This window comes from Panthera tigris, chromosome B1 (genome assembly GCF_018350195.1).
Source record: "Panthera tigris isolate Pti1 chromosome B1, P.tigris_Pti1_mat1.1, whole genome shotgun sequence".
Classification (NCBI taxonomy): Eukaryota; Metazoa; Chordata; class Mammalia; order Carnivora; family Felidae; genus Panthera; species Panthera tigris.
Genome location: NC_056663.1, coordinates 34,545,001 through 34,787,594, shown reverse-complemented (window position 1 = coordinate 34,787,594; position 242,594 = coordinate 34,545,001). Strand labels below are relative to the sequence as shown.

Here is a 242,594-nt window from a genome sequence, read left to right as displayed (position 1 = left end):
TGGCATCATATTCCTCCCGATATGATGGACTGAGAAGGACACAATATTTATGACGTACAATTCTTGGCAAAAAAAAATGTTTACTCTGAAACTAATCATTAGGAAAATAATCAGACAAGTCCACATTCAGAGTTATTCTACAAAACAGCTCCTCTAGACTTTTAAAATGTCAATGTCATGAAGGACAAAAAACAGGTACACTATTCTAGATTGAAAGACACCAAAGAGATAAGACATGTAAATGACATCACAAAAAAAAGACGGTTGTAAAAGACATTATTGGGACAAATAGGGAAATTAGACTGTATATTAAAGTACTACACTGTTAAATTTTCTGAGTATTGTAATTGTATCATGATTATATAGATGTATGCATAAGTATTTAGAGGTAAAGTGTAATGATGTCCTGACTAATTCTCAAATGGTTACCAAAAATTTAAAAAGTAAATATGTGTGTGTCCGATTTGTTCTGTGTGAAATTTTTCTATGGGTTTGAAATATTTCAAAAGAAAAAGTTGGGGGAAAATAATGCATAACTGAGATCCCAAGAACGAAGAGAAATCCTTAAGGGCCAAGAACAAAAAGAGAACTTAAAACTAGGTAAGCTGATACTGTGGCTGCCTCCAAATGTGGTGTGTCAAAACATAAGGCACAGCGTTTCACAATCACTCAGAGATAAAGGTGAGTCCAAAAGTCAGTGTAAGCAGGGAGCTGGAAACAAGACTCCCTATTAAAAACTGTGACCCTCAAAGTACAACACCGTCCCCAAAAGGGTGAGGTAGGAAAAAAAAGCTGTCCTCTGGGACAGGGAGATGACAAGGGAGTTTGTCTCTCTCAGCCTGGGCGTAGGTGGGAAAAAAGTACCACCTGAGAAATTAGCCCCACAGGGCTGCTCACACCTGTTTGGGCTTTAATTTTTTCATTTTTTATGTGATGTTGGAACTACCAAGATGAGAAATAAAAAGTGGTCCTGTATGTATATTTTACCCCAAGTAAAATATGGTCCCAGGCTATTGATACCATGAACACCTAGAAGAGGCAAAGGCAAGAAAACCTTTTTGTTTTTAATTTTTTTTAATGTTTATTTTTGGAAGAGAGAGAGACAGAGTGCAAGTTGTGGGGAGGTGAGAGAGAGGGCAACACAGAAACTGAAGCAGGCTCCAGGCTCTGAGCTGCCAGTACAGAGCCTGGTGTGGGGCTCAAACCCACATACTATGAGATCATGACCTGAGCCAAAGTCAGATGCTTAACCAACTGAGCCACCCAGGGGCCCCAAAACAAGACAACTTTTAAGGCCTTGCAGAATCTGCACAGTTAAACTGCTGAAGATAGGCTCATGGCCCCAAATTACAAAATTTACAAGGAAACAATCAACCATGACTGAGAACTGACACAGAAAAAGCAGGATTAGACCCCAGAACTTCAGCTAAAATGACTCACAGCTTACAATTATGAAAATGAAAATGTACTAAATAATTTAAAAGCATAAAAAGGAATTAAAATGAAAGAATACATTGTGAAAATGACTAGGCATATTTTTTAAAAAGGAAATAGAATTTCTAAAAATAAAAGTATATTCATTCATTTATTCATCAAATCTCAATGAATAGATTAAACAGAAAATTTGATACATCTTAGAAAAGAATAACTGAACTGTAAATGGCACTGAGGAAATTACCCAGATGCAAGATATGGGATGAAAAGATGAGAGAAAGACTGGGTGACAGGTGGAGGAAGGAAGAGGAGAAGGAAGAGAGAGAATGCAATGAAAAAGTCTATCATATATCTAACTTGGTGTCCAGAAGGAGAGTTTAAAAATGGAAGAGAGACAATATTCAAAGAAAAATCAGTGAGTGTTTTCCAGAACCAATAAGAGATATGAATTCTCAAATTCAGGATCAGATTCCAAACAGGTAAAATGATTCATACCTAGATCTAAATCCTATAGACGTCAAAAAGTTAGTACAAGTACATTATGAACAATACGATGTGTTAAAAGTTGTGGGGTGCCATCACAGCAGTGCTTAGCCTTACCTGTGTACTGGAAATAAAGGAAAGCCAGAAAATCAGAAATCTAAGCTTCCATCCCAAGAATCTAGAAAAAATAGCAAATCAAACCTAAACAACTAGAAGGAGGAAGTAAACATAGCAGATATTAATGAAATAGAAAACTAATGTACAGCAAAGAAATTTATCAAACCCAAAATCTGGTTCTTTGATAAGATGAATAATGTTGAGAAATCTCTAGCAAGACCGATCAAGAAAAAAGAAAATGAAAGAGAATGTTACTGAGCTCAAGCTCCACCGCCTGTCACTTGAAAGGCCATTACTCAAGAGATGAGATTTGATTGGAGAGGAATTTGAGCTTTATTCAGGAGGCTGGCAACCCAGAGAGAAGGTAGACTGTTGTCTAAAAGCCCACTCTGAGGTTTCTGTGTGGCCTAGGGGTTTTTAAAGGGGTTTAGGGTAGTTAATCAGCAAAGGGAGTGCAGTGGCCTACAATGGTTCTTGGTTTCCTGTAGACTCAATGATGCCAGCTACAAATGTTATTGCAGGATTTCAGGATTGTGCCAGGGGGTCCGGTTCTTTTTTTATGATATGCAGGAGTGTTCTGTTCTTTCTGTAGAGGAGGGCAAGGTCTACAGATGCACAAAGGGAGGTCAATAAAATCATTTGTGTGACCTAAAAAAAAAATTTTTTTTTGCTAAAAAATTACTGGGCTAATCAGAAAACTGAGGCAGCTTCAGATTTGCTGGCCTCTGTGGCCTGGGAAAGTTTGGTCCTCTGCTCCTCAAAGCTAGTGGTCTGCAGATCTCAAAAAAAAGTAAATTTGTTCTGCTATAGATCAAAGGCCTTAGGTCAGCAAGTAAGGAGTGTGTTAACTTTAATAAAGTCAACCCTTAAGGCCGGTTGAAGTGGTATTATAAGAACATCACTACAGATCATACAGTTATACTACAGATGTTAGGAAGGTGTTTATTTTGAGAGAGAGAGAAAGAGAGAGAGCAGGAGAGGGGGAGGGACAGAGAGAGAGGGAAAGAGAATCCCAAGCAGGCTCTGCACTGACAGTGGGGGGTTGAACTCACAAACTGTGAGATCATGACTTGAGCCAAAGTTAAACACTTAACCGACTAAGCTACCCAGGTGCCCTTGGAATAACTTTACACTTTTAAAAACACAGCTTACCAAACTGACAGAACAAGAAATAGAAAAGCTGAATAGTTTGACATCTATTGAAGAGATTAAATCTCACAAAGAAAACCCCAGGCCAAAAAGCTTCACTGGTAAAATTTTCCAAGCATTTAAAGAAGAAATAACAGTTTCACACAAACTCTTCCTGAGGAATAGAAAAATAGGGAATACTTCCCAACTCATGAGGTCAGCACGAGGTAGTTACAAAAGTCTGACAAGTAGATTACAAATTAAGACTGGAAGCCAAACCAGAAGTAACAGGCAAGTCTTTATTTAGTACAACTAAGAGTCTACACAAAAAAGGATGCTGGCTCCCTAAAGGTCTATTTTCCCTCCATGAAACAGCAGTGAATAAAGGTTTAGTGAATAAACCTTTATTCACTAAAGTGAATAAAGGCTGAATTAGTGGGGAAGGGAATTGTCTCACTGTCCAGGGAGCCCAGAACAAATCACTCTTGCTTTTTTATGGAGCTGGAAACCAGGGGGAGGGTAGCGAGAAGGGCCAGATGCAGAGGCATCTGAGTAGTCTCAGCTGACTCCCAGCCTCCTGCAGTGGAGGATCATAGGCTAGGAATGTAGATATTGCAAGTATATGTAAGAGGATGGCCAGTGGAGGGGGCTAGGGAGCTGAGTCCTTGACTGTCACTCCCTCCACACTGCAATGCACAAGCTGTGCATCCAGTCTGTTGGGAAGGCAGCTTCCCCACTCCCACCCCTACCCCATGAGGGCTGCCCAGCAAAGCCTTTATAGTTGTCTGTAGTCAGGCCTGATCACACATACAATTGGCTTGGAGCCAGACTCCTCATAGGGTGTAACATATATGTGGGCATCTTGCTGAGGGGTTGAATGGGGCTAAAATTCAGTTCAAGATTTCCTGCCAAGCTGTGGGCCCTGGCATGGATTTATGTCCACCTGGAGGAAGGAGCACCTTTTCGTCACACAAAGGTACCATATAGGCTGCTGACAGCCCTGCCCACATTAAATTAAAGTACGTCTCACAAAGTCTTCAATAGATGCAGAGGAGGCATGTGATAAAATTCAACTACCATTTATGATTTAATAAAAGGAATGAACTAGGACCAGAAGGGAATTTTCTTAACCTAGTAAAATGTGTGTCTGTTTCCACATTTCCTCTTCTAAAGACACCAGCATACCGGATTAGGGCCCACCCTACTGATTTTAACATAATCATCTTTTTAGAAGCTCTATCTCCAAATGCTGTCACATATTAAAGGTTTTAAGGATTAGGACTTCAACATGGAATTTGGAGAGATAGGAGGTGGGTGTCAGGAGAGACCAGTTTCCAGATGTTGCTGCAGGAAGGCAACCCACAGATTCCCGAAGGCTTGGGGTAAGGTAGAACGGAAAGGGAGGGATAAAGGATGACTGGCTTGGAACAATAGGGTTAATACTGCTCCATTTACTGAGATGGTGAAACCAGGAGAGGAATAAACTTGAGCTTGAGCCAGTGGAGAGCCCTGAGGCATTCTAACCTTTAGAGATTGACTAGAAGAAATGGAGCCCAGAGGAAAACTGAGTGGCAGCTAGTGGGAAGGAGGAACTAGGAAACCTGTAGTAGCTTGGAAACTGAAAGAGAAGAGCCAGCAAGTTCTGTTGATTCTACCATTTCATGTCTCTCAAACTCTTGCTGATTTCTCCTCTCAACCTGACCTGCACCCTGATTCCACTCTAGTGAGGACCAGCAGAGGGAGCACTCTGTTCCAGGTGCAGGCTAAGGGGGATGCAATTCTACAGATAATATCAAAACAATAAAACCCAGTCTGCTTTTTATTATCACCATGTGCTGGCAATTCTAAACCATGTGGGTCATAAAATGCTTTTCTGAAAAAATGATTTATTGGTCTAAGTTCAAAATGATGCCTGTGGTTATGTAAGCTTCAAATGGAACATTTTTATTACTATCTTTTAGCAAACCTGGGAAGCTAATTTAGGGAATTCACAATGATACAGTGGGCTGTCACATTCGTTTTGAAAGTAAGTTCTTTATTTATTTTTTTGTTATTTTTTTTAATGTTTATTTATTTTCTAGAGAGAAAGAGAGAGCAAGCAAGGGAGGGGCAGAGAGAGAGAGGGAGACACAGAATCCGAAGCAGGATCCAGGCTCTGAGCTGTTGATCATGACCTGAGCCGAGGTCAGAAGCTTAACAGACTGAGCCACCCAGGTGCCAAAAGTAAGTTCTTAATAGTTTGGATTTAAAGCTCATTTTAGATGCAGTTCGTGTCTTCAACCATTAAAATAATACATACTCCTATGTTTAAAAAAAATTTTTTTTAATGTTTATTTTTGAGAGAGAGAGACAGAATGCAAGTGGAGGAGGGGCAGAGAGAGAGGGAAACACAGAACCCGAAGCAGGTTCCAGGCTCTGAGCTGTCAGCACAGAAGACAATGTGGGGCTTGAACTCGTCAACTGTGATGAGATCATGACCTGAGCCAAAGTCGGACGCTCAACTGACTGAGCCATCCAGGCGCCCCATACTCCTGTGTTTAAACAGTAGATTCAAAATCTACGATGATAGTAGAGCAATTGTAAATACAAAAGGTGGAGCGCCTGGGTGGCTCCTTTGGTTAAGCGTGCAACTCTTGATTTCAGCTGAGGTCATGATCTTGCAGTTCTTGGGATAGAGCCCTGCGTCAAGCTCTTCATTGATAGGGTGGTGCCTGCTTGGGATTCTCTCTTTCCCTCTCTCTCTCTGCCCCTCCCCCCTCAAAATAAATAAAAAACTTTAAAAAATACAAAAGAAACAGCATGAGTTATAGTAATTGTGTCATTTTAATTATGAGTTTTACCGGTGTTTAAAATTTAAAAAGTGAAAGAATACAAAGCATTTGGTATATTTTTGTTTGGTAAGTTAGCAAATTTTAGTTCATGCATGAAATATTTTGCCAAATTTGAGTATCTTTAAGTTAAAATTTATTTTTTTAATGTTAATTGTTGCTAAAGAATGAATCAAGACAATAGTGATTATTACAGATTACTATGTGATTGTTAGCAAAACTAGTTTTGTTGTTTAGAGGAGAAAGATGTTTAAAAATAATCCACTCCCCAGATATCCAATATGCTAGTTATGAGACCAAAATATTTAATATTTCATCTCTGAATATACATATATAAGGACAAAGCTTACTACCTCCTGGGATGCTTTCTATCCTTGCAGTTGGAGAACTGGGTGAGGAAAAATACAATCCTTTTTTTCTGGCCAGTGTGAAGGGACGATGAGGAAAATATCACATGAAATGTGGCAGTCTTCATATTAAATTAGCTGATGGCTCCATCTGTATTTTCACAGAAATGGCTCAAGTGGATTTTATTTTACTGAGTTTCTTTGAATATTTTTTTTCCTTTTTTCAAAGCTGTAAAAAGTAGTGATTTCCCAATTACTCTTCCTTGAGCCTATAAAGGGGTATTAGGGAGTGAATGCAGGGTTGGGTTCCGGGCCTCCCAGGCCCCAACAGGACACATTTACACATTAGAGTCCAGATGTTATGGGCTAAATTGTGTTCACTCAAAATTCATATGTTGAAGGCCTAATCATCAGTACCTCAGAATGTGACTGTATTTGGAGATAGGGCCTTTAAGGAAGTGATTTAAGTGATTTAAGGCTGTTAGGGTGGACCCTAATCCAATATGGCTGATGTCCTTATAAAATAAGAAAATCTGGACATACAAAGAAACACCAGGGGGCCCACATGTACAGAGGGGCAACCATGTGAAGAAGCAGGGATCTCAGAGGAAACCTGCCCAACCAGCACCTTGATCTTGGATTTCGAGCCTCTGGAACTGTGGGGAACAAAAAGTTCTTTGCCGAAGCCACCCAGTCTGAAGTATTTTCTGATGGCAGGCTGAGCAAACTAATATATCAGGTGGCATTTGTTTGGACTGAGGATTCCACAGGTTAGTCTTGGGAAATTACTAGAATAAGGGACAGATCACAAACTTTGAGACCATTCCTCTGGATTTGAGTCCCGGCTTTGCTGTTCAGTAGCAGATCATTGGTGGGCCATTTACTGAATGCTGGGGGCCCAATTTCATGTCTGTAAAGTGGGGGTGGAAACCACTACTCAGGATTTCAATGCAGATGACGTGGGGTAATGTATGGAAAGTGCCAGGCCAACAGCAGGAGCCTAATAAATGAGGATGCTGAGCCAAAGCATTCTCCACTGCCTTAGCTCATATTAATTAGATCCTGTCCAAGGGGACTACACTGGGGACGGCTGGAAGTCTGTGAATTTTACAACTAAGGGAGGGTGGTTTTAAAAATATATGTTGAGTGAAGTTTTAAAACTTTTGCTAAATTTGCATGTAGTGTTACTTTGAATGATTTGGGAAGATTAAAAAAAATAAGTGTCTCTTCTCTGCTTATAAAAATAGCATATGTTTCTACATATGAAATACACATGTCTATAGATATATTTTAAGAAAATTTGCGTGAAAGATGCAGGAGTCTAAAGAAGAAAACAACTTATAACAAAACCAGTCAGGGACAATCACTGCCCACATTTTAGTATGTTTTCTTTCAATATTTTTTTCTGTTGTCTTTTTTAAAATCAAGAGCATCAATTTTGTGCCATGTTTTTTCACTGAACTTTTGAACATGGGCACTTCCTATGCTGTTACGAAGTCTTTTTTTTTTTTCTTAAATGTTTATTTATTTATTTTGAGAGAGCATGAACAGGGTAGGGGCAGAAGGAGAAGGGGAGAAAAAATCCCTAGCAGACTCCGCACCATTAGTACAAAGCCCTACATGGGGCTCGAACTCATGAACCATGATATCGTGACCTGAGCCGAAACCAAAATTCGGATGCTCAAACGACTGAGCCCCCCAGGCGCCCCGGTTACAAAGTCATTTTTTTTTAAGTTTATTTATTTACTTATTTTATGAGCAAGAGTGTGCATACACAGAGCAGGGGAGGGGTAGAGAGAGGGAAGAAGAGAGAATCCCAAGCAGGCTCCACACTGTCAGCACAGAGCTGGACATGGGTCTCAAACCCACAAACTGCAAGATCATGACCTGAGCTGAAATCAGGAATCGGATGCTTAACTGACTGAGCCACCAAGCCGCCCACCCCCCACCCCCAGCCTTTACAAAGTCTTAATATTATGTCTCCCTCCTGTCCTCTAGGTCCTGCAGTGCAAAAGGATCTGATGTGAGGTGGCACTTGAACTAGGGAAAACAGATTTGGGTTTGGGTGAGTGTGCAAACACACGCAGTCAAACCCTGGTAAGGAGTCCCTGGCAGGAGCCTAGAGGCTGAGATGAGGCCAGGCCTTAGCCCCACAGCCCACCAGTGAGACCTGCCTCCCACCCCCCATTCCCCATCTGGGTTCCTGTTACTCTGGCCCTTTAAGAAGGGAGCTGGAATTCTGGCAAGGCGGAGGTGGTCTCCTGGGAACTGAGGGACAACAAATAGCTTCAGAGAGATTGGGGCTGGGGTGGGGACCCTCCACACCAGGGATGGCACACATGGAGGCCAATCAGGTAGCACAGGGACTAGGGGTGGATTTCTCATTCCTTTCTTCCTATGGCCTCTTTTCCCCAGCTTCCCCCCCTCCCCCCACCTTTCGTTGCCCCTCTGCTAGAATTCCCACTGCCTCTGCTCCAGACGGGTTTCATTTCTGGGGACAGTTCTTGCTCATTAAGAGTTTCTTCATGGATCCTGGATTTTTCGGTAAATAAATACATATTCTGCAAACAATGATAATTGGATCCCACCAAATTTCCAGCCTTTCCACTTTTCTTTCTTTCTTTCCTTGAATTGCTTTTGCTAGTACCTCTGGAAGAAATGGTCAAAAAAGACACTGGTGAATATCACTGGCATGCTCTGAAATGAATGTGGTATCTCTAGTGTTTCCCCATTAAGTTCCATGTGGTATTTTGACTATTTCACTGAGGTCCCTGAGTGAATTTGTATAGAGTTGTCCTTGGTGTGAGTTTGGTAAAGTGTATAGAATGATATTTTGCTCTTTGAATCAGTTTCAATGTTTATAATATAATTGAATCTATCCCATTTGTGGTTTTGCTTCAAAAGCTTTGTTTCATGTTATTTCCATCACCTCTTTCTTTCTCTATTTTTAAAGTCCCCCCCCCTTGTATTATATTTTGCTATACAGAGTTTTCTTTATTAACTAATGTCCCCAGCCTCTGCCAGTTACTTGGAAAAAATTGTACTTATTGACTTTGTCAGTTATACACCCTTCCTCCTTCCTCCACACTTTAAAATGCATTTTGGGATTCCTGTCTTAATCTGTGGTGATTAAAAATGCTTTTTTTTTTTTTTTTTTTTTTTACATTCTGTAGCCCTCCTTTCAAGAATTATAATATTTGCATACCATTTTCTTGCTGTGATTATTTCATTCAATTGAGTGTTTAAGCAAATTAAATGTTCAATCATGAAGCCTTTTCTCTCATGACATCACAGTTTGTGAGTCACTTATTTTTGTTCATCTCTTGGTTGTCTGGATTACGTCTTTTAGTAGCTTCCCAGGAAGGGAAAAGCATAACTTAGAACCATCTAGTAAGTTGTAAGTTGTAAAACTAACTCACAAGTACACCATGGACAGTAATGAGATTCTTATCAGTGAACAAAGACAAAAAAGAAAAAGAAAGAAAGAAAAGACAACAACAAAAAAGGATTTATATAAGAAAAAGGGAAGAGGGGAAGGGGGAAAAAGGGTGCTAGTCTAGAAAGAATTTTGTTTTTCTAATTAAGGTGATTAGCTGGCAGCTATCCAAGAGACCAGTAGGGCAATCTATTCTGGAATAATTTGACTAGGTCTTCAGAGAAAACAATTTTAGTTATTTGTGGATTTTCCAAAAGTCTTGAGACTTAATCTCTACAGGACACATGATAGACTGTCTATAAACACTGTCTGCCTATGTCTCCACCTTAGACAGGCCAGGACCACTCCATTTCCCTCAGCAGAATTTCTGGGAGAGATAGACCTACAAAGTCATTGCAAGTTTGAAAACATCTCAGGTTGCCATCATGGTTTTTAGAATTTTCTGGTCTTAACATTTGCCCTTTAAACTTTCACAGATATTATTCCATTTTCTTCTGGCATATGAGTTGCTAGGGAGATCTGCAGCTACCTGATTTTTTTCCTTTGTGTTCTACCTAAATCATGATATTTGTCTTTTTTTATGTCCAGAGAAAATGATTTTATCATGATCTGTATTAGCCATTTGTCTGTCTTCCTATCTATCTATCTATCTATCTATCTATCTATCTATCTATCTACCTATCACCTATTTATTTCTGGAACACAGTAAGTCACTTTAATCTACAGTTTCATGTTTTCCTTTGTTTAAACAAAATATTGTTGCAATTTAAATTTTTGTTCCAATAATTTTGTTTTCTTCCTCAGGTATCCTAATTATCTATATGTTGGATCTACATACAATGTATGTAAGCCTCTGTATTCATATTTTCCCTAACTGCTTTAATCTTTTCTGTTTTTGCTTTGAATTTCATGTAGTTTTATGTAGTTTTTCTTGAGAGTGGCTTTTTATTCACAAAATATTTATTATAGCTATTTAGCTTTTAAGTTATATTAGTTTATAAAAGTAACACATGTAAATACCTAGTTTTTATTGTTTTAAATTTCAATTTATAAATATTATAATTTTATTTATATATGTACTATATTTTACAGAAAATGAGAGCAACTTTGGTAAACTTGAAATAACTGACAAATTTCCCTTAAACATTTGGTCCTGGTTTTACTCATATTTATGAAGTTATTATATTTAATCAGCATGTATAAATTTGATATATATGGCTTTTCTTTTTTATTAATTGCAAATTTTTATTGTGCAAGTGGTAGAGTTTTATGCATTTGTAAGACATAATAAAAAGAAATCTCGTGTACTCTTTACCCAGTTTCCCCCAGTGGTAACATCTTGCAAGCTATAGCACAATATCAAAACCAGAAGTGGACATTCATACAATCCTCCAATCTTACTCAAATTTTCTCAGTTCTGCTTATACTCATTTGCATTTGTGTGCATGTCTATTTCATTCTACATAACCTTATTACACATGTAGGTTCCTGTATCCACCACCACAGTCAAGATACAGAACACAAGGATTCTTCCTGTAGCTTTTTTGGTTATACCCACTTCCTCTCCCCTCCATCAATCTCCCCCCACCATACCTCCTGTTTCTAACCCTTTCAACCACTAATCTATTCTCCATCTAAAAAAATTTGTCTTTCCAAAATGGTTATATAAATAGAATACACTGAATGACTTTTTAGGATTGGGTTTTTTCACTAAATTGTTACATGTATGTATGTAAAGTTGTTTGTTATATTTCTTTATACTTTTGATGTCTATAGGGTCTGTAGTGATATTTCCTGTTTCATTCCGGATGTTGGTAAATTGTGTGTTCTGTTTTTCATGTCATTTTATTGACCTTTTCAAAGAACCAGCTCTTTGGGTTATTGATTTTCTCTATTGTTTTCCTGTTTTCAATTTCATTAATTTCTACTCTTGTTTTATATTTTCTTCCTTTCTACTTTTTCTTTTTTTAAGATTTTCTTTTATTTTCTACTTTACTTTTTTTTTTTTTTTACATGTTTGTTTATTTTTGAGAGAGAGAGAGTGCAAGTGGTGAGGAGCAGAGAGAGAGGGAGACAGAGGATCCAAAGCAGGAGTGAACTCAATGTGGGGTTCAAACTCACGAACTGTGAGATCATGACCTGGGCCGAAGTTGGATGCTCAAATGACAGAGCCACCCTGGTGCCCCTAAGATTTTATTTTTAAGTAATCTCTACACCCAGCATGGGCTCGAACTTACAACCCTGAGACCAAGAGTAACATGCTCCACCAATTGAGCCAGCCAGGTGCCTCACTTTTCTACTTTCTTTGGGTTTATTTTGCTCTTCTTTATCTTTTAACTTGAGAGAGTGTTCCTTTTTTCTTAATGTATGCATGTAGCACTATAAATTTCCTTCATAGCACTGCTTGCCTGTGTTCTACAAATTTTGATATATTCTTTTCATTTTTATTGCATTCAGTGTATTTTTAAATTCCCCTAGGATTTCCTTTTTGACCCTTGGATTATTTAGAAGCATGTTGTTTAGTTTCCAAATAGTTTGAGATTTTCCTGCTATGTTTTTGTTATTTATTTCTACTTTGATTTCATTGTGGTCAGAGAACATATGATGTAAATTATTTTAAATAATTTAAGGTTTGTTGTTAAGGTTTGTTTTATGGTCTAGGATATGGTCTATTTTGGACAATTTTCCATGGATACTTAAAACAGAGGTGTATTCTGCTGTTGTTGGGTAGAGTGTTCTACACATGTTGATTAGATCACATTTTATTTGTTTTCTTTTCTTTCATTTATTTATTTTTTTAAGTAGGCTCTGTGCCTAACATGGGGTTTGAACTCACAACCCTGGAATCAAGAGTCACATTATCTACCAACTGAGCCAGACAGACACCCCACATGTTGATTAGGTCATGTTGATTAATTGTATTGTTGAGTTATTCTACATTTTTGCTGTTTTTCTGTCTAGTTATTCTATCAGTTGTTGAAAGAGAGATGTCAAAATCTCTAATTGTGGGCTTTGTCATTTCTCCTTTCAGTTCTATGAGTTTTTGCTTTACATATTTTGCAGATTTTTTGTTTTGAACTTACACATACAAGATTGCTATGTCTTCTTGGTAAATTGACCCTTTTGTCATTATATAATGTCCCTCTCTGTCTCAAGTAATTTTCTTTGCTCTGAACTCTATCTTATCTGAAATTAATATAGCCACAGCTGCTTTTCTTTGATTAATGTTTGCATTATAGATCTTTTTCCATCCTTTTACTTTCAACCTGCCTATATTTTTATATTTGAAGTAAGCTTCTTGCAGACGGCATATAGTTGAATCATGGTTTTAAATTGACTTTGACAATCTTTTAATCGGTGTATTTAGAACATTTACATTTAGTATAATTAGTGATATTTTAGGGTCTAGGTCTGCTATTTTATTGTTTGTTTTCTTTGTTTTATACTTCTGTTTTCTTTTTCCTGTATTTCTGTAGGTTACTTTAACATATTTTAGAATTCCATTTTGATTTATCTATAGTATGTTTTTAACCTATAGTATTTTTAAATGTCTCTCTATAGCTTTTTTAATGGTTGCTTTGGGTATCACATAACTTACTATAGTCTTCTGGTGTTCTCAGTTTACCAATTTGAGTAAAGTATAGACACCTTACCTCCGTTTTTCTTCTTTTAACCTCCTCCATTTGTAATAAATTGTTTTAAATATTTCCTCTATGTACATTTAGATCCACTAGTTGGTTATAATTTTTGTTTTAGCCGTCAAGCACAATTTAGAAGATTCAAGAAGAGAAGGCAAGTCTGTTGTATTACTTTTATTTTTGCTTACTCTATTCTTTTTTCCTTCTAATGTTCTAAGATTCTTTCTTTTATTGTTTCCTTTCTATTTAGAGAACTTTTTTTAAGCTGTTCTTTTAGGCTAGGTCTCCTGGCAACAAGTTATCTTACTCTTCCTTTATCTGAGATTGTCTTGATTTCTTCTTCAAATTTGCTATATCTTCTTGGTAAATTGACACTTTCCACATTTCCCAGTGGATTTCTTCCCAAGTTTCAGAAGTTTTCAGCCATTGTTTTAACCACTTTTCCCACCTCACCTTATTTCTCTTCTCTTTCTAGGACTCTAATAAAATGAATATAAAATTGTTTTGTTAAAGTCTCACAGATCACTTTGTCTCTGTTCATTTTTGTTTTCAGTCTGTTTACTCTCTATTGTTCAGATTGGGTAGTTTCTAGTTTTATTTTCTAGTTCATAGGTTCTTTCCTTTTCTTATTCCATTCTGCTACTGAGCATTTTATTTTGGTTATTGCATTTTTCAATTCTAAAATTTCCTTTTGGTTCTTCTTTACATGTTCTGTGCCTTAGCTGAGACTATTTTTTTTCCCCATTTATTTCAAGTGTGTTCATAATTGCTTGTTGAAGCATTTCTATCATGGCTACTTTAAAATCTTTGTCAGATAATGTAACATTTCTGGCATCTCAGTGTTTGTATCAATTGACTGCCTTTTCTCATTGAGTATGAGATCTTCCTAGTATTTGGTGTAAGTATTTCTGATTGAATTCTGGACATCTTGGGTGTTATGTTGTAAGATTCTGGGTCTTAATTATATCTCTGTTTTAGCTGTCTTTTCCTGACACCACTCCAGCAGGGGGATGGGGGGCACTGCCTCTTACTGCCAGGTGGGGGTTAAAATCCAGGTTCCCCACTCACCCTCCTTCACACCTGAGGTGGGGGCCCCTCATTATTGCTGGGTGGGGGGTGGGAGTTCTGGATTCCCAGGAAGCCTCCAGGGATACTTTCCTGTCTGGGAGAGGTAGAAGTGATGAAGTTTTGAGGTGATTGGGTATTCACAGGTTCCAGAGCCAATGGCCAAGGAAGAATTCTTGAAGACGTCTTTGGTGCAAAAAGGTGATTTTATTAAAGCATGGGGACAGGATCCTCGGGTAGCAAGAGCTGCACTGGGGCTGTGAAGAGTGACTGGTTATATATATACTATGAAGTTGAGGAGGTAAAGGCAAAAAGAAAGGCCTCCAGAGTGACTTTGATATGCTAAAGACTCCAAAGATAACTGAGGCCTTGCTATTGTCAAGCTAAGGTTGTTTTCCCCTCTAATAAGGCATTAACATTAAGATAGTAGGGAGTTCGTGGAGAAATTTTTCACTCTGCCTGCCTCAAGTGTCTGTCAATGGTCTGCAGGTTATAAGGAGATTTACTTTTACCTGCCATTTCCTTCTTGTCTTTTTTCCCCATATCACTATGGAAGGGTGATGCTGGGGCTCCAGGGAACTAAGTCTATAGGTTTCTGGAGATTAGGCTATTGATAGGATTGCCTTTTTCTTGTAATTTACTAAGATATTTATAAACTGATAGAGACCCATGTCCTATATGACTGTGATCTCTATCAGTAGGCCATTTGTTTTCTTACTTTTCCTTTGTCCTTGGGCAGCCAGGAGTGCCTGAGGAATATCACACATATCCAACCTGTGGGGGTTTGTGCTAGCTTGTATTTTGCCCTCAGTCTGCCTCAAGCTCCCTCATCAGAAGTGCCTTGCTGCTCCCTACATGGCTTCCACTGACACAGTGGGGGTGGGGTGGCCTCTTGATTTCTGCATCCTGACGAAAGTCCTACTGTCCGCGAGGCCTCCAATGATAGCACGCCAGTGGGGAGGGTGAGGAGGAAGGTGACTTTTTACTGCTGGGTAGGGGTGGAAGTTAGGCTCTCTAGTGGTCTCTACTGATACAGCAGGAAGCTGTCAGGGCTCATCACCACCTGGAAGGCACGAAAGTCCCAATTCTCTACTGAGCCTTCTCTGACATTATCTTGGTGGGAAGGTTGTGGCACTTTATTACAAGACAGTGAAAGTGACAATTTAAGTTACTATTTGGCTTTTGCTGGTTTGAGTGAGGAGAGTGTTTGGCTGGGGTAGAACAGTTATTGTCTCAAAGTATTCTTTCTTGCTAGCTTGCCCCTTTAGGTAGATAGGAAAAAAAAAGGCTTTTGTCCGGTTTTTGTTTTGTATTGTTTTGTTTGTGTCTTTTGATGTTCCTGGGTTGCTGGCTTCTTTAAGCTCCGGGTCTGGGAATGTGAGGCATAAAACAAAACAAAAACAAAAACAAAAACAAAAACCAGGAAATTTACCACTTTGTTTTTCCTTGAATCCTGAAGTCCCTCGCTGGTCTGCTTTCTTCTCTCTACCTTTTAGTCTCCTTATACTTGTTTTATATATAGTGTTCAGGGTTTTTAGTTGTATTTAGTGGAAGGAATAGGGAAAAGTATGTTTACTCTATATTCCATAATTCCTAACTTAAAAAAAAAAGTTTATTTGTTTTGAGAGAGAGAGAGAGAAAGTGGGGGAGGGACAGAGAGAGAAGGAGAGAGAGAATCCTAAGCAGGCTCCAGGCTGTCAGCACAGAGCCCCGCAGGGGCTCTAACTCATAAACCATGAGATCATGATCTGAGCCAAAATCAAAAGTCAGATGCTTAACCAACTGAGTCACCTAGATGCCCCTCCATAAGTCCCAACTTTTTTTTAAGCATATCAAATGAATGACCTTGTGGCGTATAAAGCAAAATGTTTCTCTGTGTTGTAAACAACTCTTGATCTTAAAGTATTGCAAATTCAGCTGTCTTTAATATTATGATACTGTTTACCAACGTAGTCAAATACTCTTACTGATGTGATGTGGGCCAGGAGGGAACTGTCAAGAAAGAATTCTTGAGACCTTTTCAGTGTAAAAAGATGTTTTTATTAAAGCATGGCGTCAGGACCTGTGGGCAGGAAGAGCTGTACTGGGATTGTAAGGAGCTATTGATTATAAATTTTAAGTTGATGGTAGTGGGGATAAAGACAAAGGAAGTTTCCAAAAGGATTTTCACATGCCAAAGAAGGCTTACAGGATCCTGGAGGCCCAGCTATTGTCCAGCTAAAGTTGCTTTTTGCGTCTAGCAAAGCATTAACATTAAGGCAGTTGTGAGTTCTTTGAGGAAGTCCTCTCTGCCAGTCTCAAGTATTTGTCAATGGGCTGCATGTTTTAGGGAAGTTTAATTTTATCTACATTTCTTTTGCCTTTGTTCTCCTCATCTTTACATCTACCCATTTAAAATTGTAAGTCTGACAGACACCATATGTTTTCACTCATATGTGGATCTTGAGAAACTTAACAGAAGACCATGGGGGAGGGGAAGGGGAAAAAAATTTACAGAGAGGGAGGGAGGTAAACCATGAGACTCTTAAGGACTGAGAACAAACTAAGGGTAGATGGGGGGTGGGGGAGAGGGGAAAGCGGGTGATGGGCAGGGAGGAGGGCATTTGTTGGGATGAGCACTGGGTGTTGTATGGAAACCAATTTGAAAATAAATTATATTTAAAAAAATAAAATTGTAAGTCTGAGATCCATTTCACTTTTTAAATTGGAATCACCACCTAATGTGTTAGATTCTCTAATATGCCAAACGATACAAACATTACAAGGACTTTTGATAACAATAATAAACTTGATATTCTTTTTTTAAGTTTATTTATTTATTTTGAGAGAGAGAGAGAGAGAGAGAGAGAGTAAGCAGGGGAGGGGCAGAGAAAGAGGGAGAATCTCAAGCAGGCTCCGTTCTTCCAGCAAAGAGCCTGATGTGGGGCTCGAACCCACAAACCATGAGATCATGGCCTGTGCCGAAACCAAGAGTCGATGCTTAACCGACTAAGCCACCCAGGTGCCCCATAAACTTGATATTCTTACATTTAAACTTAAGCACAAAGAGAACACTATGGCAGCAAGGGACTCCAGGTCCATCTTTTCAGATGGGACTGTTTGTAACCCCGTGTCCCCCTGCATTCAATTCTTTCATAATCTGTCAATCATACCTCTTGTTTGGGTAAAATTCTATAGCATGTATTAGCATGTTTCTCCAACTGATCAGATTCATCTAATTTATTTACTTCCTGATTTTTGCATCTGGCCACTGGCCATCGGGACAATTTTAATGGCATGCTAGAGATGGAGAATCTTAATCCTGTGGTGTTTAGGAGCATGCGTGTGGCAGTCAGGCTAGATCTAGGTTTGAGTGAGTTCCAACTCTGCATTTAGTAGTTGGGTGTCCTTGGCTAAACCTCAGCTTATTTTTCTACAATAGGGTAACAATCTCCATCTGAAAGGGCTGCTGTAAGGATTTAGTGAGTGCAGTTTTTATGCACTCGTTAAACAGTAAATAGTAATCTTCTTTTCCACAAGCATTTACTCAACATCACTGCTTAGTTGGCTCTAGTTTTTGCCGCTCCTGTAATGAACATGATTGCCTCTTTCACATCTTTCCGTGGCTCTGACAGTTCTCTTTCATCTCAGCCTGTTGGTTTATCCATTGTGACAGGGAAATCAGGCTTTCTTTGATTTCCTTGGGAATGTGAAGCAGTTATTAACTGCAATTTTATTCTCTTTTCTCAAGATGATCTTCCAATGTACTCTTACCGTCCACGCTCTTTTTCCTACTATGTTCTTTTCCTTTTTTTTTTTTCCTGTAGAAATTCTGTGTATCTTTTGTGCTGCTTTTTGTTCTGTTTACTCCCTTCTGAGTAATAGAGAACCATTTTATCCTTATCTGATATTGTCCCAAAATAGCGTCGGTGGATGCATTTTGATTCTCTTCCACATTTATCTGGGCATCCCTTCAAAACCTCCACCCATGGTGGAGGCCCGCATGCTGACACCTTTTCTTCTGTTCACCCTCTGAGCTGTCCGAAGAAGGTATGGTAGAAAGGGTTCAGGGGCAGTCCTTCTTCTACAAGCTTTGTTTTTACTGTCTCTGAGTGTGTTGAACATCTGTACTGTGGACCCTCTAAAGAGGTGGAGGCATGGCTTGTTTCCTGGGTTTTGATTTGTCCCTCTATTTGGGGGGAGAGACAGCCACTTTGTTGAGAAAGTTGGGTCTTTGTTTTCTGAGTCCCCAGGAATATTTCTCCCAGGTCGGATCTGGTCTGCGGCTGTGGCTGAGTGGGCTTGCCTTCCAGCCTTCCAAGGGCCAAAGAAGCCTGGTCGGAGAAACAGTGCCATCTTGTGGCCACTCAGCATTGTCTGCAGGCCTGCTCCCACTTCATTTAAGCCTGTGTGGGGTGTGGGTGGGGTCTGCAGGGTCAGAAACCAAATGGATGTCTCTTGTTCTTCCTGCCACCCTCCTATCCTCTGCTTCCTCAGAGGCTGGACGTCCCTTCAGGCTGGAGGTAGGCGACGTGCCTGGCCTTCAGAGGCTCCTCGCTACCATGCCCAGAAAGGGGACTCAAGACTTGGCTCCCTTGAGTTCTCCCTGTACTGGGTTTTGTCTTTATCCTAGGTCCTTTTTATTCTTCAAACTATTTAGAAAGATAGTTTTTGTAAATGTGATATAATAGCACCATCTTTTAAAAGCAATACTCTGAGAAAAGTGAGAAAGCAAAATGCATCTTAATTTCCCCCCATTTTTCAGTTCCCAGGCCCTTTCTCCAAGCCCATCTTATTTAAAAAAAAAAAATTTTTTTAAACAACCAGCCCACCTTTTGAGGTATACTGTCCCCATGACCTTGCCCATATCCTACCGCAGGGTACATTCAGACTGTCCCTTCTCTGTATTAAAAACTGGGTCTTACGTGTTGTTAGCTCAGGGCTCTGCTTTTCTCTGAGCTTCTGGATTCAGGATGATCAGGGGCTTCCATTTCAGCACCTTTCAGGAAACAGGAGGATTTGATTCTGTTCTCTTAGATTATAGACCCAGGAGCAGTCTGATGGCAAGAATTTCAAGCTCCAATTAAGGTTACTAATTGGAGTTATTCCTTGTTAGGTCCCTAGGGAGGGGAGCAAGGAGCCGGACAATCTAGCTCATAGGAACCTGGCACATAGGAACCACTCAAAAGTCTTTGCTGAACTTAATTAATCCTAGGAGACAGTGTGCTCTCATGGGCAAAAAAAACTCCACGACACGCCCCTCTGCCATTTCTGCGATGCCTCCCCCGGGCCGCGCGGTGGCGCTGTGACTCCTCGGAGGCCCGGTGGTGCTTGGGCGCTCCGGGGGCTCGGGCTTCCGGGGGCCCTCAGAGCGGCGGCGACCCGCGGGGCGGTGAGCGCGGCTTGTGGGTTTGGGGGCGGGCAGTCACCCCGGGCTGGCACCGCGCCTTTAGGGCCTCTCGCTCGTGGCCTGGGGAGGGCCGGCCGCTCTCGCCGAGCAGGCCCGAGCGGCGCCGCGCATGTCAGCCGGGCGTGAGAGCGGCGGGGCCGCCCCAGGGAGAGGGAGCGCGGCGTGGGGCTCCTTGTGCAGGGGTGCGCGTCCCCGCAGGGCCAGGCGACTCCTCCCTGGGCACGTCCTTCCCCGCCTCGGAGTCTGGCTCCTCCTCACTTGGAAGAGAGACCTTGGCCGCGGTGGCCTCTACGACCTTTTAGGCGGCACCGACGCTGCGGGGTTGTGGGTGGGCCCGGGGTCTGTGATCTGATCCTGCCGCGTCCGTCTGCCCCCCCCCCCCCCAGGCTCTCCCACCTGTCACCCTGGCCCTTCTTTGCTTGGACGGCGTCTTCCTCTCCTCCGCCGAGAATGACTTTGTGCACCGCATCCAGGAGGAGCTGGACCGTTTTCTGCTGCAGAAGCAGCTGTCAAAGTAAGCCGGAGTGGGTGGTGGGGGGTGCGGGCTGCCAGTGCAGGGAGGGCAGGTTCGCCCAGAGCCACCTGGGCCCCCTTCCCAGGTAGCTGGTTCCTACCTGCCTCTGATCTTCGCCTTTGGGTTTAATAACCTGCTCGCTAGCTTCTCCCAGCCACATTTTTCCTGTGTAATTCTGAGCATCACCCAGAGATTTGAAGGGCTCCAGCACAGGAATGGAATAGGACCACTAAGTTCCCGTGATAACCTCTATGCCCATGTCCTTTGCAGGCGGCCAGGATGCAAGGGGGCAGAGGGAGCCGAGGGTCTAGCCTACCGTAAACTGGGCATGGACCTGGGCTGGGGAGTGGGGGTCAGGCCTTAGGGGGGGGCCAGCACCTAGAGCCCCTGCTCAGCACTCATTCCCTTCCCTTCCCAGGGTACTTCTTTTCCCCCCACTCTCCAGTCGCCTCCGGTACCTGATCCACAGGACAGCAGAGAATTTTGATCTTCTGAGCAGCTTCTCTGTTGGGGAGGGCTGGAGGAGAAGGACAGTCATCTGTCACTTGGATATCAGGTGTGTATCATAGTGCTGTGGAGGGCCCTCAGAGTTCCTTGTGGGTGGGTGGGTGAGATGGACAGGAGCCAGAGCCAGCAGGCCCCCAGGCTGCTGCCTCTGGCCCCACCTCAGCTGCTTAAATACAGTGCTGCCTTTTGCCTCAGCAGTGCAGTAAGTGTGCATTGTTTGTGGAATTCATTTGGCAAAATCAGCTATCCACTTGGGCCGAAAGAGAGAAAAATAGAGCAGTTTAAGCAGTGAGAGTGTTTGCCTCAAGAGGCCGTGGCACTTGGGAAGCACATTCGAGCCTCACACGTCTCTGTTACCATGTGCGTCTCTCAGGGTCTTATCACAGTGACTATGATCCTGGTGTTTAAAGTTACATATTTTTCTAGTGACAAAGTTCCTAAATGCAAGTACTTATTTCATCTAGTGTATAACCGAAGATTCAGCTATCTCTAATAGTTTATAATACTAGAGGGAGAGCTGGTTGCTTTGGGCTTCTTCAAAGTTGGCATTCAGCCTCCACTACATTGCCTTCCTATGGCATTTTCAGGGGTCATTTTGGCTTGGGTTTTGGCCTAATGCTGGCCTGAGAGCCTCATGCCTGAATGGTAGGTAGCTGCAGTAAACCATTTTCCTTGGGGCCTAACCGCGGCTCTGATCCCCTCCTGCTCCTGCTCCAGGTTACCCAGTTCAGATGGACTCTCTGGCCCCTGCCACCCTCCTGCCTCCCAGCCTAGCAAGCACCGAGGACCTCGGCCCACCTCAAACCAAGGAGCACCTGCTGGTCCTCGGGGGGCGCGGGCTGGCCGGTGGCATCGTGGACGCAAACCAGACCAGGCTTTGTATGTGCCCCGAGTACTGCGCAGGCAAGAAGAATGGGTACCACCCTCTACCCAAGGGCTCAAGGGAGATGCTCCAGCTGGTGGGCTCCTGGAAGAGCCTGGAAATGTTGGTGCTGAGGACCTCAACTCTGATCAGGACCTCCCTGTGTTGACAACTCAGGCACCTGAGGACCTAGAGGGCCCAGACCAACGCTGTGACAATGAACAGCTACTGGACCTAGTTGGCATTGAGTCCCCACAGCCCGAGAGCCACTCAGGGACAGGACATGGGTTGGAGATGGCCACACAACTTGGGTCCAGTCTGAGGCTGGACTCAGAAGAGGCGAATGGGAGTGAGGTGGAGAAGAGCCTGGCAGAGGAGGAAGAAGCAGAGTTGGAAGAGTTGGGGCTTGGCAGCTGCTCCGAGGATGATTACAGTGAGCTGCTACAGGAGGTGATGAGGCTCTTAAACCCGGAAAAGGGAGGGCAGAAGTGAGGTGGGTGTGGTCGAGGGTGGATGGGCACCAAGGGTCCTGGTGAGGAGAGGGTGGGGTTGGTGCTGCCTGAGCAGGGCTGGGTGCTGGATTTTAGGTGTCCCTTAGGAGACGTAGGGGGGAGCACTGGGCCTTGCACGAAGGAGTCGGGACTGACACGGTGGGAGGATCGAGGCTCAGGATATGGGGTCGGGTACGTAACCACGTAGGAGCTGTTTGAAAGCTCTTCTACCAGCAAGTCATTTTGTTTTTCTAAATCTCAGTGCCCTCATCTGAGAAACGAATAATGATACATGCTTCACAAGGTAGCAGGTAGGATATGTGTGGAATTGCTTCCTAAAGGACTACAGACCTTGGTCATGAGAATGATCTTTCGCCTGAAGCTTTGTTTTACAAATCTCATTTCCTTGGAACTGTGTGTCTGCCCCTGAGACTGGCTATCGTGTTCAGTTGGGAGGGTAGCCATCTTTTATTACTATATTATAGATGAAGGGTAGAGACCAGAAAGACTTGCTTAATATCACATTGTTAAGGGGAGGAAAGATCCTGAACTTGCCCAGTTCTGTCTCTTCCTGACTGTATATCTTTGGGCAGAATTGCTTAACTCTTTGATTTATAGCATTTCCATCTATAAAGAGGGTATATATAGGATACAGTTTTCAGGATTCTATGAAACATATTGTGTGTAAATGCCAGTTACCCAATGGAGACTCCATAAAAGTTACCTTCCCTAAAACTCCCGCCTCTCCACCTTCTAGCCCATTCTGCCATCATGCTGCCTTTCCCAGACTTGCTGGGTATGGCTTCTGTGGGAGGCCACTTTTGGTGCTCACCTCCCTGCTGGCCCAGGAGCCTGCAGGACTGTGTGTGGTTTTGAAAGCAGGTGTTTGGAGCCCTGTGTGTCAGAGCTCCCCTTGCTAAAGGGTGCGATCTCCCAGATAACAGACAACCTGACTGAGAAGGAGATTCAGGTAGAGAAGATCCATGTGGACACATCCTCCTTCATGGAGGAGCTGCCTGGAGAAAAGGATTTTGCCCACGTGGTGGAGATCTACGACTTTGAGCCGACACTCAAGACTGAGGACCTGCTGGCAGCATTTTCCGAGTTCCAGTGAGTGCTCCCGAAGCTTCAGGGAGGCAGGGGAGGTGGGTGCTGGCCTCTGGAGAGGAGCTAGACCATCGCTTTGTTGTTGGGGACACTTGCCTGCCCTTCCCCAGTGTCTAGCTATCTGGAAAGAAAGGCAGAAAGTGGGTGTGGTTGCCCTAGGCTTCATACTCCTTCTGGCCTATGACTGTACAGAAGAGGAGAGCTGATTTTCTGGTGAGGGACACATTCAGTGGCCCTAGATCTGGTCCTGCTGGTCCGTGGCAGCAGACCTCCATCCTGCCCCCCTGCACCCCCACACGTCTGCCGGGAGCCAGCCCCTCATCAGGATGCATGACACAGGCATGACACAGGCAGCCCACTGCCTCCTCTGCTCCATGTCCCAGCCACCCACTCAGTCAGTGGGCCGAGGGCCATTTCTGTGTAAGAACTGTTTGTGGGGTGAGCTGGGCTTGAATGTGCTCGGGCAGAGTCAGGGTGGAGATGGGCACCAAGAGGATATATTGCAAGGAAAGACTTCTGTTTTCCCAAATTTCTTGGATTCAACTCCAGTCTTTTCGCTTTTTCTCTATCTCTCTTTCCTCCAGTCTCCCTTCTCTTTTCCTGCTTAGTCCTTTTTTTAAAAATTTTTTAAAAGAGTTTATTTTTCAGTAATCTCTACACCCAACACAGGGTTCGAACTCACAACCCCGATACCGAGTCACATCTCCACTGACTGAGCTGGTCAGGTGCCTTCCTGCTTAGTCTTTTAAAAATCCCTTTCTTCATGGCCCCCTTTTCTGACTGCTTCCGAAACTGCCCTCCCTTGCCTCCCTGAGCCTGAGCAAGGCTGAGGGGGCAGCTTTGTGGGGCAAAGGGGCACATCTGCTCTCATTCCCTAAAAGCGTGGCCAAACCGGGGCCACCTGTGACTTCCTCAGCCCATGTGGGCAGTGCCCACAGAGAAACTGGGGGCCTGAACTGCTTTTGGCCTCTCATCAGCCCCATAGTCTGTGGCTTTCTTGGGCAGTAGGAAGAAAGTTGATTAGGGGCAGTAACACTGACTGCTTATTTTAGGTCCTGTCCTGTGTTCCTAGGACATAAACCCTTTTGTCTCCAGCCTTGGACCCTATGCCCTTGGCCTTGCTGCGATGGTGCCTGTGTGGAGCCATCTTTACCATTGGCGCTAGGCTCTTTCAGTCCTGGCTTTCTGCAGTCTAGGAATCTGGGACGTATCTGATCAACACGGGTGATACTTATCTTTCTCAAGCCAACCATATGGTCTTCAGCGAAAGTTTGCTGCAAAGGGTGGTCTCCTTCCCAGGGGAGATCGGAACTTGTGTGGAGCTCATAGTGTTGGAGGGTTGGAGGTGGGAGGGGACTCCTTTCTCAGAAAGGGTTTTGCCCCTTGCTTTTGTACTCACTCTGTCTCCTCTTCCCTGGCACAGGGAGAAGGGGCTCAAGATTCAGTGGGTAGATGACACGCACGCACTCGGTGTCTTTCCCTGCCTGGCCTCAGGTAATGTGGCTTCACGGTGGGCTTGGCTCTTCTCTGACTGCCATTGACAAGGGTCCAGGGTGCAGGCTAACCTGAGCGAGTGGACTGCCAGGGCCTACTCCCAGCCTGCCTAATCCAGAAGTTCAGAGGCAGCAGAGTGGGCTCCGGGCCAGGCTGCTCACACCCTCCCCTGTTCACGGTGGTGCCTGTTTCAGATTCTGGTGACATTTACTGAGTACATGTCTCAGGCCAAGCTCATGGGGCTTCCACATATTAAATCATAAGAAAGTGCTCTTTTCATAGGTAAAAAGCATTTAAATACTGATAATTTCGTCTGGTTCAGACAGATGCATTTTTACTTGGTTTTCATTGCAGCCTCAAGATGTAGGTCAGATTACTTCTATTTTACAGATGGGGAGACTGGCCTAGAATGCCAGTGGTCTGGGATGTCAAATCTGGGGGTGTCAGCCAACCTCCTGGCTGTAACTCTGGGCTCCTGCTCCCTCTCGGTCACTTTCTGAAGCTGCCCCTGCCACACCACTGCTCACTATGGGTGTATTTATCAAGACCTTTCACCTCCTTGGCTGGGCTTTTCATAACCACGAGCTTCTGAACACCAGAGCTGGGAGAGGCCATAGCTGGTGTGGGCCCAGTTCTCAGGAGAGCCTGAGGTGTTCAGAGAGCAGAAGGACTGGGCAGCCCCACAGAAGGACCTGACTGAAGGGGAGGCAGGGAGGATGGCCACAGGGTGTGGTGCAAAGAATGGGCGCTGGGTGAGGCTCAGCCACGGCTGCCTTCTGGGCTCTGCCAAACTATGTGCGATGAGTACGTCACATCCTGGCCTCAGTTTCCTCATGCATAAAAGGGTGGCTTGGACCCGAAGCCCCTGCAAGCTCTGACATGCTGAGTCTGACATGCTCAAATACTCCATGACCCCGCAGAACTCGGGGTAGTGAGGACATGCGCCCGGGAGAGTCGTGAGTGGGGGAAAGGGTAGAGTTTATTTGAGGCTCCTGGGCTTTAGAAGGTGGGAGCCTGCCTTCCCTGATGTCACAATTGCAGCCTTGCTGGTTGATGTGGCTTCTGACCAGCCCACGGTAGTATGTGGAAGCTGGCCCTGCACAGGTGCCCTGTGTAGGCCTGCGGGGCACTGGGGCGTGAGGTGAACAGATGGTGGTCGTCTCTTAACCAGTCAGAGTGGTGTCAGGGCAGCTCTGTCCCCGAGCCTTAAATGGGCGCACAAAGCAGCTCCATCAGTTTGGGGTGATACATGTATCCCTTGTCCCTGAGGGGGCCTCACCAGGAAGAAGAGCAGTGGCTTCAGATCTGTTTTCTTTTCATAGCCGCTGAAGCCCTGACCAAGGATTTCTCTGTGCTCAAGATCCGGCCCCTTACGCAGGGAACCAAGCAGTCAAAGCTGAAAGCCTTGCAGAAGCCAAGTAAGGAAGCCAGTTGTGTCCTGATCGAAAGGCTGTATGAGTGTTTGGTTGGGCAGGGTGGGGCCTTCCCTCCAGATTCATTCCTTGGTCTTCAGCTGTCTGCCCTAGGACCCCTGGGCTACAGTGGCCAAGGGGGTGCTCCTTCCCCACCCTGGGGGCTGGAGTGCCTAGGGAAGAAGGGCCCCAGGAGGGAGAGCTATTTGCCAGCTTCGCTGTGCTGGGCTTGCCCTCCTATGCATACCTCTTCTGGGTGCTGTTCAGGGAAAAGCTTGGTTTTTCCTGTAGGGTCATGGGAGCCATATTTTACAGTGGGGTTGAAAGAGCTTGGATTCTGGGGTCAGCCCTGGGTATGATCCCGCTTCTGTCACCTATTTAAGTTGACCTTGAGCAAGCCACCTAATGTCTGTGAGATGGTCCCTGTCTCTGTAAAATAAGCAGATTGTACTGGGTGGATTGGAGGAGTGAGTAAAAGAGCCTGGCAGACCTACCTAGAGCAGTGGGGGGCACACAGAAGATGCCAAGTAAATGATACCTCCTCTTTTTTCCTCTTCTCCTTCCAGAAAGCACGATGGGGGCTTTTAGAGGCCAGTTTTCTATGGCTGCAAAGCAGTGACTGGCAAAAGTGGCCCAGAAGAGGCCTGCCAAGGCTATCCAATGCTCTTGTGGCCTCTGTAGCCTTTGCCCCAGACTTGGGGACAGTAAATATCCTGTCAGTCCCAGAGCTCCAGGTGTCCCACCTGACTTGACTTCCCTCTCAGATGGCTCTGCAGTTCAGGGAGGTATATAAGATTAGCCCACCCTCCTTCCCCTCACTTCCTCCAGACGGAGAGACAGGGAAGGTGCAGAAGCAGCAGGATTAGGTGAGGACCCCATGGGCATCATGCTGTGGGCACAGCTGGGCCTTAGAGGTTGGCTCAGATGGCCTCTAGTCTGCTGTCATTGGGAGGAGTGGTGGCCACAGCCTTGAATTCAAGTCCCCGTCCCATGGGGCTTTCCTTTTAGAGCTCCTGCGTCTGGCGAAGGCGAGACCACAGACAAATACAGCGGTGGCCAGGAGGCTGGTGGCCCGGGCCCTGGGGCTCCAACACAAGAAGAAAGAGCGGCCTGCGGTCGAGTCTTCTACCTCCCTGAGGCCCTGAGAGGCCCAGCAAGCCTGGATCGGTGGCCCCAGGACGAAGCTGGTGCGCCAACACCACAAGCCTTTATAGACACCGGAACAGCCCTGCACTATTTGTCAGGGTGTCCTTGTTGGGTGTGGTGGGCTTTAATTTGGTCTAGTTCCAGAAGTTGAGAAAAATAAAAACCTGATAGTTGTTTTCAAATGCGATGGTCTGCCAGGCAACACCAGGGGGTGCTGTCTGTCTCCTAGTTTAGACTGGGGCTGCCGAACAAAAGGGGCCCCTAGATTGGCCTGGAGGATCCCAGCTGGGCCTCAGGCATTTGGCCCAGCGCTTGCCCAGTTCATGGGGGGAGGAGGTTGCACCTGTTGTGTGACACCTGCCCAGTCTCCTAACAAGTCGGGTATCCTAACCTGCCATGGGCTGCAGGGCAGCAGTGGGCTGATGGCAGTGCTAAGGGCACCAACGCTGTGAACTTGTCCTCGTGTTACCTGCCGGCATGGGTTACAGAGGGGTTTCTTGCAGAATTCTGTAACTGAGCAAAGCCAAGAGATAAAATCTGAAATGGCCCATGAGTTTGAGTCCCCCTCACAGGACAAGGGCATCTATGGGGACGAGGTCTCCAGTCACTCATTTTTCTGGTGTGGGTGGATTTGGTGCCAAGGTGGCCCTATCTGGTGCTCTGGGGTCATTGTGGACCCTTCTGACCCGCTGGGCCACAGCACGCTCTCGATACGGGTGAGAGTCCCCGTGTCTGGGGGAGAGTGGCTAGCCTCGACCGCCCACCCTGCCAGTGCTGGGCAGAGCTCAGCCACTGCTCTGTGGGCGCACATGCTCCGCATCACCGCCCCTCCCTTGGAGCCTGGCCGAGGCGCTGCCCTTGCGGGAAGAAACTCCCCCCTCCGTCCCCCAGTCCCACGAGATGGTTTAAATCTAAACGTCCCATCCGGTCCTAACACAGCCGCCGTGCCCCCTGAAAGACACTACAGAACAAGTTCAAGAAAGGTCATGACTTGTGTTTTTGTGATCCAGAAGGCAGGAGTTGGTCTTTTGTGGTGGGAACTGAGGGAGACCCCCTGCAGCCGCTCTGGAAGGTCTCTGCAGCCGTGAACCTGTAAGCGCATGCCGGGCTCCCTCCCGCCTACCGTACGGAGCAGCTCTGCGGCTCAGGGCCAGGTACAGAGGCCCAAATGAAACACAGATGCGTACCATAAACTTTTTATTCAAAGTTTCAAGTATGTGTAAGTGTCTGTGATGACACATGGCGCTTGGTGGGTGTCCTCATCACCCAGGACCCTGGCTATAGCACCGTTGAATCAGTTAACCCACAGAATTGGAACAACAGAAGGATGAGCCACTTACACAGGTGGGTTGGGTTTTTCTTTTGACCTATACTGTCCAAGGCCCAGATGCCCATTAAATGCCACTAAGTTGCTTTGTATTTGAAAGTCTGTGAAAATATAATAATGGTATCTTGAAAAATAAGAGGATTTGGGAGGGGGACCGGGGGAAGCACCAACTCTGAGCTCACCTAATTAGAAAAACACATGGCAGCATTATCTGTGTATGTGAATATGATAGAGGCAGTCTGTTTAACTGGAAGAGAGGTCTAGATATTCAAGTTGGCTGGACATGAGCTAAGAGAAGGACAAATGGAATTCAGCCCGACCTGACCGCCTTGGGTTGATAGTTCATACCACCAACATGGCCCCGTCGTATCTGTCGTGAATTGAGGGGGGTGCTCTCCTACTTGAGGTGGACCGTGCTTTGGTTGGTTTGCTCTGCTGCTAACCGTGCTCCTGGGGTCCCAGACAAGATGGCTCTTGGCGCCCACGGCCCTGTGGCCAAGCCCCACCCTGGAGGTCGTCCCCAGGCTCCAAAGGTCAGGCAGCAGCCCCCAGCAAATGACAGGCACACCCCTTTCTCCTGGGCCTTGGGCATGGTTGCAGGGGGTTGAGATGGGGCAGGGGCGGGGCTGGGTGAGGAGGGAGTGTGGCCATCAGACTGCAGTTGTTGGGGACGATGCGCTGTGGCCCCAAGACAGGAGGTGACCTGGTGCTTTACCGTGTGGAGAGCTGGTTATTTATGAGTCCACTGAAGTGTTCAAACTTTTTTTCCGTCTCTTCACTGAAGGAACCACCTGAGGGGGTAGGCATCGGGGAGACAGAGTTTGGCAAACCGCATGCTCAGCCTTCTCCCCCATTGGAACTGCCGGCCTCGGGGGCCCTGGAGCCACCGCCCTCCACCAAATGGCCTGCTGGGGCCACCTCTGCGACGCCACCAGGGCAGCAACTAGGTGCTGGTCATCCCCAGGGCCAGGCCCACATCAGGTGTTCAGGCAACACGAGAGAAGGAGCAACTAGACATAGCGAGTTTAGTTTTTGCCATCCCGAGAGCGGGGGCATCTCTCTTCCTGCCGAAGAGGAAGCTCTGCTCCCTGTCTTGTTCCCCAGTGTGTGTAGTGCGAGGATAAGTTTCTTCGTTGGCCACCAGACGCCACAGTGCTTGACTAGCCTCTGGTTCTCAACAGAGGAAAATGATACACAGAACCCACAAATTGCTGACGCCCACATGTTTGAGGTCACATGCGTAATGAGATGGCCTCAGCTCCAAGCCCGGTGCCGTGCCTCCCTCCTTCCCCGGCCAGAGCTGGCTGCAAAAACCCAGCCTCTGTCCAGGCCTTATGTGTCTACAGCTTCCTTCCTGTGCGTGGAAATGGGAGGCTGGCTCCATTCCCCACGCTCGTTACCCGAATAAGGAAGCTGCTCTGATTCCTCGACAAAGGGCAGCTCTCGCCTGTCTCCTGGAGGGGGGCGGGCTGCGGGGGGCTGGCGGGCCTGGGGGCAGCTCTGGGTGTGCCGTGCTCCCCAACCAGTGCCCAGGGACCTTACCTATGTGGCAGTTGTACATCCAGATGCGGTGGCCGTCGTAGCGGGTCCTGCACTTCATGATGTTGTTGGTGTAGTCAGACTCCGCAACCTCGTAGTTGGGGTTAATGACAACCTGGGGGCGAGTCAGGTCAGAGGGCGCTGCTGAGTCCTGCCCTGGTCACCCTTCACCCCGGGCCCAGGCTCTACTGAGACCAGCCCTGCCTGCAGAGTCGGGGCGACCTCCTGCTCCAAGAGCAGCCCCGGGGCAGGACTAGCCAGAGATGAAGGGTCAAGGCTGGGAGGAGTGAGAATGTGCACCTCTGTCTGCCTCTCTGTGATTCACACACATATACCCTCCCATAAATCGGCCTTCAAAAAGGGGTTACCCTCTCCTGGGTGCCCTGGGAGGTTTGAGATTAGTAGAGGCAGGAATGGGGGCCCAGGGAGGCCACAGAACAGGCTGTTGATAGGAACTAGAAGGGAGCTGGGGAGCAGGATGTGGTGAGATGGGATGGGACAAGGACCAGGCCGTGTGCTCCTGGAGGTGTGACTTCACACACGTCCCTGCCTCTGAGCCTTTCCTGCAGGCCCTTCTGCCTGGAAGGCACGTCCTCCTTCCCTGGATCTCTCCCGCCTTTGGCAGCATTACTGAGGTCTGCTCTTAGGTCCATGTGGGAATGGAGAGGGCCAATGAAATCCCAGGCCAGGGCTATCACACATCTAAAGTTCCATGTCTGTCCCAAGGGAAATATTCTTTTCCATTAATCAGAGGCACAAACGCTCCCAGTAAGTTGACTTGCTAATTGTGTCGTCAGGGGTCAGGAACACGGATACAGAGTTGATGTGACCTGGGTTTGCCTGGCTGTAAAATGAGGGTAGTAGTAAAGGCCTTCATTGGGGGAATTACGTTCATTCACAGGGTTTACGCACGGCCAGGCCTGGCATCAATCTTCAACGAGCCCTAGTTATTAAATAGGTGGCATTTGTCAGGACACACGAGAATACACGTTCACCCAGCAAAGTGGTAGCAAACCTCAAACACAAAACCCTGGGCACAGTGTACGTGCACAGAGACATGGATATTCATTTTTTAAAATAAAGAGCACTCTGCTCTTTGGCTGGGCCTCTCCAAGTCTGCGGTTTTGGGCTTGGGGGTGGAAAAGTGCTTGGCTGTCTGATTTCCAGCCTCTGAAATTGCACAGGAAAACTTTCAAAGCCCCTCTGTGGTCACTTCTGTGCAGGTGTTGGTTCTTCCCAGGGCTGTCTCCAGGGTGGGGACCACGGGCCGGGCTCTGGGCTGGCTGAATGCCCCTTGGGAAAGTTTTCAAGGCAGAATGACACATTTCTGGTCACCCACTTTGCCACCCAGCAGGGTGAGCTCGAGACCTAGACGGGTGGCGGTGTAGGAACGTGCCAGGGCGCCAGGGAGCTCTGCGGCCGGAGCACACCTGTGCTCCAGAGAGGGCGATGCCGGGAATGTGGTGCCCCTGCTCCCATGCCAGGGGCACAGCTGGAGCATGCCGCTGTGTCTACAGGAAGGCAGCAGCATTGTCCCCTCTGCAGACCCTTTCGGGAGGTCACCTTTTCTGGCAGAGGCAAGTCACAGACGATTGCGAGTGAATGGCTCCTCCTGAGCTTACTTCCAGCCTCGGCAGCACAGACAGGGGAGGGTGAGGGCACGGGAGGGGTGGGGGGGAGGTGACAGTCTGTGTCAGAGGACACCACGGATGTGGGTTGCCTTAGGGTCTGTGGAACAAATTCTCAGCCTGAAGACCAAACCTGGCTACGCGCACGCGCTTTGATTTGCAAGTGTTAACTGAACGCGATGTCTCAGGGGCCTGGCAGCTCCCCAAGGGCTTTGTGTGCCTCCCTGCACGTGTTCTGTGTTTGGACACCACCACCAAGGGGGCTGCCTCCCCCGTCACTGGGGAGAAGGCTGCTCCTCCCCTCAGCAGGGGCTGAAACCCCCTCCTGTGCCCCTCACCTGGAACAGGTAGTCTCCAGGGGGTACGTCAGTGATGTCGACCCACTGGCAGTCGATGTCATGGCGATACATGTCCCAGCAGCCCATGGTGATGCCCTGCTCGCCGAAGTTGGCACACTCATAATTCTTCTGGATGTCTGCAGGCGGGGGCAGAGGGAAGCCCGGTCACCATGCACCCTGGCCCCACTGCCTGAACTACTTGCCCTCCCAGCTGCCCTTCCCCCAAAGAGCCCCAAGAAGTCCTGCTGGGTGGGTGACGTTCCCAGAGCCCACACTCAGCAAATCTCTCCCGTCCCCCAAGTCCTCAGAACTCTGCTGCTTCTGGGCTTGGCATCCCATCTCCCCACTGTGCGGGCTTCTCATCCGTTCTCATTTCATTGGAATCCTTGCCTTGATTCCCACATCCCACCCGCCCCTTTAGGCCCAGCCTGGCGCCTCCTGTTCCCCGAAGCCTCCCCTGGCCACTCTGGCATTTCCAGTAGCCTGGGAATGGAGCGAATGCTTATCTGGGATCGTTCTGGTGCTGATTATTTAGCTTAATGTGGCGGTCATCTTGCCACCCTCTGGACAATCAGCACTTGGATGTGGGCCCAGGTCTGGTTTGTGAATCCGCCCTTAGTGGGTCAGCTGGTTGCTAGGCACGTAGTAGGTGCTCAAAAACCCATCTGTGTGTGTGATTTCCTGGCATGGCATGTCCCTGACACATTTATTGAGAGGCTACCATGTCTGGGCACTACTCTGAGCACTGGGTATATGGAGAGGAATCACTGTGTCTCCCTTGAGGCCCAGTCAGGTCTGGATGGCAGGCATGCCCACAGGTGATCAGAGTGCAACCGTAATGGCCTGCTAGGGGTGTGGGCAGAGAGCTGCCTCTGTCTGGGAGAGTCGAGAGAGTCCAGGAACCTCAGAGGTGGGTCTTTTGGGCTTGGACTCGGAGAGCATGAGCCTGTGGGGCAGGGGTACCCGGTGCTGGGACACAGGGAGAAAGGCTGTGGCAGCCAGAGGGAGAGGGGACCACGTGCCAGGTTTGGGCCTTACCCAGGGGACCGTGTGGACCCACCTGTGCCCATCAGCATAACTCAGGGGGCTCCTTCATAGCCAGGCCTTGCCCACAGAGCTGGGGCCATGGAAGGCCCTGGCTAGAGAAGGGTCACGGGGAGAGTCAGCAGTGGCCAGCGGGACAGAGTCCAGCATCAGGCCTGGGATCCAGGACAGGTGGGGGCATCTGAGCCCCTCTGAAGCCCCCCCCCCCCCCACACACACACAAAGATACCTCCTTCGCATTCTGTGTCCTCCAGGCAGAAGCTGGCTTTGTGGCCCTCTGCCACCTTGGTACCATTGAGGTTCAAGAGGTCATAGTGGGTGAACACTTCCATGCTGTGGTAGTGCCTGAAGCGAGAGAGAGGGCCCGCGGGTCAGTGTCTGGAGGAGCTGCTGCCTGCAGCTGGAGCCAGCAGCGTGGTCCGAGGGGGACAGGGCCTGAGGGGAGGGAGGGCAGAAGCAGAGGCCGCTAACCGCTAACCATGGAGCTCCAGTGGCCACGCTCCGGCCCGGCCCCGGCTGTCACCAGCTGAAGGGGAATAACAATGTAGGGAATGCAGGAGGTACTGTGGGGGGTAGCGAGGTGAAGGGGTGAGCACCGCGCCTGGGATACCATACGCTCAATAAACTAAGCTATCTAGAGGCTCGTGGGGGGCTCAGTGGGTTAAGCGTCCAACTCTTGATTTCGGCTCAGGTCGTGATCTCACGTTTCTGAGTTTGAGCCCCACACTGGGCTCTGCGCCGACAGCGGACCCTGCTTGGGATTCTCTCTCTCTCTCTCTCTCTCTCTCTCTCTCTCCTTCTCTGTGCCCCTCCCCTGCTTGTGCACGCGCACTCTCTCTCCCTCAAAATAAACTTTAAAAATTAATTAAGATATCTTTAATAGGTGTTTTTCATAATCCTCCGGGGCACGTGGCTCTCCCAGCCCATTCCTATTGGGTATGCTTACCGCAGACTGATAAAAGTGTTTGATGTCTTTTGAAAACTTTTTTTTTAATGTTTTTTGTTTTTTGGTTTTTTTTTTTTTTACATTTATTTATTTGAGAGAGACAGAGCGTGAGCAGGAGAGGAGCAGAGAGAGGGAGACACAGAACCCAAAGCAGGCTCCAGGCTCTGAGCTGTCAGCACAGAGCCTGATGCAGGGCTCAAACCCACGAACCGCGGGATCATGACCTGAACCGAAGTCGGACGCTTAACCGACTGAGCCACCCAGGTGCCCCTGAAAACTTTTTTAAGTGGGAATTCGGTGAGGAGGGAAAGAACAGAAAGGGGAGGGCACGTGGAGGAAGGGGGAGAGGCGGGAAGAGCAGCGGGGTATCTGGACCAGCCCCTCACACAGCCCAGTGTCAGGCAGGAGGTGGGACTAGGACGCAGTGAGGCCTCAGCCTCCCTGGCACCAGCTAGGGAGTGAGCGACAGGACTCTGTGCTCCTGGCACAAAAAGGGGGAGAGAGGGCTTCTCAGGCCCTTGGGAAGGAGCAGAGCGTGGCAGGCGCGTCCTCGTGGGCCCCGGAAGAGAGGCCAGAGAGCTTGTGTGACCCAGCTGCTCTAGCCCCGCGCACCATTTACATAACAGTGTCCCATCTCTTGGCCTGGGAGGGATTGAGAACAGATGCAGATTCTTGGAAGGTGGTGCATTGGGGTCAGACCAAACAAGGGGAACATGGCTGCCCCTTGCGGGCGGGGTCCTCCCTGAGGCGCTCTGCTGGCCAGGCCCATCCTAAGCCGCCATGCGAGCATCACAGGCATCTGCAACTACTGGAACACACTCGTCGCTGCCATTGCGGGGACACGGGGCAAACGGGGAGACAGAAGTTCAAGGCACCCAAGGCACGGGGAGCAGAATGCCTGGGTGTGTTTAGGCACGACCTGAGCCTCTTCCTCAGGAAAGTAGGAATGATAACAGGACCCACTCTCAGGGCTCCTGGAAGGACTGAATCAGAGAAACTGCAGAAAAACCTCACGCGGGGCTTGTAACAGAGCGGCACTCAGCACCTGTCGGCTCGCTCTTGTTACTCTGGCCCGCAGTAGTGCCAGGAGTAGTATTTTCGTCACCACCACCACTATTCCCACTACCATTCCCAGGCTTCCTCACCCCCCCAGGTCTCACGGCGCCGGCCTCAGGCTCCCTCCGCCGGAGTACTGCAGTCAGGACAGAGGCAAGAGAGGAATGAAAAGGATCGGTTTTCTGAGAGGAAATTAAAGGCTCTTTCCCCCTTCCTCCTGTGTTTGCTTGTGCTAAAAATGTCAGGAGTTCCTAAGCTGGGCTTTTCCCAGGTCGCTGATGTTTCTGGGTAAAGCGATGCTGGGCCAGGGGCCCCCCGAGAACATTCACAAGGACGCATTTTGTGGCAAGTGGAAGTGATGACTTTGAACGAGTCTATTTTGGCTGCTTGCAGGAGCAGGATGAGACATGAGGTCTGACTCATTGCCTAAAACATGTCTGCATCTTTCAGAGAGGGGTTTATGTTGCCATGTTTACCGGCTGGAAAGACTGAAGAGAAATAGGTTTATGTTCCGTTGTCTAAACAAAATTCAGACGGAGGCCACAGATGGACTGTTGTAAGGCTGACCTTCTCCCGCTCCCCCTGCTTCCTGCACGCTTGATTTAAGTCTTCCCTAGCTCTTCAGTTTTTCCCCTGCGAACACTAGGAGGGAACAGCTGGTTCGGAGCCTCTTGATCCCAGCTAGCTGCAGTCCTGGAGCTCCAGTGCTTTATCTCTGGGACAGGTGTGGACATGACCCCGGGGCCACGTCCTCCTCCCCGCCGGCTGGCTGTGGAGGCCAGGGGTACCCGCCAACTACGCACCCCAGGAGATCTAGATGGGGCTACCAGGAAGACGGACGGGCGTGTACTAGTGATGAGGGTATACTTCCTCTTTCCAGGCTGAGGTGTCCTGACTTTTGCAAGCCTTAAGAGGACGCCTGATCCATGGCATAGACCTAGGGAAACTCTAACGTGGAAAGAAATTCCAGAACCTAAGAAGAGAGAGCATAACCTGACACTTGATGGAAGTCATTGTAATCTGGATAAAAGGAAAGCTGGCCTTCTAGCACAAGACTCCAGAGCTCGGTATCCTAAGACATGGTACCAGGGGAAGAAGGAGCTGATGAGTACGTGGACGACCCACAAGGCTGGTCCAGAGGAAGATGGCGGGTTTGGGTATATCCCTTGTCATCCTAGGTTGTTGGGGGCCCAAATAAAACTCTGCATCAGAGAGTCCGTGCGCACTGTAGAGGAGATGCCGTCACTCTTCATCCTGTCCCATACCAGCCACATGTCATAGAATGGACAGTCCTGGCTGGTGCTCAGCTGCGGCTGGGACAGTGCTCTGTCCCCACTGTAGAGAAAACTGGGGGTGTGCTCCAGTCTCAGGAGGTGCTATCATGAAGGGCGGGGTCCTTCCACCCTTCCACCCTGCTTCCCTGATGTGTGAGGAGGAGCCCTCTGGCCAGGCCAAAGCCCTACGGATGCGACGAGGGCCTAACATGGGCTCACAGGGGCCACGTCGCTCCTGTGGGGCTTTGATCCAACATGGGGGCCTGCTCTGCATGCGGCAGAAGCAGGGCAGAGTGAATGAAAGTCTCTCCTTGTAGCAGGGCTGTCCCTGACTCGCTGGGCTGGCACCCATGCTGGACATCCACCTCCCCACCGGCCAGCTCCTGGCGCCTCTCCAGGGGCTTCCTGAGCTGCGAAGGCCTCAGAGGAGAGCTGCTCTGTGCTCACCTTCGTCCGGACCCCGTGGAACCTGTGATGTGATGTGTCAGTTAAAGAGGTGTGGCTCCACCCCCTGGGGCGCAAGTGGCAGGAGGGCAGGATCATCAACCAAGGGCATGATGCATAGGAGAGAGAACAACTCAGGGCATTTTTTCCTATGTCTGATCGGCAAGGCAAGTGCTAAGGGGGTCAGTCTTCACGTTTCATTTTAAGGCTTTCAAGGAACACAGTTCTGTTCCTCATTGTACCATCAATTAAATTGGGAGTGATAGTTTTCCCCATTCATACTAATTTGAGCCAGGGTTCTCAACTTTGGCTCCGAGGTCTGTAAATCTGCTGAGATAGGGTATTAAGTCTTCCAGAAATAATTTGTTTTGAGTGGAGGGAGGGCCTGCTTTCATCAGACTCTCAAAGGGACCCAACAGAGGTATGGGGCCAGGAGTCCTATTGACAGGTCCTCCTACAGAGCCTGGAGAAGCCCCCTGGAGCTCTGGAGGCCAGGGTGCAGGGGTGTCCTCTTATGTTCCCTGAGACCTTATGGTCATAGGCTCTCAGTTACGGACCAGGGGTGGCTTGGAGGGACATATGCTTGGCCAGCATGTTTTTTCCACCCATCCCTCCCAAATCGTTGATGGGAACATCTGTAAGCAAAGAAATGAAATAGACTACAGGAAAATCAGGGGGTGGGGTGGCATAGAGATCGGAATGCTTGGGGCTCCAGATCAGAAGAAACACTTCCATGGTGTCGCCATGCGTATTCTTAGAGGACAGACCATTGCTCGGAGAGCAAGCATATGTCCCACGGAGACTTCTGCCATGTAATGTCTGGGTGGACCGCCATGTGTGGGACAGAGATGCAATTATGTTCCACTTATAATAAGCAACATCAGCCCCCGCAGTCCCAGGGCTCCCACCACGTGGTCTCCAAAGGAAATCAGGCACCAATATGGTCATGACTTTAATTTTACTCTTTGACTTCCACCCTGCAGAAGGCTGGCATGTTTCTATATAAAGACCAAAAATTCTTTGGCTAGTCGGGACATTCAAAACATAATTTATAATAATTATAAAGGAAAATCAACACCCTAAGTTCTATCATAGTCTTTTCTTTTGAAATAGATGGAACAGCTCTATCCCAAGACTGATTGGAATGTGACCGGACCGTCAGTTGTGACAGGAAAAAGCAGGAAAAGGATAGCTTTCTGATGAAGATTCAGCAGAGGTAACGGAGATTTGCCCACGCCCTGGGGTCAGACAGCCGGGAGTGGAGGGTCCCTGCCGGGCGATTTCTTGTGTTACCCTGGGCAAGTCATGTAGACACTGAGCCTCTGTCTCCTTACCCTTGAAAATGAGGGTTCCATGTGCCTGGCAGTTAGAAGGGGGTCAATAAACATCAGTTCTTGTGCCCCTCACAGTGCCTGCTTCCTTTTCGAGCTGGAAGGATGCCTAGCGATTGATCAGCTGGGCTGGGGCTTCTCAGGCTCTGATGTGAGATGCGCACATCAGCGGGTGACGCTGACAAAATGCAGATTCTGATGGGAAGGTCTGCGGTGGTCAGGCTCTGCCCAAGCCCACGGGCCTCACCGTGAGACTCAGGGACTGAGGACGAGAGCTGTGCTGCCGAGACCACTGGTGCACAGGAGGGCGCTCGCCATGGACCCCTGAGGGGCACTGCTGCCCTGTGCACAGCAGGGGCCTCCGCCCCTTCATTTTCAAAAGTGTGCTCACTTCTGTTCCCTCTACCTGCCCAACTCAGGCCTCAGCAGGAAAATGCAAACAAGCTGGGGCAGTGGGTCCTGGATTAGAGTAAGAATCAAGGCAAAGTGAAAAAAAGAAAAGAATAGGCAAGGAGATGAATGGGGTGGCTTCTGTTGGCTCCAGCTAGGGCTGGCTCTAGGATTTCACTCTGTTCTTGTGCAGGACTTACAGCACTGGGACCAAGTCCACAGACAGGGCTGGCAGGGACACTGGAGGTCCCCGGTGATGTAGCCCAGATGGCCTGACATCGCGCAGCTGGTTACAGACACAGCTGGGTTGAGAGACCAGGTCTCACGACGACTGGGCCTAGAACTCGTCTCCACACCCACCGTCTTTCTCGAGATGTTTAAAATACATTAATGAATGAACTCAGTCCAAAGATTGCAGAGCCCCCAAGCACCCCACAGATCGTGAACTTACCGTAGATGCATTTGAAAACCATTGACCAAAGGGTCAATGGAGAGGCATTGGGTCCTCAAAAAAAAAGTTTGCTTCCTAACAGTAGAGGCATTGGAGGCAAGAAAGAGACTGGGCTTAGGGAAGGGGAGGTGGGCCGGGGCAGCTGAGAGTGGAGAATGGCTGAATAAATGTAGAAGGCCATTGTAATGACCCCTCCAGTGTAGGAAGACTCTGCCTCCTGGATGTGTGGCCTGTCAGCTCTCTCCAGGGCTCCCTGTGACTCTGAATCCCATCCAGTGCAGCGTGGGGGGCCAGGGTAACATGCTAACGATGAACAAGGAGGGCTCACCTGTGGCAGTCATGCCAGATCCACGCATGGCGGCCATTCTTGGGTCGGAAGTCAGACTGCCCATTGTTGTGGATCTGGGAGGAGAAGCGCAGAAGCCGGCGGTAGCCTGTGGTGGGGTCGGTCTGGGCAGCCGAGGCTGACAGGCAGTTCTCCTCCATGGCGCATTGGAGCATGAACATGGGACGGTCCTCCAGGTAGGTGCTCTGCTGGACAATCTCCGCACTGAGGACCAGGTCAGGGGCAGCTAGGGAGGGCAGACACGATGTTCAAACAAGACAAGACACCCCTCCCCGTCCCCAGCACCATCTGGGACTGGCTCATGGCCTCTCAAGGTCACTTTCCTTGAGGAACGCCACCCCCAATTCCTCTTCCCCTTCTCTGAGAGTCCTCTTGGACGCCTCTGTGGTTATTGGTGCAAAATGGTGGGCAAAATGCTGGCAACTGTTCAGTCTGGGTGATGGTACATGAGGGTTCATTATATTGTTTTCTTTACTTTTGGGTGGCCGGAGATTTTCCATAATAAACAACAAACAACAGCAATGATCGTGTGCCTCCCTGAGGGAGAGCACCATCCATACCTTGGTCTGATTCTTCTGGGATCGATAAACACAGTCTACAACATGTGTGACATTGTATGTAGACTTACAGTCTGCTCATACTGTTTCCCTTCAAATATATCTTGAGGTATTTCCTTGTTAATAAATATCCATTACAACATGCATTTCATGGCTATATAATACTTAATTCATAGCCCTTTAACTCATATTTTTAGATGCATTGGTTCCTTGACATTTTTGCACAGTTAAACATCCTGTAGTAAATCTGTATTTAACTTCAGTTTTTTCTTTAGAATATATTTCTATAATTGAAACTGCTGGGAGGAAGGGCTATATGTTTTCAAGGCTCTGATGCATATTGCCAAATTATCTTTTTTTTTTTTTAAAAATGTGTATTTATTTTTTAGAAAGAGCACAATCCAGAGAGAATCTGAGGCAGGCTCTAGGTTCTGAGCTGTCAGCACAGAGCCCGACATGGGGCTTGAACCCACGAATTGCAAGATCATGACCTAAGCCGAAGTCAGATGCTTAACTGACCAAGCCACCTAGGTGCCCCTGCCAAATCACCTTCTTAATGGCTTCTTTCAATTTCCACTCACACTGTTGCTCTACATGAGGGTTTCCCCCAGGTACTTCTTTTATTTTTTTTAAATTTATGTAAAAAAAATTTTTTTTAATGTTTATTTTTGAGAGAGAGAGAGCAAGCGAGCAAGCAAGTGCAAGCAGGGGAAGGGCAGAGAGAGAGGGAGACACAGAATCTGAAGCAGGCTCTAGGTTCTGAGCTGTCAGCACAGAGCCCGATGCAGGAATTGAATTCATGAACTGCAAGATCATGACCTGAGCCGAAGTTGGAAGCTTAACTGACTGAGTCACCCAGGTGTCCCTAGGTATTTCTTGTAAAACAAAGCTCGATTTACTCAGCACACAGCACACAGCAGGTGTTAAAAAAAATTACCAATGGCTACAGTCCATGTTTGCTCACTAAGCAATTCTATTAGAAGGTTTAGCTTCTTTACAAAAGGGTTAACTGTAAGTTTCCCTTTAAAAGTCAGATTCCATTGACTATTTCTAGTACATTTCAAGTCACAAAATTATTGTATCTGATGTACAACCAGACCCATCCTATGTTTTCCATCAAGTTGCTTGTAAATGTCTAAAGTGGGTGTGCACCTGTGAGCTTTGCTTCCAAGTCTGCCAGAGCCTGGAGCATTCCCCACGGCCTCCCGGCTGCACGTGGAACACGGCAGCTTCTCAGGACACAATTTCCGGCACGGGGCGGCACCCCCTGGAGAACAAAATCCATCTGCAGGGCTTGGATGTGGAACTGAAGGGTACGAAGGGGGAGCACCGATGGGATGTAGTTTGGGGAGTGGAAGACATACATTGGGAGGCCCTCATTCGCTGAGAAATAGTTCCTCTTGGAGGGCACACACCAGGATGCCCGGTACCGGGTGTTCTGGGCACGCTTTTATTAGAGGGTGTTATGAGTCTCTTATTCACTGTCTGCACCCTACTCGGTACTCAACCCACAGCCCCTTTGCTTACCTCTGAGCTGAGCAAATGGGTCTCCATTGCTCTCTCCTCTTTCTGGGAGGAGGCCAGCCCTAACCCCAGCTCAGATGTCTTAACATGATCTGCAGTTTGCTGGCAGCCTGGGAACCGCGCTCTCAGCACCTGCCATAGAAGGGGGCCTTCACCTCCCTAACATCCGAAATGTCCACCGGAAACTCATCTGAAGCAAGAATTCATCTGTCCATCCACCAAGTACTATAGCGAACACTGCACTGGACTCTCTGGACAGTGCTGAACAGGGCAGACCTTACACTGTGGCAGGAAAGACAGAAGCACATACTAATTACTTAATTACAGTTGTGTCCAGAGATAGAAGGAGAAACATGGGTGTGTTGGGAATTATGACAGGGGGACCCAGTCTGGGGGAGGAGGTCAGGAAGAATTTCTTCGGAGGCAATTAGGTTTTCGTTGCTCCCTGGAGGATGAGTGGGGACTATAGGAAGTATCTCTATAATGTCAAGTTGCATGTGCCAGGCCCCTGGGGCATGAAGGAGGACCAAAGCCTGGGTGGTTGGGACACTGAGGAGGGGTGGGGGAATGGAGGGTGGCCCACAACGAGGCCGGGCAACACCTGCCTTGTGCAAGTCCCTGCACTCACCTAAGTGCTGTGGAAAAGCTCGGACGGGTCTGGACAGGACGGAGGCATGAGTGGGAGGCCAATATTGATTCCGGCTTCTGGAATCAGGGGGAGCGGTTGGAGGGGCACATGTCGCTGTGGGGATCCTGCTGAGGGGCCTCTGCAGTATGGAAGAATGTCATCTGGACACAGGCTGAGACAGTCGGGTGGAGGGAGGTAGAGGGAGTCGAGAAAACATGGAGACGTAAAAATGAAATGGACTGTATGTGGAGGGTGGGTGAGGAGGAGAAGGCTTGCAGATACAGGTGTAACAGGTTGGATGAGAAAAAGTAATTACAAAGGATTGCCTGGAGAATATACTTTCTCTCTCGGAATAACATTCATTAAGCCAGATCAGCCAAGAGCTGTGTTCCCGGCCCAAATGGCACTGCCTCCCTGTAGTCACTCTGAGTGATGCCTTTGGCCTAATTTGAGGGGTTCTCAGGACCCCATGAAACTTCTCATCTGCCATGAGGATGTCAAGGGCACCGTTGATCTCATAACTGTCCATTTTCATGAGAAATTCCCTTCCATCTTGGAAACTAGAACAGTGAGTTGCTCCTATCTCATGGGTTTGTTTCTATTTCATGGATACTGGTATTAATGACCAGGTTTCCTTCCTTTTTTGGCTGTTAGGAAGTTCATGGTGAATTTTATGACCTCCCAAGAGTAAATGTATAGGACTCCACACTATAATTTTTTATTAACCTCTCTCTTGGTTCCATTTTGAGCCACTACCTTTTTGACAACCCCTACTTTCTTGCTGTTTTTTAAAATGTTTGTATTTATTTTTAGAGAGAAGGGGATGGTGGAAAGAGCAGAGAGAGAAGGAGAGAGAGAATCACAAGCAGGCTCTGTGCTGTCAGCATGGAGCCTGACGCGGGGCTCGATCTCATGACCCTGAGATCATGAAATCAAGAGTCGGACGCTTAACCAACTGAGCCACCCAGGCACTCCTTTTGTATCTGCTTTTATCTCATGCTACCTTTCACTGAGGTTCATATTATCTTCCTTTATATATTCCTTTTGGCAATAATGGTATATTACAAAATAAAATAAATTAAGAAGCAAAGGAAAGGCCCCTGACTGCTTTCTCTCTGCTAGGATGTTCTTCCTGGGGCAGGGGTGGGGGCGGCTGGCAAGGGTGATGATCTCCTCAGACAGGACGCGATAACTTGTGCTATCTGCCCAGAGAAGCTCATGCCGGGTGGACAGTCCCACCTTACAAGGCTTGGGTCAGTGAGTCTAACGGGGTCGATGGGCAGACGAAGCTCACTGAGTTCAGGTTTACTCTTCCCCAGGTTCTCCATGATGGTAAAAGACGTGCATCATTGTTTATTGTGCACGTGTACGTATTCATTGTCACATTTAATTTCCAGTGTCTCAGAAAAAAACAACTGTAAATCATAGTGGTTAACTAACTTTGCCAAAGTCACCTAATAAATGGCGGGTGGGGTCTGATCTCAAGTTCTCTGGCCAGATCCTGGGCCTCTGCCACCTGCCAGGTTCTCGAGGGAGAAGGCTAAGTGTGGTTTTATAAGGCCGGGGTGGGGAGGGCAGAGTCTGGGCATCAGGACAGCAGTGTGCCCGCAAAGCTGCACGGCTAGGCCCCTCTCTCTCTCTCAGCACAGAAGGGAGCCTTCATGAGCTGGGCCATTCTGAGTGTGGGCGGGGTTTCTCCTTCTGTGTATTTAGGCTCTCTGGGATTCCCAGGGAGTCACCGGGAAGTTGCCTCCACGGTGTGAAACGGGAGATGCCCTTTGGAGCAAGGTGAAAGGAAGGAAGCCAACAGGCACAGAGCACCTCATATATGCTTCGTCTGCTTTACTGCCCTCAGAGACATCCTCCAAGGAAGGTGCGCTCTTCCTCGTCAACTGGTAAGAACGTGTAGTTCTCAGTCACTTCGTCTACACTGGCCCTGCCATTTGAACCCAAGACTCCCAGACTCTCCAAGTCCCTCCCTCCTGCTTGTCTTTCCACTGTCAGCAGGCAAGTTGTGGGGATGTGGGTAGGGGGTAGTTCCTCCCCCCCCCCCCCAACCCTGACTCTTTTCACTTAAAATTAATCTCTGCTTTCCTCTTTGGCACCACTCAGGGCAGAGGCCCCAGAACCTTGGAAGGAATAACCAGCGGGATTCTTTGCAGCCTGGCGGGGAGGGTGGGGTAGGACCCCCAGGGATGCTCACTTTCTGAGCAGGCGACTCCAGCCCCGTACTGCACCGCACCCTGGGGGCAGGTCACATCCTCATCGTGACGGCAGTGAGCCAGGGACAGCTCCGTTCCCGAGCACTTCACTCCACTCATGACTACTTTGTTGGCGAAGATATTTCCGTGCCAATACCAGGTCTCCTGGATGAAACAAAAGAAACGGCAAGTGGGTCACCTTGGATTGTCACTGTCTCATATTCTGTCAACTTTCGGCCTCACAAAAATCCCCAAGCTAAAGCTAAATGAGCCCCATTTTTTCAGATGGAGACAGCAGAGGCACAAACAGTCACTCACTCAGGTCACGCACTTTGTTGGTGGCAGAGTGAGGGAGACCCTCGCACTCTGGTTCTGCCACTGCTCCCCGAGGGGAAGGCATAGCTAAGACTCTGGTCAAACAGCTGTTGAATACTGTGCGTCAGGAATGGCAGGCACCTGCAACTCCCTGCTCGCTCCCCAGCCCCACGCCCGGGGCAGACATGACTAGTCAATCACAGCACTCTCTCCTCTAAACCCAGTGTGCTCTCAGGATCCTCAACACAGTGCTCCCGGGAGACACTGCCAGTTGGTCAGAATTGGCAGGAGAGAAGCGATCTATTGACACATGATAGTTCAATATTCATACATCCGATTGGTTCTGTTTACCAAGAGAACGCCCCTCATCCTCTAGAGAGAACACCGGGGCCTAGAGAGGGGACAGGGTGTGTAATCGGTGGCAGATCCTGGCCCACTGCATGACCCTGCAGACACACAGGTGTCTTAAGAATGAGCTGACCAGGAACAAAAGTAGCTGGAGAACACTGTTCTTCCGCCCCCTTTGGGGCCCCAGAGAGTGCCTCGGCTGGTCAAAGCAGTATTAGCAGAGGCACTATGGGAAGCCAGGACCCCAGAGGGCGTGGGCAGTGGCATCAGAGGCCTGTCCCTTCTGAATGCTGGGAGAGGAGCCACAGGGCAGTCTCTGCTCAGGACTCAGCTCCTGCCCTGGACCCGGCCAGCCTGCAAGCAGGCAGTCAGGCTCAGCAAGGCTGCGGAGTTGTCCCGAGTCCCTCCCTAGGTGATCCCGTTCTGGGGGACAGGGCCACCTGGGCACAGGAGCTGGAATCAGGGTTGGCCAAGCAAGCTGGGGGCTCTAGCCATTTTCCTCTTCTGTGAGAAAGTGTTTGGAGCCAGGATACTGAGGACCTGAGCCTAGTCATTCCATGTCACAGGGAGACAAACTGAGGCACAGAAGAGTGGTTGCTTTGTCCTAGACCATTATACAGCAGGCTGGTCGGGGTACAGTCGGGAATAGACCTTGAGCCTCCTACCTCTGGCTCCTCCTCCTCCCGGCCTCCTTCTGACAACGTTCCCTCACACTATAGGGAACAGAAGTCAATGATTTTTGAAGCCAAAGAGCTTCCTGCCTTTCCTCTTCTGCCGTCCAATAGGGGCAGGGGCTTAGCTACCTTCATCTGAGTCTCTCTCTTTAAGGAAGGGACCGGAGGGAAGAGGGCACAGATGCAGGACAAGGCTTGGAGGTTTACCTGCCAATCACGGGGAGAACGCATGACACCACTTGGGAAACATGGTCTGGCCAGAGGGGCCTCCAAGGGAGTGAGCTAAGGCATCTGGGGCCTTGGGCTGGGTGGTTGCCACTGCCCCGTAGGACCGAGTTGTTTCCTGCTGCATAGGCACATCAGGACACCCCAGAATCAGTCCACAGCCCAGGGTGACTCCCAGCACTCAGAGCTGAGTGGACCCTGGGAACCGGAGTCCAGCCCCTCACTCTGTAGTGGGGAAACAGTCCAGAAGGGAGCATGACTCGCCCAAGGACTCAGGGCGGTGAGGGCAGAGCTGAGGCCAGGATGAGGTTCCCCTTCCCCCGCATAGTCCAGGGCACTTTGCTCTCTACTTTCTGGGTAGCTGGGGAAGGTTCCTGAAAAATAGGGGCTGACGGAGAGGGGCAGGGCCGGATTGGATGGAAGGGTCCGAGGCTGGGGCTTCTCACCTGGAAGGCGTTGCTGGCAAAGCCCAGTCCCAGCTGCCGGCAGACCACCATGGCCTCCACAATGCCCCAGTTCTCACCACACACCGTCCCCCATACGAGGGACCCGTTCCTCTCCACCAGTACCTCCACCCGGCCCTCGTAGGGGTTCCGGCCCCCGTTCAGGCGCAGCTGCGGACAGAGAGAAAGGCATGGTCAGCAGGTGGAGACAGAGGGGAGCTGCCCACCATATTGCCACCAGTCTCAATTTCCCCAAGCCAGGGGGTCCTTGCCTGGGACACAGTTGGATTCGACAGCATCACTGAGAGCCTACTGTGCGCCCTTATCGTGCCCAGCATGGTCTTACGTATTAGGTCCCCGCTCACAGGCATCCTGGAACCTTAGAAGCCTGTGTGGCCAGAGGAGAGGCACTCACCCCCACTGAGCACCACAGCAGCACCTGTTTCTACTCCCTGCTGCCCTCCGTGAGACTACCTGTAGGGGCTGCCCTTAGAATCAGACACTAGCGAGGGTGCAAGAGGCCTTAAAATATTAGAATTCTGCAAGACTCCTTCCTGGCTCCTTGGCATCATCACACCCTCTGCTCACCTGGTTCCAGCTCCCGATCTCATCGGCCTCCACCCCCACTCTCCTCTCCACCAGACCCCCCTTCCGAGACACTGTAGCCAACTGCCTATTTGACAGTTCCGCCTGGCACCTTGCAAAGGCCCAAATCTGACCCTGGCATCTTTTCTGACCCCACCTAAGCCTGTGCTTTAGCTCTCCCTTGCTCCCTATTTCAGTAAAAGGCACTACCATCTACCGCAGGGGCAGCAACCTTTCTATAAAGGGCCAGGTGGCATCTTAGGCTTTGTGGGCCGTATGCTCTGTGTCGTAACCGCTCAGCTCTGCTGCGTAGCTCAAGAGCAGCCACGGCAGATGTGTAAATGGCTGGGTATGGCTGTGTTCCAGTAAAACTGTAATTACAAAAGCAGGCAGAGGGATAGGTTTGGCCTGCAAGCTGTAGTTTCCTGATTCCGAATCTGCTCTGTTATACACGCCAGAAATCTCGGAGCCATCCTCGACCCCAGCCTCTCTTTCTTCCCCCACATCCTGTCAAAATCTTCCTCCGTGGATTTTATCTCCAAAGTCTCCTTCCAGTCCATCGCTTCCCTCCAGCTCCGTGCAGACCCCCTTGTCCCTGGGCGCCATCACCTCCTGCCCCTGCCAGACCTCCGCCCCCCCCTCCCTGCCCCGCTCTAGACTTCATCGCCCTATTGTCTAGTCAGAAGCCAGAGTCGTCTTTGAAGACCACCCAATCGTGTCACTTCCCTGCTCAGAACACGTCAGCGGCTTCCCATGCTCCACTGCTCACTCTCTCATCCTGTTCTCTGACCGCCAGGCATGTGGGCCTTCTCTTAGCTTCTGTGGCTACCTAACTCTCCTGACCGAGTCCCATAGTAAGTCACACCTCTCACACTGAAGCCCACTGCACACAGGTGCCCTTCTGCCTTGCTGATCCTTGTCCGTCTTTTGGATTCCATACCCAACGACACTCCTCTCTCGCCTGCAGGGTCAGGGCCCACAGACACATTCCATTGCTCCCCACACGTTTCCTTCTTGGCATTTATGACAGTTAGAACTAAGCTAACTTACAATTTGTTTAATGCCTGTCTCCTCTGCCAGAACATAAGCTCCGAAGGGCAGAGTTGTACTTGTGTGGTTTGCTGTGTGAGCAGTAACGAAGCGAGCACCTCACAAGTGTTAGGTTCTCCAACACTCCTTCTGGAATAAATGAATAAGTGACCAGTCTTATGGACGGAAAGCACGGACCAATTTACATGAGGGCAGGCAGAGAGATCTGGAGGTTAGGGAAGCGTCCTGAAAATGCAACCCTTAATCCAAACACCTTACCTTCCTTCCCTCTATACATCTAGCAATTCATTCCTTTGGGACAAGGCATGACACCTCCAGGAACCCTCAGTGCATTGGGCTGTTGGCTCACCAGTTCTTAGCAAGCATAACTTCTAGGGCATGAAGTATGTTCTTAAGTTCTTATTATGGGCTTAGGGGTTGCAAAAGTCAATGAGGTCAGCTGGCAAACAGACAAGTCAAGGGCAGCCATGATGCTAAGTCTCTGTCCTAGGCTCGTTGAATGAAAGAATGAGATAATTCAGGGGCGCCTGGGTGGTTCAGTCGGTTAAGTGTCTGATCCTGATTTTGGCTCAGGTCATGATCTCATGGTTCATGGGTTCGAGCCCCATGTTGGGCTCTGTACTGATTGCGTAGAGCCTGCTTGGGATTCTCTCTCTCTCTCTCTCTCTGCTCCTCCCCTGTTCACGCATGCTTGCTCACACACTCTCTCTCTCTCAAAATAAATGAATACAAAAAATGTGATAGTTTGTGTAAAGTGCTTAGACAGGGCCTGGCACCAAGTAGGTGCTCAAGAAATATGAGCCATCATCAAAGCGATGATCTTTATTAGGGTGGGAGTCCCATCAGAAATCAGAACTCTCTTCAGAAGAAATCGAAGGGTTCGGAGCACACGAGAAGGGGGCTGGCCTTCGGGAGGCCAATGTTTGTCTTGCTGAGTATCTCTGGGCTGAGGACCAGGGTGAAGGTGGGCAATGGACACTGTCTGAGATACGGATTGTACTTTACCCATGACTAACGTATCTTCAGGGCTATGTAAAAACACAAACAAATAAGATGAGCAGAGCCACTGAGAAAATTCCAGAATGGCAGGAGGCAGGCGACTCAGTTCCAACATCCCAAGGAAGGGCCAGCGCCTTGGGCAGGTGTGTGTTAAAAGCCAACAGGGACGCCTCTAGGTAACCCCAGGCCAGCCCCTCTGCTTACCTGAGACCTAACAAAGGCCTCTATTTCACCATATACTTCCTTTACGTGCTTACTGAACTCTGCCTTAGGTAATGCCAGCCCCTCCCCAGGGATGAAATCAGTTGTGCAGATTTCACCAGATCCATTCATCCAGCTGATGCTCATTGAGCATTTGTGCTGTGACAGGCACTGCGCTTGGCGTGGGGAAGCTTACAGACAGACTTCGGAGCACGTATGGTGTCCGTGGGCCCATGCAAGTCTCTTGTGGACATGAGTTCATTCTGCTCTCACGACTACCCTGTTAGGTCATCCCCATTCTACAGATGAGAAAACAGAGTCTCAGATGAGGGAAGCGCCTCTTAACTTCCATACCAGACTACCTCCAAACCATAGGCACTAGGCCTCCTTCTCCAGGCAGGGCTGCTTTCGTTTCAAAGCGGGGACCATTGACCCAGAACTGAGGACCGCGTTGGGCCTTTGCAGTCAGGTGGCGGAGGGAGCACACTGGCTGGGAGATCTGGGCCCTGGGGACTGGGCTTTAGGGTTCTGAGGTATTGACTGTCCGCTGAGGTCACACTGACCCCTGAGGCTTAAACACTCACAAAGAAACCTAATTTGGGGTCTTGTGAAACCCATCTCGGGTTGCCTCTCAGCGACTGCTGCCTTGACAAGGAGCAATCTGCCAGCCCCTCACGCACATCCCGTCTCCCTCCTCCCCTGGTCCCGAGTCTCCAGCCCCCTGGCCTGGCCGTGGGCCTTTGGACACTGTGTGATGACAGACAGAGCCCGCGGACGGCAATAGAGCCTGCACTGCAGGCCCTGCATTTAGGCCTCGGAACGAGCCCTCCCACAACGTGGGCTCTGATTTCGGGAGCCAGAGGTACGCTTCCCTTCTCTCTGGGACGTCCAGATCCCTCCCCTCCCCCCGTGTGGTGCCCAGCTCCCGCCACCAAGTCCAGTGAGGTGGAGGCCCGCACGGGGTGCACCCTTCCGCTGGACCAGCTTAGCACTGAGGCTCAGGATGTCGGCGGGCAGTGAAGTTAAAGAGCAGAATGACTTCCAATCGGGTTTACCACTGGTTTTGGATTCCGTGTGGACTGTGCCCTGCCTTACTGACTGCAGTGGGGACACGTGGCGCCTCCGGCTGCCCCCTTCACAGGCCACTGCCTCCTGAAGACGGACTTCATTTTGTCATCTGGAGAGCAGTGAAGGGTGAGGGCGGAGGAGCTGGAAGGACCCCTGTTCACACTTTGTCCTGCTCCCGGGGAGCAGTGGGGCTCCCCAGTGCAAAGGGCCTGTGTCCAGGGCTCCCTTTAGTTCTAGAGGATGCTCTCCCTGGTCCATCTCTGCCTGTGAAGCCCTCCCAAAGGTGGCTGGCCGTGTGCCAGCATCCCTGTCCTGCATTCGAAAGCCAAGGGAAGTCTCGGAGGCTCTGGCTGAGGACCGTGGCTGCAGGTTGACTCATGTGGTCACCAGTGGTGAGCGGGGGCCTCTCCTTGAAGCCCTTCTCCAAGCTGCTGCTGTGATTCCCCAGGGCTGATGAGGCCTGGAGCAGCCTCGGTGACAGGGACCAGGTTGCCACTACTCAGGAGGGAATCTAAGCACTTCAAGATGCATTGGGGGCCTTTTCTCATTTTCCAGAGAAGACCAGAGGGAGCAAGAGGCGAGCCATGAAGCTCTAACATGGCCCAGGGCATTGCTCTCCATTCCCAGGGCCCCACTCCTAGGCACCAGCATTCTGGAAACGGCCTGGCCTGCTAGCTAGAGGTACTCTGACATCACCAGGACCGGTGGAACCCCAAGAGGCCTCGGGTCAGCCAGGGGCCTCTGGCCCTCATCCTTCCACCTCGTCACCCAGTGAGGATACCAGGGAAGGTCAATCCTCCTCAGAGTTTCTGAAAGTAACCCAGGCATTTCCCTTTTCCTATTCCCTTGGCTCTTGATGGCAGCAGTACGGGGTTTGAGAGAAGGGAGCCGCATCTCCCTGAGCATGAATAGGGAAAACAAAACACTTCCAGCCAGTGGAGTAGGGCAGGGCTGCATCATGTTTTGTTTTTGTTTTTGTTTTTTTTAATTTTTTTTAGTGTTTATTTATTTTTGAGACAGAGAGAGACAGAGCATGAAAGGGGGAGGGGCAGAGAGAGAGGGAGGCACAGAATTGGAAGCAGGCTCCAGGCTCTGAGCCATCAGCCCAGAGCCCGACGTGGGGCTCGAACTCACAGACCGCGAGATCGTGACCTGAGCTAAAGTCGGACGCTTAACCAACTGAGCCACCCAGGCGCCCCTATCATGTTTTGATAAGGTTGTGGTGAACCAGTCCCACACCTCATTTGGGGAGGTGAGGGGGTAGGAGGTGAGGTAACCGGCCCAGATGTTAGCATGAAAGGCAGCGCGGGCACTTTCCAACTCACATTCCATACACGGGTTTGGTCCTGCCACCAGGCTAGGCCAGCCAAACCCCCCTTCCTGCACTCCCCTCCCCCAGGGTGGTCAGAGGTGAATTGGAGGTCAGCAAGGGTGGTCGCCTGGTGACCTCACTGCCACTCCCACAGCCTCCTCAGCTTGGCTCCTCCCTCCCGGCAGGGAGGGAAATGAGGCTTCGCTGTGGTTGGATGACCAAAGCTACCGGGCTCCAAGTTTGTGGCTTTTTATTAGCCATTCAATAGACAAGTCAATTTCCTCATGCACTGGGTTGGAAGGGAAGCTAGGGAAATCCTCTCTCTCACCCCCTTATTTTCAGAGGAGAAAACTCAAGCCTCAAAGAAATTAAATAAGGGATCAGCCAGGGAGTGAGTGTTGTGAACTGTGTCCCCCCGTAAAACTCACGTGCTAAAGCCCTAACCCCTAATATGGCTGCATCTGGAGAAAGTGTGTTTCAAGAGGTAATGAAGAATAAATGAGGTCATCAGGGTGGGCCCTCGTCCAATATGACTGGTGTCCTTATAAGAAGAGGAAGAGGCACCAGGGATGCAGACGCAGAGGCCACACGAGGACACAAAGAGAAGGCGGCCATCTGCAAGGCAAGGAGAGAGGCCTCGGGAGCAACCAAGTCTGCCAGCACTTTGATCTTGGATTTCTAGCCCCTAGGACTGGGAGAACATAAATTTTTACTGTCTAAGCCACCCAGTCTGTGGTATTTTGTCATGGCAGCCCCAGAGAACTAACGCAGCGATAAAACATGGGAATCCTGATTGCTCTGCCCGGCGTTGTTGCTGGCGGCCGTGGGAGCCCCACGCCACGCCACGTGGAAGGCTGGCCCGCTGCTGCGCCGAGACAACCGGCACAGCCCATACGACTTTCTTTCACGGGTGACCGTCCCCATCTCCTTTCTGGGGGATCGCCACCAGGTGTAAAACTCCCCCACGCTGCATGCCTGAGCTCAGGGAGCAGCTGGTGGAGCCTGGAGGGCCTGTGCAAGACTAAGGCCGTTGGTGCCGGGAATGTGGTGCCTCCTTTGGCATCAGCGAGCACACGGCCTGGCTCAGCCATACCAACCATAAAATGCATCTGGAAAACATCACTTTCTCTGGCCCAGGTCTTCCATTTGTGTTGGGAACCCCACCCCACCCAACTCCAATCAGCCCAAAGTGAATGGTGCCACAGCATACCGTGACATGTGGCATGTTACCTCTCATAGCCCTGTTATGGCTATCTTGGAATGCCGCCAGACAATTAGCAGTGGTGAGCCTTCCCCGTGGCTGTGGGCTTGTGGCCCATGCTCCTGCTCGCCCACAGGCAAATGCATGGCTTCGCTGAGCACTGTTGGGTTCACGGTTTTGGCCCCATTGGGCAGTGAATTGCACAACACATGCCGCGGCTGACCAGTTTAGTAGTGTCTTTGGCATGCTGGTGCCAAGGTCAAGAATCACTGTCAAAGCAAGAACCCAACTGGGGAACCATCCTGCACCCTGATATGTCTGCATTTGCTCACTTTTACTTATTTTTATTTTTTATAATGTTTACTTATTTATTTTGAGAGAGAGAGAGCATGAGCAGGGGAGGGGCAGAAAGAGAGGGAGAGAGAGAGAGAGAAAGAATCCTAAGTAGGTGCTAGCAGCACAGAGCCTAGTGCAGGGCCTGAACCCATGAACCATGAGATCATGACCTGAGCCAAGATCAAAAATCGGAGGCATAACCCACTGAGCCACCCAGGCACCCCCGCATTTGCTCGTTTTCAAAAATAAGTGCTTAAGGAGCACCTGGGTAGCTCTGGTTGAGCATCTGACTCCTGATTTTGGCTCAGGTTATGATCCCAGGGTCATGGGATTGAGCCCCCTATCAAGCTCCAACCTAAGCAACCCTCAAAGATAAAAAATAAAAAATAAAAAAGTTTCTTTCTCTCTCTCTCTCCCTCTGCTCCCCCCCCCACCCCACCCCCCCCCGCTCAGGCTTGCATGCTCTCTCTCTCTCTCTGAAAAAATAAAAAAATACAAAAATAAAATAAGCACTAAAGAAACCCTTCCAACACGCCAGCCCTATAGCAGATAATGCACAGGACCCAGACAAGTTCATGGTGTAGTGAAGAGCAGTAAACAGGATGTACTGGGCCTTTCTGTAGGATTGGATAGCCCGAGAGGAATTCATCTTGTTGGCTACCCCTGTGGAAAGATCACCCACGCTAGCCACACGACGTAGGTTTTTAGCGACTCCATCTCAGGAAAGGACGGGTGCGTCTCTGGTATAATGCTGTTAAGTTTCCCCTTTATTTCCCTCTGGTTACCAAAATACAGTCTTCTGTCTCCAAATACTGTCTATATTGTGCTTACATTTGTGTGATTTGTAGGCCTGCTGTCGATGTAGTTCTTCTGGGTACTTGGCTAGGGACCATGCCAAGGGTGTCCCAGGTGCTTCAGACCTTACAGAAGGGACTGCACTGAGATCACACCACACATCTAGTCCCAGCACAGGGAGAGGCACACACTGGATGCCCGACATGGGCCACTAAGGACAGCGGTGTTTACACATACGTTTTCTCACTTGGCCCATTTAACGAATGCTAGGTGACAATGTCCTTAATGGTGACAGCAGTGGAGCCTAAGCCCTTTCTGAGTTCATCATCAGAGCACTCTAACACTGCATGTTAGAAACCTTCAGAATGAGGCTACCTGGCTCATACTCTCTGGGGCTTGGTCACCAAAACAGAACATAATCCCCTCACCTTTTTCTGGAAGCCCATGGCAGGGATGTTACATCTCACACCAGCATCTTCCTCGTGGTTGCAGCCCTGAGACTCAGCGTTGAATTTGCAATCTATAATGGACTTCTCATTCCCGGTGCACTCGATCTCATTGAGGTGGATGGGTCCTATCCCTGGGGGAGGAAATAAACACATGCTGTTGACAGCTTCCGGAGGAAAGTTTCTGGAATGGGCAAGAAAGTCTTAGCCAGTAAGAACGTGTTTCTCCATCCTCAAAACTTCCAACTACATCCCATAATCAGCTCAAGGATCCAGGCCTCCTCTCCCTGGAGAGACCTGCTTCTTGTCTTAGGATTCACTTCTCCCATAAAAGCAAATCAAATGTGCTTACTAACTTCCTGTGTGACCTTGGCCAACCCACTCAGCCTCTCTGAATAGGTTTTCTTCCTTAAATAAAGGAACTGGAAGAGAAGACATCTAAGTTTCCTCTTCAACTTCAATACCTTGTGCATTTATGAACCTCACAGGGGTGACTATCCCTATAGATTCAGAGTCCCCGCAGGAAAGCGATGGCACCCTCAAACTGGGTGATTTGAACAGAGTTGGAAAAGGGGGTTTTGAAAACAAAGAGATGGACAGAGTGTGGGGAAATCACAAAATCACAGCAGACTGTCCAATACTCAGAAGCCTCTGAAGCCCCTCATAGTGGGACACAGATAAGGTCCTGACGCCAGCAGGAGTGAAGGGAAGATGGTAGTATTGACCCAGGAGAGCAAAGAAGCCGTGTGGAGAGGCCACCTGCTAAGAGCCGTTACCCTTCATTGAGGAGGGACACAGTGGCCCGCAGGGAGCCTGTAGGGAGACCCTGTCCTCTCTCCTCTCCCCAGCCCATCTACTGCCAGTGTTCCCTGGACACTGGCCATGTCAGTGTCCCCAAGGCAGAGAGGGGCCATCCAGTAAATGACCTATGGTGAACATGCAGAGAAGCTTCTCTCACAGGCACCCAGATAACCAAGGGGAGGCCCCTACTGTTGGGGAGAGAGAAGAGAGAGAATTCCCAAACTGACCAGTCTGGCTGAACTCAGCTCACAGGGCTACCTCCCCTCTGTCTAGCCCTAGCCCATCAACATGGATCAAAGTCAGTTCTTTTTTTTTTAATATTTTTATTTATTTTGAGAGAGAGAGAGAGAGAGAGAGAGAGCAAGCAGAGGAGGGGCAGAGAGCGAGCGAGAGAGAATCCTAAGCAGGCTCCATGCTATCAGCACAGAGCGTGACTCGGGGCTTGAACTCATGAACCGTGAGATCATGACCTGAGCTGAGATTGAGTCAGATGCTTAACCAACTGAGCCACCGAGGCGCTCCCCTAAGTCTAGTTCTTTCTAGGAGTTCTGGGCTGCATGGACCCCCACAGTGGTCCCTGCCCACCTGTGATCACATCTCTCTCCTACCCCCATTCACCATCCTTCTCTAGCTGGGGTCCTGCCCCTCAGTGCTCACTCAAACTTCCCATCTTACAACCACCCTCCCCTGAGCCCACCCTCTGGCCTGTCAGTTTCATCTGCATCAGGGTGAACTTCTTGGAAGAGCTGTCTGTTTTGTCCCCTCTGCTTCCGTGTCCAGTAGAAGGACCTACTCCTGTCTGTTTCTCCACCAGCCCTCTCCATCTCAAAGTGGTATCCATCCGGCCTGGTGTTCTCACCAGAACCCAGAGGTCACCTCTGGTACCGCCTCCTCCTCTGTGGTTGCCAAGGAATCCATCACCACACTCTACTCACTTCCCTAACTCCGGGTGCTTTTCATTTCTGCCGGCGCAACACTCGTCCCGCTCGGTCATCGTCCATTTGGACAAAGGCAACAGCCTCCAGGCTCCCTCCTGCTTGCTCGTTGCCAAATATTCGCCACAAGACAACCCAAGAAGGTTGTTAATGCATACTGAATCGTGTCACTCCCCATCGTAAGTCCCCAGAATGGCTTCTCACTGCATCGAAGGGTGAAATCCACAGTCCCCGAGCGCCCTGTTCATCCTACGCAGTCTGGCTCCACCTGCTCTTCCCACCTCTGCCACACCGCCGTCTCCTTTGGCTGCTTGATTGAGCTGACCTCTTCCCCTGCCTGGACCCTCTGCCTGGCCCATCCTCCTCCCTCCTCACCAGCTTGCTCATCCTTCAGGGCTCGGCTTTGGCCACTTCCTTAGAGAAGCCTCTCTGATCCCTGTCTAAGCTGGGCCCCCCTCCCATCGAGCACTCAGGTGGCTCTCTGTTCCCTGTCGGCCTCCCCGCTAGGCCAGAGGCCCCCCGACCACAGGCCGTGCCTGTGTCCCATTTCCATTGAGGAGGTTTCTGGAGACACTCGGTATCTAGGCCAAGATGAACTTCCGGGACAACCCGTATTAGTAAGTGAGAGCCAAGTTTCCCTTTCCTTGGAAATTCATAAACAATAAAGCTTTCAATTCCTTGGAATGTTATATAGTTGATAAAAACACATTGCTGACTATGGCTGGAAGCATCCAAGGACTTGGAGTGGAGAGGCTGGGACGCACCACAGGTGCCAAACAGGGCCCCTGAAGCAGGCAGGGGCCACAGCTCAGGGAGTGAGATGGACACAGAAAGACGCAGCCACCTCGGACTGAGTATCAGATGCCCGGCTTGCCTGAGGACCGTCAGGAGGAGGATGGCGACAATGGCAATGAAGATACCACATGTTCACTGAGCGCTTACTAGGGTTCTGTCCTACACACGTTGGATATATGAACGCACTCAATCATCATGGCAACTCGGTAAAATGAGGAAACCGGGGACCTGATGGAGGAGCCAGCACTCACACCAGGCAGCATGACCCCACCGCAGGATCTCGCTCTGTTTCCGAGGCACGTGAAGAGAGAGAACCCCATGTGCTGGACGGGAGAGGAGGGCTGCTGGGGAAAGAGCGGAGAGGTTAGAAGCACCTGCTTCTTCACGTGGGGATGCTCCCTCTGCCTCCTGGAAGCCCTGCTCCTCTTAAAGAGCTGACCTAGGTAGAGGCCTGCCTCCAAGGAACACTTCAGATCCTTCCTCCTCCCGGGCTCAGCTGGACACGACCTTGCCCCTGCCCGCGGCATTTTCTTTTACACCTCTCGCTGGTGAGGTGATGGGCCAGCAGTCGGGCTGCGTCTCCTCCTCGGGAAGTGACGGGAGCTTTCTGAGTCTCACCTCCCTCATCATAAAAGGCAATAATAAAATCTATCTGGCGGGGTGGGCCAGGGGCTCAGGAAATGGTAAATGTTCTCAGTATTTCCCTTACATCTCATCACCTCTCTATTAGTACAGGTTTACCTTTGATTGAGGTTATTTCTAATTTCCCCCACTTGACGGGAGCTCCTGGGGAGCAGAAGCCATTACCATAAATGTTTGTGGAATTAACGAATTCTCCATTCCAGGGCCCAGCCCAAACAACGAATGCTTATGAATCACTGACCTACTGGACTGGCCAGGAGAGGAGAGGTTTATGCAAGAGCCTACCATGCTTTAGACTCCGACTAACAACTGGTTGTGTCCTTCCAGCCGAACTTAGATACACCCTCGCCCAGTGTACAGCTGAGCATGCCCAGTGCTGCCTGTGGGCTCTTGGCTCATTTTGTGGACCTGGGCTTCACTTGCATCCTGACTCCCAGCACTCACCTACTCCTGGTTCTGGACTGACCCCTGAATTGTTCCTCCTCACGATGGCTTCTCCACGTCCACCTTAGCCCTGCTCTTTCCCCACGTATAAACGCTGTCCCAGGTGACCACAGGCCGGGGACAGAAGCAGGGTACTAGGGAGAAGCCCAACGTGTTGGAGCGATGTCACGGACTCTAGACCCAGAATCAACTTTGCCGGTGACAATCACACTTCTAAGAGCACGGTAGAATACAACAGGACGTAGCGTAGTGTTTTGCATGTTAGAGAGGTAAGCATCATTTCTGGAAACTTCTGTTTCGGCTTTATATGCATGGCATTTCTGCTCGGGGATTTCAGGCAAAAGGGTTTTAAAGCCACTGCTCTAGGGCTGCCACTGGCCACACTGAGCGCTTGGAATGTGGCCGGTCCAGACTGGAATGTGCTCCACGTATAAAACACACCCTAGATTTCAAAGACTTGGCACACGAAACGTACACTATCTCATTAACAGCATTCATTCTGATTACATGTTGAAATAATAATTTGGGGGATAGATTCGATTAAGGAAAATATATTATTGAAATTAATTTCACCTGTTTCTTTTTATTTGTTTTTACAAGGCTACTAGAAAATTCAAAATTACTTATGTGGCTCACGTTGTATTTGTATTGGACAGCTAAGGTCTAGAGTGTTAAAACTGCTTCACCAGGTGTTCATTCAGCTGACCCTACTTATGCAACTGGAACTCATTCATTCATTCATTCATTCATTCACTCATTGATTCATTCATTCTTCATAAAATGAATATCCCAGGGCACTATAAGCTGGCAAGACTTAGCACGAAGAACACAGGCCCTCCCCTCTTGCAGCACTTGGTCATGGAGGGAGGTGGTTGTGGAAAGAGCTGGAGCCCAGATATGTGCAGGGGGTCGCAGAACACATAGCACAGTGCCTGACTCTGACCCGTCCCAGTGAGAAGAGCAGGTCTCAGGGAACCCACAGGAGGCAGGAGCCAGATAAACCCTCGAATGTGAATCCAGTGAAGAATCTGAGGACCTGGAGTTTACTCAAGGTCACAGAGAAAGTAGGTAGCAGGCCCAGGACGAGGACTGAGATCGCCTGCCTCCCCATCCTTGCCTTTCACACCCTCACTCTGGGTGTGGTCACTTGGCCCACCAGCCAGAGCCAGAACGGAACTGAGCCTGTCTGCTCTGTGACTTGACACTGAATGTGGACTTTCCCCCTTCTGCCTAGCAGAATTGATCTGCCCAGAGTGGCAGGAGATAATAAATCATCCAGTGGTTCTTTCCAGGACAGCACTGAAAATGCCAACTGTCTCTCTCTCCAGAGTTCTGCAGGTCCTTGGAAACCATTGGCTGCTCTGGGCAGGGAAATAACTAGGTCAACAGCCCACGCCCATGATAAATGGAATGCTTATGTCATCCAGTGCTTATTTATTCCTCAGGGTGAGTGGTCTTTGTACAGTAGGCCTTGGGGAAACACACACCGACACATCAGCCAATCAATAAGACGGACTGTGGGAATATTCGAGATCCAAAGGAACTCCAAAGAGCTCATCATGACCAGGGGAGGAGGAGGACTGTCGTGTGGTATAACTGAGGCTTCCAGATGGCACGATGCAAGGTTAGAGTCCAGCCTAGACCCCTAACCTTCAGGGCATGCCCAGGAAACTGCAGGGGATTGCAGAATGGGGGTAGAGAGGCGTTCTGAACGTGAGCAGGACTGGGCCAAGGTGGGCACACAGGGAGAAGCCCAAATATGAGTGAGCTAAAGACTTGGGTTTTAGATTTTCTCCACCACTAACTATGGGGATGACTGCAAGCTTGTGCTCCAGCACCTGAGGCCTCGTCTGTTGGACCAGATGCACTGAGGTCCCCTTCAGCAGTGCCATCTATGATTCCGGGACTCTCTCTCCAGTCCACCGGGCTATTACTTCCTCCAATGTGACCGCTGACCTCACCACATTCCTTTCTGTGGGGTGATGGCCTTACGTCCGGCAGTATGGAAACATCCTCTCCCCACAGGACGGGACGCCCCACCCTCCTTGCCAGAAAAGGAAGCTATCTGTCACGTTCTCATGCGATGTTTGCCTCGGTGCTCTCAACGGAACGACCAGCTCGAAAGCTTCTTATACTTTTGGTCTCTGCTTAAATGAAAGATCTGTTCAGGACACTTAATGAAAACCAGGCTCCTTCTCATTAGCGTCGCGTGTCATCCAGAGACGGGCATCCTGTTCCCAGTCTCTGGTGGCGGGGAGAGAATGTTTGTGGGGCTGCACCAGAGTGGGAAAGAAAGATGACTTTTGGGACTTTTTTGTGTCTGGGGTGGTCCACAGCCTGAGGAATTCCGAGATCCTGTCCTGGAGGAAGGCCTTGAGAATTCCAGCATTCTCGGTGGGACAGTGGGGAGCACCGGGTTGGGAGCCGGGAGACCCCCGTTAGAGTATTCGCTGGCTGCTAATTTGTTGTCTCATCTTGGTTATTCACTCCCTTCTCTGGGCCTCAGCTTCCAAATTCATACAGTGGGGGACTCAGTGTTCCCTAAGGCCCTTCCAGCTCTGACTGCTGGGGGAGCGGCCAGGGATTCTCTAACAGAGTGGCAGCGGCGAGTGGGAGGGGGAACAGCAAGAAGACCCCGAAAGGCCCAAGGCTAGCGCACCTGGGTTGGGCTCCCCGCGCCATGCTCTCTGTGAAGAGAGGCCACAGAACGCCCCCCCGCCCCCTGCCCCATTCCTTACCTTGCCCCAGCTGGGAGCCAGCGATGGCCTCTTTGGCACTCCCAAAGCCCAGCTCTCTGCAGACCACGCTGGCAGACACCAGGTCCCACTTGTCGTCACAGACGGTTCCCCATTCTCCGTTCTTGAGCACCTCCACTCGGCCCTCTCCGATGTTGGCACCACCTCTCAACCGCACCAGGGGTTGCTGAAGGGACACACGGTCCTGCTGAGTGCAAAAGCTGATGCCCACTCGGCAGGCCGTCACTGCCGGCTCCCCTCCCTCTCCAGCCGCCCCACCCCAAACACAGGTGCCTCGGCGAGGAGCTGAAACGGGGCTAGATTTGTGCGCGTGCGTGTGCACGGGGCGGGAGGTGTGCACATGCCCCCTCTGCACGTTGGCTGTGCCGCAAACTTGCTTTGCGGTCCTCCCCTGGAGCTTTTGTCCTGGACTGTCGAGGAGCCCACTGGGACCCTCATCAGTTAGTCACCCCAACCCATGCTTGGCTCAGGGGCCTTACCACCAGTACCTCCCTGCACCCCCTCCCTCCAGAACCTCAAGCTTTAGAGCTACGGAGAGGAGCTCCTGCCCCAGACTTGGCAGATTCCAGATGGATCATAATTCCACCCTGCTTCTGATAGAGCGCTACGGTCTAGCCCTGTGGGGGACTTCAGGGCACTGAACAGGTTACACTCCAACAATCCCGCTCTGCAGGTAGATGAGAAGCAGGAGCGGGGAGACAGGGAACTATAGCATGGGTCTAACCAAGAAGGCCATGACTTAGAGGACAGACATTGTGCTGGCTAAGGCTGCCACGTGTCCAGGGGCTACGTTAGTGCCCGGCCACTGCTCCTGCTTCCCCGCCCCCGCGATTCTACTCCAATTCCAAATCAGCCCAACTCTTCAGAAGATGCGGCCCCACCAGGTACTCAGAGACGATGAGTGGCTATGGTTTAAATGCCCCCAGGTGCTCAGGGACAGCCTGGAAGCCCAATCACCTTACAGGGTTTATTTCATTGCACAAGAGTAAGACCCACCCTGCACCAGCGTTTTGATCCCACTGGATCACATTTTACAAGATGGGAGCTGGAGCACCTGACTCCATCTGCCTACACACGCTGGTCTGCATCAACTTCTGTGCCCGTGTGTGGATGTGTGTGCAAGTGCGTGCATGCCTGTGTGTGTGTGTGTGTGTGTGTGTGTGCACGCCTGAGCGTGTGAGTGCTGGCGTGGGGGCTCAGAGGCTTCGAGGCTCTGAGTTCTCGCCGATGCTGATTTGATTCAACACAGAGGGGGTGGGGTGCCCCTGCAGCCGTTCTATGTATGGTGGATCAGACCAGAGTCACTGCTCCCCTCCAGCCTACGTGGTCCTCAGACCACAACTTTTACCCACCCACCAAGGGCCCGGCCTGGCTGGAGGTGCTGTTTGTCAGCATTCATGTACACCGGCCACCTTGAGGGCCGAGGCATCAGAAGGGAACCCGTGTCACCATCCTCCAGCCGAGGTTCCCACTCGGCCACACTGCTCTCCCCCACTGACTGCGCCTCGTGGCTGCCACGGCAGGACAGCGTGCAGTGACAGCACTCGGATTTACAGGACGGCTCTGACCCTGCCACTAGGGGGAGAAGAAAAGAGGGACAGGGGTGCGTGCAAAACACCCACTGGCTTCAGGAACCTTTGTTCTAGCTTTAGAAAACAAACTCAAAACAACTGCTGGCTGCAGCCCGTTTGCTTTGCGGTCGAGCCGCGGCCTCTCCCCTCCCCCACCCCGTGCCCAAGCTGTCCAGCACAGGAAGCTGTGATTTCCACGTTCTGGAGATGGCTCAGAGGGGCTGGCTGGTGGGTGGGAATAGAACATGCGAAGAGGAGAGGGAGGGGTAGGAAAGGTGGCTGATCATTTATTAGGGAGCAGACCATCCAAGACCAAGCTTAATGGAGGCAGAGGGCCAAATAACCCCGTGCCAGGCTGGCAGTGGCCACACAGTCAGCTGGCCCTGGAGGAAAGCAAGCAACCAAGGGAAAATGTGATGTAAGGCTCATTTGCTCTCTCTCTCTCTTTTTTTTTAATTCATTTGGTATGAATTTAATTCCTTTGCTTTAAACCACACAGCGAGAGGAATTCCAAAACAGTAGGGTCTGGTATTCTGGATGACACATAAGGAAAGCGCCGTGGGCCAGGCTGAGGCTGTAGGAAGGATGTGGCGATCAAATCACGTGGCGGTGGGCTGGAGGGGGGGCAAGGGAGGGTGTGGGGGGGCTGCAGGGGGGACGGCACTGTCCAGGTGCACCTCTGTCACCTGGCTGCACGTATGCACCCTGCAGTAGGTCTGTCCCCTTTTGAGGCCCCTGTGGGGACCAAGGGGGCAGGGACGGCCGTCTGCTGGAAGAGTCAGGAAGGTACTCCAAATAGTTCCCATGCCCTTGGCTGGGCTCACAGCGTTCATTTCAGTCCTTTCTTTGAAGGCTTTTTCTTTTGTCCAAACACACCACCCCCAGCCTGGGAGGGGGCACCCAACGTGGTTTATTTCACTCCTGCCCGGGGTTCCCTTTTCCTTAGGATGAGCGCTATCACCCCCTTTCCAAGCAGGTCTTTAGATGTTGATGGGGAGGAGAGACTACAGAGGGCAGAGGGGAAAGGCGGGAGAGACAGGGAGAGGGAAGGAGACACAGCATGAGGCCGTCCCTCCCGCACCACCACCTGGTGCCCACACCATCTGCCCCCATCATGGCCTCTCTCCCTCCTCTTCCCCCTGACGTGGTCAGAGCTGACTTGGAACTCACCTCTGCCCAGGTGAGTGTCGAGGTTTTGTCTGGCTCAGGGAACCATTCCCTGATAAACGATCAGCCACCATTCCTACCCTTCCCTCTTCTCCTCCCTGTGCTATTCCCATCCACCAGCCCCATGTGAGCAGTTTCCAGAACATGCACGTCACAGAGACCCTTGGCTATAGGAAAAAGGGAAGAGTAGGAAAAAGAAAAACGAATCTCCTCTTAATGATTTTCAGGGAAGAGAGAATAATGCACTTTCTCTTTTTCAGAGGCTGCGTCAAACCCGGTTCACTTGTCCTAAGAAATCACACAGTGGAAACGGGGGTGCTATTTATGTGAGCAGACGTGCATCAACATGTCCGGAGCGCGCTCACGTGCACGTGCACACAGAGGTGCTGCTGATTTACAAACATAGAACATGACTGACGGGTACAGGTGACACAGACATGGGGATGACAGGTTTTCATTTTCTGTCTTGGTGAAGGCTTTTAAAAATTTTTGTCCTTTCTCTTGCAGAACAAACCAAAATACGTTTGGAAACATTTGTGGCTGATTCCATGCGCTTTCGAGAATCATATTGACTTTCCAACAACTCCAGAACACTGTTCTCCTCTGGGAACGGAGCAGGACCCCCCACCCCCACCTTTTGTGTGGGGCCAGCAGACAGCACACAGAGCCTGTGACTGTGGGTAATGAGGTGCTCTCTCCTCCTTGGTGTGTGGCCTCCACAGAGGGGACTGTGATCTCAGAGTGGAATAGCAATGGTGAAAGGCCAGATGTGGGTGCTGATGACTGGGGGCTGGGGCCCAGCTGCTTGTCATCCTCTAGAAGTGGCATCTGTTGGTGTGGCCAGTCCTGACAGGTGTCCCACTACATTCCTGCCCTGTAGGGGAGTGGTCTGACTCAGGGCTGGCTCTCCTCATTCCTTCCTGAGGGCCCCTGCTTGCTCCCTCAAATGCCACCCTCCAACCCATCCATGTGTCAAGTGGCCAGACCCCTCGCTGCATGCATCCTCACCTCTGGCTTGTAGGCTTTCCGGAATCTCGAGGGCCCGTCGGGGTTGAAGACCTGGCCAGGCACACAACTCACCACAGCTGGCAGCCCATTCTCACAGGTGACATTCTTCACGGGGTCTAGCAACACCTGAGGACCCAGCTTGCAGCTGGAGATGTGGGCCTCCGTGCCTGTGCAGTCCATGGAGAATGGCCAGTAGCGTTGCTTCTTCCGGGCGGCAAACATTCTGCAGAGGGTGAGAGGGGGCAGGTGACCAGGGCACCACGGCCACCACCCCTCATTCCTTCTGTGACTGGGTGTCGGGCACCGGGCCGGCCACGGTGCTGGCTTCTTGAAGTCTAGTAGTGGAACGGAATGTGCATGGTCCCTGCATCTAGAGCTCAGCCCCACTGAATTGGCATGCACCCAATGAGCACCTTGGCCATGCGGGGCGCCATGCTGGGCACTGGGGAGCAGGACCTGGAAGGACAGACGTTGCCTCCTTCCCCCAGGCAGCTTATATTCTAGGAGAGAAGGGACTTAGCAGTGAGACAGCGTTAAAGCCTATAAAAGGAAATGCAAAAAGGGATCTAAAATAGATAAGACCCCTGGTCCCAGGAAACCCACAGTCTCAGGCAAACCAGAGGGTCGCTCACCCAAACCCTTCAGATAATTTCAACATGATTCATTGTTGCTCCTTGCCTGTGTCAATAGCAGAACAAGTTGAATGTCAAACTCTCTCCCAACGATACGCAAGATTAAAGGGGTAAATCCAAATCCAATGAGAAGCAACGAGAACAGTCTTAAAGCAGCCCGTGGGCTGAATCTAAGTAAAATTTGCTTGGGAATTATAATGGTCATGAAACTCGGCCACAGACCTTATCAAATGTTCACCCAGGAGTCAGTGAGGCTGAGGCTATCTCCATAGCATAGCCTGTATTACAGGGAACTCTTAACCTGTATTACATGTAAAGGATTCCTTTTTATGTATTTCTGGAAGGCAGCATAAGGATCGGGGCGAGTCGCAGTGTTTTCTAAAACAATAACCAACCAATAGGCAATGAATGGATTAGCGGAAAGGTTACCGTGCCTCAGTTTCCCCATCTCCAAATCAGAAGTAGCAACGGGATTTACTTTATATGATTGTTAGGAAAGTTAAATGAGCGAATGCTGGTGAGGCAATTAAAACTGCACAGGAAGGGCTTCATATGCGTTTGTAAAATAAATAACAACTATATTAAAGGAGAAACAGAAAGGAGGGTTCCCTGTGGTTGCAATGATGACACACAATTTCAATGAGCAGCAGGGTTTGAGCGAGGCTTTGAATAGGGGTGGGATTTACGGAGGAGGAGGGCAGGGAGGACCATCCTCTCACGCCGGCCCAGCTCTCTGGGGTCTGTGTGCTTGTCCCTGCTTGGAAGAACCTGCAAGATGCCAGAGAGAGCCAGATCGCATTGCTGCCAGTTGCCCAGTGCAAGGGCCTCCCAGGGCAGGCTGGCCCAGGATGGGGCAGAAATGGGGCCCTGTTTCTGCTGGGTTAGCAGGCCTGGAAATTTCTGTCTCAGAGTGAATGGGATGTGAACATAGAGAAAGGTAAAACCCTACAGACACCACCAATATTTTCTTGCTTTAAAAAAAATTTTTTTTAAGTTTATTTATTTTTGAGAGAGAGACAGAGCACGATCTGGGGAGGGGCAGAGAGAGAGAGGGAGACACAGAAACTGAAGCAGGCTCCAGGCTCTGAGCTGTCACCCAAGCACCCCAAACCAGTATCTTTTCCTAACTAAAAATTTCAACTGGTAACAACTCTGGTGTCCCTGTGGGCACCATGACACAGAATCTTTGGAAAAAGGACTATCCTGGAAAATTCAGGAGGTGTACTCAACATCGCTGCGTAGCCTAGAGTGGAGAACTACACAGGAGGACTGTTAATAATTCCGAGAAAAACTGCCCCTCCCCACTTCCTGGATACAAGGCCCTGCACTCGGAAACAACCTCCAGCTTGTTCCCCCCACCACCACCTCGGACTGGAGAACACATTTGGGGGGCGGTGGACAGCTTGTTCCTCATGACCCATCCCCCAACATTGGGCGAGAGAACACACTCGGGGGCTATCAGCTGCACAAGGGCTGGCCAGACCCCACTGGCTTGAAACCTCCTTCTGCTTCCAGCTTTCAGTGAGCACTGCCCTCGCCCACGAACAGATGTACTGAGTTCTTAATATAGACTGAAGCACCATAGCAAACACATAACCGCTCCTGCCTTTCCCAGACAGCCCTGCTTCCCTCTTACATCAGCTCACGGGAATGCACCGTGGCCCTCCACAGGCCTCCACGATGCCAGCAGCGTCCCCCCACCATGATTCACCAGGGCCAGGCCCAGGGGGTGCAGATATGAGGCGCTGGTGGGTGATGGGTGGACAGCCTGCTCCAGGCCCGGTGACTGGAGAGCAACTGAAATGAGATGCAGCTTTGGGCCAAGGGGGAAGCCTGCTTGAGAAAGAGGTGTCTAGCCTATGGCAGGGTAGTGGGACGAATGCTCAGCTGGGCCGATGCAGTTATAAATGAAAAGTCCTGAAAAGGCTCAGGTCTGGGAATGGGTTGAGGGGCATGACTCTCTGTTTATATGATTAGATTTTTGTTCTCTTGACCTAGATTTTCTATTCATAAAGAATTTGGGGGGCGCCTGGGTGGCTCAGTTGGTTGAGCATCCAACTTCAGCTCAGGTCGTGATCTCACGGTTCATGAGTTCGAGCCCCGCATCGGGCGCTGTGCTGTCAGTGCGGAGCCTGCCTTGGATCCTCTGTCCCCCTCTCCATACCTCCCCTGCTCATGCTCTCTCTCAAAAGTAAATAAAACATTAAAAATGAAAAGTTCTACTGGCTCTTCCCCAGCCAAGGGAGAAGCCAGATTTTGTTGGGCTTCTGCCAGCTACTGTGTATGTCTATTCCAATGATGAATTCCAGAATTAGGAAAACAACCACAGGATGGGTTCAGGGACCCACTGGGCCCACTGTGAGATGGGCCCAGGCTAAAACCCCATTGATCACCTGACCCACTTAAGGCCCTACTCTGACTGGAGGGCCATGGTGATCTTTGAGTCTCCCAGAATCTGTGTCATTTCAGAGCTTGTGTCCAGTCGTGCCCAAAAGTTCTGATTATTTCATCTTCCCCAGTGCACAGCTATCTTGGTAAAAGGCCATCAGTCCCTTTGGGGAAGCCTGGGAAATTGATTAATGGTGTAAATTTTTGGCAGTGTACTGGGTGGGGTCCTTCTTCAAGGGGACCCAGCCTGCCCTTTACTCAAAGGGTTCTGGGTCTGTAAGCTGGCTCAAGTCTGGGAATTGATTGAGGGGCATGACCCTCTGTTTATATGATTAGATTTTTGTTCTCTTGACCTAGATTTTCTGTTCATAAAGAATTTGGGGGGCGCCTGGGTGGCTCAGTCGGTTAAGCGTCCAGCTCTTGATTGTGGCTCAGGTCATGATCTCACAGATGGTGAGATTGAGCCACGCGTCAGGCTCTGCGCTAACAGAGTCTGGTGCCTGCTTGGGATTCTCTCTACCCGCCCCCACCCCCGCCCCTCTCTTGCTCTCTCTCCCTCTCTCTCTGTCAAAATAAATAAACTTAAAAAAAAAAAAAGAATGAGTAAGAACTTAGTAGACCTCCTATCCATTTCGCTTCTGGGAACATCATGATCAACCAGGCCATGCCCTGGCTGTGCAGGAGTCAAATTGTTCCGATTACTGCTCTGATTCTGCTGGTCTTTCGGGAACCACGCCCACCTGGCCTTCGGAGGCTTGAGTGCTGTTGCCCTGGGATCCAGTCACCACCTCCTGCTTTTAGGATGAGGGATGGCTTACAGAGAAGAGCTACCGGGGAGCTCTTAAGAACACCAGGGTTTCCCTCATAAATTTATTCCTCATTCACGGGGAAAGTGCGTCTTCCAGACCCTCCCAGGCTGGGTGAGGTCTCAGATGACAAATCCACTCCAACATCCAGTCTTCAGCCTTGGAATCCCGTCCTCTACATGAAGCCAAGGAGATCAGGCATTTGCATGTCACTCCCGGTGGGGCCACATTTTGGTCCCCGTGTCAGCCAACCAACCAAATCACGATAGCTCTTCCTAACGCCCGAGATGCGACATTAGACGCAGAATCTCTGCTTAGTTAGCTCACATCAATAAACCGGTGTCAACCTCGGGATCCTGCTTGAAGAAAAAAAATGACCACAATATGCCCCTGGCCCCAAGGAAGGGGCCCTGAAGCTTCGGCATCATTAGCATCAAGGAGCATCCATGGCTCCCCAGGGCACAGCAGAATGTAGCTCACAGAAAAGCAGTCCTTGGTGGGGAAGCTGACTCCACTCAAGGTGACCCTGTGGGGGTGAGGCCTCCGAGTAGCCACCGGATATGCCGGTTAGCAGAGTTAAGGGTGGAGAGGCCTCGGGCATTGCCCTGGTGAATGTCTAAGGCTGCAGAGCCCCTTTGGACCTGGTGGATACCAGGAGATACCCACCCTAGACAGAATCACTTTGAAAATGCTTCCTTCCTAAGGGTGAAAGCCCTCCCTGGGAGGCAGTCGGGGGGGGGGCTGTCAGCGACAGCAGCAACGGGCTGTGGGAAGGGCGAAAGGGAGTTGGGGAAAGATGCTACTGGAAGTCACAGATTCGGGGATACTCGGCCCCCAGGCCCCTGCTGTCCGTAGCCTCTGAGCATGGCTCCCAGACACCCTGGCCCCAGGCCAGCCCTGCGTCACCTCCCAGACTCAACAGCCAGCCCGTGGCGGGGGCCTGTGCCCTGTAGCCAAGCGGAGCAGAGCTGGGGCTGAGGTAACAGCAGTGTGGAGGACATGACTGGACTCCCCCGCAGGCTCCGCAGGTGGGTTCTGTGACCTCCGAGTCCCCCGCCCTTCAGGCCTGTGTCTCTTTCCATGCAGACTAAGGGCTTGGACCGAGTGAGGGCTGAAGCCATGCCCTGGGAGTCCCAGCTCATCACTTCCTCCAGCCGGCTGCCATCACAGCCCCTAACAGCACCACTGAGGCAGAAGCTTCCCAGTGTGCCCTTCTCTTTTGGGGCCTGACTGTCAGCTGAGTCTAACATAAAACAATCCTAGGTTGTTTTAGCGCCCGCCCTCCCGCTCCCCCATAGCATCTCCAGCTAGAGGTCAGGAGTCGGAGCTGGTTTTCAGCAGCGTCGGTTAATTATCTCCCAACTTGGCCAAGAACACCATCCACCACCAACACCTTGGATGCCTCCCAGCCCTCGGAGCCTTTTCCTGCCCCCTTTTGAAAAGAAAGCACAGCCACAGACATGGGAGTGGGAGGAGCAAGGAGAGGGTTTCCAACCCAGCCCATGAGAGGATCACCAGGGGTGCAGCTGCCAAAACAGATCCGAGACCCCTCCTCGAAAGCAGGAAGAGGACGCAGGACTGCCCGCAGTTGGGGAGATGGCTTTCAAATGCCATCTGAACAAGGCACGTTCTGCCTGGTCTTGAATTGGTGGCAGCCTTCCCCTTCCTAGGACTGGGCTCAGACTTACCACTAGGCTGGGGGCTCTGGTGGGGCCAGCCAGGGGAGGGGTTTGCTTTTCTTGGCTCACTTGGGTCGGAAAAGCTGAGAAGGTGTCCCCAGGGAAGGAGCCGGCCAGCTGGCGGGAGTTGTCCAAAGACTCCGAGGGCTGAGACCACGCCACCTCCCAGCTGCCCTGTGCAACCAGGAAGGTCTGGGCCATGTCTGGGATGGCTGGGGGAGGGAATGGCCACTAAGATCACCCCCAGGGGTGTTGTGAGCCTGCCCTGACGCCAGCACTCACCCCTGTGGTGGACTGGGGGCTCTAACCAAAGGCGGCCACGCCAAACCCAAGGAGGGATGCAGCCTGAACTGACCCAAGGATCAGGAGGACGAGCTGGGCTTGGAGCCCGGTCTCCTGACTCTGAAGTTCCCTGTCCCTGGTTTGAAAGGAAAGACGTGGTGTTGTGAGTCTACACCCTCTCCAGGAGTGTAGACCCTGGAGCTGGAGGCCTGTGTTTGGATCCTGGTTCTACAATTTCTCTCTGACTTCTTTGCCTCAACTCTGAAGCAGACTCCTACTTCCTAGTGCTGTGAGAACTCGATGACAAGGGGCAGAGCCTGGCATGGGGTAGGCACTCAGAAACAGACTGTCATTATCATTAATAAGAGGAGATAAGAAGATCCCGCTACCAACCGAGGTCCCCCAGCGGCCAGCTTGTCACAGGGCCCAACCCCTTCACTGGATTCCCCTCGGATCCCCCATCTACCCCCTGGCCCCCTGGGACGTGCCAACTTTGGAAACCATAACAGGTGAGGTTTAACTGGGATTGGAGTAACTGAATCGAATCCAACCGTTTTTCAATTTCCTGACAGTTGTGGAAAGTTCCAGATTTCTCAGAATAATCTTCACTGAGGAAAAGTAACCATTTCTTAAGTTGGCACTGCCCTTGCCCCGTCCGGCCTCGGTATTATTGTCCTTGCTCAGGCCCTGGGGTCACTGAGCTGGCTGTCTGCACTGAGAGGTGGGATTTTTGTGGGCTGCAGCATCTTGCCCTTTGCCTCTGCCCTAACCCTTCCCTCGCCCTACTTTCATCATTCATTTGGGGGTCTGTCTCCCACAGGAGCGGGAGTTCCTCAAGGGCAGGCTTGCTGGAGGGACACTGGCGGCCCCCGCCATGACATAGGGCGGGAGGACTTTTCCTATGCTGGGGGTGCTTGGTAAGAGCTGACTCTTAACCCGGCAGGGCAAGGGCCCGGGAAGCCCAGGCTGGAGCAGTCCCCTTACTTGTACACTTTGGTGTTGTACGTCTTCTCCCCAGGGAAGCCAAACATGCCGCAGACCACGCGGGAATTCTTGGCTGTCCAGTGCTTGTCACATATCTGCTTCCACGTCTTGCCGTCCTTCACCTCCACGTAGCCCTCTGTCACGGGGGTGCGCCTGCGGTAGGTGCCCAGGATGGCTCGGATCCGGATGTCCTCCACCTGGATGTTCAGGTTCTGGGAAGAAGGAGGCACAGACAGAGGGGGGTTACCTGCCGGGTCTGCCCCAGAGAGGTGACTGTACCAGCCTGCCTCTGCCCTCAGGCCCTGCACATCGGGGGGCGGAGGGGTGCTCGGGAGCAGGTGGAGAGGAGCCCCAGGACCCCGGCGGCTTCTCCTACGTGCTACAAAGAGCCCAGAGAGCACTGCGCCCCAGCCCTCTCCTGGGGGTTCTCAGAATAAGTGAAGAGAAAATGTGTTTTTTGAATTTTCCGGTTCTATATTAAAAATAATTTGGATTTTGTATTTTACTCCAAAGCATGTCTGTGCGCACATGCGTGTCAGTTTTGTGTGTGTGTGTATCTCCCCATTAATCCTTCAGTAAAACTGAAGCGTGTCAGGCAGATGAGCCTCAGCCGTCCTGAGGCTGGTGGTGCCATCTTGCACACTACCTCGTCCCCTGGGGGTCGGCCTTCCTCAGTGAGAAAACCCCAGGAGAGAAGGGGGATGGCGTGGAGAGAAGAGGGGAAGGAGAAGCTAGGTGCAGGGCCCCAGGCCTGCCCAACAGGGAGGTAGGGATGGACACAACCACCGGGCTATGGAAGGAAAGATTCCAAATGAGTTGAGGCCCTCCGAAAGCCCACTCCTTGCCTCCATTTCCATGCCCACCCCCATCCATCTTTCTGTGGAAGTGATGAAAGAGGTAGGACCCCGACAGGAGGAAGTGGAAAAAGGCTGGGCATGGGGGGCTCCTGCCTCACTGCACTGCAGGCTCTCTTCCCCACACCCTAACACTGAGTGGCAATGCCCCTGCCCCAAGCCTACCCCAGAGGTCCAGGAATTTGGTAGAAGGACAGAGGGCCTCGAGAGGCCAAACTGGATGAGAGAAATGGGGGGCTACCTGGAGTTAGTGATACCTGTGCTCACCCGATCTTCCCCCAAACACTAGGGGAGCTCCCTCCCTAAATCTCTCAGTTCCAGCCCCTCCTCTCTCTGCCCCTGCCCAATGGCACCACCACTGGCTCTTGCAAGGCTCCCTGAGTCCCTGTCTCCATCTCCCTCTTCTATCTGCCACAGGGCAGCCACCAGAGCTCCTTCAAAAACACAGCTATCTTGTCCCTTAAATATATAGTAATGCCTGATTTACTTAGTGAGGTGCCCACAGCCGGTCACGACTGATTCCACCTATGCCTCCAACCCCCTCACTGTCCCCAGCCCCAAATCCATACTCAGATATGATGAACTGCAATATAACACTAACAGACTAGTGTGTGAGTCCCACAAGGAGCATTTTAGGTACATTCTCTTACTTAATCCTCAAACAATAGAATGAAGTGCTCCACAACTCTCACTATCTTGTTTTCCTAATAAGAAAACTGTTTGAGTCCACTGATCTCCCAAGAACCACCTAGGGGCAGGGAGTGCAGCGTGGGGAGCTCCCTGAGCTGGGCCAGCGGGCAGAGGGGTGGGGCTGGGCAGGGGTGCTGGGAGGGAGGATCCTGGCAACCTGAGTGCCTGAGCCCCTGTCCAGCCAGGATGCAAATGAACCATGAGGTTGAACAGAACCATTATTTGGGTGCCCGGGGATTCGTGTCTCCTCGCCCTGGCTGCAGAGTGCACAGCCAGGCCCTGTTTCTGCAGTCCGGCAAGGCAGTGGAAAGTATGTGGGCCGGGAGCGATGGCATTTGGCCCTGGTTCCTTTCCATGCAGAGAGGAAGGAAAGCGCCAGGGGCAGGATTATGTTTGCCAGCTTGGATCCTGGATCCTTTACAGCCTCCATTCAGGCCACAGGACCTGTGCCACCAAGACACGTGGACAGGGGCAAGCCAAGAAAGGGCCTGAGCTCTGGACCAGCCTGTGGGTCAGCCCCCTCCTGCCCCTTTCCCCTTCTGGAGGCAGGGCTGAATTCCAGTGTGCAATGCGTAATGCCCAGAAGGAAAGTTACCACTGTGGCACCGGCCCTGTGACACTACAGGGTGGCAGGCTGGGCCTGACTTCACCAAATTCACAGATCCTTCCCTCCCCACTCCCCCCTTGCCATGGGGCAGCAGTGCAAGCTCACTAAGGGGAGAAGTCCAATGTGACCCTGGACATCCAAGCTCCAACCGTGGGAGAGGGGACGCAGCAGACCCACATGCCCTCGTCTTGATGCAGGCTGGCATGTCTTCTGCAGAAGTATGACAGCTGTGGGAGGGAGGGGGCAGGTGGACTCAGGATGTGGGAAACGAGGCTTGGAGAAGAGAATGTGCTAGAGCGAGGTGTCCTGGTCCTTGTCTTTGACCTTATTCTTCCACCAACTCCGTGTGTGTGTGCGTGTGCACGTGTGTGTGTGCACGTGTGTGCGCGCGTGCGGAGTGTGCATAACGCACGTGTGTATGTGTGTGGAGTGTGCATCTGTTTGTGCACCTATGCGGTGCAGGAAAGGTCCAGAGGGACTCCTTCCCTCCAGCACCTAAAAAAGTGGTCAGGGTCAGGGCTATTAATTTCAAAATGGAATGTTTTCTTTTCTCCCTCATTTCATCCGGCGCAAATTCGCTTCATTCATTCATTCATTCAAAAAAAATACAGTGTCTGCCCTCCATGGACCTTGCCAGGCTTCTCCCAATGCCCCAAACGCAGGGCCCTGTCTCTTCTCTGAATAATGAAAACTGCGAGGGCCCTCAAATTCCAAATACCAACGAATTCATTATGCATTCAGGCTCTGTGCCCACTCAACCCCCATGACACCCTCGGAGAAGGCTGATGGCACACCCCCATTCCAGGTGAAAAATGAGAAAACTCAGCGAGGTTTTGCAACTTCTGCCAGTTCACCCAGCCAATAAGCAGGTAAACGAGGGTGAACATTTGAGTTCTGACTCCAAGCCTGTGCTCTGGACTGGTGGCCTCCTGCCCTCCCAGCCACACCCTGTCCATTGCCTGGTATTGAGTTGACACCCCCACCCCCACCCCGGGGCAAGGCCAGGGGCTCAGCTCCTCTGGGGCCTGCACATTCGAAGTCCTTCCTCCGCACTGGCTCTGCGGGAGGAATTGGGAGTCAGACCCAAGTGTGTACGTGAGTGGAGAGCTGCCTCCCAGCTGCTTGTGGACTCCAGCCAGGGGCGGCAGGGAAGCCCTTCGTGGCACCCATTCAGGGCTCATTGCTAGCTAACGAGCTCCCATAAGCTGCTCAGAGACCTCTGTGTAGGAAAACACACACATACACACATAACTTCCCTCCTTACCTCACTGCTGTGGAATCTCTTCCATAACCACAAGCGTTAGGATTTTTTTCCCCCCAGTTCAACTCCAAAAGAGAAGATTGGAAACACTAAAACATATACACGTTTTTCTTCTCTAACAAAGAGCTCTCTAGACTTGCTGGTTAATGTATACATTAAGCCCAATAGCCCAGAAGCTGGTAAGACAGCCGGCACATTTTAAACTTCGAGTCTGAATGCTGTCTCTCTCGCCAGAGACAACAGTTCACCCAGATCTCCGAAAAGGCCTTCCTCCAAGGAATGCACAGAACCTTCTAGACTTGTCCTACTCAGAACTCCTCTCCTCCCTAGCGGGGCGTGAGAGTGACGATCGCCCACCTCCAAAAGGGAAAATCAAGGTGCAGGGAGGTCAGGACCCTGCCCTGCTTCAGTCAGTGGGCTGCTGGGGAGAAAGCTAGGGAAGGAGCACCAAGGCAGCACTCCCAGCATTGTGCCTGCACGACATTTGCATTTGCAGCATCTGTGAATGCAAATTTCACAATGTGACAGTCTGGGGCTATGGCCAATGAGGAAAAATCACCAATTCTGAAAGTCTAGTGGAAGATTGCATCAGATAAAGATAACGGGGGGGGGGGGTGGGGGGGTGGGGGGGGGAGGCCAGGCAAGCAAGCAAGCCTTACAAGGACGCACTTCACGATCGGAAAGCTTGGCACCAGGGGCAAAGCCCCCCTCCCTAGGCGTGCTTGTAAGGGCCCCATCTTCGCCCAACTATCCTCCTTCTCCCTGTTCTAGAAGTTGTCACTGAATATCAGCCCAGGCCTTCCCAGCTAAGAAGGCAACGAGGGGGTGGTGTCGAGGAGGGAGGACCTCGGCGGCAAGATACATGAGCACACCGTCAGCCCAACTAGGACGCACGGCTGGTTAATGGCACACAACCTCGGCTCGCTTAGCGAGACCCATCCCTCCACTGCTGGTGGGTTCCTACATCTTGCTCTCTAAGCCCCCGGCTGGCTTTCTTCAGCTGTTTCAAAAACTGGCCTTCTAGGGGCGCCTGGATGGCTCAGTCGGTTAAGCACCTGACTTTGGCTCAGGTCTTGGTCTGGCAGTTCGTGAGTTCGAGTCCCACATCCGGTGAGCACGAACCCCATTCTGGGTGAGCACAGCCCTGCTTTGGGCTCCACATACTCTCTCTCTCTCTCTCTCTCTCTCTCTCTCTCTCTCTTTCTGTGCCCCTCGTGAGATTCTCTCTCTGCCCCTTGCTAACTTGTGCTCTCTCTCTCTCCAAAATAGATAACAACAACAACAATAATAATAAATCTTAAAAAAAACCCAACAAGATACAGATCCATTTTCCCAACCACCAGCCTGGCACCTTCCTCAGCACCTCACACCCAACACATCCAAGATACCCTCAACCTTTCCTCTGCCACCCCCGCCCACCCCCCCCCCCCACCTCCCCAGTCAGGCTCCTGCCCTTGCAGCTTGCAAGGCACAAGCTTCACCTGTCTTCTGCACCTTCCCCTCCTTCCACCTCTAGCCACCCAGCGATGCCTTCTGGCTATCCATCACCACCCCATTTCCACCTCCATCTGCCAGTCAGGTGGCACCGAGAGCCATGGAAGTGAAAGAAAGGCACTGTAATTCTGCCATTTCACATAGGCCATGAGGGGGAATCGCTGCCCCTGGCCACCTCACACACGCCACCAACACACTCATCCACCTTGCCCACTGCGTGTCCACGTCTTGCTCCAAACCTTCCCGTGGCTCCCCAGGCCGTCGGCTCCCTGATTTGATCCATACCACCCTCCCCCTTCCCTTTTCCCAGCCAGTGACCTTCTCGCACTGTCAGGGATATCACTCCTTAAAGCCCGGCGCTGAACCTCCCTGCAATTCTCTCTTCCTTCTCTCTCCTGTCAGAGTCCTACTGACCTCAGGGACAGTCTCATCCACGCATCTGAAAACTGACTGTTGAGTGCTGCTAACCCCCCAGGCACCGTGTGAGGCCCTGGGATGCACAGGCCAACCAGACAGGCAAGTCTCTTGCTGTCACTCACGACAGAGAAGGAAAGAGGCACCACCATCTCCTCCACGAAGCCCCCTTCCCCAAATATCTGGTCCACAGAGATTTGACGTCCTGTTCATTCCCCTGGCATTTGCTTTCTGAGCCAGTCAGTCAGTCCTTGACTTATGCTAACTGTCTTATACTATTAGTATTTATCTTTGCATCTATTTTGCCACCTCCTTGAATTGTGAGTCCCTCAATGGCAGAATTGTGCCTTACTCGTTTTTGTATTACCCATGGCTCCTAGTGCCAGACACGACACATAGGGGGTCCTCAAACATTTTTGGAATGAACCAATTATGATTTTTAAAAATCCAAATGCTAGGAGTTCAGCTTAGCTGAAGACTGAGCTCCCAAGCCAAAATTTTAATAAAGACCGCCTTTATTCTTTGTTTAATGCAAAATAAACAACTAGGCAGTACTTGCTTCTCTTCATACCTGTGTGACTTACAGATGGACAAGCAGAACGTCTACGCTTTATCCATGCACTCCCTCGTCATCTGGGCTATTAACACCCTCCCTGTCCTCTCAAAATCCGATGCTAAGGGAGCTACTGAGCTGAATGAAAAGCTGATCTGACCCCTCAGCACACGTCTGGATGTTTTCATCTGTAAACAGTAAGAGAGTAGTAGTAAAGTCTGGCTACACTGTACCTCCTTTCGATCAAATCAGGAATTCATGGAGTAAGGAGCCAAATAAGAAGTAGCATTCTCTATCTGGCGACTTCCAACCGGGTCAGGTGGATGAAAGGGAAGAGAGAAAGCGTTGCAGTGACTTCTGCTCCTCAGCTCTATGGGATGGACACCAGTCGGGGTGGGTGGTGTGGACAGTTGAGGTCATCCTGAGCCACCAGAGGAAAAAACCTGCAGTCTGTCTGGGCCCTCCTTCTATAAATCAAGAGCCTCGCAAGGCTGCTGGAAAATCGAATGCTCTGTGTTTCATTTTCCAACCTGAAAGCACCGGGGTAGGTCACAGAGACTGCTTCTTTGGAGAAAGCAAGCCCTGCTGTCTGCAGGAAGCTGGCAAGACACCTGTTCCAGCAACCGGCCCCTCCCACCCAGCAGGGGGACTGAGGCCGCAGACCAGCCAAGTCCTGGGCCTGACTCCCAGCTGGGGTGCCTACTGCTCCTCAGAGTAATCATCACCATGGTAACAAAGTAACGATTTGTGAAATTGTCTTTCTCCACTACTCCACCATAATCTCCAGGAAGTCAAAGCTCTCCACTTCTTCAATCTCTTTATTCCCAGTGGCTGGTGTTCAATTAAAATATATCAAATGAATGCATGACCAGATAACGCATCCAACTGTCTTAACGGCCTCCTGGGAACGGATTCCTTGGCACTGACCCCTCCGACATGGTTGAAGTCTCAGCTGAACGGTTCCGGTCCATTGCAGAAGCGGGCTGGACCCCAGCAGCCCCACTCTAGTCACATCAATGGACTCCCCGTACAGAACGGATCCCCCAACCAGGGCAAAGAGAGTCGTTCTCCTGCCCACTACTCCCATATAGTATCCCTTCCATATTCTCTCCCTTTCCAAACTGCCACACATTTTCCACCCAATTTACACTGTTCAAAGTTTGAGTACATGCTGTCCATTCATTGATTTCACCTAAGATAAATTATAATGCTACTTATTTATTTCACCGAACAGATAAGTGTAATGCGGCTTATTCACATATGTCACCTCGCAAAGGATTATAAAGGCATTTATACTTTTGAAAGAGTTGTGTGAACACCACCCTGGCCAAGGATCCCGTTCCCAGTTTGTCAGGATGTGCACAATTTCACATATTTTGTTCTGTTATCTGCATAAATGCCCTTTTGCTTTCCAGATGCTATGACCTACTTTTAGTTGGGAAAATAGGTCACCCTGGAATGACTTCTTGTGTGCTCCTTGTGGTCGCTGGTAAGCCCTGACCGCATAGAGACTCAATAAACAGAATCATGGAATGTTAACCCTGGACAGGATCTTATACATCCATCCTCTGCCTAACCTCCCTGTGAGCTATGAGCCAAACTCAGGACAGCAATATCTGGTGCTCAGCTCAACAACACAGCGAGGCTAGGGATTCAGAGGCTGTGGGCTTCCACCATGGCTCTTTACTCCCTTGCTGGACAGTCTGGCCACCATTTCTCCTCCTGTCACAGGAGGAGGCCATCCAGCTCTCCTGTGGCCATCAGGGAAGCAGGACTAGATTTAGGCTTGGAGAGACCACCAGCCTTGATACTGCACAGAGATGGGAACAGACCCTCTTTCTTTCCTCAGTCACCTGTTGTACCCTCTCTCTGGTGGAGGGGGAGGTAGGGGGAAAACTTTCGGCTGGAAAGTTCTCGGACCTTCCTAGAGGCCCCAGATGCAGCTGAGATAAGGCTGCAGCTGAGAGGAAAACCTTGAAGCATTCTGGCAGCTGAGTGTAACTAATAAAAACCTGGACTCCTGGAATTTTAAGAATTCACAGCAGCCTCAGCTCCTGTGGTTAAGAGAAGAAAGAGCTTTTTCAGGTCTCAGTGCCCTTCCAGAAGGATGTGGGAGCATAGAGGGTAAGGGTACCAGATTCTCTCAGCCCCGTCCTCTTCGTCCCTCTGTTGGCCTCTCCAGACCTCGGGGCTGCCTGCTGTCACAAGGAGAAACTGAGGCTTGGAGGCTAGGCCACACCTAAATCTCACAGCCTGGGGGTTCCCAATCAGTTCTGGTAACCTAACTGCCTTGGCAAAAGAGCCTTTAAAAAATGGGTAGGTAAGAAGGTGGTGTGGGGAGGCGAAGAAAAGGAAACGAGCTGCATGTTCCCTGATCTCACAACACACGGCCTCAGCCTTGAGCCCTTCTATGAGCACATGACTTAGCAATGTGCAAAACAGCCAGTGTAGAGAGCTTTCCTCAGGAGGGCATCTGGATTTGTAATCTCTTCTTATCTAATGCTTTTTCCAACTTGCCCACTGCCACAGACAGGAAACGAAGCCTCTCAATTTAAGAGCCTCTGAAATCCTGGGAGGTTTAGCTGGGGCTCTGTTTTCTAGGTTGAAAAAAGATCCATTTGCTTGGAACCAACGGTATTTTGCATTTCACGATTTGCTCCTGCTTGCCTCTTTCTGAGAAGGTTTTGGCCCGAAGGACTCGGGCCGTAGACTCCCTTGCCCTGTGAGAATGCTGCTTTACAGCGAGGTGTCCAGAGACCCAGGAAGGGTCAGTCACTCTGGACACACAGCTGCAGTTCTCAGGCTCCGCCAGACCAGAACTCAAGGGTCCTGACTTGAACTCCAGGGTCTAAAACAGGCTACACAGCAAGATGTGACAGTATAGTCTGTGTCAGCAAACTCGAGAACCGAGACCCCAGACCCCGCCTGGTGAATTTTCTGGATGCAATGAACCAATGGTGAACCAGTGGTGGGGCTAAGCTCCTGTAGCACTTCATAGTCTGCCAAGTATTTTTGCGGAAATCATCTGATTTTTCTTTCCCCTACAGAGTATTTAAAACTACCCTATAAATGGTGAGTGCATGTGGTGTCATTTTGATGGAGAAACCATCAGCACTCTGGGTCACAGACTGTCATAGCTGGAAGGGACTGATTTCAACCAGCTCGTCGTAATAAAGAGAATGGACTTGCCCAGGGTTCTGGCTGCTGGCCAATAGGTAGCTCAGGGTCCAAACCTGTGAACTCTCTCTTGGTGGGGTCAGTCATATAAAGGAGGTGTGCTTTCTCCCCTTCTTTAGAAGGGAAATCATAAACCATCAAAGAGCCCCCGAGGATGCCCCTAGCAGATGTAGGAGTCCACTGGAAACACAGTTAGCTCATTGAGTGAAATTCATCAGCCAGGTCCCTGGGCTTAGTGAATCATGCCTCTGGCATCCCAAAGTGGGATGAACTTGGTCTAGACTGAGGCGCAGTTTTCTTCCACTCTCTGCTTGGGGAATTCCAGTATACTCCAGAGATGGCACGAGCCTGTGAGGGTCATCTCTAATGGTCTGTGATCTGGTCCCAACCTCCAGGAGCCAATGAGCATGCATGTTGTAGAGCCCAACCACACCCTTCACAGCAGGGTGGGAAGAGATGAGGTGGGAAGGGGGGGGCAGGTGTCCTCATCAGGTTCATTAGGTTAGTCATTTACCCCAGGGGTCACAAGACACAGACAGAGCGTTAACAGACATTTCACTTTGACCACACTCTACTCTTGGCCACTTTTGAATTTATGGACTCCAAACTGGGGAAGTCAAGGGAGGGCCTTTGGCGCTCACACTTTGATAGGGAAGAGTGAGAGCACAAAGTCTGCTCTTGCTTTCAAGGTCAAGCTTGTGGGGGACCAGAGAAGAGGCAGGGAGAGAGCCAGAGCACCCAGCACATATACCAGCCAGCATCCCTTGTGTGTGTGTGTGTGTGTGTGTGTGTGTGTGTGTGTGTGTGTGTATGTGTGTGTGTGTGTGGGGGGGAGAGCGAGTGAGAGAGAGACACCAGTGCTCACAATGGTGTGCATTGCCAGCAGCCAGCTGTGGGCACCCCCATCATGGGCTGGGTGTATTTTCATAAATGCAGAGTTAACAAGGGATCTTAGAACTTGGCAATCACCTCATCCTGCTTCCTTCCCAGTGTAGGAATCTGGCTGCAACATTCCTGGCAGGAGGTCATCCCGTTCCTGCTGAATTACTCTAGTGACCAGGAGCTTGCTACTCACAGGGTAGCCCCATCCACTGTGGGTGGGGTAGTCTTAAGTGTTACAGAGTTTTCACCCTGAGCCGAAATCTACATCCCATCCATTACCTTCTTATCCATCTTGGTTCTGGGCTAGAAGAAATCAACATCTTCTCCATGGTAACATTTCAAATATTTTAAAGAGAGCCCACATGTCCCCCCTCCTCTCTTTTCTTGACAGAGTATCTTCACTTCGTCATATGACATGGTTTCCAGATCCTGCTGGCCTGTCCCCTGGGTGACCTAGCTAAGAGATGCCCCCAGAACTGAACCCTGTACTTGGTTCTTGATCCAAAACAACAGAGTTTAAGGGAAGAATTCCATCAGTGCATCAGTGTGCGTTTTTTTTTTTTTTTTTTTCTTTTTTACCAGCCATATCATAGCCTTGGCTTGTACTAAGCTTCAGTCAGCCAGTCCCCTTCAGGGATTTTAAAGGTATAGTCAAGGCTTTCTAGTCACTCTCCCTGGCTTTCACTCTGTGGCTGATTTTTTTCCCATGAACCTTGCTATAGGATCTTAAATTCATCCCAAATATATTACAGTTTGGGCCTCTTATCTCAACTTACTGAGGTTTTACTGAATCTCATTCAGTTATGTCATATTCCAGCAACTCCCCCCCCCCCAGTTTTGTGTCCCCTATAACTTTTATCAGTGCACATTTTAATCTCCATGCAAATTTCCGCTGTAGGAGAGGCAGGAGCAAGGCCCCAGAAAATACCGCTGTGTTCACGCTGATTAGCCCACAGTTCTCCCAGGCACCATTAGTCATCACATTGTGACCCCACCTAACTGCACATTCACCAGCCTACACTTCTTCCTCTCATCCACAAATGTTTAATAGGGGACATTTCTTTAGCCAAGAGGAATGATTCCATGACTTCAGCTACTGACACAGGCTATTACACGAGGTACTTCAGAAAAACTTCTCAGCATCCCACAAATACCCCCTGTAAGGTGGGCCGGGCAGCTCCCTACCCATCAGGCTAGCTCTGACAGTAAACATGAGCTTTAGCTACAAAGTCTTAGATGCAGTGGTAACTCTCAAATGTTCTCCTCAGACATCTTGAGATGTGGGCCCTTTCATGACCTACATTCAGCCGGTATCAGAAGGAAGACATTACAGGGGCTGCTTATCAGTTGAAAGTTTCCTCAGTGTCTGTGGCTGGACAAGAAAGCTCCCAGTCTGGCTCGTGCTAACCAGCCTGATTGTACGACAGCAAGAGGGAGGACTTCTAGGAAGATGGAAAGTGTGGAATGCTTCAAACCAGTCATTCCCCAGGTAGTCCTCTCTAGTTACTATAAACTTATTTAGGGTCTAGGTTCCCTGCCTCGGAATGATCCTCGGGGCTTTTTAAAGGCATGCATCTCGTCTTCTCAGGCTGTAAGGGCAGGAGGACAAGGGCCATGTTTTCTTTCCCTAAGGGTATGGCAGACCATGCTGTGTGTGCACCAGGCACCCAACGAATGTCCAGAATAAAGGTAGGTACTGAGCTTTTGTGATGGACTCTTAGCGCTTCCAAAATAAAAAAGTACTCCTTAATATATTTTGGGGGTTCACTTCTCTGCCTATTCTACCCAGTCAAGTTTCTGCTTTCTCTGCGAGCCAGTTTCAACAGACACTTCTCTGTTGGAGTGCCACTCATAGAGATCTTTTCCAGAATCGTTTTTTTCTAATGGCAGATGAGTCTTTTCATTCCCCAACCCCAAACCCACTGACATTTTGGCTCACCTTCTTTTTATTCAAGCTATCAATGACTTTCTTATGCCCAGAAGCCTGGATCTTCATTTGGCAATCCAAATGTATTATCCTGAGGTTCTTGGCTAAACAGAAGCCCATGAAAGATGTTATAGGGGCCCCTGGGTGGCTCGGTTGGTTAAGCATCCAACTTCAGCTCAGGTCATGATCTCACGGCTCGTGAGTTCGAGTCCTGCGTCAGGCTCTGTGCTGACAGCTCAGAGCCCGGAGCCTGCTTCAGATTCTGTGTCTCCCTCTCTCTCTGCCCCTCCCCTGCTCACGCTCTGTCTCTGTCTCTCAAAAATGAATAAATGTTAAAAAAGATAAAACTAAAATAAGGATGTTATCAATAAAATAAAGGTGTTATAAATAAGCTCATTTATCTATTAAGCATCTATTAAGATGCTATGAAGGAATGATTTGCTTCTATGTGCTGCTTATCACTGTTTCCTTTGATGTTTTATCCTGGGAGATTCTTCACTTTGGGGGATCACAATCTTTGGTATGCATTCCTAGGAAGAAGAAAATTGGGGGGTTGGAGACACTGTCCCCATCAGGTTCCTGGCACTATTTCTACTGGATACAACGGTGAATTAGCTATATCCCTTCCCCCCAGGACACATTAGAAAGATGAGCTAGATATAAGTGGGTGCCAACGATTCCGTATGAGGTTACAAGGAGTGGAGAGGGAAGTGTGAAACTAGGCTGGATGAGCCCATCCTCCAAATCAGAGACTTCACAGCAAAGCGAAGTTGCCATTGGTAACTGGGACACTAAAGCACGTCTACTCCTCAACAATCGCTTCTACTTCTCCTGGATAAAACAGCGGCATGTGAAGAGGGTCACATCCTCCTCTGGTCTGATCCTGCCAGCTGAGAGAAAGCTGGAAATCCTTTTGCTATACCGCAGGCTTGGACGAGTTCCCAGTGGACTCAGTGTGTTCTAGGAACATATGAGAAAAGAGCAGGATGGGATGACTCATGAGAGGAAAATGTAAAGACCACAGTCTGGGTAGAACTTCCTCCGGAGCCCAAATAGGGCAATTTCAAGTTGCCTTTCTTCAGAGTGGGTCCTGGGGTCAGCTAGAGGCTAAAGCACAGGGAAGGATCCTTGGCCTGGATTCATGGCAGATCCCAGAGTGCCCTGTGGGTGACGTCCACCACGTCCCTGAGGAGGCTGCCCACTCCTCCCGCCCTCAGCCCCACATACCTTGCACGTAAGGACAGTGCCATAAACGTTTACTGATTTTGTTGTTTGGGTGGAGAACTTGTCGAAAAGCTAACTTTGAAATTTAGCCTAAGTGTAGGAGGGTCACAAGTCCTTTGCCATTTCCAAAGGCTGACTTGGGTCAGGCTGGCAACATCAGAATCATCTGAGAGAGCTTTAAAAACTAGTCTCCTCCCCTAGTGGGAGATTCTGATTCAGGAGGTCTGGGGTGAGGCCCCAGTATCTGCATTTTAAAAGTGATTCTGACCCCCAGCTCGATTTGGAAACAATGGTCCTTTGGTAGCCAGCCTCCGAGATGGCCCCCCCATAGTCTCCACCTTCTGTATTCACACTCTTGCGTAATCTTCTCCCACACTGTGTACATTGATCTGTGTGACCAACAGAATATAGCAGAAATGATGGTATATTGCTCCCAAGATTAGGTTATGAAAGGTTGTAGCTTCCACGTTTTCTCCCTTTCTCTCTTTCCCTTTTGAATCAATCACTCGCTCTGGAGAAGGGCAACCTCCACGTCTTAAGGATACTTAGGCAGCCTATAGAGAGCTTGTGTGCAGAGGATCAGAGGGTTCCAGCTGACAGCCAGAAAGAAATGAAAGCTGGCCAACAGCTGCCTGAGTCAGCTTGGGAGAGGTCACCCCAGCCCCTGGTGACCTCATGAGAGAATCTGATCAGAGTCAACCAGCTAAGCTGCTCACGGATTCCCAACCCTCAGAAACTAAGTGAGCTAACAGAGTCTGTTGTTTGAATCTGCAAAATTTGGAGGCGGGGGGTGTAATTTGTTACACGGCAACTGATAACTAGTACATTTTCTCAGGGCAAAGGGCAAGCTCCTGGGAAGAGCACAGAAGGGCTTTCATGTGCACCCTTGGTAGCTTCATTTCCCACTACTGCTGGGCAGTACTGACCTATTTATCCCCAGTTGACACCTCAGCCCCTCTGTGCCCTTACCCAAGCCATTCTGGAATGTGTCTGGAATGCCCTTTCCCCACTGACGGTATCCCCTTCCCCAGAAGCCCTCTCCTCAACTGCCCTGCACCAAACCAGGCTGGCTTGGGTCCCCTCTTTCGTGCTCACACACTCCTCTTGGAATCAGTAGGCAAGAACGGAGTTTCATGGAAGAAGGAAAGTATTCACGTGAGGGGGTCATCAAGAGCACGAGACTTGCCTCTATGTGGTTGACCAACGAATTGTCAAACTTGAAGCCAGGAATCCTTTTGTCACTGCATACCACACCCACGTCTTCTGTGTGCTTGCAGTCGGTGACACCCCAGCCATTGGAGGAGCAAGCTGCGAGGGTGGCCTCTTTGCCAGTGCAGTAGATATTGTCCAACCAGATGGGCCCTGAAGGAAGCAGAGAAGAGAGAGACCAAGCACTGCGTCAAAGGAGGTTTGAGTCTTTGGGGGCACCAACGCCATACACAGGAAGAGAATTTTTCTCTCATTTTGGCAGTTATTGTGGTCATCCATCGATCTTTAGTATGTTTAATATATTGGGTATAGTTCTAGACCATCTGGATTCCCGTTCCAGAGTGGACAGCTGATGTGATCTGGGGATGTGGCAGACTGAATGTGATATGAACAGAAACCAAATTTGAGCCCAGAAGTCACGTGGCGTGGTAGAAAGAGCAGAGATGTTGGATACTAAGCTGGGTTTAATGCTGGCAGAGCCACTTAGCTATATGGCCTTGGTCAAAGCCCCTCTCGTCAGACACTTCAACTGCAGGGCTGTGTATACAGATTAGAGATAATACATGGTGCATGCCTAGTTTATCATTGGCCCGTAGTTACTCAAGCATGGTAACAATAATGACGATGGTGATTTTAGTGATGCTGACTATGGCACAAGCCAGACTCACCTTCCATCCGCAGCAGAGGCTGAACTCTGACCCCTTGGGGAAAATGTAAGCTATCCTGCAACTGAAGGTTTGGGGTTTTTCCAGCATTTTCATACGTATCACCTCCCCTGACTCTTGGGTGCCTCAAGGCATTAGTATTCCCACTGAACCCAGTGAGGTTCACCCCCTGAACCCAGAACCTGGTCCAGCAAGTGCTCTTCTCACTTCCTGATGTTTCCTAGCCAATGAATTCAAGATGGCCCGGCTAGACCAACCCACAGAGCTGCCTCCTCACGTTCCAGAAGTCAGGCGAACAATCTGCCTGGGGGGCCCTGTGGAATTCTGCTCACCTCCGTGTCTCTACCTGATCTGCACTAAGTAGAGAATTCAGCATGGAAAGTACTAGAGGGTTGGTCACAATGAGACATCACCTCATACCCACTGGAATGGCTACTACCAAAAGGACAGAAAATAGCAAGTGTCAGCAAAGTGGTGGAGAAGCTGGAACCCTCATGCACTAGTGGTTGGCAAAAATTTTACATGGTGTGGCCACTATGGAAAACAGTATGGCGGCTCCTCAAGAAATTAAAAATGGGAGGTACCGTCTTCCAGGTATAGAATGAGTAAGTCGTGGGGATGAAAGGCACAGCAGGGAATATAGTCAATGGTATTGTAATAGCACTATATGGTGACAGGTGGTAGCAGCTACATTCCTGGTGAGCACGGTGTAACGCAGAGACTTTTCCAGTCCCTATGTTGTACACCCCAAAACTAATGGAACATTGTGTGTCAGCTACACTTCAATAAATAAATAAATATTTTAAAAATAAAAATGGGATTGCCATGCGATCCAGCAATCCCCACTTCTGGGTATACACCCAAAAGAGCTGAAGGCAGGGTGTCAAAGAGATAGTTGCACACCCACGTGCAATACAGCATTATTCACAATCATCAAAAGCTGGAAGCAACTCAAGGGTCCATTGACAAATTGTGGTCTACATACACACTGGGCTATTACTCAGCCTTAAAAAGGAAGGAAATTCTAAGAGAGGCTGCAACATGGATGGACCTTCAGGACATTATGCTACGTGAAATAAGCCAGTCACAAAATGACAGAAGCTAGATGATTCCACTTAGATGAGGTCCTTAGAGGAGTCAAGTTCATAAAGACAGACAGTAGAATGGAGGTTGCCAGGGGCTGGGAGAGGGGAGAAGGAGGAGCGGTTGTTGAGTAAGGACTGAGTTTCAGTTCTGCAAGTTAAAAAAGTGTTCAGGAGATTGATCGTACAACAATATGAAGGTACTAACACGACTGAGTTGTACACTGAATTGTGATGAAGACGGCATATTTTTATGTGTATTTTATCACAATTAAAAATAATTTTTTTAAAGTGCTAAAGGGTTTTCAAATAGTGATTTTCGTAAGTACCCCTACAAAATGAAAGGAAACAAAGTCAAATGTCTCCTTTTCCTCATGGCTTCAGGCAGGGCTCTATACTATAATGGAGCCAGATAACCTGGGCTCAAAAGCTCTCTGCCTTGGGCTTGGGCACCACATAACTTGGCCATCTACTTAACCAAACCTGTTTCCCATTTCTAAAGTGGAAACAAGAATCCCCAACAAACAGGTCACCATGGAGATTTGATGAGATAATGTATGTGCCCAGTATGTGCCCAGCCCCCCTTGCCTTCCTCCTTCCAGTAAATCAGAAAAACAGGGAATCCCGTTGTTTCCACGAGGAAAGGAAAACACAGATAAAAACACTCCCATTATAGAGGCAAGAAAATTGAGGAGAATCTGAGGTTCTTCAAGGTCAGAGAGGATGCGGGGCCAGTCCCTGACTCCGGGGACCTTCTGAAATGTGTTCGCTGTGACGGATGGCTGGTCAGGGCCTGAACCAGAGCACCTCAGACACATTGTGGGGAACAACAAGCTTATTGAAAACATCTGGGCTGAGGTTTTCCAACTGGTTTCTCAATTTGGCCTTGCTTCCCAGCCGTCGAACTCCACGGAAACATATGCTCCCTAATCAGTTGCTGCTTCAGCAACAAACCAATGTTTGTCTTGCTGAGTATTAGCAACGGAAAAGACTGTCCGCGTTTGAAGTGGGGCTTCTTCTTTGGAAATTCAGTGGCAACGTTGCTGAAGGGACAGAGATGGTGAAAGGGAGCAGGGCCCTTATTCCATCTGTGATAAGAGAAACCACCCTGGCTAAGGGGATGGGAAGCAGGACAGCACAAAGCTAAAAGAACCATTGGGAACTGCAGAACAGGTGCTCTAGGACCTGCTTTACTTTTTGATAAGGAACATTTGAAATTGGCTCCCTGGGGTGCTAAGGGAACTAACTTCCCTCAAAGAGCTGACCCCAAGAGCTGCTTTCTTTTCTTTTCATTTTTGAGAGAGAGAGAGAGAGAGGAGAGAGAGAGAGAGAGAGAGAGAGAGCAGGGGAGGGGCAGAGAAAAGGGGACAGAGGATCTGAAGCAGGCTCTGCGCTGACAGCAGCGAGCCCGATGTAGGGCTCGAACTCACAAACTGTGAAATCATGACCTGAGCTGAAAGTCGGACGCTCAGCTAACTGAGCCACCCAGGCATCCCAAAGAGCTACCCTTCACTGTCAATAATCCTACGCTTCACATGTTCTCACCAGTTATTTTTTCGTAGATTGTAGAAGTGTAAATTTCTACGTAGCCTAAGATAGTGTCACCAGGCACGATATCCTAATTTGGCCCGATTCGATAGCAGTATGTTTTCTTAACAGTACTTAACAGTATGCTTAATTCCTATTAACTAGACCGTCCTGATCCCCAAGCAGCCAGCCCTGGTTCTGCCTGCCGGGATGAAGGGTGGTTCTGGGCCCAGTTCGGAGCTGCTAGAAAGAGGCCCTTGGATCACAGATGGGGCTCTAACTTTGGGCACAGAAGGCCAGCTGCTCCGGAAACAAAACTTCATTTTACTCTGTCCATTCATTCACTCTAGGACATGCTCCTCCTGATGAAAGGAGAGGAGATGTAGAAACCAATTAACAGACCATTTGGAAGATAGAGATCACAAATGAAACTCTTTGAATGCCAGAGTATTCCCTGCTGCTTTCAGGGCAATTGTTCAAGTTAGAACCTCTGCTCCCCACCCCCCTCCCCCCTGTGGTCATCTGCTGGCTTTGTCACTCCAATCTGAACAACGGGGTGGGGGCGGGGGCAGTGGAGCGATCAGATCTGATCTCAGGTTTGGAGACTGAAGTAAAGGTCACTGTGACACCCAACCAGAGGGTGGGAAATAGAGCAGCTGTCCCCTCTAGAACCCTCTGAAAGGGTCCATGAGTTCCCTGAGCTCAAAGACACTTTAGGGGAAAAGACCGGTTGACAGTCCAGGCTGGGAAAACTGGGAGGGCCTGGATGCTCTCCTGGGGCTTTGTTACTACTGCCTGCACATCAGGAGCAGGTGACAGGGATGGCCTCATAAGTGCTCAGCCATGGGTTCCCAATTCACGTACAGAGCTGACTTGCAGGCTAAACTCCTTCCATGGGAGCACACCCCTGGGTGCTGGTCACATCCTCTGATCTCTATGCCAATGACTGCTTGTCAGCTCTTTTTAGTATTCTTCTAAATCAAAATGAATCAATCAGCTAATATTTACCGAGTGCCTACCATGTACCCAGTGCTGAGAATCCAAAATTGATGCTGAAGATATTCAAAGATCTTTATATTCAGGGGCGCCTGGATGGTTCAGTCGGTTAAGCGTCCGACTTCGGCTCAGGTCATGATCTCACGGTTTGTGAGTTCGAGCCCCATGTCGGGCTCTGTGCTGACAGCTCGGAGACTGGAGACTGATTTGGATTCTGTGTCTCCCTCTCTTTCTGCCTCTCCCCAGCTTGTGCGCTCTCTCTCTCTCTCTCTCTCTCTCTCTCTCGATGTAAAAATCAAGTGCCACTTTATGCAGACAACATAATCCCCAAGGCTGGGAGACATGACAGATCACAATTTTTTTTTTTTAACATTTGTTTCTCCCTTTCTTTTGGATATTTCTCCTTTCCTGAGCCCTGCTGGTTTCAATATCCACACAGATGACCCTTCCAGGACTCTTTGGCATCTTGTGACTAAAGCTTCTCTCCCCACTGCCTTTCCTCTGCCCTACATCAGCCACTCTCCCACGGTCTCAGCCTAGACCTTGTCATCACCAACAATGGCACCCCTCCCCAATGTCCATTTCAACCCTTCTGCTGTGCTTCCGCATCCCTACCCATCCCCAAAGATGTTTCTAGCACCCTCCTTCTTGTGTTGCAGTCTCTACCCTGACCCATTACAGCCTTCCACACAAGTCCCCCAAGTAGTACCGTTCTATTCACCCAGCCCGGGTTCCAGGCACCATGGTTTTAACTGCTCCTTCACACATTCCCTCTGCTCTCTTTAACTCTTTTCCCTTCGTCCCCCTTGGATGGCGAAGTCTGAGCCAGGTTAACCCACCTCCTGGCAACCCCATGCCTACTTCTGGTCAGGTGAACTTGGGATGGGGAAAAAAACCACATCCATCTAATCTGATGACAGGTAAACCTTAAGTCTGGGTAGAAATAAAATAAAGTTGCCACTGAAAAAACCCCACAGCCCTGAAAAGTATTTGTTATAAAAGACCTAGGCTTAAGAGCCTGGGATTGAAAACACAAACCTGACGTTACCTCTGGATTACTCGGCCAGCAGAATACATGGCAATGTACAAGTATGGAGACATGTCCAGAGGTTTGAAAAGAAGACAGCATTTGCCAACTCGTCTTTGCTACTTTAATCTTGGCACCGCCAGGGAACCCGGAGGTAGCTTCAAGAACAGTTTACTCTAAGCGTGGTCTCTTGGTCTGGTTATTTCCACAGAACATACTCAATTGCATGGAGGCAAGATACATATGAGATGGGTTTCCTTTTTCCTGTCATTGCTAGAGCAACAGAAAGCAAGGGTTGAAAGGGATCATCATAACGATCTATTTCCATGACTACCAAACATGGATATATATACAACCACTTGGGAGGCTTCCAAAAGTTAGAGTCCTAGACTCTAGCCGGGACCTTAACTGAGAACATTATGGGTTAGCTCCCCACCTCCGTGGACCCAGCTCAGGGTTCTGGACTCTAACACCTGCTCTCCCTCAAAGCTTTTACCAAAACATCTTTTTTTCCCCCCAAAATATTTTGATTTGATTTTGACAAGGGAAGAAAGGGTAGGCCAACCAAAGTGAAAAACCCAAAGCAACTCTGTTCCTATCACGGACAACCCCAGAACAGCATATTAGTGTTAACAACAGGAATGCTATGTGAGCTGCATGGTGGGGAGAGGCAGGGAACGGGAGCCTATAGGTGGCCTTTGTGAGTAAAAGCAAAAGGCACCCCTGCAAGGGGGCGACTGGGAGAAAGGCGCCACCTCCCCTGGCTGATGCGCCCCCGGGCAGGGCACACAGAGCCCTGGGTACAGCCTGCTATCAGCCCTCACCTAGGGTCACCAACTGGTCTGCTTTGGCCAAGAGGAGGCATTTCCTGGATGGCAGGCTTCATGTGCTAAAACCAGGAAAGTCCAAAGCAGGCTGGTTGGTCACTGTGCCCTTTCCCAGCACCTGTCTGCTCCCACCTTCCCGTGCAGACGTAGGAGGCTATCCAGCCGAAGTATCACCAGGAATTCACACTTGACAGCAATTGTAGCCTCCTTTACCAGGTTAACTGTGCAAAAGGGGACCATTCCTGGGCTTTCCAGGGACACCAGCACTCAGTTCCAAAGCATAGAGCCTTTACCTTCCCCTTTGCCGTAGGAGGAGCTGGCGGTCCAGGACTTGGCCTCCACATATCCCAACTCCCGGCAGACGACATGGGCCGCGTGGATGGAGAAGTCGTCGTCACACACGGTGCCCCACTGGCCATTGTAGTACACCTCCACCCGCCCCTCGCTGTGCTTCCTCTTCTGGCCTGCCAGGCGTAGCTGGATCTTGGCGACGTCCGAGGGCACCTGAGGCCGGTGGTACTCGGGGGCCGGCTGCTGGAAGTACTCAGGGTAGTGCGACCAGTTCTCGTATTGCGCCAGGCTCAGGGACAGGAGCAGCGAGAGCACGGCCAGACAGCTGGCAAGGCGCCAGACTCTGCGCCTCTCCATCCCTGTCCTCTGGCTGGAGGACCTGACCGAGGGGGTGCTGGGTGGTGAGGGGTGGCAGGCAGGAGTGTCCTGGAAGACAGGGAGGAATGCAGGTTATAGGGATCTACAGAACGTCCGGCGAGTTCCTTACTCCTTTGCTTAGTATTTGAAGCTCCTGACATTCTGGATCCCGACCCCCTGTCTTCTCCCACCTTACACTTCAGCTGACAGGTCTGTGAATTCTCACCTGTTCTGCTCATCTACCATTCCGTATCTTTGAAATGTGTGTGTGTGTGTGTGTGTGCGTGTGTGTGTGCGTGTGTGTGTGTGTGTGTGTGTGTGTGTGTTTTCAGTAGGGTTCCTGGCAGGAACCAGAGCACATTCAAACTTAATTTGAGCAGTTTTAAAAAAAGACCATCTCAGACACGAGCTCTGAGCAGAGCTCAGAGGAACAAACAAAAGATAACATAGTACTCTGGGCTGGCAATAGAGGCAAGACCCTTCTGGCTCCAGCTTGAGGGGTTGGGGAGGGAGTGACAGGACCAGAGAGCATGGCCAAGCTGAGCGGGTCGCCTGTTTGGAGCTGTGGCTTCAGTGAAGGGTCTTAGAGCCAAACCACAGCAACAGGAGCAGGAAGAATAAATGCCTGACCTCACTCTCTTCTGTCTTCTGCTCTCTTTCCAGTGTCTCCTATTGGGCAAGCTCACCCTGCAGGATGAGGCCAGGCCCCGGGGGGCGGGGGGGTGCAGTCTGTATGGGTTGGTCTCCTGGGGCAGAGGGGATGGTGGGGAGAGAGGGGAGCAGTAGACAGGGCAATCAGAGGGCATCCAGCACACTCTTCCTCTTTCTCCCCACCTCTGTACAGCTCATTCCCCAGGGCCCAGACCAGTTCCTGCCTCCTTTATGCAACATCCCTACTGAAGCAGCCTCTGTGGCTCTCTCCTTCCAAGGTGGGCTCATTATCTAGACATTCTTCTCAACCTTTCCAGACACTTCCATGTCCCCAGGTAGGTTACAAACTTCTCGAGGGCAGGAATTGTAGCTCATTCTTCTTTGGTTCCTCCATAGTAAACATTACAGGTTCATGGACACGTTTATTGCATGAGAGGGTGATCTGGTTCCAGGGACTGAGCCACTGGTGAGGCATGGCGCTTAAGCGCACTGCATGGGGGGGTGGGCCCTGGGTGTGTTCTCCGGGTGTTCCCGTGTGCGATGTCCTCCCTCCTTCGGGACGTTAGCTCAGCTGGACGGAAATGGCCTCTTCCAGGTACAGAGAACACCAGGAGAAACACCAGCATAACATGGGCTGTTCTCTCTGCACACACATCTGAGCCTTCCTATGGCTCTGCTCTCAGGCTCTGGGCCTTCAGACACACCGGCACGCTGCCCACCCACACCTCGGATCTCATTAGCTCATACTCTGGACCGCAGTCCGGGCGAGGCTGCTGAGCAAGGGGGTCAGGAGCAAAGTCTCCTTAAACAGCCCTCACGCAGGGCCTGTCCTTAGCTGAGCTATGGTTTCTGCAAGCAGAAGCCTCAGGCAGCAGTCCTGATGCCGGTGACGTCCTGGTGGCAGGTCCGTCCTTTTGCATGGTTTCTCTCCCTGAGGGGTGCTGGGGGGCCGAGTCTAGTCTGCTCTTAGCACAGAGGGGAGGCAGACAGGAGAGGGCTGAGCGGCCTGTCATCAGGTGAGGGAAGACTGGACAGCAGAGGAGCGGGGAGCGCAGACTCTAGAGCCAGATGATTTGCATTTGAATCCTCACTCTGACACCTACCAGCTGTGCAGCCTCGGGCAAATACTTAACTTCTCCGTGCCTCTCTGTGCTTCCTACCTATAAAATGGGGATAATACTATGTAGCTCACAGAAATGTTACGGAGATTGAATGAGTGGCACATACTGTAAGTGCGGCAGGAGCATTTGCTAAATAAAAAATGTAAATTCTCACAATTGTGGTCACCGTAGCCCAGTGGAGCCTACCTCTAAGAATCCTACAGGGAGGGCTATAGCAAGAGATAACCACTTAGATCATGTGTCTCAGTGCTTCCATAATTCAGAGAAAGGAATCACTAGCTTAAAAGGACTGCAGGTATGTTTCACAGGAGAGGAAGTAGTCTTGGAATATGGGGCCCCAGAAGGAAAACCAGGACCAGTATGTGGAAGCCAGAAGTATAATACTTTCTATTTTAATCAGGTACAGAGGGTTAGGCTAATTGTATTCAGTTCATGGCACGTCACCATCAAGGAAGGACCAGATAACTGCCCAGAGCTGCCCAGGGGGGATGATCTAACTTGGAGAGGCAGCTCCACGTCTGCCGGGAGGGCCAGGCAGTGCCCAGTGCCCCGTAGCGGGTGCGGGGCCACTGTTAGGGAGACAAGCTAGTTCGGGTTACACTGGAGATCCATTCGCCATCATCCTGTGAGTCACAAACAAGGTCGGAAAGTCGCAGGGGTTCCTGCAGTGGCCCCCTTCGGACCACAGCCAGCAACGTGGCTCTGAAGGGAAGCATCCTCGCCTCCTGTGCCCCGGCCACGCTTCGTTCCCATTGTTGCACAATTGCATCCACAAGCTCGACTGAGCCTCGCTACAACCGTGGGGCGTGGTGAGGGAGGCAGGGATTAGGATTCTATTACGAGGGAGAAAATCAAGAACCAGGGAGGGCTGAGGACTTTATCGGAGTTGCCCCTTCGGGCAGGCAAAGCCAGAACTAGCCACTCCCAAGCTACCAAGACATCAACCATCCACCAGCACATGTAAGAAATGTCCAAATTCTGCCTGCCCCGTAGAAGCCGCACATAGCAGCTACAATCGGCACATAGCTACACTCTTGGCTTCAGTTCCCACTACCCCTCTCTCCCTGCCCTCGCTCCAGACTTTCACATGTCACCTGTCTGATCACAGCAGCCTATACTTGGTTTAAGTTTTACACCTCACTGTGTCCCCATCCTCTCTCGCTCCCCTTCCCTCCAAAGAGTGTGTGTCACAGCCCCTTCCATTTTTCAAGGGAACCTTCCCAGATGCCTCTGTGGGGGCCAAGGGCAGGCCACTCCAAGATGGGCCACTTTAGCATGAAGATTATTTTTGAGTTCAAAGCAATCAAAACCTAGCAGATTCAGGAAAAGCTCTTTCCCTCCCCTTTAACTGCCTAAAAAATATTTAGATGGAGAACCTGCTCCAGGAAGAGAGCTGTCACCATAGAGAACTACATTATGATGTGAACCAGGTGTGGTAGACAGGGAGGAACCTAGCAAGGCCTGTTTGATCAAAGTCCTGTGAGTCCCATTGTTTCTGAGTTGGCCTGAGTGCTCCCCCCACCCCCACCCCCTCCGCCCCGCCCCTGCAAACATTGTTTACCAAACATTTACTCTTTATCATCTTCCCGTGAACTGCATTCTTCCCTTTGAAGTCCCAGACCCCTACCCCCTTCCTTTACTTCATGAAGACAAATGTACCTCCTTTTGTCTGTCTTTGGAATTTCCATGTCTGTGTAGATTCCCCATATGTATGAAATTAAATTTGATTTTCTCCTGTTAATCTGTCAGGTGCCAATGTGCCAATGTGTCAGGTGCCCAGCTAGAAGGGCCCTAAAGGGCGCAGGAAATTCTTCCTCTAATCAGAATGAATGTGTCCTCTGATTTCCTTTAAAATAGTATTTTGCTTGTGCTTTACACAATTAACCTTCCCAGGGCTAGTTAATTCCTTACAGGTGCGCTTTTCCCAGGCAAACCAACCAATCCAGAGCCACCACCCCCCCCCAACTACCACCTTACCCAAATCTCATACGATCTTAGGATCCCATCTGGGGCATTATCCCCCTGCCCTAATCACCCCAGTGCCAGGTACCAGACAACTAGAGACAGCTCCTAATGCCCCAGAGTGAGCCGATATTATTCAATCGGCTGGTCCTCAAGTTGCTTAGCCTGCTTCTTTAGCCTCATCCATTCCTTCCTGGGGCAGTCACAGCCCTCGGTTTCCCCTCACTCCCTCTGCCTTTGACCGACCCTGGTGCTTCTGCATGTGGTCCCCCGTGGTGTGCCTTGCCTCCTGTTTCTAGGAATCAATGAGTATAAACTTCTTCCTTCAAACCACCTGCGTGTCCTAACATACCTGATTCAAATGGGGTAAACCCCATGATTATCCTCAGGAGGAAAATGATGCACAGAGAAGTTTGGCAAGTCACCCAAGGTTGCACTGATGGTAAGATGTGCAAGCCAGGCTCTGAATATGGGCAACAGACTGACCCAGGCTGTGCCCTCCCCCCACCAGGCTTTACCACCTCTAGCAGCCCACCCCAGTCCAGGATTTGCCTGTCTCCCCTATGCCCCATCACCAGACTCCCCCTCACAGGAGAGCTTCAGGTGCCCCTAGATCATCTATTCATGTCTCAGAAAGAAATGAAAAGAATATGTGGCCCTGAAATTTTTAAAAAGAAATCTTACTCTCTGGATGTGTGTATCTATAAACTGTTCCACCCAGCTTCTTGGATTCTCCAATCTGTGGGAATGGCCAGCGTTCAACTCCTAAATCTTTCCTAGAAAAGTGCTCCTGAATTTTTTTGCTTCTTCTGTGGGGCCTTCTGCTTCTTACTCTGGGGGATTGTAAAGAATTAGACCCAGATGCTTCTCTCTTCTTTTAGAAATAACTTTTATGCTTTTTTTCTTCCTTATTATAAATGTTATACAAGCTAATGATAAAAATCTGGGTAACGCAAACAAGTAAAAGGAAGAAAATAATTCACAGTATCACTGTCAGAGGTAATCATTATCAACATGGGGGTATATACCCCTCCAGCCTTTTTTTCTGTACATACATATATCCTTTCAAAACACGGGGATAATTTTCTACATGCTTATCTGCAAACTGCTTTTCACATTTAACAGTATGTTGCGAATATTATGCCACCTGGACTATTCTTTTACAAGATTGTTTTTATTTTTTTATTTTTTATTTTATTTAAAAAAAAATTTTTTTTTCAACGTTTTTTATTTATTTTTGGGACAGAGAGAGACAGAGCATGAACGGGGGAGGGGCAGAGAGAGAGAGGGAGACACAGAATCGGAAACAGGCTCCAGGCTCTGAGCCATCAGCCCAGAGCCTGATGCGGGGCTCGAACTCACAGACGGCGAGATCGTGACCTGGCTGAAGTCGGACGCTTAACCGACTGCGCCACCCAGGCTCCCCCAAGATTGTTTTTATTAATACACGATAAAATTGGATAATCTTATCACAGAATTTTTTACTGCTATAAATACTATTGACATGAATATCCTTGGAGCTAAAACTTTGCACAATCTTGGGATCAATTCCAAAAAGTAAAACCGCTGGGTCAGAGAGCTGGTAAAAAAGTCAATACTTTTGCAAAACTAGAAAACCGTCACGCAAGACTGTCAATTTACACATCGGCCAGTAGTATGTAGATTTCCCCACAAATTCAAAATTCTAGCTAAGGCCATGTTTTCAAACTTTTCTGTATCTGAGAAGCTGGAAAGGGTATTTTGTTTTAACTAGCGTTTTTGGTACTAGTGAGGTTGAGCCCCCCACTCCTTGCTATTGGCCACCTGCATTCCTTCCTTCCTTCCTTCCTTCCTTCCTTCCTTCCTTCCTTCCTTCCTTCCTTCCTTCTTCTCTCCCTCCCTTCTGAAATTATCTCTTCATGCTTTCTCTCCTGAATGTTCCTTCCCATGATTGCTTTGTAAAATCCATTTTTCTCCCTGGCATCCAAACAACCCTCAGGAGGGAAAAACTACCAGGTGGAAACCAACGTCCAAAGCAAAGCTTTGGTGGGTGGAGAGCAAAATGCCCTGTGGTCGCTCCTCGCAGCTGCTTCACTGCCACCCAGTTCAGGCCTCGCCTGCTCTACTCAAGAGCCCTGCACTTGAGCTTGGGTTCAGCCCCTCCTCGGCCTGAGGCCCCGGCTGCCTGGAGCAAGGTGGCCTGCAGGGAATCTGTCCAGGGTGGTCCCACTGTTTCTGAAAAGCTGCGCTGTCCAGAGACGCTGATGACCCGGGGAGACCCGAGCCCCGCCCCGCAGGGCCAGAAAGGGGGAGGTTCCAGACCCAGCTGCGGGGGGCGGGGCCCGGGGCCCGGGGCCCGGGGCGGTTGGTCCTCCCGGGCCATCAGGGACCTGGGGCGCGGAAGTCCTCAGGGAAGCCCCAGGGGGCTCAGGACGCTCGGGCGTTCGGGGGACCAGCGTCCCCGAGGGGGGGGGGCGGGCGCTGACCGGGCGGCCTGGACTTCCGGCCCCGTTGCCTCCCTCGGGCCTTTTCGGGAACCAGGCCGGGTGAGGACAGATTGGGCAGGGCAGTGCCAGGCTCCGAGGGAGCGGTGTCCCCTTTCTGCTCGCGCCCGCGTGGGTGATCTGGTACTCGACCCGGCCCCCAGGCTTAGCGCGGTCCCTGGCATACGTTAGTCCCTTATTTTAAAAGATTTGGATAAGGACAGGGTACAGCTGGCTCAGGGTAGACCCATCCTCATTCCTGGAAGGTGGGGTGGGGGTGGGGGGCGGTGCAGAAGAGGCCAGGCAAACCGCAGCCCTCGCAGATGGTGGGTAAGTGTCACAGTTTTACTTGTAAACAACAGACCTGCCATGGGGCAGACGTTCTGAGGTTATAGCTGGGTTGGCACAGTGGGAGTGCTCTATTACCCCTAGCAAACCATTTCCCCTTCTTCAGTGTTCCTCTCTGTAAAATATATACATCGTTCGGACCTGTGAGAAAATATATTCAGCCAATGAAAACAGGGGCAAAGCAGAGGAAAACTGGATTAGGTCATCCTCACTTTTCCCTGGGAGGTGGGAGCCCCATCGTGGCCCAAGCTGCCTTCCCCAGTCCTGGCTTTCTCATACTAAGCGACTGCTCTCATCTGCTGTAGGTGCCTTGTGTGAATTTTCTGCTGTGAGAATAGAGGGGAGGGGTGACCAACCGCAGCCAAACCTCAAACAAGAAAGACTCCCTCAACTTTCTGCCATTACCGTAAATAATGTCTTATATTGCATACATGCTCCTTCCAGAAAGGATCATTAGAGCAAGGGAAAATGTCATTTTTTTAACTGAACAATTGCAGGGTATGGGACTGAACTTTGGTACAGTAAAGCTCCCTCTGTGGATTTATCCTCTCAGAGGAGGTGACGATAAGTTAGGGTGCAGAAAAACACCCCGTCCCTTCTGTTCTTGCAAGAATGGAGGGACAGTCTGTATGACCTCCTAGTTCCTGTGCCCTACCTCCTTATTCGGCTCCTTTCAGTTCATAGAATCTGTATAAATGAAAAGTACTATCATACTTACTGAGTATTTAACTGAGCACCTATTTATTTTTTTAAATATAATTTATTGTCAAGTTGGCTAATATACAGTGTATACAGTGTGCTCTTGGTTTGGGGGGTAGATTCCTGTGATTCATAGCTTGCATATAACACCCAGTGTTGAGCACCTATTTTGTAGCCAGTATGGAGCTAGCTGCTGTGGGAGAGACCTAAGAAACGGAAGGTGCTCACATTCTTGTGGGATTGGTCCTATCTCCCCATCTAGAATGTAAATTATGTTCTCATTTTTCTCCCATTGTCTCTTGGGCTGGTCCCATCTCTCTGGAATGGGAGAATTATAAGAAGAGAATGTACTCAAGTTTTAAATAGTTGGGCCCAGACTATGGGAGCATTAAGACTTACGGGTTTAGGGGGGCACCTGGGCGGCTCAGTTGGTTAAGCATCCGACTTTCAGCTCAGGTCATGATCTCACAGTTCATGGGTTGGAGCCCCGTGCTGGGTCCTGTGCTGATAGCTCTGAGCCCGGAGCCTGCTTCGGATTTTGTGTCTCCTTCTCTCTCTACCCCTCATGCTCTCTTTCTCAAAAATAAACATTAAAAAAGGAGTTATGGATGTATGGATACAAGAGGTCTGTGTGAGTTCGAACAAAATCAGAGAAGGTTTTTGCCAGAAAGGACCATGCAGGGCCATTTGAAAGGGGAAGGCCATGTCGGGGGTCACCTGGCTAAGGGAGCGAGTGCAGTGGATAATTTATATCTCCTGGTTCCCAAATGCAGGACTCCTCCCACTTCAGTACAAAGGTCAGGAGAGGCTGGGGGAGGAGGAAGGCCTTGAGCAGGGCTGGGAAGAAGAATTAGGAAAAGAAAACGTGGAGTAGTCTGGACTAGAGCATATGATGTGACTAGAGCAATAGGTGTGGAAATAAGCAATCTGTGCAGGGACAGAAAGAGGTGGCTTCCGAACACAGTTTTTAGAAGGGGCTGGAAAAGGATGGATGGGCAGATCTTCAGAGCAGGAGGGGAATTCAGAGTCAGCAAGTAAGGTTATTTCCATAATCAAAAGTGGAAATTCAGGCTCTAAAAGTAAAGCGTCCCCAAATCAATAGCGCTCGGAGGTGGTGAAGGCAGGGTTTGGACCTTTGTGTTCTGATTCCAAGATACTCAACCGGACCTTCCGGGGAACCAATGGTGCCATAGATACGAGAGGAGGGGCCACCGGGAGGCAAGAGGACCTACACAGTGGAAGATGAGGGAGTCAAAGGTCCCCTCCCAGCCACTTTACTTGAATAGCGTTTTGACCTATGATCCTAGCATAGAGGTTGTTTTTAAATCACCGCGGAGAGGCATGTCAAGCATCAGATGGCCATCCGATCAGATCAGCGGATGTGGCTGGAGCAGCCGTGGCACGGAGTAGATGCGCACACAGAGGGGTCGTGGGACACGTGTTTGGGGTGGGCTCCGTAGCAGAGCATCAGTTGGTGATAGTGAGAGATCCAGGGAGGAAGCACCACTTCAGCAGCAGAATCAGGATCCGGGTTCAGAGAGGAAGGGATTAGCCCCCAGAAAGACTGACCAGAGCAAGGTAAGGGACACAATTCAACCCATACCAACTGTCTTCTCACCTAGGCCATTTGGGACCTCAGTGGATTCATAAAATCTTAGAACCAGAAAGTTCTTAAGATTATTCATCCAGTGCCCAGGATGGCAAACGCCCAGCAGGCACGCCGCCCTTCTCCCGCCCTGCCCTATGGCAGTCATCACAAACCCGTGCCAGCACTCTTGCCTCTTACGTCTTGCTCCCAGACACCCTACATAGCCACCATTAGCTGGTTGAATCTGACATGGAAATCGACATCTGCTTGCCTTCCCTGTCCCAGCCCACCCTCTTCATGGCACAGATGAGGGACTGGAGGCTAGGGGTGGCAGGGACTCAGGTTACAGAAGAGACTGAGAACCTGAGGTCTTGTCATGGTCCCTGGCTGCATCCTGGGGTCCAGCGGGATGCTTCCAGATCCTCTGCAAGCTGACCTCAGCCAAGAACTTAGAGCCTGACTGAAAAACCAAGAACTTAGAGCCTAAGAACCAAGTTCTTAGAGCCAAGAATTTAGAGCCTGGGACAGACAAAGGCATCTCAGATAGATAGAATTGGACACCAAGGCACCCAATTGGCCAAGACACCCAAGGTCAAGAAAAGGCTCTGCCAACTACTAACCATGGACCATGGGCCAATCCATTAAACTCTTGGTCTTCATTTCTTTTATCTATAAAATGCAATGAGATGTGTGTGTGTGTGTGTGTGTGTGTGTGTGTAGATTAAATGAAATCATGTAAAAATTCCTAGCATACAGCATAGACTCATGCACATTAGTTTTCTTCTTGCCTTCCTGCCAGCTCAGTACCCCTTGATTTGAGTACCTACAGTACTCAGCAAATAGTTATTGAGTGAATAAATATAAATTCCTCCTCACATCTTCACCCCTGCCTTTTTCTTCTGATCTAGGTGCATTGAAAAGCAAGGTGATAAATTCGTTCCTCATGAAATGATCATATTTAGGAATTTAACACATTAAAGAATAAATTAATTATTGCTTTAAGGACTTTTACGTTGTAACAAAGAACTCCTAGATACGAATTCCAGTAGTCGAATTTTACATATTGCACCATGTTAGAAGTAAGGGCAACGGGTTTTTCATGAGTAGGTGGACCTTCCTGTGCCTTTCAGATCAGCTGACGTAGGTGCCTGCTTACCTCTGAAGTTCACTCTGTGTAGTGAAGGTGGTAGGCAGACGGGGTGATTTATGGGGGATGAAGACGCCCTGGGATAATAAAATCTCGCCCCCACAGATAATCAATGCTTAGTATCTAGACGAAAGTCTTGGGCTGTAAGATGGGCTCTAAGAGACGCAGAGTAAGGCATAGTACCAACCCATCACATCTGATTTCCTGAGAAATGTGCCAACCCCCTGTACACACCTGTTTGCCCTCAAAGGATGAGCCCCTACCCACATGCTGGACTCGACACACTCAGGGCCTGTGAATGTCTCAGGCAGTGAGCAATGCTGACACCCAGAGGGGAGAACGGTTGTGTCCGCGGGGTCCACATGGCAGACCCATGGGGAATGGCAGCTCCTCAAGACCCACTTCCTCTGAGGGGCGCCCGGGTGGCTCAGTCGGTTGAGCATCCGACTTCGGCTCAGGTCATGATCTCACAGTCCGTGGGTTCGAGCCCCGCGTCGGGCTCTGTGCTGACAGCTCAGAGCCTTGGAGCCTGCTTCGGATTCTGAGTCTCCCTCTCTCTCTGCCCCTCCCCTGCTCATGCTCTGTCTCTCTCTGTCTCAAAAATAAATAAAAACATTAAAAAAAAAAAAAAGACCCACCTCCTCTGAGAAGCCTGCTCCAGTGACTTCTGCCTTCTCGGCTTACCTCCTACAACACCGTTAGCTATGCTCAGGAAGCTGGAGGGGGCTGGGCATCATCTCTTGCTTTGAGTGTGCCATGGAGGCCACGCACATTCCATTCCCTCTCTGAGGCCATTTCCAAATAGATGCCGGCTTCGGGAAGGAAGGCAGAGTGAAGGCTTAGGGGACAGCTCCAGAGCCTTCCCCTTGAACGTAACGTTATAGCGGAAGGTGCCGAGAGGCAGATGTGCTCTACCTTCGGGGTCGGGTCATTTTGTTGTGCACAGATGGTGGTGAGCAATTCCCCACTAGTTCCCCCACCCGGGGACGTATGCGCTTTCTTGCTCTCTACCTGTTTTATGTATTCATTTGCACCCCCCCTTCTTCCAAAAGTATGACTTCTGCTTTTATACAGCAACCTGGACACTACACGGGCTGGCATTTTTAAGGTAAGATTCTGTTAAAGAGAAAGCTGGATTAAAAAAAAAAGAACCCTGTATTTATTTACTTCTTGTACTCATTCTGTATCTAGTACTGTATAAAAAGTGCTTTACAGGTATGAACCAATTTAATTCTCTAGACTAGAGCTTCCCAATAGAAACACAATGCGAGCCACATATGGGATTTAAATTTTTCTAGTAGCCACATTAAAAAAGTAAAATGAAATGGATGAAATTATGTTAATGATATTATATCTTATGTCCCAAACATTATTGTTCCAGTATGTAATCAATATACAATTATTAGGGGCGCCTGGGTGGCTCAGTCAGTTAAGCATCTGACTTCAGCTCAGGTCATGATGTCACACTCGTGAGTTCAAGCCCCTTGTTGGGCTCTGTGCTGACACCTCAGAGCCTGGAGCCTGCTTTGCATTCTGTGTCTCCCTCTCTCTCTGCCCCTCCCCTGCTCGTGCTCTGTCCCTCTCTCAAAAATAAATAAACATGAAAAAATATATATATGTATACAACTATTAATGAGATACTTTACATCCCTTTCTTCTACTAAGTCTTTGAGATCTGGTGGGTACTTTACATTCACAGCACATCTCAATGCGGACAAGTACATTTCAGGTGCTTGGTGGCCCCACTTGATGGTGGCTGCCATATTGGACGGCACAGCTCCAGGCAGCCCTCTGAGAGCATTATAAGCATCCCTATCTCCCTGAGGAAAAACTGAGGGACAAAAGGCTACGTGATTTTCCTAAGGTCACATAGCTAAAAGGTGATAGAGCTGGGATTTGCATCCAGGCATCCAGATACCAGAACTGAGACGTTTATTCATGAGTCATTCTTATCCCTGTGACTGAGAAAAGCACACTCTGGTATACTCAGCCTTGCCCAGTGACCAATTTGCTTAAGAAGACTGCTTTGGGCTAAAGGATTTGAGCTTCCCTAAGAAAGGTACTAGGCTCCGGGCATCTGGGTGGCTCAGTCGGTTAAGTGTCCAACTTCAGCTCAGGTCATGATCTCGAGTTTGAGCCCCACATCATGTTCTGTGCTGACAGCTCAGAGCCTGGAGCCTGCTTCAGGTTCTGTGTCTCCTTCTTTCTCTGCCCCCCCGCCTCCACTTGTGCTCTGTCTCTCTCTCTCTCAAAAATAAAATAAACATTAAAAAAATTTTTAAGAAAAGATGTATTAGGCTCCCAATGGTGAAAAATAAAAGCAAAGCTTGAATTTTAATTTGAATAAAACAAACAACAGAGCACTATGTCTCTTACCTTCTCTGGCCCCTAATCGTAAACAAATATGGTCAATTCTCCCTTTACCTTTCTGGACGTTTGATGACATTTGGATTGATGAAAGACACATTCCTCCTCTTCACACCTGCTCTCTCAGTCCTTAGTCAGAGATTTTTATTCTACTAAAGACATCAGAAAAATGGTGGAGACCTCTGGCCAAATGTAGTATCTGATCCCACAGCTGGGGGAGTTTTTAGACAACAGGAAGATCTATTCAGCATTCACGTTTGAAGAACTCCCAGGTCATCCACGGCCATGTTTAATTCCAGGAACACCTTCTACCCTGAACACAAGCCAACTGGGTCAGCAGAACCTATCTGCAGCTCGTTCACAGATACCAAAAAGCAAGCTCAAGAGGGTTTCAGCAACCCTCTCCAGGCATGCTGAGGAAAGTTCACAAGGGGAAAGCTCACCTTGGAGAGTATTGTCAAAACCTCATCTGACTGAAGTCTGGGACCTACTGCAGCAGATGGTCTTAATTATTCACACAGTTTAGCTCGGGAGTGGGCCATCGTCAGAGGGTTCAAGGCAAGATGCCCATGGACTGCAGTGTTTGATTAACATGAATGAGAGGCAGTGCGTGCCAGAAGAAAGTTGGCCGTGACTGTGGCTTATCAGAACGTGCTAAATGATCTCTCCCAATATGTTCTCGCTGGGCTCCTGGCTAAGCAGTTGAGGACATTCTCACACTCAATTCAGTCCCCTGGAGGATACAGCTTTCACTCGGTCGATACTAGGGTAAGCTACGCCAAGAAGAGGTATTATACTCCAGGGAGTATCTGGCAGAGATACGGGAAGAATTCCTTCACATCACTGGGATTGAAGGTCCCAGGCATTCCTGACAAACATCAGGCAGCATCAGCTCACCTTCTTCAAGGGCCGTGAGCACCCTCTATCAGCAGTGAGCCATTCAGACAGCCACACACTCTTCTCCCATGAAGAACAGGCTGGACCCGCTGCCACCTCTCTACTGTCAGGAAGCGGTTTAGAGGCGCGCGGACCTGGGTTCAAATCTCATTTCCACTACTCGCTCTGTGACCTCAGGCACACTTAGATTGTCTAAGTCTCCGTAGTTCATCTGTCAAATGGAAACGGTATCTACTTAAAAGCAACTTTTTAAAGGGAAAGCAAGAAACACCTGCTTTTCAGGATTGTTACAAAAATCAAAGGTCGGGGGCGCCTGGGTGGCTCAGTCGGTTAGGCGTCTGACTTCGGCTCAGGTCATGATCCCGCGGTCCGTGGGTTTGAGCCCCGTGTCGGGCTCTGTGCTAACAGCTCAGAGCCTGGAGCCTGTTTCAGATTCTGTGTCTCCCTCTTTCTCTGACCCTCCCCTGTTCGTGCTCTTTCTCTGTCTCAAAAATAAATAAATGTTAAAAAAAAATTAAAAAAAAAAATCAAAGGTTCGTACTTCTTATGTTCCTGATCCACAGTAGGTGGTCAAAAATGTCAGGTAAAATATTTTGGTTCAAATAGGTGGAGCCTGCTAGACTTGGGTCGGGCAATTCAAGTGCCAACCACAAGATGCTAAGCCGTGTTATGCAAGTGGTTGTGCTTAATTTTGATCTTCACGTTTCCCCAAGTGTTATCTGGGGAACTGGGAACTCCCAAGGATGAGCTTAGGTAGTTCCTCCTGGATCCAGCTCTTGGAACAACTTATTTGAAAACGAGAAATACACATTTGCTCCAGAGAATATATGATTTGGAGAAAAGCTTAATTACCTCAATCAATAGGTGTCTTCACATGTGCTGGATAAGCTAGGTGGGGTGCTAAATCGTGCGAAGTTCAATGGGAGGGTGGGCTCCAGGGAGTCTGTCTATAGTGTCTGCAAATAAGACTTTTAAATGGGGTTTATGTCATCCAATGCTATGACTCCAACAGTGGCATTGTTCTCATCATGGATGAATATTTGAAAATCCTTTACCTAACTTGAACCCACCAGGGCTCCAAAAGGCAAAAGAGGAAATGTAAAAGTGGAATTTCCAGGGTCCTTTTCTTAGGCTACTATTTGACAGCTGAATCATTTTGCCTAGCAAAGAGTATGAAAGGCCGACTCTAAAAAGAAACCCTGAGTCTCAAGATTTCCTTGGGGCTTTCAAACGTTTTCCTTCCCCCAGAAGCGGTCCCATCTGAATCACTCCATCACCTCCCTTGAAAGGGGCATTCTGTGCTAGAGAAACTGCCTGCCTAAAAACATTTTCGGAAAAGTGGCTATTGACTGGCCTACCCTTAAACAATATGACAGACCACGGCCCCTTACCACTGACACCTCACTCCGTGGCACCCGGTCAAAAAATGCCCCACGTGACCCAGCTGATTCCTAGTCAGTAACAAAGGCATGCACAGACGAGGGGGGGAAACACACTGTAAACACCATTCGCCGTTTGCACGGCGTGCGTTTAGCAAAAAGCACTGCTCTTCTACAAGCTGATCCTCTTAACCGTTTCCCTTCTTCCCACCCACCAACACGACTGTCTGAGGCCCTCCTCAAGCAGGCCTCTCTTGGGTTCCAGCTTTCCATGACTGGCCCTGCCATTTCTAGGCCCTTCCGAGGTAGGGAAATGATTCATTCCTCGCAGCCCTTGCTCCACATCTTGTGCTCCAGAGCTCCCAGTAGCGGGCCTTCCTGCTTCGTCGCATAAACAATGGCACCACTCCCCAGCCATGAGCAGTGGCCCACGATGCAAAGGGCACTTGCTCAGCGTTCGCTGAACAGGGGAGCACAGAACCCAGTGGGATTCTTTCACCCAGACAGAACGCTCCACTTAATGTCTCTGCCAGATGTCGGCATTCAGATATGGGGTCAAGGGGTGGGGTGGGGGCTGTCTCCTTCATCAGACCCTCACTGCTAGGGATTCCTGCTGGATCAGCAGGACTGATGAATGGTTCTCATTCATGGCCCAGAGCACACCGCGGGGAGGCTACCCCAGCTGTGGTCCGGGTGCTGCTTCTGGCCCCACATGGAACACATTCCTTTGTGGAAGAAGGCTGCCTTTGGTGAGGGGGGTGTGCTCAGAGAATGAGGGCAGCGGTGGGGGATGATGGGGCCTTTCTGAACCACCTCAGACAAGAATGCAGACTTTGACACCAGGCTTGGCCAGGGCTGGCCCATTTGGCCCCTGGCCAAAGATTCCACCTCAGCCCTGTCTATTTCTGGCCACAGAGCAGGAATGTTCAGGGCACCGGGAAATGGTGAGAAGGTAAGCATATAAAGCTGAATTTTTTTTTTTCAGCCTTCAGAAAGAGGCCTTTGTCGGGCATAATTTGTTGTGATCAACTAGGGTTCCCCACAGTCCATCTCTGGCTCTGGATGGAATCTCATTTTAACCAGGCTGCTTCTTGGGGAGGCTGAAGGTACAATTTCAGACTCTTAAAAGTGTGCCTAATGGAGACTGTCAGACTGGATCAGAAAGGGAAAGCCAAATACATATAGCGTCTATAAGAGACACATTTTATCTCTATAGCACATAGTCCATAAAGAAAGGCAGAGAAAACCCCAAAATCAGTGCTGCTGTTTGAAGGCAATACCATTGTAATGGCGGTGGGAACAGAATGATGCAAAGATGCCCATTGGATTCAAACTAACCAATCCGTGGCCCTAAAAAAATGAAGGCCTAGTCTGACTCCAGGATAACCTACAATAATTGAAAGAACACAGTGTTGGCATCTGAGAGTGGTCAAGATTCAGATCTGGCTTCTGCAACTAGAGAAGGGTCTTACCATCTTAGTGAGTCACATAAGAAGTATCAAGGACCCAGGGCGCCTGGGTGGCTCAGTTGGTGAAGCGTTGGACTTTTGGACTTTGGCTCAGGTCATGATCTCACAGTTTGTGGGTTCAAGCCCCACATTGGGCTCTGTGCTGACAGCTCAGAGCCTGGAACCTGTTTCGGATTCTGTGTCTGCCTCTCTCTTTGCCTTTCCCCCACTCATGCTCTGTCTCTCTCTCTCAAAAGTAAAAAAAAAAAAAAAATTACAAAAAAAAAAAAAGAAGTATCAAGGGCCCAGTAGAGTGACTGGCTCATAGCAATGCTCAATGAGTGGTAACTATTATAATTATAAAATCAGCAAGAACCTGGAAAAATCCAAGGAGGGGCTTCACTTCACCCACTGACCACTCTTAACTCACCACTTAGGTAACAGGTTTTAACCAACCCCCCACCTCCCCTCCTCTGTACACACACTCCAAACACACTGTTTCCCAGAGCTACAATCAGTAGCCAAACTCATCTGAGTTTCTGCACCACTTTAGGGGGAGGAAAACAGAAGCCAGAGCCAGAAGGGTGTGCAATCCAATCACTGCCAACAAGTCGTGTTTTTAGGGCAGGAAGTGTAGTTAGGGATGAGACCCACTGCATGCAAATTTATGGAGCACTGGTCCAGGCAGAGACAGGTGGGGAGGGGCTTGGCCATGCTCATAAGAGGAGTATACTGGGTGGGAAGTGGAGGGAAGTCTGGGCTAGAGGGAGTATACAAACCAGTTTTTCAAAGAGATGCCTCCTCAAGAGTGGCCACGGAGGTACTGGTTAGCTTTCCTTGTGCCTCAGGTAGGGCTAGTCTTAGCAGGACTCACTTCTGGCTTTCTACACTTTCTGTGTCCCCACTAGTTTCCAGGCCAAGCCCTCATCCAAGTGATGCAACCTCAGTCAGCAGTCAGTTCTTCAGGCCTGAGCCCCTCAGATGAGAACTAGACCCAGGGGGCCCAGCCAAGGAGGGAGCAGCCACATCTCTGCCTTGTCTGGAAATGTCTGGCTACACAGAGGAGGGGGTAGGAGTGCCGTTCTCCACTTTGTTAAGAGCCTGTGATCTGGGATTCTGCTGTCCATTAGAAGCAGTGGCTTCCTTCCAGAAGCCCAGTGAGTAATAGCAGGCACTGACCGCCACATCACCAAAGCTGGCGGGGCTCAGCTGCACAATGCCAGCTGGTGCTGTGTCACTGATGATCATTCCTGGAGATAATGGCATCTGCAGAGTAGTGGCATATACACATGGACCTACAAGTTCTTGCTCTTCCTGGGGGAGGCAGACTTTCTCAGCTACCTTTGGACCTGATCAGTGTCAGTGGTGCTGATCACAAGTCTTTTCGGGGCCTCCTAAGAATGATTCTAATATTCTCACTGCATTTCCAGCCATGGCATGGCTCCCACTGGTGGCTACAGGATGCCTCCGCTTTCTTTAGCATGACACGTACTTCCTTCAACCCACAACCGTAGGTTTCGCCACACTGACCTGAGTGCATGTGGTCCCCAGAAGATACCTGCTTCCACACTTCCCTGACTTTGGTCTTGCTGTTCTTTGTTCTAGGATACCACATATCTACCTCCTGAACACCTGTTACTCTATGTTTAGGAATCTACCCACATGTATATATGGAAAGTCTTCAGGAATCTACTAAAAGACTATTAGAACTGGTAAGAGTTCAGCAAGGTTACAGGATACAAGGTCAATATACAAAAGTTAACTGTTTCTATTCACTTTCAAAGAACAATCCAAAAAGGAAATGACAAAACGAATTCCATTACAATGGCATCAGAAAGAATAAAATATTTAGGGGCCTCTGGGTGGCTTAGTCGGTTAAGCATCTGACTTTGGCTCAGGTCATGATCGCATGGTTCATGGGTTCAAGCCCTGCATTGGGCTCAATGCTAACAGCTCAGAGCCTGAAGCCTGCTTCAGATTCTGTGTCTCCTTCTCTCTCTGCCCCTCCCCTGCTCATTCTCTCTCTCTTTCTCACTCTTTCTGTCTCTCAAAAATAAATAAATGTTGAAAAAAAATTTTAACATAATATTTAGAAACAAATTTAACAAACGACATGCAGAATTTATCCTCAGAAAGCTACACAGTTTTCAAAGATATTAAAGATCTACATACATGGAAAAACATCCCGTGTTCATGGATTGGAAGACTTAATGTCATTAAGATGAGAATACACATTAATCTATGAATTCATCAAAATCTCTATTAGAATCCCAACTGACTTTTTCACGGAAATTGAAAAATTGATTCTCAAATTTACGTGGAATTGTAAGGGATCCAGAATAGCCAAGACAATTCTGAGAAAGGAGAACCAAGTAGGAAGACTCACACTTTCCAATTTCAAAAGGGCAAAAGGTTAACACAAAGCAACAGTTATTAAGACAGTGTGGTACTGGCACAGGACAGACACACAGATCAATGGAATATAACTGAGAGTCCAGTAATAAACTCATAGATTTATCAGTAATTGATTTGGACATGAGTATCCACACAATTCAATGGGGAAAGGCCAGTCTTTGTAAAAAGAATGGTGCTGGCATAACTGGATAGCCACACATAAGAGAAAGACGCTGGACTCCTCCTCCACACTATTTACAAAAATTAATCCAAAATGGATCAAACATCTGCATATAAAAGCTAAACTACAAAACTCATAGAAGAAAACGTAGGGGTAAATCTTCATGACTTTGGATTTGGCAATGTTTCTCAGATATGACACCAAAAGCACAGGCAACAAATTAAAAATATGTATGTTGGACTTCATCAAAATTTAAAGTGCATCAAAAGGCACTATCAGGATGTTTCATGAACCAGGGCAGCAGTAGTATGGGTAGGAAAAAAGGCATAGTGATCAAGTATTTATTGTACTATTTACATGTCTATCTCCCTTTCAAGCCTGTGAATCCCCTTGAGGGCACATAATCTCTGTATCCCCCGAATCCATTATAGTATAAATGCTGAGTACATGTGATGTCAACTGAGAAACAAGGAGACACTATCAAGAAGGTGAAAAGACAATTCACAGAATGGGAGAAAATATCTGTAAATCATAGATCTGAAAAGTGTCTAATATCCGGAACATATAAAAACTCCTACAATTTGGGGTGCCTGGGTGGCTCAGTCAGTTAAGTGTCTGACTCTTGATTTTGGCTCAGGTCATGATCTCATGGTTTGTGAAATCAAGCCCTGCATCAGGCTCTGTGCTGACAGTGAGGAGTCTGCTTGGGACTCTCTCTCTCTCTTTATCTCTATCTCTCTGTCCCCCTCCCCTGCTCTCACACACACACACACACACACACACACACACACTTTCTCTGTCTGAAAATAAATAACATTTAAAAAAACTCCTACAATTCAATAAGAATAAGCCACCTAATTTAAAAATGGGCACCGGACTTGAACAGATATTTCCCCAAAGAAGATATGCAAATGCCCAATGAACACCTGAAAAGATGCTCAACATCATTAGTCACCAGGGAAAAAGCAAATCACAACCTCAATGAAATACCACTTTGCATACACTAGGATGGCTATACAATGTTTGAAAAAAATTTTTTTTAATGTTTATTTACTCTTGAGAGAGAGAGAGAGAGACAAAGTGCGAGTAGAGGGGAGGGTCAGAGAGAGAAGGAGACGCAGAATCTGAAACAGGCTCCAGGCTCTGAGTTGTCAGCACAGAGCCCAACGCGGGGCTTGAACTCACAGACCGAGAGGTCAGGACCTAAGCTGAAGTCAGACGCTTAACCGACTGAGCCACCCAGGCGCCCCTATACATTTCTTTTAAGGGGGAAAAAGTAGGTGTTAGTGAAGATGCAGAGAAATTGGAACCCCCATACATTGCTGGTGGTAATGTAAAATGGTACAGCCGTTGTGAAAAACAGTTTGGCAATTCCTCAAAAAGATAAACATAGAATTACCATATAACCCAGCACTTCCACTCCTATTTATATACCTAAGAATTAAAAACAGATGTTCAAACAAAACTTCGTATACAAATGTTTATGGCAGCACTATTCATAATAGCTAAAAGATGGAAACAATCCAAATGTCCCCCAACAATGAACAGATAGGGGCGCCTGGGTGGCTCAGTCGTTTGAGCCTCTGATTCTGGGTTTTGGCTCAAGTCATGATCTCGCTGTTTGTGGGTTTGAGCCCCACACTGGGCTGTGCAGCTGGCAGTGCAGAGCTTGCTTGGGATGCTCTCTCTCCCTCTCTCTCTGTCCTTCCCCCACTCACGCTGTCTCTGTATCTCTCAAAATAAATAAACTTAAAAAAAAGGCAATGAACACATAAACAAAATGTGGCATATCCATACAGTGGTATATTATTTGGCCATAATAAAGTATGTGTACGTGTCACAACATAAATAAGGCCTGGAAACATGTAAAGTGAAAGAAGCCTTATGTTTGATTCCATTTATACGAAATATCCAGAATTGGCCACATCTAGGCAGGAAGCAGATTAGCAGGAATGGGTGTGGGGAGTGAGGGTAGGGTGGGGGAGGAGAAGGAGGTGACAGGTAAGGGACACAAGTTTCTCTTTCTGGTAATGAAATGCTCTAAAACGGACTGTGGTGATGGTTGTACATATCTGTGGATATACTAATATCCATTGACTCGAACACTTTAAATGGGTGAATTATATAGTATGTAAATTACATCTCAACTAAGCTTTAAAAAATGGACTTAAATGACACTTGTGTTAAGAGTATATTATTTATGAAGTAGCTGCTACATGATAAACACTGTATTAGGCACTGGGAATTCAAAGATGACTCTGATGTGAGTTCTGCCCTCAAGGAGTGCACACAATACTTATAGAAGCAGGAAGAGTACAGAACGAGATACAGGAGTGAAAGGAGGAGGCGGTGATCACACCTGAGGATGAGGAACAGGAAAAGCCTTAGACATTGACACTGAGCAGGTTGTGGAGGCAAATTTGAATTTGACAGGTTGGGGGTGGGGAGATCATCCCAGGCAGCAGGTAGGGCTGGTCTGAAATAACAAAGTGTCTTTTGGAAGCCGTGTGTGGTGCAGATAGGAAGATGAAAAGCAGAGGCGCTGCGGGGTGGGGATGATGAGAGGTGGGAGAGATGACAAGCAGAGGGCCAGCAGAGAGGGAACTTGAACGTCATGCTAAGAAATGCTGAGTTTTCCTTTTGGGGATAAGGAGCCAATGGACAGTAAAGCAGGGGCGGGGCGGGGCCGGGGGGGCGGGCGGTGACGGGGGCAGATTTGTGATCTAGAGCAGCAGTCAGCAAACTGCAGCCCACGGGCAAAATCTGTAAATACCGTTTCTGGAAATGAAACTTTATCGGAACACGGCCATAATGAGTTCTTTACTTGCTATCTGTGGCTGCTCTCCCACTAAAACAGAGTGTGGACCAATAACAACACAGAGCATATGGACTGTGACGTCCAAAATGTTTGCTATCCGTCCTTAGAGGAAAAGTTTACCACCCCTGCTCTGGAAAGATCACTGTGGCTATTGCATAAAGGAGGGCTTCGTGGGGGTTAAGACCAAGGGAAAGGAGGCCAATTAGGAGACGAGCAACTCTCTCGCTGCTGGGTAATGTTCACGATGTTGGCGTAACTTGCATGGTTGTGGGGTGGAGAGATGGGACTGGCTTTGTGAGCTGTGGGGAAGGAAAGACAGCTGGGGAATATCAAGTCAAGAAAATCAAGAGTGCCTGGTTTGAGGATGAGAGACCCCACAGGGTTTCACTGATGTGTAAATTTTAGTGTTTTTTTCCTCATCATTAAAATGTCTCTAAACATCATTTTTAGAAGAATGCTCTCAAACAGAGCACCTGAATTAAAGGCAGCTTAGAAGTTTTTGGGGCGCCTGGGTGGCTCAGTCGGTTAAGCGACTTAGGCTCAGGTCACGATCTCGCGGTCCGTGAGTTCGAGACCCACGTCGGGCTCTGGGCTGATGGCTCAGAGCCTGGAGCCTGCTTCCAATTCTGTGTCTCCCTCTCTCTCTGCCCCTCCCCCGTTCATGCTCTGTCTCTCTCTGTCTCAAAAATAAATAAACGTTAAAAAAAAATTAAAAAAAAAAGTTTTTTATTTTATTTCATTTCATTTCATTTCATTTCAAGTAATCTCTACACCCAACGAGGGGCTCAAACTCAAGAGTCAGTGCTCTACTGACTCGGCCAGCCAGGTACCCCTAGCTGAAAAGTGTTTTAAAGAAATTATTCTTACCACTTGGTTATGGGCATGCTAGAGCAATTCTAGGCAACCCGGTGGATAATCTTCCTCTCTTCACGTGTTGCAACAAGCCCGAGGTCCACAAATTCTTTGTCTATGCTCTAAGGCTGCCGTTGGCACTAGGTGGGCACTAAGGGGTTGGCGGCCGGCCATCAGAATAGTATTCTTGACCGACGATTTTATTTTAAATACACGTGTCAAATACCATGTCTTACTCATTTTTGTGTCTCTTACAATGACTGGCAGAGTGTCTGGCCAATAGAAGGCCACTAATAAGTCATTTTAGTTAAGAAGGAAGAGAGAGGACCAGGTGGGAAGAGAAGGAAAGGAAGAAGGAAGGAAAATAAGACAGGAAGGCAGTACACAGCCACGAAATTTTCCCCCAAGGCTGAAAACTCATGCTGCAGCAGAAGCTGATAAAAGGGCCGTTCTTCAGGTGGATGTGAGTCCCCTTCTTCCAGGGAGAGCCTGGAGGGACCATACTTAGTGGTCATGTGTTAATACAGCTGCAAACGCCAAATATGCTGTACTATCTTCCCCAGATATTTTAAGGAAATAAGTGGCTTAAATCTCACAACGAATCTCGATGTTTGTGTCTTTCAAACACCTCTCGCAAACTGCCTCGCGAAGAGAAAATGAGCGTCCAATCCCAAGACCCCGAGGTGTAGCTAAAGCAGCCGCATGCAGGCATGAGATGTAACTGAAACCTCTTGCTTGACCGTGTGCTCCAGGTAATGTTCTAGTCTTGGTCTAGGCGGTAGTTACACGGGCATGTTCATTTTGTAAAAATACATCCAGAACAGGTAGCTGTACACCCATGCTCACAGCAGCACTATTCCCAACAATCAAAAGGCGGAAGCAACTCAAGTGACCACTGACGAACGAACGGGTAGACAAAATGTGGTACGTCCATCCAATGGAATACTGTTCCCTTAAAAAGGAAGGAAACTGACATGCTGCAACATGGATGAAACTTGACGACACAGATGTTGAGTGAAATAAGCCAGTCACCAAAAGACCAAGTACCATATGATTCCACTTACATGAGGTACCCAGAGTTGTCAAATTCATAGAGACAGAAAGTAGAATGATGGTTTCCAGGAAGCTGGGAGGTGGGGGCGGGGCGGGGGCGGGAATAGGGGGTTAGTATTTAATAGGGATAGAGTTTCAGTTTGGGAAGATGGAAAAGTTCCAGAGGTGGATGGTGGTGACGTCACACAACAATGTGAATGTGCCTAAAGCCACTGAGCCCCACACTTAAAAATGGTTACAATGGTGAGTTTCAAGTTGTGGATATTTTATCACAATAAAAACAAAACCAAAAGTGTATACATGTGTATGCTTAGAATTGGTGCCATTTCACCTACATGTGCTATTCTTGGTGGGGGGTGGGGGAGGAAGTTGACTTTAAAAATGCACTCAATTTTATATTGGTATTTGATTTAGGAAGATAGGAAAAGATCTTTCTTACTAGATCTTAGGGTCACGCTGTCACTCTGGAAAGCTGGGCTATGTTTATCCCGCTACTCTTTGGTGCTCCAGGACAAGGCTGGGGGTGGGGGAGTTCATGGATTCAAGTTCAAAGGCAGTGACAAGAAACGGAGCAGAGTAAGCTGTTCACAAGTCATCCACATAATGTTCTCATTAGGCGTATGCTTTTCAGGCAAGCAGCATCATTTTCCCAGAAGATACTCTAAGCTTTGTGTTGGGGACGCATCAAGGAGGGCATATGGCAGCTTGCACAAAACCTCCACGGGTCTGCTTGTCTAACAGATTCTGACAATGAAACAACTTGAAAAATGTCTCATCATTCACATGCGATATTACAGTATGAAGTTGGAGGTATTCCACACGAAGGCATCAAAAGCCTTGGGTAAGAAGAAATGATTAACTGTGGTCCTAATTACATCCTCATTATCTGTTGAGTCTGTTCTCACTCTACCCCCGGACTTGCCACATATCACTTACCTGGGTATGTCGTTTTTGCCAAGAGAAGTGCCAAAGATTTTATTTTGAACTCTGGACAGAAATCTTATCTAAATTGTCACCATCACGCTCTTATCACCCTGGAACAAGTAGCTATTCTGAAGGGATGGTCCTGTGCCAAAAGAATTCTCAGACACACGTGGCAGGCAGGAGTGGCCAGCACACCTGGCCAGGCTGGGTTCCCTGCCAAGCACGCACCATGCTCAACAGCAGGAGCACAGCTGGAATTACTAAAATAAGAAGGTCTGAAGACTCACTTTGAAACTAGACATGCCTGGAGAGCAGAAGATAAGCAGTGCATGGCTGCAGGTGCATGTCTGTGCAATCTGCTTGGCCCTCCCAGTCCTGGCCCACGGTTGCCAGTTCTGCTGGTTCCGGGGGGGCCTGGGGTGGGGCAGCCTGTGGCCACTTCATCTGAGGCCTGGTGGCCCATTCAGGGTCCACAGTGCAGCTGGGTTTATGTGACACAGCCACGCGGACAGATCACGAAGACCGTTTTCCAGAGGGGAATGAACAATAATCACAAGCTGTTCTGAATCCAGGCAGCTCCAGGAGTGGGGGACTCTACTCCCTAATGCTCCCAAAGCTATAAGGAAAGAAGCAACTGTCACAGCTGATGTGGCATCACCTAGAAATTCTGCTCCCACGGAGACAGCCTATTAGCTAAGGGGGAAGAGAATTTATGGCTGCCAGAAGACAAGGTGATTCAAGGTTAATGGTTTGCCCCTTTGAGTTCCTACAGTTTGAATAATGGGATTGAGTAACCAGTTTCTCTGTCCCTGACTGCCTGTTTTATGGAAGGTGTGTTCATTCAATGTCTATTTCAGGGCAATGAATATAAGAGCAGAAAATCTAGGAGTCAAGAAATAAGAGATTCCATTTTCCCACACGGCCAGCCAAGGAAGAATTCCAATTCATGAGTCTTACTAATAAGATGTAGAAATGATTTATCACCCCACTTCAAAGCAAATAAGCACAAGTAATGGAAATGCTAAAAGTAAAAAATTCTGGTGTTCTATATCCTCATCAGACCAAGGCAGAATAAACAAAGCTGTCCATAACTGAAGGACTTCAGAGGGAAGTCTCTTCCCTGTCATGAAATTTAGCAATCTCCGACTATAGACACTAGCTGCCAAACTACTCAGGCAATGATCAATGATGGGTAATTGTTCTCAGTGAGATTTCCTTCTGGGGCCTTGGTCTTGTCCAAGAATTCTAGCGACAGCGGATTTGCTCATCCTACTTCCAGACCTAGGAGCCAGAGACTAGGGGGAAAATGCTGCTTCCTAGTTCACGGAGGCCCACCCCGAGTCCTCAAGAGGGAAGCCACTTTCATACGGTTCTGCAATAAGCTGGGAAATAAACCCAGGCTTCCTGACTTTGCAGCTGATTTACCGCAAGCACCAAATGGCCAGTTACTGCATATTTACACACGGATTTCTAATCACAGGTGTACGGGAAGTGACAAGCTCAGGATGCAGCCAGAGCCAAGAGGAGCACTTCAGAGAACAGCCGATAGCCCATGAGCAGCACTGAGAAACAGAGCTACCGTGGCCCAGGAATGAGGAGGCTGGGTCAGGTCCTGGCTTCGCCAATCCCTGCCTGTGCCATCTGGACAGCTTATCTGTTTGCCAGTGTGCTCAGCTGTAAAATGAATTCAGAACCCATCTTACTCTTCGGTGGAGCGTTGTAATAACCAAATGACACAGTGGATAGAAAAGTGGTTTGATAGGAATAACATACAGTATGAACATAGATTATAAAAACCAGCAGAACTTGGCTCAACTTTACAAAGGCATTTTGGGGGAAAGTGGGAGATTTTTGTCTTTGTTTTGCTTTAATTTTTTTAATGTTTATTTATTTTTGAAAGACAGAGAGGGAAAGAGCATGAGTGGAGGAGAGGCAGAGAGAGAGGGAGACACAGAATCTGAAGCGGGCTCCAGGCTCTGAGCTGTCGGCACACAGCCCGACGTAGGGCTCAAACTCATGAACTGTGAGATGACGACCTGAGCCAAAGTCAGATGCTTAACCAACTGAGCCACCCAGGTGCCCCAAAAGTGGGAAATTTTTGAATATGGGCTGGGTATTAGATGATAGTAAAGAATTATTGTTAATTTTCTTAGGCATAGCAATGGCATAATGGTTATTTAATATTTTTCAAGATCACACTGAAATACATAGGGATAGAATTATTATCAAATTTGAAATCTGGAATTTGCTTTAGAAAGAAACAGCAAAAGGATAGATAGGAGCAAATATGACAAAATATTGATAACTGTTGAAGCTGGGGGAGAAAATATGGAGGCCTTCTCTCTACTTCTATACATATATGAAAATTTTCAGAATACAAAATAATTTTTTAAATTTATTATTATTTTTTTTATCTTAGCAAGAGAGAGCTTGAGTGGGAGGGGGAGGGGCAGAGGGGGAGAGAGAGAATCTTAAGCAGGCTCCACGCTTGGCATGGAGCTTGATCCTGCGACCCTGGGATCATGACCTGAGCTGAAATCAAGAGTCAGAGGCTAAACCTCTGAGCAACCTAGGCGCTGCCCCCCCCCACACAAATACAAGATAATTTTTAAATAAACATTGCAGAATTGGGGGGTGGGGGATCACAAAGCTTCACTGAAGTTCATCCCCAGAGCACAGAAGATCTGTTTCCTTCACAAGACCCTTCCACACTGGTCATCCAGAGGTCAGAGAACAAGGACATGGCAAAAGGCCAGGAGAAGGCAGGCCAGGACCCCAGGTGGAAGCCTCTTTCAGAATCTTCTGTCTGCCATGCATCCAAACGTCAGCCAGCCTATAAAGTCAAGTGCACACTTTGTCTTCAGACCTAAGTAGCCTATTCACTTTAGACCAAGTCACTTGTTAACACAAAGTTACAGGGAGATACACAGACGCTTGCATACCCACACCCCCCACTGAGGCTCAATTCCTTTGGGCCCCAAGAACCCCAGGGCCAAATGGGGGCATGCACTTTGCCATGGGATTGAATGGTCATTCCGGGGCAGATACTGGGGACCAGTAAGGGGAACAGGACAAGAGGGAGAGGGAGATGAATAATTTAGCTAAGGCAGGGTCCAGTGAGCCAGTCATTCATCTGGGTACTGACTAGGGAAATGAGCATTTCCCTCTTCCTTCTAAGCCCCATCCCTGACCATTTTAAGTACAGAATAACACCATAAATAACTAAAAAGTTCCAGCAAAGGTGACAAATGGGCTTTGGGGGTTCCTGCACAGACAGGCTGGCGGTGGCATAAGGGAGGAGCCGGAGTACAGGAAAGGGGTTCAAGCCCCCACTGACTAGCTCCCTGGCCTTGGGCTTCAGAGCTTTTCCTCCTCTGCAAAAAGAAATGATCGGGCTCATTTTAAGAACCCCGCAGTTCAAAGATTTTAGGGGGCAAAATTAATTTGGGGCATGTTCCGACTTACGTGAACATCGTTCTTCTCACCTGGACCTGAGGTTTCCTAACATTTTGAGCAGTTCGGTGCTTCCCACCCCCACCCCACCAAGTTCCGCCGCGTCCCCTCACCCCACCCGCGCTGGTTTTGGTGGTCTTCGCTTGTTTCTTCCAATCATTTCTAGCTCGGCGCTGATTTACAGCGACACCTCCAGCAGGCAGCTACAGTTAGAGGACTCCCAGATTTGGAGTGGGGGGAGGGTGTGCAGCGCGCAGTGGCCAAAGCGCCTGCGTAAAACTGTAGGCACTGAGTCCTGCGGGATGCGTACAGGGCTAGGATTTGCTCTACCACTGGGGCGACCCTGCATGTACGACCCTCGGGTTAGCTTGTGCTAGTTCTTTCCTACTCCAGGGTCTCTCTGTGATAACGGCGGGAGAGGTTCCCCGGTCCCCGGACAAGCCAGCACGACGTGGGAGGGAACACCTTGGGAGCGGACCGCGCCTGTCCTCCTACAGCACTCAGGGCACTCCTGCGCTCAGCCGAGCCTTTCTAGCAGGCTGGGAAAAAAACCCAATTCCGAGACAGTGGGAGATAGAGCACCCAGGCGTACCCCTGGTGGCCCCATCCGCTCTGCCCCAGCCCTGTGCGCTCCGTATCCCCAAAGTCTGGGGACACCCCAGGGCACTCCCCTCTCCCGCGCGCCCCCCATACCCTCAAAAGCCAGAACGCCGGGTAACCCTGGCCCCACGCCGCACCTAGGGCCCACAGAGCCTCGACGGGCTGCGTCCTGCCGGGTCGTAGGAGCCCCCGGCAAGCCAGGAACACAGCGCCCTGATCCCCGGGGCGCGCCAGCTGCAAAGCCTCGCCCGGCTCAGGGAGAGGTGGGGCTGGCCGGTCCGCCCGAGTCGGAAGGGGCACCCGTTAGCCGGCAGGTCCTAGCATCACTCCGAGCAAGCAGCCTTCGCTCCAAGTGCCCGCCACGCAGGTCCGGGGAACCCGCAGCACGGCCGAGAGGGAGCTCCGCAGGGAGCGGACCCCGAGGACCCCACCGGGACGCTCCCGCTTCCCTGCCTACAGCTGTGCGGAGGGGAGGAGCAGGGAGCGCTCTTACTTGGCAACAGAGGCCCGCGCTGGCTTGGCTGGGGCCAGCTTTCCACGGTGGCCCCTCTCCGCGCGCGTCGCCGCTGCGCCCCTTTCCTGAGCCGAGGGGACGAGCCGACTTCTCAGGCCGCTGAAGGAAGCGGGATCCAAGTTGAGGAAGCCGCGGGCCGGAGTCGCTCCTTTACGCTTTTCCCGGTACTTTTAACGCGAGTCGGAAGGCAAACCCCTCCCCGAACCCACCCCCTTCCCGGGAGGTGGCCACCGCGGCAGGCCCGGCCTCCGGCCCCTTTTGTTGTAATTCGAGAGCGGCCCCTCCCCGGGCCCGAGCGGGCTGTGCGGGGGAGGCCGCGCGCCAGAGGTTGCAGAGCTTCCCAGGCTCTTCGCGCCCAGGTTTCCGGAGACTGAGCAGCTCGAGAGGGGGCCCTTTCCTCGGGGAGATTCATCTACCCACCCCCACCCTCAGCAGCTCCCGGAATTTAACCCTTCGATGCCCTTATGCACCAGCTTTAGGGTCCACGGTTTTCAGAGAACTCAGCGCTGCCCGGCACATAATAGACGTTCAATAAAAACTGGTCGGTGAAGGAGTTCCGAAACCCATGCATCTCGCCTGTGTTTCTTCTCTATGGGGAAGCAGATTCTGAACATGAAAACAAACGGCCCCCTTTCTTGCTGCAGATCACATCTATGGCCTTTGCAAAGCCTCCCTCTCTGAGGATTGGTTTTCTCCTTTGTAATTAAAGGCTTTGGATTCAGTGACCTCTAAGGTCCTTCCCCGCACGGCAGGGCCAGGATTAACAAGCTCTGCGCTCAGGGAACCCAACAGGACACAGCTAAGGGGTGCATATTTTGCAGAGGGACATTCCATGCCTGGCTCTGAGGCTCACACGGGGGGCAAAGTGAGGGCGTCCTACACGTAGGGGGAGCCCTCTGTGCGGTTTCCCAGGGCTCCTTAAGCAAGAGAAAGGCTTGGCCAGACAGGAGGCAGCCAGCTGTAAAACAAGGCATCCGTCCCTGGGCCTCTGGGCAGGCAGTACCCAGAAGGGACAGACTACAGCAGTCTGTTACATGAAGGGTGGTAATCCTCCTCTTGCCTTCCTCCCTCCTTAGCAAACCCACAGCACCAGCAGTGACAGGTGGTGACTCCCAAATTCCCCTCCAGCTCCGACCTCTCTCTTCACTGTGGATTTGTAAATCCACTGGTCTCCAGGACATCCCCTCCTTGGCCCTCTAGACACTTCCCGTGGCCAGGCTAACTTAGCATGCTGGCCCCCAAACTTAGTCCCTAACTCACAGCCCACCCCAACCCCTGAGAGCTCCTCGTGGAAGAAATGGGGTCTCTGCAGGCCCCTCCTCCTAACCCTCCCCCTCCTCCAATCAGTCCCCTGGTCTGTTGGGCTGAAGAGGAGGGAGCAGGAGGGAGATGGGTGTGGTTATCAAAGAGCAGCAGGAGTCCCTGTGGTGCTGGAATTGTTGGGGATCTTGACTGTGGTGGTGGATACAGGAACCTACACAGGTGATAAAATTGCACGGAACTTAATAAGTGCAGGTGCGTGCACGTACAAGTAAAACTGGGAAAATCTGAATAAGATTGGGTCAATGTCGATACCCTGGTTGTAATATTGTGCTATGGTTTTGCAAAATGTCACTGTTGGGGGAAACTGGGCAAAGTGTACCAGGCATCTCTCTGTATTCTTCCTTACAACTATACATGAATCAATAACATTTTTTAAATGAAAAAAAAAAAAAAGAGCTCCAGGGCCCTCAGTATGCAGTCTGAACCCCTTGATCCAACTGATAGGAACCCCAGAGGCATTTCCAGCCTGCCCATCTCTCGGCCACATTCTTTCCTCTCCCCCACAGGCCCTGCTTGCTGTTTCACATGCCTGCTCTTTCACACCCCAGGGCCTTTGCACATGCTATTCCCTTGACTTGTCTGCCCTGCAGGGACCAGCTCTTTGAGACCTAACTCAGTTGGCACAGTCAACACTCTACACAGTGCCTGAAACCTAGCAGATGCTCAATGAATGCCGCTGAAAGTGAGCACCTTTTTCTCTGATCCCTCGGTTTTTGCTCCTGCTGTTTGTGCTAAAGCTTTAACCAATACGCTATAAAATGAAAGGAAGCTAACTTTGTAAATAATGTGTTGCTTAATTGTGAAAAAAAAAAAAAAAAAGCAAACTCCTTGTTGGAACATTTAGAAAATATGAAAAAGTATAATGAAGACGCTTGTCATCCTGGTTTTCTATCACCCATATAGAAGCACCTAACATTTGGGAGTATTTCCTTCAGGATAGGTTTCAGATCAAGTCTACATATGGTTTTTGTACCCAGAATTTTTTTTTTTTACTGTATTTTTTTGTGTATTTTTAAATATACTTTTTTAATGGTTTTAGACTCAGGGCACCTGGGTGGCTCAGTCAGTTGGGCATCCGACTTCAGCTCAGGTCATGATCTTGCGGTCTGTGAATTCAAGCCCCACATTGAGCTCTGTGCTGACAGCTCAGAATCTGGAGCTTGCTTCAGATTCTGTGTCTCCCTCTCTCGCTGCCCCTCCCCTGCTCCCCACCCCTTCTCTCTCAAAAATAAATAAACATAAATTTAAAAAACTTAATGGTTTTAGACTCTTCCAGTGTCTAAGACTACCAGGTTCAAGGGCATCATCTCTGTCTTGTTGGACATCAAGTTGTTTACAAGTTTTTACCAGTTGAAATTATGCCATGATGGTTATCCTTGGGAAAGTAATGTTTATTGAGCAGCTACTATGTGGTTCCTGCTAACTGTAACACATGAGAAAGTGGAGGCTCAGAGAGGTTTTGTAATTTCCCCAGACTCACAGAGCTGACAAGTGGTCAAGCTGTGATAACTAAGGTGTACTGTACCCCTCCTGTATGTCTGTCGGTGCCTCATCACGCCCCCACTCCCAAGAGAAAATGATTATTTGAAGCTCGCACAGAGTTGTTCACTGATGCACTTTTGTGAACCGAACCAAAGGCCTGAGAGACCAGGAAGGCAGTTAGACCTCTGTTCCAGACACAAAATGCTTTCTGTCCATATGTCATCCATACAGTTCACATGTGCCACCCCCATGTCCCAGGCCCCGTGTGCCTCAGAGGCAGAGCCTCTGGATGGCTTCAGAGCATGCACCTGCAGTCAGAGGACCTGGGGTCACATTCTGACTTCTAGATGAGTAAAAGGGCCGTATGCCCTTGGGGGTGTAGAGCAGTCCCTGACTCGTGGGGTTGCACCTAGATTGCTCTTTGACTTCTGCTCTCGCAGTGCTGCCTGGAGGTGCTGGAGTGGACTCCTCCCCGCCCCCCCCCCCCTCAAGCCGGAGCTGCAGACCCCAGCTGCGAAGCTGCCAGAGGGAAGGAAGACAGCACCTTCCTGCCACCTGCAGGGGCCACAGAGATTGCGTCCTTAGTACACCTTCCAGGACGCGCTGGCTGAGTCCAAGGGTGCATGGGCTGTTCTCTTTCTTTTTTTCTTGGCTCTTGAGCTCTGTGGTCAAATCATCTTCCTAAGTCTGGGCATGTCCCAGGAAGCACACCAGGGTCTCGGGAGAGGCCCAGCTAGCCTCACCAGTCTTTGCTCTCGTGGAGCCTACGCCCCAGTGTGGGGAGACGGACAAGACACAGACTGACAAATAGAAACAGTGACGCGGGGGAGAAGCCAGTGGCAAGCACGGTGGCCTGGGAAGGCCCTGTCTGACAAGGGGGCAGAGGCTCTGAGGAGTGAAGGGAGGGCGGTGTGGACATTTGGGGTGGCCAGTCTCACCTTCCTCTGGGCTCCACAGCACTTAACTTGTATCACTTTTGAGGCATGTATCTACTTACTACCTGAGTTATGGTTGCATATTGGATTCATCTCTCTTATAGCTCCCTGTGCACAGGAGCCATGAATCTGAAGTGGCGTTAGCCTGTGTACCCCCGTGGGGAGCCAGCAGCATGCCTTGTACATATGGGCATTGGCGTTTTTTATTTATTTTTTAAATGTTTATTTATTTTTGAGACACAGGGAGAGAGACAGAGGGCAAGTGGGAGAGGGGCAGAGAGAGTGGGAGACACAGAATCTGAAGCAGGCTCCAGGCGCTGAGCTGTCAGCACAAAGCCCGATGGGGGGCTTGAACTCATGGACCACGAGATCAAGACCGGAGCCAAATTCCCATGCTTAACTGACTGGGCCACCCACCCGGGGGCCCCGGAGCGTCGCTGTTTCTGGAAGTGAATCAGACTGAACTGAAAACATTTGAAAGCCTACATAATTAAGACGGAAATAATTGTAGTCAGTGTTATGGATTACCCACAGTAATAAGAATGAGAAAACTAGTACTTTAAATCTATACAAAGAAGAGGCTCCAGCTTGCTTCCTTGGTAAATTAAAAGCAGAACCAACCGACCAAGCAAACACTGATTCCTTTGGGAAAATGATTTAGAAACAAATGTCACCTCCGGGTAGTGATCTGATCTGGTGCTGGGGGGAGGGGATTGCGGTTAAAGGAGTCAAGTTGGTCAAATATCTCACATATTTCAGTGCCCTATGTTGTTTTGTTTTGTTTTCAGTTTCCTATGTTAACCAGATGGATATCTATCAGACCCAACTTGCTGGCTCTCTCAGATTCAGAAATCTGTAGTGTTATCACAACCACTTTTAACGGGTGTGGACGCTTTGTAGGAAGAGCTTGGGGGAAATTCTCGCTTCCTCCTGGCCGGCAGCGCCCCCTAGTGTCCACGTCTCGCACGACATTGAGCGCTTGCGCCCTTCACCGCCAACCTATAAACCAAGGGGATTTAGAGAGGTCCTAGCACCTCGTTTATGGCTGAGCTATTGGAACCCCAGAGACCTGTCGACTGGATTGCAGTGAACAGCAGCGCGGAAAGATCCAGATAGAAGTCTTCTAACCCCGAGGAGAACCACAAATCTCAGAAAGCACAAGCTGCACGTGTGTGTGTAGGTCAGCAGCACTTAGGATGCCTCTGCCCTTTCTCCAGAGAGCATGTGTTTTTATATCTTTTTTTTTTATGTTTATTTTTGAGAGAGAGAGCACGAGTGAGGGAAGGGCAAGGAGAGAGGGGGACACAGAATTCGAAACAGGCCCCAGGCTCTGAGCTGTCAGCACAGAGACCCACTTGGGGCTCCATTTCAGGAACGGGGAGATCATGACCTGAGCCAAAGTTGGAGGCTTAACCCACTGAGCCCCCCGGGCACCCCTCTATATAATCCCATTCGTATAATCTATTTTCTAGGATGTATGATCATTCTTTGTCACGTACCTGGGGGCTAAGATTCCCCATCTCTCTCCTTTTCCTTTTCTTTATTATTAATCATAACAGCATGTTTGAAGGGGCAAAACAACTTTTTTTCTGGGAACTCAAAGCTTTTCAAAGCCTTCTGTGATGAAGAAAACAGGGCAAGGCAATCCTGTACATTCTTCAAAGAAGAAAATTAAGTCTAGAAGAGGGAAAATCCGTTTTCCATGACTTCCTGCCATTGGTGTCCAGAGCTTGAGCGGGCAGCTGCTTGGCTCCTTGGATAAGTTCTGGTGCTTGCAGCCCTCTGGGGTGGGTTCAGCCTGATGTGGCCCAGTGCCTCCCCTCCCTTGCAGACTGACCAGGGCAGGTATAGTTTAAGGAGCCTACATAAAAGCGTATGTTCCTCTCCTGGGGGTTGCTGTGTCTGAAGTCCTGCCATTGGAAATCAGTCTCTTATGAATGAAGTATTGATTCATGCAACAGTGTGGTTAAGTCTCAAAAATATCATGCTGAGCACCCCCAGCCCTAAAAAGCCAGCCACAAATGGGTAAAAGACCATGTTGTTCCATTCATGTGAAGCTCTGGAAAAGTCAACACTATTGTGATAGAAAGCTGGTCAGGGTTGGCCTGAGGCTGGAGGTAGGCATGGGGTTTGCCTGGGAAGGATCAGGCGATAACAAACTTTCTGGGGTGATGGAAATGATTTCTCGATCGTGGTGGTATTCACATTGTGTATGCATTTTTCTGAAATTCATGAAACTGAGCACTTAAACCAATTTTATTGGGCGAATTTTATTGTATATAAACTATTCCAGAATAAGCGTTATTTAAAACTTACTTTAATAAGCCTTTTGGGGCTCCCAGTTCTGGTACCCTCCTTTAAAATGAAAGCAGTTTGGAGAAAGGCAACACAGGGTGACCTGTGGATAGGAGCACAGTAGCTGGAGCCACGCTGTGTGGGTTTGAATCCTAACTCCACTACTTACCAGTCGTGTGAAATGAGCATGTCGTTTAATCTCTCTGGTCCTTAGTTTCTTCTACTTGTAAAATGCCTCAGCATTTTACTGCACAGAATTCTTGTAAGGCTGAAATGAGTTCATTAACATGAAGGGCCCGGAGTAAATTGTCTAGCACATGGCCAGTGCCAGCTAGTTTTAAACCGATTTATGATGGACGTGTAAATGGCCCTTCAAGTTGTCTACTTTTTTCTAGTTACTGTTTTTTCTCTTTTTTTTTAGAGTAGTGTTAGGTTTACAGAAAAGCTGAGTCGCAAATATAAAGAGCTCTCACATATCCACCTTCACCCAGTGAATTTCCCCTCTTCTTAACATCTTGCATGAAGGCGGCACATTTGTTACAATGGATGAGCCAATACTGATACATTATTATTAGCCAAGGTCCATATTTACATTAGGGTTCATTCTTTGTGTTGTGCATTCTGTGGATTTTGACAAATGTATAATGACTTGTATTAACCATTACAGTACCATGCAGAAGAGTTTCACTGCCCTAAAATTCCTCTGTGCTCTGCCTGTTCATCTCTCCCTCCCCTCAACCCCTAGCAACCACTGATCCTTTTACTGTCTCCATAGTTTTGTCTTCTTCAGAATGTCATATAGTTGGAATCATACAGTACGTAAAATTTTCAGATTGGCTTTTTTCGCATGGTGATGTGCATTTAAGTTTCCCCTATGTCTTTTAAAGGCTTGATAGCTCATTTCTTTTTTTTTTTTTAATATTTATTTATTTTTGAGACAGAGAGAGACAGAGCATGAACGGGGGAGGGGCAGAGAGAGAGGGAGACACAGAATCGGAAGCAGGCTCCAGGCTCTGAGCCATCAGCCCAGAGCCCGACGCGGGGCTCGAACTCACGGACCGCGAGATCGTGACCTGAGCTGAAGTCGGACGCTTAACCGACTGAGCCACCCAGGCGCCCCTCTTTTAAGTGCTGAATACGATTCCGTTGTCTGGATGCACCAGTTTATCCGTTTACCTACTGAAGGCCATCTTGGTTGCTTCCAAATTTAGGCAGTTGTGAATACAGCTGTTGTAAACATTCATGGACAGGTTTTTGTGTGGTCCTAAGTTTTCAACTCATTTGGGTATAAATACCCAGCAGTGCAACTGGATTATATGGTAAGAATATGTATAGTTTAAATGGTATAGCCATACAATGGAATATTATACAGCCCTAAAAAGGAAGGAAATCCTGACACATGCTAAAATGTAGATGAACCTTGGGGACATTATGCTCACTGAAACAAGCCAGAGACAAAAGGACAAATACTGTGTGATTCCACTTACATGGGTTACTTTGAGAGTAGTCAAAATCATAGAAAAAGGACGTAGAGTGGTGGTTGCCAGGGGTTGGGGAGATGGGAAATGGGAAGTTGTTGTTCAATGGATGCAGAGTTTCAGTTTTACAAGGTGAAGGAGAAGGAGTTACGAGATGGTGTAGAGAGTTCTGGAGATGGGTGGTGTGGTGGTTGCACAACATTATGAATGTATTTAATACCACTGAACTGTACACATAATGGTTAAGATGGTAAATTTTAAAACTGAGAACAAACTGAGGGTTGATGGGGGGAGAGAGGGACGTGAGGGTGTGTGATGGGTATTGAGGAGGGCACCTGTTGGGATGAGCACTGGGTGTTGTATGGAAACCAATTCGACAATAAACTTCATATTTTAAAAAAAAGAAGCCACGAAAGGACAAAAAAAAAAAAGATGGTAAATTTTATATGTGTTTTACCATACTAAAAGCCACTGGGGGAAAAAAGCCACATAAAGTAGAGAGGGGCACCTGGGTGGCTCATCGGTTAAGCATCTGACTTCAGCTCGGGTCATGATCTCGCTGTTCAGGAGTTCAAGCCCCGCATCGGGCTCTGTGTTGACAGCTCGGAGCCTGAAGTCTGTTTCAGGGTCTGTGTCTCCCTCTCTCTTTGCCCCTCCCCCGCACTCTCTCTCTCACTCTCTCTCAAAAATAAACGTTAAAAAATTGTTTTAAAAAGGCAGAGACATTGTGGAGAACAAAGAGCATGTTTTGTTTTCCAAGAAACTGTCAAACTGTTTTTCAAAGTGGTTGTCCCATTTTGTTTCCACCAGCAATGAAACAGTTCCCGTGGCTCCGCATCGGCACCAGCACTGGCCTTTGGCCTCTCCAGGAGGTCTGTGGTGGTGTATCACTGTTGTTTTAACTTGCCTTTACCTGATGACACACCATGTGGAGCATCTTCTCGTGTGTTTATTTGCTGTCTGCTGGTCTTTCTTTGGTGAGGTGTCTTTTCAGGTATTGTCTCCACTTTTTAATTGGGTTGTTTGTTTCCTTATTGTTGAGTTTTGAGTTCTTTGTATGTTTTGGACACAGTCCTTTATCAAGTACGTGTTTTGCAAAGATTTTCTCTGTCTGTGGCTGGGAGTTTTCACCAGGCACCTGGAGTATCATCATACCTTCCTGTCTCCGTGTGTATATGTGTGTGTGTATGTGTGTGTGTGTGTGTGTGTGTGTATGTGTGTGTATGTGTGTATGTGTGTATATGTGTGTGTGCGTATGTGTGTGTATGTGCGTATATGTGTGTATATGTGTATGTGTGTGTATGTGTGTATATGTGTGTACGTGTATATGTGTGTATGTGTGTATATGTGTGTATGTGCATGTATGTGTGTATATGTACGTGTATTTGTGTACATGTGTATGTGTGTATGTGTGTATACGTGTATGTGTATGTGTGTAGTTGTGTATATATGTGTATGTGCATATATATGCATGTACGTGTGTATATGTGCATGTATGTGTGTGTATATGTGTATGTGTGTATTTGTGTATATGTGTATGTGTGTATATGTGTATGTGTATATGTGTGTATATGTGCATGTATGTGTGTGTATATGTACGTGTATTTGTGTATATGTGTATGTGTGTGTATGTGCGTATATGTGCGTGTGTGTGTATATGTGTATGTGTGTGTATGTGCGTATATGTGTGTGTGTGCGTATATGTGCATGTATGTGTGTGTATATGTACGTGTATTTGTGTATATGTGTATGTGTGTATACGTGTATGTGTGTGTATGTGTGTAGTTGTGTATATATGTGTATGTGCATATATATGCATGTACGTGTGTATATGTGTGTGTATGTGTGTGTATATGTGTATTTGTGTATATGTGTGTATATGTGCATGTGTGTGTGTATGTATGTGTATTTGTGTATATGTGTATGCGTGTATGTGTGTGTATGTGCGTATATGTGCATGTATGTGTGTATATGTGTGTGTATGTGTGTATATGTGTATGTGTGTGTATTTGTGTATATGTGTGTATGTGTGTATATGTGCATATATGCATGTATGTGTATATGTGCGTGTATGTGTGTATGTGTGTATTTGTGTATATGTGTGTATGTGTGTATATGTGTATGTGTATGTGTGTGTATATGTGTATGTGTGTATGTGCATATATGTGCATGTATGCGCATGTGTGTATATGTGCGTATATTTGCATGTATGTGTGTATATGTGTGTATGTGTGTGAATGTGCGTATATGTGCGTGTGTGTATATGTGTGTATGTGCATACATGTGCGTGTATGTGTGTGCATGTGTATGTGCATATATGTACATGTATGTGTATATGTGCGTATATGTGCGTATATGTGCATGTATGTGTGTATATGTGTGTGTGAATGTGTGTGTATGTATGTGTATGTGCGTATATGCGTGCGTGTGTGTGTGTGTGTGTGTGTGTGTAGATAGGACTTGGAAGGGGGTAGGTTCTAGGAGTAAACACAACTTGATGCAGTCCTCAAGAGGCTTGAGAGAAAATCACATAGAAATTAAATAATAAGGCAGTATGAGATCCAGAACACAGTGGCTGGCACCACGCAGTGAATAAAGATCAGAGGGACTGGAGAGTCCAGGGGGCTGTGTGGTGTCTGGGGAGTGTGCCTGGGTGGGGGTGAAAAGGGACAATTTCTTCCAGGCCGGGCCGGGTGGGAACGTCAGGGGAAAGACACACCTGGGAAAGCAGCTTAATCCTTGCTCAGGAGGAGCCCCTGGGACATCTGGGAGCAGGTGGGACGTGGCTGGGCATAGAGTGGCCCCTGGAAACTTGGCAAAGGCACAGAATATGGGGTGACAGGTTCTGGAGACAAGCTTCGCCCACATTGTAATTTTGCTGCTCTCCTCACTTCCCGCTTGACCGCTCCACCGGGGGGAGTCTCCAGCTGTGGGAAGAGGGGGACTCTCACCTAGCAGAGTCATTTAGAGGGGGCCTGGGGGACAGTTCCACATCTCATGCCCAGACACCTGGCTTCTGCCAGCTCTGACCACCTTGGCTCAAAGATGCAGCTAAAACAGGGAGGGGGAGTGCCAGACAAAAATGGGAGTTTTTCTCCAAAGCGATGGGCTGGCATCTGGCAGGGCCCGCGCTCCGGGCCACAGCCCAGCAAAGCCTTGCCGCCTCCCAGAAAGCATGTGAGCGGCCTGGCCAGGTCACTCGGGGTTGGCTGAGGACACAGACTGACTCTGTTCCATTCCGGCCGGTGGCATTGAGGAAGCTCCTGCATGCCAGACCCAGTTCAGCACTCTGGGGGAGGGAGAGGAGGTGCGAATCCTGCTTGGCCCACCGGCCCCTTGCTCCTGGGGGAGAAGACCCAGGACCGGTCCCCAGGGGCGGCTGTCTTATATTTTAAATATCTGGATGGGAGGATGGGAGGTTCAGAGGAAGGCATGGTTCCAGGAAAAAGTCCCCAAACCCCAACAGTCTTGTTACCAAAATGGCAGGAGAACTGCTGCAACTGAACTGTGGCCCCCGATATCCACATGCTGAAGCCCTACCCCCCATGCGATGCTACTTGGGAAGTAATGGGGTTAGGTGAGGTCATAAGGGGGGGCCTCATGATGGGATTTGTGGCTTCCTGAAGACAGGGAGACAGATCAAAGCTCTCCCTCTTTCTCCTCCCACCAGGTGAGGACACAGCAAAAAGGAGGCTGTCTGCCTGCGGGCAAGGCCAGAAACAGGTTGCCAGGATCTGGAACTGAGGGCACTTTGATCTTGGGCTTCCAGCTTCCAGAACTGTGAGAGATAAGTCCCTCTGTTTAAACTGCTCAGGGTGTGGTATTTTGTTTCAGCAGCCTGAGCTGACTCAGACAAATGCACAGATGGCGGATGGCGCTTCCTTCCCAGGCCTCCCCACCACAGCTGACCATTGGCAGCACTGTGACCCTGGGGCTTTGGCTTCTCTGACCCTTCCCCTTCACATACTGCTCTGCTACGCACAGGGTCTCTCGCTGAGCCCCCATTGTCTACCTCCGACGTGGGCAGCATAAATTAAGGTGTCCCAAATGTGTGAACAATGGTCTCTCCAACACCCCCTTCCTTCCACTACTGCCCTAACTCTTATCCAGGTCACCACCCATCCCCGATGGGTGATCCCTAATGCTCTAGGCCAACAGTGCTTCTCAAAGTGTGGTGCAGGGACCACTGGGGGCTACCGTGACCTTTGCAAGGAGTCCACGAGGTCAAACTATTTTTATAAAACGAAGATCTTACTTTCCTTTTTATTCTGATTTTCTGGAGCTGGCAATTTGCCAGGAGCAGCGAAAGCCGCTTCCTCCAGATTGACGAACCGGTGTTCTGGAGCACTCCAGGAATGTCGGGCAACTTGGATTTCAGTTTCAGTTGTTCTCTTCAGGAAACGAGGGGTTGAATTAGACAATGCAGGCCCCTCCTAGCTATAAAAATAGCATTGTTCTATTTTCTTTGAATCTTGGTGTTCTTTCTTGTAGACTGAGATACAATTATATCTTCCCCACTGACCTCGCAGAGCTATTGAGAAGGCAAAAGAGATTAAATGTGCATGTGCTCTAAACAGGGAAAGTAACTCCATAATTATTGGATGTGATTATGAAGAGTGGAACAACCCAAGAAACATCAATGTAGTCAGAGGCCCATCCCCAGCTACCAGCCTCCTTGGTTGCTAGGAGACCATTGCAGGGATGGTCAAGCCAATGCAGCCTGTGTCTCCAACACCTTCTACTTTAGGAATTGGAATCATTTTTCCTTAAAAGATTCCTGGAGCTCTCGAGCTGTAGTAAAATAAACAAACAAACAAAACCCCTGCTGTCTGTGGCTCAATGTAAATAATTTCTGGCCATTCAATTTCATTCTCCTGGTTTTCCTTTTAGCCCATTATCTATCTGTCTATTTATCATCTCAAAACTTTTAAAATTATGAAATATAACCTACATACACAAAAGTGGATAAAATACAAAAATGAGCATAATGAAACATTCATATAATTACTGTCTAGCTCAAGAACTAGAATATTACTGGCATCCCAGAAACATTCCCACAACACACATGTTCCTTCCCAAAACTGCCTCCCAGCCCTGAAAGTAAACACTCTCCTTTTTTTTTTTTTTTTTTTTTTTCTGTAATGACTTTCCTGCTTGTCTCTCCTTGGTCTCTTATTATTGGAGGCTCCAGGGCTCAAAGTGGGTTATCCAGTTCAGGCCCCCATCTTCAACTACTTCTGGATGCTCTCAATTCCCCAGTGTGTACCTCTAGCCTGCTCCTCTCTAAATTCAGACTCCTGTGTCCGACTCTATGCTTCACGCCTCCCCTGGGTATCTAAGTGACACCTAAATTCTGCTATGTCCCAAACTTTACTCCTCATCCTCTCCCCCAAATCTGCCCACATCAGCAAGGGTAAGGCTATCCTTCCTGCTGACTCTTTCACTTTTAAGCCCCCACATTCACTCCAAATCCTTCACTGGATCTCCAAAATCCAACCACTCCTCACCTCCTGTACTCATCATCTCTCCTTTAGATGACTGATACAGACCAACTGATCACTTGGCTTCTATCTTCACCTCAACAGTTGATTTCAAGCGTATAGACCAAGTAAAGTATCAGTCAAATTCCATCTCTGCTCTGACATTACCTTGTGATAACCTCCCATCACTCTGAGCGTAAAGCCAAAGTTCTTACAACTAACCCATGAGCTCCTATAAGCTCTGCCCCCCCCCCAAGTACATGCCTCACTGACTTCATCTCCCCTTTGATGTTTCTGCTCTAGTTCCACTGCCTTGTCCACTGGTCCCCAAGTGCCCCAGGTCTGCTCCTGCCCCAAGGCCTTTGCACAGGTGCCGTCATGCTGGAACTCTCCCAGGATCTCCTTGGGCTTCTTCCCTTGCCTCCTGCAAGATTTTGCTCTAGTGCCATGTTCTCTAGAAGACCATTCTTGACTGTACTATTTTAACTTCCAACTCCCACCCCTATGGCATTTCCTCTTTACCATCTCAGCTTTATATTTTTCTGTTTAGCCTTTAAATCTTCTAGCCTACCATATACATTATTCATTTATTTTCTTCTCCACTGTCATGTAAGCTCCAAAGGGTCGGAGCTTGCTTTTTTTCTTTTTCTTTTTCTTAATTTGTTTTCTTTTTTCACTGCTGTTTCCAGTGGAATACTTGTGGAATGAATGGATGGGTTTCTCTGAAGTCAGGGGAGCTGGAGGAGCAGAAGCCAAGCTGGTCATCCTGTCCTGCTTGGTACCTCATGCCAGAACTCTCGATCATACTCACCTCCTGAAATCTCTCAGAAAATCACAAGTTCACACCTCTCTAGGTTTCATGATAATTTTACAGACATATTCACTCCCTCTCTACAAAGTCAGAAAAGTCATGTCCATTTGGCTGAAGGAAAACTGAGGAACAGAGGGAGTAAGCATGCTATTTAGAGCTTGGCTGCATTGCAAGAGCCACGGACTTCTTCAGAGTGTGGGTGTGATGGGGGTGGGGGTTGTTGTATAAGAAAGGATTTGTGTGGTCTTCGTCTTTGGTTCTGGAGAGTAAGCCTCTAAAACTTTGGAATTTCCCCAGTGATGGGGGTGTGTTTGTTATTTATGGTAGGTCCCAGATCACCCCTGAGCATGCTAGGTGAGCCTGGGTGGGGCCTTGGGTAGTGTCAGGATGGGGGCTGGCCGAACCACAAGGTTAGAGAGCTAGAACTTGGGCTGATGATGTGGGGGGTGAAATTCACACAGGGTACTGTTTTCCGAGATCTCTTTTCTCTTTATCAGCCCTGGTCCCCCTGTGTTGGTTCCATTTCAACAAAGGCAAAAAAAAAAAAATTCTTTGTGAGTCTCGGGAAGATGGTGAATCTTTATTTCAGTGATTGTAATTTTTAGCTCTAGAATTTCGTTTTTGTTTTTAGTCTTTGTCTTTATTAATATTTCCATATTCTTCAAACATTGTTTTCTTGCTTTTCTCTACATCTTCCTTTAGTCCTCTGAGCACCTAGGACAGCTGTTTTAAAGTCTATGTCTAGTAGGTATGCCATCAGGCCCTTTTCAGGGAAAGTTTCTGTTGATGTATTTTTTTCCGTTCAATGGGCCATGCTTTCATGTTTTTTATATGCCTTCTGATTTTTTTTTTGTTGAAAACTGGACATTTCGATCTAATAATGTCTGGAACTCAGGAAACTCTGGGAACCAGATTTTCACCTTTCCCCAGGGCTTGCTGGGAGTTTTTATTTTGTTTTTGGTTACTGTGTTTTTGTTTTGTTTTGTTTTGTTTTTTAATCGTTATAGGCTGCCTCTGTGCCAAGGATCCTCCTGCAGTGTAGACCGAAGGTCTTCTCAGGTCTTTTCTAGGCAGGCACATTTCCCTGGGCCCATGTGTGGTAACTTTCCAATTTTCCTCGGGAATATGATGTCTTTTACTATTTTTTTTTTTTTAAATTGGCAGCTGTCAATGGTGTGCCACTCAAGACACAAACTCAGCCAGGTCTTCATGGGAAAGGAGTGAACCTCAGATTTGCTTCTTCTTGGGGACATGCAGCCAATTAACTCATCCTCCATCAGAGTGTTCTTCTTCATGAGGCCCACTAGATCTTCGCAATAAGCCTGTGAGGTGCCCAGAACGGGCCTCATTTTTCCCATTTTACGAACAAAGTGTAATGAGATGGACGAATTTTTATTCGCTCAAATTTCAGGTGGAGGGAGGTGTAGTTTGGAAATTCCCAGCTACCCGGTGGGCTCTTCTACATCAGAGAAGCAGTGGGGCAGGGAGATGGGGTCACGGCTCCCCAAGGGCTGCCTGAGGCAGGGAGGGTCACGCTTCAAGTGCAGACTTTGGAGGGTGTGCAGTGTGAGAAGGTGGTCTTGTGCAATGGCACAGAGCTGTAGGCCGTCTCCCGGGGGTATCTCAACATCTTCAGAAGAGGCACTGATCCATGAAAATGCTAGGGGCACTGGATTTCTCGACAAGAATTTTGTTTTGTTTTGTTTTGTTTTTGTGTTTTGTCTTCCCTCCCCCCACCCCCAACAAGACCTTTGAAGGTCATGGCCTGGCATCTGAATATGGTGTGAAATGGACCGGAGGCTGTACAAAAGACCATAGGAAGGCACTCCAGAAAGGACAGATGTGAGAGACACCACTGTAGTTTTGTTTCCCCCGAAGGGACAGGAGGAGCCCTAATGGACCCCTGTGCTGCATTTTATTGGCACATAGAGCTCATATAACAATTTGAACTTTATGGAGGTAAAGGGATTAGTCTTCTTCCTGCCCCCCCCAAATCCTTCCCTGAAGTAAACAGTGCAAAATTTGTGTATCCTTCCACGTGTGTGTTTTAATTTGGACTCCAGGTGCCCAGAACCACACTCTTCATAAGCCCCGGTTCATGACACATTCTCATCCTTGGTTCCTTGTGCATGGCCGGGTTTATTTTGTTTTACATCATCATTTATTAATAAAAGGAACGCTCATGAGTACAACATCCAGTCAAAGATCTGGAGCACCATCAACGAATTACATTTACCTACACACCCCTCTCATATTGTGATGTTCTATACCTCCACAGAGGCAACCGCTATTCTGAAGTCTATTTGTCAGATTATAATTTGCTTATGCTTATAATTTCCCTCTTTTTAACAAGTTAGAAATGATCCACTTCCTCACCAGAATCTATCAGGCCTCTTAAATTTTGCCATTTGAATGAGTGTAGGATGATATCTCATTGTGATCTTGATTTGCATTTCCCTGATTGCTAGCGAGGCTGAGTATTTCTTCATATGTTTATTGGCAGATGGGTGTTTCTCCTGTGCCTATTCATTTTTCTCTTGGGGCTGTTGGCCCATGTTTTCCCTGGACTCTTTGTCAGTTTTGAGACACCCAATGTTCATGGATTAAGAAGACAATCTCATAAAGATGCTGATTTTCCCCAAGTTGCTCTGTAAGTTTATTTCAATGTGGGTAAAAATTCTACCAGAAATTTTACAATATGACATGGAAAAGCAACATATCAAGAATAGTGAAGATACATCTGAAGAAAAAGAATAAAGTGGGAAGAATTGGCTCACCAGATTTAAAGATGTACTATAATGTAAAGTATATTAATTAAGAAAATGTGGTATTGGCATAGGTGTAGACAAATTGACAATGAAACAAAACAGAGAGACTGCAAACAATCCCACTCATGTATAGATTTTTAATTTGTGACAAGTGTCAGGCAAATTACTGGGGGAAAAGGGACTTTGAATAAATGAAGATGAAAATTTAATTATCTATATGGAAGAAATGGAATCAGATTCCCAGTTATCACCACACACAAAATCAATCCCAGATTATTAGTAACATGAATGTCAAAGTCAAAAATTGAAAACTTTTAGAAGACAGTAAAGGGGATTACCCTTCTAACTTTGGGGTGAGGAAGAATATCTTAAACTAAAAACCGAAAGCATAAACAAACAAAATTGATACATTTTATTGTGTTGAACTTCTGTACATCAATATACAGCTTTAAGAAAGTGAGAATACAAGCTACAAACTAGAAGATGTTTATAACAAATATAGCCTCCAAATATTAATGTTAATAACTTCATTATTTGATCGACTATACAAATATATAAAAATGGATCACATATTTTTTTTTTGTAATTTAACTTTATTTTTTATTTTTTAAAATTTACATCCAAATTTGTTAGCATATAGTGAAACAATGATTTCAGGAGTAGATTCCTTAGTGCCCCTTACCCATTTAGCCCATCCCCCCTCCCACAACCCCTCCAGAAACCCTCAGTTTGTTCTCCATATTTATAAGTCTCTTCTGTTTTGTCCCCCTCCCTGTTTTTATATTATTTTTGTTTTCCTTCCCTTATGTTCATATGTTTTGTCTCTTAAAGTCCTCATATGAGTGAAGTCATATGATTTTTGTCTTTCTCTGACTGGCTAATTTCACTTAGCATAATACCCTCCAGTTCCATCCACGTAGTTGCAAATGGCAAGATTTCATTCTTTTTGATTGCCGAGTAATACTCCATTGTGTGTGTGTGTGTATACATATATATATATATATATACACATACATATATATATACACACATATATACACATGATATATATATATATCACATTTTTTTTATCCATTCATCCATCAGTGGACATTTGGGCTCTTTCCATACTTTGGCTATTGTTGATAGTGCTGCACTAAACATGGAGGTGCATGTGGATCACATATTTTTTTGAAATGGTTTAATAATATGTGAATTACCAGAAACTTGCTCATCTACATAAAAGTGTATCAGAGACAGCTTTCCGAGGTCTGTTTTATTTATTTATTTATTTATTTATTTATTTATAATCAAAAGTCCTAATTTTTTGGAAAATTTTGTTTATGTATTTATGTATTTTTAAATTACAGTATAGTTACCACACAGTGTTACATATTAGTTTCAGGTGTACAACATAGTGATTTCATCAATTTGGTACATCATCCAGTGCTCATCATGACAAGTGCCCTCCTTAATCCCCATCACCTATTTAACCCATCCTCCTCCCCTCCTCCCCTCTGGTAGCCATCAGTTTGTTCCCTATAGTTAAGAGTCTGTTTCTTGGTTTCTCTCTCTTTTTTCCCCTTAGCTCATTTGTTTTGTTTTTTAAATTCCACATGTGAGTGAAATTATATGAGATTTGTCTTTCTATGACTGACTTTACTTCACTTAACATTATACTCCCTAGCTCCATCCATGTTGTTGCAGATGAGCAGATTTCATTCTTTTTTATTGCTGAATAATATTCCATTGTATGTATATATCACACATCTTTTTTTAAAATTTAAATCCAAGTTAGTTAACATATAGTGTAATAATGATTTCAAGAATGAAATTTAGTGACTCATCATTTATATCTAACACCCAGTGCCCATCCCAACAAGTGGCCTTTTTAATACCCATCACCCATTTAGCCCACCCCCCCCAACCAACACCTTTCTAGCAGCCCTGTTTGTTCTCTGTATTTAAGAGTCTCTTATGGTTTGTTTCCCTCTCTGTTTTTATATTCTTTTTGTTTCCCTTCCCCTATGTTCATCTGTTTTGTTTCTTAAATTCCACTGATGAGTGAAATCATATGCTTTTGTCCTTCTCTGATTGACGTATTTCGCTTAGCATAATACCCTCTAGTTCCATCCACGTTGTTGCAAATGCAAGATTTCATTCTTTTTGATTGCCAAGTAATACTCCATTGTGTATCTATACCATATCTTCTTTATCTATTCATCAGTTGATGGACATTTGGGCTCTTTCCATACTTTGGCTATTGTCAATAGTGCTGATATAAATATTGGGGTGCATGTGCCCCTTCTAATCAATACTCCTGTATACTTTGGATAAATACCTAGTAGTGCAATTGCTGAGTCATAGGGTAGTTCTATTTTCAATTTTTTGAGGAACCTCCACACTGTTTTCCAGGGTGACTGCACCAGTTTGCATTCTCACCAGCAGTGCAGGAGGGTTCCTCTTTCTCTGCATCCTCACCAACATCTGTTGTTGCCTGAGTTGTTGTTAATGTTAGCCATTCTGACAGGTGTGAGGTGGTATCTCATTGTGGTTTTGATTTGTATTTCCCTGATGATGGGCGATGTTGAGCATTTTCTCATGTGTCTATTAGCCATCTAGATGTCTTCTTTGGAAAATATCTCTTCGTGTCTTCTGCCCATTTCATGTATTTTGGGTGTTGAGTTTGGTAAGTTCTTTATAGATTTTGGATACTAACCCTTTACCTGATATGCCATTTGCAAATATCTTCTCCCATTCTATCAGCTGTCTTTTAGTTTTGCTGATTGTTTCCTTCACCATGCAGAAGATTTCTATCTTGATGAGGTCCCAATAGTTCATTTTTGCTTTTGTGTCCCTTGCCTCCAGAGACATGTCAAATAAGAAATTGCTATGGCTGATGTCAAAGAGGTTGTTGCCTGTTTTCTCCTCTAGGATTTTGATAACTTCCTACTTTATATTTAGGTCCTTCATCCATTTTGAGTTTTTGTGTGTGTGTGTGTGTATGGTGTAAGAAAGTGGTCCAGATTCATTCTTCTGCATGTCGGTGTCCAGTTTTCCCAATACTATTTGCTTAAGAGACTGTCTTTTTTCCATTGGATATTCTTTCCTTTGTCAAAAATTAGTTGGCCATACATTTGTGGGTCCATTTCTGGGCTCTCTGTTCTGCTCCATTTGATCTATGTGTCTGTTTTTGTGCCAGTACCATAATGTCTTGATGATTACAGCTTTGTAATACATTTTGATGTATTACAGAATTGTGATGCCTCCAGCGTTGGTTTTCTTTTTCCATATTACTTTGGCTATTCGGCATCTTTTCTGGTCCTATGCAAATTTTAGAATTATTTGTCCTGGGGGGCGCCTGGGTGGCTCAGTTGGTTAAATGTCCAACTTTGGCTCAGGTCATGATCTCATGGTTTGTGTGTTCAGGCCCCATGTTAGACTCTGTGCTGACAGCTCAGAGCCTGGAGCCTGCTTCGGATTCTGTGTCTCCCTCTCTCTCTGCCCCTCCCCTGCTTGTACTCTGTCTGCCTCTCTCAAAAATAAATAGAACATTTAAAAAATTAAAAAAAAAAGAATTGTTTATTCTAGCTCTGTGAAGAATGCTGGTGTTATTTTGATAGGGATTTCACTGAATGTGTAGATTGCTTTGGGTAGTATCGACATTTTAACAATATTTGTTCTTCCTATCCATGAGCATGGAATGTCTTTCCACTTTTTTGTGTGTCTTCTTCAATTTCTCTCATAAACTTTCTATAGTTTTCAGTGTATGGGTTTTTCACCTCTTTGGTTAGGTTTATTCCTAGGTATTTTATGGGTTTTGATGCAATTGTAAATAGGATCGAGTCCTTGATTTCTCTTTCTGCTGCTTCATTATTGGTTTATAGAAATGCAAACTATTTCTGTTAAATATATTATTTAGAACTAACTCACTTCTTTTAATAACTGTATATTTTGTAGCATGCAGATTTCATAATGTATTCAACCATTCATTCCACTGTGGATAAGCATTCAGATGATTCCAGTTTTCTCATTACAAGCAGTTCTGTATTTAGGAATGTTTGCCATGGAGACGGATTGCCTAGGTTGGAATCTTAGCTTCACCCTAGCTATGTGCTTTACCAAGCTGCCAGAGTTAAGTTTCATTTCCTTATGTGGAATATGGAGGCAGTAATAACTCTTGCTTTTTGTGGGATTGTTACAGGGATTAAATGAGTTTATGCACAGAAGGAGGAGTGGAGAACCATGCCTGGCTACAGTATGAAAGCTCATGAACGTCAGCTATGTATCCGGCAAAGTGGACACATGTTTTTCTTTCTGTAGTACAGACTTCTAGGAGTGGTCTGATCTAGCCAAAAGGGAGGATTATTTCAAATTTTCAGTTGATGTCATCAGGTTACTCATGCTAAAGATTGCTGCAATTCATATTCTCACAAGGAAGCCGTACATATGAGAGCACCCGCCTATGTCGCCATTCCCTCACCAGAACTGGAGGGCACCCAGTTTTGAATGTTTGGCAATCTGAGGAGAAAAAAAAACCCAATCACTTAACCTAATTAATTAAATGTCTTAATTTGTACATCCTGCTGGCTGTGTTCAAATTCAGGCATGTAAACCAGCTGTGCTTCAAGGTCGGCGATCTCCTTAAAGTGACACTGAACCAGCAGACATCCCCACCTGCCAAGTGATCATAGCCATGGGATGAGAAAGCAAAAATGAGCCCTGGATGGAGCACACTATCCCCACTACACTCTCCTAAATGTTAGCAGAATATAACATGTAATAACATTAGAATTAAAGTCTTTTTTTTTTTTTTAGAGCATTTTGGCTATTCTTTTTTTTTCTTTATTAATTTTTATTTGAGAGAGAGAGTGTGCACCCAAGCGGGGGGTGGGGGCAGAGGAAGAGAGAGAGAATCTTAAGCAGGCTCCATGCTCAGGGTGGGGCTTGATCCCACAACCCTCGGATCATGCCCTGAGCAGAAATCAAGAGTCAGACGCTCAACCGACTGAGCCACCCAGGGCTTGACCATTTGTTCCTCCATATAAATTTTAGAATCAGCATTTCTATTTAAAACCCTCTTAGAATTTTGGCCGGAATTACATGGAACCCATAGATCAGTTTGGGGAGGATTGATTTCTTATAATCGATATCTTAGACATCTTTGCCAATGAACATGGCATATTTTTCTACTTTTGATCTTCCTTATAGTTTCTCATTAAATTTGTATAATTTTCACCATAAAGGTCTTGCTCATCTTTTGTTAGATTTATTCCAAGCACTTCATATTTTTATTGCTATTATGAGGGGCATTTTTCAAATTACTTTTCTAATTCGGTTGCCAATGCATAAAAATGCAATTGTTCTTTTGATATTAAAACCTTGCTGGCTTTCTTCTAATAAATGAAGATTCTTTTATTAGAATCCATGTAGGCAAGCATATTATTTATGAAAAATGATGCTTTTATCTCTTCCTTTCCAGTTCTTATAATTTTGTTTGTTTTCCTCGGCCTCATGCACAGACTTGGTCATTTGGTGAGAGGCTGAATAGAGGTGGTTGTAGTGGGAATCCTAGTTTTGTTTCTGACTGTACAGAGAATGTGTAACTTTTCACCATTACAAATCAGGCTGGCTGCAGGCTATGGTACATAACCTTTATCAGGGTCAGGGAGCCCCCTTCGGTTCCTTATTTGTCTGTAGATTTTTATTATCATAGTTATCTTGAATATTGTCACATACATTTCCTGTATCTACTGATGTGATCATATGGTCTTTATCTTTTTTTTTTTAATGTTTATTCTTGAAAGAGAGAGATAGAGTGTGAGTGGGGGAGGGGCAGAGAGAGAGACAGACAGACAGACTGACAGACAGAATTTGAAGCAGGCTCCAGGCTCTGAGTTGTCAGCACAGAACCTGACGAGGGGCTCGAACCCATGAACCATGAGATCATGACCTGAGCCCAAGTCGTACTCTTAACCGACTGAGCCACCCAGGTGCCCCGGTCTTTGTCTTTAATTAAGATGTTCAATTACAGAAATACATTTCTTAGTTTTTCCTTTTCCTGCTGTCTTTTTCTAGTTTTAGCATTAGACTAGCCTCACAGAAGGAGTTGGGGAGTGTTCTCTCTAGTTCACATTATCTGGAAGAGTTTGCGTAAGATGGGAATTATCTGTTCTTCAAACACTGGTAGAATTTTCCTATAAAACTACCTGGCCCAAAGAGAAGATTTTAGATTATTAACCCATTCTTTTCTGAATGTAGGACTTTTCAAGTTACGTATTTCTTTTTGAATAAGCTTTGGAAAAGTTGTAATTGTATGGGATTTGTTTATTTTACTTAAGTTTTTAAACTTAGTGGCATTAATATTCTTATAATTTTCTCTTATCTTTTTAATATCTGCTTTATTTGTAGTTATATCTCTATGTTATTTGTAAAATTATTTATTTGTGCCTTCTGTTTTTTTCATGAACAATTTTGCTAAAGTTTCATTCATTTTTATCAGTGTTTTTTGTAAAAATTAAAAAAAATGTTTATTTATTTTTGAGAGAGAGAGACAGAGTGTGAGTGGGGGAGGGGCAGAGAGAGAAGGAGACACAGAATCTGAAGCAGGCTCCAGGTCTGAGCTGTCAGCACAGAGCCTGACGTGAGGCTTGAACTCACAGACTGCAAGGTCTGAGTCAAAGCCAGATGCTTAACTGACTGAGCCACCCAGGCGCCCCCATTTTATCAGTGTTTTCAAAGCAAAAACTTTTGGTTTTGCTGACCCTCTATTTCTATGCTTATTATTTGCTTTATTCTATTTTTTCATTGCTATCCTTTTTTCTACTTAGTCTATTAAATTCTGCCATTTATGCTTTTCTACTATGTACATTTTATAGCTATATATGTTCTTCTTAAGCACATTAGCTGCACCCAGCAAGTTTTCAGATGTATTTCATCAATGGTCAGTTCTAATTATTCTCTAATTCTTAATATGGTTTATTCTTTGGCACACAAGTTTCTTAGAAATGTGTTTTAGTTTTTCTTTTTTTAAAAGTTTATTTATTTTGAGAGAGTGAGCAAGTGAGAGAGAGTGTGCATACAGAGGAGGGGCAGAGAGAGAGGGAGAGAGAGAACCCCAAGCTGGGCTCTGCTCTGAGAGCACAGAGCCTGCTTGGGATTCAAACCCACGAACCATGAGATCATGACCTGGGCTGAAATCAAGAGTCAGATGCCCAACAGACTGAGCCACCCAGGCGCCCCTGGTGTTTTAATTTTTTAAATACGAAGAGCTTAAAAAATTATCTTTTGTTATTAATTTGATGTAACGATATTGTGGTCAGAAAACACGGTCAGTGTGAAGTGAATTGCTCAAAATTTGTAGGCTTAAATTAAAAAAACATTTTTAAGTTATTTACCTATTTTGATAAGAGACAGAATGAGTGGGGGTGGGGCAGAGAGAGAGGAAGACAGAGAATCCCAAGCAGGCTCTAAACTGTCAGCATAGAGCCTGATGCAGGGCTTGAACTCACAAACCATGAAATCATGACCTGAGGCAAAACCAAGAGTCAGATGCTTGACCTAACAAGTCACCCAGGTGTCTCTGTTAGGCTTAAATTTTTTAAATGTTCTACCTGTGCTTAAAAAGTGTGTGCTCTATAAATGTTCCGTTATTAAGTTTGCTTAGTATGTTATTCAAGTGTAGTAAACTGACTTCTGCTGCTTGATCTATTAACTAGGAAAAGTGTGGTAAAATCTACTGTGATAGCAAATTTGCCCATTTCTCACACTGGTTTCCCTACATTTCTGAGGGGTCCAATTACCCATGTCATTTCAAGAACCCTTTCTTTCTAGAAGATGCTTAATAAATAATCTCCTGCTGTTGTGGGTTGAGTTCTGTCCACTGAAAAGATAAGAAGTCCTAACACGGGGACATGTGAACATGACCTTGTTTGGAAATCAGGTCTTGGTGGATGGGATGGACTAAAATGCGATTGTATTGGGTCCTAAGTCCAATGGTAAGTGTCCTTCTAAGGAGAGATCTGAAGACACAGAAGAGACCCAGAGGAGAAGGCCATGTGAAGACAGAGGCAGGGCTGGAGGGATGTCTGCCACAGCCAAGGGCACCAAGGATTGTGGGCCACCACAGGAAGCCAGAGAGAAGACCCTTCTCCAGAGCCTTGGTGGGGAGTGTGGCCCTGTGAGCACCTTGCACATCCAGCCTTCAGAACCATGAGAGTAAATTTCTGTTGTTTTAAGCCACCTGAGTTTGTGGTAATTTGTTAGGGCAGCCGCTGGGTGCCTGCTATTCCAAGGGGTTGATCTGAAGTGAATTTCTTGCAGGCCTGACGTTCACACCTCATCACCACGGTTAGGACTCGTTTGTGTGAGAGTGAAGGATGAGTCTGTCGTGCTCAGCCTCCGCTCTCCAGATCCTCTCAGGCCAGCCTCTGCTCTGGTGAGCAAGCGGTGTGGGGGCGCCTGGGTGGCTCCATCCGTTGGGCGGCCGACTCTTGATTTCAGCTCAGGTTATGCTACCAGGGTCATGGGATCGAGCCCTGCATCCAGCTCCACACTGAACATGGAGCCTGCTTAAGATTCTCTCTCTCTCTCTCTCTCTCTCTCTCTCTCTCTCCCCCTCAACCCTTGTCCCCTCCTCGTGCTCTCTCTTTCTCAAGTAAAAAAAAAAAAAAAGAAAGAAAGAAAGAAAGGGAGGAAGAAAGAAAAAAAAAGAAAAAGAAAACCCCCAGCATTATCCCCGGGGAACTGGGGAACTACCTGGTCACATGATCACATCCTTTTGGTTCCCTACTCACAGTGGAGTCAAAGCGAGAGCCTGGAAAACTTCATATGTATTATCTTTATCACTTTGTACAATTCACACATTTCTGGATTTCCACCGATAAAATGAGTACTTTTAGGTGATTATGCTGCAAAGGATACAAAGCTTCTTCAGTGGGGAAGTTCAGGTTCTCACACAGAGAGCATGGGAGGTAGAGCAGCCACCAGGTGGCGACATGTCTTTCGGCAGCTGCTCAGCGGGCGTCTCTGATCAGGGGATGCCCCCTTCAGGCTCTAGGGGGAAACTATCCAGATGGGATGACTGAGGCTGCACCTGGAAACTTTTATCCAAGAAAACTGGTGGATCTGATACTTGATTGTGACTGATTAGATGGAGAGAGAGCGTAGGAAGAAATCATGGAGAATGTTTCCAGGTTTCTGGTCCGAGTTACTAAGGTGGTGCATAGAGAGAGGAAGTACGGAGTTTCAGGATCCTGGGGACACTTAAGTAACACCTGGTAGGAAGCAGAAATCAGGGGCTGTAACTCTCAAGCAGAGTCTGGAAGGAAACGAAAGGCAGAGAATGGGATCTTGGAGGCAGGATGTGTTTTCTTAATATTAGCCCCAGCACAGCGCAGGGTCTAGAGTAGGAGCTGGAAAATTACAGCCCATGGGAAGAACTGGCCTACCACTGCCTTTTTGTAAAGAAAAAAAATTTTTTTGGAGCAAATCCACACCTATTTATTTACATATGGTCTGTGACACATTTCCCACTACAAAAGCAGAGTGAAGTAAGTTTTGGACAGAAGTCCTACGGTCTGTGAAGCTCAAGTATTTACTATCTGGCCTTTTGGTGAGAAACTGTGCTGACTCCTGGTCTAGAGCAGCACTCTCAACCTTCAGTGCGCGTTGTCCAATGACCTAGAGACCCTGTCAAATGAAGAATCCGGTTCCAGAGGTCTCGGTCCAGCCCTGAGACTTGGCACGTCTATCAGGCCTCTGAGATACTGGTGCTGCTGGTCTAACTGAAGTTTCTAGTGTCCCTATTAAACAGGTAAAAATAGGTGGCATTAATCTTTTATTTAACTCAACATAGCCAAAATATTACCATGTCTTATGTAACCAATATAAACAAATTGAGACCTTTTACTTAATTTTTTTGTGCTAAGTCTTTGAAATCTGGCGTATATTTTGCACTTACAGCCCCTCTCAATTAGGCCTGGCCACGCTGGCTTATTGGCTAGTGGAACTCTAGAATAGGCTGCCAGATTTCAAATCCCAGCCCCACACTTAAGAGCTGTGTAGCCGTGGGCAAGTTATGTAACCTCTCCATGTCTGTTTCTCCACCTATAAAATGAGAATAATAAACGCACCTCCTCATGACGTTGTCTTGAGGATTATGCACACTAATAAAGTGTTTAAACAGCCTGCTGGGCACATCGCAGACCATTATTAGGCTTCTTGGATGATTCTGTACAGGAAGCACATTCTTTCCCTCCAGTAAAGGAAGGAGTCTGAGCCCTGCTGGGGCAGAAGGTGTTCAGCATATTCCTCAGTTCTCAGCCCACAGTTACCCCTTCCTGCAAGGATCTTTTTTTCTTTCACTCCACAAATGTTTATTGAGCCTTTACTGTGTATCAGACCTGGTGTCAGGCACCAGGGATATAACACCAAAATGAACACGAAAACCTTCTGTCCCTGTGGATTGCAGTCTAGTGGAGAGATTCACAATGCATATAATGAATGTAGAGTATGCCAGAAGGTGGTACCATGGGGGGGAAACAGGGTAAGGAGGCAAGCAGGGTAAGGAGGCTGGAAAGTGCTGGGGAGGGATGAAGTCAGTTTTAAGTAGGTGGCCAGGTGGCCCTTCACGGGACCCTGTCACTCTCCTGAGGAGAGTGGGGTGGGAGCGGAGAGAGTCAGAGAGAGAACTTACAGTGGTCAGAGAGGTGTGGAGTTGGGGCAAGCATATGAGGCAGCTTATAGGCCATTAGAAAAATTTTGGTTCTTCCCTTGAGTGAAATGGAGAGCCAACTGGTTGGATTCTGTGGAAGTTTTTTTTTTTTAAGGCTGCCATGTTGAAGGACAGCATGGGAGTGGACATCCGCGTTGGCCCTGATCTGAGGCTTTACTGGGACGTGTGGCTCTCAGTATGAAAACCAGGAACGACCTGGGCAAATAGGTGTGGTTGGTCAGCCTAAAACTGTAACCAATTCTTTGTCCTCCTTCCATAACCAATCTGTGTCCTCACAACACGCATGTTAATGTTGCACAGTCACAAGAGGTGTTCCCTTGTGACACAGTATTTTGTGCCAGTTACATAAACGGCATTATACTACACATTTCATTTCTTTGTTAAGTACTCAACACTATTTCTATGATCCATCCATGTTGCTGTCCTTACCTCCAGTTCATTGTTTATTTTTTTAGAGAGCACACGAGCAGAGGAGGGGGAGAGGGAGAGGGAGAGAGAGAATCCCAAGCAGGCTCCGTGCTGAGCATCTGACTCTTGATTCAATGCGGGGCTCGATCCCACAACCCTATCATGACCTGATCCGAAATCAAGAGTCAGAAGTGTGAATCGACTGAGTCACCCAGGTGCCCCTGGTTCATTGATTTTAACAGCTATCCAGTATTCCACAGTAGGCACCTGCCCCTTTCACTTATCCAAAACCTTGCTTGCCTACAACAACAGACACTTGAGTAACACTGCTGAAAGCATCCATCTGTACCTCCCTCGTGGCCCCAGGCGGACATTTCCCTGGGGAGCACTGGCACTTGGACATAAGCACCACCAACTGTAAAGCACCTTCTAGAGCGCCTGGAGTGGTTTATACCTAAGTCACAGTCCCCACATCACTGCCGACACTTAAAGTTTGGCATTTGAGGGGCTCTTTATTCTCATTTGATTTTCTCTGGCTCTTTCATTGATCTCTTGTTAACCATTTGGGTCTGCCCTTCTGTGAACCATCTACTAAGACCCACAGCCCATTTTCTTCTTCCTTTTTTCTTGACTTGCAAAAAATCTTTTTTTTTTTTTTTTTTTTTTAATGTTTATTCATCTTTGAGAGAGACAGAGCATGAGCGGGGAAAGGGCAGAGGGGGAGACACGGAATCTGAAGCAGGCTCCAGGCTCTGAGTTGTCAGCACAGAGCTCGACGGGGAGCTCGAACTCATGAACTGGGAGATCATGACCCGAGCCGAAGTCGGACTCTCAACTGACAGAGCCACCCAGCCTCCCCGGTTTGCAAGAAACCTTGTAAATATATATTAATCCCTTGTCAATTTGAGTCACTGCAAATGCCTTCTTAGTCTGCCATCTGTTAGCTTTGATTGTGATGGCTGCTGAACAGAAATCTTTACTTCTGATGTTTCTAAATCCATTCTTTCTTACATTGGGTGCTCTGCAGGGGAGGGGAAGGGTAAAAAGGTGACGACTTTTAAGGATAATTTAGAGTAAAAAAAACTTCTGAAGTTATGCTTAGAACAAGATCAATATACAGAAATTACCTTCCTCTATGCTGGGTTTTGGGAAACATCCATCTAGTTTGCCCCTATTCATTTCTACCTGATTCTGGGGTTTCTTTTTCCTTTTCTTCAAGGAGTGATTGGGTTGAGAAGAAAGGAAGGCACTTGAAGTAAATTTGGTTTTCCTAAGTTTTGCTAAACATAGCCATAAAATGCAACACTCCCTTAGCAAACTTCATGGTGGGAGGGAGGAAGTGGACAGATTCCAGAGAGGCCTGGGACCCCATTTCACCCGGCACATCACGCTGCATGTGGTGCTGAAACTGAGCGGAGCTCGGCCATCCTGAAAGAAGAAAGCAGACTGAGAATAAAAGCTTTGTAAAAAGAGCTGCTTCACAAGCCGTAGACACTCAGAAGTGGTCATGTGACCAAGAAACTAGATTTTGATTAGAACAAATATTGAGGAAGAACTACACGCCACAAAGTATTTCTTCGTTGGATCAGTTCTAAATATACAAATACGTGAAGTAAACGCATCACGATCCATGTGCAAGGAGGGTCATCAGGGTGGAACAGACACACTCACTGATGGACCACAGGGCCACAAAAGGTGGAAGGTAATTTAAACATGTTTATTCGAACAGAATGGAGAATGGCTGGGCAGTTCCAGAAAATCTTCTTGGGCTGCCATGACCCAAATAAAATAACAAGGCTAAGCAGAACCTATTTAAGTGTCTTGAGGTGCCCGGGTGGCTCAGTAGGTTACGTGTCTGACTCTTGGTTTCAGCTCAGGTCATGATGTTCGTGGGATCAAGCCCCCACATCGGGCTCTGCAGACAGTGCAAAACCTGCTTGGGATTCTCTCTCTCTCCTTCACTCTCTGCACCTCCCTCACTCACACTGTCTCTGTCTCAAAATAAATAAACTTAAAAAAAAAAAACCAAACATTTAAGTGTCTCAGTCTTCATCTCAAATCTAAGTAATAGATAAAGCTTGTGCCGGGTGGAAAAGATGGAATTTTAGGAGAAAGTGTGGGGTGTGGTTCCTGGAGTTGAGGCCGTGAAATCACAGGCAGGACGAGTATGATTCATCTTTCCAAAATTGCCCGCTTCAGGGGTACTTGGGTGGCTCAGTCAGTTAAGTGTTTGACTTTGGCTCAGGTCATGATCTCATGGTTCGTGAGTTCGAGCCCCGTGTCGGGATCTTTGCTGACAGCTCAGAGCCTGGAGCCTGCTTCAGACTCTGTGTCTCCCTCTCTTTCTGCCCCTCCCCTGCTTGCACTCTGTTTCTCTCTTTTAAAAATAAATAAACATTAAAAAGTTTTTAATTAAAAAAACCCTTACCAATCATAAACCTGTGAGAACAGACCTGGGTACTTCCTAGAAATCATAATACAGTGACAGAGTAAGTCCCACACGGGGAATGAGGAGGGCACTCATGACCTGGCCACAGACCAACTCTTCCTTCCCCCTTCTCCTTTTTTCAGGAAGAAAAAAGTGTCTCCTTTTCCCTCCATTTCGTTGAGTTTATGCATTTAGACAAGCCTCCTGTCTTTTGCGACTACCCCCATTATGTTCTGTGAGGGGCTTTCAGCATTTTTCTCAGGGCAGAAATCCTTTTGCAGGCTGGGTTTTCTTATTTGGGTCTCTTACACACAACAGGCTGTTGACAGAAACGTTTAAGCGGCCGTGAAGTCTGGAGCCCAGAGCTAATTCGCCTGCCAAACAGGATCAAGGGTGAAGGGCAAAGATAGGAGGCCAAAGCCGCTGTCTTGGCTGAGGCAGGGCTTAGTCAACCTTAATGGATATATTGATAGAAAGAGACAACACTGCTGGGGGAACTAACACCTTCTTAAGAACAAATGGAAATGCCTCAACCGGTCACTTCTTTTTTGTTAAGAAGAGGGGGATGGCAGGCTGAGGCCATCAGGCGCTCACACAAGGTGGGGCTGGGAGGACACCTCGAGGTGTTGGGTTTCCCGCAGATACTGATGCTCCAGGCAAATCGCAGAATCTGCCACGCGGGCCACTGGGGTGAAGGGGCACTGCTTTGTCCTCTGATGACCTTTCCATAAGAAGACAGTCTGACTGCGATACAGATGACGTTGGAGTCTCTGCTCCCAGACCAGTGCGAACGCCAGAACCCCTCTGTGCAAACCATTAGCATTTCAGGGTGGAAAAAAAAAAAAGCCTCCCGTGCATTCCACATTCGTGGGGCAAATGGAAACAGATAATAAACAAAAATCCCAAACCACGGCCTTTCGGCCCTGTTGACACGGGCAGCTGTTGGAAACAGGTACTTACTTCTCGTCAATCAAGTGGAGTAAAATTTAGACATCTTTAGATGCCTTAAATATTTTATTTGCCCTCCGGCCCAAAGACCTGTATTTATTGTCCCACCTCAGAAATTATTTAAGCAAGTTCTCTTTCAACTTCATCATCCCATTCTTTCTGCCTTCCACGTACCGTGCTTCTGTGCTCACGCTGAACTCCCACTGTGCTCTGCTAGTCCCTCACACCCTTCCATACATATGTCTTAGGCTCTTCTTTTTGTTAACAGCCGGTCCCTTCCCGCTCCACCTGTCTCCATCATCTGTTTTTGGGTTATGGCTCGGGCTCACCTCCTCCCACCCCAGGGTAAACCTCTATACAGTCTCAAGCAGCTGAAAGAATTGTAGTTTCTAATAGTTGTTAGTAACATAAACACGGAGATTCACATTTCTCTGGAAACAAGCCCATGCTTTTAAGCTTAGATCTAACTGCAGAACCGTGTAATGTAAGGTTAGCATTTGATTTCACTATTTATAAGAAAAAATACATAAAAGTTCATTAATTCTAGTTTTCTGATCTATATTCAGAGTTAATATTTTATTTATTATTTATTTATTTACTTTAAAGTAGGCTTCACACCCAATGTGGGGCTTGAACTCATAACCCGGAGATCAAGACCTGAGCTGAGATCAAGAGTTGGGACACCTAACCAAGGGAGCCACCCAGGCGCCCCTATAGTTGATATCTTAAAATGATAACCTTATTAACAGTTGGCACCGAATGGCCTTTTCTATTGACGCACGGGTTGATATTACACCTTGGTAAATATTTCTCCTTGTGAAATATTTGGCTTGTGAGCTGCTGGACACGCAGACCCCTCCCTCCAGAACACAGACTGAGTGTGCTTCACTGTATGCATGTAAATACAGCAAATGCAGGGTGTGCAGTCAGACTCAGACCATTTATTGTACCGAATTGAGACTCCAGTTCAACTAAGCATTCTAACAGGTGACAAGATTCAAACACCAGAGGAAAACCTACTTCGGTCATAAGCAAGCAAGCTCACAGAGGGTCTGTGGGGCCAGCAGATGAGCTTTCATTTTACTGGCTCTCCACACCCTTCTGTGTGCGAGCGTGGCAACACGAGGCTGCCAAATATGGAAACTCATCGGAGCCCACAGCACCCCAAAGGCCATTATCCTTATCCTGAATGGAAAACATCATTGAAATTAAAAAAAAACCATTTAAAGATCTCCCTTAGTTTTTGTAATTCTTAACTGTAAAATATCACCTCAGTGACAGAACAAAGAATTTTCCTTGGTGGGGCACATCATTCGTTACTGAACCGGAAAAGCAGTACCACAAAAAAGAAAACACTCAAGTAGAAGTAAATAGCTAAATAATTTACGTGTTGGTAGTTTTGCTGCATTGCACATAATCACACAAAACCCTAAAGCCGATTTTTTGTTTTTTTAAAGCTTAGAAAACACATTTGCCTTTCCAAGCTTCTTGATGCATGCTTCTTCTAAGGAAAACTATTCTATGCAGGCCTGATGTGTAAACTTTAAATATCTGTCCATCTAAGAGGTTGCCAACCTGAGTGCGCAGGTGTGAACAAGTGACCCTCCCAGCCGTCCAGGGGGGCCAGGCGCAGCCACACGCAGCCTCTCCAGCTTACCCCCGCCTCCCCCGCCCCCCCGCCCCCCCCCAGGCTGGGGAGTGCCAAGGCCAGCAGTTGAGGGTGAAAATATGCAAGCAGCACTGGTTACAAAGGGGTATGTTTGTACTGTTACTGTGATGTCCTTCAATGGACTGCCAGATCTCGGGGAGCGTCCTCGGAGGTCTGGAAAGCAGCAGCGCACAGTGTGACGACAGGAGAGCGTCTCCCGTAGCGGCACTCCCAGCAAGGCTCGACACAGCGTTTTCTTCCACGAGGCTGCCGGAAAACCCCACTGGCGCCATTTCTTTTGCTTTCTACTCCAAGTATTCTGAGTTCCCTGCCTTCTTGGCCAGCCCTTAATTGCTATGAACTCCTCTCCTGGATTAATAAGCTCCTCCCGTGCTTGCCTCTCAGCCCGGCCCCCCTTGCATCAGAAAGACCCACGTGAGATCCTCTGGAGAATGCAGGCCTCTCCACGTAACTCAGCAAGCCCTCCTTCCTGAACAGCACCTTCTCAGCCCGTTGGGGGACGCATGTTTGCTGGCTTACTGGAAAACTGACCTTGAAAATAATCTAGAGGGAAAGGTAAGAAGTGGAATTCTGGTACACACACAAATACTTCAGGATTGAAAACTGGTCAGCTCTTGCCCAGCTCTTTTTGTGCCCATACACGGCAACTAGCCTCCTGAACTAAGAGAATGTGGTGCGTATGCTTTCTTGAATGGGGTCGTTCGCGCAGGGGTCGGTGAACATCTTTAAGGGACATCTGTCCATAAAGGGACATTTAGTAAGTATTTTAGGCTCGACAGGTCACGTACACTGTCACATATTCTTCCCCCTTTTTTTTCTTTTAACAACCTTTTAAAAATTGAAAAACCATTCTCAGCTCAAAGGTCTTCTAGATTTTCCCTGTGGCCAATAGTTGGCCAAGCCGTCGTCCTGGGAGTTCTTTGGCAGGGGAACGTGGGCACTTAACTATGTAAAGTATAAGGTTGTTTGGGCCTTGGAACCCTGGTTTGGGATTTCTTTCAAAGACTGAGGTAGGTCCTTGCGGAGGGATCCCTAGGGTAGGTGTAAAGCAGAACTGGCTGTCTCGATTCTGCCCCCAAACGGTACCGAGCTGGACCACACTGGCACCCTTTGTTTAAAAAGTGGCAATCTATGGTGGGAAGTCTGAACTAAGGCCCATTTAAATCTGGGCCTATGCTGGCTAATCCTTGCCTTGATTTTAAAGGCAAAAATCACATACTCCAGGCATTTGAAAAGTTTCATTCTCAGGTCACTTACTACTCCCAATGGTTGGCAGCAGAAAAGCTAACGCGTAAACACACTCCCTCTTCGCCGCTAATGCCACCCGCAGTCTACAGGACAAACCCCGTCAGAGGATTCAAGGACGAGCACGCCAGCTCACTTTGCTCCCGGGGTATCTAAAACACTGCTCATCGGTGGCTGGGTCTTGATAAGGAACAGCATTTACCAGGGACCGAGCACTTGAATAGCTGGAGACCAGCGTTTCTGAAGCTGGACCTTTCACAGGGCCATTTACCTCCGTCCTCTCTGAAACAAGACCCCACACACATCAGAGGCTGTACCAGGACGCCGCTCCTCCAACCTTCCGTAGATCTCAGAGACAAGTATTCTACCGATAACTTTTTCACTGTTAGAATATTCACTGTGAAGAGCAGAGTAAGAGAATTTGCGTTTCTTTTATACATTTGTAATCTTTTCAAGTCATCAAGATACAGTATGCCATGTTTTAAATAATAAACAAGATAAAAATCTAAGTTAAATAAGGGCTCCAGGATCTGAATCCTTTCTCTAATCAACGAAGTCTGAAAAAGCAGCTGATGGTTCTCAAAATAAACATTTGCTACCAACCAACCGAATTTCACTGTTCTAAGAAACAGCACGCACACACACACACACACACACATACACACACACTCATAAAAAGAACTTCACCTAAAAAAACTAGGTATGAGAATTCCCAAAGCTTCTAAACAAAATGAATAGGTGTAAAACAACCGATCTCACATACACCAATCCAGCTGTCCTCTTTAGGTCTTTGTTTAAAATGTCGAACCCGTTTTCTCAAAATGTGAGTTTATTTCTTGTTGAAGTCAGACCCTTCTCTTCGTCCGGATTTACAGTGGTATTAACAACCATGGCCTCAATCATGGCCGTAATAAAGAGAACCTGTAAGCATGGGGGCCTCCAAAATAAAACCACTGAGACCATTTTTAATTAAGGAGGGGAACACCAACTCGAAGTTGGAGGAAACTAGAGCACAATTAAGCCCGGAAAAACGTACCACTAAGAAATGCGGACGTGCCTGTCAGCAGGCACGAGCTCCAGTTCCAATGATGTCGAAAGCGGTGAAACTTGAGGGATTTTCCAACTCAAAGACATAATGTTCTAAGGCTGCTGAAAGGTGCGACTGAGCAAGTCATTACCCGTGGTGAGGAAAGACAATGCATGAACGGTAATGGGGATTTTTCTACATAAAAAGAAATGAAACAATAAATTTTGAAGTGTGTGTGCTTTCAAAAGAAAGAGCACTGCATTCTCTCATCCTCTACCCTTAGCATTGCTCTCTCATGCACCCACATTCCCTCTCTCTCACACACACTCTTCCTCCTACACACACACGCTTCTCTCCCACACTTTCTCATACGCACACTTTCTCACAAACACATTCTGTTTCACACACACATTCTCTCTCACATTCTTTCTCTCTCTCACACACACACACATTCTCTCATACTTTCTCTCACACACGCATTCTCTCACTTTTTCACACACACACACACAAAACACTCTCTCACACACACATGTGCACTGCTCTAGTCGTTATTTCACATCTTCCAGGACTATCAGTTTTAAAAACAGTTACCTCTTGGTGCCTGCCTTTCTCCGTCTTGGGTATAAATGGCTTTGAGTTTTTCAGCCCACAAACAAAACATGTAGTGACAGACCTGAACAGTAAGTGAAAACTACACACCACCCTCTTCAGCTTAGAGCTTTTGAGACGGACAAAAAGAGGACTGCGATTTCCGCCGGGCGGGTTCTGGTTCTGAGAACGCGACACTCGTCAGTGCCACCACCACTGATGGCAAACGGCTTTGCCATTCCCTCCAGAGGCAAAGTGCAGCTGTTTAAAATTTAACATCCCTCAGAGAAAAGCCAAAAATCTTCGTCGGTATCCTATGCAGCAAAAACAAAGTCATTTTCCCTTTTTCCTCCACTTAAACCTGTATTCAGAACGGCTAACCGCAACACTTTCTGGACAGGCAGAGCTTACGTCAGTGGAGTTTGTTTTTGTTGCAAGGAACAAAAAAGGGAAAGGAAAAACAAAGCCGAAAGAGAATAAGGAGGAGAAACCCTGAGGCAAAAATGGCTTTTCCTTCAGAAAGTCTTCCTGGGCTCTCGAACTCCCGTCCCGAAGTTCACGCGGCCATCTTCTGGGACGGCAGGCCTTCCTCCAGCCAGAGGGTGGTGGTCGAAGCGCCACGCAGCGTCCGCCTGTGAATGCGCCGCAGCCGCAGCAGGTAGAGGAGGATGGAGAGCAGGACCACCAGAAAGCAGCCCGAGAACAGGTAGTGATTGTAGACAAAGGAGAAGCCCCTCCAGTGAGCGTGACTGGCCCGGAAGGTCTCCTGCTGGATATCCCTGGGCAGCGGGACACAGAACAAAGAGGGCGAATCAGGCCAGGAACGCGATGTGACAGTGCACGGGGCACGTGCCCTATCGGAGGAACCGGATTTAGGGCTCCGCTCGGAGACAAAAACTGCCATCCCGCTCTCCGGGGCTCAGTTTCTTTCCTTCTGTAACGGAGGCTGCCTGGCCTAACAGAGGGTGGCTGTAATTATTAACAGGATACCACGTGAACGTGCGTTCAGCTACCATCACTGTAACTTGGGTCAAAAATCAGAGAACTTTAAAAGAACTGTGAGGGTTTCACTACGAGCTGGACGCCAATGTGGAATCAGACCACCTGTCTGGGAGCAGTAACAGCCACGACTCACACTTCTTTGCGGTTAGCCCAGCTAAACGGATTGCTGGGACATGCTCAATTAAGTGAAGGGGATAAAAAAAATCCCCCGAAAACGAACTCCTCATTTGTGAGTGCACCAGGGTTGTTATGCGGGGCCAGCTGACAGCCAGGTCTGCGAACGCGAACGGGGAAAACGTCCACCTTTATTTTCCCGATTCCGACCGGCATTGCCACCAACCACGAGTGCAGACCACAAGCTACGGGAGCGTCGGCACTGCTTGTGGCTTTGACCGTGGGGCAGCTCACAGGCCGCCGTCACGTGGCGTGGTGGGGGCTGGCAGGTGCCTCCAGACGTCGACACACATCACTGACATCACTGTACTGAAATTACAGGAAGCACTAGTTCTGCTCCCGGATTTGTTATTTCACGTTTTAACAAAAAAGAACACGTATCACTATGTCGCCAATACGTTTTCTGTAAATATTTGATAAATTTGAGAAATATATTTGATGTCTATATTTCAATACTGTGGTTTCCTCTGTAACCTGTTATTGACTTCATACATTAAAAACAGTATTTTGAGAAGGAGTCCAAAGTCACAAAGGTGAAGAACCCCAGAACTAACCCTTCCGTGCAGGGGCCAGGGAAAGACACTTGGGAAAAATCAAACAGTTTCGTGCTGCCTCTGACGGGATGGGTGGGGTGGGAAGGATGCACTGGGGGGGAAGACCAAAGTCAAAGTTCACTGACCACAGTCCTGCCCACGGCCAGCACTTACCCCAAACGCCCTCAAACCACAGCTGCCGCGCTGATCATAACCACAGAAAAGCATCTTCTGTTTGATTCTCGTCACCAAATTCAGAGCCGTACCTTAACGGTAAAAACCGGGTCCTGTAAAGGATTGCTCCGAGGGTCCACTGAACCTCCTTATCGTAAACTTGTAAGGCTGTCTTTAAGTTTTTGTAGTTGACAGGAAACGAAAAGCCCCTATGGAACACCTCAAACATCCAGGCAGACTTGAAGCACTGATACCTACGAACACCAAGCACAAACGTAAGTGGAATTCATTTGCTTGTCAAAATGAACCAGACGCCGAAACGGCCTTTCCCTGTGACCAACGCGGGTGCAAAGGCTTCCCTAGGCCTGCATTGAGCAGCCGGACCACCCATGTGCGCCTTTCCGGTTGATTTACTTGGTTTGTCCCCTTGTCCACAACCCAAAATAATTCACCTGTCAAAATCAATGAGCTCACGAAATGCGGTCTCGGTAGGATTTAATACATGGCCATGACATATTTTTACCTCAGGCGATCATTTACACTGATAAAGTGCCAACTTCTTTGGACCTCAGTTTATTATAAAACGAGAAGGCAGAGGGTCCTTTTCAGCTCTGTTATTTTGTGATCTGAAATCCTTATTAGAGACTTACTTTTTGCAAAGTGCTGGGCTAAGTTAGTAATAAGACAGCCAATGCACTTAAATGACTTATAATGACAGGATTTTTGAAAAGCACCAAGTTACTAAGAAATAAGGCAGAATTTGATAAATGCCACTGGGGAGACATAATGCGCGCTCTGGAGACTGAGGTGGGTGGCGTCTGCTTGAAGGGGCAGAGGAAGACGTGAGATAGCGCTGACCTGACTCTGAGGTCTGGGCAGGACTTCAACAAGCAAGGGACGGACAGGGGAACTCTAGGCAAAAGTGAACAAAACACCGTAAGACATGTTTGGACACAAGTAGCTGTTGTCCTGTCTGAAAGGAGCCCAGGGTAGGTGAGGGGAAACAGTGACCGATGAGGATGCAAAAGTAGACTGGGGCCTGGGTGTGGCAAGCCAGGGGCCAACGCTCGTGCACAGTTTCTTAAAACCGCCTGGGGACGGCCACCCACTGCTTACTTTAGCCTGTGGAGGTCGGCGTGTGAGGCATACAGTCCTCGGTCAAAGCGTTCCCGCAGGATCGACCACTTTGTTGCACAATAATCCTGGAAGAAATTTCACCCCAAATAAATCACCGGTAAGTGAACAGGTTCTTCATTTTAAAAAGGGTTTACCAAATTCATATTCATAAACAACCATATCCTTCCAATTAGGCAACACAAGCTTCACCTCTATGTGTAACGTGAACCCAGCAACTGCTTACTGATCAGCAAAGACCATGGTTGTTCTGTCTTAAAATTCTGCCAAAGTTATTGTTACAGAAAACTTCCCTGCCCACAACCAGCCTCTTCGAAACTGCTTAGTTTCCTCCTCTGTGACTGCCTGCGACTGGCGTAAGCTTCTGGAAGAGTGAAGTGGTACCTGAGCTGGTTCAGAGTGGCCGCCTGTGTCTGAAGTGACACAGTGCAAGGCTCGGGGAACACCAAGCTGATTACAGAAGGCTTTGTCTTTAGGTGAAGGGAGAGAGGTGCCATCTTTTCCTGAAGTTATTTGTAATATTATGTATTTTTAAAGATTTTTGCTTTGAGAGAGAGAGAGAGAGCACACGGGCATGTGGCCGCAGGAGGAGCAGAGACAGAGGGAGGGAGAATCCCAGGCAGGCTCTGCACTGTCAGCGAGGGGCCCGACTCGGAGCTCGAACTCACAAACAGGTCATGATTTGAGGCGAAACCCAAAGTCGGACACTTAACCAACCGAGCCGGCCAGGTGCCCCTGTAATAATATTAATAACTAAGATCTACTGAGCACTAAGGGCCTTTTCTGAGTGCAATACTTAAGATCACTCCTTGGCATGGCTATGATTGCAACATCTATTTCAAGGAGGAAGAAACTGAGGCTCTGAGAGATGGTGAAACTGCCCCAGGGAACACAGAACAACACTCAGTCTGGGGTGAGAGGTAAGGACAGACATTTAGGGCAGAGGAAACAGCGTGAATGAAGACAAGATGGGAAGTAGCTTGGATGCAAGGGCAACGAGTAGCTATTACTGGAGTAGGTCATGAGAGGTCGGGAGAGGAGGCCCCGGGAAGAAGGCACGCTAAGGCATTTGTGATTTATCCTGGTATAAAAGGAAGCCGCTGAAGACAATAAATAGAGAGGAGACTTGTGCTTTAGACAGGTCTGTCTCTGTTGCGGCGTGACTGATGAATGACAGAGGGAGACCAGACGCAGGAAGGCCAGCGGGGAGGCTCCTGTAGTAGGGCAGGTGACAGACGCAGGCCCTGCTAGGGCGGAGAGAGCAGGACAGAAAGCAGGGAGGGCTTTGAGAAATGAATACAGGTAAAATAACATGCTTGATGACTGATTATGGGGGATGTGCAGCGAGGGAGGAATGAATGGTAGGGAGAAGTCTGGAACTCCTGAGTTTTGAGAGGTGACCAGATGGTCAGGGATGCCATTAACTGAGACAACATCACAGGATGAAGGGCATGGGGAGAAAATGGTGAAACCGGTTTGCTTTGGGTCACGAAATCTAAGAGGCACCGGGCATGGAGGCTGGAGCCTCTTCTTGGTGGGCAGTAGTTGGGAACCATGAGCATGGAAGAGACCAGCTAAGAGCCTGAGGGTCCACACCCTTCCAAGGGTGGAAGTCCAGTATCACCAAGGTTTAGGGGGTATGAAGGTAGGGAACCCTGGGCAGTGGCCAACAAGAGAACAGGGGTCCCAGCAGCTAAGCAACAGGAAGGCTGCAGGAGTATGGCCTGATACCAGTGGCATTACTACAGAGTAATATGCAAGTCTGTCACCCGGAAGCCACTGGCCATCAGAGCAGTGCCCGGAGTGGTGGGCAGCAGGTGGCTCCCCGCGGATCTGTGACTCCTGTCGGGACTACCTCTTTCGCTCAGCCAAGGAACAGGATCCCCAACAGGTTGCACTACAGCCTTCCATCCTCCACCTTCCCCTGCTCTTGGGCTGGGCCTCCAAACGTGAAGGGGGGACACAGGCTGCCAGTGTCTACACCATCTCTCAAAAGCATGCAGGAGAAGAGGGTTTCTTTGAAGGTTACCTTTGCGGCTTTAGTAAAAGTAGCAGCGTTGTAGTCCCCCCCCATTCGTAACACATCCTCAGTGCAGTAGTAGAACTCCGAAAAGCCATAGAATTCGCTGTTCTGGAAGTGAATGGGAGGCTGGTAGACCCCGTTGAGGGAGGTCTGCGTCTCGTTTGTTTTATTCATGAAAGGCTGGATGGTCTCTCGGCACAGGTCAAAGTCTCCTGTTCCCCGGAGGTACATGGTCTGCCCATTTTGCTGGATTTCGTCCTTAATGTCCAGGGGTAAGCAAGGGTCCAGGTATGGGGTGTCAGGAGCCAGACCAGTCTGCTTCCCCAGGAGCCTACGGGACAAAGAGAAACTTGATTTGAGACTGACAGAAAACCGTGTTTTCAAGCAGCGGCTGCAAGCCAGCGTTTCTCAAGACATGCTGTGTGGAACGTGAGCCCTGCAGGGTGTCCTGGGGGAACACGAAAGGGTTCCGGGATAACGAGGTCAGGGAAACAGGTTCTCGAGCTCCCTCCTGGAGGAGGTTGGTTCACCACCCATCCACATGTGCATACAGCAGATACCTACGCAGACACTGTAACAGGGTCCAGTGAAACAGCTACCTGGTCAGATTACCAGAGCTTTCTGTACCCTGGCACACGGCCTGCACTCTCGGCCCGTGTGCCTGCGGTTCCGGAACTCCTCTCGGTCTAAAGTTCACTGCAGCTGAATGCCCACCAGCTGTGTCGCTTCCAACCCTCTTCTGCCACTAGAGCTTGCCAGTGTAATCATACAGAGATGAAAAGTGACTACAGACAGAAGTAACTGGGCCCGTGCAAGCCACATTAGATGCCTTAGAAAAACACAATAAAGGCAAGTTGCTCGAAAACTGCTGTCAAGTTCAGTATTAGCATGGTTTAAAAACACTGGGAAAATGTGGGAAAAATCTAGAACTTTAAAAATCAAATTCCTTTACAAATGTCTGTTAAGCCCCTGGTAATCTTTAAAAAAGCCAAAATGACACTGAGATGAGGTGTGGTGCATGCCAGAGAGATGACGGGTGTAGCCTAAGAAAAGACCTTAGTCCAGAGCAAAAGACTGGCAAACGAACACATAAATTAAGATGCTTGTGGTTTGATTCGATTTTTGATCCTCTGTTTTAACTGATTTTTTTTTAAGTTTATTCATTTTTGAGAGAGAGAGAGAGAGAGCGCGCGCGCACGCTCAGGGGAGGGCCAGAGAGAGAGGGAGACACAGAATCCAAAGCAGGCTCCAGGCTGTCAGCACATAGCCCGATGAGGAGCTTAAACTCACTAACTGCGAGACCATGACCTGAGCCAAAGTCCGACGCTTGACTGACTGAGCCACCCAGGAGCCCAGGTTTTAACTGATTTTTAAAAATCAACTATTGATCCCAATTGCTGTAGATAAGAGAGTGTCCACTGTACTACAGGCTCTGAGAATTCCCATGGAAAAGAAATCTTAACTGTCTACCGGAATGCGCTGTGCTCACGACTTCCCGGTGAAATTTCCCTGCATCTGTCATCCCATTATGTGTACTCACTGCTCGTCACCATTAAGCAAGCGAGGAGCAAAAAACAGCTTACAACAACTGGACCTGTTAGTGTTTGATGCCGTGATGTCACATGGGCCGAAAAGGCTGTGTACGTCTTCGGAGACTGCCACTCAACTGACAGGTTGGTTATTCCTAAACTCAGGGCAACTCAAGATGGACTTGAATGTAGTAAGTTAAGGTCTTCGCCATTAAATAAAAATGTTTCGTTTTTAAAACTCAATGGCTACTAATAGAGAAATAGCGATGCGTTTCAAGGCTCAATTCATATGTAAAAAGTGATGACTAACATTTATAATTATTATCAAAGTCCAAGACTCGTCAAATTACTGTTTTTAGTTGCCCTATATCTAAATTAAGAAGTACCACTGAATTGTCTGTTATACAAGTTTCTTGACATTAAAATCAATTAGTAAAAATTAACATTGCAGAAGGTGTTTCTCCAAAGTTCTAATTCACAAGGCGCCTGGGTGGCCCTCAGTGAAGCGGCCAACTCTTGATTTCCGCTCAGGTCATGATCTCATGGTTCGTGAGTTCAAGCCCTGCATTCAGGCTCTGTGTTCACTGCACAGAGCCTGCTTCGGATCCTCTATTTCCCTCTTTCTGGCCTTCTCCGGTCATGCTCTCTCTCAAAAATAAATGAACATTAAAAAAAATTCCAAAGTTCTAATTCAAACATCACTTATAAAATATTTCTATTTTAGGACTATTTATTATAGAAAATAATTATGCCACAATGTACCGTATAATACACCACGCTTAAAAAGAAATTATGCGACTACCTATCTCTCTTTTTTTTAAAGTTTATTTATTTTTGAGACAGAGACAGTGTGAGTCGGGGAGGGGGCAGAGAGAGAGGGGGAGAGAGAATCCCAAGCAGGCTCTGCACGGTCATCACAGGGCCCGATGTGGGACTGGAGCCCACAAAGCCGTGAGATCATGACCTGAGCCGAAACAAAGAGTCAGGCACTTAACTGACTGAGCCACCAGGTGCCCTGGGACTACCCATCTCTTAACTAACACCATTCAATTAATGTCTGGAGAAGAAGTTTTTATTGTTCTTCCTATTCACACATGTGAATTTCTGGAAAGTGTGGTACTGAATGGCTCTGACTTGGTCATTCTTCAAGTTCAGGCCTCCCCAGGCTTATTAAGATTAAATTGATCAAGGAACTAACTATACACTACCATTTATCTGTATAAATTAGGATTTTTTTCCCCTCAAAATTGCTCATCAAAACAAAGAAAACAAAACAGTAATTAATAGGATATTTTATATAACCCCAGATTTCAGATATTTTTATTCATCCACACAGCTTTGCTCTTCTTATGAACTGATTTCAAATAAATAACTGCTATATACTTAAACTGATAAAATAAATTTAAACTGATAAAGCATTGCTTTTGTTTTATATTTCTTCGATACCAGAATTCTTCATAAACTCATTTTTAAAAGTTTCCCTGCTAAAAATGTTTAAAACCACTAACTTAGACTTCTGGATCATTTCTTGCTCTTGAATACCTTCCTGCCCTATGGTTTTATCCACTAAATAACTGCACAGGCTGGTTTTCCAGAACACCACCAGAACAACACATAATTCCCGTCCATCATCAATGACAATTTTATCGTCACGTACCGCTGGCCCCCAGGACATCTGCAGTAGCCCAGGTACTGAGTTTCCCAGGGACTCTGCAATGTGAAATACACTACCCAGGGCTCAAAACTCCTACTATGTTAATAGTGAAATTTCTAATCCAGGGGGTGTGGATTCGGGGCTGAAGGCAGGACCCCAGTACCCCTTCAATTATTTCTCAGCTAGCAGGGGGGTCGAAAGCTGATGGCGTGGACACACTTCTGCTGCTTGAGGTCTCCCAGCTTTGCCTGGAGAGGTGCTCTACAAGCAGAGACCGAGATCTGAAAGTGAACGCTGAGAAGCAGAAGGTGCTTTACCTGTTCTTTTGAACTGTGTTGGCAAATATTCGGTCTTCGTATCTCTGTCGAGCAGCATTGCCACCAAACCCAAGAAATGTGGCCACGTAGACCCGGTACACATGCTCAGTTTGGTGAACATCACATCCCAAGTTAAATTCAGCCAACAAGTTCTTAGCGACTTCTTCCTGCAGATGCAAGGATAAAAAACTTTAATATTTTAGGCAATACCATAACAATTACCTCCTGTGAAAAAGAAGGATCTATAAAGATTCTCATCTAAAAGCAGCAAAAAAATTCTGCTTCTGCGTTTCCCAAGGACCCTTCTAAGCATCCCTCTGAATTCAATATGACAATTCTGACTTAGGAAATTCCAGATATGCTGCACATCTGTGATACCGTTACTTTCTGTAAAGGGATGTGAGCGATGTAGTTCACATCCCCCAATCTAGAAAACCTACTTATGGAAGCCTATGCTTTAGGAATAATTCTAACCGTTGAAAAGTCTTTAGACACAAATATGACTTCAGCGATTCTGTGCGAGAAAAAAACTGGGTGTTATCTAAATCTACAACCTCAAGGGGGTTTCGTCAATTATGGTAATATTTTATGGAGGAACATGCATATGCCCTATTAAATAAGCGATGCAAAATTGTATAAACAGCAATATTACAACAACTGTATTTTAAAAAACTATAAAGAGGAAAAAAATGAATAAAAAGAAATACAAAATGATAACAATGGGTTTTTTTGGGTGATGCATACACAGAAAACTTTTAGCCCTGATTTTTCAGTATTTTTTCCAAACCTGCTATGTTATTTGTTTTTGTTTTGTTTTTGCTTTATCTTGAGGAGGAAAACATGACTTTTAACAGAGTGCAATAGTTTCTAGAGGCATTCCTGGATGAGAAGTAGGAAACACAAATTGTAATACTTGAATTTAGAAAGCATTTTTCTTAAGAGCTTAATAAATATACCAATAACATTTAGTGAGTGAACATTGGGTGCCTGGCAGTACATTAGATATACTATCTGCACTAGAGCATTTCAGCTTTATAATAAGCCCCCGTGAGAGGTACTTGCATTCACATTTACAGATGAAGAACCAAGTTCAAAGAACTTAAGTGATGTGCATCAGGTCACACAACTAGTGAGGCCAGCCTGACGAGGGAGCCTAGACTTGTCTAGCTGCAGCCTTTTTAAACCACTACACTATATGACAGGAAAGTCATAGTGCAGGAAACCAGGCTTTGGTGGAAATTTATAGCTGAGTGGAAACAGAATCGCAAAGACATGTAGCAATTCAGGAACACATGTAGAAACCTTTCTGGTGCTCACTATACAAGGCTGCCCAGCCTACTGGGGAACTACAGGCAGTGACTGAAAGCCACGAAGGGCATGGAGAGAAACAGAGGAACCCTGTTCAGAAATGTGCAAGCAGTGCATTCAAACCTCAGTCCTTTCCAGAAAAGTCAAAAGCTGTCTGAGCCTTATAAAAAAAAAAAAAAAGAAAAGCAGCACGTTCCCCAACTATAACTTAAGAAATATGATGCCATTACATTAAGTTTTACAATATCTGTTGAGAAAAGAAGTGATTGAAGAGAAAATACAAACAAAAATTCAAGCATGTAACTGACATTTATACCAAACAAAAACTGTGAAGTTCAGAAAACAAACCAGCCGACTTCAATGAACAAACACAAACGGAGGTTTGCTTGGCTTCTTCCTGACTCCTTTCTCCTGGGTCGGGAAGGTGGGACCTCAGCAAGCATAGTAAGGGTGTGTTCAGACTCAGGAAACAAAACAAAAATGGATGGAGACATGTTAAAGGAAAACCAAAGCAAACAGAAGAAAATTTGACAGATAATAACCTGCTGTGAGGAGGCAAAGCTTACAGTTTTGGGAACTTCGTATGCTATCTGGGTCGACACGCCTCCCATGTCGAGAATACCGGCTGTCCTTTTACGGAGAATGGCTTCCCTGCTTTCACTGCCAGGAATGTTAACCTCCACAACTGCCTCCTCATCTGCAAAGAACAAAAACAGCCATTGGAACAGAACAAATCCAGAGCACTGAGACCCCGTGAAGAGTCCCCTTGTTTTCATGGTACTTTCAAGCCTAACTAGGCAAATGCAATCCACTCCTCCCACCTGAAGTCAAGGTAATGGTGTGAAACGTTAGTTCCCCTCTCTGCTCCTACACACTCAGTTGTGTCACAAACCTTCGCTCCTTTTCTATCCTTTGGATTAGATGGACCAGCCATCATTTCCAGTCAGACACATTAGTTGGAAACATGATACTTACCATCTTCAATATGCTCGAATCGTCCAAGGACAAAATTAATGCCAATCCAAGCATATACACCTAGAGACATTTCACAGGGTGAAGAGAAGAAGAATAAAGTTTTAAGATACTTGGTACAACTCTTATCGATGCAGTCCGTGCAAACAACTCATTTACTTTACTCCCTGACAACCTGGGAGAACATCATCTGAAGTAACACATGCCTGTTGATGTATTTTATGTTTTCCTGGTGTTTTTCTGATACCTCTCAACTTTAAAATTTACGGTTTCATATTAATTACACAGGTAAAGATGTAATTCCCTCAGTGCTAGTTTTCTTTTGAAACTGTTTTGAAATAACGGAGTTTTCACTTTATCAAGTTACACCTATCAATCGCAAGGTTCTAAAAACAAAGTAACTTTGACTCTTCCCGTTCCTTTGTCTCTCATTGCCACTCAGTTGCTGCACCTGATTCTCTTTCTACAACATTCCCTATCCAGTCTTTACCCATTTTCATTTCCACCTGGATTTAAGGCGTCACAGAGACCTAGTCATTCCGCCTGCCCTCCTCCTCCACTCCAACCAACTCTATTCTCTGCTACTGGTCTGACCCCCAGAACAAAGGCCGAACTCCACTGCCCCACGGCCTGACAATCCGAGACCTGTCCAGCTTTTTGTTTTTACTGACGAGAAATGACACGTAACATTGTGTAAGTCTGAGGTGTACAGTGTCTTACTTTGATACATTTATACGCTGTCCTATGACTGCCCTTGTAATGATACTTTCACATTACATAGTTATAGTACAGCATTACTGTCTATACTCCTTATACTGTACCTTAGAACTCTATGGCTTATTTATTACTTGTTATAATAAGTTTGCATCCTTAAATACCATCAATCTTATCCCTCCCCTTGCCCTGGTAACCACCATTTTACTGTTTTTTTATGGGCTTTTTAAAAAAGCCTTAAAAAAAAGTTTATTTATTTTGAGAGAGACAGGGAGAGAGTTGGGGGGAGGGGCAGAGAGAGAGGGAGAGAGAGAATTGTCAGCAGGCTCCACACTGTCAGCTCAGAGCCCAACGCAGGGCTCGAACCCATGAACTGTGAGATCATGACCTGAGCTGAAACCAAGAGGTGGACGCTTAACTGACTGAGCCACCCAGGAGCCCCAGGTTTGACTTTTTCAGATTCCACGAGCAAGTGATATCAACAACTACTATCTTTCTCTGTCTGACTTATCTCACTTAGCATACTGTGCGCCCAAGCTCCATCCACCCTGTCACAAATGGCGGGATTTCCTCTTTTCTTACAGCTGAATAATATTCCATTATGTATATGTACTACATCTTTTTTAACCATTCATCTGTTGATGGGCATTTGGGTTGTTTCTGTATCTTGGTTCCTTTAATTAATGCTGCGGTAAACATGGGAGTGCAGACATCCTGTTGAAATCCTGTTTTTGTTTCCTTTGGGTGTATACCCGGAAATGGATTGACTGGATTGTATCAACTAGTTCTAATTTTTTGAGGAACCTCCGTATTGTTTTCCATATTTCTTGGACCAATTTACATTCCTACCTACAAAGTATAAGGGTTACCTTTTCACCACATTCTTACCAGCACCTGCAGACATCCTAACAGGTATGAGATGAAATTTCTTCGTGGTTTTGATTTGCATTTCCCTGATGATTAGGGATGCTGAGCATCTTTTCATGTGCCGTTTGGCCATTTTAATGTCCTCTCTGGAAAGTGTGTTTAGTTTTTTAATCAAAAAATTATCTTAATTTTTTGGTTAAGTTGTATGAGATCTTTATATATGTTTGGGATATTAACCCCTTGTCCAGTATGTGCACATTTTTTTTTCCCATTCTGTAGGTTGTTTTTCATTTTGTTAATTGTTTCTTTTACTATGCAGAAGCTTCTGAGTTTGATATAGTCTCATTTGCTGGTTTTTGCTTTTGCTGTTTGTGCTTTTGGCATCATGTCCAAGAAATCACTGCCATGACCAATACTGATGAGCTTCTTGCCTACATTTTCTTCTAGGAGTTTATGGTATCAAGTCTTAGGGATTTTCTTTGATTCTTTTTGAATTCATCTTTGTGAGTGGTGTGAGACAGGGGTCCAATTTCATTGTTTGGCACGTGTTTCCCCAGTCTTCCCAGCACTGTTCGTTGAAGACACCATCCTTTCCACTACTGGGTGGTGGCTGTATATGCTGGGATTTAATTCTGGGCTCTCTATTCCGTTCCATTGGTCAACGTGTCTCTTTCTGTGCCAGTACGAAACTGTTTTCATTAACACTGCTTTGCACAATAGTTTGAAATTGGAAGCATGATACTTCCAGCTTTGTTCTTTTTCTCAGGATTGCCCTCGCTATTAGGGGTCTTTTCTGATACGAAATTTTAGGATTGCTTCGTCTATTTCTGTGAAAAATGCTTTTAGCATTTTGATGGGAATTGCACTAAATCTATAGATTGCTTTGACCAGTATGTCAATTATAACAAGATTAATTCTTGTGACCCATGAACATGGGTTGTCTTTCAATTTGCCTTCTTCCATTTCTTCCAGCTAAGTCTTGTAGTTTTCATTGTAAAGATCTTCCATTTCCTTGGCTAAATTTATTTCTATTTTATTGTTTTTGATGCCACTGTGAACAGGATAGTTTTCTTTCTTTTTCAGATGCTTCATCATTAGTGTAAAGGAATGCAATTGATTTCTGTATGTTGGTTTTGTATCTTGCCACTTTATTGTAATTGTTGATCAAGTCAATGACATTTCCTAACTGACTCTTTAGGATTTTCTATATATAAGATCATATCATCGGCAGATAGTGACAATTTTAGTTTTTCCTTTCTGATCTGGATGTATTTTCTTTCATTGTTTTGCCTAATTGCTCTAGCTAAGACTTCCAGTACTCATTGAATAGGAGTGGTGAGAGTAGGCATCCTTGTGTTGGTCTCGATCTTAAAGGAAATGCTTTCAATTTCTCTCCACAGAGTCTAAGGTTAGCTGTCTGTCATATATGGCGTTTGTTATGTTGAGCTATATTTCTTCTACACCCAATCTGTTAAGGATTTTCATGAAAGGATGTTGTATTTGTCAAGTATTTTTCTGTGATGCTTTTTTGAGATGATGCCATCCATGATTTTTATTTTTCATTTTATTGATGTGATATAATTTATTGATTTGTGCATGTTGAAGCATGCTTCCATCTCAGTGATAAATTCTATTTGGTTATGGCATATAATCCTTTTAATGTGTTTTTGAATTCAGTTTGCTAGTATTTTGTTGAGAATTTTTACATCTATATTCATCAGGGATACTGGCCTACAGTTTTCTTGTGGTATTTTTATCTGGTTTTGGTATTAACATAATGCTGGCCTCACAGAATGAGTTTAGAAGTTTTCCCTCCTTCTTGATATTTTAGAAAAATTTGAGGGGAATTGGTATTAATTCTTTAAATGTTATTCTCCAGTGAAGCCATCTGGTCTTGGAGTTTTCTGTGTTGGGAGTTTTTTGATTATGGATTCAATCTCTTTACTCGTTATTGGTCTACTTAGATTTTCTATTTCTTCCTGATTTAGTCTTGGCAGGTTGTATGTTTTAAAAATGCATCCCTTTCTTCTGTTACATATTTTATTGGTATAGAATTGTTCATAGTACAATTGAGCTTTGAACAGTACATAGTACAGTTGAGTCTTGAACAATGTGCATGTCAGGGGCACTGACCCCCCAATAGTAAAAAATCCTTGTTAACTTTTGATTCCCTAAAAACTTGACTACTAAGAGCTTACTGTTGATCAGAAGCATACTGATAAGTGTTGTTAAGAAGATCATAAGGAGAATATACGTATAGTATTGCACTGTATTTATGGGAAAAAAGTCCACAAGTGGCCTCGTGCAGCTCAAACCCACGTTGTTCAACGGTCAGCTGCAGTCTCATGATCCTATGTATTCCTGTGGTGTCAGGTGTAATGTCTTCTCTTTCATTTTTAACTTCTTTTTTTTTTTTTTTAGTCTAGCTAAAGGTTTAAGTAGAACCAGCCCTTAGTTTCATTGATCCTTTCTACTGATTTTCTGTTTTCTATTTTATTTATTTCCACTCTGATCTTTATTATTTCCTTCCTTCTGCTAGCTGTGGGCCTCATTTGTTCTTTTTTTAGTTCCTTGAAGTATAATGTTATATTGTTTGAGATCTAATTTCTTGATACATGCTTTTAGTGCTACAAACTTTCAGAACTGCTTTTGCTACATCCCACAATATTTGCAATGTTCTATTTCCATTTGTTTTGAGATACTTTTTAATTTCCTTCTGAGATACTTCCTTTTGAGATACTTATAATTTCCTACTTTAATAATCTTCTTTGATCCACTGGTTTCGAAGTGTGATGTTTAATTTCCACATATTTGTAGATTTCCTCACCATCCTCTTAATTTCTAGTTTCATACCACTGTGGTCAAAAAGACAGTTGGCATGACTTCAATCTTCTTAAACTTGCTAAGATTTTCTCTGCATCCTGCCATATGATATAGCCTGGAGAATGTTCCATGTGCACTTGGAAAGATGTGTATTTTGCTGCTTTAGGATGGAATGTTCTGGACATGTCTATTAAGTCCATTTGTGCTAACATGTGGTTCAATTCCAATGTTTCCTTGTTGATCCTGTCTGGATGATTCATCCATTGCAGATAGTAGGATTCTGCAGTCCCATCCATTATTGTTTTGTTCCCTATTTCTCTATTTGTTTAATATATCTTGATGCTTGGGTGTGGGGAGCATATACACTAATGTCGTATCTTCTTAATGTATTGGCCCATTTATCATTACAAAACGACCTTCTTTGTTTCTTGTTACCCTTTGGCCTTCAAGTCTATTTTGTCTGATATAAGTTTGGCTATGCCGGCCTTCTTCCGGTTTCCATTTGCTTGGAATATTGTCTTCTATCCTTTCACTTTGAGCCCATGTGTGTCTTCAAAGCTAAAAGTCTCCCGTAGGTGGCATAAAGTTGGGTCTTGTTTCTTTTTTAATCCAGCCATTCTATGACTTTTGATTGGTGAGTTCAATCTGTTTACATTTAGGGTAGCTGTTGATATGTAAAGTTTTACTACTGCCATTTTGTTTTGCCTTCTGTTCATTTTTTATTTAAAATATTTTTTTAAATGTTTATTTTTGAGAGACAGAGACACAGACAGACAGAGCGTAAGTGGGGAGAGGCAGAAAGAGAGAAGATACAGAATCTGAAGCAGGCTCCAGGCTCTGAGTTGTCAGCACAGAGCCCGATGCAGGGCTCGAACTCACAAACCACGAGATCGTGACCTGAGCTGAAGTGCGACGCTTAACTCACTGAGCCATTCAGGCACCCCTGGTTATTATTATTTTTTATTTTTATTTTTGAGAAAGAGAGCAAGCTGGAGAGGGGCAGAGGGAGAATGAGAGAGAATCTCAAGCAGGCCCCACACTGTCAGTGTGGAGCCTGATGCAGGGCTCAAACTCCTGAACCGTGAGATCATGACCTGAGCCAAAATCCAGAGTTGGACCCTTAAGTGACTGAGCCACCCAGGCACCCCTTGCCTTCTGGTTATTTTGTCTCTCCTTTTTTTTTTCCCCTTCTGTTTATCTTTGTAAATTTGTGGTTTTCCATGGTTTCCATGATTTGCTCAGGCTCCCCCTTTATGTTTTGTGTGTCTCTGCTTTGATGTTTGCTTTGTGGTTACCATGAGGTTTACATAAAGCATCCCACAGACAGAACAGTCTTTTTTCTGATAGCAACTTCTCTTTGTTCACCTATAAAGTTTCCATCCTTTACCCTTCCCCTTTTATAGCTTTGATGTCACAAATTTTTTTATGTTGTGATGTTGTTACCAAGCTGTAGTAGCTATAGTCATTTTTAATGCTCTTCTCCCTTTAAGCTTTATACTTGTTTTATGTACTATTCTAAAAAAGTCCGTTTTCTAATTCTATTTATCACCTTAATTAGGCTTCTGTGCGCTTTCATCTTTTCATTTCAGCTTGAGAAGCTCCTTTCAACATGTCTCAGATGGTGGTCTGGAGGGGGTGAACTCCTTTAGCTTCTGTTTGTCTGGGAAAGCCTTTACTTCGCCTTATATATGAAGGATAACTTTGCCAGATACAGTATTCTTGGCTGGCAATTTGTGTTTTTCAATACTTTAAAATGTCATTCCATGCTCTCCTGGGCTCCAGAGTTTCTGCTGACAAATCTGCTGATAACCTAACGAGACTTCCTTTGTAGGCTGTCTTTTTCCCCCGGCTTCCTTCAAAATAATTTATCACTGACTTTTGACAGTTTTAATGTGATGTCTCAGAGCGGGTCTTTTTGCACTGCTAGAGAAGCTGGTCTATTGGCTTCTTAGACTTGTGTATCCAGTTCTTTCTCTGGGCTTGGGAAGTTCTCTAGGACACCTCTTTAAATACGCTCTCTGCTCCCTTCTCCCGCTCTTCTCCTTCCGGGATCCCCTTTAATTTTGTAGGTTCTCCTAATGGGGGTCTGATAGTTCTTATAGGGTTCTCGCTCCTCTTCTACAGGAACAGTTCTATCTCCCTGTCCTCAAGTTGCTTATTCTCTCCTCCATCTGCTCTATTTCCAACGTTTTTTAGTGCCTTCCTCATCTCATGTGTTGAATTCTTCAGCTCCACATTCTGTTTGGTTCTTTAGAATTTTAATCTCTTTGGTAAAGTACCCCTCTGTTGATTAATTTTATTCCTGAGATCACTGTACTGCTTCAGTTTTCTTGTAGCTCACTGGATTTCTTTATAATTGCTATTTAGAATTCTTTACCAGTTAGATTTGAATATTCTGTGCCTTTGGGTTCATTACTAGAAAATGGCCATGTTCTTTTGTGATACCATATTAACGTGACTTTTCAACGTTTGATAAAAAATGTTCAAGTAGTGAACACCTTTCTTATTTGCGTATGGCTTTTTTCACTTTGAGTCTAACAGTTCCACAGGTTGGTAATTTAAAAAAGGATGACTGCGGAGTTGGTGGAGGTGTGTGCTTAGTACTTGGGGCTCTGAATGTGCCCACAGCCTGCTAGCGGATCCTCAAAAGGTTGGGGGTGGGGTGTTCCAGAGATCCATGGGCAATCCTCTTGCCAGAATTCTGGGGCAGACAGCGGCAAACACATTCCCTCCGTTCTCTGAGCCTTCCTTTTCCTTTCCCTCCTCCCAGAAAGAGCAACAGGTCCTGCCGTGTGCTGTTAGGTAACCCCCCACTCACCACCTTCACCCTCCACCTCCCCTGCTAGAAAATTCGTGTTGGTCCACTGCTGCCCCTGCTGCCACTTGCCTGGCCCCAGGCCTTCCTCTGAGGTTCAAGCCACCCACTTTCAGATGGATGGGTCTCTTGGGTGGCCTTTAGCTGCGTTTTCTGGGTTATGGATGTCTGAGTAGTTGTAAATCAAATGGGAGAGAAAAAAGGAACAACTCATGCTGCCATGATGATGGGGCCGCCAAGACCAGTCCCAACTTTTCGAATGACTACCACTTTCCAAAGGGCCGTAAGCCATTCAAACTAAAATACTTTTGTTTCCCCATCCATCATGCAGCTTTTCTAACCTGTGTCGACTCAAATCATTTCTTCAGCCTGGAATGAACTTCCTCTCTCAGACCCCCACCCTTACCGTGCTCCGGCATGCTTTTAACCATCCGTTGGGGCACAATTCAAATGTCATTTGCTCCATGAGGTCCCTGGTTACAAAAAAAAATGCCTCCCTCTTTCAAACTCCCATTATACTTCTTCCCCACTCTCCTCATGGCACCTAAGACTCCACCTCATATGGCGGCCAACTGTGTATCTCACTTGTCTGTAAATAGCTCAGTGGCAGTGTCTGAATTTCACCCAGTTTATATTTTCTACAGTGCCTTTCACAGAGGAGGTATTTGCTGAAATGATAGATGATTTTGAAATAAATGCTTTTGGTCTCCATTTCTAGCAAGCTGTTCCCCAAATAATTTCATTGCCTTGTCATTTCATTTTCAAGTTGAAGCATTTCTTTGAAAACAGAACTAATATTTTCTTAGCATATCAAAGTCAAGAATAATTTCCCTTTGTAGCAAGTAAATCAATAGAAGGCTCCAGTAACTCAGTAATTATCGTAACTCCATAAAACTGTATAACTTAGGCAAGGAACACAAACCTTTCCTATCAAAATGAGTCCAAAATATGTGTCCTAAACGCAGTGAACACAAACTAAGTTATTCTTTTAACGGCTTACTGTTTGGATAATAAAGACTGTCATATAAGAAACTAATTTTGCCATTTAAAGATACTATTTCCAGGCTATGATTTCCCAAATTTTAAGATATTAAAAGTAATTTAATAAAGCGTACACTGGGAAACATGGGGAAGATTTAAAGGAATAACTTCCCAAATTTCAAGTTGAAGACCAAGATACCAACCTTCTTGTTTCCCTGAAATTACTTCTGCATGAGAGTCAGAAAACAGAAAGTCAAAGTGCACGGGGATGTCGGTCAGAAGGTCTTCCAAGATGGCTTTCTGCTGGCTGTAAGACAAGCCCCAAATTCACAGATCAAGATGCATCCTACGTTTTTTGTTTAAAAAAAAACAAACCAAACCAAACAAAAACTGTGGCTCTGGTACATCCTATAGGAAAACAGTACATTTTAAAACCAAAGCAATCCATTAAAAAAACCTATTTATTTTAGGAAGGAATTTCATGAGCTGTGTGGATTCTGTGATTCCTAGACATAGAAGTACAACCGCAACCCTTACACTTACAAGATAGAAAATCTGGTTTTTTAATGACAACCTTATAGTTTACAGTTTATAGAAATACACAAGTACATTAAAAGATTTCTGGGGAGTTCCGGCTAAGGGAATAGTTCTGGTAATATTCCAAATGTGAAAAAGGGATTTTTAATGTTTTCCTTTTGGGTAATAATGGTATGTGATGATACCATGTGATGATAATGGTAGAAGAGGAGAAGGAAAAGAGACAGGAGGGGGGAAGGGGAGAAAAATAAACTACCACCCTCACCCACCCAGCCCTGGCTTCACGTGGAGGATCACCTTTCGGGAAGGATTCTCATTCCAGCTGTGCAGAGAATGTAGAGAGGCGTCTCTTTGTGCTTTGCCCGTGGTACATGCTCTGCAGCAAAGTTCAAGAGTGGAGAAATGTAATCACTGACTTTCTCCGGAGAGGTAGCAAATTCTGAAATGCCTACAGAAAAAGGACACTTCCATTAACAAGGAGATGGTTAACTAATAAGTTACATTTCTTCGATGTGGCTAATTTGAGAGAAATTCAAGCTGCATACCACCCTCTCCTGGTTTTCCCCTATCTTTCTAGCAACAAGCTCTCTTCCTTAAATGCTGGTGGTATTAAATGTTCAGTCCTACACTTTCTTCTCAGTCTCCAAAAAACTGAGACCCAGCTGAGCAACTGCTATGTGTCAGACACTGGGATCACCTGCACACAAGCTCACGCCTGCCCTCGAGAACATGTTCCCGCTTTGCTCGTGCAAGTACACTCACTCCCATGGCTGCCACACCATCTGTGTGTCTCGGATCTCCAAGTGTCACCAGTAGCCACCAGACCTCATTCCCCTTCTCCACATCAGTAGGTGGTAACTGTCTACTGGACACGCCTCAAACTCAACATATACACGTAAGACAAATCTGAACTCAACTCCTGCTTTGTAGTTACCTACCCCAGTGACCACCATCATTGGCCATCCAGCGGCCCAAACTGGGATCCCGGATAAAATCCCTCTCCCTCCCCTAATATGCATTCTGGGTCTCACTGATTGCCTCTCCCTGGTTCCTCTCACATTATTTCACTTCTCCTCATCTCTTCTGGCAGCCTGACGCAACACATCCTACCCTCCAGTCTTGGTGATCCCTCGACCATGCCCTAGGCAAAGGGAGTCTTCCTGGCTTTGAATTTTAGAAGTCCCCAAATTTCTCATTTCACAGATTAGGCAACTGTGGATCCAGAAAGATGTAATGATTTGTAGGAGCAATCAGCAGAAAACAGACCAAAAGCCAGATTTTTTTTTACTCCACATACTCTTCCAACAGACACCAAGCCCTAAACTACCCAGAATCCACTAAGTAAGGAAATATCTAGAGCTTTGTTGAAATGCTATACATGAAACGCCCCGCTTCAGCACTGAGAACTGCTATAAAAAGGTACTTGAATTTCTACTTCAAACATTTTCTGTAGCATGAGAGAGAACCATGTTAAACCTGATTTTAAGGAGATTCTGGTGTACACCCTGGGATGATGTCCCAAAGGACACTCCAAGGCATGAAAGATTTTATCTTATTCCGTGTGAGCAGTTTAATCACTGACAGAACTTGGTATGTGAAGCTGGATGAAATGCAATGTGCTTTATAGAGCTTTATATTTCAATCTTCTGGTGAATTTTTTTTTTTTTTGATCAATATCACTTTAACTCTGAAAATGTTTCTAGATTAGGAACGCATAAAAATTTAAGGGACGCGATAATAGAAAACTAAAAATTAAAAGTCATTCACTAAGACTTATAGAAAAAAATGACCTTTGTTCATGGAAATGTACTCTGATATCAAAATAATGCTTATACAAGAGACTCAGATTCAATTCCTTCTCTCTATCCTGAAACATGCATGAGGTAGAGATTTTGCATTTTCTGAGCAATATGCTGGTGCCCAGCTGCCCAAACATCAAAGAACAATCAACTTGAAGACTGACTGAAGAAGGAAGTGGGGCCTAAATTATTCAACGAAGAAAGGGAAGGATTCAGAGGGCCAATAGTCTATGTGACTAGGAACTATGTGAGAGGACAGGTATTTTATCATATTAATACTAAGCCCCCTTTTCATTTACATATTTGAAATAGGAGGTAATAACCTATGATAATTTTTTTTAATCAGCATTCTCTAATATTTTACAAGATAAATTCCTTGGATTGTTTGGATTTTATATCTTACTATGTAATACACTAGTAAGATGAAATAAAGTGTTGAATCTCTATTAAGATCTGTGGTCCACTGTTTTAAATCAGTGATTATCAACTATCAAGACATAAAATGCCTATTTCAAGGCACTCCAATGGACACCCTCCATTCCTAAAACTTCTGACAGAACAGCGCTGCCCATAGAAATGGTGTACATACATAAAAAGGTTGAGAACTACTGATTTAAATTCTTTAATGGAGACAGCAAATCCCAATTTTTGCATAACACACTGACTTAGAAACTGTGGTATCATTAAAAATTAGACATAATAACACCAGCTCATCAGTAATAAGTCACTCTAGTTAAATAATCCAGTTAGAAATATACTGGGGCACTTTTTAAAAATGGTGGGGGGGGCGCCTGGGTGGCTCAGTTGGTTGAATGTCTGAATTCAGCTCAGGTCATGATCTCACAGTTCGTGAGTTCGAGCCCCGTGTCGGGCTCTGTGCTGACAGCTCAGAGCCTGGAGCCTTCTTCGGATTCTGCGTCTCCCTCTCTCTCTGCCTCTCCCCTGCTCATGTTCTGTCTCTCTCTCTCTGTCAAAAATAAGTAAACATTAAAAAAAATAAAATAAAAATGGGGGAAAAAAGAAATATACACCAATGTATTAGGGTACAGATATCCATGAGTTATCTGAAATTACTCTGTCATTAGGGATAGAGTCCAATGGTTACCAAATAGGCAAAACACATCCCTCCATAATTAATGTCAACTAGCAAACATCTCAGGAGACACATGAGTAAGGCACCGTGGTAAACGCCGCAGGAGACCAAAAGAAAGACATGGTTTGGGGTATTTTATTAAAGAGTTAAGTCACCTCGTGCAGGATGGGCAGAAAATGGGAAAGAAAGGGAACCAGTCAGGTCCTGGGGTGAGTTCTGAATTAGAGCGATGACTCTGGGGAAAGGAAGGGAAGGACATGAAAAACCTCACAGAGAAGAAAGGACAGAAGCAGGTTACCAGTCAGATATCTATCTTTTACATACCGGGTTTTATTTTCATAACCACTGGCTTTCGGTTTTTATCCCTCATTTGGCGGATATCCAGCAGATCGTGAGGATTGCCGTTATGCCTCGGCCAGCAATAGACAAATATCCGAGACCCACTGCTACCACAGTCCACCACGACACCGTAGTTCACGTTCGGGTTATTGGTGTCTGTGGCCTCAATGTCAGTAACTCGTGCCAAGTACCTTGTTTACAAAAATGAACGCACATTCTTAGTGAGGCAGAGATGATCATCCTAAACCTTAACCAAACAAATGCAACACATAAATGTCGAGGCAGCAGATTCTAAGCTGATCCACAATACCATTTTTACAACTGCCAAACGATTGAAGACTCAAAGCAAAACAAGTGACAGCGATAAAGATTATCTGAATCAGATACACAGTCATTATTCCTTGTAAGAAGTTCAAACAAGCACTGAGAAGCAAAACTATTCCCAAACCATGGACATTAACTGAAAAATCAGCTTAAAAGATATCACAGGAAAAGCTTATGTTTAAATCCTCTTATGATGTGGGTTTGGTAGTTAATGATTAAACCATTTCAAACAGTTTTATTTTTCACGCCATGCTGTATTCAGTACAGATTCTGTTTCCTACAGCCACATGCTTCTTAAATTCCAACCTAATCCCAAAAGTCTCGAAGCTGTAAAATGGACGTATGGCACCCCATCTGGAGAAGAATTGTTTTTTTCTCTTACCTTTGAAACTTCTTGTCTCTGGATAGCCGCCCATACTTATTTCGGATTATGACAACAGAAAAGTATAAAAGTGAAGCAGCAGCAGCCAGAACACTAATAACAATAATCTGGCGTAAATTGGTATTCAGAATTCGAGGACACCCCACCGGAGAGATGCTAAAATGCCAGGAAGCAGGAAAAAGACAGGAGATGCCGATCCTAAAATTCCAAAAAACAGATTTTAAAGCAATCTGCTCCAAAGTGGCTTCTCCTCACCTAAACTGATGCCAAAGGAAGGAGGCCTCTGGCTTCAGCCACCTCGATTTCCTTGCTGGTAGTAAGCCAGTATACTGGTCTGTATGCCAGTATCTTCCATACTGCTACTTTGCTATGTAACTCATTATTATAAAATTACACGAATGAGAATTACAACCTGATGGTGTTTTTCCCCCTTGACATTATGTAGATTATTATTTCTATTCTGCTTTGTTCCAAAAAAAGAACTAGAAACAATTTACAAGAACATGTTCAACACGATAAACATACAAATGTATAACAAAGTCAGGTTTAAGGATGATGAAACCAAAAAACAATCTAGTACAAAGAAATACATGTAATAAGACAGGCCTGCAAAGGTAGCTCAGCATCATAGTGGCCAAAACCTTGCCCATTAAATTAGAAACATACAAATAGCTCAGGAGGAGTAAGCTTTTCTTAACACCGAATTCCAAGGCAAATTTCTCCCTGATGATTGCGTGAGAAAATGGGACAAAAATATCATCTTTAATGACATGCTCATAACAAAGTAAATAAATGAGTTTTGTATGTCCTGTGTTTTTAGAAATATTTCTGAGACATTTTTGCAAAACAAAACAAAACAAAAAACCCTACTTTTCTTCTTAGTTTAAGTCAGGAATGAGAGATTATTATTGGAGTTAAAATAAACTTGCTACCTCGGGGTGCCAGGGTGGCTCAGTTGGTTAAGCAGCCGACTTCAGCTCAGGTCATGATCTCACAGTTCGTGGGTTCGAGCCCCACATTGGGCTCTGTCCTGACAGCTCAGAGCCTGGAGCCTGCTTCAGATTCTGTGTCTCCCTCTCTCTCGGCCCCCCCTCCCCCCTGCCCAACTCCTGCTCTGTCTTTTGCTCTCTCTCAAAATTAAATGAACATTAAAAAAAATTTAAAAAAACCTTGCAACCTTTAGAATAAATGTTACTGTTCTGTGGTTAATTTCTACACTCTTCGCTTTAAAGAGTGCTTCTTGGACTAAAATATCTCACAGAAGGGGGGATAGCCTGCTAACCCAATGGAGTTTTCCACTTACAGTTTCTAATCTCCCTATGAGTCCCTGGGCCACTCCATGGAGTTTGTCGTCCCTGCCCACACCTCAAGGCTTACAGTTACCCTGTGCTTAATGCACTCCTCACAGATTCCAACACGCATGCCCTTTACAGTAAGCTACATTAATCCCTAGAAAATCCACCTGGCAAGACCACTTTCTTCCTGTGACAAGCACCCCAACAAGGCCTGGAAGGACAAAGGTGTTAAAACACAAGTGTAGCGTAACTTTGAACACTTTGCACTTGGAATTTAGATTTTTTTTTTTCCTCTCGAGACCTGTCTCTGTGGCACCAAAATCTCGGGTTTTAGAGTGTCAATGATTAGACACCATCACTTACCTCCCCATGCTGATGGGTCAGAGACCAGGCAATGTTCTAGGAGTCAGTCCTCACACACCACTACAGAAACGATGGGGTCCTCCTGGAGTTAGAGCATTCCTGTTCCAGAAAGCGAGAAAAATCACAAAGACGGCACAATCCAAGAAGACATGAATGTTGTTTTACCAAGTACGTGTTTGAATCCAACCACACGCGATCTGGTACGTGATCCTTGCACTGAAGCCATTAGAAGAGCTCACTGAGAGCAATACACTTCTTAGTCAATTTCATGCTGTCAGAGATACAAGCCTAAATCAAGAGATGGTAATATGACCCCTCTCCCCCCACCCCAGCAGCCCTCAGTTTGTTCTATTTAAGAGTCTCTTATGGTTTGCCTCCCTCTCTGTTTTTATCTTATTTTTCCTTCCTTTCTCCTATTTTCATCTGTTGAGTTTCTCAAATTCCACATATGAGTGAAATCATATGAAATCTGTCTTTCTCTGACTGACAGAGAGATGAATCACTGGGTTCTACTCCTGAAGCCAAGACTACACTATATGTTAACTAACTTGAATTTAAATTTAAAAAAAAATCGAAAAAGAGATGGTAAAAATCTAGCACTAGTTCGTCGCTCTCTACCTAAAAGCCAATCAGTGACCCAAAATACCAGGTCGCCAAACAGGTACTGAATTAAGGAAGATTAGGGGTGGGGGTTGGAGGTAGGCGATAGGCAAAATGATTAAACTGAACGGGAATCTGAAATACCCATTCACCTGATAAATGACTGTTAGATCCCTCTTATGCACAAAGTACCATGCAAGGTACTATGTTCCTTGTCTCTGGGCCTCTGAACGTGCTACCCCCTCTGCTTAGAAATCATCCGTGCAACTCACTTTCTCACTTTTTACTCAATGTCACCTTCTCAAGGAGGCCTTCCCTGGCCACCCAAACCATCATTGCAAGCTGTCCCCTCCACCCATCTCTTTCCTTTGACTTAGTTTTTCTCCTTAGCGTTTACTTATTTATTAGTTATACGGAACTTATTATGTGCTGGGCCCTGCTTATTTACAAATATCAAGTTACTCTTCTTAATGACCCACAGATAGCCACTATTTGTATACCATTTTACAGCTGAGGCAGAGGGGCTAAGTAACTTGCCTAAGGTCACACTGCCAACAAAAGATGATCATATGCAAAACGGCTGAGGTTCCAGCAGGAGAACCCATGCTCTTATCCTCATCCCCCAACGTACTGTGTGACTGCATTTTTCTCGTGCTCAGGTGTCGAGCTCCACAGGGGGCCAGATTTCTGTCTGCTTGGTTGACTGCTGCGTTCCCAACATCACAGACCCTAGGAAAGTGTCTGGCAAAAAGTCAAGTTTCTGAGTTCTGGAGGCCAAAGAGGTTGAGAATTGACACACTAGAGTGATCTTTCCAAAACAACCAGGAATCTTGACACCTTCCCACCTCCCGACTTTTCTCTCCCACTCAGGAAGAAGTCCTAACTCCTTAGGATGGTAAAGGAGGGCTCTCATGATCCAGCCCCGTGCTGTTCAACACAGTAGCCATTGCCATGTGTGGCTGAAGTAATTAGAATGAAACGTGCAGCTTCTCAGTTGCACTGGCCACATTTCAAGTGCTCAACAGCCACACGGAGCTTCTGCATTAGACTGCACTGATCTCGTCCCTGTCTTTCTAGTCTTATCCCGACAGGCTAGACAGATACGTACCCTATGCTTTAGCCATGCTAAACACAAACAGCGGGTCACTGAAATGCCCATTCCTCTTTTTAGAATGCTTCTCTCAACAGGTTCATCTGCTGGTATTCCTAAATACTGCTTGCTACACGAGTCGGGCGTGAGTTCCCTGTGAAAGCTTCCCTAGTCCTCCTCCTATCTCCAGAGCATTTGCTCCTGACAGTAGTGAGCTACAGTATTACACTTGTGGTTGACTTTCTCATTACACGGCAGGCCTCTCATTGGCAGGGACAGACTCTTATTCTTCTGTTTCCCCAGTGACCAGTGCCTGTCACACAAGTGATGAGCAAGCACTGTCTGCTTCATGGCTGGCTGGGATGGGAGATATGAAGATGAATCAGATATGGACCCAGCCCTGAAAGGATTTATAACACAGTTATAGAGGGGTTATAACGCAGAGGGGTTACTGCGTGCATGCACGTGCGTGCGCGTGCGCACACACACACACACACCCACACACAAAGGTATTATAGGGTGATAAGTAGTAATAATGCCTACTTGACAAAGGGGGAGAATCACTTTAACTAGTTCAGGTTTCAATATGGCATCCATATTGTACCATGTACCCCAAGTTTGAGACAAACAATATTTGACTTAACAGTTTACACAAAAAAGAAAAAATATATCAATTACTGACATGTTTAAATGAATTTTGATGCGTTTTTATAAAGTAGCTGCCTTTTAGCATTTGAATATAGTAAGATAACTGCATCACAACATTTAAGAGAATTCCAATGGTTCAAAAGTTTAAAGTTTATCTATTTTGAGAGAGAGAGAGAGAGCAAGTGAGCAGGGGAGGGGCACAGAGAGAAGGAGGGAGAGGATCCCAAGCAGGATCCCTGCTGCCAGTGTGGAGCCCAACATGGGGCTCGAACTCATGAACCATGAGATCATGAACTGAGCAGAAACCAAGAGCTGGAGGCTCAACCAACTGAGCCACCCAGGCACTCCATCAAAAATTTAAATGTTAAACATATGCATTAAAATGTTAAGATGGAAATGTACCCAATCTCAAAATGTGTAAGGCTTTTCTACAATTGACATCAATGTCTTAAACCATAAATGTAAGAAAATACATCATATGAGTTTAAGACTTATGAGTGCTTAAAAAAAATCCCTTCCCAAATAGACAAAGCTTGGGAAAATTACTTGTGACATACATGAAAAAGGTAAATACCCCTTATATATAAAAGGTTCTTCTAAATAAGAGAAATAATGCATTAGAAAAAGAAGGATAATTGGAAATTAACCAAATAAGAAATACAAATGGCTAATATAATGTAACTTCGTTAGTATTTAGAGAAACATAAATAAAAACAAGACTTCACAATTATCGGATTAGTGGAGACTAAAGTCTGACAATACTTTGCTAACAAAGGAGAACACTGCTGGGGAGAATCTAGGTCTAACCTTCTGGGGGCATATGGGTAACACATATGAAAATTTTAAACAGACTTACCCTCTGCTCTATCACACTTACAGAAATTCAACCTTAGGAAATTATAGGGTAAATTGACTAAAATATGTGTAAAGAAGTTCGTGATAGTATTGGGTGCAACAGCAAAACACTGCTACTAATGTGCATTGCAGTGGGTGGGTTACATTACACGTGGTCCATTTAGGCAGTGGAACATGATGAGACTATTATAAAAGTGATGATGCAGATCTGTATTTATTGACATGGAAAGATCCCCATGATATATTAAGGGAAAAAAACCGCATCACGCATGCCCAGGAAGACGGGGATAGAACAGAAACCAAAATGTTAACAGTGGTTGGTTATTGCTAAGTAGTGAGATAATAGATCATCTATTTCTAGCCTATTCTTCCCTAGGCTTGCCTTTATTTCTTAAAGGGCATATATTAATTGTACCATCAGAGAAGACAACGGAACTATTTCTACCAAGCTACCTTCCACTGATCTCTCTAGTTTTCAGCATCAAATCCTCTTTTGTACATTATCAAGAAAGCCTACCTTAAAAACCGTGACATAGGAATTCCAATCTGGACATTTTTTAAAATCAATAATTATGTGATAGCTGAACTAAGAACAAAAGAAAAGAATATTCTAGTTAATAGCTTAAAGTCAAGGTCCTAGGGGGAAGAAAGAGCTTTAATGATTCAATGATGAGAACTAGGAGGGCATACAAAGGGCACAGAGAAATAACAAACCTGGCTCCAGATTTCGAGGAGTTTGCACACTGGTTACAGAGAAAATTCTAATACCCAGAAAATAATCAAGAGAGTAACAGAAGGCAATGTTAAATTATCCCAACTCTTCCTGTAATAGTTCAGAGAAGAGCACACTGGAGGCTAGGGAACCAGAAAAGATACCTGGAGGTGAGAGGTATACTTTCGATGGGAGATGAGAAAAGAACACATTTCAAAGCAGAAGGTGCACTGTTTAGAATGATCATAGCACATCTGGGGCGCCTGGATGGCTCAGTTGGTTAAGCATCCAATTTTGGCTCAGGTCATGATCTCACTGCTTGTGAGTTCGAGCCCCGCTCTGGGGTCTGTGCTGACAGCTCAGAGCGTGGAGCCTGCTTCAGATTCTGTCTCCCTCTCTCTCTCTCTGTTCCTCCCCCACTTGCACTCTCTCTCTCTCTCTCAAAAAATAAACATTAAAAAAAAAATTAGAATGATTACAGCAAACTTAGTAAACGTTATTTAATCTGATGTTCGCCTTGGAACTTTGTCTTGAGATATGTGAGGATTTTGACAAAAAGGATAAACAGATATTTTTGTAACTGACAAAACTGTGCTTAAAGACAGAAGAAAATAGAACAGCTTATAAACTGCTGAAGTAATTACTCTTATTTAGGACAAAAGTATGGCCAAATATTACCCAGCAGTCAGCAATATGGTAATTTGATCTCAAAATGTAAACTCCAATTGTATTTGTAGCTAAGAATCTTGGCACCTGAGTTTAGCAAGGCAAACTCTAATATTACGTAAAACTGCCGCGTTTTTAAAAGGCCCAAATTGTGTTAGACCTACCACCAGAGAGATCCATTAACTCATGATTTCAGTTAGTGGGGCCCTCCTTAGTTGAACATTCTTTAGTGGAGTGAAGCTCATGGGGTCATGGTTCAATGTCTGTCAGTTTCTCACTGTCAGTCCTAAGGAAAACAGTGAAAACAATATTAATCAATTGCAAAGTGAAATGGCTCCCTGGTGAAAAATGCAGCATGCAACGAAACAGACATTAGCAAATTCTCAAATCACTGGCAAACAAAATCACAGGCAAATGAGACTCTGGAAGAGCTAGGCCTGTAAGAAAAGGTAAGAAGACATGATGGAAAGAACATATGAATATCACGGGATTACAAGAGGACCTTGAACAATCAAAGGGGCCCACAAACACTTATGCAGAGCTTGTAGGAAACAACGGTCTTGGGAGAGTGAGCAGCCAAAGTGAAGCACTCTGTGCCTCACTCATTTGTGGGGAAAAAGACAGCAAAATGACTTAATTCATTTTTTTGTTGTTGTTTTAAGAATGCATAGTTGCATTTATGATCTACATTTTATTCAACATCTATTTTAAAAAATTTTTCTTTTTAAAAAATTTTTTCAATGTTTGTTTATTTTTGAGAGAGAGGGAGAGAGAGAGAGCGTGAGTAGGGGAGGGGCAGAGAGAAGGAGACACAGAATCTGAAGCAGGTCCCAGGCTCTAAGCTGTCAGCACAGAGCCCAATGCTGGGCTCGAATCCACAAAGTGTGAGATCATGACCTGAGCTGAAGTTGGATGCTTAACCAACTGAGCCACCCAGGGACCCCAAACTATTTGTTTTTAATGTTTATCAATTTATTTTGAGAGAGAGAGAGAGAGAGAGAGAGAGAGAGAGAGAGAGAGAGAAAGAGAGAGAGAAGTCGGGGGGAGGAGGAGGTGCAGAGAGAGGAGAGAGAATCCCAAGCACGCTCCTCGATGACAGCAGCTGACCGGGTGGAACTCGCACCCAGGAACCATGAGATCGTGACCTGAGCCAAAACCAAGAGTCAGATGCTTAACTGAGCCACCCAGGTGCCCCTGGTCCCTATTTTAAATGACTTTTTTTCGAGTCACACTCTTCCGGCATTACCTCTGCAGTTTCTGAAATCTGCAACTCTGATTTTCCTCAAGTTCCAATTCCACATCCTGAGCTTACTGCCACCCTGCTACTGCAACTCACTCAGTCCAAGGCTGGGGTCACGACCTCTTGGCAAAAACCAATACCACCTTCCAAATTCTCCAGGCCTAAGAGGGGGATCACCGTGACTGGAGCTACCTGGTTCTTAACTCTGAAGCCTGCTTATCTGTGGGTCTACCTATTACACGATTTATTGGGGCCTGTCAATTCTTTTTCAAACATCACATTTAGTCCACACATCTAAAATGACCACAGCAGACATTACTACCACAAGACAGATTCTAGGCAGGTCCCCTACCTTCGGCTTTACTATGAACACCGCACTTCAGAAACACCTCTGTGCAAAATGCTACATTCAAAATATGATCAGCTCAAGAAACTTCTGGAGCCTATGGGTCAACACCAACTTGCTTGGGTGGCATCTGAAACCGTAACATCCATCGACTAGGCCTTCTTATTTTATCAACTTGTTCTCTCCTCGGCCCCAGAGAACATCTCTCTGTTCTAGAAAGGTGGGTCTCTTATTGCCCCCACACACTCTTCTCATTCTTGCCTCTGACCTTTACTAATATCCCTTCTTCTAGTATGTCCTGCTTTCAATACTACACTTCTTTCAAAGCACAAGTCAATATGGTTCTTTGCCAAGATCTAACCTGTTTTACTTTCTCACGTTTTCCCACACTCTGAAATCTTTTTATTCAAGCGTAGGCTGTTTTATTTTTATTTATTTTTTAGTAGGCTTCACACCCAACAGAGGGCTTGAACTCAGGACCCCAAGGTCAAGAGTCACAAGCTCTACCGAATGAGCTAGCCAGGCACCCAAGTGTAGTTTATTTTAAGTAAACATGTTGAACAAATATGTACAGAATATACATCCTTAGATCCACTTTTATTCTTGTTTCTTCTCTGTAGACTATAGGCACAAGGGTTGAGATCAGGCATTGACACTGGATGTGGAAGAATGTAGGCCATGGATTCAATATGTAACAAACACAAGTGATTAGTCAATGTTAACATAAACACAGAGAGAAATAATTAAACCACTAATACAAATTAGTACTACATTCTGTAATTCTGCTACTGTGTCAAACTGAAAAAACCTGGTACAAAGACAAAATAACATCAAATACAACATAACACAAAAAACAGGATTCTTTGAAGGCCTCCCCAAGGTTGGAAAATGTTCATTACACAAAGAAGGGCACAGTAAACGCTGCAATGTAAAATTAAACCAGGGATTTGAGTCTCTAATTTAGAATTCTTCAGTAACTTCTCGTTTATCTTCTAGCACGGAAGTTCCCGAACTGTAACGCATCTCTTCTCTTTCCCAATAGTGATAAATGTTCTCTGAGAGCACCGCTGTTCACCTAACTGGGGTCTGGGTTTCCCTGTGAGTTCTGGGACATATTCTAGAGAATGAGAACTGTCCCTTTAAAAGGCGTCCACGCATTACTCAAGTTTGAGAAACACTGCTCTCACTATCACTTTATTGCCCGATTAGTTCCATTTTTCCAAGGAGCAATCTAAAGCATAAAAGTAAAAACAGAGCAAGGCAAAACCGAGGCTGAAAAGTACCAATGTTAGGAAAGGCGACAAGCAAGAACCAGTCGTGCAGCATCCCCTCTCCCTGGCCACGTCCCCCGCCAGTGGGGGCCAGATCCGCCCACACTACGTGTGCGAGAGGGAAAATCCAGCGTGGTCACCGGAGCCGGCGCGACAGCACGGCTGCCAGCTTTCTCTTGCCAGGGGCTGGGGGAGAGCACCTGCCGCCCGGGGTCACGGGGGCTGACGGCCGGGGCGCCCGGATGTGGCCGCGCGGCCAAGGCGGCGGGGGCGGCGCGGACGTGAAGACCGCCAGCAGGCGCGGGGAGGGCTCCCGGGGCACAAGGGCTCGTCCGCGGCCCTCGCCGCTCCGCCGCGTCCCACGCTCCAACCGTCCCAGCCCCGCCGGCCGCTTCCTCGCTCTCCCCTCGTCCGCGCCGGGAAGGCCGCCTCACCTGCTCGCAGCGCCCGACTTGGCGGCCGGGGCTCCTGGCAGCGGGAAGCTGCAAGCGGAACGCATCACGGCCACCGCAGCGCGGCGGCAGCGGCATCCACACGGACCCGGCTTCCTGGAGGATCCGTTCCTTTCCGGGAGCCGCACCGCCACCCGGCTCTAGCCCGTGCGCGTCACCGCCCGCTCCCGGGGCGCGCACGCCGTGGGGGCGGAGGGGAGAGAAGCGCGGCGCGGGGGGTGGGGCTGCGCCAGGGGCGGGGCCTGTGCCCCGATGATTGGCGTGGAGTGCGGCGCTCTTCCCAGGGTAATGACCGGCGGGCAGCTCGCCTCTGAGAGTGCGGAAGGTGACAGCGGTGTCACAGAAGTAAAGGTAAGTCTGGCTTGGCTACCGCCTGTCGGTCGTAGCCAGTCTGGTAGTCAGCAAGCTGCAATGTGCTTGTGATAACCAGGTGATCTTTCCTTGGTGCCCCAAGGACTATGGAAAATAACACTTGAAGATCTGACAAAGTCTAGGCATTTTCGCTCAACTCTTGATATGTTTACAATTCTTTCAGTAGCTATACCTGTTTTTATTTTTAAGTTTTTATATAAATTCCAGTTGGTTAACATACAGTGTAATATTAGTTTCTGGTGTACCATTTAGTGCTACAACTATTAAAATCCCAGGAGAGAAGACAGGACCTAACCTCTTTGACATAAGCCATAGCAACTTCTTACTAGATATGTCTCCTGTGGCAAGGGAAATAAAAGCAAAAGTAAACTTTTGGCACTTTATCAAAATAAAAATTTCTGCACAGCTAAGGACATAATAAACAAAACCAAAAGGCAACCTATGGAATGGGAGAAGATATTTGAAAATGCATATCTGATAAAGGGTTAGTATCCAAAATCTATCAAGAACTTATAAAATTTGATACCCCCCAAATGAATAATCCAAATAAAATAGACATTTTTCTTTTCTTTTTTAAAGTTTTTAATGTTTATTTTTGGGAGAGAGAGAGACAGAGAGAATGAGGAGGGGAGGAGCAGAGAGAGAGGGAAACACAGACTCAGAAGCAGGCTCCAGGCTCTGAGCTGTCAGCACAGAGCCCGATGTGGGGTTTGAACTCCCATACCGTGAGATCATGACCTGAGCCGAAGTCGGACACTTAACCGACTGAGTCACCCAGGTGCTCCAGACATTTTTCTAAAGAAGACATCCAGATGGCCAACAGACACATGAAAAGATGCTCAACATCACTCACCATCAGGGGAATACAAATCAAAACCACCGTGAGAGACCACCTCACCACTGTCAGAATGGCTAAAATCAACAACACAAGAAACAACAGGTGTTGGTGAGGATGTGGAGGAAAAGGAACCCTTGTGCACTGTTGGTGGGAATGTAAACTGTGCAGCCACTCTGGAAAACAGGGTGGATGTTCCTCAAAAAGTTAAAAATAGAACCACCCTGATCCAACAATTGCACTACTAGGTATTTGCCTGAAGAATACAAAATTCTAATTCAAAGGGATACATGCACCCCAGTGTTTTTAACACTGCTATAGCAGCATTATCTACACTAGCCAAACTCTGGAAACAGCCCAAGTGTCTGTTGACTGATAAATGGATAAGGAAGATGTGGTATATATACAATGGAATATTACTCGGCCACAAAAGAAGAATGAAATCTTGCCACTTGCAACAGAGTGGATGGAGCTAGAGAGTATGATGCTAAGTGAAGTAAGTTGCTATCCCTGTTTTACAGATGGGGAAATTAAGGCTCAAACTCATCCAGTGATTCTCTCAAGGTCCAGGATTTCATCCTTGCCAAAAGTTAGGTGGTAGAGCCTGTTCTCGGGAGACAGACCTCACCCATACACAATGGTTCTGAGAAGAAATAGTAGGGTGAACACCAGTTCCTGAGATTGACCCATGACCTTGCACTTAGCTCAAGGCCACTCTCTCTAGCTTGACAAAAACTACCTTGAAGTCACAGACCTGGAAGAGTCATTGAGAATCACAGCTTCTGTTCCCCTTTTCCTCTTTTTTTTTTTTTTTTTAAACAGGTGAATACACTGCTATCCAAGGATAGGAAGTGACCAGCCAGCCTAGACACTTTAAAATGTTTTTTTAAAATGAGAGCCCTGGAAAAATCTACACTATTTCCCTTTCAAGTAAAACAAACTTGGAAAGAACTAGTAGTTACATATTTCAAGCAGAATCCTTCTTGGTCTAGCACCAGCCTGGATCATCTCTTTGGGGTAATGTTTCATCCCTGGATTCTGATACTGTTCATGAAAGAAAGCTAGCAGTGACCAGGGAGCCTTGTGCTTTAGAAGTAAATACTGTCTTTTTTACTACTGCTCCACATTAGAATCATAAAGCCATAGAATGTTCCGGCCCAAGAGACTGTAGACACTCTTTCAAACTACCTCCTTCTGCTGCTGAGGAACCTGGACCCAGAGAGGTTGAGTGACTCACCCAAGATCTGGACCCAAAGGGGGAAGCTGTACCGATGGTTCTGATCCCTACTTCAGTGCCCTTTTATGGCAATCTACTTTTTTATGGCGATCTGTTTCTATTTTAAAAATGACCAGCTTGGCTAGCTTGCACATTAAAAACTTCTGTAACATGTACTTAAGGTTGCTTTTAGAAGCTTAAGTAGTTGGCCACTGACATGCTGTGATTTTATGGCCATTCTCCCTCAAAACTATGTGCCCTTCAAAGCCCTCACCATCAGAGATATTGGTTTGGATTATGGTAGTCTCCCTTATAGCCCCCACTAAAATGCCAGACTAGTATTACTACACCATTAGCATTTCTTGATAATTTATATGTGATAATTATCTGATAAAAGCTAGGAAAGACAAGTATAAAGAAGGTATGAAAACATGGAGCATGGTGTATTCATTTCCTAGAACTGCCCTAACAAATTACCCCACACTGGGTGCTTCAAATGACAGAAATTTATGGGGTGCCCGGGTGGCTCAGTCAGTTAAGCGTCCGGCTCTTGACTTCAGCTCAGGTCATGTTCTCACAGTTTGTGGGTTTGAGCCCCATGTCGGGCTCTGAACAGGAGGTGTGGGGCCTGCTTGGGATTCTCTTTCTCTCCCTCTCTCTCTGCCCCTCCTCTGGCCGTGTGTGGGCACGTGTGCTCTCTCGTGCACTCTCTCTCAAATAAATAAACTTTAAAAAAATGACAGAAATTTATTTTCTCGCAGTTCTAGAGGCTAAAGTTCTGAAATCAAGGTGTTGGGAGAGCCATGCTGTCTCCAAAGACTCTAGGGGAGGATCTTTCCTTGCCTCTTTTTAGCTTCTGGTACTTGCCAGCAATCTTTGGCATTTCTCAATTAGTAGATGCATCACTCAGACTTCTGTCTCTGTCATCACATGGTGTTCTCCCATGTGTCTGTGTCCAAATATCCCTCTGCTTTAAAGGACACCAGTCATAATGGATTTAGGGCCCAACGTAACCCAATATGATGTCTTCTTAACATAATTATATCTGTAGAGACTCTATTTCTGAAGAAGGTCACTTTCACAGATTCTGGGTGGACGTGAACTTTTGGGGGACACTGTTTAGCCAGTACATGAGAGGACCATCCCAGTCTAGGTTGTCAAGGAAGGTCTCTCCAAGGAAGTGGCGTCTGAGGTCACACCTGCAAGATGAATTGGTATTAACGAGAAGAAGGGTGAAATCTGGGTCTACATGAAGAGGTCGTACAGTGGAACCAGCAAAGAGGCTCTCAAGGAGGAAGGAACACGACTGTCGGGGTGATCCATCAATTTAGTCTCACTTATTAACAAAAGAAACAAAAAACTAAGCTAATTGGAGATAACACTGAGTACTTTATTCTAGGCACGGTTCTAGTTCATTAGAAAACACTTGAAATAGAATGATACTGAAACTACATCAAAATTCATGGAATGCAGCTAAAGTAGCACCCTCTGAGAAATTTATTCCTTGAAATGCTTATTTTAGTAATGAAAAAACATTTGACATCCATTATCTAAGGCTCCATCTTAAGAAGTTAGGGTAAGAAGGGGCACCTGGGTGGTTCGGTTGGTCAAGGGTCCGACTTTGGCTCAGATCATGATATCACAGCGTGTGATTTTGAGCCCCGCATTGAGCTCACTGCTGTCAGCGCAGAGCCAGCTTCTGATCTGTCCCCCTCTCTCTGTGCCCCTTCCCCACTTGTGCTCTCTGTCTCTCAAAAACAAATCTTAAAAAAGAAAAGGAGGGCAAGAAAAGCAAATTTTATCAACCTTTTAAGAAAGGAATTATACCAGGGTGCCTCGGCGGCTCAGTCAGTTGAGTGTCTGACTCTTGATCTCAGCTCATGTCTTAATCTCAGGGTCGTGAATTCAGGTCCCACATTGGGCTTTGCACTGGGCCTGAAGTCTACTTAAAAGAAAAAAAGAAAGAAAGAAAAAGCAATTATACCAATCTTACATAAAGTCAGAGAATTAGAGGAGGAGGGTCAAAATGATCTTGATGCCAAGAAATAAAAAGGAAAGAAAGTTACACATCAATGTCCTTTATGAACACAGATGCAAACACTCTAACAGATCATTGGCAAATTAAATCCAGTAATATCTGGAAAGAGTCAGATAGTTTAACCAAGTGTAATTTCTTCAAGAAATGCAAGGTTGGTTCAACATTTTAAAATCAATCAATGCAATCCACTACATAAACAGTGTAAAGGAGACAGTGCATTTGATTCACATGATCTTAATCAATGTAGAAAAAATATTTAACAACATTGAACACTCATTCATGATTTAAACCAAAAAGCTCTCATCATCTGTAAAGGGAATGATCTTTCCTCAGTTTGATAGGGTATCTATAAAAGAACTATAGCTAACATGGCCATGAAAACAAAGTATCTCATTACCTGCTTGGTATTTTAAAAGTATTAAGTGAAAGTTTGAAAAAGAGGGTGACATCTGGACTGCAGAAACCATCTCGCAACCATGAGGCAACAGTAATGTGGATAAGAAGGCCATACTAAATATGATGAAACAGATAGGAAGAGTTTCTTGGGATTGTCATGGCATCCTGAAACCACTGAACTAACACCAGCCACAGGATCTACCTCCTGATTTCCTGTAAGGAGAGGAAACTAAAGCCCCTATTTGTTTAAATTCGTTCGGGCTGGATACCCCATTACCTGCTGTTAGGTCTTTAAAAAGATTTGTGGACTGGTTGATTGAAAACTAGGAGGGCCCTCAAGAGGTCCTATCTCCCAGCTGCCTTACTTTGTCAGTTTAAAGTCTATTTACATTTTACAGATGAGACAGCTAGGCTCCCTGAGGCAAAGCGGCTCCCACAAGCTCCTAAGACTGGGAGACAAGAGACTTGAATGTGAAGAATACCAAACTGGGAGGTAGGCACTTGAGCCCTAGTCCCTGCTATGCTGCCAATTGACTGTGTAAGCTCAGAAAAGTTAGTTTACTTCATTGGTCCTCACCATCTGTACGTTTTTTTAAAAAGGTAGATGGGAGGTGTCTAAAGTCCTTTTCAGGTCCCAAATCCATAATTTCTAAGAGGCAAAAGAGAAGACTAGAAACAAGGTCCTCCTCCTCTTCCTCCTCCTTATAGAGTCAAACATAAAAGAGCCCTTTCCTTTTCTCATTGAACTCTGGATTGCTTTCCAATTGTGCTTATGGGAACCCTGATGAATGGCTCAGTATTTAACCATCAGTCTTTAAAATCCAAACAGGATTTCTCTTAAATTATCTTCTTGAAAAAATCCTCTCATATGGCAATTGCTTGACGTCCTGCTGGCTTTGCTCTCTAGATGTGTTAACCAAACTGGCTAAACTGTCCCTCCCAGCACTGTGGATGTTCAGAGCAGGTACCTGTGAGGTGCTGTGGATGTCACAGAAACACAGGAATCAAGTGGCCCTTGGACATGGTGGGTCCTATTGTTCTCCCCTGGTGCTGTTTGCCTCCCTAAGTCGTTCATGCACAGACTGGTTGTTGAGCAACTTGGCTAATAATCCTATATACTTGTACAGAATTTGTCTTCAAGGAGATCATAACACTTGACAGACATGACCTCATTTATAAGCCCAGCATTCCTAAGGCAGGGAATGGGCCAAGAGAATTCTTATTTTATGGTATTCTTTTATGGAGAGGAAGCGCTTGAGATCCAGAAAGAGCCAGTGACTTGTTTAAAGCAGTATCAGAATTCAGAGTTTGCTTCGACTTTTTCTCATCACAGCAGCATGATCAACTGTACCCGAAAGGGATCATGTGAGATATGGGTCATCACACAGACATACACACACTCATGCACACACACAAGCACACACACACGTACGGAGTGGACATGGTTGCTGCTCAGGACCCATTCTTCTGTTTTTGGTAACAGTGTCTCAGATTTCTAAAAGAATATACCTGTCTCACACTCAGTCCATTGAGGTCAGAACATGACCCTGGCCTAGTTCGGCAGAGTAATTTCGTTCCCTGACTACTGTGATTGGCGCATGAATCATTCTATTCTGATCAATATAAGCCACATTCTTCAATATCAACTTCATCTGCAGAAAGGATGATATTCTGGTTTCCATACAGATTTTGTTCCATTTCGCAAACCTTTCAGCCTTGGGCAGGGAGCAACAGGTTATTTATCAGGCCCCTTGAATCTTGCCACTTCTGTGTTCCTCCCTCACTTGAGCTAACATACCATTATCCCAAGGATCCTTCATTCAGTCTTTATCACCTCAAGGTTAGAGTTGAAATTCGTAGTGGATCAGCTCTGGGAATCAACAGGTGATTAGATGTTATTGGTAGGTTGGCCTCATGCCCCAAGGTCACGACTGAGGCCCCTCCAGGGTTTTAAGCCCCAAGTCCTAACACTTCACATATCCCCTGGTTCTCACATGCATAACTGCTTGCTTGTTCCCAGAGCGTTCTTTATTTTCATGCCTCTGTGTCTTTACACACATTTCCTATGACCGGAATGATTTTCTCTTTCTTGACTGCCTAGGGAAAAAAAAATCTATTCATCCTTCAGTTTGCCCCTCTGAAGCTGTGTTATTGTCAAGTTGTTCCTGACCTCCAGGCAAGAAAATCTCTCTCCTTTATCCGTCAGCACCATCACTTGCTATAACTGCTGTTGGTTCTTGCTACTAGCTTATTCCTCTGAGTATTCTTAGACTGGAGCATGTATGAGTTCAATTCAACAGGTACATTTTGGGTGGTTGGGCTGTGCTCCTCCCATGCCCTGCAGAACTAAGGCTCTGGCTACCTTGCCTTCCACACCAGAAATAGATTTCACCCATCTTCTGCTGCAATGATTCTACTTTGCCTGGTCTCCAAATTCATCCCCATTTCAAATGCATGCTGTATTTTTTAGAGTAGCTGTAATGTCAGGTAATGTTGACTTGAACGGAATTGGATGTTTCATCTTGTTGAAGTCAGGCTAATAGTTCCATCTGTCAGAATCTTTGGAATTCATATTTTATTAACCAACTTTCTCATTACCCTTCTTAGCTTGAATCATATCTCTTTGCATACATGTCTTAGTTCCCATATCCTCTCCTGCTAGACTGTAATCCCTTTGGAGTCGGGTATCATGTCTTTTTTTTTTTTTTTTAACGTTTATTTATTTTTTTTTGAGATAGAGAGAGAGACAGAGCATGAACAGGGGAGGAGCAGAGAGAGAGGGAGACACAGAATCGGAAGCAGGCTCCAGGCTCTGAGCCATCAGCCCAGAGCCCCACGCGGGGCTCAAACTCACGGACCGCGAGATCGCGAGATCGTGACCTGAGCTGAAGTCGGACGCTCAACCGACTGAGCCACCCAGGCGCCCCTGGGTATTGTGTCTTCTAATTCATACCTTCCAGAGTGTTTAGGACAGTGCTAGATACATAGGAGGTGCTCCAAACATGTTTGCTAGGTGACTAGTGAATGAATGAAGGAAGGAATGACATTACTTTCCTTACAGACAGAGCTCGGCGAGATAAGTCACTTCTCCGCTCACCACCCTTCAAAGTCACTGAAGTGAGGGGACAGAAAAGGGAGAGAAAGCAGTGGGTGATCCAGAGATAAGCTTTATCTTTCTACACTATATTCTGAATGTACCTGCCTTGTGGTGCCTAACAGGAAATTCTTTAGAGTTTTTGTAGTTGGATGGAGAATTTTCCACTTCAATGATGCAGGTCGAACTCTATTTTTACATCATCTCATCGTTTCATTGGGAAGTGGGGCGAAGAGTCAGTTGTGTATTCTCAGTACAGCATCTTTCTCTGTGATGCCTTCTCTGCCTTCTGTGTGAAATTGCCAGCTGTCGCCCTTTGACAGCACACTCTATGCCCATCCATGCTTTTCTCTTTCTCTGTAGCTCATATCACTGTCTGAAATACCATATATTTTCTTCTTTTGTTAGTTTCCTGTTTGTCTCCCCATATCAGTCAGGCAGCAGAAATCATATGGTTTTTTTTTTTCATGTTTATTTATGTTGTGTGTGAGAGAGAGAGAGACAGAGCACGTGCATGCGCACACATGAGTAGGGGAGGGGCAGAAGGAGAGAAAGAGACTCTCAAGCAGGCTCCTTGCTGTCAACACAGGGCCTGATATGGGGCTTGATCCCACAAACCGTGAGATCACGACCTGAGCTGAAATCTAGAGTCAGACGATTCACCAGATGAGCCACCCAGGCATACCAGAAACCACATATGTTATTTCAACAGGAACACTTCAATATAAAGAATTGTTACCTAGTAGGACATGCTTAACTACTAAAAGAAGTTTAAAAAAAGAGAGAGATTTCCATAAAATGGTCCAGAAGAAGAAAATGCAGCCAAAAGCATCTACTACCTCTAGGCTTGGTGGGAGGAGTGGACAGGAAGGAACTGAGGACTCGGGGAATGTCTCCCCCCCCCCACACACACACACCCTACTGTCCCCATCCTAAGGCTGAGGTTTGGAATTCTCCCAGGAGTGTGGCTACCTAGGACTGGCTGCGTAATATGCAGACTTAATGCAAACTGAAAATGTCGGGCTCTTTGTTCACTCTGTGAACAAACTCTATTCACTCTGGATATATAATCTTAGACATCTCGGAATATATGCACGTGCTCCTACTGCCAGTCCTACAAATGTTTGTGTCCATTCTAGAAGGGAGAAAACAGAAGGAATAGCCTCCTGGAAAAAGTGGCATGAGATAGGGTTGAGGACACAAAGGGAACAATTACCGTGGAGAGGAAAGACTTATTTTTAAAAATTACCGCCGGTAAAATACACACGACATAAAATTGGCCATCTTAACCCCTTTTCAGTAGGGTTAAATATCTTTGCATTGTTGTGTAACCGATCTCCAGGACATTTTTGTCTTGCAAAACTGAAGCTCTATACCCCTTCAAAAACAACCCCCTAGTCCCACCTCCCCTCAGCCCTGGAAACCACCATTCTACGTTCTGTTTCTGTGAATTTAACTACACTAGATGCCTCATAGAAGTGGAATCGTACCATATTTTTCTTTTGTGATTGGTTTATTTCACTTAGCATAATGTCCTCCAAGTTCAGCCTTGTTGTGGCATGTGTCAGAATTTCCTTCGTTGCTTAAGGCTGAATAACATCCCTTGTGGATATATACACAGTTAGTTTCTCCGTTCATCCATTGACAGGACACTTGAGTTGCTTCCACATTTTAGCTATTGTGAATAACGCTTCAGTGAACATGAGGGTACAGATATCTCTTTGAGACTGCTTTCATTCCTTTTGTATGTAGTCTCAGAAGCCGGATTGCCAGATCATATGGTAAGTCTATCTTTCATTTTTTGAGGAACTTCTGTACTGTTTTCCATAAGGGCTGCACCAATTTGCATTCCCACCAACAGCGCACAAGCGTCCCGGTTTCTCCGCATCTTCACCAACACTTGTTATTTGCTGTCTGTTTCTTTTCCTTTGCAAGTAGCCATCTTGATGGGTATGAGGTGGTATCTCCCTGTGGTTTTAAAGGCTCCTTTTGAAACAGAGGGGAGGACGGGAAGGTGAGTGAGAGGCAGAGCCATTTTGAAGTGATTAAGAAAGACACTCCTAGCCAATCTCCATTTTGTCAGCTGCCTTGATGGCAGAGTCATAAGCCCAGAGAGGAAGGTACGGAGCGGGGAGGGGCTGGAGGGGACTGGCAGAGGTTCAAACAGGAGCCAGCAGGGAAGTAACAAGTGAATCAATCAGGGGTGATTACAAAAACAACTGAGCAGTGGTGAGGCTCCATCTGAGGTCAGGAGGCTTGAATACCTGATGAACCTGATCCTGATGTCTCCAGCAGCCAAGGAGTCAGGAAGGAGCAAAAAAGACTCGTGGGGTTATCTAGATTGGTGCCTGGAAATCTTTTCCTGTTTGTGACGTCGCCCTGCCTGCCACGAGCAGCTGGGGTGGAAATGATTATCGGAGTTGGGAGAATCGAGAGGGTGTTGCAGGTGCCCATGGGAACCACTCCTTCTCATCTTGTGATTAGGGATCTAGGAAAAAAATACCCTGGGTGAAGTGCCTTCCAAGGAAAACCAGGGTTCCTTATATAGGACACTGGGAAATCTTTGTTTAAGGAGATCAGCAATACAGGAAAGTGCGGCAGGATGCAGGCTCCCCAGAACAGGAGTTCTCAAAGGATGACAGCAGAAGTGAGGGCATCCGGCTCATCTGGAATCCTGGTATTCACTGCCCCAACCCATACCCACTGCATCAGAAACTCTGGGGATGAGGCCCATGAATGGCTATTTTATAACAAGCCCTCTTCAGGTGACTTCGATGCAGGCTCAAGTTTGCATGCTGTACCCCAAGGAACAGTATAAAGGGCCAGCAGACGACTAACATGAAGCAGAGAAGGACTAGAACAGAAGTGTATTTGAAATGAGATCCTGACAGAAGGAAACAGGGGTCGGGGATGTCAGCTGGACAGCAATTGCGGCCCAGAGAGACACAAAACACAGGAGGTTGGGCAACTGGTCGGAGGTAGGACAGTGGGGAGGGCAGGGAAGGCTGTCTTATTTACTAGATTTGGAAGAAGGGGTCGAATTAAACAGACAGAGAGTTCCAGTTGCGGTGGTGAGGCATGGGTGTGTCTCCTCAAGACTGGTCCAAGCCCCAGAACATCGATTAGTTATGCGACCTTGGGCAAGTTATTTGTTTAAACTCCTATTTTCTCAAAGGTAACATGGAGATCATATTACCACCTATCTGGGTTGCTATGAGGAGTTAATGAAATAGTCCAAGGGAAGCACTAAGCACAGTGCCTGGCTGTAGGATGAGTTGATAAAACTCTGCCGTGAATTTTATTTAAAAGCAACTTGGGGCTTGACAGGGGAAGGTAAGTCAGAAGATGAGATCTCTATAAATACCTTTCCTAACCACACCCTACCTTACACATCCATGTTGTGCAATTAATGTTCATTGCTGACAAGTCTCTTTCCCTTTTGTCGTGAGCTCTGTAGTCGTTCAGTCACCTAAATGTTCTTCATATCTGTACCGTCATAACAGCGACTTCGGATTATAAGCTAATGGTCAGGGCTGTGCCTACTTAGGGTCCATCTCCCTTGCCCTAGAGCCTGGCAGAGCTCCCACAGCCACAGCCTTAGAAAGCACTTTATTTATTTATTTTTATTTATGTATTTTGAGGGGGAGGTGGAGAGAGAGAATGGGGAGTGGAGGGAGGGGCAGAGAGAGAGAGAAGGAGAGAGAGAATTGCAAGTAGGTTCCGAGCTGTCAGCAAAGAGCCTACTGTGGGGCTTGATCTCACAAACTGTGAGATCATGGCCTGAGCCAAAATCAGGAGTCGGACACTTCACTGACTGAGCCACCCAGGCATCCCTAGAAGGCGGTTTGAAAATGAACGGAGCACCTGGGTGGCTCCGTTGGTTAGGCGTCTGACTTGGACTCAGGTCATGATCTTGCATTTGGTGTGTTTGAGCCCCACGTGGGGCTCCATGCTGATAATTCAGAGCCTGGATCCTGCTTCAGATTCTGTGTCTCCTCCTCTCTCTCTGCCCCTCTCCCACTCACAACCTGTCTCTCATTAAAAAATTTTTTTGAAAGAAATTAAAAAGCCCTGACCTTCCTTGTTCACCCTGGGAAACTGAGGTAGGCCCAGTGCATTTGGCTTGCCAGATACAGACATTGGTAATGCAGCATCTGCTTTTACAGTTAACCTCTCGGCTGCCGGGGAGACAGGTAGAGGCAGGTGCTGCTGTCCCTCAGGGCCTCCTGGTGCGGCGTAAGTTTCCCAAGTACACAGAACAGACAGGCTCAAATGTAGCCTCCCAGAGCTGACCCCATTGGGAAGCACCTGTGTGTTCATCTGGATTCCTGCTCCCCCTGGTAGGAAGGAGCCTGGCCTCCTGTCCTGCCAGCTTGCTGTTTCTTGTATTTTTTAAAGGGTTGTGTTCAGACCCCACTTCCTCAGCAAGGTGCTCTGCATTGGGACTTAGGTCCAGTGGTTTACGTTTCTTCCTGTCCTGTCCTTTAATCGAATGATTATGACTGAAAGATCATTTGAGAATTTAAGTAGAATATTTACCATGCCCTAACATAACACCTTGCTTCATTTTCTGGCACATCTCCTTCCCTGTTGTATCGATCACTTTACACATTTGCAATCATGGCATATCTGAGTTGATAAGGGCCACAAGTATTATCTCCTTTGGCCCCACTTAATTGTTTGGCTCTTGGTAGAATCCCTGATATATAGCATGTGGTCAATAAGGGATTATTGAACGACTACTATTTTATATTATGCTGTTTCCATTTAAGGTCATAAGAACATTCCCCTGTTTCTATAGCATGACTAATTGCAACCTTTCATGGTTCCCCAATAGCACCGAACAGCAATTTATTAAAGGTTTCCTTACATTGGAATTCTGACTGTTTGCTTTGTTGTTGTTGCTTTTACTGTTATAGATAATCTTGTCATAAAATTTTTATGCACATTTTATTTAGCTTTTTTTGGAATCTGTTTCAAATACAAAAAATTCCCAAGAATGGAATTACTGTGTAAAGGAGGTTTGGACAGCTTTATGATTTAATAAAGATTTCTTAAGGAGCCGATAGTTCCTGGTGGGGACAGTCCTTTTATGCCTGCGCTCTGCTACGTATTCACATGTCTATTTCTCGAGGATGTCCAAGTCAATGATGAGGGCCATAGACGCCATCCCCAAGAGCCCCCTAATTCAGAACTCTTTGAAGAGTCTGAAAACTTTTATTGGAAGCTTACTACATGGGGCTAAGCAGAGCTTTTGGTTTCTGAATAACAAAATAGATTATTAACAGAAATGATGCCTTTCCCTCAGGTCCTAAAATAAAATCCAAAAACCATGGCCCCCATCAGAGCAAAGTCTCTGAGACTAGCATAGCTTCAGGTAGTTCTGCCTTTGATGCTGAATGAGACTCTGAGATCTCAAATCCCAAGGAGACCTGTGTTAGCTTGTATGGCTCCTCTAACAAGTTGCCACAACTTAGTGGCTAACGACAATGCAAATTATCTGACAGGTCTGCAAAAGTCTGACACGCTCTTGCTGGGCTAAAAGCAAGACATCCACAGGGCTGCATTCCTTTCCAGAGACTCTGGGAAGGATCCGTGTCCTTGTCTGTTCCAGGTTCTAGAGGCTGCCCACAGTCTCTGGTTCATACGTGGCCCTCTTTCTCTGTGTTCAAAGCCTGCAATATCAAATCTTTCAGACTCATCTGCAGTTCTCTCTCTCTCTCTCTCTGACCACATCCTGGGAAGGTTTTCTGCTTTTAAAGGGCTAATGTGATTAGATTGGGTCCACCTAGATAATCCAAGATCCAAGATAATCTCCCCATCTCAAGGTCCTTAACCTTAATCGCATATGCAAAGTCTCTTTGGCCATGCAAAGTAATGTATTCATAGGCCCTGGGGATGAAGATGTGAACATTTTTGGAGGGAGGGATTATTTTGCCAACCAGAAGACCTAAAATGGAAATATGTTTTTTATTTAAAATATATGCATTCACAGGAACATATAATATGATTCATTTATATAATGAATGACTAAATTGGGTGAATCAGGTACGAAAGTCAGTATGAGAGTAGAGAACGCTACGTCACCCAGTTGTATTCAGAGAAAATCCTCCAGGATGTCATGTAGATTCTTCAGCACCTCTTATACCAAGGCCAAGCCCACATGTCTGGACCATTGAAACTGCCAGTCTCCCCTCCTGTCCGGGCCCAGGCTCTGCACAACTGTCTGCCTTGTGGAAGGTGGGGCCAGAGCTGAAATGTGGCATTATCAGGCAAAGTGAGGGGACAGGAGAGCAGGAGGGAGGCCCTGAAGGTAGCCTCGTACCTCACTAGAGAGCTGCTGTTTGCTAGGTTCTGTTTATGGGCGTTCCTTTTGCAAGAACAGCATTTTCTTCCTTGGTGGTCTTTGTCCCTTGGCCTTCTCGTGCTGCTGTTTTTTTTTTTTCCCACCTGGATCTTGTGTTTAGGCTCTCTTGGAGAGGCTCTCTGATGAATGACCCTGTGTGTGTGTGTGTGTGTGTGTGTGTGTGTGTGTGTGTGTGTTTGGAGCTGGAAGAGTAGATTAACTGAGTCCTGTTTTTTTTGCTTGTGACTAACTTGACTGTAAGTACAAAGGAGAGTATAGAAGGGCATTCGTATTTCTTTCTGGAAAGCCTGGAAGGTGAAGGAATGGGCTGACAGAGGCCACTGAGTTCAGAGATATGGATCTGATGACAACATGGGCATTGATTTCTTTATAAGATTGATTTCTTTGGGGATGCTACGATGGGCTCTGAGCCTGGGATTCAGGACTCACCCTTTACAGCGGACTGAGTCTTAGGTCCTTGCCTATCCTGAAAGCATGTTGGAAGCAGAACTTTTCTCCAGCCTTGCAACGAGGCTTTGGACTCACCACTAGATGGCACCTGTGCCGTGGCTCTCTCCCGCAGCGCGGCAAGGCGGCCAGAAACTTGTCCCGGGCTGTGGGACTGACCCCCTCACAGGGCTGGACGGGGTTGCTCCTCGGCCACTCCTGTACCTGGTTTTGCTGACTTCCATTTGGGTATCCACCAGGACTAAACTAGGACCAAACAAGGCGGTTTTTGCTTCATTCTCTGCATCTGATCATAGGTTAAAAAAAAAAAAAAAAAAAAAAAAAAAAAGATCCTTTTGTTCCTGGGGCTCCTGAAAGAAAATGTGAAAAACCTATGAAAACAGATTTGTTTTGTGATTATATTTTGCTTACTTGTTCATAGGCAACATGGGGCCAGACAGACTTGGGTTTGAGCTTTAGCTCTCATCTTCTGGACAGTCCTTTCTGCGCCTCAGTTTTCTTCTAAAAACGAATCATCCTTGCCTGATGGCATTGTCAAAGAGGAAGACATAAAAATGATGCAACGTGTCCAGCCCCGTGCCTGGCGCTTGGGAGGTGATCTTCTGTCTCACTTTTTCCCCAGACGGAGCAGGAGCTCTGACCCACTCACCTGTGTACCCTCTCAGCTACCATGGTGCCTGGCATGCGGGTAGTCCTCTGCATGGATTTTGAGCGAATGAACAAACTAGCTCACGAATAGAGCTTACTCAACTTAATTTCTTTTTTTAATTTTTAATGTTTATTTATTTTTGAGAGAGATGGAGACAGAGCGTGAGCGGGGAAGGGGCAGAGAGAGAGAGGGAGCTCAGAGCCTGGAGCCTGCTTCGGATTCTATGTGTGTGTCTCTCTCTGCCCCTGCCCCACTCACACTCTGTCCCTCTCTCTCTCAAAAATAAATAAACATTAAAAATTTTTTTAAAAAGTGCTCTGATTTTTTTAAAATGTTTATTTATTTATTTTGCGAGACAGCGAGCATGGGGGAGGGCAGAGAGAGAGAGAGACAGAGAATCCCAAGCAGGCGCCGTGCTGTCAGCGACATGGGGCTCAAACTCACGAACCATTAGATCATGGCCTGAGTTGAAATCAAGAGCCAGACACCTAACCAACTGAGCCACCCAGGCGCCCCAAAAGTGTTCTGGTTTGATCTCATACCAACAACAGGAGCCTTTATATAATATGGCTGACTAGAGGCATTCAAATCACTGCTTAAACACATTTAGGGACAAGGAATTTGCCACCTCAGAAGAAGGTCCCCTTCTTTTTAGACAGTTCTAATTGTAATTATTAGATCGAGACTGTTGCCTCACTTCTACACATTGGTTCTGATTCTACTCTGGAGCCACTTAAGTTTCCTCCCTCTTTCACAGGTCGGTTCTTCAAATTGACAAGAGCTGCTGTCAATCACCTCTTTCTCAACTTTTTCTCCCCCAACCTCTCCGCTACCTTCAGACATTTTCGAAGGACTCCTCGCCTCTCCTAGACCACAAACTATCTGGAGCTGAGCCAGTGAACAGTCCATCATCCGGAGACCCTCTTGTGCCCTGGCTTCCTGGCTGTGCCATGACGCACAGCTAGGTGGTGCTATGCCCAAGGCCCCATTCTGGAGCTCTAGGACTAATGTAAAGTTTGCCTTCTTCCCCTAAGAAGTTATCGGTGCTGACCCCATCTTGCCTCATATCCGTTTTCCTCAGTGACCACCAGAAGTCCAAATCCCATCCTCTGCAGTGATTCACTATGACCCTGACACATCATCCCCCTCCTGCTCTTTACGTATCTGATATGGACATCCCACGTTTTGCCTGTCCATACCCTGCCCTCCTTCTCTCGATGACTGCATTGCAGTTTTCCTTTGAAGAACCATTCCCTTACTTGCCAACATGCGGTTCTGGTGAGTTCTGTTCACCGTAAGTGGGCAGCGGACCCAGGCCTGGCCAATCAGAGATGCCTCCACACTAGCTACAGTGGACGGTTAGGGTCGGGATTTCACTGGTGTGATAAGGGAAGAGGCGGTGGCTGAAGACCGAGTCTACCTGTTGGACAGCCATCCACTGCTCTGTGGGGAGAAGCTGCCTGAGAACAGAGCCAACGCAGAGGAGAGCACCCTGGGGACATGTTTGGGTCCCCGATGCCTCTGAGACGAAAGCCAGCAGTCCCACTGGCCTTCAGGCATGTGAGCAAAATAAATTCTCTTTTCTTTTGCTTAATTAAGTTTGAGCTGGATTTCTGACATTGCAAACTGACAAGTCCTAATATAATTTCTAATCTGACTCACCCTCCCACCCCTCCCCTGCTGGGGGACATTGCATTGCACCTCTTGGATGACACGTTGAGAGCTTGCCCTGTTCCCTCGTATGTTCTTGCCTCTCCGGTGAATGCCCTTCCCACCTCCTTTCATTAAGTGAAATCTGGCGCTCCCTTCAGGACACTGCTTCCCCTGCAGCTCTCTCAGAAGACAGGTTGATTTTTTTCCCCTACACTTCATGTGCCTCAAGGCCAGGAAGTGGGTAGGAGCCCTTCTTGTTCTCTATCGCCATTTAAAAACCACTTCTCTTCCTTCTACTTCAAATTCTCCAGCTTCTCTCAACCTCGGTGTCCACCTGTCCTTACTGCTCGCTGATGACTTCGGCCCTTGTCTCCTTGACTTTCTTTCCCTCTGGCTCTTCCAGGCTCCATTCTCAGCCACTTCAACAGACTCGTGAATGATTCTTCCAACACACGGGTCTTCATCACCTTGGCCGCCCTTGACCTCCTCATCACCAGCAACTATAACACGTCCAAAGCCTCAAATTCATATCCCACTTCCTATCATCTTTCATCCTTACAGCTCACCTAACTAGCATACCCTTTGACCTTCAGACTGCCAATTTACACGAACCCCGTGTTCTGGACCCTACAGTCCATAGTTACAATCATTCCCCAGAAGAAAACCTAAATCCTGGTCTGTCTTTTCTTCTTTTTTTTTTATTAAAAATTTTTTTAAAAACATTTATTCAGTTTTTGAGAGACAGAGAGAGATAGAGCATGAGTGGGGGAGGGGCAGAAAGAGGGAGACACAGAATCCGAAGCAGGTTCCAGACTCTGAGCTGTTAGCACAGAGCCAAACACGGGGCTCCAACCCACAAACCATGAGATCGTGACCTGAGCCGAAGTCTTCCGCTTAACCGACTAAGCCACCCAAATGCCCCTGTCTTTTCTTCTGTTAACATTCACTGTGTTTGTTTGTTTTTTTTTAATTTACTCATTTTTGAGAGAGAGAGCATGAAAGCAGGGGAGGGGCAGAGGGACAGGGAGAGGGAGAATCCCAAGCAGGTTCCGCACGGTCAGCACAGAGCCCCACATGGGGCTTGAACCCACGAACTCTGAGATCATGACCTGAGCTGAAATCAAGAGTCAGATGCTCAACCGACTGAGTCACCCCACCATGTTTTTTTTTTTTTAATGTTTATTTATTATTGAGAGAGAGACACAGAGCATGAGCAGGGGAGGGGTAGAGAGAGGGGGAGACATAGAATCTGAAGTAGGCTCCAGGTTCTGAGCTGTCAGCACAGAGCCCAACGCGGGGTTCAAACCCACAAACTGCGAGATCATGACCTGAGCCAAAGTCGGTCGCTTAGCCAACTGAGCCACCCAGGCGCCCCCCGTGTTGTATTTTTTTAAATTGATGACTTATTTACATTGGGAACTGCTTCCCAGAATCCCTTTTGCCGAATGGTTCAAGGTTAGAGTTGGTCAAAAGTGAGGTTGTACAAGATTTGGGAAGCAGAGTGAAATAGCAGCCATTACATGCTGAGGGTTGTACTTACTTTTCCCTTTCGGGATCTCTCTTCCCACTTTCTGGCAGTGCTGGCCAACAGTGACACCAGACCCAGCCCAGACACTTGGGTGTGAACTCACAGACGCAGTAACTGGAGAACCAACAACCATCCCTGGACTTCCACACCAGCCCCCTTTGTGGTCCTACTGCAGCAGCTGGATATGGCTAGCTTCCAGAATTCCTACACATGCCTACTCATTCTCCAGTGCCAGGGCTGGATCGTGGCTTTTTTCTGATTCTTCAGCTCCAAATTTGGACTTTTACTTGCCCAGCTCCTCCCACGATTGTGTAAGGTCTAATTACTATAATAAGCTCCTTATTCCAGAAAGCTTACTTAGTTCAATCCCAATGACACACTTTCTTTGAGCTTGCCCCAGAGAAAAGTGTTGCTGGAGAAAACACACAATCCTACTAACTACTTATGTTTGTTTTTTTTTTTTAAGTTTATTTTTTTGAGAGAGAGAGCAAGAGCAAGGGAGGTGCAGAGAGAGAAGGAGAGAGAGAGAATCCCAAACAGGCCCAACACTGTCAGCGCAGAGCCTGATTTGGGGCTGGAACTCACAAATTTTGAGATCATGACCTGAGCCAAAATCAAGAGTCAGAGGTTTAATTGACTGAACCACCCAGGCACCCCTAACTAGTTATTTTTAATTCATGACTACATAGTGGTCATCTGGTTTTGTATGTCCAGAATCCTTTCCCTCTTCCTTAGGTAATAAGACCACAGTTTTGCTGGATGAAGTATCCCTCCCCCTCCCACTAAGCACAGTCTTGGTGAGATTTGCAATAAAATCATCGTTCTTCGCCTCAATCTGGCCATTGCTCTCTCCTTGGAATCTGAATGTGAAGGGATGGAATCCACTCATCCTAACAGCTGCTGTCCATGAGTCCCTGGTCCTTCAGCTTTTCCTATGACCACGTGAACTCTCTCCATTCTTCCAACAGATTTGTTGCTCAAGCTAGCCAGAGTCAGTATCTGAGGCTTGCGTGAACCTCAGATGGATGCTCCGTTCCACCCAGCAGTCCTGCTAAGTTTCCCATCAGTATGGACTCTCACTTCCCAAGGCACTCACTTCATAGCTTTCCCTATTTCTCAGACCTGCATTCTGCTCCACTCAATATCAGGCTCATTTTTCATTCAGAAAATGGAAGTGGTTAACACCTTCCTACCACCAAGCCTATAAGCCTACTGGCAGCTGACCTCATATTTTCCATTTTCTTTCCAGTTACAACGCTTCCTCTGTAGTAAGCATTCTGTCTTACTGCCTCTATTAAAGGCCGAGTCCTCCACCTACGCCCTGGACCCATCTCCACTTGCCATCTCAAAGATTATGTGTCTCTCCTCCCTCTCTACTGATCGTCACTTTCCCTTCCTCTACTAGAGCCTTCCCATCTGTACACAATTGTGGGCTAATACCTTCCATCTTTTAAAGTACATCCTTCCTTGACTCTATATCCTTCCTTGACTCTATATCCTCCACTAGCCACACCCCATTCTGTTTTCCTCACTCAGAGCAAAACTTCTAGAAAAGATTGTTTCTACTTCCTCACCTCCCATTCTTTCTTCAACCCACCCAACTGGGCCTCCATTTTCAGTATCCCAGCCAAAGCTGCTCTTGGGTTATGCCACAGATGACGTCCATGTTGCCAAATTCTTTGGGTACTCCTCTGTTCTGCTCTGTGTGCTCCCCATGGCACTCAACACAATCAGCCTCTCCCTCATTTTCTGAGTTGCCTCTGTGTCTCTGACACCCCAAACTTCATTTTCCTCTGCCTCACTAATTGCTCTAGAGATGATATCCCACTCTATACAATTTTCCTTCCTTTATTTCCTTCATAGTATTTACCATACTGTAATTATCTTGCTTATTTTCATATACCAGCTTATTTTTAGTCTCTCCCTATACTGACAGCAGAACATAAAGTTCTTTGGGCCAGGAATTTAGTTTTGTTGCCTGTACTATTTAACTGGTGCATAGTAGGTATTCAATCAATGTCTTCTGAAAGATAAACACGACATGTTTCTCAGACCTTTTATCATCACCTTTGAACTCTCTTCTCATGAGGCCCTGACTTGGGCTTCTGTGTTCACCTCTGCTTCGTTTTTTAGCAAGAATTCTGCTGGATCAGTTGAGGGAAAACTCTCTACCCTTGATTTCTGGGCAAATTCCTTATCCCCACCCCCCACCCTCACCCCCCACCCCCCAACCACCAGTATCTTAGCACTCCAGCTTGCCTTCAGCAATAATCCTGTCAAGTTTGTTTAGCCAGAATCCCCTCTACCCCCCATGTTTCATCTTAGTAACTTTCCATCCACTGCCTCTGCTCCTTGGCTATAAATCTTCACTTGTCCTTGTTGTATTTGGAGTTGAGCCCAAGCTCTCTCCCCTACTACAAAACGCCATTGTAAAAGTCCCTACTGAATAAGTCTGACCTTATAGTCTTTAACAAGTATCATGAAGATTTCTTTAATGACCCAGAAGTTCTATTAAGGCAGCCTAAATTCACTGCAGCTTTTTGGCAACCATATCCAAGGCTGTCTCATTGACGTACATGTAAATGGGGCCCCCTGGATTATGCAACTTGGTGGCTCCCACATTACATTTTTGGCCAGCACTAAGCAGGGGGAGTTAAATATATTTTCAAACATTAAAAAAATATTTTTTTAATGTTTATTCATTTTTGAGACACACACACACACACACACACACACACACACACACACACACACAGAGAGTATGGACAGGGGAAGGGCAAAGAGAGAGGGAGACACAGAATCCCAAACAGGCTCCAGGCTCTGAGCTGACAGCACAGAGCCCAACGCTGGGCTCAAACCCACAAACTGTGAGATCATGACCTGAGCCAAAGTTGGACACTTAACTGACTGAGCCACCCAGGAGACCCCAGGTTCAAATATTTTTAATAGACATGCTATAAGGTCAGTTTCCCCCCTTGCTGTATATAGTTTCCTCTCCTCCACCCCAACTCCCCACTTTTTGGAAAGAGAATAAATATTTATACTTCTTTCTAATAGGAAGAGTTTGGGTCCTCCCTTCAGGTCCACTGAGTTTGTATCTTGCTCTTGTCTCTCAGCACCTTAGTGGTATGTTACTTGAAATTTGGGTAAGCCTCCTTTATCCATCTTCATTAAAATGCTGAACAGCATAAAGTCAAGGACAGAGACATGTGACACACAAATAGAGAGCTTCCCTCGGGCTGGCATGAATCCTATTCAGGCTCCCCCTTAGCACATTGCCACCTTATGCACACCTTGCTCTCAAATTGCTCAAAACACAAAAATGTTTCGGAACAAAAATGACCAAATTGAATCGTGTATGGAAGGAGCATTGGACCCAACACATTAGGTTTCAATTCTCATCTCTGAGACTTACTAGATCTATGAACTTGCACGGGTCACTCCAATGCTCTATAGTGCAGTATACTCCATCTGTGAAACCAGTATCGAAGTGGTTTTGAATCTAGTTGCAGAGTGCTGAATGAGTGAATCTCTTGAGATGTATGAGTGCTTGAGGTTATAATTCCATGACTCCCTCCAGATAGGGTCCTCTTCATGAATGCTGTGGTCTTTTTCATCTGCTTTAGTGTTGTTTATAATAGGTAGTCATTAAGGTAAAATTCCGTTGACCACCAATAAGATATAAATTATGACATGCACACATAAAGGGCCATTGTGCAGTAATTATGTGGTAGAATCTTAAAGATGTGGAGAAATAAGTGAAAATAATGATTTTTGGGGGGAAAATAATGACTTTATATAAAAAATGACCCCTGAGCAATGTGGAAGGAAGTATATGAAAATGTGAAAAGTGGTTATTTTGGGGTGGTAGGATTATGCATCATTTTTTCCATTCATTTTATTTTTTTTTAGTTTGTTTGTTTGTTTATTTATTTATTTATTTATTTATTTTGAGAGAGAGCGTGTGCAAGCAGGGGAGGGGCAGAGAGAGAGGGAGAAAGAGAATCCCAAGCAGGCTCCGCGCTGTCAGCGACATGGGGTTCCATCTCAGGAACCACGAGATCATGACCTGAGCTGAAATCAAGACTAAACATGCCCGACCAACTGGAACCACCCAGGCACCATCCCATTTTTTCCATTCACTTTATTTATCTTTATGTTTTAACATTTTAATGTTACATATACCATTAAAAAACTGGAAAACATGGGGTGCCTGGTTGGCTCAGTTGGTTAAGCATCCGACTTTGGCTCAGGTCATGATCTCATGGTTTGTGAGTTTGAGCCCTTGTCCAGCTCTGTGCTGATAGCTTGGAGCCTGCAGCCTGCTTCAGATTCTGTGTCTCTCCCTCTCTCTGCCCCTCCCCCACTCATATTCTGTCTGTCTGTCTGTCTGTCTCTCTCTCTCAAAAATAAATAAACATTAAAAAAAACCTGGAAGACATTTTGAGATGCCTAAAACATTAAAAGCTTTATAAATGTTTATGCCCTTTAACTGTATGAACTCTATTCTGAGGACTTAATCTAAGTAAATAATTCAAGTTACAGAATATGCTGCATCCAAAGATGTTAATGTGATGTTATTTAAAAAGTATAAAATTGGAAACAGTCTAAAAGTGCAGGAATGATTAGATAAAAACACATCATCTATTTAAAACCAAAGGCAGACTTAAAATTTTGTAGGTAAAGTCTGTAATAGCAAAATCTTACAAAGTAATGTTAAGTGAGAAAGTAGAATAGAATTATATTCTGATTATAACTTTACCTTTAAAAAAAACCCAAAAAATAAAGCACTAAAAATATCTGGACTGCAGAAGAGTGATTGTTTTGGGTGGTGAGGCTCAGGATCATTATAAAATGTTATTTAACTTTTCTACACTTTGCAAATATAAGCATTTGTGTAAATAGGAAAAAAAATGTGGTTATTTAAAACTCAAAAGTACCTGCTCTCTGGGAAGGAGACTGGTGGGTTGAGCTTATCTCTTTCTGAGGAACCCACTTGTGGGGTTGTGGGGAGACAAGACCGATAAACTGCTGTCCTTCTTCAAAGGCCCCAGAGCCCCACCCCACCCAGCCAGGGGCTCTGGGGCCCCAGCCACTCGCTGTCAGGTGCAGCATACTCCCTCCCAGTCTGATGCAGCCTGGGCCCTGAAGGTCTAGTTCGCGATGTCGTTTTCTCCCACAGGTGCTTGAAATCCCCAGAGAGATAGGGAGGGGGCCTTCGATCCACTCAGGCCTGCCCTGACCAGGAAAGTCCCCTTGTACACTCATGGTCACTTTATGCTACTCCTTCCCAGTGGGACACTTTTGATAACGATGATGATGCTGACGAATGACAATAGCTCACTGAATTCCTAGAAGGCGCCACTGATATTAGAGAGTATTTCAGTGAATCCCCACAATGATGCCTGTACACCCTTGAGAGATATGCATAGTTATCTTCATTTTATAGGTCAGAAAGCTGAGATTTAAAGGGATTAGGCCATTTCCTCAAGATTGTACAGCTAGTAAGTGGCAGAGCTAATTGACTGTCCCTGGTCCATGCTCTTGACCACTGTCTTGATGCAGGTTGAATGTCCAACTCATGCTCTCAGCTATACTGTTCCCCCCCCGCCCCGCCTGCCAACCTCTTCCTTGCAGGTACCACTTCATCACTTAAACTGGCCAGGGCTGCCTTTTCTCACACCATTCTCCAGTCATCCTTCTCCCCCCAACTCCCTGAGATCTGAGGCAGCAATTTCAGGAGGTTTTGGGGACACACACACAGACACACACACGCACCCGGCACCTTCCCATTACATGCCATTTCTGAATGGCATGTATATATGATGAAACTGAAGCCACACAGATACAAGTCACAGGGGTCCAGGGCACCACCAGAACATAAATTCCGAAGCGTTCCATTTATTTGTCATGGTCTGTGACAATGGGGGTCTGCCCCACAACGGGGCAGGATGTGCCTGACTGTTCTCTGTGTCAGCCTCCAGCATCCAGGACAGGGCCTGGCACCTCAAGTGGACTCCATAAAAGTTGTTTGAATAAATGAATGAAGGAAATAACTAATGAACGTTTTAATGGTATCACATATAGCTTCAGTTTCTTCATCTGTCAATAGGTAGGGTTTCCCCTCTCCTTTGAGTTGAGAGCTGTTGAAGGGCAGGGAACGGACTGTATTCCTCGTGTATGTCTAGCCCTCACTGCATTACCCGTAGACAGGATGTACTGTCAATAAAGGTCATTTGGGTGGAGCTGAATCCCCCCAGGCTCCTAGTAGGGGTCTGAGAATGGGTGAAGCAAGGCCTAATGCATGCCCTGCACACGTCTCAGAGAAGGACATTTTGCTGTGAAATTACTGAAATGGATCGTGCTATCTGCCTCCTCACTGCAGAGTCCGTGTGCAAAGTGCCTTCCTGAATCTGTAGAAGGGGTTCCCGCTTGAGAGTTAGTCCCAGGCCTCTGAGTTGGGCTTCAGGATTCTAAAACTGGCTCCGAGCCAGACTCAGCTTCGCCTGGAGGACTGATGCCTGGCCTTCCATTTCTGTTTGCTGAGCACCTGCGAAGGGTCAGGAATCAGAATGGGCTGCTGCTGCTTTTCAGGCAAGAGCTCTTTTAATTGCCTTGTACGTTCGTCTTTGGTTGAAGAAACCCAGGAGGGTAAAACGACCTGACAGGAGAGGTTTCCCACACAGTCCCTGACAGGATTTCTCTGGGGGAAGGCCCTCCTGCCTGCCCGCTTGCCCAGGACTCTACAGCTCAGAATATTCTATCAAATAACCTCCTTTTTGAGCTCTTTTTCCTCCCCCCCCCGCCCCCAATCATGTCCCCTCTCTCTCGCCCCATCTTCCTTATCCGCCACAGAACCTATGTACGGTCAACTGCCAAACAGCACTTTTGAATGGAAGACCGAATGAGCCTCATCCCCCTCCTCCCTACTCTTGCCTGCCCTCTCTCCGCCACCTGCACACAGGCGTGCACGCGCACACATATTTCCCCTTCAGCCACACTCACCGCCATGCCAACACGGCAGCCTCAAGAAACTAGTAGAGTCATTATCTTATTTTGCTCCCACTGCCAGGAAGTCCTGAAGGCTCCGGGCCACCCAGGGGGGAAAAGGGTCCGCTCGAAACCTTTGGAATGACTCAGTGGCTCAGTGGCCAGCACAGGACCCAACCATCAGAGGTGTTACTTCCTTGCCTTCTGAAAGGGGCAGTTTTTAGCAGGCTTGCTCTGATTCAATGGAAAGGCTTTATTTCCATCAGGTTGGAAGGTTTCAGGTTTCAAGCAAGCACACAGCAGTTCAGTTCCGAAGGGCTACCCTGGCCCGAGACTGGAGGACGCACCTACTGTCCCAAAGCGACACGGTGGGTGCGGGGCTGTCCCAAGCTCTGTCATCTGAGGTACAGCTGAGAATTCCCTTCCCAACTTTAAAAGTCCTTGAGATAAACTTCGAGAGGGACAGCTAGCAATAACGTCCTACTACAAGAGTATAGCATTTACCGTTAACCAAGTACCTTTACAGATAAATATCTCACTCGGACCTCACCACAACCACAGCAGACGAGAAAGATTTTGATTCCCATGTCACAGATGAGAAAACTGAGTTCCGGCAAAGCAGCACAGCTTGTGCAAGGCAGTGGTACAGGTGGAGCTCACACCCAAGTCTTCTGGATTCCAGAGCTACTTTCCTTCATCTTACTGGTTTCCCTCTTTGCTCTGCCCCCATTAAAATGGCAGACCCCGGGGCGCCTGGGTGGCTCAGTTGGTTAAGCGTCTGACTCTTGGTTTCGGCTCAGGTCGTGATCTCGCAGTTCGTGAGTTCGAGCCCCACGTCGGGCTCTGCAAGGACAGTGTGGAGCCTGCCTGGGACTCTCTCTCTTCCTCTTTCTCTGCACCTCCCCTGATCTACCCTATCTCAAAATCAATAAAAACTTAAAACAAAAAATGGCAGATCCCTCCGGTTTGGTCATTATCTCGCTGCTTAATCGTAACACTTTTGCAGTGATAAGCAGAGGTTCACTGAGAACATGATCACGTTGTGACCGCCCGCAGGACTGACCTCTGGGGGAGGGCCTCACTCCAGGGGCTGGAAGAGCCACGCATACATGCCAAACCACACCTGTCAGCCAGGGCCATTCTGCCAGAAATGAGCCAACCCAGGCATTAGTACCTTTGTGTTGCCCCCCGAGGTGAGATTTCCCCAATTCCTTAGGAAGCCAGCTCTCTCTCTGTCACCATTTTCTTCCAGGGTGACAGCAGAATTCTGCCCCCACAGCTGTGTCTGCATCCTGTCCGTTTCCGTGTAGCTGAGTGGCCCGCCCAGCTGGAGCTCCGCGTGCCTGCCATCCTCCCAAGCGCTTTGCTGGAGGAGCCATTTCTAGGAGGAGAAGTCACGTCGAGTGTGGGCCCTGGCCTGGATTATGCCCCTCCGGTCACAGGGGAAGCCAGGTGGATGGCAACTGTCTATAAAGGGTCACCTACCGCTCAGGCCGTGAGTGGAAACACGGAGGGGGGGCCCCACCCATTCTGGTGATGTGGTGGGGCTCCCGGGATCCCTGTGGGTGGATGAGCCGAAGGTCTTCTGTGCATCAGGAATGGGAGTCACTTCGTTTTCCCCTTGCCTCACATTCTCCGTCCACCGGAATCAGCGGAATTTCCTGCAGGCCGGCAGTGCTCCCTGACTTCGGGAGCGGTGGCAAGGGACTGGTTTTCTTGTGCTTTCCCAACATCTCTCCATGACATTTTCGCTGTTTCCCCACCTCCCATAGTGACCCTGTGCTTGTCCCTACTGTAATCACACAATAATAAGAACCACAACAAAACTCAACTCCTATCTACTGAGCATATCAGCCTTAGTAAATCTTCAAACCATGCGGAGTAGGTATGGTCACCGCCATCTTATAGTTGAAGATATGGAGACGTAGAGAAGTCAAGAAACTTGACCAAGGTCACCCAGCTGGTAAGTGGCTGTTCAGAACCATGTGGACCTGCTTCACAGTCTGGATCACTCTTGGCAATTTCTCCCCAACTCAATATACCAATCCTGTGTTCCATCAATTAGGTCTACCAACCGATGCGTGTCTACAGATTCCAACCACCCCTACCCCCAACCCACCTATGGGCCTGGGCACCTGGAGGGACTCAAAAAGCAGGAAGCCATAGCCCCTGCCCCTGCGTTCCAGAGGAGCTGGCTAAGGAGACAAGACAAAGACCAGAAATTCACATCCAACCTCTTTGCCACCTTTGCCAAGTCACTTCCTCTCTCGGGGCCTCAGTTTTCTTCTCTGCAAAATGAACTGGTTGTACTAGGAGATCGCAAGTACAAAATCCTACTTATCTGTGATCAACTAAGCACAGCCCACCTAATGAGAAGGTGGGGATACTGGGGCCCAGGGATTAGGACTGTCCCCAGGAAAATAGCTAGAGCAAAGCCAGAAAAGAAAACCATGAGATTTGATCCTTAGAAGAAAACTGCCTGGTTACTAATAGGACTAACACCCAAGAATGAACCCAGTGGAGGCCCTGTATAGGGAGGAGGCTCACTGCTTCCAGGTGCTTCTGTAGCTGACAGAGACCAGAGAGCTTCATGCTGATGTGGGTTTCCCCTTAGTTCTTGGGCACTGACGGAAAAGTAAGCTGCTTGCTTCTGATCCTTTTGCTTCTACCTGTACTACAGGGTGTCCTGAGAGCAGTCAGCCTCTAGATCTGTCATTTAGAAGCCATTTTCCTTAGAAGGCAGGGGCCCAGTTGAAAGGCTGCCTTCCTTGCGAGGCACCTGGGTATAAATGTCCACGGCTCGCGGTGTGTCCTAGAGAAGGGAGTGTTGGCATTGGTTATGGAGGAAGGGGATAAGTGGCTTGTTGACAGATTTTGTTGCAAAGTTTCTTTCTTAGTTGTGTTGCCTGTTTTTCCCATGCTGATATGGAAGACACATTTTGAACCTGGGTGACAGTTTTTGCCCCTCCTGACCATATCTTGTAACAATGGGGTATGAGGCCACTTTAGATTTGTGGGCCAGAATGCCATTTATATGACACTGTGCACACATTTTCTCAATCTGTATGTAAATTATTATTGGTATATAATTAGAGCGAGGTGGGATACTCTTCATAATGCTCGTTTTACAGGCGGGGACACTGAAATTCAAGGAACTGATGTGCTTAAATCATCCAGTGTGATATCCAGGGCAAGGTGGGCTCAAATGGTCTTTTCTATCTTCTCAGAGCCTGCGAACTCACACTCTCTCATATTTCTTTTTTCTTTTTTCTTCTCATTCATCCCTTTGCCCCCTTTATACCCAAAGCTCTTCTATACATGGACTTCACTCACTCCTTCAACTAATGACATGGAAAGCCATTGCTTTCTATGCCCTCACTGGGCTCTCAGTTTAGGAGACAGACGATCAGAGGGTAGGCTTACCTCGCTTTGTCTATTATAATCATATGAATCTATATTTGCGAGGTGCTTTTAATTTTTAGAAATTAAAAAAAAAATCACAGGTGTAATTTTATCACTGAGGATATGGTAGGAAGGCCAAACAGGGTTTAAAAGGGAGGGCAGCTATTTCCCCAAACACCTCCTCTGCCAGGTACTTCACGTACAGTAACTCATTTCTTTTCCGGGACAGCCCTGCCCGGGAGCTGTGGTTACTCCTCAGATTGGTTAAGCAACTTGCCCAAGGTCACCCGGTTAGTAAGTCAGATCCAGGATTTCAAAGCAGACCCATCTGTTCCCCAGCTACCCTTCTGTGGCTGTGGCAGATCTCCCCACTGCCAATCCAGCACCATCTCTGATTCCAGGACGTGGGGCTCAGATGTCATATGGCTCCACGGTTTGAAGTGTATCCTTGGTCCATCTCACTGTAAATGCCCTGAGAACAAGGCCACCCCAAAAGCTGTCCGTGTCCCAATCTCTGGGACTTTATATGGTAACAGGGACTTGCAAGAGTGATGGATAAAGGGCCCTGAGGTGGGGAGATCAGTCTGATTTATCCAGGTGGACCCTTGTAATCCCAAGGTCCTTCCAGGGGGAGGTGAGAAGGTAGAGGAGGAAGGAGGAGAGGTGAGGGGGGAAGCAAGAGGGTGAAGTGAGGGGAAGGGGCTAGGAGACAAAGGAACACGGGTCACCTGCAGAAGCTACAAAAGGCAAGGAAACATTCACCCCGAAAGCCTCCAGAAGGACCCCTCCAGGTCGACACCTTGTCCAGTGAAACTGACTTCAGACTTCTGGCCTCCAGAACTCCAGTAAGACCCTGTTTGTTCTTTTAAGCTTCCATTTTGTGGTCCTTTGTTAGAGCATCCAGAGGAAACTGATACAAGTACTACTTACCCACTTAAGAGAATACCTAAAGCCTTTAAAAAGTGTCCTTTTATATGTAAATGATCTACAGCAATTCATTGTATGCCAAAGCCAAGACTGGCTCTTGGATATTTGAATTAAAAATCATTAAAAAACATTTTTTTTAATGTTTATTTTTGAGAGACAAAAAGAGACACACAGAGCATGAGGGAGTGGGGTGGGGGTGGAGGGGTGGAGGGAGGGGTGGGGGCAGAGAGAGGGAGACACAGAATCTGAAGCGGGCTCCAGGCTCTGAGCGGTCAGCACAGAGCCCGATCCGGGGCTCGAACTCACAAACCGCGAGATCATGCCCTGAACTGAAGTCGGATGCTTAACTGACTGAGCCACCCAGGCGCCCCTGAATTAAAAATCATTTTAAGTTAGTAGTAAAAGGCAAAACTGTACTGGCCTGGGCTCGACAAGGCCTAATTTAATATTGGCGGTATGGGACTTTTGTTTATGTATTTGAAGGAAAGTTTTAAAAGCTCTGTATCAGACTTCTAATTCAGACTGACCTCCCCTCAATGTATCTAGGAAGGAAGTATACTAAGGACACAGGAAACAAAGACTAACACTCTTAGCACGGAGGAAAGACTTAGCAAGTTAACTGCTCTTGCCTATGTGTTAACTTCCATTCTGGTGAAGAATTATTTGTTCAGTTACACATTTCCGTTTGAAACAGAGGTGTCTACATAGAAATATGTAGCTTTTTGGCACATAATGTAATTTATCAATTTCCTATGCATGATATATAATAGCTTATAATTCTAAATCTTAGAACGAGGCAAACATATTAACCATTAGCTTTGGAACCAGTGTGTAAATATAAAGAAAATTCACAGTTTGCGTCTCCTTCTCCCAGAAGGAGCTAGCATGTGCATTTCAGCCTCACGTTTGTGGATGTGTTTGTGTTCTTGTGTAAGTGTTATTCACAGAGATGTTGTTTGTCACACGTATCTTGTGCAGTTACCACTGACTGCACAAACGACTATTTGTAATAATGACGGTTTTCATTGTAACCCTTTGGCTGATGAACATGAACTTGAACAATGTGATTCAAACATCGAATTGGCGTAGGCTACGGTGAGAGTCATGGTTATCATTAGGTGTGACCCACCTGCTTTCCGAAGCAGCTAAGCGGATGTTCACGGGGGCTCACTTACAGTGACTTAAACAACAGAACACAGACAAACTCTAGATACTTAGAGCGGTGTCTGCCACTATTTTCCTGGTGACAGCTCCGGGTAGGCCCCACGGGGGGGCTGACAGAAGTATCATCGGCTACACTCTCTGGAACTGCAACAGAAACATAAATACGAAACACAAAATATTAATCAATCATGAACTAGTTTGACTCGAATGATACCGACTTGGAATTGTTAAGAGCAACTGGAGATGTCACCGAGAAGGAGGGGTAGATATGAGGCTCAAACTGGACCTTTAAAAGAGAGAAAGAAGTCTTAAGTCAATCAAAAGGATACACCCAGCAGATGCGCGGTGGACCCGGGGGGTTTATCTGAGACTTGCAGGTGCACCCTGCCAGAAGCAGCTTGCATGCTATTGAAGTGAATTTGGGGTCCCAGTAACTATCTTCTCTCCCTCTGTGTTATCCTCAGGGTAGGACATATACAAACACTGCCAGATACTTTTATTTTGAAACAGCCTAGCTGCTGTTGCTTGGAGATGGACATTAACAAACCTTAATGTCCAGCCATGACGCTGAGTGGTCATCCTATAGCTTCTGTATCCTAAGGCACAGGACCACCCCTACAGCAGCTTCATTAACGGCACAGGCTGCTACCGACAGGGGTCCATTTTATGATTCTGTCTATATGTTTTGTTGGGGGTTGGTGTTAATTCAGAATGAGCGTGCGCATAGACTATATCAACATATTTCAGTTCAGAACCTGTTGTCTGACCTATTCTAGTGAAGACCCTGCCAAGTGGCTTTTGTCACCCCCTCTGGAATGACATCACCGGGATCAAGTCTTCTTCTTTCGTTGTAGCCTCCTCCAACTCATGCCCAGTCCTAGAACCTGAATCAGTCTGCAAAGCCAAACGGATGCCAGTGGGAGGGTTGGGGGGGGGGCGGGATTTTAAAGGAAAACTTAGGAAGCTAGGGAGTAAGGAGGAATGATTCTTTCCTACTACCCAAATTTTCAACGTTGCTCTCTTTCCATATTTCCTTGCCTTGAAATCACTGCTGGAGTCTCTTCTTGTCCAAAGACAGGTAAGTGACCCAGGGGCATCTTTAGAACAGCCAGAACTGTAAATAACATTTTAATGGCAATAGACCATTGCTACTTTTTTCCCCCCTTCCATTCCACTTGGCTGGGGCGGGGTGGGGAGCCCAAAAGACTACTTTACTCTGAGGCCAAAGGACAGGTGTGTGAATGTCCTCCTGGGCAGCGTGGGCCTGCTGGAGGACAGCCATGGGCCACTGAGCCACTTCGAGTCGACTGCCCTGAAGATGGTCCAGACCTGCTGCTGTCTGTGACATAGGGGCCAGGGGCTGCCTGCTAGCCCAGCAGGAGCCTCCCCAGTGTGCCATCGGCTGATTCCTCACCTACGCATCTGGAAGCAGTGAGTCTGGCAATGACAACTAAATCCTAACAGGCATGTGTGGGAAGACCGTGAACCAACCACTCTTCCTCTGGGTATTTGGCCAAACGTGCACTTGGGGCGCCCCTTCCAGGAGCAAGGAACCCTTCTTACTCTTTAGTGACATCTGCCTCTTGCAGAAGAGGCACTCTGCCAGGTAGGGGGCATGCCTTTGACCATACAGGTAGGCAGAGGGTGAAAGACACTCTTGGTCAGTGACTTCTAACCCACAGCTTTGCCCTTTGGGCCACACCACCCTCCCTTCTGCCTGTTTCCTGGGTTGTCATCAGATCCAACTGCTTTATCTGAAAAATGCTTCTCTCTCATTTTCCCATTTTTTTCTTCTTTCCCCACCTCTATTTGTTTTTATTCCTATTTTGTGTTGGTTTAGACATACTTGTTGGGGAGGTAGATCAGGGAGGCCCCCAAATATTTGGACTGGGTGGGCTGCTATCACATATGGACACATTTGCCTACAAGGCTTACTCCTCCCTAACAGCTGGCATCTGGAGCAGAGAGATGGCTGCAGCCTCAGAATCTGGAGACACACAGCTGCCATGTGGCCCAGCTAAGGGCTGGCTTCCTGCTCCTACAGATGGCCAGGGTGATGCTTCAGGGGTGCTGAGCCTCCCCACCCTCACCCCAAACACACAGGGCCCTGCAGCCCATTTCTTCTGAGAGGAGAGGCTTAAAGACCGTTATTATGTGACAGTCATAGCCTTGACCTTAAGTCACAGGTCAGGAATAGACCCAAAAGGGAGCATCTCTGGGAACGACTGAACACCTGCTCTGGTTTGAAGCCAGAGAGACTTCCTGCCCACCTACTGTGCCTCAGTTTCCCTATATGAACCATCTACCTAAAAGCAACATCATGCTCTCAGAATAAAATTTTTGGAAAAACCTGAAAAATATAAAGAAAAAATTATCCACAATTCTCCCATTAACATTGCTGTTTTCACAGATCTTCTACGTAACTGAACCATGTTGCAGGTACAATTACTTATCCTGTTTTTAAATGGTAACCTTTTCTTATTGTAAATGTAATACATATTCGTTATGTAGCATTCAGAAATTTCAAACACAATCTATTATTATTATTATTAGATGCCATGAAGAAATGTAAATGCTACCAATATAATAAAAAAGGTTATCTGTTTATTTAAAAAAAGAAATTTCAAACCCAAGAAAAGAGAAATGACTTTTTGTTACTCCACTGAGAAATAACATTTATGTTGATGTATATTTTTCCAGTCTTTTAAACAAGCCTAATATACCTGAAGGGAAAAAAAGCATAGTGGATTCATAGTTTACATGCCTTTTTGTAGCTTTTCTTTTTCACTTTAGTTTTTTCCTTTTTTAAAAAAAAAGTTTATTTATTTTGAGAGAGGGAGAGAGAGAGAGCGCGAGTGAGCACAGGGGACAGGCAGAGAGAGAAGGAGAGAGAGAATCCCAAGCAGGCTCCATTCTGTTAGTGCAGAGCCTGACGCGGGGCTCAATTTCACGAGCTGTGAGATCATGACCTGAGCCGAAAACAAGAGTCAGATGCCTAACTGACTGAGCCACCCAGGTGCCCCTCCTTTTTCGCTTTACTCAGCAGGAATAATTTTTCTGTCATCAAATGTTCTTTTTCATGTATGATGATAGACTATAACAAATATGCTTTATTTTTTTTTAACAAGCTTTCTCTTTGTTAGCCCTTTGTTTGGTTCTAATTTCTCCTCATCATGAACAGGACCAATTGTGGCTGAATCTTTGCCCTCCCCTGTTCTGCAATAACACCTCTGAATTCCCTGAACCGTCCTAGATTATGGCAGGACGGCACCTGACGAAATGTACGAAAATACTTTGAGAAATAACTACGACGCGTTATTGCATTTGGCAGTTAATTCAGGATGTAGGCGGTGTTGGTGGAGATGATGCATGTACTAAGCGAAGGATAATAATAAAAGCAAACACATGGTACTTTCTATGCACCAGGTGCTGTTCTAAGAGCTTCACGTTAGCTTTAGTATATTTAATCCTTATGACTCTACCAAGTATGCGCATACTATGAACTGGCTTCACCTTCAGATGAGGAAATTGAGGCACAGAAAGGTTAAGTATTTTGTCAAAGGTCACAGAGCAAGGAAATGGTGGAGCTGGGATTCTAAGCCAGACTTGCTCCCAAATCCATACATGTAAACCTCTTGTAAGAAGCCAGTCCTCCTGACAGCAGGTGATTGGGAAAAGAGGAGGAGTGGCAGGGTGGACAGAAATATGTAAGATTTTGGTGCACTCATGACGTCCCATGTGCTAGTAAATAGGGGCTTCACAGGGGCTTATGGGAAGGGGCTCATCAGCCTTTAGGCTCTGCCTCAAAGGTCAGAGCACTTTGACGATAGCACAGAAGTGATTATTTCAAACAAAAGTTGTCTTCTAGACATATGCACTGCATAGTTAGGAACAAAATGACATGATGTGTTTTGTTTGTTTGGGGTGTTTTGTTTATCATCCGGGTTGGGGAGGGGGCCTAACGAACAGACCAGACAGGGGATAAGTGATACAAAATCAGCCAAGAGTTGATTTTGTTAAAGCTAAGCGGTAGATACACGGGAACTGTCTCTACTCTTGCATTGGCTTGAAAGTTGTCATAGGAAAACATTTTTTTTTTAATCTCAAATTAATGGAAACCATCTTGACAATAAATTTCGTAAAAAAATAAAAATAAAAATAAATCTCAAATCATTGGACTGCTCACGAATGACCTTTGCGGGATATTCCAACCCAGAGTGTAAAGATTCAGAGTCGAACATAAAGATAAACTCACCTCTTGACTGCAGCTTTCTGAAAAGCTTCCCCAGTGTTGATCAGTCCATGGAAACATCCCCTAAGGGCCCAGCTCCTCCTTGTGGACCAGGGGAGTGACCATTACGGGTTTATTCATTCATTCAGGAGGTGTTATTTTTCATCTTGAGCCCAGAGATGAGCCGTGAGGGGTATAGCTGAGTTTCAGAGATGTGATATACAAATAAAAAAGTTGACACAAGGTAACAGTTCAGCAAACGCCCCAAACCTTACAGGAAGCTCAGTGGGTCAGGGAGGCGGCCATGTGTGGTATGCCTCTGCCCAGGGCTTAGAGTTCCCAGGTAGGGAGGAAGGGTGGACGGACTGGGGAGCCCAAGAGGGTGTCTCTTTGTCCCCAGTCACTGTCTTCACGTCCAAGGGGCCTGGGGCTCATGGCCGAGCCTGGGGCAGAGGGCGCATGTGGGATGCTGTCAGCTTTTCTACTCCCCTCTATTTTATAACCACTGGCCCTGGGCTCCACTTTGCAAAGGGAGATGTACTTTCCAGCTAGCTGAACCAAAGAGACAGAAAGCACCTGTACATCAACACCTCCAAATAAGATAGGGTGAGCCCAGGGCCTCATAGGGTGCCTCATCGGGTGGCAAAAGTGAAGACAAACCAGGCTGCTTTGTATTTCCTCGGTGACTTAATTGGCCAGGAAGAATAGTAGTGTAAGACGATATATGCAACCTACTCCCGAATGGATTTGACATGATAAGAGGCAGATTAATAGGAAACAAAGCCCCGAAAAGGTGAGGGAGGCCGGTCCCACCGACAATGAGCGAGTGGAAGAAACTTCTGTGTGCTCAGAAAGATCCTAGTGCACCTCAGATCACGTGATCCTCCTCTACCAATAGAAGCTCGGTGAGCTTCCACCCTCCCCCACCCTCCTCGTCCTCCACCGCCGCCTCCCTCCCTTGAAAGCTAGTGTTTATTTAGTTCCTGACTTACTCACTATGGTTTATGCCAGGATTTAGGGTAACAGAGAAAACCGAGAGCCGTAGCTCTGTAATTAGACCGCTCCTGGATTTCAGGCAGGGCCCATCTGTGAATATGCCTGATTTTTCCGATCTGGAGGCAACAACAGAGGGCCAATCTGCGCAGCTAGAGCGGCCCCCAGTTCCTTGATCTGCCCCCGCCCCCCCAGATGTGGCATACCCCAGGGTCACAGCTCAATGGTGGAGTCACCACACCCTCCTGCCCATGCCTGCCAGCCCTCCTGGGGCGCTGATGGCCTTGTCTTCTTGGGGACGGAAAGGCCAGTGGGAGGAGGGGCATCCCTGGAGTTAGGTGCTCCTTGGGTTACAGAGAAGCTGCTGGGAGGTCTGACTGAAGCCCTCCGGTAACTGGGGTCCTGAGTATTAATTTCCATTTTGCATGGTCAGGCCAGCGCTCTCACTGCCATGGACAAGATGGAAAGGTAAGTCCGCCCTGCTCCCAACCAATCCTGAGAAGCAGGGAGCAAGACTGAAAAGTGCAAAAGCTCAGTCATGCAGTGCTCGTCTGTCAGCACACAGGCCTGTACCCGGAACAGGGACTCATCCAGGGGCTTCTTTGTGGGCCAGCAGGCACCCATCTTCCCTGGGCACAGAACCCACAATTCCACCACCTGGACTCTTCCGTTTTTCCATGGCAATGCCTTTCCTTTCTCTTGGCTTTCCCAAATTTCACCAAAGTCTGTTAGGGGGTCAACTTTGCCTGTGAGATTTGCTCACTTGCTTATGTGCAAAGGGCCTAAGCTATTTTCATGATGACAAGGCCAAATAGCTCCAGCCTGAGTCTGTGATCTCAGGCCTGATTGTAACTTAGGTGCATTCATTAAAAAAAAAAAAAGAAAAGAAAAGAAAAAAAGGTCAAGTCAGGAATGAGCTGCTCCCAATTTGCTGCACAGGCCAGATGGAATCTGGAGAATTATGTTAACTCCTGTGTTTTACCTGTAAAAGAAATGCTGGCTATTTTACAACATTTCCAGAGGAGAGACCAAGATGTTGAGAGATCTAGAACCATGTCCTAAAAGGACTAGTTTGAGGAATCAGGAATGACAAGGCTGTGAAAGATAAAGCTGAAGGAGAGGCACCTTCAAAGCAGTGAGGCCTCTGTTGGCTTGAAAAGGCAGAACCGAGGTGAAGGAAGAGGGAATACTGGGAGACAGACTTTGAGTTTATAACAGCAAGAGCCTTCAAGGAATTAGGCTTTTTAAACATGGAAAGAGCTCAGTGAGGCAGTGAGTCAGGACCTCGTCAGGCAGTAGTCAAGCAGAGGCTGAACAGCCACTCCTCCTAGAAGTGCTGCAGGGGGATTCTTGCATTGGGCAGATTAACTCAAAGATTCTGTTCTTCTGTAACTGTCCAAAATGCAAGTTCAATACTTCATGAATTAGATATGGAGATAATATGAAAAATTTTCAGTAGCTGCTTAGAAACTTCTAGACTTTTTTTTCCTTTTCCAGAAATGAAAAATGAATGAAGAGGAACAAATGGAAACCATGGATAATGTTTTTGGTTACATCCAGCATTTTGATGTCACGTGCCTTTATGTTCCTCTCAATTTCAGATCCTGTTTTCTTTCTTTTACTTCTACCCATATGTCATTTTATTTTCTCTATGGCTCCCTTTTACCCAGAAGGTTTTCATTTATGCCATAAGTGGCAAGGCTCTGGAACATTCTGGAAGAGTTCGAGGTCTGGTTATTTGTGAAATGATTAGAGCAAAAAATCTATAATGTCTCATCTGGACTGGTAAGTGTCTCTTTAAACTTCCCTCTCTTTTCCAACCACATCTTCTGGTCATAACCATGACTGAGTTTAAGAAAAAGCATTAATACTCTTAATATTATAAGAAAAGGGAAAAGAAGCAGAACTGCCCTAATTCTGGAGGAATACACAGGCAAGTACTACCACACTAATGTTGAAACAAAGAAAAGAAAGAAATGAAGAGTTTCCATAACACTAGAAATGACATATACAATAATTACAATAATTCACATAAGTACTGGCAAAAGCATACATATCAATTTTTTAATTTTTTTAATGTTTATTTGTTTTTGAGAGAAAGAGAGAGAGAGACAGAGACAGACCATGAGCGGGGGAGGGGCAGAGAGAGAAGGAGACACAGAATCCCAAGCTGGCTCCAGGCTCTGAGCTGTCAGCACAGAGCCTAATGTGGGGCTCGAACCCACAAACTGTGAGATCATGACCTGAGCCAGAGCGGGACGCTCAGCCGACTGAGCCACTCAGGCGCCCCAGAAACATACATATCAATTAAAACAGAAGACAGTCCAGAAACAGACTCAGTTCGGTATATAATTAAAGTCCCATTGAAAATCAGTAAGAAAAAGAGGACTTATTAATGAAATGATTAACTCTTTGGGGGGAAAAAGAGAGTCCCATCTCATCCTTCAGACTAGGAAAAATTCCCCAAATAAAGCTAGGGAAGCACTGGGGGAAAATACAGGTGAACATTTACATAATTTGGGGGAAAGACTTTCTTACAAAAAAAAAAAACACAACAAAACTAAAGATAGAAGCTGAAGTAGAAAATTAAAATATTTAATTAAAAATACCCATGTCAGAAAACTTAGAATAAGAAAATATAAAGGCAAATGACGGAACAGAAAAGAGTTAAAAACACACATGAAAAAGAGTCAATATCATAATAAATAAGAAGCTCTCTGTAATCAGTAAGAAAAAGGGGAGTGCCATAATAGAAGACAGAACAAAGCAACGAGTAGTAAATCAACACAGAAGAAACAGTGTCTAATGTTCATAAGGCAATTGAGCCTAGTAACTGATGGCGAATTAAAGCTATGAGGTTCCATTTTTTGTCTGTCCAATGAACAATTTTGTTTTTTTTTTTTTGTTTTTTTTTTGAGAGTGCAAGAGAGGGAAGGGCAGAGAGAGGGAGACAGAAGATCTGGAATGGCTTCTATGCTGACACAGCGAGCCGAGGTGGGGCTTGAACTCACGAACCCAACTGTGAGATCGTGACCTGAGCCAAAGTCTGACACTCAGACAACTGAGCCACCCAGGTGCCCTGAACAATTTTTTTAAGGTAAATAATTAGCATTGGTTTCAATTTGCCAAGGAAACTCTCCTATCCTGACGTGTGGGTGAATTGATGCAACATTTTTGGAAGTCTAGTTGGCACTATATCTCAAAAGCCTTGAAAATAATCAGACTCTTGGCCAAGGGAGTGTAGTTACGGGAGTTTTTTCTGAAGACATAATTAAGGCTGTACACCAGGGGTGAGCTGTAGGAACATTTGTTCCAACCCTGAGCAGAAACTGGAAATGATCTAAACATCTAACAATAAGTGATCTAATAATAAGTGACATGTCCTATGTAGCCATGAAAGATGTTGTTGAAGAGTATTTCACCATGTGGAAAGATGTCCAGAGTGTGTATTTCTGTTGCCGTTGTTGAAGTAACTGTCATAAATTTATTTTGTTCTAGTCGGTTTTTAAAAAAAACTTTTTTTAATGTTTATTTATTTCTGAGACAGAGACAGACAGAGCATGAGTAGGGGAGGGGCAGAAAGAGAGGGAGACACAGAATCCGAAGCAGGCTCCAGGCTCCGAGCTGTCAGCACAGAGCCCGACGCGGGGCTCGAACTCACCGCGAGATCATGACCCGGGCTGAAGTCGGAGGCTTAACCGACTGAGCCACCCAGGCGCCTGGTTTGTTTTTTTAATTGAACAAGAAGCAAGACTTAGTCTGGAAGCTTCAAGCCCTGGTGCAGAATTGCAGCTCGAGGGTGCTTTGGGGTCTCAAATCGTTCTCCGGGACACAGCCTCAAGCACGCAGCCTCTGGCCTGGAGAGCTTCTCTCTGGAAGAAATAGACCCATCCGTGAGGTGTGGCAGCAGGCAGGACTCCTGGGAACTGTTGGCTGTCAGCTGGCTGCTGCTAGGTGTCTCCAGGCCTGGAGCCCTGCGCAAGGCACTGAACAGCACATCAGATCCCATCCAATTACCACCTGGTTTACAGTAAATACGCCTCCAGGCCCAGGGGCCCCAAAGCCAGCCGGTGGTGGCAGAATGTCAGGCAGGCGCCCAGGAGCCAGCAGGCTTTTGGGAGAGACTCTGTTTCCTCCCCCCTCCCCTCCCCTTCCTACCTCCTTCCCCTTTCCTCCCCTACTCCGAGGATAGGCTTGAAGCTAACACGATTTGGGAAAGGCCAGCCTCTTTAAGAAAAAAAAAAAAAAAGCACAAAATTATGAAATAAAATTTCACTACGGGACTTCAAAAGGAGTCCATGTAAGTGAGGGGCTTAACCTTCACAAGCTTTGTGGTAGATACACCTTTAATCTTGATTTCGGTTTCCATCATTTCCATGAATTTCCTGTTTTTGTTACATATGTACTCCTAAATGATATCAAGTGTCTTTTACACATTTTTGAGCTTTCTATAAATGATATGCTCTATGGTATTTGTGTGGAAACCTGTTTTTTACTTTTTTTTTTTTTTTTAATTCAACATATTTGGGAAATGTATCCATGTTGATATGTATAGCTTTAGTTTCTATAAATTGCTATATACTATTCCACGGTGTGATTGTCAGAACTTATCCATTCTCCTGTTGCAATTTTTTTTTAGTAAAACAAGCAGGCTGTACAACAAAAGTAGGTTGTAAAGAAAAAAAGGCAGGGCGTAAAACAAACATACACGCGGCAGAGCAAGTCAATCAGTATCATTTTTCGGTAAGACTCAAATAGAACTAGGTCAATAAAACATGATTTAGAAAAGAATCTAGGAACAATGCAGCAAGTTGGTGTATGATACAACATTTCAAGTCGGTGGGGAAAAGTGAACTATTTAATGAATGGTATCAAATCAGTATTTATATGTAGACAAAATAAATGAAAGCAAGTCTCTACCTTAGATGATACACAAAATTATACTCTAGATGAATTAAAAACCTAAACCCTCGAAACAAAAGTTTTAAAGTAGTAGGGGAAACAAGTAAGGGGAAATATCATTACAATCCAAGGAAAAGGGAGACCTTGAAGAGGCCATGGAAAGCAAAACTCAAACAGTAAAACGCTAAACAACTTGAGTTCTTGAGTAAATGTTACCTAACTTGTAAATGAGAAAAAGAACTGTGCACTTGGCCCCTAAACAACACAGATTTGAATGGCATGGGTCCCCTCATACATGATGTCTTACAGTACAGCACTATATGTGTATTTTCTTTTTCTTTTTTTTTTTTTAATGTTTATTTATTTTGAGAGAGAGAGAGAGACAGCATGAGCGAGGGGAAGGAGCCAAGAGAGAGAGAGAGAGAGGGAGAGGGAGCCCCAAGCAGGCTTTGTGCTGTCAGCACAGAGCCCAATGCCATGCTTGATCTCACGAACCGTGAGATCATGACCTGAGCTGAAATCAAGAGTTGGATGCTTTACTGACTGAGCCACCCAGGTGGCCCTGTATTTTCTTATTCTTGTGATTTTTCCTAACATTTTCTCTCTTCTCCCTAGCTTACTTTATTGTAAGAATGTAGTAACAATAAAACGTAAAATATGTGTTAATCAGCTGTTTACATTATCAGCAAGACTTCTGGTCACCCACAGGCTATTTATCAGTAGTTAAGTTTTGGGGGATTCCGATTATAGGCAGATTTTCCACTGGGGATGGAGGAAGTCCTCACTCCTAAGCCCTGAGTTGTTCAAAGCTCCACTATATAACAGAAGATATCCTAAACAATATTAAAGGCAAGCCAGAGGCTGAGAAAATTTGCAATACATGCAACAAAGAATGAGTATAACAGATATATATATATATATATATATATATATATATCCCAACCTTTAGAAAGATGAGCAAAGGATATGAATACATAATTCACATAAGAGGAAATATGAATAGCTACAAACCTATAAGACACTCAAACAGTTTTTGTCAGGCAAATACTAATTAAAACAGTGAAGAGAGTGGTTTACACCTACTACAACTGGGCACATTGACAGGTCTGGAGGGCAAAGGGTCACTGAGACTGCTGGGACACTTCATATGACCCACAGCCACTTTGGAGGCAACGTGGGCATAGTCTCAGATCCAGAATTTCCCCTTGTAGAAATTTAAAATAGAGAGACGTGGGAAAAAATATATAAGACATTTATTGCAACATTGTTTGAGGTAGTGAAAAATTGTTAACAATCCTAAGGGTCCACTAAAAGCGGAGAGGATGATTAAATATGGTATATCCATACAATGGAATACCACTCAGCAGTTGAAAGAAATTAGCTTGGTTCACAAATTAACGCGGTTAGATTTCCAAAACATTGATAAGTTGCAATAGATGATTGCTAAGTTGCACAGTATGACGCCTCTTATGTAAAAATAATCCACAAACTATGTTATATATAATTATAAAACTCTGGAAGGAAACACACCAAACTCCCAAAAGTGGCTGGTCACTTAGATAGAGAGAAGGGCCTGGGATTATGAGACGTGGTCAATAGATGATTTGGTTTAATATATGATTCTGGTTTTCTTTAAAAGATGCCTGTATTTATGTATCTCTTTAAAAGATGCCTGTATTTATGTATCTCTTGTTCAATTAAAAATAAAAGATTGGGGGGGGGGGTGCCTGGGTGGCTCAGTCAGTTAAATGACAGACTCCTGATTTCAGCTCAGGTCATGATCTCACAGTTGTGAGATCGAGCCATGCTTCGGGCTCCTAGCTGGGCATGAAGACTTCTTATGATCCCCTCTTTCTCCCTTTCCCTCTGTGCCTCCCCCCTCTCTCTCTCAAAAAAAATAAAGATTAAATTAAATTAAAAGATTGGAAGGATTCATGTTTGCAGTCCTAACTCTTAGAATGAAACTATAAGTGATTTTTACTTCTTTTTTTTTCTTATCTGTATTTTCTAAAATTTCCACAATGTTGATGTATCACATTTGTGGTAAGAATACAGTCATTTTTTATTTTTACAAAAAAAAAATTTAAGTAATCTCTATATCCAACATGGGGCTCAAACTCACAACCCCGAGGTCAAGAGTCACATGCTCTACCAACTGAGCCAGCCAGGCACCCCAAATACAGTCATTTTTTTCAAAGATTGATGAAAGTTTCAAAAATTCTTAAAAAGTTAGTTTTAGGTTAACCATATATTTTTTTAATTTTTTAATGTTTACTTGTGAAAGAGACAGAGTGTGAGTGGGGGAGGGGCAGAGAGAGAGGGAGACACAGAATCCGAAACAGGCTCCAGGCTCTGAGCTGTCAGCACAGAGCCCGACGTGGGCCTCGAACTCATGGACTGTGAGATCATGACCTGAGCCGAAGTCGGACGCTTAACCGACTGAGCCACCCAGGCGCCCCAGGTTACCTTTAAATATAAACCTCCTCCCCCGGACTTAGACACACAGCACTGTGTTTGGGAAGGATGGCAGGTTTTATCACAAAATTAGAAAAATCCCAAAGTTTGGAAGTATAGCAAAAGGTTCTAGGATTCATTTAGCCAAGCCTGGTTCAAGAGATTCTAGGCAAATGGCTCTTGCATTCTACTCACCAATGTTCTGTTACCCAGCACACTGCAAGGACTTGACTTGACTTACAACTTACTGACAATAAATATTTAACTACAGTTAAACATAGCTACTTTCTGGGAGTGAGTTTTCTCAGATGGCTGAGGGCATATCCTTTTAATGTCTTTTACGTTGTTTTTTTTTTTTTGTATTGTAATGAGTCGGAGTAGAACTGTTTCTAGAATATTTTATCTACTTCTCTGCCTTTTTAAATAGAACACAGAACGTGTAGTTAGAGCTTTCCCAGTGTTGCCATTTCCCAAGACTGCTGCGAGTTACCCCATCAGTTTTCTGTCTATAGCACCCTCTTTCCTTCTAATCCGCCATGAATTTAGAAGTTAACTTCTTGGAGTTCTTTGTAAAATAATCAGCCTAAGAGGCTCAAGGCTCACGCTAAGAGGATTCCCTAAAATAAAAGAATGCACCAACTTTATGCCATCTTTTTAACTGAAATTAATTTTAGTTTTATTTTATTTTATCTTGTTTTGTTTTTTACTTCCTTCTGGTTTTCAGTGGTGTTCTCAAGGGATGGCTTAAGTCTGGAAGGTGGGACAGGTGGAGAGAAAAGAACAGCGTCACTCGTTGCCAGGGTGATCTCCATCAAGGGCAAAGGTTTTGCTATTGGCACAGGGTTCTTGCCACAGAAATGAGAGGCCAAAAGATGAAATGTCTAAAAAGCCCTTACACTGAGACCGAAACCGGAGTCACACAGCATCTGCTGTAAGAGTCTGTGGTTGGTGCAAGAATTTCCCAAGACACAGCAATTGATCATTAATGACGTCTTTGTCAGAAACAACCTGAAGCAGCCGAGAAAACTGGGAGCCGGGAGGTGGTGCGGGGGCAGAACTATAATCTCAGGCCTCCTTTGGGCAAAATCGGCAGGGGGAAGGTGAGAGGACATAAAGCAGGGCCGCCACGCTCAAGTATCACAGATCGAGACCTTTCTTAACGTGTGGGTCTCTGCGCTTTGCTCTTTCTTCTTCATGCTGCTGTGACCCAGAGGGCTGGTGACTCACCACTAGATCCCGACCCTCTGAGTGCAGGCAGTTATGGCTCATTAGATGTTAACTGCAGTGGTGGTGAGCAGATCTAATAAAACCACGTAAGAGAAAGTGCCCGGTGCCTTTCAGGAGCGCTGTCACTCTGAAGAGCGCAGGGCTGTGCACGTTGCCCCTGTGATGTGTCTGTGCCACGGAAACTCACAGAAATCCTACCACAAGGAGACGGCCTGTTCCCAAGTCGCATCCGGGGGCTGCGATGTTCATCTCTGGCCCTTGCCGTTTGCCAGTGTGGTTGCACTGCGTGTACGCTGAGGATGGTGCCCCGGGACAAGGCAGGGAGCCTGGGACAGACGGGCCGCCAGGGTCTCCTGGCTTCTTCCCCTCTCTGTGCCTCAATCTTCCTTCAATCAAAGTGGAGCTTCGCCTGTTGCCCTGCCTCAAGTCTAGCTTCCCGAAAGGTGAAAATAAGTCACGCCTGTGGACATGCTCAGAATTACGCGAGGAGGAAGGGGATGGTGTTTGGGGGGAGTATTGTGTTCAGGGGAGTATTCTCAAAGGTCTAATCCCGAGTGGGAAGTCGGGACAAAGCTCTGTGGTTTGCTCACTGGTCCTCTTCAGGGTAAAGCTCAGCCTGAGGGTTGCCCATTCTAGCTTTGGAACACCCACAGCCTTGGGAGGCCACGGTGAGCATGCTTAAATTTGTGGAATATTGGCCCTGGAAAGGACCCGAAAGATCAGTTCCCTCATTCTACAGACAGCAGTGGAGGCACAGAGAGGTGAAGGGACTTCTGCAAGGTTACACAGCTACTCCTACATCCAGGCCTTCACTTTATGAGCCCGGTGTCTTTTTCACAGACTTTCTCAAAGTGGAGTCCTCTGAGATTCTTTGTCCAAATCACCCCGTGTATAAATGAGGGCACAAGAGAGATGATGGGTGTAGAGAGGAGAGTTGCTGAGAGATTCCTGGGTCCTACCTGAGACCCACTGAATTCAGAATCTCCGAGAGTGGGACCTGGGAATCTGTATGGTAGCACCAAGCAATTCCTAGGCAGTCCTGCTTTGTTTCAACAACACCTTGAAGTGTTGCTTCTAAATGATCTATGTAGAGTAGCTACCATTTATAAATGGCCTCCGAGAGAACACAAAAAGGACACAGACTGCTAGTGGTCACTGGACAAAGCCGTGCCCTCAATTAGCCACCGTGTGTGACAGTTAGCTTTGTGTCCTTTAAGCCACAATCACGCAGTGGAATGTTCTGAACAATCAAAGCAACTCGGGAAACACACAGACCTCATGTGGCGCATTTAAGAGCCTTTCTTCTCCCGGGTCCTGGGACGGGTGTGCCCGCCTTGGCAGGTCCCCCCGGCTTATCTTAGCATACCCACCACCTCTCGGAGACATCTGGCTTCACACACGTGTCTCTGGCCTGACAGCAGATGGTTTCTGATGGGCTGAACCCATCCCTCTCCTAATCAACCAAAAAGGACCTGGCAGGTCCACGGGCGATAAATACAGCTGAGATCTCCCCTGTAGGAGCCCCTTGGGAGGTTGAAAATGGAATGCGAAGAAGTGATGGGCAGGCCAGCAGCTTCCACTGAGGGCCCACCAAGGGCACCGTGTACAACTTCTCTGCTGTTTCTACACTTCCAGACACAATCACGCAGAAAGGCTGTGGGACCCAGCTGGATCCCTGGGTACTCTGTAATGGCTTGAACCTTAGGGAAGATTTTCCTTGGGTGCCCATACACCTGACTGCTCCTTGTCTGTCTCCCAGCAGGTCTCTCCCCACCCTTCCCCACCCCACCCCCCGACTCCAGACAGCCTTGGCTGCTCTCTCCTGCTTGCCCGTCCAGGTAGCACGCAGCAAAGACAGAGCCAGGTTTCAAGAAGGGGCCCATGAGGGGAAACCACTCATTAAAAGACAAACCTCATGTCAGCAGTACCTAAGGGTGTGGCAGGACAGGACAGGCCTGGAGAAGTTTCCTGCAGTCTGCATTTATATTATATTTTTTCAAAGTTAGCGTTTTGGCTTGAGAAAAGGTAGGAAGGGCTGTTGGTTTTAACTTCTCTGAGAGCTGCAGTAGAAAATATGCCAGCGGCTCCAAGAGCGCAGGGGTCTGGTGTCCCCAACACTCAGTTCATGCCTAGCACTAAGAAGGTGTCCAAAGATGATGTGTCAGATGCATGAGCCACGGCCACTTCCTGCTGGGTGATACTCACTAAGGTGGTGGTGACTGACCGCACAGTCCAGGGTGTGGGCCACAGAATCCCAGGCTCAGAGACCCGCTTCTGTTGGTGCCCCAAGGGTACTCTGACTCCTCAGGTGTTTCTATATTTATCAAACACTCGAGATTAATGTGTGGAATGAGGATGCCAGGTTACCGCGAATTTACACACTGAGAAATAAATGCGCGGGGGGCCTTGCACGTTCCAACTCCGTAGGCAATCCCTGTGGAAACCCAAAGATGACCCGGATGGTGACCTGCTGAGCACAGAGCCAGAACCAGGGCATTTAGATGAATCAGACATTTTTTGACCTCGTAATAGGTTTCAGGCCTTTACAGAACCATCCCACCAAAGGCAGAAATACCGGTGTGCCGTTGGCGTTCACGGCCCTGCGGGTCCTGGCATCAGAGAGGCTGGCAAAGGATGGGACACTGAAGGTTGTTCCCTCTTTCTTTTCTTCATCTCTGTCCAGACAAGTGCCGCTGACGTTTCTATCTGTGAGTCTGCTTTTACTTCTAGACTTTAACAACCCTTTCTGATTAACCCATTCCTTTCCCCCTTAGCTTTATTGAGTTATCACTGATACGCGGCCTTGTATAAGTTTAGGGCATACAGATAGCGACTGGCAAACATATATTATGAAACGTTTACCACAAGAAGTTAACAGCCATCATTTCACATAGTTACAAACAATGTGTGTCTTCCTTTTGGGATTTACTCTACTAGCAACTTTCAAATAGACCACACGGCAGTCATTATAGCCATCATGTTGCCTACGACAGCCTGAGTACTTATTTCTTTCATAACTGCAAGCCTGTATCTTCAGACCATCTTCCTCCAATCTCCCCACCCCCTACCCTGGCCTCTGGGAACCACAAATCGAATCTCTTTTTCTGTGAATTCTGCTTATAAGTGAGATCACACAGGATTTGTCTTCCTGTGTCTGACTCACTTCACTGGGCATAATGGCCTCAAGGTCCATTCCTTTTTCTTTTTTTTTTCAAGTTTATTTATTTATTTTTGAGAGAGGGAGAAAGCACGAGCCTGAGTTGGGGAGGGGCAGACAGACAGAGAAAGAGAGAGAGCGTTTTGGGCGCGGGGGTGGGGTGGGGGGATTCCAAGCAGGGTCCACACTCAGCACTGAGCCAAAAATCGAGAGTCTGATGTTTAACCGACTGAGCCACCCAGGCGCCCCCTTTTTTTCTTTAATTGAAATATTGCTATTTTCAACCAATGATCAGTCAGATTTTATAGACCTGAGCAACCTCTTCTCTCTTTCAAATGACTGCACACCTCCGGCGTATTGTGTGTAGATTTTCAAGTTTAGCACTCAGAAGAAAGCGAACTGTCCCTCATTGCCAAAGCCTTGAGGATCACCAAGCTCCCAGGTACTGACGGCCGCCATAAATCAGGCTTCTAGATAGATCAGGTTAGGGAGTTTTGTTTTACCTTCTTCCTGACCCTCTCAGTGCTGTGCTATATAGTACCAAGGGCTTAGGTGGATGTTGGTAAGAACCTCCAATGTCAGCTAAGGAGGCCACTGATGCTGAGGAAATCCCTCTCAGTAGGGGCTCAGAGTGGAAGAGTGTAGTGGGCACAGATTTGACCCACCCTGTTAGTGACCATTCTCCCCCCCCTACTTCTCTGCCACTTTCTCTCCCTTTCTCTGGGGACTGTCTGACCAGCCTGAGGAATCTCTGCTGTCACTTGGGAATGGACATTTTCGGGCTGTGAAATCTACCTCATGGTGACAGACAAAGCAGCACCCAAAAATCATGGGGCACAAAAAACTAGAGTCAGAAGGAAGCTGGGGGCGCCTGGGTGGCTCAGTCGGTTAAGCGTCCGGCTTTGGCTCAGGTCATGATCTCACAGTTCGTGAGTTCGAGCCCCATGTCGGGCTCTGTACTGACAGCCCAGAGCCTGGAGCCTGTTTTGGATTCTGTGTCTCCCTGTCTCTGCCCCTCCCCTGCTTGTGCTTTCTCTCTTAAAAATAAATAAATAAGCATTAAAAAAAAAAAAAAAAGGAAGCAATGATCAGAAAGCACCTAGAACAGTGATCAGTGATCAGTACTTATTGGGTCCTTGTTGACTTATTGGATATTTGTTGACTGACTGGCTGAATGAATTCTTGAATAGTCCAACCAGCTCCTTTTAGAAAGGAGGAAACTGAAGGGGGAGGGAAATGCTGATTGGTTCCAAGTGCCACAGCAGAGCCCTGGCACCTGGGGCAGAGTAGGGACTTGAGTCTCAGCTCTGCATTTGTGATATCACAACAGTGGCAACTGGATAAATCAACAGCAGCAGGGGGTGATGGGAAGGGAATAAGGGTGACACTTAGGGATCACAAAAAGAGTAAAATGATTTTAATGTTTATTTTGAGAGAGACGAGAGAGCGAGAGTAGGGCAGAGGGAGAGACAGAGAGAGAGAGGAAGAGAGAATGAATCCCAAGCAGGTTCCGTGCTGTCAGTGCAGAGCCGAGGCGGGCCTCAATCCCACGAACCGAGATCAAGACCTGAATGGAAATCAAGAGTTGGACGCTTAACCGACTGAGCCACGCAGGGACCCCTAAAACGGTTTTAAGTAATCACAGAAGAACCCAACCAGCAACAACCTCAAAGCTTGCCCCTGTCTTCGGGCCTTGATCCCACTGCCCCTTGAGCTCTCTCCTCCATTCCCAGTTTCACGCAGCATTTTCCTGGGTGAGGCACCATGATTTCCTGCTTCCATGTTAAGTTTCTCCTCTCTCTCTCCCCCACGGTCAACATACATGATCACGAATTCTGTAATAAGTAACACTCTCACTAGGTCCAGCTCCCCTTAAAACATGCCTTCTTTCCTCTTCACCATCAAACCCCTTGAAAAGCAGAGCCTAGACCTGTACTGCTCAGTGGTCATCACCAGCTCCATGTAGCTGTTAAGCACTTGAAAGGTGCCTAGCCTGAATCGAGATGTGCTTAGAGTACGAAACATACAGCGATTTCAAAGACAATATGAGAAAGAATGTCAAATATCTCATCAATAATGATTTTGGATAAATTCAGATGAATAAAACATATTATGAACATTAGTTTCACCTGTTTCTTTTTACATTCTCTTTTTAATTTTTTTTTCAAGATTAGATTTTTTAAATTTTTGTGGGGAGGGGCAGAGTGGAAGAGACTCTTCAGCAGGCTCCATACCCAGTGGGGCTCGATCTCACAACTGTAAGATCATGACCTGAGCCGAAATCAAAGAGTCAGACGCTTAACCGACTGAGCCACCCAGGAGACCCTCTTTTTTAAATTTTTTTAATGTTTATTTGTTTTTTGAGAGACAGTCAGAGTGTGAGCAGGAGAGGAGCAGAGAGAGAAGGAGACACAGTTTCTGAAACAGGCTCCAGGCTCTGAGCTGTCGGCACAGACGCAGCGCTTGAACTCGTGAGCCACCAGATCATGACCGGATCCGAAGTTGGACGCTTAACCGACTGAGCCACCCAGGCGCCCCTCCTCTTTTTGCATTCTTAATGTGGCTACCAGAAAATTTGAAATTACATATGCGGCATGCGTTGCATTTTTATTGGGCCCTGCTGGTCTAGACACTGCTTCAAAGCATTTAAAGACTGTAACTAGTATAAAGCACAACGCTCATAAAATTAAAATGGGCTTTGAGTCTATGCAAGAGCTTTTGTTCTCAAACCCTCATTTACAATCAGCTTTCAAGTAAGGGAACGTGGAAGTTGTGGCATGAGAAATTGGGAGGGAAATAAGAAGGTCACTTGCTTATTTCCCAGGAAAACTGACCCTTCAAGGGCAATAATGGTACCAGCCAACGCCGGTCCAGGCTTTCTGTCTGTCATAAGACATCCTGGCCATAGCGACACCCTCAGAATCCGTTCAAGGTTGTGCCTTCCTGCGGGCAGCTTCGTGCCCTCTGTGACTGACTGGGAATGCCCACGTCGGGCATTTGAGGTCCAGGGCAGAGCAGGAAAGAGCGCGAGGTGGCATGGAGTTACTGGAAGAGCCTGAGATAGCATGAGAAGTCATGAAACCCTCTAGGTTTCCTCCTACGCGTGGTGCAGTCAATGTGCTGTAGCACGTGCCGCCTCTGGAATTCCTGCCCTTCTTCCTTATGCTTAGCACACGGGAAGCCTTGAGCAAGTGACTGGAGGTCTCTTGGCCTCAGTTTCCTCACTTGTAAGGTGCAGACTATGGTAGTCATGCCTTATGGAGTGGTGTAGCATCCATAAGCTAATCCGTGCACAGCAAGTGCCCCATAAATGTTAAAGCAAACAGACAAGAACTGAAGGACCGAGGGATTGTAAGGGCTCTCCAGTCCAACTCCCACCCAAACTCAAGAAAGCCCCTTGGGGTGCCTGGGTGGCTCTGTTGGTTGAGTGTCCAGCTTCGGCTCAGGTCATGATCTCATGGTTAATGAGTTCAAGGCCCGCATCGGGCTTCAGTGCAGAGCCTGCTTTGGATCCTCTGTCTCCCTCTCTTTCTGCTCCTCCCCCACGCACGTGCGCGCTCTCTCTCTCTCTCTCTCCCAAAAACAAATCAACATTTAACTGAGAACAAACTGAGGGCTGATGGGGGGTGGGAGGAAGGGGAGGGTAGGTGATGGGTATTGAAGAGGGCATCTTTTGGGATGAGCACTGGGTGTTGTATGGAAACCAATTTGACAATAAATTTCATCTATTAAAAAATAAATAAATAGATAAATAAATAAATAAACATTTTAAAAAATGCCCCTATATTTTCCCTGATAGCTAGCTGCTGTTTATTCACTGCCAGTGGTGGAGGCTCAATGTCTCGCTGTCTCCTTGTTTGTTTTTTAATTTAATTGTTTTTGTTGTGGTAAAATTTATAGAACATAAAAGTAACCATTAAGTACACTTAAGTGCAGTAAGTATATTCACTGTGTTGTGCAGCCTTCCCACTGTCTGTCTCCAGAATTTTTCATCATCCCAAATGGAAACTCTGTGCTCTTTAGACGATAACTCCTCTGGCTCCTGTCCCCTTGGGCCCTGGTAACCACTGTTCTTCCGGTCTGTGTGGTTTTTGACTACTGGAGATATCTCGAATGAGGGGAATCCTTTTGTCCTTTGTGACTGGCTTATTTCACTTACCGTAATGTCTTCAAGGTTTACCCGTGTTGTGGCCTGTGTCAGAATTCCCTTCGTTTTCAAGGCCGAGTAATATTCCTTTGTATGTGTGGACCACATTTTGTTTATCCATTCATCTGCTGGTGGGCCCTCAGGATTTGAATGTTTCCTACCAATTCCTCCACAGAGCGAGCGAAAACCTGCCTTTCTGTGACTTCCACCCAACCCTCCAGCTCTGCCCTTGGGGCCCACAGCCTGAGAGTGGCCCACAGGAATCCCTGGATTTTTTTTTTTTAACGTTTGTTTATTTTTGAGACAGAGAGAGACAGAGCACGAATGGGGGGAGGGTCAGAGAGACAGGGAGACACAGAATCCGAAACAGGCTCCAGGCTCCGAGCTATCAGCACAGAGCCCGACGCCGGGCTCGAACTCACGGACCGCGAGATCGTGACCTGAGCCGAAGTCGGATTATTAACCGACTGAGCCACCCAGGCGCCGCAGGAATCCCTGGATTTGAAGAGAGGTCCTGAATCCTCACTGCCAACTCCTCAAAA

General features: G+C 46.9%; 3 protein-coding genes and 2 long non-coding RNA genes across 9 annotated transcripts in view; 2 read left to right on the top strand and 3 right to left on the bottom strand.

Annotated features, from left to right (window-relative positions):
- The first annotated feature begins 8,612 nt into the window (after positions 1–8,612).
- Positions 8,613–27,580, top strand: R3HCC1 (R3H domain and coiled-coil containing 1). Of its 2 annotated transcripts, none has more exons than XM_042983238.1 (8): positions 8,613–8,691; positions 20,252–20,379; positions 20,798–20,935; positions 21,604–22,198; positions 23,177–23,349; positions 24,770–24,840; positions 26,163–26,258; positions 27,261–27,580. In XM_042983238.1, exons 1-8 carry the CDS (start codon positions 8,668–8,670, stop codon positions 27,395–27,397), a joined length of 1,362 nt encoding a protein of 453 aa, XP_042839172.1. In that variant the 5' UTR covers positions 8,613–8,667; the 3' UTR covers positions 27,398–27,580. The 2 variants fall into 2 exon arrangements, with proteins under 2 accessions (XP_042839172.1, XP_042839171.1); XM_042983237.1 differs by having other exon boundaries at positions 23,162–23,349.
- A 902-nt stretch (positions 27,581–28,482) lies between these two features.
- LOXL2 (lysyl oxidase like 2) lies at positions 28,483–121,390 on the bottom strand. The gene is made up of 14 exons (XM_042983236.1): positions 121,212–121,390; positions 92,020–92,443; positions 85,580–85,755; positions 71,311–71,522; positions 64,540–64,762; positions 60,776–60,959; positions 54,403–54,554; positions 46,431–46,598; positions 44,425–44,587; positions 39,495–39,738; positions 33,504–33,619; positions 32,231–32,367; positions 30,268–30,379; positions 28,483–29,516 (listed from the first exon to the last, which is right to left on the bottom strand). The coding sequence occupies exons 2-14, from the start codon at positions 92,372–92,374 to the stop codon at positions 29,437–29,439; spliced, it is 2,322 nt and encodes a 773-aa protein (XP_042839170.1). The 5' UTR covers positions 92,375–92,443; positions 121,212–121,390; the 3' UTR covers positions 28,483–29,436.
- Positions 121,391–154,789: 33,399 nt separating this feature from the next.
- On the bottom strand, positions 154,790–190,019 carry ENTPD4 (ectonucleoside triphosphate diphosphohydrolase 4). 4 transcript variants are annotated; one of them, XR_006216607.1, is made up of 15 exons: positions 189,846–190,019; positions 186,719–186,840; positions 181,984–182,082; positions 180,326–180,523; positions 179,605–179,810; positions 176,686–176,836; positions 176,055–176,158; positions 167,655–167,714; positions 167,222–167,376; positions 165,372–165,538; positions 161,878–162,202; positions 159,831–159,916; positions 158,807–158,968; positions 156,835–157,610; positions 154,790–156,438 (listed from the first exon to the last, which is right to left on the bottom strand). XR_006216607.1 is itself a non-coding variant. In XM_042983232.1 (14 exons), the coding sequence occupies exons 3-14, from the start codon at positions 181,989–181,991 to the stop codon at positions 157,388–157,390; spliced, it is 1,845 nt and encodes a 614-aa protein (XP_042839166.1). In that variant the 5' UTR covers positions 181,992–182,082; positions 186,719–186,840; positions 189,846–190,019; the 3' UTR covers positions 156,705–157,387. The 4 variants fall into 4 exon arrangements, 3 of the variants coding, with proteins under 3 accessions (XP_042839166.1, XP_042839169.1, XP_042839168.1); XM_042983232.1 differs by lacking the exon at positions 154,790–156,438 and having other exon boundaries at positions 156,705–157,610; XM_042983235.1 differs by lacking the exon at positions 154,790–156,438 and having other exon boundaries at positions 156,705–157,610; positions 167,246–167,376.
- Positions 190,020–190,103: 84 nt separating this feature from the next.
- Positions 190,104–206,871, top strand: LOC102953842. Its single transcript, XR_006216203.1, has 2 exons — positions 190,104–190,214; positions 206,035–206,871. It is a non-coding gene; the product is annotated as an uncharacterized LOC102953842 (long non-coding RNA).
- A 32,563-nt stretch (positions 206,872–239,434) lies between these two features.
- LOC102954892 overlaps positions 239,435–242,594 on the bottom strand; it is a 7,428-nt gene continuing 4,268 nt past the window's right edge. Inside the window, exon 3 of the long non-coding RNA XR_006216606.1 lies at positions 239,435–239,472. This is a non-coding gene — a long non-coding RNA (uncharacterized LOC102954892). The remainder of the gene's footprint in view (positions 239,473–242,594) is intronic.

What these genes read in the sequence shown, in the direction of transcription:
- R3HCC1 (XM_042983237.1), top strand. Translation starts at nt 8,668, where the DNA reads ATGGCACACATGGAGGCCAATCAG. An exon ending in ATCTGTCACTTGGATATCAG is followed by an intron (nt 20,936 to 21,603) that starts GTGTGTATCATA and finishes CTCCTGCTCCAG; the next exon opens with GTTACCCAGTTCAGATGGAC. An exon ending in ACAGTGAGCTGCTACAGGAG is followed by an intron (nt 22,199 to 23,161) that starts GTGATGAGGCTC and finishes CCCTTGCTAAAG; the next exon opens with GGTGCGATCTCCCAGATAAC.
- LOXL2 (XM_042983236.1), bottom strand. Translation starts at nt 92,374, where the DNA reads ATGGAGAGGCGCAGAGTCTGGCGCCTTGCCAGCTGTCTGGCCGTGCTC. An exon ending in TGGCTCCCAGCTGGGGCAAG is followed by an intron (nt 54,555 to 60,775) that starts GTAAGGAATGGG and finishes TTCCTCCCCCAG; the next exon opens with GGATAGGACCCATCCACCTC. An exon ending in CCATGGGCTTCCAGAAAAAG is followed by an intron (nt 46,599 to 54,402) that starts GTGAGGGGATTA and finishes CTCTGTCCGCAG; the next exon opens with CTGCGCCTGAACGGGGGCCG.
- ENTPD4 (XM_042983232.1), bottom strand. An exon ending in GGTTATGAAAATAAAACCCG is followed by an intron (nt 176,837 to 179,604) that starts GTATGTAAAAGA and finishes CTTTTTCTGTAG; the next exon opens with GCATTTCAGAATTTGCTACC. An exon ending in AATTTCAGGGAAACAAGAAG is followed by an intron (nt 167,715 to 176,054) that starts GTTGGTATCTTG and finishes AAATGTCTCTAG; the next exon opens with GTGTATATGCTTGGATTGGC.